Here is a 288,358-nt window from a genome sequence, read left to right as displayed (position 1 = left end):
GTTCACCTAAAAATCATGATGGTGTAATCAAAACTTTTCTACGATGTTCCTTTATGTATGATTTTTTTGATTGAAAATTGTAAAATAACTCTTATTTCCGGTCCCTGATTTAAACACTTCATGGAAGATGGGGTACCAACGGCTAAGCTTTCGGAATTTGTAAATATAAATTTCACAAAATACTGTTTAAATATGTTTCTTTAATATGCTGAATGAAATATATGATTGTATACATTAAAAATTTAAATATACTAATGTTTTCAACCTCTTAAGCCCACATAAGCCCTTAAAGGAGACTGCATACATGTGTACATATGTATGTGCACTTAAAGTTTTTCAGATATTTGAATATTTTTTACCATTATAGGTAATAACAATTTATTGTACTTACATATGTACATAGGTATCTATGAATCTATTTATGTACATATGTATGTACATATATATATTTGTTATTAAAATTTATTATTAAAAAATTATACAGTGTTGAAATTTAAAAGGAAAATGAGTTTTGATGACATTTATTTTGAACCAACTAAGCGGGAAAATCAATTAACCGAGTCCAATTATCCGAGAAAATTTATATGTGCTTTCATATGCTATATTTTTTGTCCGATAACACCGTTCAATTAAGCGGGGAAACCAATTAAACATAGGGTCAATTAAACGAAAAGTACTGTATATAGTTCCTGTTCTTGTGTTGTTTCAACTAGTCACAAAGGTGAGGAACTGCATATTCCAAAATTTGAGCATGGCCGTCTGTCGCCAGGTAAGACTTTCTTGTATAAAAATCTACTATAATCATTGTATGTACATATAGGATAAATGTGGGTAATATGGGCCACTAAGCTATCTTGAATTCCAGTTCTTAAATCCTCCCTTATTGTCGTTGATTTCTGCGTTCATAGCAGATTGGTAGCATTTTTTCAGTTTATAATATATAGCAGACCCGGCCACACGTTGTTGTGACTAAGGTATACATTAAATTAAGTTGGTCCAATCTTGGCTTCGGCGACGATATTGATTACTCGAGGTCGATTTATGTTACGCAGCATGATGACAACTCACACTACTTTTAATTGCAAAGTGAGTGGTGATAGTACAGGCAATTTTAAATAGTTTGGGATAATTGACTACGTCATCCTGGTTTGTAGCTGTGTCAATTCTCCTGGACCGAAATTCTACATTGTCGCATTAAGATCATCGATATCTTGTTTTTTTTTTACCATCAATATAGGTCTTTCAATCAGTCATTTATGGTTATCATATTGAGGTTTCATGTCAGGAAAACTTCTCTTTCGAGTCAATGAAGTGACAGAAATCTGTTGGAAATGCTTTTAATCTATCGAGGTGTCAACTGCGACCCTACCATTTCCAACTGCTTCTACAATTTGATATTGTTACAAAAACACTCATATGTTAGTTGTTAATTGGTGATTCTTTATGTGTCGCCACAAATTAAATGATTTTAGGCATGCGATTAGCCCGTCAGCAACAGTTGATCCAGCAATAATTGGAAGAGTCTGGCGTAAATTACCTACTAACAGAATCCTGGCTCCACCAAAAACGTTCATCGACAATCAAGATCTTTTAAAGTCCTGTGCAGTACCTCCAGCGACTTCTCGAATATTTGGAAAATCTTCGTTATAGCGCTATTTTTGGCGATTTTGCCGACAGGTGCCTATTCCCGTTAACCTTGGTGGTGAAAATTAGTGAAATTGGTTCTGGAATTACATCAGCCCTCATATACTATATATGATGATTTTCTATTGGACTTTATGCCGAATATATAGGTCAAATTGTGTGTTATCTTAATTAAATTACATCAATAAATTGCGAGAGTATAAAATGTTCGGTTTGACCCGAACTTAGCCTTTCCTTATTTGTTACAAATTGTTTTGAGCTATCGACACAACCTTATACAATTGAAAAATAACAAAAATATTTTAACAAAGCAACAATGATAACCTTCAAAATATATTTTTTTGTTTTCTCTTTTTATATTTTTCTTGTCAACTCGAATAAAATTCTCTTATTATTATCTTCCTCGCAATTTTTCCACACTCACTCTCTAATCTTTTCCTGGCCTTCCACGAATATTTCAAGACTAAAATTAGCCAGATCGGTTTGGCCGCTCTCGACTTTTTGCGAGACTAACGAACAGCAATTAATTTTTATATTATATTTATGTAACTGTAACGTTGTGGAGATGATTAATTTGAATAATAACTATCCTATCATCTAAGTTGAACCAAATTACATGTATATGCCAACTTTCATGAATATCAGTTGACTCGTTTTTGAGTTTATTCGTAACATACACACGGGCACTGGATTTATATATATTAGATGTAACATTTCGTTTTTTGTCAGTTGCTTTTTTTTATCAAATATGTATAAATTTTTTCGTTTTTCAGTTTTTAAGTTTTTCATCATGATATATTTCTTTTTTTTCAGTTGTTTTTTTTTTATTCAATCGATGTTGTGACTGATAATTTTTTCGTTTTTCGGTTTTGTTTTCATTTTTATGAAAAGGAAGCCTACTCAGATGTTTTAAACAATAAATTTGTGTTTTATATGGAATGTCAATTGCGTTTTTTATTCCACAATGTATTCACGTTCTCGTCAAATGTATACAATGTATCCTATGTCCTGCCCCCGGTGCTAAACTACCACCAAACCAAATTAGGCCAAATCGGTTCAGCCGTTCTTCAGTTATAAAGACTTTCACTAACACGACTTTCTTTTATACATGTACATATGTATATAGATTTTGCGTCTGGAGTTATTGTTTCAAAAAAAAAAAAAAATAAATACTAATTGTTTTTTAAGTACGCTATGTGAACTGAGATTGGATACTACCAGGACCGCAATAAGAATTGGATAGAACATCTCCGATACCAAACGAGGTTTCAGGCAGGCCGAAAGTGCACAATACGAAATATCTCCTGTCATCAAACAAACAGTCAGCGCATTACCGCTCTGGCTCCCACCTCACTGTTGATAGTCATAACTTTGAGCTCGAAGATAATTTTATACCTAGGCACCAGAATCAACAACACCAACAATGTCGGCCAAGAATCCAAAGCAGAGTCACTTTTGCCAACAGGTGTTACTTTGGAAAGATGAGTCCTCTCTTGACCAACCAAAACCAAAGTATGCAAGTCGCTCATTATTAATATCATGCTTTACGGTGGAAAAGCATGGACGATGTCAGCATCCGATAAGACGGCAATTGGAGTTTTGCGGAAGATGTATGTATGTATGTATGTATGGTATTTTGAACATTGGCAACGGGGAATACCGTAGACGATGGAACGATGAGTTGTACGAGTTATATACATATGTATGTATATGGCGACATTTGCATGTTCAGCGAATAAAAAGAAAACGAAAGCACTCCAGCTTCGACAGTGTTCGATGCAGTGTCCGCTGGTGGAAGCAGAATAATACCTCCACTGTATTAGAAAGATCAGATGGAGAGCGATCTGGTTCCTCTTGGTATGTCAAATTGACGCCAAATTGCTAGAAGAGGAAATGAATGATGCGCTGCTATTAACTCGGCTATATTCGCAAAAGCGGTACATACTTATGTACATAATATACAACAGTTTCGGAAAACCTTTTTTTTAATCGTTCTATTTACATCACGCCATTCCATCAGATCACGGTTTCGATGTTTAAATTCCGTTTTGTTTTTCAAATTGTTATTATGACCTGGACAGAGGCAAACGTTCTGCCAATATTTCCAATATATGTAAGTATAATTATTTTATTCCGACATACCAATTTACCTAATATAATACCCTTTGATTTTAATATTGCGTCACGAGCCATTTGATTTTAATATTTTTAAATTATTAATGAAACGCGTCACGAGCCAATTTAGCGTTTGATTAAATACAAAAAGAATATAAAATATAATCAACACCAAATCAGCTGTTTTATTGCTTCTGTCATCGATACATATGTACATATGCAAATGCATTTGTAGGCATTCCAATCTGCCTGTTGGAATAACTCACTACTCATTCTAATTATAAAAACAAAAAGTACTCAAAATAAATTTCCCTTCTTCGTAGAGGTCTACTCAAACGTATGCAAAGTACACAAATACTAACCGCCATCGCTGCGCGCCCGTTGCGCTAGTGACTCACATGACGCGATTTCTATTCAACCGGCCTAACCAAATGGCACATGGCAGCCGCAGCTGACTTGCTGAAAAAGGTAAACGAAAGCAATGTGTGCGTGTGTCGCTTACAACGAACAGCTGTCAAAAATTAAACCAGCGGCTAGCTTTTATGCGGCTGTTGCCCTAATCACTCACATGACGACTTTCAACCAGCGCTAACCGATACTATATCGATAAAACAATCACCACAATCAGTTGGATGATCAGATGGTCATGATTTACAATGTACTAAGTAGCAATTATTATTATATAGATTGTCGTGTGTCAAGGCATTACTAGCCCTTAATTAAGGTAAACGGCTTAAAAAGCTTGCAAATAAAAATTATTATATATTTTTTATTTTAAATGCAATATGCAATGCAGCAATTGCTGGTAGTGTTGTCGATTTCAAGTGTTGTTATACTGATATTTAAATATTTTTTTTTTTTATTTAACGGTGGTTTAGTCTGAATAACTCTGAACTAGTGTTTGATTAAGCGGTAATAGTGTCGGTTAGTGCTAACCGAAACTCGTCATGTAAGTGATCAGCGCATCAGCCGCATAGAAAGTAAATTTAGCACTGTTAGCGATAACTGTTCATACGTGTATGTATGTCCGTCAGAGTTTCTTTTACAGAGACGGTTGTTTATATACTACTGTCTTCTAACATCAAATGTACCGAAATTCGCTGTTTGTACGGCAGAACTCCGCGATTGGATATTAAAAATATAAGTGAGATATCACATCTTTAGTTGAAAGCTTTATCTTGCTTTCATATAACCTTTTAGCTAATCAAGACTCACATATGTTTACTAAATTCTTTTAAAGTACTCATATGCATAGGCTTTTGACACGACAGCATACTCTTGGTTCTACGATATAGCGTTACTTGAGTATATCTTCTTCTTCTTAACTGGCGTAGAAACCGCTTACGCGGTTATAGCCCTCGATTACACCTTAATTGCAAGTAGTTGAAGTCAAACTATCGTTGCGATGTATTCCCAATTGAACAAGTCCATTCCATCAGCTCAGACGCGTTGTTACGCTTTCTCAATGAGACTGGGTTCGATGAAGTGATGTGACTCGTATAAACAAATGCATATAGTATGTATAAGTATGTACAACTGAGATTCGCTAGAGCAATCAACCACTAGTTGTTGTTATGCATCAATAGTGAACACACGCTTACGCTTTTTGCTGCAACCCTGTGACGCTAGTGACTCACATGACGCGATTTCTAGTCAGCACTGACCGTACAAGAAGAAGAACCGGCGACGACGGTACTGGAAGGAAATAACGCAACGCCAACGTGTACGACCACCGTCAACGGCAGCAACGCGTGTTTACTTGGCTGGCAGGCGCAGCAACAAGCCGTAATCGCTTGCTTAGTTGTTTGTTATCTACGAAAGAAAAACAATTTCTCTACAGCTAGCATGCGACTCTATGTTACGCTGTTATGTTGTGCACAGCAGCTAGCTGGCTGGCTGTCTGTTTGCTTGATTGCACGCGTTATAGCGCGACGTAACGCTGGTGGTGGCGGCCGCTCACGTTGTAGAACACCATCGCATATACAAATGGCACGTCGATTGGCCGACAACTATTGCGCTCGCTCGCACTTATGCCATTACCATTTGGCATCGGTGTTTGTATACGCCTCGTCATCTAGCTGTGCCAGCTTGTGCGCCTATTCATTTAGTGACTCACATGACGCGATGTTTTCGCGTGCGCCAGTCACGACGCGCCGCTGTTGTGATTAGCTCGCTAGCAGGCAGACGTTTGGGCACGTCGATCGACTGGCAGACCAACCAGGTGGTCTGCTGCTGTGCTCTTATAGCGAGCGCGACTGTCGCTAACAACGCCGCCGCCGTCGGGCGATAAGCACGTTGTGTGGCGTGCACACACATGCCGGGGCCAACGTGCGCACTACACACCAGTTTGGTCACCACGCGCGCTCCACACAAAGGGGGTGTGTTCGTTGAGTGCGCTGTGTATTCGAGCGACAGCAACGAAGCAACCACTATTGCTGCGCCATGCTATTACGATAGTTAACCAGCAGCAACTGCGAATTGTGTTGCTTGGCAGCGGCAGTGTTGCGGGCCAATCATATGTTTTGGCGCGCTTTTCACAACTACCATTTCGCTTGCTTGGCGCGCTGGTCGCCTGTCAGCTTCGGGTGGATTTTACGCGCGAAATTGTGAAAAAGTAGCGGCCGGTGAACACTGCTGGCTTGTTGAGGTGCCGGCGTCGCACACTGGCCGCTGCTTTGCAACACTGCCGATTTTAGTAGTCGGCAACAGCGACAATCCGCTGGTGTTGTTGTTGTCAGTCGTGTAGAAAATGTTGGGTGAAGCGAGTTGAGAAGAGGATTGACTATTTCGGCAAATGGGACAGTTGGTGATTTCTTGATTCTTTCGGACGGTGATTAGAGGAGAGGGCTTACGAGCTTTTGGAAGTGGTTATAAAAATTGTTGATATCATAAACTAACATTTACGATAGTAAGAACGTTGAATAAGTTTTTAAAGCGTCGAAGCATCTTGAATGTTTTAGAGTCAGTTCTGAGTAGGCCAAACGCTATTCATTCAGGCGTTAGTGCACCACAGACATCCTTATGTTGCAATGTTCTGAGACCAAGTTGAATTGTTAGTCAGCTTATTTCCCGGAGATAGAAAGCTTAATGTTAACAAAAGTCCCAAATATGTCTGTATCTGTAGAAGGGAAGTGTTAGGTTGTGTGGAATGATGAAAATAAAATATTTTTTTTTCGAATTTCAGACGAGACGCTTATTTTGGTTCCAATCGCTGAATTCGAATCCTAATGTTTATACAGCGCTATTCAATCTAGGAGAGACTTTAGTGCTGGGGTTCTTATTATGCTCACGGCCGCCTTACATTGTATCATGACCTTTCGATGGGTTTTAGCAAAAATTGTGATTGGTTTCCAGATCTTATTATTTAAGAAAAATTTTAGAAGAATGGTCTTAAAATCTGAAGCTTAATTGTTGATAAGACTTCAGACGCCAAAGGAACGGGTTAGAAGTCATTGTCTCTATTGTATATTTTTTCCTATGAGCTTTCTCTTCTTCTTCTTGTTTGCAATGCCTTTTGTTGACGGTTTTAGGACAAAATTGGATTAGTCACAGCATTTTATTTGAGAAATGTTTCAGAAAAATGTTTTTTTTTCAGATTTCTTTTTGTAGCATATATGTATGTAGATTATAAATATAGATATAATGACAGCTGGCAATAACAGAGGCGCCTTTGAAAGCATTGGTGGATCTCGTTCATGAAGATAGACTTCAAAAGCAACACATATAAATGTGTCAAATCTTTACAGTAATTGCAAACAATTGCTTTTCCTTCATGACGTCATGAACTAATTATTTAGTTGTCAAAGTGACTTGAATTCTACTCCTCTATACTCTGCTCTTTGATACTAAAACATATTCTACATGTACATATATGTCTAGTTAAAGCCAAGTCGATACACATATAACGAGTATGAAAATAAATAAACGAGTGAGTGAGTGCCACACGATTGAAACGAATGCACAACGAACAAACGAACCATTCTAGGAACTTGCCCTAGACGCCAAAGCAGGCTTTCAGAGTGGCAAAGCAAGCGATTGACCTAAATTCGCCGCCAAACCAAAGTGTGTGTATTGCACATTTTGCAGCCAAAGCCAAATTTTAGTAGCAGAAAGGCAAGCAAATGTGCAACACAGCAATAACAATGACAAATAATACAGCTGATTTACACTAATACATACATACATACATATCTATACGCTTATATATATATATGAGTGCTTGTTTGTGGCTAAAAACCGGTAATTTGTGGCATAGTGAGTTGTCGATTTGTTGCATGTACGAATGAGACAAATATAGTGTCAGCTACTTGCTGTGAGCCAGCAGAAACGGTAAATATGCTTTAAAAGGTTCGGAGTTAAGATGTACAGTGGCGTGCTATATTATTGCTAGAAGAGAAGTTGGCTGGCTGTCAGCTGAGTTTATTTGGACATTGTTAAAAAATGGCGAATCGAACAAGCCGTATAAATCAAATCGATTAGCATAATCAAATAGATCTAGAGAGCAAGTCATTATATAATATTTTAATATACCTTATATGTATTGATTTTAGTTCGATATAGTTGTCGTTGCCTACCCTTTTTTGTTAAGATAGCTGAGACGTGGCAAATTGTTGACTGCTTACCTTCAATAGGCCTTGAGATGATAAAATACTGAAGTGATTCTGTTTCGACGGTGAACGAACTTACGCAACTTGTGGTTGAAGTAATGAGAGAACGTTTAAAGTCCTCTTCAGAGAAGAGTCGTTAATTAAATGAACAACTTTATATATCTTAAAAAAATGAAACTAGAAAGGAACTGGTTACAGTTTCATTACAGAGAGTCAAGGAGAGAATTTAGAGATAAAGAAGAAGTTATAAGCTCAGCTAATAGCAAATTAAATCATATGATCATGTTTGTTTAAATTGGAATTGGGTGTGCTGTAAACGAATTTAAATTAGTTCTATATTTTTTGAATGAGGTTCAGGGAACTTAGGGGGTTATATGGGGGGAACTTAGGGGGTCAAAATGCTTAGTCGTGAAATGAAATATTTAGTTCTAACTTTGTATTGCCTTAAAGATCCACATTTGATGAGGCTTTCAAGAAAAATTTAAAAATTCTGCTGTTGTGATGACAAGTTCTCGAGGAAAAACCCACGCCCACGCTGATATCATAACTCCTAGCAGGATCATCTGAATATAATGAAGAAGATGTGTTTCGTTAAGACTTTAACTAGAACTTAGACCAAGGAAAAAAATTGAAATCTGGGTTTTTGGCAGAGGTTTTTGCGAAAAAAGTCTAAAATTTCGCATATTTTTTTTTAACTGTGGTAATTGAAAAAATAACAGGTAGATTGTATCTTGAAGAGATGTCAAACATTCCATCAAATTCGGTAGGCTTGTTCTCGAGAAATCTTGAAACCGACCATACTTTAACTCTATAAAAAATAATTTTATATAAAAACTAGCTTTTACCCGCGACTTCGTCCGCATAAGTTTTTCCGTTTTCTCCGGCTGTAAGTCCCCCTGCAACAATGTCCCACTTTCGTGTTCCGGTCCTCAATTTCACATCAAAATTTCTTCAAAAGCAACCTAAGCATATAATGGATAGCTCCGAATGTTTCCTTAGTAAATATAAAAAGTAAATAATGTAAATCGATTTAAAATACTACTAACTACCTACCTGCCAACCCCCGATGTTAGACAGTGTGACATCCGCAACATCGTCTGCGTAGGAAGTACTTACTTAATGTAAGTAGTATAATAATGTAGGAAGCTAAAAATAAGAGGCCTTATTATTGTAGTAATTTCTGTAAACTATATTCTTTGTTTTTCTCTCTCTGGCCAACACATGGAGATTCTGTGGACTTGAAACACTTGAGCAATTAATGCCGGCTACTTTTAATGCTTGCCCCTGAGCTTTATTTATCGTCATAGCGAATGCGATTTTCAGCGGAAACTGTAATCTCTTAAACTGGACTGGCAAATCTGTCGGAATTATGTGTATACGGGGGATTAAAACATTCTCTCCTTTTGCCATTCCAGTCATAATGATTGCTTTTACAATATTGCGACCGAGGTGTGTTACTTGCAACCGTGTGCCATTACACAGTCTTGGTGCATCTAAATTCCGCATCAAAAGGACAGGAACGTCTACTTTCAGCCTCAGTTTGTGTGAAGGTACTCCCGATCGTTCTAAAGTATTAAGAATTTCTACAGGGTATGTTGTTACTTGTTCAGTATCCATTACAGTGTCTACAGAGAAAAACTTAACAATATCACCTCCCACGCGTGACATAATTTACTCGTTTATCTGTCCCACCACATCATTCGTCGGTGGTAAAATTGCTCTTTCATATAACCATTCTCTATTCCACATATTAGTTAGCAGTTCGCTATAGATGAAGTTATTTAGATCATCTGGATTATGCACAACATTGCAGAATTCACGATCCAATGCAATCATGCCATTACCATCCTTTGACATACGATCTTCTCCTATTTTAAGAAGAGCATCAGCATATTGTTCAGATTGTACATCATTGTGTAGTTGCACTCTCATATTTGTAGACAGATTAAACGTTTTTACGTGCACCCATAACGTTGACGCTTTTAAACACGCATTTATTTCATCTGCAGGGGTGCCTTTAGTGATAACCGGCAAAGTCTGTCTATCTCCTAACTAAATTTCATCAAAATCCGTTCAGCCGTTTATGCATGATAGAGCAAAATTCCCAGCAAAAACCATAAAAAAATCACTAACTCAATTCAGTTTTCTGCCTACTTCCTACCTCCTAAGTACGATGACGTGATCATTTCGATCTTATATCCGTTTTTAGGTAACCATCTATTACCTTACTAAATTTCATCAAAATCCGTTCAGCCGTTTAGACGTGAAAGAGCAAAAGTCCCAACAAAAACGACTAAAAATCACTAACTCAATTCAGTTAGTAACAGACAGACAGAGTAACTTTCGCATTTATAATATTAATATGGATGTAACGACAGATGAAAGTCACAATAAATATAGAAAAATTATAAACAGTTGAAACTATATTCAATTGAATTATTACATTACATACGGTATTACAGTATTCAGGGTTGAAACTTCATGACTGTAAAACTTCATTACTGAAGTAGCTAAATTTGACGATTTTTTGACAAAGCAATCTGACATTTCCATTGGAAAGTTTGACATTTTTTAGCATAACATCACTCAGGATGTTTTGTCATTTAATCGTGAATTGTTTTATTTACAGGGAATTCAAAAAATCATCTCGGCCAAAAAATGGAATTAACTCGTGAACATTTTCGTGCGATCATTTTTCACAACTTTCGACTTGGATTATCGCTACAAGAGTGCATCGATGAACTAAAATCTTTATATGGCTATGAAGCACCAGCCTATAGCACTGTGAAAACTGGTACAACGAATTCAATCGTGGCCGACGCTCGCTCAAAGAAGAATTCCGTGAAGGTCGGCCAGAAAACATCGATGCCGTACGTGAACTGATAATGCAAAACCGTCATGTAACATACCTTCAGATAGAGACATGCCTATGCATTTCTCCCACCAGCATACATTCGATATTTCATGAACACCTGGCCGTAAAAAAGGTTTGTTCTCGTTGGATCCCGCACAATTTGACAATCGCTCAAAAAAAGGCTCAAAAAAGTGATTCGAAAATTGGTTTGAGCGCATGCAAAAGAGTATAAATCTTGATGGAGAATATTTTGAAAAACAATAAAACCATTTGCGTTGATAAATATTCCTATTTTCATTATTAGGCCAGAAATATATATAGCAGCCCTCGTATTTAGTGATATCTTCGACATGCAAACCACACCAGATAGAAACTATTACTGGAGGTAAGAAGTAAGAAGGTAAGAAGAGTGGACGATGTCAATATCAGATGAGACGAAACTAGGAGTTTTCGAGACGAAAATTTTGCGCAAGATTTATGGTCCTCAGAACATTGGCAAACGCGAATACCGCAGACGATGGAACGATTAGCTGTACGAGTTATTCGACGACATTGACATCAGCGAATAAAAAGACATCGGCTAAGCTGGCTAGGTCATGTTGTCCGAATAGACGAAAACACTCTAGATCTGAAAGTGCCGGAGGAAGCCGAGGAAGGGGAAGGCCTCCAATCCGTTGGAGGGACCAGGTGGAGAGCGACCTGGTCACACTTGGGATCTCCAACTGGCGCCGAACTGCGAGGGAAAGAGAGGAGTGGCGCGCTATCATCGATTCGGCTATAACCGACTAAAAGGTTTCAACGCCAATCACATATATACAAGAAAGTGTAGAGAATCTTCTCAGTTCCTGAAGATTCCTCACCCTGAAGATAATTGCCGCTAACAATTTTAAACGCCTCTGCACAATATTAAATCCGAAAAGGGAGAAACATATTTCTTTTAATTAAAATCGAAACAGCTGGCAACAGTGCGTTTAAACAAAATAAATTATTTGATAATATTCATTATTTGAATTTGTTTATTAAAGAAAGTGGCAACCCTATAAGAATTAAATCTTTCTTACTTTGCTTTCAATACATTAGATGTAAAAAATCGAAACACCTGGCAACCCTCATTTAATAAAATCCTTTTTTTCCTAAATATATATTTCAAATAGTTAAATGTATAGCAATCGAAAGCCATTAAACACTTGAAAACAAAGTACGATTTGTAAGCAACAAACGAGTGTTTGTCAGCAACAATGTCAGTGCAGCGATGCAGAAAGCGAGTCAGCACCATTAAATTGTATGCCGACAATAGTGTAGCCGCCACAAGCACCACTTGTCCTTGTAGAATGCCCAACAAAGGTATCGCTGCATTGTGAAAGTGAAAATGTTGACAATTGAAAAACGCCTACGTATGCATGCGGCATAATATAAATTGTTGATTTTTTATAGTTTTTTCTTAATTGTATTATTTAATATTTGCAATGCTTATATAGCTTTCAGACCGTCCTTTAATGGTGTCAATTAGCAATTTTTTCTTTAACATAGGTTATATTGTATATTACTAAATCAGAACCTTGAAGCGGTGTGGCAACCATGTTTCATGTTTTTTCTATTATTTTTTTTATCATAGTTTCGTAGTTTTCTACATTTGTATTTTATGCCTGCTTTCTATATGTTTTACCCTACATACGCGTACTTGTGTCATTACATAACCCGCTTCTTGCCCCCCAAGGTGTTATAATCCATATTTGAGTTGAACATACGTAGTTGCTTCCGAACTTTAATAAGTTGACGCGCCAAGCTTTAGCTTTTATTACATTTTTCTTACGTATTTAAGTAGTAAAAAACGTTTTGCTCTTTTTATAGCTAACGCCTAACGTTATGCTATAAGTAAGAATGTCAAAGATTTTGTGTCACAGATTTCAAATATCACACTTTTATGCTAATATTTGCATATGACTATGTACTTATGTGTGTAGCTATAGAAGATCAAGTATTTTAGAGCACTGTTGACTGTGCATATATACTATATAAAACTACTACATTAATATAGGGTGATTTTTTAAGAGCTTGATAACTTTTTAAAAAAAAAAAACGCATAAAATTTGAAACGTTAGATTGGTTCATGACATTTACTTTTTGAAGATAATTTCATTTAAATGTTGACCGCGGCTGCGTCTTAGGTGGTCCATTCGGAAAGTCCAATTTTGGGCAACTTTTTCGAGCATTTCGGCCGGAATAGCCCGAATTTCTTCGGAAATGTTGTCTTCCAAAGCTGGAATAGTTGCTGGCTTATTTCTGTAGACTTTAGACTTGACGTAGCCCCACAAAAAATAGTCTAAAGGCGTTAAATCGCATGATCTTGGTGGCCAACTTACGGGTCCATTTCTTGAGATGAATTGTTCTCCGAAGTTTTCCCTCAAAATGGCCATAGAATCGCGAGCTGTGTGGCATGTAGCGCCATCTTGTTGAAACCACATGTCAACCAAGTTCAGTTCTTCCATTTTTGGCAACAAAAAGTTTGTTAGCATCGAACGATAGCGATCGCCATTCACCGTAACGTTGCGTCCAACAGCATCTTTGAAAAAATACGGTCCAATGATTCCACCAGCGTACAAACCACACCAAACAGTGCATTTTTCGGGATGCATGGGCAGTTCTTGAACGGCTTCTGGTTGCTCTTCACCCCAAATGCGGCAATTTTGCTTATTTACGTAGCCATTCAACCAGAAATGAGCCTCATCGCTGAACAAAATTTGTCGATAAAAAAGCGGATTTTCTGCCAACTTTTTTGGTAATAAAATTCAATGATTTGCAAGCGTTGCTCGTTAGTAAGTCTATTCATGATGAAATGTCAAAGCATACTGAGCATCTTTCTCTTTGACACCATGTCTGAAATCCCACGTGATCTGTCAAATACTAATGCATGAAAATCCTAACCTCAAAAAAATCACCCGTTATATATGTAACAAGCAGTAGACCCTCTCGTGATAATGCAGTTATTTGAATTTAAAAAATATATAAATGTTTTAGTGAAAAAATAATAAACCAAATAATTTTTATATAATTTAATGGATCGTCATTATTTAATCTTCATTTGAATTTAAATTTTTTCGTCCATTCGAACAACATGACCCAGTCAGCGTAGCCGCTGGACTATGTCTATGTAGTCGAACAATACATACAGTTCATCATTCTATCTTCTGCGGTATTCGCCGTTACCTATGTTCTGAGGACCATAAATCTTGCGCAAAACTTTTCTCTCGAAACCTCCTAGTGCCGCCTCATCGGATGTTGACATCGTCGACGCTTTGGCACCATACATCAGGACGGGAATGATGAGGAACTTGTAGAATTTGGTTTTTGTTCGTCGAGGATTTTCCTTTTCAATTGCCTACTCAGTCCATAGTAGCACCTGTTGGCAAGAGTGATTCTGCGTTGGATTTCCAGGCTGACATTGTTATTGCTGTTAATGCTGATTCCCATATATACGAAATTATTTACAACTTCAAAGTTATGACTGTCAACAGTGACGTGGGAGCCAAGACGCGAATGCGCCGACTGTTTGCTTGATGACAGGAGATATTTCGTCTTGTCCTCGTTCACCACCAGACCCATACGCTTCGCTTCCTTATCCAGTCTGGAAAAAGCAGAATAAACGACGCGGTTGTTGCTTCCGATGATATCAATATCATCGGCGTACGCCAGCAGCTATAAACTGTTATATAATATTGTACCTTCTTTATTAGGCTCTGCAGCTCTCATAATTTTTTCCAGCATCAAGTTAAAGAAGTCACACAATAACGAGTCGCCTTGTCTGAAACCACGTTTGGTATCGAACGGCTCAGAGAGGTCCTTTCCAATCATGACGGAGCTTTTGGTGTTGCTCAACGTCAACTTACATAGCCGTATTAGTTTTGCGGGGATACCAAATTCAGACATCGCGGCGTAAAGGCAGCTCCTTTTCGTGCTGTCGAAAGCATTTTTAAAATCGACAAAGAGATGATGTGTGTCGACCCTATTTTTTGGTGAATATCTGGTCAGATGTAGATTTTCCAGGTCTAAAGCCACACTGGTAAGATCCAATCAGTTTGTTAACGGTGGGCTTTCGTCTTTCACCCAGTACGCTCGATAGTACCTTATAAGCGATGTTAAGTAGGCATATCCCACGGTAATTGGCGCAGATTGTGGGGTCTCACTTTTTATTAGATAGCTGGTAACTCTTTGGAAAAGTATTCCTAATTGAAAGATTTCTGAAATACTTTTCATAAATCTACTTCTTGATACCCATATTGCGATATATTTCCTTTCGTCGTATGCACACTGACAGCAGTTACTAGTCATGACTTCACATGACAGCTATCATGTAATAAATGCAAAATTCAAGTTGACGGTCACATGCACATTTTTAACGGTATTTAGTGCTCTAATATGCATCTTTTCTTTCAATAGTATTCACGTGAATGTGACAACTGTCATTATTATTGCCATTGTTTTCAAGTATGACAGTTGTCACTTGATGAAAATAATGTGCTTGAAGTTATTTTCTTAGTGAAGTAAAATAAAAATACCTTATATTTTCTTCCAGCCATGTTCAAGCGAATGTGACAGCTCTCATTGCTGTCATCATTATTGTCATTGCTGTCAAATGCTGAACTTAATTTTCTTGCAATTATTTTTTTGTGTCACATCATCTAACGTTATTTAGTAATCTAATTTAGTTTCTTCTAGTCGCATTCATTCGAGCATACTGTTTCTATCAGCCGTCAGTTGTCATATAATCACTTTATGACTTTCTGTAACTCTTTACAAATGACAAATCGTCGGCTTAACGTGCAAAGGTGCTCAGTCCACTTATGGTCAAAATAAATATTTTGAAGAGATTCGATAGATAAATATAAAACACATCAGCTACAAAAAAGCAAAATTGGTTTACTTTATTTTAAAGCTATTTTGGGCAGTGGTGTGCAAAAGTGCTAAGTCCGCAACTGTCAAATCGCGCGGGCTAAGTCCATATGACAATGTGATTGCTACCTGTGCTTTGTCTTTTTTGCTAGGTAACACGGCATAGTTACTGTGAAAAGCCACTAGTTCTGCTGCTCTCCACTGTGCAAGCATTGTTTAAACAATTCTGGCAAATGGACTGGAAAGAGAAAAAGACTTATGTAAATACATTGATTCAAGTAACAACTCCTGCAAGAATGCGAAATCGCAAAGATAAACATAAGAGCAGAAGGAGTCGAACATTTCAATACCATGAAAGAGTCGAGCAAAAAAGTGTTAAAGTTTGCAGAAAATTCTTCTTGAACACTCTTAGCATTGGCAGACTTACGGTGCTAAATTGGGTTAAGCAGCCTACGATTTCAAGAAACACTACACAGAACGTACCACAACAAAATTGTAGCATTGCACATGAATCTCTAAATTCGTTTTTCAATTCTCTGCCAACCATAGAATCACATTACTGCCGTGCAACAACTCAATAAAAAATATCTTTTGCCAGAATGGTCGTCAAAAAAACAACTCTTCGAATTTTACGTAGAGGATGGTGTAATGCACATGGAAAACCCCCACTCTCTATTTCAGCATTTTATAACGCCTTTGCGGATCAAAAGCTTGGTCTATTCTTGCTTAAAAAAGATCAGTGTGAAATCTGTGCGCGACATACTTGGGAGATATTTTGGATGACGTCTACAATCTTCACCAGGCAAAAAACATGAAGCTAGGGAAGAGAAACAAAAGGACGAAATCGAAGAAACCTTCGTGTTTACTATTGATCTGCAAGCGGTCTTAATGACACCAAAATCCCAAGTAAGCAGCCTTTATTACCGCACGAAGTTGCAAGTCCACAATTTGGTGTTTTACAATTTGATAAATCATGATGCTTATTGCTTCATAAGGAACGAAGTAGAAGGTGGATTATCTGCCGAAGAATTTGCTAGCATTTGGGTGTACTTCATCGAGAATAAAATAATTCCAAATCTTACCGAGAATGCAGCTGCTACGAAAATTATTCTTTATAGTGATGGATGTACGTACCAGAATAGGAATGTTTCTATGAGTAACGCTTTGCTCAATACATCTATTAAACATGGCGTAATAATTGAGCAAAAAATACTAGAAACGGGGCACACCCAAATGGAAGCTGACAGCGTACATTCAGTTATCGAGCGTGTTATAAAACACCGAATTGTTAATGTACCAGCAGAGTATATTCAAATATGTCAGAATGCTCGAAAGAAACCTACACCTTATATGGTAGAGTATTTGGATCATACTTTTTTCAAATGTTTCAAGGGTATACAATTTTTAAAAACAATTCGTCCTGGTCGCGGAAAGGGTGAATCAAAAGTCACCGATATTCGTGCGATTAAATACACACCGGAAAGGGAAATATTTTATAAATTGCGTTTTCCCGAGCCATGGAGCTATTTACAACAAAGAGTGGACAGAAGTGTTGTGTCAACGGATTCGTCTAATTTGCCACAGCTTCACCAAGAAAGAAGAAAATTAACAGCAAGAAAATACGCAGATTTGCAATATTAAAAAACTTCTTTGCCAAGAGACTACCTTCAAAATTATGACGACCTGCCACATGAGTGATATCTTCTTATTTTTTAATATATTTTTTTGTTTTGCATAATTTATAATTTCCAAACAGCAATGAATTAAGGCTAAACTGAAATGTTAAATTTTTGTGATACCTTAAAGTTTAAGGCTTAAACAAAGATTTTCCATTTAAGTACTTATGTATTCCTTTAAACGACAGTAACGAAGTAAGACTGTATAATATTTTTTTGTGATAATAAAATACGACATTTGCAAAAAAACTGCAATATTTCTTTTTCGAAAATGTGCTAAGTCCAATACATCCAAGTACAAATAACTCCAGAAAATGTGCTAAGTCCAAAAAAGGCCTATATAAAGGCGCTCATTAAATTTTTTATTATATTTTTTTTTGTATTAAAATGAAATATCACAGTTGACAAAACTACGTTAGAAAAATAAAAAAAAAATTTGAACTTCAATTTTTATTCAGTTTTTTTTGTTTTATTTAATAATTCAAAAATGGCACTTAGCACCTTTGCACGTTAAGCCGACGAAATATGAAAAAATTTCAAAAAGTTTATTAATTGCGACAAAATAAGTTAAAATTTTTAGTTGTTGTTGTTTAAAAATTGTTTGCTGCTGTCTACAAATTTTACAGTATTTTACTCTTCTTCTCACTTCTTCCAGCTGGCGCTGACGGCCAATTGAACTGTTGCTTAGTGCATATTTCCAATATGAGTTCCGAGAAGTTTTTTTATAACGTGATTTTTATTTTATTTTTTAGTTTATCTTTATTTTTTTTTTGCTTTTCATTGCATCTAACGGTATGTTGTGCGTGACAGTAAAGCTTGCATGACTGCGTACAAATACATACAAATGCATATGAGTGTGTGTGTATAAGAGTTCCTTTCTACCAGCTATATATGAGGGTAATTGCAGGGCACAGTCACACACACTTACAGTCTTGTGTATGTGCGAACACGTGTGTTCGTTAGCTGGCTTGAGACCACAAACAAATAGAACATAGCTGGCAGCCACGGTATCTCGACTTGTGTGCCTTGGTTGTTGAATTTACGTGACGACTAAATGCCGGCAACACATAGCAGTCAAGACAGCAGCAAATAGAGCCGCATCATATATAACAACAGCAACAATAATGGAGAAAAAAACAACTAGCGGAAAATTACAAAAAAAAAATGGCGCACACACACATACGCGCAGAGTGAATGCGAGCAACCAAGGCAAGGCGAAAGGTGACTGAACGTACATGAACTGAATGTGGCCGTACGTTTTCGAAGCGTCAGGATGTGCGCGTCGCTAAGAATATTCTAGTAAAATAATAATTTTGCCAATTTTAACAGAGCGGAATTGAATTGAATTGTATGTGTGTGTGTGTGTGCATTTGGCTGTGTGTAAGAGCGCTCATTAGAGGCTTGTGAATATTTATACTCGAAAGCATTTCAAGTTGCCAAGTTGAAATTGTCGGCATCAATTTGTTAACTAAAATGAGTTGAAATTTTAAAGAGTTGGCATTTGAGTTTAGTCTTAGAGCTGTGAGAATTTTACTGAAAGTGGAAGCGGTCAATTAATTAGCTAGTGAATATTTATGAATCCTTGTTTTAATTTTGTACTTTACTTTTAATATTTTTGTACTGAAAATTTGAAAGATATATGAAAAAAAAAATATTTAAAAAAACTTAGTGGCAACACTGAAATGTAAAATCTTTAAAAATATTTTAAAACAAAAGTTAAAGGTATTATGATAAATTAAGGGGTAATGCTAAAATGCAAGAACTTTTAAAATTGTTTCAAAACAATAGTTTTAGAAGATCAAGAAATCAACGGCAACCCTAAAATTATATATTTTTTTAATTTAAAGCATTGATGTAAAATTTAGTGACAACACTAAAATATAAACGCTTTAAAAGTTATTTCAAAAGTTTCAAGTAATTTTAAAAAATCGTTTGCAACTCTATAATGAAAAAGCGATGAAGAATTATTTCGAAACAAAACATGAAGTATATATATTTAATATAAAAATTGCCAAATTCATTTAACTAAAATCTATCCATATTATTAAATTATTTTATCAATTCATTGGCATTACTTTTTTATAAGCAGTTGGCAAGCATGTTGAAAGAATAATTAGAAAAGCAAATTTTTCTGAAATATCTTTACTATAATTGTGCAATCAAATTTTATGAATTTTAACAATTTATTTTAGAAACAAATTAAAGTAGGTGGCAACACTAAACATTTAAAAATCAATAATATTACTCAATATTTTCAGTTAGCTAAGCTAGCTTGCCTTACAGAGTTTTTAATATTTAATTTTCTTTTATGAAACCCAATTAGGTGGCAACTCTTCACTTAACTAGTACTGTATTCATGCATAAAAGCTGGAGAAAAGTACTTTTTACGTTTATTTAATAAGCTCTGAATATTCAATTTATTATGATTTACTCATTTTATGAATCTATTTGAATAAAAAAGTCTAAATATGCAAGTGGCATCCCTTTTAATTTTTTTTCTAACTGTTTGTTCTTTTTAACCTCCTCAGTTTGACAGCCAGATTATATGATGAGTTTATTTAATTAATCGTATTTAATTATAAATTGATATAGTTTGCAACCCTCTTCAAAAACATGCGATTTTCCAAAGCTTCGACATTTATTTTTGCATAAGGTTTTTGAAATTCAAAATTTTTTTATTAAATATTTTGTTGGTAATTTTTTGCTGGCAATCAAAAAATTACATAAAGTCACTCATACGCCATGGTGGACAAGATTCAAAATCAACGAAACAATTAAACTGTACTGTATACTCTAAACAAGTCGCAGCTACAAAGCTCAGCTATTACTCGTACAAAATCATAGCTATTGGAATGTACCAACAACAACTAACAGTGCTTGTCAAACTTTCGGCTGACTTCCAAAATATGGCAGTTATATGCTAGTAAGTACTCAAGCATTGGAATATTGTTTGCCGAAAATGACTTCATCCTGCTGAAAATATTTCCATGCAGTGGAATGTAACGCTGGCACGTGTCCAATTTGTCAGTTGCCGTTATATTTGTATGGCTTTTTATATTTATTTATTTTTGCTTTTAGTTTGGCAGATAAAAGTGTTGACATACACATGTATCTTGTAATGGTTAATGGTAAGTAAAAGCCATAATGGTATTTATAGTGTTAAAAAACTGAAGAAAATTAAAAATAAAAATTTAAAAAATAAAAAAAACATTATAAAAAGTAATCAAAAAGAGTTTGATCTAATATTAAATTTTAATTCCATCTCACTTTTTTCTTAAGCCAAATCAAAATTATATTTATGAAACCAGAGTATATGCTCCAATTCCTGGTATATATCAGCATGTGGCTCACATCCCGTTCAATATGTCGCCTTTGCCGCTTTCAACAGTCATCAATTTAAATTTTATTCGCTGACAATTTTATGCTAATGGCTTAGAACAACGTTTGTCAACAATGACTACACACTTGCTTACTTTAGAGTTGCTCAGTAAGTGACAGTGACAATAACAATGGCTGAGTTAGAGATGCCAGCAGTTTCTGGGCATAAAAACTACTTGATAAACGCTGTCAGCGCAGCTGTTGTTCGCACTTAAAAATGAGTTTATATGTGTCTTTTGAAATTTTTTATAAAAGATGCTGTTCAAACTATTGTCGTTTAATTCTTACAATAAGTGTTGTTTACTTCATTCGGTATGCAGTTCGCGCTGATAGGTTCAAAGGATAGCTTGAAGTGTGCAGTTTCGAAAAAGTTTTCTTCCACCTTAAAATTTGGATTTATATTATTTTTCTTCAATATATTTATAAATTCTTTAGTCTGGTTTTCTATTAGTTTTTTCTTTTTTTTATATTTTAGGTGCTCCAAGACGTGGGATATTCGCAATGCAGTCAGTCAAGGAACTGTGAACTGTGCGGTCTTCGGTGGTTCGCGGTGATCGCGATTTGGATAAACCTACGCAGTAGAATGTCGGTTTGACATAAAGAAGTCACCTGCAATCTAGTCCAATTATTATGACACGTTTCAGTAAAATACCGGATTTGCCTCGGCGCCAATTGGATCATGTTGCTTAAGATTGTTTCAGATTGCTTAGCACAATATCATACTTCACTCGAGTATTTATTGACAGGAGTTTAGAGTTTACTATATATGTTAAGGAGCTATACCAGTGTAACCCATGGAAAATTAGGCGATTTTCGTAAATTTTTTTATGAGAGTACTCGGTCGATTATCTCGAAGTTGTTTGGACATAATAAGGTATATTTTCAGCTATATTTTCAGATTTTTTTTTACAAAAATATAGAAAAACTGGTTAGGTTCGGGAGTAACCGAACATTTTATACTCTCGTAATTTATTTATTTAATTTTATTAATATAACAAACCCATATATTCGTCATATATAATATATGGCTTAAAGTCCATTGAAAGTTGAAACCCCTAATATTAGGTATATTGGAGTTAAAAGAAGTTATAACCCGATTTCACCAATTTTTGGTACGGAGACATATTATTAATAGAAAGATATTCCTCTGAATTTCTTCAAAATATCTGAGAGACTTACCTATATTTTCGGTAAAAAACTTGTTAGAAGCAGTGAGGTCGTCATGTTCGATATATGAGGCCTTGAAAACTTATGGTCCGATTTCGACGATTTTTAGAAGGGCGATGCCACTCTTTAAATGCGGTATTTGTGCAAAGTTCTGTTCCGATATCTTCACTAGTGCTTACTTTATATATTGTAAAGTAGGCGATTCAGATCGGCTTGAAAGTTCTGGTGTATAGGAAGTAGGAAGTAAGAATTATCACAACATAACATGGGGATGCAAGGAAAATATCACAAACCGAATTTCATTGAAATTGGTCTAGTAGTTTCGGAAATATGGTTTTTGACCCATAAGTGGGCGGACCCATTTAAAATTTTGTATACCAATTTGAGTGCAGCACCTTCCGTACCTTCTTTATATTGATATTTGAGGTATTTGGTGTTTTCGCTTACTGAGTTAAAGCATTTGTAGTAGTTTTTAACATAACCTTTGTATGGGAGGATGGCGTAGTTATAATCCGATTTCCTCCTTTTTTGAACTGTATAAGGTATTACCTAAAAGAAACGACTGTACAATGTTTGGTTGATATATCTTTCGTAGTTTACGAGATATATACAAAAAACTTAGTATTGGGCGGAGCCACACCCACTTCCCTAAAAAAATTTTATCCAAATATGACCCTGCATGGTCGATCCTTTGTACCAAATTTTACTTTCATAGCTTTATTTATGGATTAGTTATGACACTTTATGCGTTTTCGGTTTTCGTCATTTTGTGGGCGTGGCAGTGATGTTTCTTCGAAAGAAACTCAAATTTCAACAAGAGATCTTAATTTTTACTCAAGTTACAGCTTGCACAGACGGACGGACGGACAGACAGACATCTGGATTTGAATTTCACTCTTCACCCTGATCACTTTGGTATATATAACTCTATATCTATCTCGTTTACTTTTGGGTGTTACAAACAACCGTTATGTGAACAAAACTATTATACTCTCAAGCAACTTTGTTGCTAGCAGTTTTGTTGCGAGAGTATAATAACGGAGTTATAGCCTACACAGACGGCAGAGTTAACCCCGATTAACTGCACTTTTAATCAGTTCAAAATTTGTAGGTGCAAGACGGCAGCAAAACGAGTTATAAACTCCCATTAACAGCTGATTATTATTATTTTCATTTTGGTAAAATAGAATTGGTTAGAAAATTGCGGTTGTTAGCCGCACAATTAGTACAAAACCACTAATTACTAAACAAATATACATAAATACGTTATTATTAGAACTTCAATTTTAGAAAAATTTAGTGATTCATTGCATACCTATGTTTTTGTTTACATTTAATTGAAAAACAGCAGTCAGTATTGCATATTTTCATTCACAATAGGTTAAAAGCAGCCATGTTTAACAATGTTGCCAACGAAAATGCCACTAACTCTCTAAAATTTTGAAGATTAAATGGAAGTTAGCAAACAGAGTTAACTGAGATACCTCTCGAATTAACCCCGATTAAAGCAGTTAAACCGAATTAACGCCGCCGTCTGTCAGGGGTATTACTGTCTTCGGAGGTGCTAAAAAAAAGTTCTCCAACTGTGGACGTGATTCCGGCTGAGTGAGTAGCTGAAATTGAGGATATTTCCTATACAATGTCCTACGATTTTAGCAAAACATCAAAAATTAACAAAATGGAGTAGTAGTTAACAAAATACTAGTAGTAATGAATAAAATATATTGTTTTATGTTTAAAATTTTCGTATTTTTAATGCCAATTTGACAATTTTCAACCAATCAAAAAGATCGTAGGTCATTGTACATATATTAAATATATTCAAGAATATTCAGTATCAATTTGAAGTCGAGTGGTCAGTTATAATGTCAGCAATTTTCAAAAATGTCGTTTCGAAAAATGCGTTTAAAGTTTAGAATATAGCGGTTCATACCGGCGAGTGATCGCACTTTAGAACGCTGCCATTCAAAAACTATTCAAGATACGACCTTAATGCTTTTATAGGATATTTTTGAAAGTACAAACTATCGAATCTATACTAATATTATAAAGCTGAAGAGTTTGTTTGTTTGAACGCGCTAATCTCCGAAACTACTGGTTCGAATTGAATAATACTTTTTGTATTGGATAGTCCTTTTAGCGAGGAAGGCTATAGGCTATATAGCATCACGTATAGCATCAACAATAGGAGCGAAGAAACAGTAGTAAATGTGTAAAAAACGGGGGAAATATAATATATGTATGTATAATAATCAATTGATGTTCGTTTAGTCTTGAAATGTTCATGGAGATCTAGAGAACGTTTAAAAGGTGAGAAAAGTTCGAATAATTGCCTGAAAACCCCTAAAAACTACCATTTTCTTTTTCCCATACAAATGTTTTCTAAATAATATGTATGTACATATGTATGTACATTGACAACATAAATAAAAAAACATAATAAAACATTTAGAAGGTTGTCATTGTTGCTTTGTTAAGAAATGTTTTGAAGTTATACTAAATAAAATATATTGATAATTGTAATTGAACATGATTCAAGGGGGGTTGATAGCCGAAAAAAACAATGTGAAAAGTGTTTTAATTTAAAATGTTAAAATTAGCAATTTTGGTAGGTTGTTGCATTATTCTATACAAGTACAAAGAAATGTTCCATTATTGAATGAGCAGCAAAAGAGTGCCTATGATGAATTGATGAACGCTGTCAATGATGAAAACATTGGACTATTTTTTCTTGATGCGCCCGGGTGGAACTGGAAAAATGTTCCTGATAACATTGATTTTGGCAACAATACGATCTCAAAATGGCATTGCGTTGGCTCTCGCATCTACTGGAATTGCTGCAACGCTACTAGAAGTTGGAAGAACGGCACATTCGGCACCGAAGCTTCCGTTAAACAGGTAAATCAATGAAACACCTGTTTGCAACGCTATTGCAAAAGTGTTGAAGATTTGTAAACTGACATGAGTGCACTCTAGAAGCACTTGACAGAACAATGAAAGATCTGTGGAATAATAATCGTCGCTTTGGTGCCGTAATGATACTGTTAGATTTTTGACAAACTTTCCTGTTATTTAGAAATTAACAGCGGCGGATGAATTGAACGCATGTCTCAAGTCATCGTATTTGTGTCGGTTTGATTGACTATGAATATGCGAGTGTTCCTGCAACAGGATAACTACGGAGGAGAACTGCTAAGAATTGGAAATGGGCAAATTCCGGTTGATACTTCCAATGATTTGATATCGTTTCCACCTACCATTTGTCAATTTACTTCAACGAGAGATGAACTCATCACGAATGTTTATTCGAACATTGGTCAAAATTATTATTATTAACTACGATTGGTTGAATGCACGCGCATTTTTAGCTGGCGAAAATACCGATGTCTTAAACTATACAATTCAAAGTAAAATTCCGGGAGATTTGTGTTCATACAAATCGATCGATCGTGTTGAAATGAAGACGAAGCAGTGAATTATCCGGTGGAATTTCTATTATTTCTATTAGAAAACGGCGGATGCCACCGCATTCTTTGCGTCTCAAAGTTGGATCATCACCATTGTCATTATTATGCCTCGCAATCTTCATTCGCCGAAACTGTGTGATTGAACCCGACTAATAGTGACAAAAAATGTTGTTTATCCAGCTGCATTACATTGAAAAAATTTACAGGGCAACGCCTGCGAGATCAGCTAGTAAGCAAATAATAAAAAATCTCTTTTTTTTTTAAATGTCACACTGGTATAGTATTCGATACCTTATTAGAGCGACCCCGCTGGGTATAAAATGTATTTCGTCAAACACTTTTGAAATCTACTCTCCATTTACAGTCGTGATCAGTTTTAGAAGACTCTTTTAGTGTGGGCTCTAATGTATTTGTACGATTTAACTTTAAAAGTGGATGAAAATATGTTTTTTAAACCTATTAAAGAGCGGAACCACGCCCACTACAGTCACCAGTTGTGCGACAAAACCATTGAAAATCTAGAAGAATGAGAAATATATATATATATTGAAGAAAAAATACCAACTTAAATACAAGTATTAACGGCAAACGGAAATACCTTCCGCGCTGCCACTCTTCCTGCTTTCCATATACATATATATTTTTGTATAGTACATCTATTTATATACACTTAGTTATGGCTATGAATAATATTTTAAGTCATTTCCCTATTGCGCTAACAGTAAGTAGAAATTATGACATTGCCTGCAGTTATAAATTCAAATAGAAGCCACAAAAACCACAACAGCGAACTCATGGTGGCAATAGTAGTGACGTTAAGGCGAGTGGTTGCGAAAAGAATTAAATAAATCTGCGAGCAGTTGGAGACGAAGTGCAATGTAAATCATAAAATCTGCTGACAATTGGACAAGTAGTGGTGGTGCGATAATTTCAGTGGTGTTATTTATGCAACAACAACTAAATCACTTTACATATTGAGTAGATACTCCGCGCGTAAGTGAGGAAGCAAGTGGAAAAGAGCTTTTAATATAAAACCTCAAAAGGATAGGTATTTGTTATGATATTTAAATTCCCTTTGAAGCGACCTTACACTCGAAAGCTTTTAAGCTCTCTTTCACTTTGGTCTTTTCTCAAATTTCTTGTTGGCTTCTTTCTTTTTAATTCTTTCATATACAAAATCATCCATATACTCGAAATTTTATCAGCCTGTTGTGATATTTAAGTTCGTTTAGAAAGAGTCTTTCATTTCGAGAGCTTTAAACTTTTTATCTTTGTCATTGTTCAAATTTATTTTTATGTTTTTTAATTAATTATCACTCACTATCTACTATTTTAAAACTGATCTTTCACCTGAAAGCTTTTAAGCTCTCATTTTTTCGTATTTGTATCTCTCTTAAAATCGTCCATATTCAAATTCATACAAAACCTCAAAATTATATCTATCTATTATGATACTTAGATACTTTAGAAAGAACTTTTCTTTGAAAGCTTTGAAGCTTTTTTGTGGCTGTTGATATTTCCAAAACTTTTACTTTAATTATATTTTTAATTTTTAATTTAAAATCGTTCACAATATCAAAATTATATCTCTTCATCTTTCTAAATAAGTTCCTTCAGAAGAGATTTTTCACCCGAAAGCATAAAAAATATTTTTTTAATGTTGCCACCCAACTGAACTACTGCCAGTATCCTTTTTAATTTCAACTTTCAAACTGGAAGATATGATTTAATTCAGTCCCTGATTTCCTGTTGATGGAAAAATCAATTGTTAGAATCTAGAAATTGTTGAAGGACACTGAAAGATTCTTAATTAATGTTAAGCAGCGTAAATACAGTAGCGGACAGTGAAATCCGGACAACTAAAAAATCATAGTTATTTCATATTATTTTAGTCAAATGTTTAAACTTTTTACTTTAAAGCAATAATATATGTAGAATAATTGAGTATTAAGTGTAAACAAAGTCAGTGTTGTTGATTGCACTTATTCTTCCATTTATTTTAATTCATTTTAGATATTTTATCATTTTGGTAGCTAACAATATAAACAGTGTTATCTTTTTTGTTCTTTACACTAAAGAAATATTTTTTTAGTATTATTTAAAGGGAACATCAATTGATACAAAAACATTATAATTAGTATTTTGTCGAACCTCCTTTGATTTTTATAACGGATTTTATCCGCTCTTCCATTGAATTTATCAGATTTTGTAATGTTCCTGCTGCGATACCGTTATACCACATATCTTAGAGAATTGTATACAATTTTGCTATCGTTTTTGGTCTCTTCTGTGATATCTGAGTCTTCATTATAAACCAAAAGTTCTCAAGTTGATTGAAATCCGGACTATTACCTGAACACTATAAAGTCGAAACCCCGATTTTTGATAAATAATTCTTCACATGAAAGAAAAATGAAAAGACAATTATAAAATTTGTAATTTAAGTTATAGCAATAACCTCTAGATGTACAAAAAAATTTATACTTACAATTTTGGCACGCTGGCATGGCGCAGAGTCATCCTAAAAAATAAGGAATCCGCTTATGAAAAATGGTCCTCTATTGAGGGTATTAAATTCGTCTCAAGTATCTCTTGGTACTTAAACCCCATGACGGTTCCATCTATTAGGACTAGTTGTGGAAGGCTATGCTAAAAAAAAGCATCCCCAGACCATTTGGCTGCCTCCCTGCTTAACGATTCATTGAAGACATTCGTCCTTGAACCAGTCACAAGTTCTCCGCCTTACGTACGACATGCCGTCGCTACAAGAAGGGTTAAATTTTGATTCATCCGAGAAGATAACATTTCGCCAATGAAAATGACTCCAATTTTCATGATCTTTTGCCCATCGTATACGGTTTTGATGCATTTTTGAGGTCCAAAGTCGTTTTTTGGCGGACCGAAGAGCGTTCAAATCAACATCTTGAAGCCTTCAACGATCGGTTCTTGCGCAAATTTCTGTACCGACATCTTGAAATTACTTCACTTTAACATACTCAACAGTTTTGAAGCGATTCCTCAAACAAATAAGTCCCATCACTCGATTTTCCTTTGAATTTGTCTTCATCTTTGCTCCAGAGCCAGTTTTTTTCTTAAGAGACCTGGTTCTATCGATTTTTTTAAGGAATTCTCCGACGGAGGACTTACTGAAGCCAACTCTAACACTTATTTCACGAATTGTCAGTTTTTATTTATCCAAAATCAAAATATTACTTTTTTGCATTTCGGACATTTTTTTTGAAATGCGGCATATTTAATTTTTAGCGAAGCACAAGCACAAAATAAATTATTAAACTCTTAAAAAATAAACTAAAAGTTGCTTTAAAACGTGTACCGAACACGTATTTATGTGAAAGAATAAGCCTTTCGGCAGTAAAATACACTGTTCGGTCACAATCGCCCGTTAAATACAAATAAAATGGTTGTCCGGATTTCACTGTCCGCTACTGTAAATGCTCCTGCTGCATATATAAGGCTGGATCCAAGTTTTTTATTAATACTTTACATTTTTTTATGTAGAGAAACTTTTATTTTAAGAAACCCTATTATAACATAACTACACAAAAAAATTTTGGTTCTGATCTGGGAGTCTTTTATATATGTGTAGCTTATGTCGCTGAATCTGAGGTCCATAAGATCATGGTTCCGACATAACCCCAAAAAACGAATATGGAGGATGGCTTTCTACTCGAAGAGTTTTGGAGTCACTGTTTATGAATCTGGATTCGGTTTTTTAAATATCAAAATGGCGGATCCAATATGGTGGACGCTTTTTTTTGGAAAATTCGCTTGAAACTCGTTACTCGGGGGTTTCCGGGGTCGCTAATTATGAATTTGACGTTATTTTTCAAAAATTAAAAATGGCGGACCAATTAGCGGATAGATTTTAAAAATAAAGTTATATAGCAATATTTAGTCGAATATGTAATAGATTAAAGTGCACTATTAAGTCTCTCCGAGAGTAGATAATATTTGTTTTTAGTAATTTTATTGAGAGAACATTTGTTTGGATACTTTTTTTTTCAAGAGCAGATGGAAGATAAATTTTTGTCATTATCTCCCCGCAGAACTTGGTGGAATATATCTTGAGTCTTGATATTAGATCCTCTCTCAGATTTGGTATATTCTACATTCATTAATTGCTTCAAAAGAAGAAGAAGATATGCATAGTAACGCTCTTTCTTAGAATAATAGTTGGCTGGAGAGCATCAAGGAAACTTTTGAATTTATAGAAATTAGAATATAAAATTCATCTTCAATATAGAGAAAGAAACATTTATTTATATTTTTTATATTCTGCACTGCTTTAATTTCACACACACATAGCTTACCGTCACGGTAGCCGGGCAAATCTGTGTAAATGACATTTTCAAGGTTGCTTTGTAAACGGATCATTCATACCCAGCTTTTTTGTTGTTACCATACACAGTGCTTTTTTCAATCAATTGCTTTGCTTAGCTTAAGCGCCGCCTCGCTGCTTACTTGCCACACAATAGGAAAATATATTTTTTTTCTCTACTCATATTCGTCTCTTATCAGCGATTATGCAAGATTGTGTGGTTTCTTTCATTTCATTCACTTTCGCACATTTTTCTTTCACTTGCAACTAGAATTTCATCTTTTTCTGCTGACTCAGGTATAGTCGTCAATGCGAACTCACACAAACACATTATTTGTTTGGATTTCTTTGATTCGGTAGGGAGACTCTTGGTTGTCTGTTTGTTTGTGTGTGTGCGTCGCTATCGACCTCACTTATCGTCTTGCTTTTCATAAACACTTGATTTATTTTTTTCTCTTTTGCGATATTGCCGCTTATGCCGCCTGAAAGTATGCTTTAATATGAGTTTATTATTTGCAAAGTCAATCGTGCGTTTACATATTATTTTTCTGGTATATTTATGTATTTCTTGTTAAACTGGGTGCGCTTGCATAAATAACTTTATTTGCATACACACATTTTATGGGTTATGTGCGCATATAATGCTTATCATGCTTTATTGTGTTTGCATATCTTAATCCTGATCAATTCTCTTAATATTTTATGACTGAATTATATACATGTTAACTCATACAGCATCAGGTGTGTGGTAGTGTACAAAAAATTATTCGAAGTTATTTCGAACTTTAAGCTTCTCAGTCAATTTGCAGAAGAGTGCTACTACTTTTGAACTGCCATAGAAGTCTCCTTCTCTCTCTCATGATATAATCAAATTTATTTAGTAAAGTTACAATTATTAAAGGACAGAGCACTTTGTGGTCTTTCAGAGAATATATGTATACAATATGTCGGGAGAGTACTTATTAAAGAGCTTAATTATGACTCTCCACGAAAAGATAGCGAATATTTGTTAAAGCCCGAACATGAAAGCGGTCTGTCTTGCAGCGGGTATGATCTACTTTTGGGCATTATAGAGAGTTTAAATTTCGTAATTATTATTTATAATAACTATTTTTGAAAAGCGATAAAAACTCATACAAGTAGTTCTATTATAATTATTATCGAAAAGCGATAAAAACTCATACAAGTAATTAGCATGGGGAACGCCCCAAAGAAAGAGTTCTTGTGCCTCTGGATCATGGCCTTTAACGATCTATTGTCTATGCAGACAATGTAGCTCTTGTGGTTGAGGGAAATCCTTGTAAGACTGAACTAGTTCTATTCACAACATCGAGGTGAGAGCAAAGAAGGCCTCGGTTGCCTTGTATTGCTGCAGAGAAAGAAAAAGTTGGGGACTCCCACCAAAAATAGTTCTTACTATATGAATCTATAGTCAAGCATATAATGTTCTATAGGATACTTGTTTACTGGATGTCCTTTGAAAGGGTCTCACTAGCAAAAATGCTAGTGAACGTTCAAAGAGAGCCTCTCGTTAATGTGAGTTCGAACCGACCTTGGCACCTAACGCCTAACTACATATAGCACCCGTGGGCATAGCCGGAAGATAGATGGCCGCGAAAGCTCCTAGCAGACTCAGGAAAGCTGGGTTTATAGAGTGCGTGCCTGGGCACTCCCGAATCCTCGCTTATTTCGACTTCATCCCGAGGTTATTGGGTCAGCACCATGTTGCCTCATATTACTTCGAGGAAGATTTGGATGGGTAGGTGTCACTGGAGGAGAGGTGCGATGAACTCTTCACGGATGAATCAAAGCTGGAGAGAAAAGCAGGTGAGTTTACTGTCGAGAACTTCTTATTATTTTCAAGCATCTCGATTATTGCAGCGATTTTCAAGCGGAAGTGGCTGCTATTAAGGAGGCGGCGGATATATTGCTCTGAGCGCAGAAACTTTTAGATAGGTGACGATTCACTGTAAATGTTGAGCTGCGATGCTAGCCTTGGGTTCGCTGACTATGTGCTGTGCTTAGTTGAACAAGCGCTGGTGAGTCATTAGCATTTGCGCAGTCGCCAGATCCTTCTGACAAAGGAACTCCGAGAGAGTAAAAGTCCCGTAACCTTGGTTTTTTGCTATTCGGAATAATTTGGAACTCATAGCGGTAACTCTCTCACAGAGATAACCGTCTAGTAAGTATGTTTCTAATTATGCTGTTCAAAACACAGTTATCTTATGCACGACTGGCCTCGTGAGAGAAGATGGGAGAGTAAAAGTATGCTGTAATTATGATTTTACTTTTATTCAAAATAGTTTGGAATTCAAAGTGGTAATATTGGGATGTCCAGGAAGTTCTTTCGATGCCATTGGACTGAAGTGAGAGGGGTGTTTGTTGAATAGATTAGCGTACGTGAGACATGCAATAGAAGAGTCGAGTTATTAGCCATGTGTTATCCGAAAAGGTCTCCGATGATGAGCTCAATACTGTCCCTTTCGGGTTCGCCTTCTTACCTTGCTTGCCTCCCAACGGTAGTTTGTTGGCTACCCAGAGAATACTTGGTCTAAAACCGGAAGTCGTGAGCTGCTTGAACTTGAAAGAGGAAGGCCTCCACTCCGTTGTAAAGATTAGGTGAAGAGCTATCTGGTTATACTTGGGATTTCCAACAGGCGCCGAATTTGCGAGGGAAAGAGAAGAATTGTGCGCTATTACCAATTCGGCTATAATCGGACTGTAATCGGATAAATGGTTTCTACGCCATTTACTTACCTTCAACTAATCTTGTTAGAAATTATTTGTTTGCTGAATAAATTACTCTGTATTTCTTCAAAATATTAAACTTATGTAAATGGTTATATGGTCGTATAAATTTCATATGAAAATAAAAACCACGAGCAACGGAATATTCAATGCAATAAATAGCTATTTAATGTGACGTTAGTTTGGCGTTGACGTTGACGTTGTGATGTAATCACGGTGTGACATGTAATCAAGCGATCATGCCTCGGCTATGTCACGCTATTCCGGCAATTCTTTAAATTAAAGAGCAAATAAAAAGTATATGAAAATTCATACGAAAGTGTTGGTGATTTATGGAAAAGAGTCAAATACGAGTACTGGGTGCTTCTTTAGAGGCAAGTGAATTTTATTTCAAGAAATTATGGAAGAGTGTATGAAATTGTCAATATTTCGGCTCTAATCCTTTAAAATGCAATACAAATGCCTTAAAATTACCTGAAAGAAGATACTCTGTCGGTCTAATTCAGTAAAATCAAATGATCTATGTGCCCTATTGAAAGCTCTATCTTTTGATCATAAATGTCAAACTGAATATAATTGTTAAAAACATGTCTCCACTTTGACAGCTGATTTGATAGCTATTCGTCTATCAAATTTCATACCGCTAAGGAGACACCCTATATAAAAAACACAAATGCAAAGCCTGTAATGATTTGAACCTCATCGCATTGCCAAAATTTTGCCAAGTTACTTATAGTATAGTTTAATACTAGTCATTTGCACCTGAACCTGGGTGTTACTTGTCTATGTTCTATAACACCTGTAGGAAAGTAAAGCATGGGAAAAAAAGTTTCAATTTCTTTTTTATAATTCCTTATGATATTTGTATCCTAAAAATGATATAAAAGTGTTTTAATTAAGAACTAGTCTTTTTTTAACTAGTTAGTAACTAGTTGCAAAACATTAAGCAATATTGTTTTCCATGAAAATTAATAGTAATGCATGGAAGGTTGTGATTGGAAGAATATTTGTTGGTCTTTGTTTTGAGAAAATAGTCCAAAAAATTGTCGGACTCTTTAGACTCTGGGACGTTAAGGGGCTAGAACTCCTTTTAAAATAGTGACACTAAGAAGATGTAATTGCCTCCAAAGTTCTCCGGCTCTGTTGCAATGAATGTAACTGCCTTGATATCCTAGTCCTTAATGTCCTTAATGTCTACTTGTGTGTTAGAAGTTGAAAAATTCACGAAAATTTCATCCCTAATTTTACTTATCTGCTATGTGATGTTCGTACAGACACGAGTCTGTCTATGCACAATAAATGGCGCTGCCAAAACCCATTGACAACAGGAACAACAACCGTTATATAAACAATATTTACCGTTTCGCGGTAAATACGGTAATAAAATGCGGCATCAATCACAGCAACATTGGCAGAGTTGAAGGTAAAGGCAATATACACCTACATGGTGCAAAGCCTACTTTTAGGCGGTTGCACTTTTTTCTTAATAGCCAATAACCGATCGCTCGCTTGGGAATGCAAGCCAACTCTTTGCACACTTTTCAAAATATTTTTATTTAATTTTTTTTTTATTTTTTCACTACCTTCGTGTTCAAAGTTCAGACATGCGAGTTGTTAGGTATTCGTGTAAATACATATGTAAATATGTGCGAGTATTTTAATTCCTTTCCACTGTTGCCGTATTGTTGTTGTTACATTTCGAAAGCGACTTTCAGTGCAATGCATTGCAGTTGGCAACAAGCTGTTAGCAAATAGTACGTAGTTTATGGCGTTAAATTTTCGGAAATACTCGTTGTTAATGCAGTTGCTTGATTGTTGTTGTAGTTATTATTATTATTATTACGTCCGTTTGCTTGCTTGACGTTTGTTGTTAGTTTTATTCTTGTTGCAATTGATTGCTGCCGCAGTACAAAATGGTGTTGAGTTTTTAATGTTTTGTTTTGTTTTTCACTTTGTTTGTACTCCAAAAAGTAGGCTACAATTTGAGGTATAAGTATTGGAATCGATCTAGGAATATAAGAAGTAATTGTGTTCAGTTATGGCGTCACTGGCGAACTAGCGATTGAATACCAATTGGTATGGGTATTTGTATTGGTATTGGTATTGGTATTGGTATTGGTATTGGTATTGGTATTTTTATTGTTATTGGTATTGGTATTGGTATTTTTATTGTTATTGGTTTTGGTATTGATATTGGTATTGGTATCGGTATTGGTATTGGTATTGATATTGGTATTGGTATTGGTATTGGTATTGGTATTGGTATTGGTATTGATATTGGTATTGGTATTAGTATTTGTATTTATATTTGCATTTGTATTGGTATTGATATGTATATTTGTTTTGGTATTGATATTGATATTGTTATTGGTATTGGTTGGTGTTGGTATTGTTATTATTAGCGATTATACATATTGCTCAGATTTAGTATCTAAATTCCAAATAATGTATAATTTCAAATTCGTAATACTTAATGCATTTGTAATTGAAATGAAACATTTTTTTTTCTTATAATATTGCATGCCTGTCTCAATTATGCATATATAATACGTACAAAAACAACAAAAAATGCCTGCATATTAAGTAGCTATCAAACCACTATGGTATAATTTTAGGCGCAGTTGGTATTGCGTTACATTTAATGAGTTTTTAATAACCAAAATGCAAATGTGACTTCCCATACCACAAGTTAAATTTAATAATAGCTGAAGGTAAACACAGACATATCTAATTACCTTATCCATAGAGAGCACCTTAAATGCTGCTATGATTTAATAAAATATGGATAGTAAGTGCTTGTTTGGTTAAACTTTTAAGGCAGTAAACACTTTAAAATGTTTAAAAAACCTCCCAGGTTTCTATTTTATATATGTGCATATGTTGTAGCATGCAACCGCAATGGTACTTTTCTTGCGTGCAACAAAGCCTGTTTAAAGCCATTGAATCAACACCACTGCATACTTGCAACCATTTGTGGCACAAACAAATGCAGCACTTTTGTTGAGCTTTTCAACGAAATCACTTGGCGAATTGATGTCGTTTTTTTAGTCTGCTGTGGTGCTCGCCACTCCTAAGTATTTCATTTGTTTGATCGCAATTGGCTTTGGCAGAGGGTAGAGCAAAGGAGCGCAGCCCGGTAATGATGTGAGGTGCTATGGTGGGGTTAAGGCAGGCGTGCTGTGCAAAAAAAGTGTTGGCTCGTCGTACTAAACGATAGTTCATGGCGGCTTATGTAAGCGACAAAAGTTTTTACTGCAACACAATTCGTTATTTGCGCGGCAAGTTGTTGAATTCTTCGAAAGTTTTTGAACGTCTACATACATACTCACACATATGTGTAACAGTATGCAGTCATTTATAGATTTAGAAAACGTTGCATACAAACGTTTATCGCAACGAAATTACATTGGAAATTACATAAGTGTTGTCAAAGTGTACTTAAGAATCCACGGCGTATGAGTGAGGCGTGTATGGTTCTGGCGTCATTTCTAAGAGATTATTGCAAAGTTTTTATTTTCGTTTTTATTCAGAGTATAATTTAAATTGAAGGCAGTAAGCATGCTAAAAAGCTTTAATTAGTAATATAAGGAAATATTCTGATAGAAGAAAGAGAAACGAAGAAATCAAAAGTCAAAATTGAACAAAACTCGCCTACTAATTCAACGAAAAAGCTCATGTAATTAGTTACCGAGCTTTGAGCTTTTTGAACTTTCGAAACCGTGAAAGCTTAAAATAATGAAATCTCAAAAGCTTGAAACTTGATTTCTTTAACTATTAAAATTGAAAAAAGATCACTTTATTTGTTTGACAATTGTATAATAACTATTTTCTTTAGATTAGAAATCGATAGTTAATGCATAAACTACTAATTAAGTTAAAACAGTTTGCATACAGATTGTACCGAGCTTATAGCTTTTTGAACTTTCGAAACCGTGAAAGCTCAAAATAATGAAATCTTAAAAGCTCGAAACCTGATTTCTTTAACTATAAAAACTTAATAAAAGCTCACTTGATTTCTATGGCAGTTTAAATAGTATAATAATTATTTTCAGTAGACTAATAAACGGTTAGTAATTAATATAGGATGGAGGATGGGACCATGTGTAGAAGTTCACGCAAGTGAGGAAAGTTTTTGATTGTCATTCACTTGGGAGTGGCCAGAAACGATTCTTCTCCACATGGTTCAAGCAGCTCACGACTTCCGGTTTTAGACCAAGTATCCTCTGGGTAGCCAACAGACATCCGTTTGAAGGCGAGCTAAAGTGAGAAGGCGAAGCCCGCTTATGCGGTTGTGCGTAGGGTTTGGGACCCACCACATAAAAACACCCCCCAATGAAAAATCTACGAAAGCCTCGGATGAGACACCCCCCTTTTGATGACGACCCCTGCAAACGTTTTAAGGATAATGATATAAGGGCATGCACCTGAAATGTCCGGACCCTTAATTGGGAAGGTGCCTCTGCCCAGCTGGTTTATGTCCTCATACGACTCAAGGCTGACATCACCGCCATCCAAGAAGTGCGATGGACGGGACAAGGACGGAAGAAGGTGGGTCCTTGTGACATCTACTACAGCGGCCATATAAAGGAGCGCAAATTTGGTGTTGGATTTGTGGTGGGAGAGAGGCTCCGTCGCAGAGTCCTGGCATTCACCCCGGTGGATGAACGTCTTGCCACAATCCGCATCAAGGCGAGGTTCTTCAACATATCGCTGATTTGCGCCCACGCCCCAACGGAAGAGAAGGACGATGTGACCAAAGATGCTTTCTATGAGCGCCTAGAACGCACCTATGAGCGCTGCCCCCGCCACGATGTAAAAGTCGTGCTTGGCGATTTTAACGCCAGGGTGGGTAAAGAAGGTGTCTTTGGCACAACAGTCGGAAAATTCAGCCTCCATGACGAAACATCGCCAAACGGCCTGAGGCTGATCGACTTCGCTGGGGCCCGAAATATGGTCGTCTGTAGTACCAGATTCCAGCATAAGAAAATACATCAAGCTACTTGGCTGTCTCCTGATCGAAACACGCGGAACCAAATCGATCACGTTGTGATAGACGGAAGACATGTCTCCTGTGTTTTAGACGTGCGTACGCTCCGAGGACCAAATATAGACTCGGACCATTATCTGGTCGCAGCGAAGATACGCACCCGCCTCTGTGCAGCAAAGAATGCCCGTCAACAAACACAAGGAAGGTTCGACGTCGAAAAGCTGCAATCGCAACAGACAGCCACGAAATACTCTACTCGACTTGCACTCCTGCTCTCTGAGAGCACTCATCAGCATCTCGGTATAAGGGAACTGTGGAACGGCATCTCAAACTCACTGCGTACCGCTGCAGCCGAAACAATTGGTTTTCGGCAACGACAAAAAGCAAGCTGGTACGATGAGGAGTGTCGTCTCGCAGCGGAGAGAAAACAGACTGCCTACCTCGCAACGTTGCAAACGACCACAACACGTGCGGGATGGGATAGATACCGAGAGCTGAAGAGGGAAGCGAGACGCATCTGCAGACAAAAAAAGAAAGAGGCCGAAATGCGTGAGTACGAAGAGCTTGAGAAGCTGGCAGACAGAGGGAATGCTCGAAAATTTTATGAAAAAATGAAGCGACTTAACGAAGGTTTCAAGACCGGAGCATCCTCATGTAGAGACCAAGGTGGTAATCTGGTAACCGATGTCCAGGGCATACTGGGATTATGGAGGGAACACTTCTCCGACCTGCTGAATGGCAGTGAGAGTACAACACCAGGAGATGGCGAACCCGATCCCCCAATCGATGACGATGGAACAGATGTTCCATTACCCGACCATGAAGAAATTCGAATAGCAATTACCCGCTTGAAGAACAACAAAGCAGCGGGGGCCGATAGATTACCGGCAGAACTATTCAAATACGGCGGCGAAGAACTGATAAGGTGCATGCATCAGCTTCTTTGCAGAATATGGTCGGAAGGAAGCATGCCTGACGATTGGAATCTCAGTGTGCTCTGCCCAATCCATAAAAAGGGAGATCCCACAATCTGCGCCAATTACCGTGGGATCAGCCTCCTAAATATCGCATACAAGGTTCTATCGAGCGTACTGTGTGAAAGACTAAAGCCCACCGTCAACGAACTGATTGGACCTTATCAGTGTGGCTTTAGACCTGGAAAATCGACAACTGACCAGATATTCACCATGCGCCAAATCTTGGAGAAGACCCGTGAAAAGAGGATCGACACACACCACCTTTTTGTCGATTTTAAAGCTGCTTTCGACAGCACGAAAAAGAGTTGTCTTTACGCCGCGATGTCTGAATTTGGTATCCCCGCAAAACTAATACGGCTGTGTAAATTGACGTTGAGCAACACCAAAAGCTCCGTCATGATTGGGAAGGACCTCTCCGAGCCGTTCGATACCAAACGAGGTTTCAGACAAGGTGACTCACTATCGTGCGACTTCTTTAACCTGATGCTGGAAAAAATTATAAGAGCTGCAGAGCTAAACCGAGAAGGTACAATCTTCTACAAGAGTGTACAGCTCCTGGCGTACGCCGATGATATTGATATCATCGGAAGCAACAACCGCGCCGTTTGTTCTGCTTTTTCCCGCATGGATAAGGAGGCGAAGCGAATGGGTCTGGAGGTGAATGAGGACAAGACGAAATATCTCCTGTCATCAAACAAACAGTCGGCGCATTCGCGCCTTGGCTCCCACGTCACTGTTGACAGTCATAACTTCGAGGTCGTAGATAATTTCGTATACCTGGGAACCAGCATCAACAATACGAACAATGTCAGCCTGGAAATCCAGCGCAGAATAACTCTTGCCAACAGGTGCTACTTTGGACTGAGTAGGCAATTGAACAGTAAAGTCCTCTCTCGACGAACCAAAATCAAGCTCTACAAGAAGCTTGGACGATGTCAACATCAGATGAGACGACACTAGGAGTTTTCGAGAGGAAAATTTTGCGTAAGATTTATGGTCCTCAGAACATTGGCAACGGCGAATACCGCAGACGATGGAACGATGAGCTGTACGAGTTATACGACGACATTGACATAGTTCAGCGAATAAAAAGACAGCGGCTACGCTGGCTAGGTCATGTTGTCCGAATGGACGCAAACACTCCAGCCCTGAAAGTGTTCGATGCAGTACCCGCCGGAGGAAGCCGAGGAAGGGGAAGGCCAAGAATAATATAACTTATTTCTTTTAAAGTTTTCTTGAAAAAATGTTCATTTTCTTGCGCTAATATAATAATAATAATAATATATATAATATCAAAAACGGTAACACAGAACTCAGGATTGAATTTTATTAAAATTATGAAGCTTTTATTGTGACTTGTTATGATATTAATTGTTTATAGATTAGTTTATAACAGGTGAAAGCTCAGAAAAGTTTAAATTGCAGGTTTAAAAAATTTTATGAAAAGATAATTTACACTTTATAAAGAGAAAATAAAATTTAAATCGCGTTTCTGCTCCGGGTCCAGTTTAAAAAAACCGAAATTTCGGGATTACTAAAAGTTATTATTTTGATTGTTTTAGTACTCTTATAAAACGGTAAATAACGCCCAAAATTAAAACTAAAATTGCTATAATGCACATATGTAGATGAAAGCTTAACTTGTTTTGAGAGCTCAATTGCAAGTAGATTAAATATTAGATAGCTTAATTTGTTTCATTATAATTTTTAATACAAACTACTAAACAAGAAAGCAAGTATAACTCAGTTGAAATAAAAAGTGAAAGCTTATCAGGAGCTTTTAAAAAAATAATGCTTTTTCTGCTCAAAATTTCGCAGTGAATGCATTTAAATTGCATCTAATGAGTTAATTTTATTTTATTTTAGACTCTCTACACAATTAAATACTTAAATTTACATTTATTTGTTTGAGCTTTCGTCTACTAACCACCTATGCGATTACCTTATGAACTGCATACATAAAACGTCCTGCAAATATTTTCATTCCCGTTTAGCATTACCATTGCCAATGCTGTTGGGAGCCTTCATGCTGTTTAGTTCACCTCTAGCAATGCCATTTCAACTACATATATATTTTCACAGTTTTATGAAATCCCACGCTGCTATTTCATTTTAATAAACGAGCCACACTCTGAAATTGTCATACGCCTGACTACTTGGACGACCCACTTGGCGCACAAAACGAGCCGGTATATATATGTGTGTACGATATTCTCTTTTTGCGCCCATTAGTTATTAGTTATTGCTGTCATATCAGTGCAGCGCATCTGCAGCCATTCAAATTGATCACTGCATGTCGCCAAAACAGCTGCACACATATATGCATTCTATACACCAAGGTTCAATACATGCTTTGCTGCTGCCAAGTCGTCTGCATTCTACGACTTCATCATCATCGACATCTCACTGCGCTTATCATATTCTTATTGGCCTGAACGTTAGTTTAATTCAAATTCGTATTCAATAAAGCCAACTGAGTTACGTGCTTCAATACATGGCACGGTGTACAATAATAATTACAGTTTTATAGCTTCTATATGCAAGATGAAGCCACCTGCACTACTTACACTCGGCATCAAGTTACGTGGCTCAAATTCATATGTAGGTGCAAAGGACTAGGTAGGTAGGTAAGCGTTGTGCTCAGCTGCAGTGAAAATGGTACTTTATATGATTGACTAACTAATAATGTGCACGTAAGGATTACATTTTGACAAAGGCTCACTTATAAGCAAGTCAAAGGCATTATATGGTATGGAATGAAAGTAGGGGATTTCTTGGAAACCCTTGCGATATAAGTGTATACTTGAGGATAATACTTTAAAGCATACTAGTGTATATTAAGGTTGTAACTTTGGAGGCATATGACTATTACTTAAAATAACAACAAAAAAATTAAAGATAATTCTAGTATTTAAGGTTCATTAGTCCTCCAATAGAACTAAGTACAACAGTGAGGTATAGAAAAAAAGGGGTTGCAAAGCTAACGCTATAACGAAAAACCCATTTAAAATTGTTTGTTGAGCTTTGGACGTTCTAAAATTAAACCCATTAATAAAATTCAGAATGATCTTTAAGTTAATTTCGAAATGAAATTCCGAAAGCTATAGATGTTAAAATTGAAAAAAGCTCTTGCGATTTTTTTGAACTTATAATAAAGCCCTGAAATTAGATACAATTCGGAGCGGTCATATAATTTAATTTCAAAATGAAATTATGCAAGCTCTCCACCAATGCAATAAAAAATCTCATTTTTAACTGAGCTTTGAGGTTTGGACAATTTCGATGTTAGATACCTACTATATAAAATTAGTCATATTTAAGGTTCATTAGTTCACCAACAGAACAAAGCACAGCACAATACCTTTTGTGAAGTTACAAAAAAAGTTTTTGAAAATCTATCAACAAAACGAAAAAGCTCATTTGATACTGAGCTTTTAGCTTATGTACCCTAAAACTAGCTACACAAGCATATATAATTTATAACGATCTTCAATTTAATTTCAAAATATAATCTGGAAAGCTCACGCTATTTTAGAGCAGTTCAAATTGAATAAAGCTCATGGGTCTTTTATAATAGTTTCAATTGAAAAGGAATTATTTTTATCCAAATTTGAAAACTCCAAGTTCAGTTTGTTTTCACTGCTATTACAAATATGATACAAATGTGCATGAAAGCTCAACGAAACCGATGCTTTTAAGATCCACAATTTTTAGATCCACTATTAGTTTTTATTTTAAAAGTGTATTAATAATTATATTTTGCAAGTAATTAGTATACTGTTTTTAAATTCTGAAAGCTTTTATATATTGATACCGAGCTTTGAGCTTTCAAGCGCTGAAACTACTTATTTATATGAAAGGCATATGTGTGTCGAGAGTAGCATTGGACTAGGGATTTGTTTTAGCAGGAACAACTTTCGAATTTATAATTAAAAGATATTATTTTATAAAGTTAATTAGATTGGAAAGCTTTTTAGAGTTTTTAATGATACAAAGTTGATGTAATGCCAAAACGTTTGGAAATTGTTTCTGGGTTTCATCTACAATTTAAAAAGTCCACATTTCGTTCGGGATCCCGTTTTCATATATCGTACTGAAATTTCGGGATTAAATAAAATGTAAGTATTGATTATTTTTATTCCCTGTAGCAACCATTCTTTCTTTCTTAAAAAAAACAGTTACTGTTCTTTGTCTCTGTACTCTATTTGAGGTTAATATTTGTATCGGTTTGTCGACTTTTTTTTTAATTTAAAGCAAGTTAAGAATTTGTGTCATTTAAATTCTCTTCTCCTCTTTCTTCTCCACTTTCTCCCTGTACTCCCTCGATTTCTCACTATCACCCTTTTCCTCTGTATCGCTCTCTCTCTCTTTTCCTTTAATCTCATCTAACAACGGTTTGAAACATCGATTTGAATCGTCAGCTATTGTTAAAAATCTTCATTTTTATTAGCCCGATTCACTCGTTTGACTGTTCTTTAATGAGAGAGTTTACAATACTCTCCAGACGTAATTATTCCAGCGTTTCTTTCCATATTACACCACTTTAGTGAGGAAAGTTTAGTTGAAAAGTTCTGATAGAAATTGTCAAAAAATGTAACTCCACCTTGAGATGCAAATTTGCTTCGAAGAGTTCTTATAATCATTCTAATTCTATACGAAAATTCTGTATTTGCCACATAATTAAATTCCGTTTTACAATTTAATATAATTTTCCGCGTGTAAAAAGCTTCCAATTCCATTTGTCTCACCCCTCTTTTTCCACTACTTATCCGTACTCACTTTCAACATGCTCATCCGCTGCTAATCTCTATAAACCACATTTAATCTTTGACCCAAACGCCAAACACATCCAACTATTTGACTCATAATCTCGCCCATTCAACCAATGCATCATTTCATCCCCACAGTCATTGCATCAGCGTTTCGTCCTTCGATTTCAATTCACGTCGCTTTGTTGTCTACGCTGTTGTTATTGTAAATCGTCTTATTGCCGTTTCGATCGACTGTAGCCGGCAGGCAAATATTCGTCGCAACGCTTGAAAATCAAAGCATAACAACAGGCGTTGAGGCTATACAACTGATGCTTTACGATGGCTTCTCGAGCCTTGTAGTCGGCTTGTTTTCTCACTTTTGCATTTGTGCCACCGCAAGTTTGCTGTTGTTGCAATTGACATCGATATCCTTGAAACTGCAATGTAATGATAGCTATGGACATGTTCCTAAGCCACAAACACAGCGACACATTTCGTCTTCACATGCACACGGCATTAGAAATTGGCTTTTAGGCCGCTGTTAATGCGCTGCGGTTGTGGTTGAAAAGCAATAAGTCACAGTTAATTTGGACACTGATTGAGATTAGTAAGGGCTGGGTGGGGACTCTTGAGAAATTCACTCAGACTTCGACTGCTCATTTAGCACTGAGGTGTGTGAGTTGCACTTTTACAGATTGGTAATAATAGAGACTGCCGGTTGGCAACGCCTTTCAAAAATATTTTCAAGTGTTAGATAAGTTAAATCCTTGTAGTTTGATACCCATAATGTAATAATTAATTAATTTATTTTAATGTTTATGTCATTAAATTTAAAACTGGTGGCAACACTTTCAAATATTTTTTTTAATTTCTTTAAACTGTTTATAGTGTTGCCCATGTTCTGATATTTATAAATTTATCCAGAATTTTTATTATAATTGAAAATTTCTAACTAAGTGGCAACATTCTTTTAAAATATTTCCAATTACAAACTTTTTCAGATTACATTTTTCTTTTGACAAGTGGCAACATTAAATTTTTTTATTTAGAATTGAAAACATGTGGCAATCTTCCGACTTTTTTGTCTAAAATTATCAGAAAAATCAAAAAATGTTCAGTTTGTGCAGCTATCATCATGGTATTATCCCGATTACTATGAGCTAAAACTGTTCACCTCAGATTATGCTAAAGGGATTTGATTGTTGTTTTTGGGAGAGAAAGCACGCAATAAAATTAAGTGGACCAAAGGAAGCAAGGGCTGTGCTATTGGTAGGAAGGTGATGGCCAAAGGTGGACTGTTTCGACTACATGGAAAAGGGCAAAATGGTAATAGAAGGTTTTACTGTTGCTGAATTATTGCGCCGATTTGACGAGGAGTTGCATTTGGCATTGAAAAAACTTCTCTTACTCCATGAAAGTACGCCGGCTTGCACCTCGCAAGGCCGAGTTTGGGTCCAGTACGGGGTCGCAAGATGCTTCTGTCTCGAGGTGAAATGAAAAAGGTATAGTGAACGTATTACTGGGGAGCTTCGTCCATTACTTGTAGTAGAGAATTTCCAATTAGAATCCGGATGTCAATGTTCGAAGTTGCCTAGAATGTAAAAATAATAATTCCTTAAGGGTTTTTAGATTATATGGATTTAAAGCATAGATGAAGCAAAGTGTAGGAGAAATAACCCGTGGATCAGCCAGATCTGCGAAAGTTTTAAAAGCTTATGTTTGCGCATGTTCCAAGTTGACTTGAGAAATCCCGAAAGCTTGAAATCTTTGCCTACTTAAATTCCTGTAGACTTGTGAAATCTCGAAAGCTGTAAAAGCTCTTGTCTGCTTAAGTTCCGAGTTGACTTTTGAAATCACGGAAGCTTTAAAAGATGTTTCCTGCATATATTTCGAGTTTCGAAATCACGAAATCACATGAGGAGGTACTAGCCTATTATGCTATACTCGCGTATAAGAAGCTTAAAGGAAAGTATCAGCTAATTAAGGATAATATTATATTTATAGCACTTGTCTAAATAAATTATACGTATATATATGTATAGTACGAGTAAATTACACAAAAACTTTGACCTCCGAGAAACCTTCAAACACATAAAAGTTATCTGTCTATGCTCAAAGGACATAGCATAACAACGTTATATACTCAATTCAACTGTTGAGGGGCACTCTGCGTAGGAGTATTATTTTGTATACCAAAACAAAAAATGGCAGCTGCAACAATGCTTTTACCGTTACTTTTTATTATACACTTTTAAATGGCTCTTATTAAAGCAGCTTTCACAAAAATAAACCCTTTTTTTGCGTCACGCAGAAGCATACCTTTAGGCGTTGGGTCTCAAATGCTACTTCATTTTAAATTTAATGTTAACAATGAAAACACACAACAGTAAAACTGCTTGTAAACAGTATAAACTTCCTCATAGCTTAAAGCGCTTCAAAAACTACATAGTTCCTCTCTGTTGTTTTGTTGCTGCAATTGGTGTGAGTGGCATAAATTAATATAATTTGTTTGCCACAGCATTCATGAGTTCATTAAATAATTTTACACAACCAACTTAACAACATCGCTTACTGTTTGATAAACAAAATAGAGCGTAAGTTTGCATACTTTTAGGCGCAGTAACTGTTGTGGTTAATGCTATTACATTACAAGCAAAAATTCAAGGTCAACGATGATTGAGTGCCTTTCGGACGTAACGTCGTCCCTGAAGGGAAGATAAGGGTGTTAAAGGTTAACACAATTGTATTTCAATCTTTATTCTATTTACTTGTTCTGTATATATGCAAAATAAAGTTTACTCAATAGCAACTGCCTACTTTTAGGCTTTATTAATCCGGAGAGAAAAAAGAGAAGACAGTTAAAGAAGTTAAAGCGTTCTCTTACTTTATTTTATTTAGTTATTTTATCCTTCTTACTTTCTTTTTCTCCATTACCCTTTCTCCTTTTATACCTTATTCCTTAAACCATACTATTTTTTATTTCTTTATATACCTAATTAATTCTTAATGCTTAATTCTTAATTTTTAATTTTTAATTTTTAATTTTTAATTTTTAATTTTTAATTTTTAATTTTTAATTTTTAATTTTTAATTTTTAATTTTTAATTTTTAATTTTTAATTTTTAATTTTTAATTTTTAATTTTTAATTTTTAATTTTTAATTTTTAATTTTTAATTTTTAATTTTTAAGTTTTAATTTTTAATTTTTACTTTTTAATTTTTAATTTTTAACTTTTTATTCTCAATTTTTAATTCTTAATTCTTAATTCTTAATTTTTAATTCTTAATTATTAATTCTCGCAACAAAAGTTGCTAAGAGAGTGTTATAATGTTAGTTTTGTTCACATAAAGATTGTTTGTAAGTCATAAAACTAAACGAATGTCTGTCTGTCCGTCCGTTATACGGATAACTTGAGTAAAAATTGAGATATCTTAATGAAGTTTTTAACACATGTTCCTTGGGACCGTGAGAGGATTGCTTTCGAAAATGGGCAAAATCGGACCACTGCCACTTTCACAAAATGGCGAAAACCGAAATCACATAAAGTGTCATAACTAAGCCATTTAAAAGTAAAATTTGTAACAAAGGATCGCACTAGGAAGGGGCATATTTGGATGCTATATTTTTGGGAAAGTGGGCGTGACCCCGCCCCCAAATCGGTTATTTATATATATATCGCAAACCAATGAAGGTCTGCAGTCGGTTCTCTTACGTTCCCCACCACACACTATGAAAACGCCCACCTCCCATACAAAGGTTAGGTTGAAAATTACTAAAAGTGCGTTAACTCACTAACGAAACACGTCAGAAACACTAAATTTTACAGAATAAATACCACAAAAAAGCTGCACTCAGATTTTCTTACAAAATGGAAAATGGGCGTGGCATCGGCCTTTTATGGGTCAAAAACCATATCTCAGGAACTACTCGACAGATTTCAATGAAATTCTTGACACCTTGATGACACGTGTGGATGAAAACCACGACTGCTTCCCATATAACTCAATTTTGAATTCCATCTTATTCCTTCATTTTATAATGTATACATAAGGAACCAATGAAGATAGCGAAATAAATTTTTACACAAATACTGTATATGATCTGTGACATCACTTGTGAAAAAATGTCGAAACGGACTATAACTTTTTAAAGCCCGAATATCGAATATGAAGAACTCAGTGCCACATGGTAATTTTTCACCGAAAATATCGGATATCTCTCAGATATCTTAATTTAATTCAGAGGATATCGTTTTCTTCTAATACTGTGTCTCTGTACCAGAAATGGCTAAAATCGGGTCATAACTTCCCCTAGCACCCATATACCTAATTATAGGATTTTAAAAAATACGATGGGCTTAATAGCTTATAAATCTGTTAATATGTAAAATATATTAGCCAAATGAAGTGAGCATATAATCTTAGATATAATGTATGTTGGTGACGAAAATTAGTAAAATCGGTTCAAGAATTACCTCAGCCCTCATACACCGTATATGATGATTTTCGTTATTCTTGTGGACTGTATGCCGAATATATGGGTCAAATTGTGTGTTATCTTAATAAAATTACATCAATAAATTGCGAGAGTTTAAAATGTTCGGTTGCACCCGAAATTAGACTTTCCTTACTTGTTTTTTGAGTATTTTTCTTAATTTTTTCTATCTTCTGTGTGTATTTACTCTTTATTTCTTTTTATTTGAAATATTTTCTCTATATTCTTTCTTCGAACTCTTTTATTTTTTTTTCTATTTCCAGCATTCTTCCTTTATCATTATTCTTTATTTTATCTTAATTCTTGCTTTTTTCTTTTTCCGTTTTCTACCTAATTATGTTTTTCCATTCCATTATTTATTCATTCTACGTTTTCTCTGTTTTCTTCTTTTCGTCACTTTCTGTCTTTGTTTTTGCTCTCTTCCGTTGCCATTACGTCTTCTTTTATCTACTTCATTCTGCTTATTTTCCTTCAGACTGACTCTTTTTCCATCAAGCGTTTACTAAATCCTTTCCTTTCTACAGAGACAAACTAATTCTTAAGCAATAACTGCGCTCTTGTGAATATGCATTATAACGCATATAACCATTTTAGTTACCAACCATAAATCTTTCGTTTAAATTTTTAAGAATTTTTTAAATACACCAACTCTTCCCTTACCTTAATTACCATAATAAACGCTGCAGTTATTATTTAATTAAAAAGCTTTTTCGGTATAGCAAAGCAACAACAAAAAATAATCAATTTTAATTTCCGCCAGCTTATTGATTTCTTTTTTTGCATTAATTACATGCGAGCACTTTTTTCAAAACCTCAATTCATTACCTTTTTTGGATTTCCAAGGAAATTAACTACCTTTTGCAGCGGCAATTTGGCAACGTGAAGACACTTCAGCTGCGGCAACGCGCAGCGTAAACAACCGGTCAATCGGTCGCGAGGCCAAACGGCCAAAAAGCCGCCAGCAAGCCGGCCGGCTGTCATGGGGAATGCAACAAATCACTTTGAGACTGTGATTTGACTGCTTTTTCTGCGCATGCATGTGTGTTGGTGCGCCGCTTAGGGCTAGCGCAAACTTCCATTCCACAAGCGGAATGCCATTTTATTGTCTATGTGCGCGTATGCTTTTCGTCCAAATTGCTGTAAAAATTTTCTTTACGTTCATGGTTGCTTCTTCGACTCTCCGTTTTTTTTCTGCCATCTCAGCGCTGTTTGTGTGCGTGTGTGTGTGTATTAATTTTGGAACATTTTATTCGTCGCCTTGTGAATTCCTTGCTGAAAGCTTCGTGCGCAAAACTCAAGCAAAACGAACACACTGATGACGTCAGCAATGACAAAGGGCAAACGTGTAAGTGAGATTGAAGCACAAAGTAAGGCGTGAGAAGGAGTTGATTTCAAACTCAAAGGACCAAAAAAAAATACCAAAAAAGTTCAAAAAATAAAATAAAAGCAAAAACAACAAACACAATAAAGCTTTTACATACAAAAGCACTACAAAAACCCCAGCAAAGTGACGAATTGTGCCTAAGTAAAAGGTCACTTCAGCCGTAAGGATATCCATCTGCCGCAAACACTTTGCTCACTGATCCCTTTTTGCTGCCATTTTATATTTCTTGTTGCCGTTGTTGTAGCTGTTGTCGTCATTTGCTCGCTGCAAGCTTAATCCCTTTTTGCTGACTTTCCGATTATCGCGTAGATTTTCGCAAATTTTCACTTGATCGCTTAACTTGTGTGTCCTTAAGTTTTGGTTCGTTTGCTGTGTGGAGCATTTACTTTCATTAAAACTTTTAATTGTGAATGACGTTTGTGTGTAGGTTGCCAGCAGAAGATAGTATAGAAGGTGTAATTTTTGGCAGAAAAAAAAATAACAAAAACTGATTTTTCTGAAAAAAATTTAAGATTTTTCCAAAAAGGAGTTTTCTTAGAAAAATGTTTTAAAAATTGTCTTAAAAAATAATTTTCTCATCACAAAAAAAAAATTAGATAATAGTTATCTTTTACGAATTTTAGAAAATTAAAAAAAAATAATTTTTCGACTATGTTATTTTTATTAAAATTAAAATTAATTTTTTTTTTATTATTAGAATTGTGCCTAGTATAAAATGATTCTAATAATTTAATAATAATAATTAAAAGTTATTAAAGGAATTCATTTGCTGCTACAGTTGTCTTGCTAAGCCTTAAGGGCTCTTACGTTTCAGTCGGTTTTCTCGTTCAGTAGTTCCGATGAGTCTGGATGCTCCTTCATTTACATGCTGTCTAAGCCTCATTTCGTGAGTCTTTGCAAGTTTGGTTATTTCGTTTACTATTGAATTCTCTCCAAGATCACGGTGAAGGTTAGCAGATCTAACATACCAAGGAGCATTAACTATACTTCTTAGTACCTTATTTTGAAAGCGCTGAATGCAGGCAATACAGTTTTGACTTGAGCAACCCCATAGTTGATCTCCATAGGCCCAAATTAGCTTTAGTACTTGATTATATCTAAACAGCTTGTTTTCGATTGAAAGCATGGATCTCCTACCGACTAGATGGTAAAACTTAACAAATTTTAAATCAAGCTTTCCCCTTTTTTACTTGACATGCTCTTCCCAGCGAAGCTTAGCATCTAGGGTGATCCTTAGGTACTTAGCATTATTGTGATGTGGTATAGGAGTACCATTTATATAAATGGGATGGTATGATGTGTTTTTTAAAGTAAAGTCTACGTGCATTGATTTGGAATCGTTTAATTTAATGCGCCACTTGGACGCCCATTTAGTAATTGCACTGACTGCTGTTTGCACTTTAAGGGTAGATACTGAGGTTGACTCTCCTGCAGCTAACTTCTTTTTGTTTACTTACTTTTTCTTACGTCTTTAGATTTGCTTAAACACATAGTTACTAAAAGAAATGCACCTGTGAAGGGTATATTAGCTTCGGTACAGTCGAAGTTAACTTTTTTTCTTGTTTTAAACTAAAATTGTATAAAATAAAATTTGTTTTAAAATCAAGTTATAGGTATGTACTTATTAATTTTTTTTTTAAGTAAAAAACATATTTTTTTCTCGTTTTCAATTTTTGGAAATAAATTAAGCTAAAGTAAAGCAAAATTATTTTGCAAATTATTTTTTGTCTCTTCACTTTCTCTTTGTAAATTTCAGCCCTCATTAGTGTTGCCAACATCTCGTGGAAAACACTCAAAACCGTAGCGTTTGGTTTCCGCTCACACCAACATGCAGAACGACATTACACTTGTTCGAGTTTGCTTTCCGTAAACAAAGTTATAATAATATGCAAATAGTTTTGAGGGGAAATTTTAATTAAAAGTTGCCATTGCAGTTTTATTATCTTTTTTTATTTATTTAATTTTCGTTCAGTGAAATAAATCATGTTGATGCAATTATGATTATTGTTGGCTGTCATAGACAACTGCATTTACAAATGTACATACATATATGAAAATGTATGAGTAAGTTTCTGTCTGCTTACAAATAATATATATATATATATATATATATATATATATATATATAGTATCTATAAATGTGACATTGATTTATAGCTGCTGTATATTTTTTATTAATTCAGTTGAATAATCAAGTCTTAATTATTGAAAATATAATTGATTATTCCATACCTATAATGTGATTATTGGGTACTCGAGACGTGGTTGAGCTGTTCCTGTCGCTTGTGGTAGGTAATCGTGCTGTCTTCGAAGAGAACTCAAAGAACTTTTCAGTATTAGTTTATACTGTAGCTTTTCATAAGCTATGTTAGAAAGCTCTAGGGTATCAAGTACGAAGAGTGGTAATATCACTTTATGAGCAAGAGATGACGCCTAAACTGGTAAGAAGCCTACACATCGTCAATGTTTTTACAGGTTGCTAAGTTAGTTTACGAAAATAATACAATAAGAGGAGCGATTTTTCAATGATTCCATGCTTTTAGGAGGCTCATTGTGACTCCACCGAGACTAGAATTCCCTCAAAATACCATGTCCTCTCTGAATCATCCTGTGGTCTTCATAAAGTTATTTAATTCAAAAAGTTTTATATAAGCAAATTCGGAGAGATAGTCAAGAAAATCGTTACCGATTTCCTGTGCAAAGCGCGACATTCACATAGAAGATGTTCTACTGTCTCCTCCTTTTCTACTTCTTGGTAGCTTCTGCAATAGTCATTGGATGATGTCCCCAGTCTACTGGCATGCCTACCAATCAGATAGTGAACAGTTAAAACTCCTACCATAGTTCTAAAGTCGATTCTTTTAAATTTCATTTAACGGCATGTGCGACTCTTATTCCATTCAGACCATGCTTGTCTGCTTGTTGAGCAAGTCAGAGATTTTTTCCACCGAGACATATTTGTCAATTCAATACCTACAAGTCGCCAGAGGCATGTATATCCTCTCTATATCGGAATTTATTTGTAATGTGGTACCTAGGCTGGCTAGTTCATCCACTTCACAGTTTCCTGGAATGTCACTGTGTCCTGGAACCTATTGCAGGTTTATCGTAAAATAGTCTGATATTCCCATTCAAGCTCAATGCATTATTTCACTATCTTCGGTATTTGGTGATTCCAAGAACGCCTGGCTGTCCGTAAAAATGAATATATTTCTTCTTGTTAGCACCCTCTTTGTTAGAGAGAGTAGGGCTTCTTTGATCTTTGCTTGAAAAACACTATAGCGATCTGGAAGTTGGATGACGATTTTGGTGTCAAAACACCATCTCCCACTAGTTCATCTAATTTGGATTCATCGGTATATATACTTATTCCTATATTTTTTTTTTATCAACCTCGTTCCTATCCAACTCCTCTCCAATGGGAAAGGCAATATTGAGGGACGAATTTAGATTTACGCATGTTTAAATTTTATGTATTTGCTCGGACAAGGTTGCCACCTATCGAAAAAATCTTGATATATTCAAAAATATCTACGGAAGTTGGACTTTAAGTAGGATTGGTGAAAGGAATTCCGAAAGACTCCATTATAAACATATTTCGTATCAGGGTTGCCAACGTATTTAAAATTAATTTAATTTTAATTATTGTTTTCAACTTAAAAATGAACTAAGAAATATTAAAGATGCAAATTCATATAAATATTTTATTGAATATTCTGTCAAGATATCAACACCACATCTTAATGCCCCTCAAAATTAATTGCACGCAAAAAGTTTGGTAGAGCGACCAAAAAAAGTATCTTCAGAGTCATAGCGAACGACAGAGTCTTCGTGTTAATTATAAATGCGGGCGATTATTCGCCCAAATTGCAACGTTCGCTGCTTCTACTTTAAACTGACACCTAAGCAGCTTGGCACCTCGTGTCTCCATTGCAGCAGCACTCATTACCCAATACCCGGAAAGTTTCTTTTAACTAACTTTTTGTATCTTGCAGTTGTTGTAGTTTATGTTGCAACTTTTTTTCAGCACTTTTATTGTTGTTATTACTATTGTTTGTGTTCGTTAAATGAATTTGTTGTCGTTTGCTCCTCATTACAACGGAAGTTTGCTAAGGATATCGCGGAAATTATGATATAAAATAGATTTTCCTGCTTGGCTTTGGCGAGTTTGCCACAGTTGTTGTTGTTACTATTGTTTGTATAAAGATACTGCATTGTTGTTGTTTCAGCAATTTCTGACGCAAAGTGAAAAGCTTGCCAAAAAATAGATGGCAATAATGGCAAGCAATATAAAAATGCAGTGAGCCTTCCAAGTGACAAAAGAGGCAAGGCGGGGTGAGGGTGTGGATGGTGGAGGGAGTTGTGTTAAAGAAATTCTTCAAGGATATTGCATATTTGATGTGGTTACACTGCGTTAATGGCAATATACTTGTGGGACGCACATACATACTCATTCAAGTAAGTGTAATGCTATTTATTGCAAGAGGCAACAAGGAAGACTTTTTTTACAAAAATAGTAGTAGTAATGGCTTCTACAGAAGCATAAATAAGCCAATTTAAGATTTATGCAGTACGAATGGTAATTTACTGAAGTCTGTAGTTCCGGAACTCCTCTGTTTAGTCCTTTTGGGATGTCTTAGAGCTTTTTAGGAGCACAAAATCAATCCTCGGACTTTCAGATCTCCATTATAGACTATTTCATCATGTTAGAGCCAAGATTCCACATGTTGAAGAGACATTGATTCTAGAACGCATCTTCTAGGTACTTGATCAACACCTTAACAACAATTAAAGTGAGCGAAGAAGGGTCTTCATATTTCTTTTGTGACGTTCACATTGTTTGAATTTCAATTACGTTAGTCGAAAGCTTTGAAACTGTGTCCAGTTTTGGAGATTTTTGAACTTATTGTCCCATTTTTCATGTTGAAGAATCCCTGACAATTCCTGCCTGGGATGTAAATACTACTCTCGTCATTTTAAAGTATTATTTTAATATATCAGGTGATCCAAGTAGACGTACTTTCTTCAATAGCCTTTTTTGACAGATCACGTGTGACACGACAAGCTGTCATATTATTTTTGTACAGTATTGTTTGGCATTTCGTCATGGAAAGACTTAAGACCGCCTACTGAGCGTACTATTCGCAACGCCATCACACACCTTGAGACCCAGCATTCATTATTGGATAATATTGGACCGAATAGACCACGTCCAGCACGCAGTGCAGAGAGTGCACACGAAGGCGGACACGAAGGCTCATTTTCCGTCGAGATCTTAAATTGAAAGCGTACGAAATACGGCTTGTGCAAGAACCGAAGCCACTCGGCCTTCCCACGCGACATTGATACGCTTTATGGGCCCTTTAAAAGTTTCTATAAGATCCGATGTGTTCGAGCCAAATTCTGTTCAATTCATTTCTGGCTCAAGAGGTATGTAAACAAGCAAAATTGCCACATTTGAGACAAAGAGTAACCTGAAGAGACTCAAGATTTGGTGTGGTTTGTAGGCCGGTCATCACCAATTATTCCAGTAAAAACGTAACCGTTGATGGCGTCCGCTATCGACCTATGATAACCGACTATTTGATGCCTGAAATTGAAGTTCGTTATCTCGGTGACATTTGGTTTCAACAAGAAGGCGCCACTTTCCACACATCGTATTATTGGTTTATAACAGTTTGGCGAGCAGGTTTTGAGCCGGTCGATTGGCCACCAAGATCGTGTGATGTCACTCCGTTAGACTTTTTCCTGTGGGGATATGTAAAGTCTAAAGTCTATGCGGACAATCCCGCTTCGTTTCAAGCCATGGAACAAAACACTGCGCGTGTCATTCGCCAGTTGTAAGCCGAAATGCTCGAATGAGCCATCGAAAATTGGACTCAACGTATGGAATTATTCAATTATAATATTTTTGAATAGAGTTGCCAATTCTCGAAAATATTACAATACAAGCAATTGAGTGTCAACTAAAAGTTAGTATAATTATTAGGCACATATATATAGGTATTAAAATTCATTCTACGTTACGAAATGCATACTTAGTTACCTTTTTGGTATAGAGTTGCCAACTTTCGAAAATATCACATTGAAATAATGTCATATTTACTAATAAAAATATGTATATACATGTTTTCTATGAATGTAGTATAACAAAATACGAAATTTTTTCGAAAGAGTTGCCAACTTCTTGAAAATACAGATTATAATTAAATTAATTTAATAAATTAAATAATAATTTAATTTTACATTTATATATTTATTTAAGTGTAGTAACATGCATGGGTATGTTTTTAAGAAAAAAATAAAAAAATAATATTTTTGATAGAGTTGCCATCTGGAAAAAAATAATTGGGAAAAAATTCTAAGAAGATATATATAAGCGTTGTATTATTTTTTAGCAGCATTATCGAGACCATATAGGCTAAGTTCCAATTTTGTTAGTTTAGTCTGTGTGCTTGAACTGTTAATAGCATTGAAAATACCTCCTAGAAGAAAAAATATTTCAAGCAAAAAATTTCTATACAATTTTAGTTGCATTTAAAGCACCTATTAAAATACCGTAAACGGCAATTTAACGCTCACAAAAATACTTATAAAAGAAAGCACACAACAAACAAAAAATGTATGTGAAAAGAAAAGCACATTTCTTATAGTCCCATAATTTCTCGACAAACTTTAACACGCACACCTGACACACTTAGCCAAACAAACATGCAGCCATAAATAGACGCGCATACATACCCAATTGGCCATACATTGCATGCATTGAGGTATACCATAAGGCGCTGTGCCTATTGTATAACTTTTTATGAGCACACAATAGCCATTCGTTTCAGTTCACAACTCGAATGCACACGAGAACAATCGCACGAATAACAATAACATTACTTGCGGTCGAACACGAGCTTCACACACACTCATACGAACACGTTGGCGTTGTGCCGGCCGGAAAATCGACTTTTTGTGAGTATCATTGCGCTAGTGAGTTGAAACGCCTAGAAGTATGCAGTGCAAAAACGCTCAAGTACACACACGAGTGCGTTTGCCTGTGTATGTATTGATTGCTAGTCGTTTATTCTATATAATTTATTCATTATGCCATCATAATAATAATTAAGTTAGTAATGTTGGCCATCGAGCTACAGAGACACATACGCACGGATACATACATATACATGGACGAATGCAATTTCTTAAGCAGCGTTTAAGCTGTTTGCAGACACATAAAGAGTTGTATGTACTCATCTACATATATATGTGCTCATACACTGCAGGCGGCTAAAACGTGCTCTAGAAGTGCAAATAAATTGTTGATTTTAGTATTTTCCACTTGTCACGTTTTACTCCAACCACGTGTGTGTTTGTTGTAGCTTAACTGCAATGTCAGTTATATAAGTATAACTATTTTAACGTCAAGTGTTATGGATATAGTTAGCTGTATATTCTACATACTTTACTCTCATTAAATATATGGGGAGCAAGGCATATTCGTTCTCAAGTTGAAATGCAAATCACTTCGAATATTTCTTTATCTGACCTTCAGGTATAAACTAAAGTAACTACCAGATAATATATTATATTAGCAAGTACATAAATATATACAGTTATGTGAAGCTGAAACGTTATTTCTATTTATTATAGTTCGATATCTTTCATATTCTCAAATTTAACTTAATTTCATGTGTTTAATTTAATTTAGCTTATTTAATTTATTTTAATTAATTTAACGTCGAATAAACAAATCCAAACTTCAAGTGACCCCACAAAATTAAAACAAAATTGATCTCTCTCTTTTCCAAGTGTGAATAAATCTGACTTCACACAATACGTAATTAAAATTTAATAAGCACGTTATCCTTCAAAAATGTACACTGTTAATTTTGCCACAAATGATCCCATAAAATATATGCAAAACTCTACTCTCTTTGCAATTATCCATAAGTCTGGCATAATTCAACCCCTAAAATTTTAACAAAGTTGACCTTACGTGACTCCTCAAAATATAAAAAAATCCTAAACTCAGGTGTCTTCTCTAAATATAAGAGAGGGGTCTGGGTTTTCACTTTCGAAAAATCGATTTTTTTTGTTTTATCTTATTGTTTAACATTTCAAGAATATGTCCTCAAAATTTCTGATCTAAGCAATATTCATGAAGTTATTGTTTAATTAGTCTCGGGGCCTTTAACGCTCTAACTCTAACAGCTACGGCTTTAAACGCGTTTTTCTCAAAACTACTTTTTTGAAGTCCGTGTTCACTGCCATTTGAAAACTACTCGACCGATTCATTTCAAACTTGGTACACATTTTCTTCACATAAAATACCTCCCCCCTACGTTTAGTAACATTTTTGTTTAACATTAAGGCTGTTTCCCACCCTGAAAATGGCGGAAATTTTAGTCGAAAATAACGGTTCACACTTTAGATGGCCGCCAAAAATTGTTATATAAAAACATAATAATCAGAGAACGTTCGGGGGAAGATTTGTTTAAAATTTAACTAAATCTGTATGGTTTTTCATTTTCGCATAATTTCCGGCCGAGTTACAGTGAACACCGCAAATTGTTTTTTTTTTTTCAAGACGTCCTAGGGGAAGCTCTGTTACGGGCTAATCGTTTAATATTTTTGCATGAAAAATTTACAGAACATAGTCAAAACTATGCTCAATAATGTATAGAAGGTTTGAATAAAATTGCTTAATCGATATTTGAGACAATCACAAAAAAAGTTTTTATTTTGCGCTGAAACCCAGACCCCGTAAACCAACGTGGCCTCGTGTGACCTTAAATATTTAAACTCCACGTGATTTCATAAAGTGCATAATATAAACAATCCAAAAGACACTAACCTCGACCAAAATGACAACAAACCTCGCCAAATATCAATATCCTCGTTAAAAATGTAAACAAACCTCTACCAAAGGTCAAAGAACTCGGTCAAAATGTAAACAAACCCCTTCCAAAAATCAATGACCCCGACCTAAATGTAAATAAACCCCTGCCAAAGGTCATTGACCTCGACTAAAATATAAACTAACCCTTTCCGATAAAAATGGAGAGAAATCCTAGTTAAAGGTCATTGACATTGACCCCGGATTTGTTTACATTTCGGTGGGCCACGTGACGTCAAGAGTGTTTACATTTAGAAGGACCATGTGACTGATGTCGAAATTGTGTACACTTTAGGGCGTTACGTTAGGCTGAGAAGTTTGTTTACTTATTTTAGGGTCAGGTGATATTACGTTTATATATATTTTCAAGGGTTAACGTCAGGTCAGGTTTTTGTATGGGATAATTTGACATCAGTCACGTCAGGTCAAGTGTTTAAATTTTAAGGATTCTTGTGCTGTCAGTTTTGTTTATATCTTAGGAGTTAAGGTTAGTTTATATTTTCGAGGGTCAAGTGATATCAAGATTACATTTTATGAGTTTAAGTCAGCTAATTTTTTTCATATTTAGACAAGTCTCCTGATATCAAGTTTGTTTATATATCAGGTTTGTTTACATTTGAAGTGTCCGACTGGGTTGGATTTTGATGGGTAATTTTACGTATTTTATTAATTTTATTAATGTCAGATTTGTTTACATATTGAAGATTCACGTGAGCTCAGGTCTATACTCAAGATCTTGTTTATGTGAAGTTTTATTAAGTTGATGCAGCATTTCTCCTATATATTGAGCTTAAAGTCCACTAGATTAACGAATATCATTAAATATAGTATATGGAGACTGGGGTAATTCGTGTGTCGATAATACCCATTTTCAGCAACAAACTTTTGGATATACAACATTATACGAACAGATATCTTTCATATTTTGTCAAGATAGCTATCATATTAACCGATATATATGATGCAAAATAAATTACCCGATGTTGACCAGTTTTAGTCCAGATGAACAGTCTTATAAGAAAAAAAATGTCAGACTTTCTATAGAATATCTGAGATATTTACCGATATTTTTCATAAAGAATTAGCCACAGCCAATGAGGTCCTCGGTATTTATGGTAATGAACCGATTTCGCCCATTTTCAAACTGTAATATCAGGTTGCAAGGAACAAATACTCACCACATTTGATTAAAGTATGTCAATTACAAGAATTATTTCTCTTCAATTATAAAATATTTTCTTATAATAACGATTGAGATAGATATATCTAAAATTTGTTTCTTCTTAGAAGAACGGAAAAATTCGAATAACGCTTAAAGGTCAATAATCAAATGCATTATCTTCATAAAAACAGCACCAGCTTCTATTATTTTATGTAAGAATATCCAAATCAAGGCTCTGTTTTACACTCACACATTTGCGCACCTCTACAGAGAGCCGCGGCAGTTGTCACGCCCACCTTTTCCGTAGCCTTGCAAATAATCAGCTGATCGCCGCAATTTCGAATATATGTTACGAAATTCGAAATAAAATTTTGCAAAAAAGCGATTACAGTTGCACATAACGGTACATGAAGTGAGCGTAAGTGGGAGCGTGTTGAAAGGGTGAGAGTGTAGTCAAATGAGAGTGTGACAAATGAAGTACACACTTACTAATATGAAGAGCTGATTTCTGCTCTCAAATGTTGCTTAAGTCAGTGTGAGAGTGTGGATGGCGAGTAACTGTAATATGACATAAATATATATGTATATTAAGCAAGGAAATGTCAACTAGGAGAACTCTTCCTGAGAGAGAGTGTGTGAGTGAGAGAGTGCAGGCGCTCATATGTGTTCCCAAAGTCTATTACGTTGTCACATTGCGCTCTCATTTCTTTTCTTCTCTTCGTCGCCTGCTTCATCGTTCACTGTTTTGTACCACATTCGCGCGTGAACAGCTGATTTGACAGCTGTCAAATGAAATGACTGTCAACTTTCAAATGACAAATTGCCGTTTGCAATACAAACAGGCTGCTGTTGAAAAAAAGTACGCGTTAAAATGGCGCATGCGCCATTAGTAACACCAATACTAACCTACATTTTCGTACGAGTCAAGTTTGTTGTTATTGTTTTTGTACATGTGTACGTATGTATGTATGGGTATGTGCACGCCAATTGAACTTAGTCGCATCACATGTTACTTGCTACTTGGCCTACAAAAACAAAATTTTCGCGAGCATGCTCTCGCCTTGATTTGACAGCACTGCCGTTATTATGTAGAGTTGTTGTTTTTCCTGCCAGCTGCAAATGTGAATATAAGAAGACCGCGGCCGATTTCCTGCCTAAATCAGTATTAAGCGAACTGTGAGCTCACATGGAAGTCAGTTAAGTGTCTTGACGATACCTTTGATCGAAAGTATTTTGAAGTCCAACATCAGAAAATAAAAAAAATAAATGTGTAAAAGAGCAAAGCCCATTTTTGTGTGTTGCAAAGTAACAAATGCAAAGTAAAACCACAACAACAACCGGTTAGAGACCAACAACTCAGCTGTCAGCCAGCAGCGGTGCGAAAAAGCAACAGCAACAACAACAAACGTATTTCAATGCAAACGCACAGCAGCTCAAGGATTGTACGCCTAAAAGTGTGCTGCTTTTGTGCGAAAATTGAAGTCAACCGCAATTAAACGCGTTAAAGTTGCAAAAAATTAAAGTAGCCAAGCAATTAACTGCGTATAATTGCAGTCGTGTTAGTTTTTTGCCAAAGAAAAACCGACATTTTCGTTGTGAAAAAATTTTTCATGCAGCGAAAGTGAAGTGTGTTGAAGTGGAGTGGAGCCGCCAGCAGCGACGTGCAAGAAAAATCAATATCCGTCTAAAGTTTATTACGGTTTCAGCGTAAGAAAACCAACAACAACAACAACAGCAACTACTACAACTAGCGAAAAAACAACAATAGAAAAAACTCGTTTTGACAAAAGCTCAGTTTTAAACCTCAAATAAATACACACAAACCTACTCCACACACACCAACAAGCCAGATACTAATCAAGGACTTTAATCACGCCAAATAAGAGAAAAAAGATATCCAAATAAATATATCGGTAATAAGTAGTATACCACAATACTTCAGCCAAATATACGCTAATTTGCTTACATAAATAGCCACTTAGCCAGACCAAAAACCATATAAAATACCAATAAAATTAATTAAAAAGACTGTGTGTAACGTATATGTGTTTGCGCGTATACATGTGCATGTGCTTTCGTGTAAGGTTATGTTCAATCAATGCTTAGTCGCTTGAAAAGACAAAAAAAAACAAACAAAAGCAGCTAATTTGCATAAGAAAACAGAAAACAAAAATATTTGCAAAATTTGTTGCAATAAGTAAGTGAAAAGAATTCTTACAAATAAAATTAAAAAACAAATTCGAACAAAATTTCGAAAAATATTCGAAAATTTTCGAAATTCTAAATTCCAAAATTATTTCGAAAAAACTTCAAAAGTAATTTTAAAAGATATTCCAAACAAAATTTTGCATTAATCCGGCGTCACACGCTAATGTCCATTTTTTCGATAATTAGCGCTTAAGTGCAATAAATAAAAAAAAAATAAATACTTAACTAAATACAAACAAAAAATTAAGCAAAAAATTGTTTAACACGCAATTGCGTAAGAAAATTTTGAAATTTAAAAATATTTTGTGCATTATTTGCGTAATTATATAAGCGTAATTGTAAAATAATACTTGAAAGGCATAATTAACTGTGTGCTTCTTCTTCTCCATCCATATTAGTTAAAAGCTAAAGCTTAAGTGAACAAGTTCGAGGTGTTTGAGGCGTAAATATAAATAAAGGTAAATATAAAAAAACAATAATTTTAATATTTATTTAAAAAAATTCAAATAGAATTGTTTTTTAAAGAATATAAATTTTTTGAAAATGATATTAAAAAAAATGTTTTTTATTTGTTATAAAACCGCTGTAGTACATTTTATTTTTAGTACTAAAAATAATTTTTTAAATGGTCGGCAAAAATTCACCGGTCAAATTTATGGTATGAAATTTCTTCAGAGTTTTTGTACTAAAAAGTAAAAAATTGTACGAAGATATTGTGAAATAATTCACTGTTTACCCAACATCAAGTGTGCTTCGCAATAATTTTTGCAAGAAACAAAGTTTTTAGTATATACTAAATTTAGTACTAAAACATGGAAATTACTCCTTTGATATTTGTTCGAAAAGTTAATGTAGTTATTAACTTAAGTTAGTTCAGCTTAGCTTAGCTGTTTGATACTAAAAATTTTTTTTTTAGTACTAATTTTTTATGGGCAATATCTTATGCTTAAAACATTAATAACTGTATGCCGTAGTATGGGAAATAATTTTTTTACTTATACGAGGGCTGCTATATATATTTCTGGCCTAATAATGAAAATAGGAATATTTATCAACGAAAATGGTTTTATTGTTTTTCAAAATATTCTCCATCAAGATTTATACACTTTTGCATGCGCTCAAACCAATTTTCGAAGCACTTTTTTTGAGTGATTGTGCGGGATCCAACGAGAACAAACCGTTTTTACGGCCAGGTGTTCATGCAATATCGAATGTATGCTGGTGGGAGAAATGCATAGGCATGCCTCTATCTGAAGGTAAGTTACATGACGGTCTTGCATTATCAGTTCACGTACGGCATCGATGTTTTCTGGCACAACGGCTGTTTTTGGACGACCTTCACGGAATTCGTCTTTGAGCGAGCGTCGGCCACGATTGAATTCGTTGTACCAGTTTTTCACAGTGCTATAGGATGGTGTTTCATAGCCATACAAAGATTTTAGTTCATCGATGCACTCTTGTCGCGATAATCCACGTCGAAAGTTGTGAAAAATGATCGCACGAAAATGTTCACGAGTTAATTCCAATTTTTGGCCGAGATGAATTTTTTAATTCCCTGTAAATAAAACAATTAAATGACAAAACATCCTGAGTGATGTTATGCTAAAAAATGTCAAACTTTCCAATGGAAATGTCAGATTGCACCTGGCAACACTTAGTGTTGCCTAGGCCAGAAATATATATAGCAGCCCTCGTATATGTCTTATTTAAGTCACTGACTTAAGCTGAGTTTAAACTAAAAGTTTTTAGTACACTTAACTTAAGTGCTAAATTAACAAAGTAGTATATTTAACATTTTTAATAATAAAATTGGCGATTCCAGCTTATAAGCTTAGGTTATTCTATAGAGTTTTAGTACAAAAAATTTTTTGTACTAAAATGTTTATTCAAATAACCGGGGATCTCAATATATCATTACATATTTCCATATATACAGTGTTACGGATATATTTTTAGACCAAAATTTTTTAGTAAACATAATTTTTTAGTACTAAAAAATTTAATAAAGAAACATCGGTTTTTGATACCTAATTATGCACTATGTCTCAAATTATCTGTATTCATTGTGATATATGTTATAGATTTTGTGGATAATTTTTTAGTACGCAGAAATTTTAGTACTAAAAAATTTAATAAATAAAATATGTTCTTTTAATTCTAATTCTGCTTTAGTAAAAAAAAATTAGTACTGCATTTTTTAGTACACAGGAATTTAGTACTAAAAATTTTAATAAACAAAATATGTTCTTTTAATTCTAATTCTGCTTTAGTAAAAAAAATTAGTACTGCATTTTTTAGTACACAGAAATTTTAGTACTAAAAAATTTAATAAACAGATATCGGTTTTTGGTACCTAATTATGCACTATGTCTCAAATTATCTGTATTCATTGTGATATATGTTATAGATTTTGTGGATAATTTTTTAGTACGCAGAAATTTTAGTACTAAAAAAATTTAATAAATAAAATATGTTCTTTTAATTCTAATTCTGCTTTAGTAAAAAAAATTAGTACTGCATTTTTTAGTACACAGAAATTTTAGTACTAAAAAATTTAATAAACAGATATCGGTTTTTGGTACCTAATTATGCACTATGTCTCAAATTATCTGTATTCATTGTGATATATGTTATAGATTTTGTGGATAATTTTTTAGTACGCAGAAATTTTAGTACTAAAAAAATTTAATAAATAAAATATGTTCTTTTAATTCTAATTCTGCTTTAGTAAAAAAAAATTAGTACTGCATTTTATAGTACACAGGAATTTAGTACTAAAAAATTTAATAAACAAAATATGTTCTTTTAATTCTAATTCTGCTTTAGTAAAAAAATTAGTACTGCATTTTTTAGTACACAGAAATTTTAGTACTAAAAATTTAATAAACAAAATATGTTCTATTAATTCTAATTCTGCTTTGGTAAAAAAAAATTAGTACTGCATTGCTCTTTACTCATTCGTCAACTTCGTCGGTGATTTCATGTGCTCCACCAAATGCTGCCAAATTATCGAATTTTCCGAAATATCACTGGCCTACTAACAACTTCTTCCATATCTGTCCATTTGCTGCTGTTTCGTTCGTCTACTACTAATCGCCACTTCGTTAGGGCTCTGTCATGCGCTCGCTCTCCTTATGCCTTATGCTGCTATGTCTACACAACATATGTTTGTATGTATGTTCTCATGTGACTATAATTACCATCCGTTGGCATTTACTGGAAAAATCGAAGATTTGTCAACCCACTTTTCAAGCCGTAGTTTTACAGCAACAATATTTCATGTTGATTTTTTAACACAGTGCGAATTGTTGTTGTTATTGCAGCATAATGCTGTAGCTGTTGTCATCTGTGTCGCCGCTTAACCTAATGCGGCTTTTGCCATAACCTTCCTCATCATCAGTCGCCGCATTCAATGCGCACACATACACACATGCAAGGCCGCATAATGCCTACGGTCAAGTATGAGTTCGTGCTCTTCTGCTCATGTTGCTCTATCTCTTTCGTTCATGCTCTTCTTTCACTTGGCATGCTATTACATATTATATTATGCCAACATTTATTCGTTCGTTCCTTCCTTCTACGGGTCAAAGTGTATTTTTTCACCACTTACCGTTATCTCATTTGACAGTTTGACATACACACCTACCGCAAATCTCCGCATACATGCTCATACGCTCAGCTGTTGGTTTAGTGTGCGTGCTCCATACGCCCTCCATGCAATCAGCTGTTTTGGGTGACCGGTTGTAATGCCACCCTGTTACAGCATTGCTTGTATTTTTGTTGCTTTTAGCTGGAAAATCAATAACTTGCAACCCCTTGACACTCTCTTTCTCTTCGCTCTCCGCTCGTACGCGCTCTCACAGTCGTGTTTCAAACAGATGTTCATTCGGTTACAGTGCTGCTCAAACTGTTATGCAATCTGCCAAGCGCCAACAGCTGATTTGCAGCCAGCAGGTGTGTGCGAGAGCAAGTGGAGCTTGAAGCAGAGCATAACGCTCAAATGAAGTGGAGATGGTAATAAGCTAAAAACGTGTGTGAGTTGAATTTACGCGAGTGTTACTGCTGTACACTCACTTGTTTAGAGAGAAGAGCGGGTTGTATGTTATGCAAACTTTTTACTGTTAAGTAAAAATAAATATTACAATTAATTGCACGTCCGGCTTTTTCGCAGTGCCGAGGCGATATCATTCAAACTGGGAAAGACACATGAACCGGTATAAAACAGGTTAAAAAATGTTAAAAACAATTTCTAAAATATTTTTGAAAAATTTTATGTGATATTTTAACACTCTGGAAACGGTACTTTAAGAAAGTTACCGGTGAAACCCGTTGCAATCATTTAAAGGCAGTCTCTAACTCTCGACTTCCAGAGGGAGACTTAGGAATATTTACTTTGTATTCTTTAAAAAGCCACAAAATTGTTTAATTTATTAATTGCTTATAATTAAATTTTGAAATATTTAAGTGATAAATTCCCTAACCTACTTCTGTAGCCTATAATTTGAAGCTGGGGATCTGATATTGGATAGCTTTTCATGACAGCCGAGTACAATTAATGGGATCCGACCAATCTGTTCTCTGCTATTACAACAATAAAAATAATCAGACAATTTAAGAATTTTGCTGCTACAACAGTAATGAGAACCCTTAAGAGAGGTTCATTCCTTACCCCGTCGTCGTTTTTAGTATAGAATGTGATAAGAATAATTAAACAGTAATGTGGGAAAGTTATTTGAAAACAACTTTACGTTAAGTCTCTAAAAAAACATCGCTTCCTTGATTGGACTTATTCACAATTTTATATGTCCAGTCAAACCCCCCTAATGCTACTAAGATGTAGGAAAAGAAACTGAAATAATGATTCTAACTTGGAATGATCTTGAATAAGTAGTGAAAACATGACGCTCTGCTGATTGGATTGGAATTACAGAGAAGAGTTGAAGAAACTTAAATTACGACCCCGTGATCGAAGAACCTATATGAACTAGGTAAATAAATTGAAAACTGGGTAGGATTATCAATAACGAGGTAAAGAAACTAAAATCCGGACTCTGTATGAATAAGACATACAGTTAGAAGGTACAGAAACTAAAGCTATGACTCTCTTCTTATAAGACCCACAAAACAGATATATAACCTAAAGTCATTACTTTTGTAACTGTAAAACAACTAAAACTAAGACTCTGCATGAATGACTCATAGAATGAAGTAAAAGCATTCAAAACTGAGACCCATAACTCAATGCAGATGAAAAGCCCAAACCTTTTACCTAGACCGGTCTCTGGAAGTAAATTAACAACCATTTAGATTCATTTATTGCAATTAAAGTTGTTTTTATGAAATGACGATGTTAAATTAAGTAATTTCACTAAAATCCCAGATAATTTAACAGATTTCCTTCAACATTCCATCTACATAGTATACCATTACTAATGCCGGCTTTTCAAAAAACAGAAATATACAGCCATTCACACATATTTGAGAATTGACTTATGAGCTTTTCTTACAACTACTAAATTTAGCCACACAAATTGAGTCATTCACTTAGTCAATGGTAATTTGAGCCTGTAATATTTTGGGGTTGTTTACCTATATACATGTATGTATGTGACGTGTATCCTTCTGGAAATACAAAATACGAAAGATAAAGTGTACTATTGTTTCCCTACTTGTGTCCAAATAAAACAACCCTCCCAGTATGTCACGAAGTATTGACAAATTTAGTGAAACGCTTGAGGAAGATGGGTCGTTTGAGGTTGACCTTTTCACATTCTGCCAATGTGCTAAGATATGGGTGTGCATGGATAAATAGTATGTAACGCCGAGTGTAAATATGGGTCTATGTAAATATTGTTAAAGTCAGTGAGTAAGCGATTAAATGAAATTGGCATTTACGGCTTTATTTAAATACGTAAATTTGTATTTGGTAAATGGACTCATCTTGTCGCTGTTGACAGCTCAAGTCATGAAAACTTTAAACAATTTTAATTGTAGAAATTAACGAGGAATATTGGCAACGCTGTTTTCTTTAGCATTTTATGTAAGGAAAATTGGCATGATGAGCTGTTGTATAACCAAAGTAATGTTCCGTTTACATCTGGTGTTTTTAATTTTCATCGCAATGCATTCATTGTAGAAGGTATACAATGAGAATTTTCCAATTTCCAATTTTCCTATACTGAATAATTTGAGAGTGAATTTTTGAGTGAAAATCAGTAATCCGCTTTTAATTCAATCTCTCATACACAAAATATAAGTGTGATTGATCTCATATAAATGTTTGGTACAATATGCAACGTTGCCAAATTTCTTTCGGTTTAAGTATTGAAAGCAAAGTTGATACATTTTATACCAAAAAAATTTATTGAGTGAAAATTAGAATTTGCATCTTCAGATAAATGGTTAATCATTATATGCGTCCTTGCCGAATTTTTGGTATTAAAAAGTAGCCAAACTTCATACACTGAATGTTTATTGAGTGAAAATTTGCACTTGCACTCAGAAATGAAGCAGTGCAACCTAATTTTTAGATAAATAATAAGATACAATGTTGCCGAATTTCTTGTATTAAAAAAATAAATTAGCAACAATTTTCTTTCTCTATTGATTGAGTTTTCTGATTGTACTCAAAAATTTAATCATTGCACTCCAATAATGTAAAATTAAAGTGCTGAAAATATCTGGCATAAATTATTTTTCATAAGTATGGTTCATTATATGCAACGTTGCCTAATTTCTTGTGTGAAGAACATAAATATACATATACATACATATAATTTTATTGTATTTATAATTTTCATATAATAAAATAATATGTCACACAATGTTAATTACTGCAAAATTTTTAGTTTCGTGCAATTGTACGAAACTCTTGCATCGAAATACATTGTTGCCAAATTTCAATGCATACAAGTTTTAACATCGTTTATGTTTTTATTCTGTAAAGATGTCTGCGTTCTAATTTAAGTGAGTAATAATTACAAAACTGCATTGAAGAAAATTCTAAGAACTACTTCTTAGAAGCAACGTTGTCAAATTCCAAGTAACTGTTTTAATTTTATATAGATTCTATGAAATTCTGTAAAAGTACTCAAATACCAATACAATAAATAATTTTTGAATCAATTGCAGTCAAATATCTCCAAACTTTCAAATTAGAAAAAAATATATTTTATTTAGACAACGTTGCCAAATTTCACATGAGTACATTTTCTGCAGGTTTGTGCTTGGTTATATATCTTTATAGTTACCGCGCCTGTTTTAATTTTAATTTTACTTATGGCAACCATTTAAAACTACTACATCAACGTCAACAACGTTGCCGATTTTCCAACTACCAAGACCTCAAATCATAAAGCGCTCACTCAATCACATACATTCGTACATATGTACAATCTCCAACTGCCAACTCGAATTTATGCAGGCGACTTGCTGTCGCCTACTGCCACTGCACTTCAATGAACTCCAGCAAAATACAATATTTACAGTTGTTTGAGCATTTTCTACCAACGCCGCCTTCCAACAACAGTTGTCTGCACCGTCATGCCAATCATCAGCCGAATTGCCCGCCAGTCTGGCTGCGTGGCTTCCAATCGGTCACACGCACACACATATGTATAAACGCATTCCTTGCGAATGCCAGCGATGTTTGGAGCTAGTTAAATTTCAGTGTGCACGTGTTGTTGTCGGGAACTTTACCGGAAAACTTCCAAAAACATTCTGTCGCACTGGAAATTGCGTAATTTTTCGCCAATTTTCCAATAGCAACAACGGCTATGCGCCACTGTCGCCGAGCACACAGCTGTAGGTGCCGAACTTGAGCAAAAGCAAATATTTGCCAACAACACACACACATACACACTGGTATAAATATTGTCATATTTAGGCGCTTCCAGTCGGCGACACGAGCGAAGTGCCGAGCTTCATGTCTTTCGACTAGCGCACGGCTGTAGTCCTTTCGTGTGCCACTCTGAGCCAGTCAGTCGTTGTGCAGTACTCGTCGTTGGTGAACGCGGAAAAAATTCGCAACTTTACGTTAAATCCACAATAAATATCAAGTGGTTCGTGTACTGCTAGTTAAAAATACAGTTATAAGCTATTGAACTTTCATAGTTCTTGCTGCATACTTAAAGGCTTAGTGAAGCGAAGAACTTTAAAGGTGGCGCATTGTGAACGGGATTAAGTCGGATGTGCTCATGTTTTTGAGGTGCGCTAACATACTGCAATGCAATTACATGCATACAACGGTACAAGTGTATCCGCTAGTCTGCCTGCTTGTGTGTGTGTGATTGCTGATATTTCTGCAGTATTTTCATTCATATTCGATTCTCAAGTGTGTACTCAAGTGTGGAAGTTGAAGCGATTTGTATTTGCACAATACATATATACACTTGCTTAGTTTGCAATCTGAAAAATTTTCGACACATACTCAGCACCTCTTGAGGCATTCGAATATTTAGTGGTGCACACACTTGAAGTTAAAGTGTTCAGAATGCAGTGAACTGGCAGTGTGTGTTTGAGAATTCTCAAGTGTGAAAACAGTCGCATAGTTGTGGTGTGTAATTTTTCAAAAATAGTGTAAATTTTTGTATTTACATAATAATAAATTGCATTGCGAATTGGAAAAATCGTTAAAATACATGTAATATAAATAAAATTACAAATTTTTGTAAAAGTGTTTAAGATATATATTAAAAATTGGAAATATATATCAATTCGGTTTAAAGTATTTATGTATAATCCAATTTTATGATAAATAAAGTAAAAAATAAATAAAAAAAAAATTAATAGAAATTTGGCAACATAGTATACCAATATTTATAATTTATGAACCTTCAATAAATCTAATCTTCTGTAAAATATTTATTATACTTAATATATATAAACAGATATAATATAATTTGTTTTATTGGAGCCTAAAAATAAATTATAATAATGAAAAGTACAGAAATTTGGCAACACATCATTCCTAATTTTTGCAATTAAAAAAATATCAAGATATTTAAAAGTATAAAAATATAGGAGATTTCAAATGATATTAAATGAGATACTATCTCCCTATCTATCTACATACTCGTAAAAGTTGAGAGAAATATTTTAAAAAATTATGATTTTTAAAACCAAACAAATGTTCAATAATTTGCAAAAGTTTCAAAATCAAACCTACGTTCGATAATTTTGAATATTTTCTAGTCACCCTGCTATAATTGCTTTAGTGTTTCAGTGTCATTTAGAAGTTTCGTAATTCAAATTAATTTCAATGAATTTTGAACCACGAAATTTCTTAAAAAAGTGTGTTAATAGAAATTTTTCAATGAGGTTGTGTGAAAATTGGCAACATGGCATTTTTAGTTTAGGGGTGTGATGACTATAATAATACTTTTTATAGTTTAAAAAGTTTTCAAAAATATTTTTGTATGCGAATGTTAAATAAGTTATCTAATACAAAACTTTTTTGTTATGTCAAGTGAAAATTGGCAAAATAGGATTTTGCATTTTGAGTGCCATATGCGTATTGCACTTTAAGAAACCATAAACAATCGATTTGGGTGGTCTCTGCAAGTACTAAAGGATATGTGTTCTCAAAGGCTTTTCTGGTCTTTCAAAGGCTTTGTGCTCCTTCAAGTTGAAACTTAAATATTACGCCGACCAGCGTAAGTACATTGCCCGTTATTTTCTTCGTACAGACAATTTATGAATCTAAGTTTTTTGAAGCCGGGTTCTCTTAAGAAAATATTCTTATTCAAAGACAAGTTCCATTGAAGTATACATTTTCAGCTAAATTATTACAATGTAAAGACTCATTATACAATTGCTTTGTATAAATTCGTTTTTAAGAATAAATTTTAAGAACATTTAGTAAAAGTTGGCAATACTAGAGGAAATGTTAATTTTTTTTATTTACTTAAATAACGAAGAGTTTGAAGTAGCAACTGCCAATTAAAGACGTTTTTGTTTTCCTAAAATAAATATTTTTTGAAAGTTGGCAACCAGTTTGTGCTTTAGAACTATTAAATGTGGCTAATTTCATACGAAATGGATTGTTTAAAGCCTAAAAAGCAATAACATTAAGTGTTTTTCGGAGAAAATAAAAAACCAAGCTCCAGAGAGAAATGAGTCTCCAGAGACCTCGACAGTGCAAATTTTAAATGCAAAATAAAAAAGTAATTTTTATTATACTATTTTGATTTATTTTGTATAGATTTAAATAAAATTTTCTGTGTCTTCTACCCGATATGAAATTCAAACTGCGCTTCGCCGTCGCTAAATTCAGCTCGCCAACCCGGCGCTGAGTCTCCGCTCATTTCTAACTGCCGCATGACCAAAGCAACCGAGTTATGATGGACCGAAAGAAATGTGTATGTTGTTGTTTGTTGTTTTGCTAACGATTCCATGCGGTTGGTTGTTATGTTACATGACTTTTTATTACCACCCTAGTTGTTGTTGTTTAAGTAGTTATACTGTCATGCGACGATTCGCTGCCAAAGCAGCTGTTTTTCATGTTTAATTTTGCGGCTAAATGCATTGTTGTTGCATGCAACGAACATGTAAATATGTATGTATGCATGTATTTGTTTTGTTTTTGGCATACGGCCAACAAATAACACCAACATACAAGAAGTTGGCTAGCTGACTGGCGCTATTGGAAACTCGCTTTGGAAAACTTCCAACTAAAACAAAAACAAAACAAAAATAATAACAATAACAATAACTTAGCGCCGACGAGCGTGACACGACGATTCCAATCCAATGTCCTGTCGTTCCTGTAGCTTTGTTGTTGGCGCAGCGCGCGCATCGCCCGAGCGACCAAAGCAACCAAGCAGCTAAGCAACCAGCGAGCCAACCAACCAAACAAGCAAGCAAGCAGGCAAGCAATGTGTCTTCGAGCCACACAGCTTGGATTTAGTCTTCGTCGAGCTTTCCAAACGGTTGCAACCGAAAAGGCTTAATTAAGCATTTAATGCGCCTACAAACGTGTCTCCTCCACTACTAATGTAATGTGTTGAGAAAATTATAGAAACCCAACAATGTGAATTATAAAGTGAAATAAAATCAAATAAAATATATTTTAAAAGCTATTTCAAGTGAAAAGAAATCTTTGCGGATTGATATAAATTTGTATGTGTTCGAGCGAGTTGACAGGAAGTGCAGTCAAACTTACAATACGGAAAAGGTTAATACAATTATAATTTTTGTGGAAAAAAGTAAATAAAATTTTCGACTGAGTATGGAAATGGTGTTGCCAATTAAAAAAAAAATAATTAAATTGTCTTAATTTTACACAAGTTATCGCTTGCTTTGACAGACGGTATTTCACTCGTCTCGACTTTCTGAACATTTTGATATACTCAATATCAAACTCCATTAGTTTTAACTGTTACAAATAACCGTTAAGTGCACAAAAATATTTTATTTTGTCCAAAATATTGATAGTGTATAAAAACGGGATCAGAAAAATATATAAAAATATTGTTGTAAAGAAATTAAAAAAAAAATTTCGAATATTCGATTTTATTTTAAATATTTGGAATATAAATTTTTTGTAATAAAAGTTTAATTATTTAATTGAAAAATAACAAAAATCTACTTTTCTAATAAAAGAGGAACCTGCCAGTGTTGCCATTTCAATTGAAATTAATTATAGAAAAATAACGAAGAAAAATTTTGTTTCGCTTTGAGCACTAAAAATAAAAAAAAGGAAATTTTTCCTTTGGAATCCTTAAAATTATTGTTATTAATTTTATTATTATTTTAATGCTTGCATTTCTAGTATTGACATTTTTTTGAATAATGATTAATAAGTTTTTTCTAATTTTGAGATTCTAGTTTTATAAGAAAAATAAAAAAAAAATAAATTAATTAAATAAAATTAAAATAATTTAGGAGAATTAAAACAAAGCGAATTTTGTAAAATTGCTTACTAATATGACAGCTAATATTTTGTCTTCAAGGGAAAACAGTTAGAAATAATAATGGAATAACTATAAGCTTCATTTTTTAATAAAGAACTCAAAATTGTATTAATTTTACAGCTTATTATGTCTCCCGTGATCACTACTTATTTCAGCAATTTTTGTTAAAAAAGCTACAAGAATTACAATAAAAAATTGCCGAAAATTATTATGAATAAAAAAATGTGTGCACATAAGAGTTAAGTTATGTAACTCAACTTCAGACAAAAAGTAAGTTTTTTTATGAATTTACCCAGATTTCATAGAAGTATATTGTTTACGGTTGCTTAAAGTGCAATACCTATATGACGCTCAAAATGCAAAATCCTATGTTGCTGGCTTTGACTTGTCATAACAAAAAAGCTATGTTCTTCAACATTTGTAACCAAAAATATTTTTTAAAATTGTTTAAACTATATTATTTTTATTGTCACCCCAACACTAAGCTAAAAACGCCATGTCATGCCAAATTTTCACTAAGGTTATAAAAAAAATGCAGATTTTTAAATGAATCAGTAATATTTATTAACTAAAAATATGGAATTGGAACTAAAGAAATTGGAATTAAAAAATATGGAAATCATTAACAAGGTTTGATTACTAATAATTTAGAAATCATGGATTTCCTGCTATTCCACGAATTGCATACAATTTGATTGTGTATTTTTCTTTACCCATCGCAATTTAAATTTGATAATTGTTTCTATGAAAGAGATCAACTACTGCTTTGAACCAGTAATTTTATCGAAGAGTCCACTTGTTATCTATATACTATATATATATCTCTATATTTGAAAATAACATTTTTTGAGTCCTCTATCCATCCATCCAATAAGATACTATAAATTATTGGGCCTAATCATTGAATCCGTTTCGATCGAAAAATTTTATGTCGAAATTATTGCAACAGTATCGAAAATAAAATTTAGGATCACTACTTATTTCAGCAATTTTTGTTAAAAAAGCTACAAGAATTACAATAAAAAATTGCCGAAAATTATTATGAATAAAAAAATGTGTGCACATAAGAGTTAAGTTATGTAACTCAACTTCAGACAAAAAGTAAGTTTTTTTATGAATTTACCCAGATTTCATAGAAGTATATTGTTTACGGTTGCTTAAAGTGCAATACCTATATGACGCTCAAAATGCAAAATCCTATGTTGCTGGCTTTGACTTGTCATAACAAAAAAGCTATGTTCTTCAACATTTGTAACCAAAAATATTTTTTAAAATTGTTTAAACTATATTATTTTTATTGTCACCCCAACACTAAGCTAAAAACGCCATGTCATGCCAAATTTTCACTAAGGTTATAAAAAAAAATGCAGATTTTTAAATGAATCAGTAATATTTATTAACTAAAAATATGGAATTGGAACTAAAGAAATTGGAATTAAAAAATATGGAAATCATTAACAAGGTTTGATTACTAATAATTTAGAAATCATGGATTTCCTGCTATTCCACGAATTGCATACAATTTGATTGTGTATTTTTCTTTACCCATCGCAATTTAAATTTGATAATTGTTTCTATGAAAGAGATCAACTACTGCTTTGAACCAGTAATTTTATCGAAGAGTCCACTTGTTATCTATATACTATATATATATCTCTATATTTGAAAATAACATTTTTTGAGTCCTCTATCCATCCATCCAATAAGATACTATAAATTATTGGGCCTAATCATTGAATCCGTTTCGATCGAAAAATTTTATGTCGAAATTATTGCAACAGTATCGAAAATAAAATTTAGGATCACATTAATCTCACTTACCAACTTGAAAAAATACATTCCTCGGCTAATAGATATCGCTAATTATGAAATCATTGAATACGCAAAATCGAAATTATTTGTCGAAATCTATCCGTTAATGAGTGAGTTGCGGAAATTTAAAAGAAATAAACCATTTGGAAGCTTTTATGTAAACAATTACTGATGACGAACTAAATTATATTTTAAATGAGTATTTTAGAGACAAGGGTCAAAAATAGACTAACATAAATAAATTTAAGTTTAAAAGCGATATAAAATGGAATCAAATTTATCTAATTCGCCTCCAGTCGATAAAGGTCGATAAAACAGTTTAGTTGGTACATATAAAATGTAGAATCTGCAAATTAGTTGTCATATTAAGAACAATATATAAATTGCGCCTAAAGCTATGCAACGTTTGTTAGAAAATTCGAAATTTGTTATACTGTTCGATAAGTGACCTATATAAAATCCATATATTTTAAAAATTTTGTGTGAAATGAAATTTGTTGATTTCCAAATTGCCTACCTATAAGTAACGGTTATTTGGACTAGAACATAAAATTTATGGAATGGCTAACTTAAATTTGAATTATATTAATTGAATAACTGACCCGGCAGACTTCGTTCTGCTTTAATCGATAAATATAAGACCTAAACTTTTGTATAAAATAATATTAAAACAAACAAAACGAATCTGTATTTATTAAAAAAACATTTTTTTAATGGAACATGAAGTTTTATAATTATTTTCGACACATCATATTGCTTACGATATATTTTACTTAACATTTAATTTATTGTATTGGTTTTTATTTTTATTTTATTTTATTTTATTTTATTTTATTTTATTTTATTTTATTTTATTTTATTTTATTTTATTTTATTTCATTTTATTTTATATTATTTTATTTTATTTTATTTTATTTTATTATATTTTATTTTATTTTATTTCATTTTATTTTATATTATTTTATTTTATTTTATTTTATTTTATTTTATTTTATTTTATTTTATTTTATTTTATTTTATTTTATTTTATTTTATTTTATTTTATTTTATTTTATTTTATTTTATTTTATTTTATTTTATTTTATTTTATTTTATTTTATTTTATTTTATTTTATTTTATTTTATTTTATTTTATTTTATTTTATTTTATTTTAATTCGTTTTATTTCAACAATACCAACTAACGGTACCAATAAACACCAACTCCCTGTTAGCACGTCGTCACTTCCACTTGAGCGCATATAAAACTTGCTTACAGGCTTGCCGGCCGTCGCTCCCACTAACTCACACACTCTATCTCTCTCTCTCGCTGTTACCCACTTCAACTGAATTGGAGTTTCATTGCGGTTGCCACGTGCCCTTGTGCCGGAAGTGAAGTGCTTGCGTTGCACTAAAAATGCAGTTCCTCTGTATTTTTTATTGCTGTTGTTGTGGTTGTAATTGCAGTTTATGTATGTCGCATGGCAGTTGTTATTCATTACATTCAGCGCATAACTTCATTTACATTTTACTTCAAAACGCTCCTTTCAGCCCTTACGGCTACTTTGATTTTGGCCGACAATCAGCCGGTAAAGTTTATGAGTCAGCGCCAATTGACGCAACACAAAGGAAGCGCAATAAAATTGAGTAAAAGAGAGTGAGAGCGCTAGTGAGGGGTGTGTAACGTGGCAGTGGAGTGACGTTTTGTGTTGCAATACTCCCTTTCTCGCGGCTGTTTTGTCGTCACTTGGCGCTAGCACAATTTTACTCCCTTTAGTGTTTACACTTGCTCGCCGCCACCCTCAGCCGTTGTGCGCTCACTCACTTACCGTCGCATGACGTAGTATACCGTTGTTCTTTGCTACTTTACTCATTTTCACTTCATACTTGTATTTATAGCGCTTTGGTTTATTGATTCCGGCCGCATTTCACATTGTTTCATTTACGCTTTTTTATCCATTTCTCAATTGCCACATTTTTCCACTTTGTTGTTTCAACTCATTTATCCTTTATAATGTCTTTATGCAGCACGCTATCGCTTTGAATGTGTGTGTGTGAGCGTTTTGTGTGTCAGTCTGAAGTCAGAGTTCATTGTTGGCCAACCCATACAAATGTGGAGTTGCTACAGCCATACAACCCTGTGTAGTCACGTCAGCGCTGTAGTCGCGTTTTTCTATTCAACGGGTGCGGTCCTGCCTAGTATATATTCATATACATAACGGTGACGTGGTTATATTGCATATAGGTTGTATTGAATTTTCAACAATCGATGAGGAAAACCAATAGTTTAAGTTTAAGTAATAGTGAACAGTGAAAAAATTTCAGTTGTCCCACCTCTCCATTAAAGTTATTAACGCAGGTGTGTGCCAAATAATAAGTGTTCCACAAGTTCAGTTTGAAATTTTGATACTTCAATATAACTTATATTCAAAACCAATTATGTACGAATCATTAAAAAGGAATCAAATTTTTAGTGGCACTAGACTATTTTAAAAAATCATCGAGCTTTTTCTAATTGAACCTTTTCAATTTCCTAACTCGGAGCTTTTACGTTTCTTAGATGTTCAGTCAACGATATACCAATTCTTTGTGACAGCTAATGCCTTTAGTTGTATTTGTGTTGATTCCAGAAACTATATTAAAGGCCTTTATATGTTTTCGCCTTGAAAACTCAATCTAAAATTTATGTAAACTTCCTCAGTGGTTAAAAAAAGACAGTATTAAACTATAAGTCTTATTGACCACTATTTACTTGAGATCTTTACCCCTAACATTCGAGCTTACGTGCTTTTCAATGTAAATTCTTTCAGCTGTAATCACATTTCTGCTGAGACCTAATGAAATTAGTTGGCTTTGCATTAACTTTAACAACTTCAAGACTTTTCAGCATTGAAACTTATACGGTTGTACTAAGCCTAATCGATATAGCAAAGGATAGTGGTTGGAAGATTGAGTGCTACTGAATTCCAGGCGCCACTTATTTTATTCGAGATTTTTTAGTAAAATAAACATATTTGCAGATTTCAAGGAAGACAATATCGGTCGGTAGTTCTTGAAAATTTGTGATAGTTTTTAGTAAGAGGGTCCCATCAACCATGAGTTTTGAGAGAGCGATAGATAGAGTTGATTATTCGGCATTGTTTTCTTTGGAACAAAATTTACTCCATCAAGCATGTTCTGAATCAATCAGACCAGTCGGATTGAATTTTATAACGAGTTACTACTCTTTATTTATTGTGTGCCGTTTTTCTTACTAAGAGAACTATAAATTATATCTATTTACTTTTGTAACACGAATCCGAGATCAAATTTCCTCTAACATTTTTTCGAATCGAAGTGGAAATTATACCCGTTGTAGTCTCTTCACAGTTCTTACTTTTTACATACATGTATTTTTAGGTTGAACCGCTGTTTAAAAAAAAAATTTACTAAGATATTTTAGCATAGAGAGAGAGGGTCTGTTTTTTAACTTTTACTTATTTAGAATAGGAACTAAATCGGCAGGATTCCGACTTGTTACATTTGACAAAGGGATTTATTTATAAAGTAAAATATTCTAGTAGAAATAATATCAATGCACTGAGAAGCTGAGTTTTTAAAGTGGAGTTCTATCAGTGAGAAAAAAGACGATTCGATCGTTAGATATTTTCAACTTCAAGACTTTCTTAAGTCGGATGATTTGTATGGAACGAAAGTTAGTCTAACAACAAAATTTTAATGAACCCTGAAGATGATGTTTCAATAAAAAATGAATAAGGAATAAGAAGAGAGAAAGAGAGGTGGTGAGAGAGATTGGTTTTGCAAATTTCTTTCCCACTCAAAGCAGGATTTGATTATTTAGAATCTGTTATAGATCGCTAGGGATAATGCTACTATGCCGATCCTAATACAAAAGCTGAAAAGAATTAAGAATCTTTCAGAAACCGATTCAGTGGGTGCCAATCCTGGTACAAAAGCTGAAATAAGTTAATAATCTTTAAGACACCGATTCAGAAGGTGAGAGGAATGTCAAATAAATCTTCCTTCGCTTGATAAGCTCAAATGGTTTAAAAATATTTCTCCGTGAAATATGTAACAAAACGGCTGTAGAAAGAGGTTAGGTCTGATCCTCTCTCTTACTCTGTTAATCTCAAAATGGCTGTTCTAAGTTTTTGAGATATATTTTGTGTCTAATCTCTCCTCAGACTTATTTTGATGTAAAAGTTTTGTATTTAAAGCTTTCTGCTGTGACTATACCGCTGAGTGCTGACTATTGAAGAATTCAGAGCAGGCAAAAAGTAGTGACTGAGTTGCTTTTAACAAATTTAAGTACTAGTCTAAGCCATAATGGCGCTCATTGAATTATACATACATACATATATACACGGTAGAGTGGCAGTAAAAGACAGCGTGTCTGCAAGCTGGCAGGACATTTTAAGTTACTTAAAGAGAGTGAAGAAGTATATTGATATCTGAAATATATATGCATATAAGTATTATATATACTTCCATATGTATAAATATATATACAGTGGGGAGCAAAACCGTCAACATGTTTACTGAATGCGACTAAAGGTCCTTATATCTTTTTTTCTACTAGCAGTATCGGCAACATTTATACACCAAAATAAAGATAATAATTCAATTTATTAAAAATAGAAAACAGAACAGCTTTTTTTTATTCTTGAACGAAAATATACGATAAATTCCATTTACAAGTCATTTTGACAGTTTTGCACCACTGTATAAGTATGCCATGAAAGTCCCGCTATATTTACCGGAATGGCTGGGTTCGGTAATTCAATGGAAGTTCTGAGTAGAGACGGAGTTAACAATTTATATTAGTAACGTTTTGTCTGTCGTGGCGATTACTAAAAATTTTTCCAGGGGTTTTTTGTGAACCAAAAAAAAAAATGCGAAAGTTACTGCGAGACGTCGAAGATAAAGTTATTGTTTTAATTAAAAACGGCTATTCAGCTAGGAAAATTGCTGAAAAGTTAAATATAAGTCGACAAACGGTAATAAATGTGAAGAAAAGACAAAATATTGTCCAAGTTGTAAACGCTGGAGGCCGCCCGCGGAAGCTTACCGATGGTGATGCCCGTGCTGTTGAGCGATTATTACGCAAAAATGAATGTAGGACTCCTCGAGAAGCTGCTGCTAAGTTAGAACTTCAAGCGAGTACATGGACAGTTCGACGCTCTTTAAATAAAATTGGTATGGTTGCTGCGGTTAAACAAAAAAAAACCTGCTTTATCTGAACGAAATGTTAAAGCTAGACTTCATTTTTGCCGAGAACGGAAAGATTGGACAATTGAGGACTGGAAAAGGGTTATATGGTCAGATGAGACGAAAATTAACAGGTATCAATCTGATGGTAAGGCATATTTTTGGCATCGTCCGCAAGAAAAGCTTCAGCGTGGATAGGTAAAGCAAACTGTCAAATTCGGTGGCGGAAGTTTGATGATTTGGGGTTGCTTCACGTGGTGGCATATTGGTCCTTTGTTTAGAATAAGTGGAATAATGAATAAGGAGATATATCTGCATATTCTAAATTCACAGTTGCCTGACTTCGTGGACGAATGTGCCTATCCAGCGGAGGAAATAATTTTTCAACAAGATGGCGACCCGAAACATACGGCGAAAATTGTCCAAGAATGGCTCCAAAATCAAAGTTTTAAAACTTTCAAATGGCCAGCACAAAGTCCCGACCTTAACCCGATAGAAAATCTGTGGGCATACGTTAAGCAGCAGCTGGCTAAGTATCGAGATCCGCCTTCCAACATGGACGAACTGTGGAGTCGGGTACAGACGGAGTGGAGAAATATACCCCACTCAATTATTGAAAACTTGGTTGAAAGTATGCCCAGACGCATAAAAAGCGTAATAAAAAATAAAGGTCTATGGACAAAGTACTAAGCCCTGTGAAGAACTTAGGTCTAAGTGTATAAGTGCAAAACTGTCAAAATGACTTGTAAATGGAATTTATCGTATATTTTCGTTCAAGAATAAAAAAAAAGCTGTTCTGTGTTCTATTTTTAATAAATTGAATTATTATCTTTATTTTGGTGTATAAATGTTGCCGATACTGCTAGTAGAAAAAAAGATATAAGGACCTTTAGTCGCATTCAGTAAACATGTTGACGGTTTTGCTCCCCACTGTATATATAGTGATAACAACAAAAAAGCACTGTACTGTCAGCAATCACCAAATAGTCAGTGCCAACAACAATAGTTCCAACAATGCGCAACTAAAGAGTAAAAGTAACAGTAAAGTGACAAAGTAGCAATGTATTTGTATATGTCTGTGTATATGTGTTGGTAATGCATGCATGTAATACTTGTAATGTAACGCATTGCATGTCAACGTTTGCCAATAAAAAGTTTTTTATAGCATTTCCTGTCGCTGTCGCAGCGAGTGGCCTGTGTGTGGAAAGCGGAGGAGCAGCAGGGGTGGGAGGAGCATGTGTCTTGTTTGGTTGGCGTGTGGCCAAAGTGAAATTTGCGCCCCTTTAAATGTGATTGCGTTGCGCTGGAAGACTCCAAATAATGGCTAGTGTCTGCTTGTAACTGCATGTGTGTGAGGGTGCCGGTGCAGGGTGTGCTCTTATACTCATATACGCAAGCAAATAAATAACTTAAAGTGCAATGTTGAAATGAAATTTTCGCATACTTCTAGCATTAATGCACTTGTGTGCGTGTCAAATTTGTGGTGTGTGTGTGTATGATTTTTGGTTACTTAGCGCATGGCTTTCTGCCTCATTAAAGTTGCGCTGTGGCAAAAATAAAAATGGTATTCGGAAAAAAATTTCAAAAATTGCAAGCAAAAATCGAGTGCGATGAGTCATGCGGCATGCCACATACGCAAACATACACTTGCAAAGCAGTGCATAGGCCATAAAAGCCGTTGAAAAACTCGAAAAATAGCAAAATTTTTGCATAGTTGTTGCTGTGAAGGCGTCCAACAGCGTCTGCGTTGCAACTAAGCGCTGTAGTGGAGCCATATAATGCTTATTTTTTCCGTTGTAACAAAAGTTTTACGACTACCAGTCGTGAGTTGAACTATTGACAGACGGCTTTTTATTGCTTTTTTTCTTCGCTGCATTCTCATATTGTCGAGCAGACAGATAATGCCGGCTTTTGGCGACTTAAAATGCCACTATTTCAAGTCTTCAGTTGTGAAAGGAGAAGATTTGGATGGTTAAATATAGTTTTATAGAGATTCATAAACTAAATATTTGATCAGAGCATTATTTGTTTTAAGAAGAAGTGTCTTCAACTCATTTTAAGAATTCCATCAAAAAAGTTTGGTTAAGATCAATATTTCTGGTACCAAGAGGTGTCTCCAAAAGGAATAGTGTCTTATTGTAAACAATTTGTACCAAAGAAACTTGGAAATGATGGAGTTTAACAAACAAAAGACTTAGTAAGGTTGCTATTACTGGCGTTAAGAGGTGCCTTCAATCAAGTTTCGTAGTTACTTTACTCAAATCGAACTAAAGAAATATATTTCCAAGCTACTGATTGGTGCTATCGAATCATAAAGTCAAGAACTACCACGAAAATAGAGAGTAATATTATATACGAGAGAGTAAGCGGGCATAGTTTCTCTTAACAGCGCTCTGCTCGTGCGTCATTGATTGTTGTGCTTGGAAAGTGCTAGCTTCGGCTAGTGAAAAGCCAATGGTTGTCATAATTATCAATATTCGAGCTAATCCCTACTATTTCCTTTTGTGATGTGGAGATATCTGCACAAAGTTCAGATATTCTACAATCCCCTGCCTTTAAGTTTTCTAGAATGCAAGCCAATTCATCAAAGTTATATTGCATTGACTCATTTTTTCATATTTCAAGCCACGTTATCAAAACATGGAATTTGAATTTTTGGACTTAAGATTCTTCGGGAAATGGTAATTCAATTTAGACGTCCTTAAGCCACACTTGGAACAGTTCTTGTAGCTGCGGAAACCAATCTTTAGTTTTCAAAAGATTCAAATTTTTAAATGTCTTTAGCTGGGTAAAAATTTTGGTTCACTGGGTCGGAGTGCCTATAAGTCAAATTTGAACTTATGATTCCAATAACTCATCGCATCGTTGTTCTAAATTCTACTGATATAAAAGTCTTAAGTCTTAATATTCCTATAAATAATAAATGCTTTGTTGTTTTTACTTCTGTCTATCAAAAAAATACGTTTGGAAAGAAGGGGTCTGTTTTATTATACGTTTTTCGAAAACGAGTTGAACCACCATGAAACCCCGGTTGTTCCTCGATTTGAGTGAGAATTTGTTAGGTTACGGACTGATTTCAGAACAAATATATGTTACGAGGCTGCTTACTGGACAGCGGAAGCGTCGCTCTAATATGATGCCAAGAACTCCTAAGTTTTGATAAAAAACGTACCTTCATGTATGGGCGAAGCACTTTGATAAGATTCTTCCGGTTTGAGGACGGTATGACTACCGAGTTGGTAAGTTTAACAAAACCAGGTTTAGCCCATACAGCGATTTGCAGTTGAGCTTTTGGTCAAACAAAATTCAAATAGTAAAGGATATGTTTTCTACTTATCGAAGCGCTTCCAGGTCTAAACGATGTTTTACTGAAAGTAGAAGTATTTTATTACCAATTTTCAGAGTTCTGTTTTATTTCACAAAGTTCTGACGACATCTGCTTTTGCAGTGTGCGATTTTTGAAAATACCGTTATATTATTATTCACTTTGTCTGGTTGCCACCTTCAGCTTGTAACGGCCAACTCATTAGATTCCAGCCCTACAATTTAGTTTCCTGTTTTTTTCAACATTAATCTTGATTTTAACCCTTCTCTTTCTCCAACATACAACAGTTGGAATCTCCAAAGATTCATAGCTGATTTGTATGTATATATGAATTTCTCTTTCATCGTTGTCTTCCACTAGTTTTTCCACTTGCAAACTTGTCGTGGGCCATTTGTTAGCCTGCTGGCATAGACAACGTCTTCGACAACGACGCCATCGTTGATCTTTGTCTGCTATGCAGAAAGGCACTTAATCGCAGAGGGAGGCAGGCAGTGTGTTGGGCAGTGAGTCAGTCGGCGCGTTAGTCAAACAGCCCTAGCAGTCAGCACAACAGTGCGTCGAACCGACTGACAGCAAGTCAAAACGCAAGTGAGCCCATAACTCGTCTTCTCTTAGCACTTTGTCGTGCGCACTTCGTGTGTGCGTGTGTGTGTTTGTATGGACTCACTACGTTGACTCACGTTTTCCAGCTGTACTTTGTCGTCAGCGCGAGCCTGCATGTCAACTCGCACGGGACCTCGCATAGCTGCTGTACAAGAGTTCGCTGCCGCTGGGATTTTCATTAAGCTCTGCAGGCGCGTCTCTAACTGTGTGCAGGAGGGTAGTGCCTACAAGATGTCAGCTGCTGAAATGAGTAGCAATTTTCGTAATAAATAATTCTGCACACATAAATATATGCATGCATTAATGTATCGGCTACATATATCTAAGAGATCTAAAGTTAATGCAAAGCTTGTGGCTTATTGCTCTCAGCATATGTGTGTGAGCCCCTGCTGGTCTATACATGCTATATTTGCTCATCATCCCAATGACTTATGTAATCCTCTGCTTTTGCCTTTTGTACTTTTTGCTGCCGTTTCTCGCCTGCCAGTTTGGTCTGCTGTTTGTTTTGCCTTTGATTGATGACTTCAGCTATTTTTATGCGCCCCCATAGCACCGTTTGCTATGCCTCATCTTGCATGGACGCAGAATTTTCACCAGAAATATCAGCCACAAACGGCAAATGGCAAAACAACTGCAATTGGCGGCAGATACTAGTATATGCGCGTCGTAGTGGCATTTCAAAAATAAATTATGGAAAGCCCAATATGTAGTTGGCGCTGAGGGAGTTGTGTCGATACTAAAATTAGCTGGAATAGATGGTTTTTCATCTCGTTGCATACGGAGACTGAGGAAAGTGCAGCATTTCGAAAAATAAAAATATAGTGAAAGCTTCTGTGGTACATTAGAATTACTGTGGGCCGTTGAAGGAGATTTATAATGAGTCATTTCTGATAAATAACACTAAAATTCTCGGTATAAGCTTTTGTTAAAGCTTAATGATAAAGTAATGCCGAAAAGCTATAAAAAAGCTCTAAATTATAGTAATTGTTATATATTGAATTAATTTTCGAAAAAGTATATTGTTTCTATACTATACTACGGGATGAGCTTTTATGCTGAGAAGGTTTTTGAATAAGATTAAAGCACCTTTTTGCCTAAAAAGCTCGTAAATGTGTGAAAGCTCTTTGTTAGAAACCCGAAAGCGGTGTTTCAGCTTAAAGTTCGCAATGATTTCTGCGAAAAATGGTATTTTTAAACAGGTAACAAGTTTAGACTGCTTTCAAATTTGGAGGACTTAATTAAAGCTTTCGGCTATAATAGCTTAAACCGGTTCCTCTGCCAAGTATATATAATTAAAGCTTTAATTCTATAGAAATCACTAAAAGTTTTCAAAAGCTTGAGATTATAAACAATGGAAAGCTCTTAAAAAGCTTAAATCTATTAAAAAACTTAAAGCTCTTAATACTTGACTGTTTATAATGAAAGCAACATACGAGGAAAGTAAAGAGTACGAAGCAATGTTTTTCGAAAATACTGACTAATTTCGAATGCTTCGAATTTATATGAATAAATTATTTGTGTAAAATTACGACGTTTTTAAACTTTTAGACGAATTGAAGTGAAGCTTTCACATTGCGGAAATCGTTTTAAGAGCTTAAAACTTCCAACTTTAATAAAAACTTCAAAGCTGTGAATTCTTTACGACGAATTCACATTATGGGAAACATTTAGAAGTCTTATCTTAAAAAAGAGAACGCATGCTCCTTTCTTGATAATAGCTTTCTGAGAACGAGAATAAAATCGTGTGAAAGTTTCAAACATAAAAATTTTTGTTGTTGTAGTGGTATAAATAATCCTCATATAGTTTTAGAAAAAGATGGATGAATATTAATGAATACTCAGGAAAGTCGTTTCTTCTCTAACCTAATTGCCTTTGCTCTCGTCGTATTCATTAAAACTCTGGGGTCGACTTCTTTTTAGTGAAAGTTCTCAAAACGACCTTAACAAAAAAGCTTAGTCCCAATCGAATTTCGACGGCAATTCACATATTTGAGTGATCTGAGTTCGTTCCTCATTATTATTAGCCAATGCAAAATCTTCGAGTATATTTTGTTATGAAAAGGCTTCATATGAAAACCTTCAGCTGATTAGAGCGAGTTTAAAACCATTCTTCAATATTTTATTGATTAAAATTTATAATAGAAATTTACAAATCTCTTCAATTCTTCAACACAAAAGCACAGTTAAACTCGCATACTTATTTTAAGCAGTAAAATCAAAGCAATTAATTCTCTACTTTCGCTCCAATAATTCAATTCACCGCAAGACATTCATAATAAATCTCGCTCATTATTCTTCCTTTGCCACACACAAAACTTAGCAAAGCATAGCAAAGTACACAGACAGAAGACGAAGCCATAGAATAAATTTAAAGAAAGAACAAGCACACGAAACAAATAGAACCTGCCAGCAATTTCCAACTGCGCCTCATTAACAATATTCAATAGCGAAAATTTGCTTTGGCACCAAAGCGCTTTCAACTACCCACACAAAGTCGTAAGAGAGGCCAACCTGAAGCGACTATGCCACAGCAGCAGCGCCTTGAATTCGGCAAGTGCGTGCGGTGCTATGTTGGAGGAGTCTTCACGCCATCATTGCCATGGCCAAAAACAAAAATGCGCTTGAAAGTGCTAAAGCAACAACGAAAAAAAGAAAGGACTAAAAGAACTCGAAACGCTTGGCACTCACCGCAAATGTGAATTGTTCGCATGTCATTCCACAACACCAGCAATGGCGGCAACACTGACAGCGGCCAACAACAAGCGCACAAGTCACAGTCAAAAAGACAGGCAACAACAACAAGAGCAACAAAGTTGACAAAACTGCCAACAACTAGTATGAGACGGCGTGCGGCATGCGGCAACCGACAGTGGGGGTGGGCGCAGTTCAAAGACAGCGTTCGCGTCTACGTGTATGTGCGAGTCAGCGCCGCCACAGTGTCGTCATCATTGTCATTATCAGCAGCAGCAGTAGTAGCAGCAACAATAACAACATTATGAAGAGCAATGAGTGTATTCCACGTACACATACTCATCATTACCATAAGTCCTCAGTGTTGATGATCATCCAAATCATCATCATCAACCACGTCGCAAATGTATGCGTGTGCGCTGACATTCGTCTTAAGTGCTGTTGCCACTCCCTTTTTTGTCGGCACTCGCGTGTTCGTTGTGCGGCGGAAATGCTTTCGCGTATAAATATAAATTTGCATAAATATATGTTTTAAGGCCTTCGTCTATGAACGCACGAAATTCGCCCTAACTTCTGGCACACAGTGGTTAGTGCCCGTTAGTGCCTCATACATTTGCATTTGCACTGTGAAATTTTATGAGCGTTTGTATTATTCGTAATTTAGCAAATGCAAGCAAATCGTGTAATTAGTTTGATTAAGAAAAATTAATTGCCAAAAGCGCATCATTTATTTAAAATTGATTGGTGAGTGGAAGAACATACCTTTGGAATATAAAAAAATAATGCTTAAAAGAAGAATGGATAGGGGGATCAGTGAAAACGTTAAAAAAAGCTTTCATATTTTCCAAAAGCTTAGTGGGAACGCCTTGGCTTTTCAATTGCTCTACGTATTTCACGAAGCTTCGTCCATTCTACATATGTGGTGTACATATTACTGTTCTGTGAAATAAGAAAGGTTCCTAAAGCTTTAGAAATCAAAGAACGGAAGATGAGTTTCCTGAGAAGCTTTACAACTAAAAACTGCACACAGAGTTTTGGCAGAGCAGCATGCAGACGGTAGCGTTATACTGTTAAAAATTAAGAGAGCTTACATTCTTTCAAAAAGCTTGATGGGCGAGCGAAAAGTTAACGAGATATTCCTTTCAGAGGTTTCGGAGATTCTTTCTTATTTGTTCCTTGTTGTGCTTTGAGTTCTACAAAGCTTTTAGAAAGCTACGAACGACTACTGAACTTAATGAGCAGCTTTTCAATGTCTGAAATATATACGAAGGTTTGACAGCACCTGCTTTTTCAATATGTTCCTTAAAAGATTCGTTCAGGTGTTGATCATACAACTACTCCGATGGTAGTCATGCACACAAGCCACATGGTTCAAAATGTTATTACATAAAATCTGCCCTAAAAGCTGGTTTTGCTTTGAAATGCTTGTACATTTTTAGGCGAGTCAGTTAAAGAAAGGTCTCACTTTTATTTTTTTTTTTAAATCAGGTACAAAAAGTAATTGAGTCAATAAAGAGTCTATTAATATTTAATTAACTTAATACTATTTTAATTAAGGATATTAGTTAGATATATAATATAGTACAAAATGAATTATAAAGTCAATTACATGTGAATAGAGTCAATTGAGGAGTATGCAATGAGCTCAGTTTGTATAATTAACTCAATTACATGTTAGTTGAGTAAATTAAAGAGTGTGTAATTAAGCTATTGAAAAAGCAACTTTATAAAACAATTTGAAAATTTGTTACACTAATATTGATTGCTAAAAAATTGTTAATTGAGTCAATTAGAGATATATCTAAATTAATTTCTTCATTAATATATATATATATATGCATGTATATACATATGATCCCAAATTGTTTATTGAGTGAACTAAGAAAATTTAGTCAATTAAGTCGTTGCTCAATAGCAACTTGATTAAAGCAATTAGCATCATTTATTATGGTTTAATTATTTACACCTATTAAATATCAATATTAATATGTTTTCTATAATAATACTTATTGAGTCAATCAAGTTCGTCTTTACAAAATTAGAAATTGTCTGTATCCTTAATATTCAAAAAGAGAGTCAATTATCATGTTGGCTAAAGTACTTGTATTAGTTGATATTGTTAATAGATTCGATTAAGAATAAGCTTTAATATCACATTAATTAAATTAATTAGTAAATTAATAAGTATGGATCAAAGCTTATTAGAAATAGCATCGAAAGATGTTGAATATTTTAAAGTCTTTCAAGAAGTTTGACTTGGGGCTTTATATGATCATTTTTGCTATGTTTCGTTTGTATGAAAGTATTATTCTTGGGTCGAAAAAGTCAATCCCTTAACAGAATGAGATCTGGATCTTACATATCGCTAATAAATAATCTAATGAGGTCAATTGAGGTTATCACTGTTGCTTCGACGTAGAATTTAGAGTAAGAATACCTTCGGTCGATAATTAATAAGGAGAGCTTTGTATTCTGCAATCGAAACTTTACTTATTTTATTCAACTGCTGGTTACTTTGATCCTGGATTTGTATTTTCAAGTGGCTCAAACTAAACGAGATGACCACACTCAGCTCGAAATATTTACGAATATTTTTTTAAATAACTGTTTTTATGCACAGCTATACGCTTCCTGGCTTTATTTACTGTAAGTCAGATAAGACATATGTATCTTCTTAACAGATCATCTATGTTATACACTTGTGAGCATTTGTCTACATCCAGCTGCGTCTTTCTTCGCAATTATTGCAACATTTACTTTTTGTTGTTGGTTGAAAATGCTATTTATAACATTTACTTCATTTTAATTGCGAAATTTTATGGAAACATAATTTTTTTTCGCTCGCCATGAAGCGACGACATAAACGCGACGATGTGTAAGCTATTTTTAGTAATGTGTACGCAGCATTAGCGCTGAGGGAAGTAAACTTTTTGACAGGGCATCACGATGAGTAAGTGGTAATTGGAGGAGGAGAGGAGTGATAGATCTGGTGTTTGAAAATAAAAATGCAAACGGGTTGGATGATTATAAAGTTCATGCACAAAAATTTATTGTTTGAAAGGCTTTAAAAGTTTTCTAAAAGTTATAATTAATTAGACTTTAAATTACCAATTATCTAAGTCGAGGCGGGTCAAATGTCAGATATAGGTCTATATCTAATATAAGTCTGAGTGAAAATATGTTACTGAATGATCCACTGATGTGTTGAAATTAAAGTTTGACACGAGTGTTCATTAATAAAAGTAATTATTAAATGTAATTATTTCCATTGATTACAGTATTCAATTACAATTTAAAAATATTATTAACAATAATCAATATTAAATGTAATTATTTTTGATAGTAATCCTTATTAGTAGTAATGATTACTTAATGATGTAATGATTCCTTGTTTTAATAATAACCTATATAATTTATTTTTCAAAGGCTCAAAAGTATCATATTAGAATAGTGTTCTTTTATGATTTTCTTAAGTAATTACTTAAGTAATGGTAATCTTCTTAAAGCTATATCAGCATTATGTACAAATATATTTATAATACATGCATAAAAAGCACAGACACCATATAAATATTTAACAATTTCATAACCACTGGTAATATTATCCTTAACGACTACTTTTTCTGCAAATCATATAATCTTATCGTCCTATCATGCCACAATATGGCATTATGACAATGCATACAATTTAGCTGACAAATTTTATTATGCTGTATTTTCATATAAACGACACTTTTTCCAACAATTACTAAATATTATGTATGCATACAATGTGAAAAGGTTGTTAGAAAAGCACTGAGCGTACAATAATTACAACAAGTGTGTGTTCCAGGCGTCCAAACCAAGGAGTTGTCAGTATAATATCACTTAGTTATGCTTCTTTGATTTTATTCTTGCTGTTTTTTTTTTGGAACTGTTTTGGCTTCTTATTGTTAACGGCTTTGCCGTTGGACATAATGTTAACTTAGTTAACTTACACTCACCGCAAAAAGTTTGCGTACAATCGCCTTGTTGGCGGTTGCGATACATCCCTTGTGTGCTTTCTCATTTCGGCTTTCATGCTTTCGGTTATTTGCTTAGTTGATGAGTAATCGTTTGTACTAAGTGGGCGAATAGCAGCGACACGGAACTAAATATGTTGCTTTTGTTAACCTTAAATAATGGTTGTTGTTGTAAGTGTAGTAAGGGTGTTCTTAGTGTAGTTGTGCTAAAAGTGGTGAAGGTGAGAGTCATGCCTGATTTTTCCTTTGGAAGTGTAATGGTGATTTTTCACTTTCAGGTTCAGTCTCTAAAAAAGTTTGAGTTAAATTAGGTCTGCATCTAAAGCGGTTTTCCTTGGTTAATTTGGTCAATTAATGAGATGGCTCGGAGAATATTTAAACAGCGCTTTTGTTAAAACAATGAGCAGCTTGGTTATATTAATACATACACCAAAAAAGAAATCATTAATTGTGTGAAAAGGAGTTATTAATATTGAATTAGTGGCTAAGTCAGTATTTTAATTAAGTTAATTAGTAAGATATCTGCATTTAACATATTTTTTATTGTAGAAAAGTTGTTAATAGAGTCAATTATAGTTCAAAATGAAGTCATTACATATTAATAAAGTCAATGTGTAATTATGTAACTCAATTACATGTTAAGAGAGTCAATTAAGGAGTGTGTATTTAACTCAATTACGTGCTAATATAGGCAATTAAAGAGTTTGTAATTAAGGAATTGAAGCAGCAACTTTAGCTAGGAAATTTCTAATATTGATTGTTGAAAAATTTGTTAATTGAGCCAATTAGGGATGTATCTAAATTGACTCATATGTACATCAATATTTATATACATATCTATATTGGATTAATTAAAGGAATTTAGTCAATTAAGTTAGTGCTTAATAGCATCTTGATTAAAGTACTAATTAAATGTGAATTTATATTTAGTTTTAATTTAGTAAATCTTAGTCTATATTATCTTTTACGTTAACATATGTTGTGTCAATTAAGTTCGTCTTGACAAAATTAAGGAAATATAGACAATTCCAATGCTCAAAATTTTAAAAATAGTAAATTAGCAGTTAGTTTAGATATCAAACTACTTTTAATAGCTAACAATTTTTAATTGTTAGCGTATTAAAATAGAGTATTAAAATAGAGTAAATTAAGAATATCACTTTAATAAAATTTATAAGAAAATTTAGCAAAGGTAATTCAATATAATTACAACTTGTTAATTTAATCAAGAAGAGGGGTCGCATACTTCTTTATTAATACTAATTGAGTCAATTAAGAGGGTTTTGAAGAAATTTCATTTCTTTTTAAAAATTTTAAGATTCCTAATGAACTATATTTTATATTATATTTATATTTGGTAGTAATCTAAATTATTTTTATACATACTTCTATTATTTTTTATATTCAATACTCTAATTATTTTTTTCATATTTTTTTCAGATTTTACAGCTTTTGGTGAACTTTAAATGCCAGCAGCTGGTTAATACAAGAAAATAAAACCAAAAAAGCTGCAATAAAAACAAAAAGGATTTATGCATAAAATTAAAAATCACTCAGTCATACAGCACGCTATATAAAACAAAAAAAAAAAAAATAAAAATACAGTTATTAATGAAAATATATCAATAAAAATCATTAAAGTATTTACAAGTCCGCAGCAAAGCAATGTAAAACTAGAAAAAATTAAATATTAAATAAAATAATAAAAAAAATAACAAACAGCGCCAACAAAAACAAAAATAAAGAAAAAATATTGAAAAACAAATTCAAGCTTGTGAAACACCCTATACAGCAGTCAAAAATATTTATTAGTTACAACAAAAACTAAAAGTTAAATAAATTAATTTGTAAACGTTGCATTTGCAACTGTGTGCAACGAAAAAACAACAACAAAAAACTTCACTTTCAAAAACTCTTTTCAATTTGACAAGCAACCAACACAGACGTACACACGTTGCAACAAGAAAAGTGCTAAATAGAATTTGCAACTCACGCGCTTTTCCAATTTCCATTTATAAACGTTAAGCAGCAAGAGCATATGCATAATAACAACAACAAACAGTGCTAACAACAACTGCATAGACAAAGTGGAGTCGTGTGCCACAACTTGCAGGCGACCAAACAAAAAACAAAACACAAAATAAACTGTAAATAAAACAACAACAACTGAGAAAATTTAGTGCAGCAAATTGTGCGCTCTCTTCTAGAAGACGAAGCGCTGCCGCAATTCGCGTACATCAGTTAGTCAACAACGGCGCTTGCCACAAGTGACACACAGCAACACGCCGCAAGGCCGCAAGTAGTTTACGTTGAGAGGAGCAGTGCAACGCGTCACAGCCGGTAAAGTAGAGCATTGTGTAGCGAGCGAAGAAGTATTGAACAAGTTTTTGAAATTGTTTTCGAATGAATTTTTATATACGATTTTTAAGCATTTCTGTGAATGTGATTTAGTGCGTACTTGAAAACCCGCAAACTAGCCAAGACACAAACCAGTTAAAGTAAAATTCCCCCGCATAAAACCAAAAAATACAAAACTAAGAAAGAAAAGACTGATTTTGAATTGAAAGCTTCCAAGAAGTATTCAAATCAAAGTAAACGTGTGTGTAAGTTGAGTGTTGAGCACAGCGTCGAGCTGAAGCTGTAACAATCGTAGAATTGTGTGGTTTCCAAAACGACAACAATTCACGCTGCGTGTATTTAAAGCAGGTTCCTGTCAAACAGTAGCGTTTAAAAGTGACGAAATTGTAAAGAATAAATTGTGTGTGAAATACTTAAAAAGCTGTGACTAAAACAAAAACTACAGAGCTGCAAAACAAATCGACAAAAACTAAAATTGAAAAAAAAAAAATATTGAAATCTCACTAAATTTAATTGAAAACACGTTTTAGGACAACGCCGCGCTGCCGCTGTAGCGCCACAACAGTACACCGCAAAAAAAAAAAATCTAACCAAATACCGTAAGCCGACTTTAGCGCGCCACACACACGAGACGCCGCAAACCATGGCCAACGGCAACGGCAACAATGCCAGCGTCGCCGCTACTAATGGTGAAGGCAACGGTTTGGCAACCAATGGCGGCACAACCACAACTACTACGACCAACGGCACTGGCACAACAGTGGCAGAGCACTTGAATGGCGGTGGCGCTGTGAATACCACCAACGCAACGGCTGGCATGGGTTTGGCGGATGCTTTGGAAGCTGTTGACGCAGCCGCAGCTGGTGATGCAACAGTTGGCGGCGGTGTGGTGGGTGATGGTGGCGGTGTTGGTGGCGTTGTTGGTTTGGGCGGTGCCGCTTCCACCTCATCAATGGGCGGCGATGATGCTGGCACCGATGCGGGCGCCAGCTCATTGCCACCGTCCGAAGAGGCGGGCGGTCGTCCACCACTCGATACCGCTTGCTCTGATGGCGGTGGTGGTCCATCGAGTTTGGGCGGTGGCATGGTTGGGCCACCTAGTCCACTAACCGGTTGTTATTTGCTGATCGTGTTGGGTGAGCCACATTCGGAGGAGCATAAGGATAATATATTGCAGCATTTGTTGAAAGGTGAGTACGTTGTTTATGTTAACATGAGTTTAATATTTAATATAATGTGATCAATCGAAAAGAACTCACGTCTTCGAAGAAATATTTGAGAAACTATGTACTAAAGTCTCCTAGGCGAATGATCGTTAAATAACCTAAAACTTTTACCCGAATCATTTCATTTTCGAAGCTCACTATATCATCTTTTTGATGCTCAGAGAGAAAATTTCTACATTGATAGTTCTACGGATGGCTCGTTAAGCGTTGCGAGGTCTCGTCATTTTTATACTCTCGCAACAAATGTTGCTAAAGAGAGTATTAAAGTTTTGTTCATATAACGGTTGTTTGTAACACCCAAAACTAAACGAGTTAGATATAGGGTTATATATACCAAAGTGATTAGGGTGAAGAGTGGAGTTCAAATCCGAATGTCTGTCTGTCCGTCGGTCCGTCCGTCCGTCTGTGCAAGCTGTAACTTGAGTAAAAATTAAGATATCTTGATGAAACTTGGCACACTTATTTCTTGGCACCATAGGAAGGTTGCTTTCGAGCAAATGAGCAAAATCGGACCACTGCCACGCCCACAAAATGGCGAAAACCGAAAACACATAAAGCGCCATAACTAAGCCATAAATAAAGCTATGGAAATAAAATTTGGTATGAAGGATCGTACTATGAAGGGGCATATTTGGATGTAATTTTTGTGGGGAAGTGGGCGTGGCCCCGCTTCCTACTAAGTTTTTTGTACATATCTCGAAAACCAATAAAGCTATATAAACCAAACTTTCTGCAGTCGTTTTTTTAGCCACTTCCTAATACAGTCCATAACCACGCCCACCTCCCATACAAAAGTTAGGTTGAAAATTACTAAAAGTGGGTTAACTCATTAACGAAAAACGTCAGAAACACTAAGAAATGGCAGATGAAAGCTGCACTCAGATTTTTTTACAAAATGGAAAATGGGCGTGGCGTCGCCCATTTATGGGTCAAAAACCATATCTCAGGAACTACTCGACCGATTTCAATGAAACTTGGTTTGTAATAGTTTCCTTACATCCCAATGATATGTTGTGAAAATAGGCTAAATCGCTTCACAACCACGCCTACTTCCTATATACCAGAACTTTGAAGACGATCTGAATCGTTTACTTTACAATATATAAAGTAAGCACTAGTGAAGATATCGGTGCAGAACATTGCACAAATACTATGTTAATAGTGTGGCAGCCCCATTCTGAAAATCGCCGAAATCGGACCAGAGGTTTTAAGGCCCCATATATCGAACACGAGGGTGCTTCTAACCTAATATTATGGTTTCTAACTTTCAATGGACTTTATACAATATATATGACGAATATGTGGGTCAAATTGTGTATTATATAATATAAATAAAGTTAAATATATAAATTGCGAGAGTATAAAATGTTCGGTTACACCCGAACTTAGCCCTTCCTTACTTGTTGATATTTGCATTATTCTGAAAGTAATTAAGTCTTCCGATCTCTGAGCAGGAAGAATGTGTTTTTTACTTATGATCAAAAATTTAGTATATTTCGAATCTTACTCTCGAGAAGACATTGAGTCTTTTTCGAATCCTCTGCAGGATCGGATCAAACCTTTACTAAACTAGAGTTTTTCGAAATCTCGAGACTTTTGGAGTTATTTGACACTAGATCCACATATAGTACCTAATGATTTGAAGGTGTAGTAACTAATTACGGTTAAGGTTTTGTCTAGACCTTACTAATGCTGAGTTCTGAATCTTTCTATTTTAGAAAATTTCAATTAAAAAGTTTTGGTGGAAAATGTTCATCCAGTAGATTAGGTCGGAACTAATAATTACGATACTTCAAGTTAAATTATCTCTTTAAAGTCTTCACATATTTTGTTTTGATTTGGCTGGACAAAATCCGCGGGGTTGTAGCTTCTTCAGCAAAAAGCTTGGTAAAACCATCTGGAAACGGAGATAATCCGTATTATTCCCTGTTCTTTAGAACTCTCCATATAGAATTTATCTATATAAGAATTCGCCAAAAAGACATCGTCAGCTAATTTATTTATCGGACATTAAAAATGCTACAAAATCACATTTTCAAACCACAAATCAATAAACTCGCAGTGATGCTTCATCGCATTTCGATTAGCAAGCCAATTTTATTTATATAATTGCAAGCAATCCACAACGCATGCAACCGTGGCAGTTTTTTATGACTTAGTCCATATCATGGTAACGCGCGCAGAATTTTCTTTTCGCTATTTCTAATTGCTTTTTTTATTGTTATTGCTCTGGTTTTTACTTTTTTTCTCTAATGTAATGGTGGTATGCATTAGAAAGAAATGAAAACGAATGAAGATTAGAGACGGGAAATTGGAGCAATTTTACAAGTTCATTTCTATAATTTATTACAAGTAGGTAGTGCAAGAATTCTAGCAAATGTTTGCCTAAAATTTCTTATTGTTCATCTTTTATATTTTTATCTACTGTTAACAGGAATAATTTTTATAATCGCACAAAAATATTGAAAAATAAAATTCAGCTGGGGAAAGTGAGCCGATTTTCAAGCGAACATCTATAAGATTAAGTGAATAGAGCCGCTGAATACCTTGCTGAATTGCTTAATATGTTGTGCGAAGTGCTTTCAATTGAATATATTTGGGCATGGATGGCATATATGACCAAAATTAGCTGAATAGCTGAATAAGCAATAGACAATTATTTGATTGTTTCACTGCTGGCATCGAAATTTTTGATAATTATCATGTTAAATTCAAAATAACTTCTATAATGGTATAACTGAATACTTTGCTGAATTGCTGAATGTATTTTCTTGGGTTCCCTTTGTAAAAACTTTTGATTGAATTAAATAAGTTGTGCTTAATAATTATATGACTGTTCAAAAATAGTTCACTGAGTGCAATTTTATATGTTATGCTAACAAATTTGCTGAATTGCGGAACTCATTCATAAAATATTGATAAGTGTATATGTATATGTAACTAAGAATCTCATTAAATGTTGGGTACTAAAGTGCAATAGGTGTGAAATAGCTAACTTTGAATCATGTTTTCATGCATGGTTGTGCTTAATTCATGAATTCGCTAATTTATTACTTTGCTGAATTGCGTATTTCCCGAAATTGCTTTGCTGACAAAGCGGTTATTTTAATAGTAGTAGTTTTTCAAAATCAAGATTTAGACTAAATCAGAGATGTAATTAGGATGAGAGGTAATCAATAGTTGTTAACATTTGCTGAATAGCTGAATTACTGATGGAAATGTTTGTCTACAATACTTTTCTAACTTTTTTGAGCTTATTTTTATTAATTTTTTTATGTTTTATTGCTTGTATAGGTATGTTCACCTTTAATAATATATTTCTAAATATAAAAATTAGCTGAATAAGTGTGCCTTGTAAGCTTAATAGCTGAATAACTAATGTTTTTTATAAATTATTTATAGCCTCTCCAAATATAAACGTTTATATAGGATTTTAGTACTAATTATTTGTGCTGAATAAATGTTAAGACATGTGTGTAAATTATATTCTTATGCAAAGGGTTTAGTATATTGCTGAATAAGTGTATTTCTGTAGCTGAATAGCTAACATATAAGAGTAATTGAACTATAAATCTGATCAGTCACTCAGCAAGCATTTACTATGTTTTGCTGAATAGCTGAATTATTGCAAGCAATGCGTTTCAGGTTTTTAGTACCAATTATTTGAGCTGAATACATGTTTAATTAATTGTGTAAACTTCTTTCTTATGTAAAGGGTTCTGTATATTGCTGAATAAGTGTATTTATGTAGCTGAATAGCTAATAAAAGAAAGGAATTGAACTATAAATAGGAATTACCACCCAGAAAGCATATACTATTTTTGCTGAATAGCTGAATTACTGTAAGCAATGCTTTTCAACACTTCATTATGTATTTTTAGTATCATTACAAAGTTGAATGCAGTAGCACAGCTGACTCACTGACTTATTAACTTACTACAATTAGATTTATATGCATCGTTCTTATTATGAATCTGACTAGTCTTTATCTGTTCGCGCAACACCTTATCTTGTCGGTACATATGTATGAATGGCGCTCACATTCACTACTTCTTGCTAAAATAACACCTCTACTTCTAGCTTCACTAGCTCAATTCTACAGCGCTAATATACCTGTCCATACGGTAGCAGTCTCTTTATCAATTCTTTCTACCTACACACACACACTCATGCGGCATTCAGCCTAACTCAGCGCATCTTCGCTTGTGTTCTGCTCTTTGCGCTTCGCGCTTCTCGCACGCGATGCCAATTATTCAAGCGTTAAAAGTTTCTATTAAAGCCAATGCATCGCACTCAGCCAGTTGGTCAGCGCGGCCGTTAGCCAATTAGCCACTTCAGTTAGTCAGCCAGCTGTCGTACATTTGACTGTATATTCTTTTGATTACCTGCTTTTTTCATATATAATTTTATGATACCATTTTATTTTCATTTTCCTTCTTATTTACTGTGTTTCTCTATTGCTTCTTCTTCTTCTTAGTAAGCACTCATGTCTGACTTGCAATTGGTTTAACAATTTTTAATGGATTCTTTTGTTGGTTAATTGTGCGGCTGCCACTGAGTTAATAACATTTTTTGTGTTTGTTTATTTTTGTGGTTTATGTGTTTTGGCAAACTTTTATGTGTGTGTTTGTAATTTGTCGGGAAATTGAGGTTGTAATTTTTTGGCGTGAAACCGTGAAGCATAAAATATGTTGTTTCTAGTGTTAATTTGCAAAATTAGACGTCGTAAAAGGAATTTGGACAATATTGTTCTTGACCGGTGGTATATTACAGAAAAGTAGCTGTTTTATGGTATTTGAGATAGAGAGGCAAGCACATATGTATTTATATAGTTTTACACAGCCAAACAAAAGTAGGTGTATATTTTTAATTTGCAAAAGGTTAAACCTTTTCATTAACTCAAAAGAGTACGAAAGTACATAGGTACTTTTATTAATATTAAAAAAAAAATTATTAAAAAATTCAATAAAAAAAAACATTTTAAAGTTTTTTGATTTTTATAATTTATTTTAATTTAAATTATTCTTAATATGCATTTTTTAATTGTCTTTTAAATATTATTTATCTTGCAATTTTGAATAATGCCGGCTTATATATTATTTTCGGGATCCCGAACTATTTTAATAGATATTATTTTTCTTTATGTGTTTTTAATGTTGTTCATGTATGCTAACTTTTTATTATATATAATATTAAAATTTGTTCCTATTAAATTTTTGAACTTTGCGGTCTTAACCCCTTGACGCATTTCACGAGTTTGACTCTTGGTACAATTTTTGTGCCTAACATGATTGTAACGAGTCTGACTCGTGTTGTATCTACTATGAAATACAATTAATTTTTAACAGATTATTATTTTCGACTCTCATAATAAGAAGAATAAAATTAGTTGATGCCGTGTATCTATTCTAAAATAAATCGTTTTATTACATGCATTCACATTTCATCAGCATCAAAACTGGTGTGTTTGGTGCAAGTTGTGTGCGAACAATTGCGAATTTCGTTGCGCTAATTGATGCGTCAAAGGGTTAAATGAAGCTTTCGGGATCTCGAAATCTTTAAAATAAGGCGATGTATCCCAATCCTAAAGCTAGACTTCAGCCTTTAAACCTTCATGCTTAAAATTGTTGAAAAGCTTTTATTATCAATGATTTACTTTAAAATTCTAACCAAAAATTTCAATCCCGATATATCGGTATCATGATACTAAAGTGCTAAGAGTTTCTGTTAAATAAAATTAGATAGTGTGATAGTTCTATTACAAATTAAGATAAGTTTTCAAATATTTATAACAGTCCCGAAGTTTCGGAATCCCAAAATTTTCTTTTTAAATATTTTCGTAAGAAATGGTTGTATGTATTATTGCTATATTCGTAAAATTTATAAAATTTTATATTTCTGGGGATTTTGAATGAGGCTTGTCAGGCTTTATATGAACATTGTTTTTGATAAAATATTATAAAAATATTTTATTTATTTTTATTAGTCTTAAATATTTATTAATTAAATATATTAATTTTAAATATGTAAATAAATAATAATAAATAAATAAATAAAATTATATTATTAATAAAAATAATTAAAAATTTAATAAATGCAAAGTTAATTTAAAAATAATATTATTATATTTTCAAAATAAAGAAATTATTTATAATTATTTATTTCATTATTATTATTTTTATTAGATCGGTAATACCGAAATTTTGTATTTCGGCTTAATAAAAATTTATCGATAATATCACTGTGATAGTCAAAAAAAGACAAGACTAAATTCGACGGTTTCCCCCTATTTCGGGTCCTACGAATCGAACTGCATCATTACTTTTTTTAGGTTACAATCATGGTTTCATACAAACATTTTTGTTGAAGTTTTTCATCAAAGTGGCCCATTGTAAGAGAAAGGCACATTTTTCTTCGGTCTCTAACTTTTTTAATGTTGACTTTTTTGGTAAACTTTCTTTGGCAAAGCTTCTCAGAATAAGTCCGTCTTTAAGTTCTTAGATGACTGTACAAAAAAGATTGATTTTGGGGTTATCAATGTTTTTTGTGTCCTTTTAGCCAATATGTCGAAAAAATGAAATTTAATCAATTTTTTTAATGTTTTTTCCCTCACGTTTCGTCAATATTTTAATTTACCCTTTGATACTTATACATTAAGTGACATCTTGTAATAGTAAGAAACTTAGGCAAAGCCAACACCGATAGGCCAATTGGACACTTATTCATTTTAATTTATTTTCTAATATACAAGGCACTAAAACAATGTTCTTTCCGCGATGTCAAAGTCAAATTAACTACTGCAATCTATACTTAAATTTTGACCTTAGGCAAGCATTTAACGTTTCTTTCAAACGTTACTTGTTGTTATTTCTTATCAGTGCAGTGGTTAAAAGCTTGACTCGTTGCTTGCTGATTTGTGTTGGACATTGATAGATGAGTCTTATTAAATTCAATTTAAATATTGTGTACAAATTTATGATACTTATTGATAACACTTATAAGATACAAAAAAAAAAAAATAAAATAGCACACAAACATAGTTAGTGTAGCTTTTTTAAAAAATACAAATTTTGTTAAGTTTTTTTTTCTAATGGTTAGTTTGCTCAGAACGTTGTCTTTGCTTAAGTTTCTTACTATTACAAGATGTCACTTAATGTATAAGGGGCCATCCATAAATTACGTCACACGAATTTAAGGACTTTTTAATCCCTCCCCCCCTCCTTGTCACAAGTTGTCGCATTTTGAACTGACCCCCCCTCCTGACGTGACGTCGCCCATTTTCCAATTTTATGGATTTATCATAAAATAAAAAAAGAACAGGTTATTCTATTGATTCTTATATTTATTGTATAATCTTTAATAAAATCAACATTTAGTTAAATATTAAAGTACAGAGACAACCGATGACTAGTCAAGAAATAATAGATACTTAATTATGCTAATTAAAAATACAAAACTTAATCATCTTGTGTCAATGGACTTTTGACCCACTCCTTTATATCATTTATTATTGGTAAATCAGGTACTTCATTTTCGTTCTGAATTTGGATGTCAAGAACATCTTTCGCATCAACATCTTCTTCTTCCATCCATAAAGCATCGTCATCATTCATTAAACAGAGAATCTCTCGGGCACGTCTAACCGCAATTCTTTGAGGACGAGTTTTCGCGATAGGTAACAGCTCTTGTTTTTATGTGATTGTTTGTGTTGATTGGTGGCTTTATATGAAGAAAAATATAGGCCACATATGCTACACGATCTTTTAAATAAGTATGACTCGACACTAGGGCAATAACTATCATATGGAACTTGTTTAGATGGGATGATGCTTGGAGATTTAATAATATCTGTAGTAATAATGGAGCATACTTAGCGTCGTTGTCATCACTCCCTGTGACTCCATAACCTTGTCTGTTTAATTAACACAGGTGGTGGGAAAAATCCTTCTTTTAATAATTTCCAAAGACTAGAACGTCTTACACCGCAACATGCAATAGTTTCACATTTAACTATTTGTAAAAAATATTGTGACTCACGTACATGTTTAGCATACCAAGTTGCATTATTTTTCAACATCATAGCCTGTTCAATATCCAGTCCAGTAACAGTTGGAGCAACATATTCAGCAACGACTGGAAAATTATCAATGACTAACTTGCTCCAAATCTCAGCCAACACATTACCCGCACTTTCGAAGTTTCGTTTTTTCTAGATCTAAGTCAGTAGTTCGATTAATTGAATTGTAAGTGATCGGCGTGGTACAGAGCAGTCAGTCGTCTAGCACCCAAGAGCGCAGCAGAGCGGGAAACGATATTGCCCTAAATTTTGAAATGTGATGTCACAAAGTTTTTGACCCCCCTGCCCCTTGTCACACAATGTCACTTCTGAGTGATACCCTTCCCCCCCTTCAAGGTGTGACGTAAATTATGGATGGCCCCTAAGTATCAAAGGGTAAATTAAAATATTGACGAAACGTGAGGGAAAAAACATTAAAAAAAATGGATTAAATTTCAGTTTTTTTGACATATTGGCTATAAGGACACAAAAAAAATTGATTTTGGGGTTTACAGTCATCCAAGAACTTAAAGACGGACTTATTCTGAGAAGCTTTGCCAAAGAAAGTTTACCAAAAAAGTCAACATTAAAAAAGTTAGAGACCGAAGAAAAATGTGCCTTTCTCTTACAATGGGCCACTTTGATGAAAAACTTCAACAACAATTTTTGTATGAAACCATGATTGTAACTCAAAAAAGTAATGATGCAGTTCGATTCGTAGGATCCGAAATAGGGATTTCCCGTCGAATTTGGTCTTGTCTTTTTTTTTTTTTTTTTGAAAAAAACTATCACAAATTTTTAATTTTTCTATATATTAATCTAATTTATTAATGTTTTTAATGAAATTTAAATAAATTAAGAAAAAATTGCGATTTAAAAACAAATATATTATTAATTTTGTTTTATTTTTTCAGTTTTAATTTGTTTTTACTAATAATTTATTTATTTTCATGCAACAGAATCTTTTTCAAAGGAAAATATATTTCCGCTTTAATATTCCATATAATATACCCCACAACTAATTCTGTACCTAACCCCCCTTCCCCCAAATACACCTGCTGCGAAACTGAATTCCCACTTTCAGCAGCAATTTGAATACAAATTGAGTTTTGTGAATTTAAATTTCACCCAAGTCAGCACTGCAGTTGCAGCAAACCCTTGGTGGCCAGACTTTCAGTCGCCCTGCAGGCGCACAAATACACACCAGCGCACATGTGTTTGTATGTGAGAGTACGTGGAGCTCACCAATATACCCGTTATTCCACATTCATAACCGCAAACCCGTTGAAAACCAAAACCAACAACCATATTATTAACGATTGACCTACACGATTGCTTTTGCCGCGACTACACACTTCTCTCTTCTACTACTCCATTTTTTCTCCCTTCTTTTTTGGGGGTTTCGTTTTACTCTGACCGGCAGCATGCACAGCTACTGTGTACTTACTTACGCATCGAACTTAAATATTTGCGCAAAAGTTCAACAATGAAATTGAATTTTCCAACATAATTTTCACGCACGCACACACACAGACACAGAAGTGGTGGACTCTAGGTGGGTGTGGGTGCTGTGTGGCACAAGCTGACATTAAAAATTCATGTGGCAACCGGAGGCACATTGGCATAAATTTCACTTGCTCGCTTATCAGTGGCAGCGCTCTTGTCTTTGTTGTTGTTGTATGCCGCATGTTGCGTGCGGTGGCCTCTGTCACTGTGTGCCCGTGTTATTGAGCGCTCTTTGTGTGCGTATGTGTGTGTGTAAATTTATGCAAAAGCAGTTGTCTGCGTATTTGTGGCTTCATTGTGCCTTCATTTGCCGCATATCTACGGAGTGCGTTGCTTTTGAAAAATTCACGAAAAATTTTCTGTGCAAATTGGCAGAAGTGTGGTAGATGGGTGTGCGGCCTATCAGTGTAGAGCCATGAAAATTATTAGCTGCAAGTCTCAGAGGGAAAAAAGTTTTCAACATTTCTTTCAACTTTTTTTGGAGTCATTTGCGTAACGAGCCTGAAAGAAAAGAAAAAATGAAAAATACCAACTCATGAAAAGAAATATAACCTCCAAAAAAATAAATAAGAAAAAATAGCCTAAAAAACATAACCTCAAAAAATACACTAACCTAAAAAGTAACAAAAGTTGCAAGAAAAGCAGAAAGAAATTACCGAAAATTACCAAAAGTCCTGCCAGTGTCTACAACAAAAGTAAATTGTAAGCGTAAAAAATTGCCAATTTTCAGGCACTTACCCGTACCAGTCCGTATAAGTTGTGCATGCGAAACAAAAGCTTTTGCCAACGACTTACATGCCATGCTTTTTGCTGCCGCATTCTTAGTTTTCATTTAAATTTCTTTCATTTCGGTGCTGATTAGCTGGATTTTTACGCGCAAATTGCATGTCGTGGCGCCACAATGCGCACGGCGCCTGTTCGTTTATGTTTCGGTCGCACGAGAGCTTTTCGGCTGAAAATGCGCAGGCATTGCACGAGCGCATGTATTCGGAAAATCTACTAAATATTATATGAAGAACAGTATTATTTGGTAATTGCGCTGTTTATTGAATTCTTCTCCGCTGAGTGGCCTTAATTTACACAGAAGAACGAAAAAAAGGCGATATCGAAGAAGGCAGTATTGCTTAAGTCATGCTAGAATGTGGTAATAATTCGCCGAAAAGCAAATTGAAGCAACTTCAAGTCATACTAAAAAGTCCTGCCAATGCTTAGAGATCGTGCTATTGAATCTGAGTTCTTCTTCTACCTCTGTCTCGCTTCCAATTCAACAAAACTAACTGCCTTTCAACATAAGTTATTAAAATCATCTTTCTTCCTTTGTAACTACAAGTATATCCACGAAGCTTTTGTTTTAATACTGAAGCTTTTAGACGCGCCCTCAATTCCTTTAAACTGAAGGCCTAAATGCTCATACTTTTCTCCAGGAAACTCACCATTTTGCTATAAAAACTATAAAGTGGTAAAGCAAGTCTCTTACTGAAAGCCTTTTCATACAGAACTAGTTATCTCGGCTTTAAAGAAAGGTTAAAAACTTGTTATTGAAGCTTTAAGAATTTTTGAATAATTTTTAAGCATTTTTTTAAATTCAACAATGTAGCGTTCAACACTGTAAAATAAAAAGTAAAAAATTATATCTTTTGTGGAAACTGCAATGAATTTTCCTAGAGCTTTAAGTACTTACGTCCCTATCTATTGACTTAGTAAAATCTGGCTGCTATGTTTAAATACACAGAAGTTACAGAGTTCTAGAGTGTGCAGATCCATCCCTCCTTGAAAATCTTCTGAAGTCTTCTTTTGGAGCTCCATTACTACTTTGACCGTCCGTGTTATGCCAAGCTTTTTTGATATTCCACAGAACTTGTGTTATACTCTGATTTTATACTTCAATCGTTCCTAATGTCAAAAGCTTCATAAATCTGCCACGAAGCTTTTGATAAAAAGATGACTTCTATTACATTCGATAAGGCTTTGCACCTGTAAACAAATATCAAAGAGCATATGGGCTGGAGTGAGTGCAATATTTATATTTCTAAACTGAATTTGTAAGTTACGTAGAGCTTTTAAGTAGTTTTAAATAAAAGATGTGCATTTTTTAAACAAAAATCAGTCTCATTTGGTGCTTGTACCGAGAGTTAATTTCACAAAGCTTCTATATTAATTGAAAGGGTTACATTCTGCTGTTTTAAGCTTTTTTAGATTATATTTTAGGTAATTGTAGTGATACGAATACAATTTTAAGTCCGCAATATACTAAATTTTTGTATATTTTATGAGTAAATGAGTGTGAACAAATGTTCCTTACTTTTAGTTTAGAAAAGCATTCGTTGTAAAAAAGCTTTTCGTTGTTGTAAATAGTTTCTACTTTGCTCAACAAAATAGCAGAGACGTCTTTGTGGAATGCATAAATTCCGCCTTTATTAACCGTAACATAACTTATATATATATATATATATAATTGGCGTAGAAACCGCTTAAGCGATTATAGTCGAATCAACCAGAGCGCGCCACTCGTTCCTCCTTTTTGCTTTTTGGCGCCAACTGGAAACACCAAGTGAAGCCAGGTCACTTTGCACTTCGTCTTTCCACCGGAGTGGAGGTCGTCCCCTTCCGCGGCTTCCTCCAGCGGCTACTGCACTTTCAGAGCTGGAGTGTTTTCATCCATTCGTACAACATGACCTAGCCAGCGTAGCCGCTGCCTTTTTATTCGCTGAACTATGTCAATGTTGTCGTATAAATCGTACAGCTCATCGTTCCATCGTCTGCGGTATTTGCCGTTGCCACTGTTTAGAGGACCATAAATCTTGCACAAAACCTTTCTCTCGAAAACCCCAAGAGTCGTCTCATCGGATGTTGTCATCGTCCACGCTTCGGCGCCATACATCAGGACGAGAATAATTAGCGACTTGTAGAGTTTGATTTTTGTTCGCCGAGAGAGGACTTTATTTTGCAATTGCCTAATCAGTCCAAAGTTACACCTGTTGGCAACAGTGATTCTGCGTTTGATTTCAAGGCTGACATTGTTGGTGTTGTTAACGCTGGTTCCCAAGTAGACGAAACTATCTACTACTTCAAAGGTATGACTGTCAACAGTGACTTGGGAGCCAAGACGCGAGTGCGCTGACTGTTTGTTTGACGACAGGAGATATTTCGTCTTGTCCTCGTTCACCACCAGACCCATACGCTTCGCTTCCTTATCCAGTCTGGAAAAAGCAGAACAAACGGCGCGGTTGTTGCTTCCGATGATATCAATATCATCGGCATACGCCAGTAGCTGTACACTCTTGTAGAAGATTGTACCTTCTCTATTTAGCTCTGCAGCTCGTATTATTTTTTCAAGTAATAGATTGAAGAAGTCGCACGATAGTGAGTCACCCTGTCTGAAGCCTCGTTTGGTATCGAACGGCTCGGAGAGGTCCTTCCCGATCCTAACGGAGCTTTTGGTGTTTCTCAACGTCAGTTTATGTAGCCGTATTAGTTTTACATAGCCGTATTAGTTTTGCAGGGATACTAAATTCAGACATCGTGGCATAAAGGCAGCTCCTTTTCGTGCTATCGAAGGCAGCTTTAAAATCGATGAAAAGATGGTGAGTATCGATTCTTCATAACATAACTTACTAGTCTAAAATCTTTCATTAATTAGAACGAAGGAAGAAACTTTAAAGTGATTACTGATGAAAGGGAAGAGTTTCATATATAATAATAAGCTTTAAAATTTACAGAATATTAATCAACTAACTGAAATTAAACCAATAAAATATAATTACTGATTTTCAGTATTATTTTCGAGTCTTAATTGCCACTTCAATAATATAACACAATGTAATTAGTATAGATTGTCTACATGAATACAGCTTTCGACAAACAAAATGCTGTAATTGACATAAATAACTCAAATTTCCATTAATTCAATTGGATTTCGATGTAAGAGTTGTTAGCAGTAATATTTTAAATGCAAATAACCGCAACTCAAATACACACAAAAGCAACGGATATATGATATCTAACTGTATTTTGTTTAAAAACAACAAAAACTATTAATTTTGACTTACATAGACACAAACATGTGCGCCTGTATGTGTCAACAAATTTAATTAAAAGCCTACTATGAAAATTGCAACATCAGCCTAAAAGTATGCTACAGACATACATGCATAGTTTGATGCATCCACAGCCGCACGATTGTTAAAGCAATCACTGCACTTAACCGAAAACGTTGTCGGCGCTGTGGCGGCCAGCAACAACCACAACAAACAAAAACAAAACGGCAGCAGTCAGCTACAAAAGGCAAAATGAGTCAGCTAGCCTAAATTGCTGCAACCAAAATGGCAAAGTTTCCATGAACGTCTACCGCACGGGCTCGTAAATTAATTTCAGTGTTGCGCGCTCTCTCTCCACTGCAGCTACAAATTCAGGCATATTTATGAGCGTCAAATGCATGCCGCCAGACGTTCGCAATGTATGCACCTAAAAGTAGGCTATTTGGCGCATAATTCATGCGGCTGCGGTTGCTCTTGCCAATGTTGCATTTGTTGTTGCCATAGCTGAAAGTGGCTGTCGCTTAAGTGACGAGCGCAGTGTTTGGCTGCGTTGATCACATGCTCAAACGAATGGCTTGTATGGCGCCTAAAAGTATGCTAACTTTTTCCACATTTATGCATGTACGTTGTTAATAGACTGGCAAATGATTGAGTTGCAGTTGAGTGCACAGGTCGGACGGCAAAAAGGGTGGAAAAAATGAAATCGGCAGCAAAAAATTGCCATACATATGTGCCTAAATGTATGCAATGTTTGCATCTTGATTGATCAACTGACGTCTCGTCCCAGTTTGTTGATTGACTGCTGTTCACCTTTTTTTAATTTTTTCGCTTTTCTGTTTTTTTAACTTCATTTCAGTTTTTGTTGGCAATTCGCTTATATTTGTGTTTGTCTAACACAATTTCGTGCTTGCTCGCACATTTTGTGGCCGCAAGTGCATTGAAAAATTCAGCAGCCAATTTTTCAAATATAATACAAATACATTTATATGTTTGCGGCTTTGTGCAGCATGCTTTTGGGCGTATTTGAGGTTTTTGCCGACTTTTTGCTATTAAAATACTTTAAAAAAGATCGTATACCTTAATTTAATATAATAAAATTTGTGGTGAAGCTTTAATTGAAGCTCGAAAATAGAAATATGTTCAATTAAAATATTTGGAAGCGAAAAAGGAATTATATTTAATTAAAAGTGAGAAAAAAATTGTATTTAATTAAAAGGCCAATTTTAATGTCTAAAATCAGAAAAAATATTTTGTGGGAAACTTAAAATTTAATTTCAAATATTTTATATAGCGAGTTATTTTCCAGGTGGAAATCTATTAATTATATAGAATTAAACTTTCTGGAAACATCATAACTGTAGTGCTCTGAATATAATTTAATTTTTTATAATAATATATTTGTAAAGTTGGCAACTCTATACAATAATACAAGCGTATGGAATATTTTCATGGCTTATTTCATTTGTTAACGATCAACATTCACATTTGTATTAATGCATATTTTTTATTTATCTTAATTTAACAAAAAGTTAGCAACCCTACGCGTGCCTGTTTTTGTAGGGAATATACATATATACAAATACGTATATAAATTACTATTTTAGATCTCATTCGCTATTCGGTTTTATACATTTTTAATCGAGAATATACTTTAATATAGTAATGTTGAAAAAAGGTGGCAACCCTAAATTGATATTTTTTTATATCATTTCTTCATATCAATATATTTCAACGTTTACTTTTTGTAATGTATTTATATATTACATTTTATGAAAATGTGGCAACTCTGTCGATTAATTTATTTCGAAATATGTTATAAGAATATAAATGCCTCTTCATTTACATGCTGTATAATAAGAATACTGATGTTATAATAATAAGAATACTGATGTTATATACAGACTTTAGTAGCATGGATTTTGTAAAGGGAAATCTACAGTAACTAACTTGCTTGAATTTGTAAACCATGTGTCAATGGGTTTTAGGGATAATAAGAATACTGATGTTATATATACAGACTTTAGTAAAGCATTCGATAGAGTAAACCACTCAATTCTTTTGCAAAAACTGAATCTTCTTGGTTTTCAACCAAGACTTCTTGAATGGGTATCCTCATATCTTACTAACAGAAAACAACAAGTTTTATTTAATAATACATTATCCGATTCAATTAGTGTCACTTCAGGGGTTATGATATACCTTCAGTAATTAAGTTTTCAGAAATTTTATTATATGCGGATGATGTAAAACTTTTTAAATCATATACTTCTCATAACGAAAGGACTGAGTTGCAATCGGATTTAAATAATTTAGTTACTTGGTGTCACAAAAATGATATGCCACTGAATCTTAAAAAATGTAAAACGATGTGCTTTTCCCGTAGAACTGTTGATCTTTCCCCCTATGTAATAAATAACTTCAGTTTAGAGCAAGTTTTTAGCTTTGTTGATTTAGGAGTTAATATGGACCCTAAACTAAATTTTAATTCTCATGTAAATTCAATTGTCTTAAAAGCTAAAGGTGCTCTTAGCTTTGTTAAACGTTGGTCTAAAGAATTTAGTGATCCGTATATTACTAAAATTCTTTTTACAACATTGGTAAGGCCTATATTGGAGTATGGTTCTGTGGTATGGAATCCTAGCTATCAATCCCATTCTGATAAGCTTGAGTCCGTTCAAAAACAATTTTTACTTTTTGCTTTAGGCCACTTACATTGGGATTCAAGATTGAATCTTCCCCCGTATACTAGTCGTTTAAAACTTATAAATCTTCCCACACTCACTAGTCGCAGAGAAATGCTAGGTATAATTTTTCTAGTAAAACTTCTGAATGGTTTAGTTTGTAGTTCATTCCTTTTGTCTGATATTAAGTTTAATGTCCCATTGCGTTCATCCAGGCAGTTTAGACCATTATTTCTAAAATCTTCTAGAACAAATTTTGAGTTAAATGAACCATTCTGCCGAATATGTCATGATTTTAATTCGCATTCCAGCACATTTGATCCATCTGACTCAATATTTAGCATCAAAAAAACTATTTTGTCTTCTCTTAATAAATAATATTCAGAAATTTTTAACTTTTTGTTTTTATAAATTTTTAAATCTCAGCTGTTGAAATGTTTCTTTCTGTAGCTGAGCAGTTTGAGAACCGGACGCTTAAAAATCTCTTGCCTTTCTAGACTCGGCAAATTCCGCTCGTATGCGGACTGCGCCCCACGCGTCGGTTGGGCGGGAGGAGGGTAATCGTTTGGGTTAATAATAAATAATAATAAACCTCATTTCGTGAGATACACATGTCATGAGGACACATAAAATTAAATAAATTGATATCGTAATTTCGTGAAAATGTGGGAACCCAAAATGCTTTTAGATAATTTTATTTACATTTTTGGCACCAATGAATTTCGTTTCACTGACTTTCAAATTTAATTTTAATAACAACTCTTTAATATAGGGTAAATATGGCAACCCTACATGATTTTACGTAATTATGTTTAAATACTAGGTATCAATATATGTATTTCGTTTTACTGACTTTCGACGTTTAATTTTAGTAATAAATATTTTTTTTTGTGAAAATGTGGCAACTCTATTTTGCATATACTATAAAATTAATTATTTCACAATATGCTATTATAACATAAATAAAGTATATTACGTTCTCTTATTATTATATAATATAATAATTCTTCAAAATATTTTTATCAAAACATACTTTCAGGCGCTTTACAGTTTTTTGGCTATAACCAGCACTTTCATAACTTATTACTATTAATAAATATAACAAAAAGTCACCACATTATTTTTCCACTATATTCTCATTTGTATTAATGAGACAACAGCTTTTGTGGCGTCTAAAATTCTCAGACAATTGCGTGACAATTGACCGCGGGCCAAGCGATTATGACAAACAATGCGTAAGCCGCACAAACAGACAGTATACAAAAACTAAAGAGGCGGTTGAGGGTAGGTATAATTGGAACGAGGGTTTATAAAATGAAATGTCGCTAGCAAAAAGGGGAAGAATGGAATAATTATGGGGCTAAAGAAATATTTGTAATTTTATATATCTGAAATATATTTTTTCAAGCTTTTATCTCAATCAATAGTTGCCCCGCTTGCTCTGCTAGCTACTTTTTGGCTGACCATTTCAATTTCGAACAACGCAATTAGTGCTTGAGTATTGTATTCACATGTTTGTGCAGCATTTTAGGCGTACGTGTGTTGTGGTTGATACTTTGGGCTTTGGCGCAACGAAGCATGAAAAATGTCTACTCAGCCTGGCTGGCGGCCAGCAATTGTTATGGATTTTTTCTTTTGTTGTTGCTGTTGCTATTTTCGAGGGCACCCCTGCTTTGGAAAGCGTAAAACGTGACTAACGTTCGCAATCGTATTGTGCGTTGCGTGCGTGCATGGCGTTGCAAGTGGCTTATATGATTAATGATAGCATACCTTGTGGCGCGTGAAATATTGTGTGTTTATGACACACCCATTTCGAAAGGGTTCAATTGCTAAAGTGAAATTATATCACTACATATTCTTTAAAAAATATTTATTTTAGTTTTTATTTATATTCAGAGGTTTTGAAGGAACTATTAAAAAATGACAGCTAAAGAGTATTTTGGATACGGTAAAGCACAGTTTAGGGCGTAATTTAGTTTTTTGGTATCTGTAAAGGATAGCTCTTAGTCAGAGGTAATCAATGAAGTAACACTCTTACTTCACTTTGTTACTTTTTAGAAAGTCACTTTGATGATTTCGAATCGGGTCACTGAAAACTGGTTGGTAGAAAATGATTCGATAGCTCCTTCAAAGCCAAACTCAATTAGCCTTCACCATTGAACTTTCCAGAAATGTTTGAGGCTCTAATTCTAATTTGAATATAATTCTTCTATAAAAGTTGCAAAGAGTCCTACCGAATCCTGATTTTAAAGCATAATTTAGAGTTCTGCTTTAGTGCTAATATATAGTCTGTTTAGTCTGAGTTTCTCGTCTTAAAATATGATATTTGCTGCTTTTGATTTGAGATATATATATATATATATATTGATGGAAAGGGTGATAGAAGGAGAATTGTAGAGAAATAAAGGTATAGAGTAAGCGGGTTAGATATAGAGGTTTAGAGATGAGGAGAGAGAAAAAGTGATGGAGAAAAATAACCAGTGTTGTTGAGAGTCAAATAGTGGGAGAAGGAGAACGAAGAAAAAGAAAGTGTGAGAGAGGGAGTGATAGAAATTTATATAGTACTTGTTCAGTAGGTCCAAAATCATACCAAGGAAACCAGGAATATTCATCTGTAGTGAATAAATATACAATTTTCTTAATTAAAATTAATATATCTAAAGAATAATCTTTAAGTTCTGGGAAATAGCAAGAAGAATATCTGAGGTCTGAGATAAGAGGTCTGGACACATGTTCTAGCGTTAGCAAAAAATTGATTTGAATATTAAAGATACAAAATATGTTTAGTATTGATGAAATTTTTGATTAAGAATAATAAGATGTTGCAAGGGATAGTAGATCTAAATTTTTTGTTAAAAACCAAACCTATCAGATACCCATTTTTTAAAAATCAGTTGTAACCTAAGTCTACTAAACCCATTTCTACGGCTTAGAAATCTTTGAAAAGGAATGAAAAATTGAACAATGAGGGTAATAGACTATATCGGTATATAACATCCTATACGTTTCATTTAATAGAAAGTTCTCCGAAATGTAGGCTTTGCTTTCTGATTAACATGGATTGTTTGGGAAACCTCTATGCTATTGGCCATATTATAGGCTTCCTTTATATCAATACAAATCTTTTCAGCTGGGTTCTTTCTATCATATACGTGTACACTTAATATTATGAAGAAATCATTATATACATAGTTCCTAAAAGTATACTCGGTAAAATCAAACTGAATGATTTGAAATATTTGGACGAAGGACTTCAGTACCATTATACGATCACCATATAGAACGATTTGTTGCTGTATTCTTTTCAATTTCTAATTAATTTCTAACATTATAATGATTAATAATGCATAGCTACCTTCACACATATTCATACCTCCTAAATGTATGCTTTCAAATTAATTGCCAAATGCAGCGCAAGCATGTAAAAGCACTCGCTGGCAAAAGAACGAATATAAAAAGCCAATCACCACTGGGAAATGAGTGGAAATGTGCAATAAAATCGAATTAAAAACTAATAATCCAATTGCGCTATACACAGCGGTACTTGTAACCAACAATGTTGTAGCACAAGCACTTGTACACACACAAACAAAGAAACACATTAGCATACACAACTACAGCAATGCAGACATGAAAGGGCCGCCGTCATACAATATCGACGACCATCGATGCTGTTGTGTAATGCTGGCAAGTGGCGCTGCGACAAATTGTAAAGCGTTCAACGTGTGCGAGTCAAAAACGAAAGAGCGAAAAATTAATAGCAGAAAAAGTGTTTTTCTTTTACAAACATACACAGGGAGCTTAGAAAGAGTGTATTGAAAGGGAAGCGTGCTTTTATTGCAAATTAATTCCATTTGCTGCGATAATTGCCAGTCAAATAGGCAGGCAGTCGGGCGGCTAAATGTACAGGCAAATATACATATATGCAAATACTTATATATGGGCTGGTAAATTTATTTACTCCCTAATTATATACATACAGTAGCGGACAAAAAAAACGGAATACTTAATGGCGGTGACTTTAAATTGATGTAGTATTAACAAATCTCTCATATACAAGAAATTATATATTATACTAAGTACATTATTCAGATACAAAACGCTGTTAATTATTTTCATTGCTAATAAAATGGAAAGTGCAAAAATGACAAAACTGAGTGAAATTGATAAAACAGCAATTTTGGCTTAGCGATCTCAGAACTAGAGTATACGCAAAATTTGTGCACAAATAAAGTTTATTTTGACTACTATCAGTGTTTTCTTTCAAAAATATCCAAAGACTGGGTCAATAAAAAGCAAAGCTGGCTCCCGTGCGCCCGAAGAGGGCTACCATCAAGAATGACCACCATATTAAACGAAATTGAATTCGGAAGAAACTAAAAGCCGTTGAAGACATTACAATCGAAGTTCGGAAACTGAATGGAACTGAAATCAGAACACGGATTGTCGGCGCCTCCAAAAAGCCGGTCTAACTGGCCGTTGGCCATCCAAAAAACCACTCTTGTTGGTAAAAATGCGACAAAAACGCCTCCAGTGGGCTAAATTGCACAAATTTTGGACCAAGGAGTATTGGAGAAAAGTCTTATTTTCAGATAAATCCAAAATTAACCACTTCGGTTCATACGATATGTCGCACATTCGCAGAAAAGTTAGTAAACGTTTCTATAAGTACCGTTAGGCAGGGGGGACCCGAATGAATTGGGGTGTTTTTCTTATCATGCTGCTGGAAAGTTGCCCTTAATTGATGGAAATGTTAACTCAATGAAATATCAACAGCTCTTACTGGAGAACATTCAATTGAAGAGCACTTTTCCTATATGAACAACGTATATTTTCAGGATGATACTGCACCATGCGCTCGAGCCAAATCGAAATATTCAATGACGACATGTTGGTATCTCTATCATTATTACTATTAAAAAAAATTCGAGCTTCTATTGTATCGCGTTTTGTTTTAAGAATATTTTTAATAAATACCAAAATCGAAAATGAAAAGATTTATTTTTAACTGAAATATTTATTTATGTTGGAAATACTTATATGATTCTAGTTGCATAACAAAATTTTTTCATATAACTCTTTTTCTTTAAAGAAAATAAAAAAAATCACACATTTCTTGAGTGTCCACTTTTTTGTCCGCTACTGTATGTGTTGGTATTACATACTTTAAACTATACTGACATTAATAAGCACTATAAAGTTGGAAATCTATCGAGGATTCACTTATCGATCTTTATCTTCAGTCTAATGATAGTTTTTTTATCAAGGCATCCCTTAAGGAGGCTTGTTCATGATGAAAGCTCAGTGGAAGCTCATCTAACGCCGAATAACTTCTTTAAAAATTTTTATGTACAAAATCAAAGGTGTTCACATGAAACTTTCTCTACACGGTGCCCCTATAGTAGTACCGGAGAGATATTTTCAACAAAAATCCTATGCATTGGGTTTGATCTTGCCGAAGCATACCTTTAGGAGGCCTTTACACTATTAAAAGCTTTTCGAACCTACTTAACACTATTTAAAGTGGTATTATTGCTCTTACCAAAGCATACCTTTATGAGACCTTTTAGTGGAGGCCCTTATGAAAGCTCTTTGAACCTACATACCAGGATTCCCGATGATACTGATAGGTATTACTTCTTCCAAGAACCACTATTACTTAAGCGCATCAATCGGATTTTTACCAAAACATAGATTTAGGGAGCCCTCAGTGTTTACTGTTCTATTCGCCGAATATTCTCTTTATAATATCAACACTGTGCAACAATAATGGCGACGAATAGGAACTATACGAAAACCTAAACTCAATCACAGTATTTTTACCAAAGCATACTTTTAGGCGGCCTGCACACGATGAAAGCTCAGTGTTAGAGCCTCCATTCTTCGAATGTCCTTTTTATTATTTTTTTACAATTTCGATAGTTAAAGTGGAAATATTTAGTAACTCACCTATCTTCAATTTGTTCACCATAGTATTGATGTCTAATAGAGCTAATAGAGTTTAGGGACGCTGATGAGGCAGTGGTTAATCCAAGTCCATATGGATTTCTGCATGATAACTCAGGCAACACTTTAAGTTCTAATTAGTCCTTTAGTAAACGCTCTTTGGAAGTGGACTAAATAAGTTGAAATAGAAGACACAAATATATCATATTTGTCGGAAAAGAAAAAGTTATTTTGTTTGCAAGTTGATGTTAATTTTTTGAGTCAGGGACATACCTTTATGACTATAATAATTTTTCTTTGTAGATATAACCTTAAATATGAGTACAAGAATTTATAATAAATTTAACTTAAGAGAACAAAGATACAAAGGCATAAGTTTCTTTGAAAATTCACTAGCTGAACCAACGAAAATTTTATTTTTTGCTTAAAAAATTTCCTGTGCAGTTCATATAACTCGTAAAAATTTATGTGGGTGTACTTAATTTACTATAAATTACACATAATGCACTTTCGAATTACATTTTTTCCTACTCTCTTGCTATAACACCTCGGCCGCAAGAGTCTGTGCAATTTCCAGGTCAGCGGCGAATGAGAGACGCATGTTGGTTAACTTAATTGCACAATATAGTGTAAATAATCAATATGCAAAGTACTTTACGAACATTTATTTCAATTTCGCAAACGAAAAACACAAGAAAAAAATCGCGATAAATAAGGGCAAACACCTAAAAGTATGCAATGCATAAATTTGCATGCTTAATATAGGCGTAAGTGAGTGGTTTAATATGCAGCAATGGACTGCGTAAATTAATGCGGAGCGGCAGCAAATATGGCAAGGAAAATGAAAATGAAAATATGTTGTTGCACACACAACTATGTACATGGTTATGTATATCTGTGTGGCTGTGTGCGTTTTGCTGCAATCGTATAAATTAAAGGCGTAATCGTTTTAAAATGGGTTAAATGCATAACAACGACAACAGCAACAACGGCGATAAATGCTTTTGCATATTTGCTCGCCAGTGTACACGCCCACAGAGCTGCACATAAACTAACTAACACAAGCACATACACATATAAAAATACATTTGCGAGCACTTGTAGTTAATGCATTCGTATGCAAATTATAGCTGTTGTATGTGGCCGAGCGGTAGCTAACACTAAGTGTCCGAACATATTTATGTGCCACAATGCACAGTTTGTTTGTTCGTATGTGTGTGTGTGTGTGTGTGTGCACGAAAAATAGCATACACTCAGGCGTAGGAAATAAAGTTTGCTGCCACACTGTTGAAAATTCCAAAACAATTGCAGTGGCTAGCAGCAACAACAATAATAACAACAACATAAGTGCATTACACCAGCGTCATGTGTTTGTTGGCTTTGCCGCAACATATATTTTCTGTTGTAATTACATATTGTTGTTGCTGTTGCTACTTGCTGCTATTGTGTTCGAAATGTGGTATTTCCGACGACACGCCTATTTAGCAGCGCTACAAACTGACAGCGTTCGCATTTTCACAAAGTACATGCATACTTTTAGGCGCACGCACATAGCTAACGCCCAAAAATATTCAATACGGTTGTTGCAACTTGGCATTTGAGTGCAAAAGGTCAATGCTTGTAGCAAACATGCTGGCTGACACATGTGGCTGCTTGTAAGTTGCTGAAATATATAGGCTTTTAGCAAACTATATACATATAGACACTTCCGAAAATCATTCACTTGCATACTAATTTATGTAGTATATTTATGTGTATGCGCATCGGAAGCATTAGTAAATGTTGTTTGTTGTTTAGTCCCTTGCGTAGACATTACATTGCATTCCCAGTTAGCATGTTAACGTGTATGTAGCATACTCTTGGGAGTGTACACTTTATGTGATGAGATAAAAATTTACTAAATAACTGAAATAATTTTATGTATTACGAAAAATATTAGGTAAAAAAATTATAAATATTATACGAGAAAACATTGAAATGTTCTTTCAATTTTAAATATCAGCCACCTTTTACATTTGAACATAGCATACATTTGAGCGTACTATATATTGCATGTACTACCTAACATTATTTTACATATATTTTGTACGAAGACGGCTTCCTCACTTCGTCCAGGCTTTTATATATGTTCCAGCTCTGAGAAATATTTTAACTTGGCATACTTTTTGGCGTCACAACATTAATGTTTTCTTTATTAACTACACCAAACATTAAGTAATTTAACTGAATATTGGTAGCTATATTGCACCACTGAATCCGAAAGAACTAAGCAAAAAAAGCTAAACCTTTAAATATACAACATTTGGGTTTGTTCTCCCGGAGAGCTTAAGCTAACTTTAGCTAATCCGCAACTACATTACTGCTTTCTAGCGATAATGCGAGTAGATAGTATGCTGAAAAGCCTCTATGAATCTGTTATTCGGTTCAATACTGTATAACCTTATATTTTTACCAGCCAAGGCATAGACATATGAGTCTCTGAGAAACCCCTGTTTACAATAAATAAAGTATTTTATTCCTAATACAATAATAACTTTTCGCTGGTTTCTTTGTGCTAAGAAAAATTCTTTGATATATTTCTAGGCGCATATATTTTCTCTAAGTAATATGTGCAACTATAAGCGCTCTTGTGACTATATTTTTCGGATAACGTTTTAGTTTTTATCTTAGAAATTTTTAGAAGTTCACTAAATAAACTGATTACATACTTTTAGGGCGTATACTTATTGTAAAGTATACCTTTAGGATGATATAATTATTTTACATTTACTTAAAATAGATAAAATGGTTTTTGTCAATTAAAAAAACATTTATTGTTGCATTTCGTACATATATAGTCAACCTTTTTAAGGCATACTTTTGGGCTGAAATATTTATATTAATCTTAGAGTTTGCATATTTTAAGCATACCTTTAGGGTATCTACTTAGGTTAGGTTAGGTTAGTCTGGTAGGCCTGCAGGCCACGCATAGACCAGTTATGGTCCTTTGCGATACCAGAATGGAGTGCCTTTACGTGTATCTACTTAAATTTTCACAGATATTTTTCAAATAAAGATAACTTCGCTTACCTTCTTAAAGTATGCACAACAATAAGTAACATTTTTGTAAAGTATACTTTTGGGATTATTATGTTGTTTTCATTTAAGAGAAATTATATTATTAAGTCAAAATTCCATAAAAATGTAGCCTACTTTTGGATGTATTCAAACTTAAACTTAGACTTAAATATTCTTTCAAAAATCACACCACAGACTTCCAACAAGTTTACTTGCTCCAAACACTCCCTCCTCCAATGAAACCGCTGTCATTTTTCCACCATTAGTTCAGCCAATTTTAGCAATTTATCCAGTTCATGCCACACACATGGTTGTGCCACACACATGGTTGTGCGCTTTCAACTCATCAAGTCATTAGCTGCCACAAAAACTGGCAAACGAGCATAAGCCAAACACACAAAACAATGAAAATCAATTTGTGGCTGTCAAATCTGTTGCCAAATTAAGTTTTCGATTATTTTTGATTCAGTAAAACGACTAGCAATAACGGTACTTTTTGCAGCGTGCATGCATCGGTCATACGTGAGCGTGGAGTGTGTGTGGGTAAGTATTGTTTGTGTTGGAAAATTGAAAATTAATTGAACTATTTCTTTTGTTTACGAGAAATGAGTAAATAAACGAAATGAGCAATAACAAAAATACGAAAATAAACGAAGCTTCCTCGTAAACAATTAGCGCACTTTTTCGCTGGCGCATTATATTTATTTATATGCATGTGTGTTTGCGTGAATTTTTATGCTTTTATTTTGCGCGAAAAAATATTTATGGATTCAACAAGCGATTTCGTCGTTCTAATTATAAAGTAATTAAATGGTTTTAATTAAATGAAATGCGGAATTGATCGCCTAATTGCAATAAAAAAGTAATCGTGCAATAAAAGTTGAACGTGATTGGGCTCATAGACGGAGGTTTTGAATAATTTTGTGAATTTTAAAAAATTAAAATAAATATAAAATTCTATAAATAAAATAAAATCCTACAAACGATTTATTTGGAATGTGATAATACGTCCTCTAATAGGCTTAACTAATAAAACCTACCAATTATGCCTTTTGGAAGTGATGTACTATTCCATTTATGCTAGAAAAGTTAAATACAACTAAAACGCTGATACAATAAATTTAAGTGTTGCAGCTCAAATTTGGATAATGAGTGTATTTCGCCTACTTTTTTCATACTCCAGCAACTAATTGACCGATTTTAACTGAATTTATTTAGCTATAAAATAATTGAAAATTTCGAAGATCGTCGAAATTGAATTATAAACAAGGTTACATCTCCATATCGCTCATTTATTTGAATAGTATTACAACTCAAAAAAGTCGATTTTTCAGGAGAGCGATATAAAGTTTTTAATTGTCTCTTATTAGCAAATATAGAAAAATGTCATCACTTTATTGACAAATCTAGTGGCCTGTAATATATTAAATACAATGACCAAAATATAGTGTACTTATGCCTTTTCTTGGGCATAAATTTGACCTATTTTGAATTATGTCGCTATTTGTTGAAAATACAAATCAATTTCGCCGTCATAAGTCAAATGTGTCGTTTTTGTTGAAAAAAAGTAATATGAAAAATATAATTAATTTTTCACCAATATCGTTGTACTACAAAATGTGTCGTTCTTTCTGAAAAGAAAACCAAATTCACCTTTTCACAATATGTGTTGTAACACAAAATATGTCGTTATTTCGTAAAAAAAATTATAACTAATTCTGGAACAACTGAGAAGTGTCGTTATTGTGGTAAAAATAAAGCAACATAAAAAGTTTAATTACGGCACATTCTTATTTCACAGTTTATTTTTCTATGCATCGGAATGAAATTTTTGTACAATATCGACGATGAAATTGTGCACATTTCTGCATACTCAACTCAAAAATCATGTTTTTTGAGTTATGACTTTATTCAAGTAAATGAGCGATATAATGGTGCACTTAAAATTTGTTCAATAAATAAAATCGTACCCCTGTCATGTAAAATATTTGTATACTCTCGCAACAAAATTGCTACGAGAGTATAATATTAGTTGGCAAGTATCTCCCTTCCGCTTTTTTGCTCTTTATTCAATGCTTTATAAAAAAAATTACAGTGATTGGATTTAGTTCAAATATGCGCCGTTTCGCTAAATAATATATTTTAATCTAGACGGCAACTTCATAATACCCCTCTCGTAGAAGCCCCCCTCCTTATTTGCGAAGAACTCGGACCCCCAATTTTCACAAGCCTCTTTTGAGTTCAACTTTACACCACCAAGGGCATTCGTCATTGACAGGAACAGGTGATAATCCCTTGGCGCTATGTCCGGGCTATATGTTGGATGCGATAAAACCTCCCATCCGAGCTCCCGTAGCTTCTGGCGAGTCATCAACGAAGTGTGTGGAATGGCGTTGTCCTTCTTCTTCCTTCCTGGCCGTCAAGCCCGGATTGGCCACTGTTTGGGACGATTCACTGGCCTTCGACCATTTCCCTCTTTCGTCGTCATTCATCATCCGATTCAAAAATGGGTCGAGTTCGTTCCGTTTCAGCAGCATATCACAGGTGTTGATTCGGTCCAGAAGGTTTTTGCGTCAAATCATGGGGCACCCAAACATCAAGCTTTTTTTATGTATCCTGCTTTCTGCAGATAGTTTAAAATCATTTGGTGACTAACACCCATCTCCTGGTTAGTGGTATGGCCTGGAGGTAGGTTACGTCAAGATCTTTCAAAGATGTAAGTTAGGAACTCTGTAGCGCTTTATACAAAGCTCAAAAATTCAAAAGACAAAAAGGCGGAAGGGACCTAACAACCTAATAGTTGTGTTCACATAACAATTGTTTGTAACACCTCAAACTAAACGAGTTAGATATAGAGTTATGTATACCAAAGTGATCAGGGTGACGACTGTGAGTTCAAATCTTGAATTTGAGATATCTTGATGAAACTTGGTACACGTGCTTCTTGGACCACTGCCACTCCCCAAAAAAGGCGAAAACCGAAAACTCAGCCATAAATAAAGATATGAAAGTTAAATTTGGTACAAAGGATCGCACTATGAAGGGGCAACATTGGATGACATTTTTTTGGGAAGTGGGCGTGGCCCCATACTAGGTTCTTTATACATATCTCGTTAACTACTAAAGCTATATCTAGGAAACCCTTTGGAGACGTTTATTTTAGGTACTACCTTATACACTCCAAAAATGGAGAAAATCCATACAAATGTCATGTTGAAAACTACTAAAAATACTTTAATTCATTAAGGGAAAATACCAAAAATCATTATTAAATTCATTATAGAGATGGTACAGAAGGCCTGCACTCAAATTGGTATACACAATTTTTTTTAAATGGGTGTGGCTTCGCCCACTTATGGGTCAAAAATCATATCAGAAAATAGGGCAAATCGGTTTACAATCACGCCTTTCAAAAATTACCGAAATCGGATCATTTCTTTTTTAGGTCAATATATCGAACATGAGGACCTCAGTGCTTCTAATAAATTTTTTCACCGAAAATATAAGTAAGTATCTCAGGTATTTTGAAGAAATTAAGGAATATTTATCTTCTAATAATATGTCTCCATGCCAAAAATGATTGATATCGGGTCAAAACTTTATCTATATCCCATATACCTAAGATTAGGGTTTTCAAAATTTCAATGGACTTTATACCATATATATGCCGAATATGTGAGTCAGATTGTTTGTGTATTAATAAATTTAAATAAATAAATTGCGAGAGTATGAAATGTTCGATTACACCCGAACTTAGCCCTTCCTTACTTGTTCAATGCGTTTTTAGATTAATATTTATGTACAATTGGGTTTTTAATTCTTTTTATATGAAAAAGTGATTTTAATGCAAAAAATTCGCTCACAAATTAATTTGGAATTCTTTAAATTGCAGAGTATCCACTTTGTCTGCCTTCATATCACTTTCGTTAGCATTTAATTTATTATCGTGTACATTTACGCCACAAATTGGCAATAAATTTAAAACTACTATTGTTAGCAGCATTATAAGCAACAAGCATACATACATACACACGCTAAATTAGATGTCGTAAATACATCAAAAAATGTTAAAATTTTGTGTGGAACGCAACAAAAGACATAGCACGGCATAGCGTGGAAATGCCAACGTTGTGTGTCCAAAAAATTTATTGCATGCCGGCGTAGGCGTAATTAAAACGCCAAACGCTATACATTTACATATAATGTACTGTATATTTCGCTACATTTTCGTTTGTCTGTAATTTATGTAATTTTTTCTTTCCTTTCTCCCTACATTCCTCAAATGAGTAAGGGCCACTCAGTGTCAGCTTTCATGTGCAGCCTGCAACCGCTTTAAAGCACAAAATCTGACGCATGACAGTCAGTTGCATTGCAAGTGATTGACGCAGTCACTTTACGGCGGCGAAAATCGCATGCGATAAAAAATGTTAAAAATATTTATTCATAAGGCTTTTGATTTCAAAAAGCACTTACTTACAATTTCTTAAATATTAATATGTATGTATGTATACGTCTGCTTGTGTGTCTACATGCGCATGCTGCACGTGACGCTCTCGTTTGAAGTGTGGCGCTTTGAAAAATTTATTGCAGCCACAAAAGTGCAATTTCTTATGGGGAAGACAAGAAAATATCTACTTAAAAGCGTATTCATTAAATGGCTGTCGCATGATTTGTGAATTTCATGTGAATATTTCAAAGCAACTTTCACTTTTGCTGAAATTCGTATAAAAATACTTACAAGTGGGGGTATAACAGAACTGCTTACGAACATTAAATAAAAATGCGGAACAGTTGAGCACTTTAAATTTTCTTTTTTCGTTATTCTGTAAAAAGTTGGAAAAAAATATCTATACTAATATTATAAAGCTGAAGAGTTTTTTTTTTTTGATGCTCCCGGTGGGATCGGCAAGACCTTCATTACTAATCTTATATTGGCAAAAGTAAGGTCTCAGGGACAGCTAGCCCTAGCAGTAGCGTCGTCAATTATAGCTGCAACTTTATTAGCAGGTGGACGCACAGCTCATTCCACTTTTAAACTGCCCCTAACTGTTTCTTTAGAGAAAGATAGCGTGTGCTCTATACGTATTGCCCTTTGGGAAAAGTTTTACAAGACGTCAGTTTTATAATCTGCGACGAATGTACCATGATCCATAGAGCTCACGTAGAAGCTCTAGACAGAACTCTTAGAGATCTTATAAGCTTAGTGACAAAATCATGGGTGGGATTACTGTTATGTTTGCTGGGGACTTTCGACAAACTTTACCCGTAATAGTAAGGGGAAGTAAGGGGAATTTGTAAATATTTTAAAATTATCGACAAATATGAGAGCCCATTTGGGGGCAGGTAGTATAACTTTCCCTTCAAAATTACTTTTAGTAAGAGACGGGAAAATACCCCATTTTCAAAATAAAATTGGAATTGACCGCGATTTAGGAGTAAGAGTAGTTAACATTGAAGATTTAATATTAAAAGTTTGCCCTGACATCAGCGAAATAGAAAATAAAGATCACCAATGGATGTATCAAAGGGCAATATTGGCGGCGAGAAACAGTAGCGTGGACGAAATTAATGACATCATTTTAAATAAACTTGAAGGAGATATAGTCACATACACATCTATTGATAATGTAATGGATCAAGAAGATGTGGTCCATTACCCACAGGAGTTTCTAAATTCTTTGAACCCAAGTGGCCTTCCTCCACATTCCCTTAAGCTAAAAATAGGCGCCCCAATAAATTTACTTAGAAATCTGAAACCACCTAATTTATGCAACGGGACCCGACTTCAAGTCAAATTTCTTCGCAATAACATGATCGTTGCAATCGTTTTGACTGGTCCAGCAGTTGGTCAAACAGTACTTATACCTCGCATCCCGATGATCCCAAATGACATACCTTTCAATTTTAAAAGAATTCAATTTCCCCTTAAGCTATCTTTCGCCGTTACAATTGATAAATCGCAGGGGCAAACATTTAAACACGTGGGGATCGATTTACGCCAATACTGCTTTTCACATGGCCAATTATATGTCGCGTTGTCAAGATCAGGTTGCGGAGAAAATCAATATGTTCTTCTGCCACCAGAAAATAAAACAAAAAATATAATTTACGCAGAAGTTCTTTGATAACAGAAATTGAAATTTAAAAAACAACAAATTGTAAAAAAAAATATTTAATTCTGCGAATGTTTAAAAACTTCTAAAAATTTAAAAATAAATATTGCTCTACAACTTTGCTTCCGCCGTTTTGTTTTGTAAATGTAAGCCTTTTTTGTATAAAAAGGGTTACAAAAATGTTATTCAAAATATTGGCCGTCGCTAGCTACTACCTTTGACCATCTTTCTGGCATCATGCGTATACTGTGCAAATGTCGAGAATTGGGCTCAAAAAGTGACATTTTCAGTTTTGAGAATAAGTTTGTTAATTAATGTTGACACAAATGTCCAAGATCGATATAAAACGATTTAATCGATCAATAGAGACATTCCCGCAAATGTCGAGAATTCGGTGACATTTTCAGTTGAGAATAAGTTTGGTATGCAAACAGATCTCTACAAATATTTTGTTGAGTTAATGTTGACACAAATTTCCAAGATCGATATAAAACGATTTTATCGAACAGTACTTGGCCCTAGAGACTTCTTTTGGAAAACGGCTGAAACAAAGTTGTTAAAAATATAAATTAAAAAATATTAAAAAATTAAAAAATCATAAACAAAAAAAATATTTATCTTTAAGTTAAAAAATTATTATATAAAGGATTATTTTTGTAATCTCAAATTGCCTACAAATCACATTTGGTGAAATTAACTAAAGTTTTGGTGGTTATGGTGAACAATAAATAGTTAAACTTAGAGGCTGTGACACATAAATAAAAATTATTCAGCCCAAAAAAAAACTTCTACAAATATAACAACAATACCTTTAATCAATAAAGGTGTGTCAAGGTCAAATGACGTGTTTAATGTTTCGCGTTCTTACTACGCTTTACTATCATCGCCTACCACTTAAGAATACATTTATAACGGGTGATTTTTTTGAGGTTAGGATTTTCATGCATTAGTATTTGACAGATCACGTGGGATTTCAGACATGGTGTCAAAGAGAAAGATGCTCAGTATGCTTTGACATTTCATCATGAATAGACTTACTAACGAGCAACGCTTGCAAATCATTGAATTTTATTACCAAAATCAGTGTTCGGTTCGAAATGTGTTTCGCGCTTTACGTCCGATTTATGGTCTACATAATCGACCAAGTGAGCAAACAATTAATGCGATTGTGACCAAGTTTCGCACTCAGTTTACTTTATTGGACATTAAACCAACCACACGAATGCGTACAGTGCGTACAGAAGAGAATATTGCGTCTGTTTCTGAGAGTGTGGCTGAAGACCGTGAAATGTCGATTCGTCGCCGTTCGCAGCAATTGGGTTTGTGTTATTCGACCACATGGAAGATTTTACGCAAAGATCTTGGTGTAAAACCGTATAAAATACAGCTCGTGCAAGAACTGAAGCCGAACGATCTGCCACAATTTTCAGTGAATGGGCCCTAGAAAAGTTGGCAGAAAATCCGCTTTTTTATCGACAAATTTTGTTCAGCGATGAGGCTCATTTCTGGTTGAATGGCTACGTAAATAAGCAAAATTGCCGCATTTGGGGTGAAGAGCAACCAGAAGCCGTTCAAGAACTGCCCATGCATCCCGAAAAATGCACTGTTTGGTGTGGTTTGTACGCTGGTGGAATCATTGGACCGTATTTTTTCAAAGATGCTGTTGGACGCAACGTTACGGTGAATGGCGATCGCTATCGTTCGATGCTAACAAACTTTTTGTTGCCAAAAATGGAAGAACTGAACTTGGTTGACATGTGGTTTCAACAAGATGGCGCTACATGCCACACAGCTCGCGATTCTATGGCCATTTTGAGGGAAAACTTCGGAGAACAATTCATCTCAAGAAATGGACCCGTAAGTTGGCCACCAAGATCATGCGATTTAACGCCTTTAGACTATTTTTTGTGGGGCTACGTCAAGTCTAAAGTCTACAGAAATAAGCCAGCAACTATTCCAGCTTTGGAAGACAACATTTCCGAAGAAATTCGGGCTATTCCGGCCGAAATGCTCGAAAAAGTTGCCCAAAATTGGACTTTCCGAATGGACCACCTAAGACGCAGCCGCGGTCAACATTTAAATGAAATTATCTTCAAAAAGTAAATGTCATGAACCAATCTAACGTTTCAAATAAAGAACCGATGAGATTTTGCAAATTTTATGCGTTTTTTTTTTTTAAAAAGTTATCAAGCTCTTAAAAAATCACCCTTTAGATAGAAGTAAAAATTGAGACGCATTTTCATTAGTATTTTTGTATACTCAGCAAGTTATAAATATTTACTCACTATTTGAGAATGTACATGATGTTGGTTGTAAGAAATTATTTTATTTTTTTTTAATTATCGAAAAGGTTGAACACATCTAAAGACTCAATTTAAATTTTATATTTGTAAGTAATAATTAGTAAGTACTGCTTACTTTTGGGCGAATTTCAACTATTTTTTGAATGTTAAATGTTTTAACAGCCTAAATTTGTGGTTTTTGGTAAGTTCTGATTAAAATTTACATATATTTTTTATTATAGCTAGCATTTATGTATACAATATTATATGTGTGAAAACTTAAAAGTAAATTGTTAAACATAAAATTGAATACGAGCTTACAAAGAATAAAGGTAAACGGCATCTTATAGCCAAATACTTCCGTTATTGTTCAATTTCCTTGCCGCACACAAAGCAAAACTTAGTAAGTAGTGCCAAATATTATTTACCACCAAAAAAACCCGCAAACTTCCCAACTAAGTCCTTTCCCTAAACTAAGTTTTGTGTGCGTTTTTCTATTTACTACCGGCAGTAATCCCCGCAATTGTCAACGCTTACCGAAAAATGCGCTTATACTCTAGCAATAAATGTGAAATGCTTCGGGTTATGCGCTAACTATGCTTCTGTATGTTTGTATACTTTTTTGTAGTAGTGTAATATATTTCAGCTACTTTAGGTTCACAAAATTTACACAAGGTAGCTTATAAGCGTATGGAGTGTAAGCCTGCAGTGAATTTATTTATTTATTTTCCGCTCATGCAAACACTCACTCACATCTTTATATGTATGCCTTTAAAGACGCACAGCCATTAGAAACTTTCGTCTTTGCCCTTTGGCCTTTTTCGCATTTTTCTTGTGCACTCCCTGTGCGAGTGTGTTTTTGTTTTTTTTCTTCTTTTGCTGCTGCAAAACATTTCACACTACCTTTTAATGACGTTGTCAGTGCGGCAGGTTGACGCCTCTGTTCTAACATGCCACAAGCATACTAGTAAGTACACATGTATATATACATATACACGCACAGGCGAGCATTCTAAAGCGGGACAGCTGATGCGTTGCGATATTGAGGTTGTTGGTAGCAGATGGCAGGTGTGAGTGGTTTCCAAAACAAAAAAAAAAAAAAAAAAACACGAAAAATAAATCCAAAAAGTTTACGAGTAAATAGCCCTAAGGTTACACACTTGAACTTTTTAAATTTTACATTTTTAGAATATGTCACTGTGAAAAGAAAAATAGAGAAAACATACCATATGTGCCAAAGCGAAAATCTTTGAAATTTCTCATAAAAATACAGTTAGTATGAAAATAAAAATAAGAAGAGGCTATTAGAACCACTTAGAGCTATTTAACTAGTGGTTTTAGAGCCTTCATAACTCTTGAAAACATTTTAAAACCACAGAAGTCTCTGATGGACGTTTTAAGGAATCATAAAATACTACGTACTTACTTATTCTTCAACTAGTTACTAAAGGGTTTACGGATTATTCAGAGAGATTCAAAACAAACGTTCAGTTAAGATGGTTGTTAGTAGAAACTTCGTGATTTATATCAGTACTATCGATGAGTTCTCTAAAAAATTACATGTAATAACGTAATTTTTGGTCTCTCGAAATCTCCCTCAGCTAGTCAATTGTTCTCAGAAACGTATTGATTTATATATAAATTTCGTTTAAATTGTCTAAAATAACCAGTTTTATACTGATCAAGAAATGTAGTTTGCAATTAAATTGAATTGAATTGATTCTTAAAAAAATAATATTGGGTTTCCGGGAGAGACTGTCCCAAGATAATTTTCTCAATTTAAGAATGATTTTTGATTCACTTCATTTATTTATAGACTTAAAAATTTTAAAGTAGTTATTTTTAATGGTCGATCATTATTCTGGAGAAAAAAAACAAAAAGACACGTAGATTAGTAATGAACTTGGTATAAGATAATGCCAATAAATAGTACCAGAGTAAGGTGAAACGTTCTAGGAATAGAGTGAAATGATCATAAACCTTAGAACTAGCTTCAGTTTTGTACTATTATATGACCATTCTTCCATAACTACTACTTAATCAAAAATGACACTAATAAACTTTAGCAAATCTATCAAATCAAGCCATATAAAGTCACCTAGAAAATGAAAGAAAGGAGATTCAAGCTCGAAACTATTGGTAACAAGTTGGGGAAATCTGAAAGAAAAGTGTGGTAAATATCAATTTCAAAAATATATAGAGACAATTTCAATATCCTTATCGAATGAAGCGTCTTTTGTGAATTTTACTTGCTACAATAGTTGAGTTTACGTATCCTGAACAAACTCGTTTTACCGTTTAGCACTGTCAAATTGGAACCATTTCTAAAGCTATTGAGAATATTTTTTGTCAGTAAAACAATACAGAATACATTTGTAAGGGAGCACATGTTCAAAAGAAGAGATGCCATCAGATTAAACTAAAAAATTTCTTTCACAAAATATCTTTTTAATAAGATGTAGACTAACTATTTGAGAGAGACGTTTAAAATAAAGTGGATATAATTTCGAGTCGATTTATTATAAAATAATAAGAGTAGTAAGCTCAAAATTCTGAGAAAAGTTGTTTTCGAATGCCATGTTCTTAAATAATAGAGGATATTTTGGACTAAATCAGAATTATAAAAGCCTTTTGCAACAGTGTCTTTGTGGTATAAGGTTTAGTTTTAATATTGACGACTTTCGGGAATTTTCTCTTTATTTATAGAGATTAAAAGTTTTCAACTAATTATAGAAATGCCTGCTTTGTATTGTCCTATCAAATGTTTTAACAAATACTTTAAAAATGTGTTTTATTTTGTTTCTTCACAAAAATCCTAAAGGTATACTACAATTTGTTAAATATCTTTAACAACGATAAAGGGTTTTAGTAAATTTATTACAATTTTATTACTATTTATTTCATCGAGTGTTAAGATTGTGCTTAGAAGAGAAAATTTCCTTGTTCTGCATATCTGTCCAATCGGTCATATGTTAAACGCAGACTCTTTAATATTTAATTACCATTAATAACGTCCATAACTATGTTACGAAATAATTATTTATTATCGTATTTCAATAAAAATAGTACGAGTTTTGGAAATGTCAACAACTCTGATAATCTTTTAACGATGCCAAAAAATAAAATAATATACTCGGTAAAGAGCAATCTCTTCGGTATATTTACTCACTTGATCACTTCAATAGCCATCAATTATTCCAGCAACTATTAATTTTTTTAGAGCATACTTTTCAGCGCGCCCATAGTTTCAAGCAATATTAATATTCTTTAGCGTTGATTTTTCGTTTGTTATTAATAGAGCAGTAGTCATAGTAGCGGCTGACGAATTATTTATAAATATCTACACAAAAGTAGACACTTATTTAATATATGTACGAGTATATGATAGCATACCAGCAGGTGCTAAATATATAATACAGTCTGCTCATAAAGCAATATACAGAATAATAGAAAATTAATGTACGATAATTTATCAGACACACAAGCAAACTTGTCTCTAACTACTTGCTATTTACAAAAACAAATTTTGTCGAGTAAATATGTTTGTAAGTAAATAAATAACTAAAAAAACCGACTGCGCACAAAACAAATTCGGCTGTCAGTTGCTGGTTATTGATGTGTATATACTTAGCTCATACCTTCGTAGCTGTTTTTTAGTTGTTGCTTTTTCTTATATACATATACATATTTCAAAGTCACCTAAACAGGTACACAAGTTTATTGCATACTTTTAGTTGGCGGAACGAAAATAAATATCTACCCATCGACTCGCTGACTTTGTGCTCATTTATTACCATTTATTATTACAAGCTAAGCATATTTTTGGCAGCTCAAATAAATTTGAAATATTAGGTGGCTATAGGTTTTGGCACGTAAGTGTTTATATTGGCTGGCAGCCAAAAGGTATGCAACGTGTAGCTGCTGTACAAATATTGTAATTGAAAATTTTAATGCCACACATTGTGTTTAAGTTGCCTTAGTAAACTAAAATGAAGTTTTAAATTATTTAAATTATAAATTAGAAGCGTGTAGGAATGAGTTGGAATATTAAATTGTGTTGTTTGCGTCTAAGAGGCTGACTAAAAATACTATTTGTAGCTTAATAATGAAGAAAGTGATTGAATAATTGAAGATGATTGTTCTTAGATGCTTTTACGCCTACTTATTAAAGTTGTTCATGATTTCTTTTCAACTCAAATATTTAAAAATAAAATACTCTTAAAATATATAGAGGTTGTCTTGTAATATATGTATTTCGAACCTGTGCTCTAAAAATTAACGAAATCTCCTATAGATATGTGAATTGTAAATATATTATTTCTAGCGCTATCTAACGAGTGCTTTAAAGGTATATACAATACCAGTTTCCTTAGCAATAGTCACGTAACTTTGAATACCCAAAATATTATTTTTAAGTAAAGTACTTAAGCTAGGACTGTTGTTACTTAATGTATATTTTGACCTAAAATGATTCGAAACTTTGCCAACATATCTATTTCTATTCTCTATTTTCTCTCACTGCGTAACATCGAAAAATCACAAAAACTTTTCTTGTAATATGAACAATTAACTTTTTCACACATAAACAACATCATTAACAACTATCAAAGTCATTATTAACGTCAGCAAGTAATCAGCAAACTTATTCGGATTTTGTGAGTTCTTTTATTAATTGAAAATTGGGGGAAGAAAATAAGTACATACATATAAAATAAGCATATATACATATGTATATGTGTACATACCAAATATATGACTATATACTGTGGAACAACACAGGTGTTGCTGACTGAAGTGGTCAACTTAAGACGCTATGACTTGAATATTCTTAGGTGTGTGCTCATATATGTCTGTATTGCGCACTTGTTTATACTTTGGACAGTAAATTAATTAATTACAAAATTACTAACTGCAAGTAATCATCAGAAATATTTTATGTGTTTTTTGCTAAAGAAACGATTTGTAGCATATTGACGAACAGTAAAACATTACGATAAATACCAATTAATTACGGATAAATATGAAATGAAGTTTCCATACCTTCTGTCAAAGTCCTTAAGGGAGGGGTCTGGGTTTCAGCGCAAAAAAAAACACTTTTTTTGTGATTTTTTATCTCAAATATCGATTCACCTTCTATACATTATTGAGCATAGTTTTGACTATGTTCTGAAAATTTTTCATGCAAAAGTATTAAACCATTAGCCCGTTACAGAGCTTCCCCTAGGACGTCTTGAAAAAAAAAAAAAAATTGCGGTGTTCACTGTAACTCGGCCGGAAATTATCTGAAAATGAAAAACCATACAGATTTAGTTAAATTTTAAACAAATTCTCCCCCCAACGTTCTCTGGTTATTTTTTTTTTATTTAAAAATTTTTGGCGGCCATCTAAAGTGTGAACCGTTATTTTCGACTAAAATGTCCGCCATTTTCAGGGTGGGAAACATCCTTAATGTTAAAAAAAAAATTACTAAACGTAGGGGGGAGGTATTTATGTGAAGAAAATGTGTTCCAAGTTTGAAATGAATCGGTCGAGTAGTTTTGGCAAATGGCAGTGAACACGGACTTAGAAAAAGTAGTTTTTTGAAAAACACGTTTAAAGCCGTAGCTGTAGAGTTAGAGCGTTAAAGGCCCCGAGACTAATTAAACAATAACTTCATGAATATTGCTTAGATCGGATTAAAATTTGAGGACATATTCTTGCAATATTAAACAATAAGATAAAACAAAAAAATTCGATTTTTCGAAAGTGAAAACCCAGACCCCTCCCTTAAGGGTTTACATTGATTTTGTCGGGTAAAAAAGTCTATTTTCAATATTTTTTGTTTGTAAAAAATTATGTGTTTAATTCAAACTTTTTTCTGCCTTATGGATAAATATTTAAAGAATAACTTCTGAAATTTTCAAAAAAGAAAATTAAAACTCCTCCATTCTGACTAATAAAAAAATAAAAATACGTGTTTTAAGTAAGACCATAAACTCGTGCTTGAACGAAGGAAAGACAAAAAAACTAAAAATAGGAATTTTTGCAGACATTTTTCCAAAAATATAAAATCCTTCGTTCAAGCACGAGTAAATTGTATCTCGGACACCTGTGTAAAATTTCATTAAGATCGGACCGACTTTGAAAACACGATTCCGAGAAAAACGCGTTTAATGTTCTGAGTAACAATAATACCTGACTTGGAGCGCACACCTTCCAAAGGCTGTATCTCCGAAACTATTATTTGGATTGAAAATTTAGGATAATATTCTTGAGATGTTGTAGAAATTAATAACCTTAAGCTAGCTCTAAAAAATTTTTGAGAGATTAAGTTAATTACAAGTTTAGGGACCCTGTGACTATCAGATTCATTTGAACAGCTCCGAGCTTATTTCAGCAAGATATTAGTGGACTCTTTCCATTAACATTTAAATATTTTATTTCTAAACTGCAGATTTTTCTAAATCTAGCCTTATTTAGTGAAAAGTACGCATTAGTCGGTAAGTTTATCATATCATCAATATGATTTCAGATTACCTACAGCGTAGCCTATCTGATATACATATTTTTGGTTCAAATATTTTCTAATTAATATGTGTTCAAATTTTAAATAAATAGAATTTTTAATAAGGTTTATAGAATATTATCGACTCCAATGCTACCTATCGGATACATTTTTGATCGGCTGCTATATAACTTTTAGTACTCTTTGTCGAATTTTTTGAACTTCCACTGACCATTACTTGAAAATAATATTTCACAAACCTTCTTTCAATCCGTTTTAAAGCTTTTTCTACACTTACTTTGATACTTTTTCCTGAATCATTACCTCAAATTCCTTATAAACACTTCTTCATTTTCCTACACTTAAATCACTCCCCTCATTAAACCGAGCTCCTGCTTTCTCTTCAAAGTGCACATGAAAGTAAATTTAATTTAGCGTTAGAGAAAAGAAAAAAGACACATGAATGAGTGCTAAAGAGCACAACAAAACTACAAGAAAAAGGCAAAAGAATTGCATTAACCACAATTACTTTAGCTATTGCAACCACAAACAGATTATGAAGACAAAGCAACAAGCAGAGTGATACGAGTGATACATTCTGGTAAACCGAAATACCAAAAGAACACAGACATACTCTCGTACATACATTTAAGAATGTTGGATATGAGTTACGTGTATAGTTGTAGATAAAATATTCTTGAAACCATGCAGCTTTGTATTTTAAGTAACCTGTAGGAAACTAAAGGTTTGAGCCAATTGTATTTAGTTCTGTGATGTTCGTTGATGATTTGAAGAAAGACATCTTAAGATACTTGATAGACTTCGATTTAAAAACCATCGATAATAAGGCGGTGATTTCAGCTTAAACCACAATATATCTCTGACAGACTGAACGTGAGCAGTTAGTCTTTAGCGTTTTTTCCTTCTTCGATAACTCGACTTTAGACACTAGGAAAATTAGAAATAGTTGGGAGAGAATGGTTAACAGCTTTTCTTTGAAGAACCGTATGGCTGTGAAAAGCTCAGGATTATGTGTAAGCTAAGTCAGCTGAAAAGATACAAGTAGCGCCATCTAGTGGAGGAGGACCTTGTGTAAACAATTGAATCCTCCTTTTTTATAAGTATTGGAATATATATATAGTAGAGGTCTTCAGAAGGGTTTTAACTAATTTTGTTAAGTTTAAACATTTTTAAGAACTGTAGAAAATGAATATTTTAGTAAATATTTTTTTGTCAAAATTGGTGTTTCAGTATTATTTTGTGAAATTTTTCTATCAGGGTATTAACCGCAAGCAACATTTTTCTCACTTTTACTCCACTGAGTATACAAGACGGAAACATTTTTCATTTCCAACTCACCTCTGAAATTTTCTGTTGCACACAAAAGAATATCTTAAAACTTTCTAAAGCGCTTTATGTAACACCTACCCTTTTTGACAGCTTTTCTTTCTTTAATCACTTGCTTGTTTAGCTTTTATATTTCACACTGCTTGCTGCAGTTTTGTTGCCATTTAGCGTTGCCACACTTATCTTTCTCCCACGTATTTAGGTTTTAGAAATATTTTGACTTTGTATTGAGTAGCTTTCAACTTCCTATAGACACTTGTTCTAACCTATACTTGTTCTCTAATCTCTTTTTTTTAATTTATTATTATAATATTGTAAAAACTTACAAAATAACCAAAAAAGGCTTGAACTCGTAGCTACAAATCTTCTAATTTTCTTCAATTTATGTTGTCTCCATACAGTTGTTGGCACTGTAGTATACTGTCTACGCTTGTGTGTGTGCCTCTCTATTCACCACAAATAATCTAAGCATATAATTTAGACATTTTTGTAGACTAAGTCATGTAATATATTAATTTGCTCACACTAATACACACAACCATATAACACAAACCATGCTCTAGCGCCCCAAAGTATGCAACACCAACATTACTTTGCTTGCTGCAGCACAACATTTGCCACAAATTTGCTGAATTGTCGACGCGGCGCCTACAGCACTCGCATTCTAATCACCAACAACAGCTTCATAATCCTTCTGCCAATTCTCATTAGCCGCAACGCCGACGCAAGGCAGCCTTCAACAGCAGCTTGACTCAGCTGCTTTTGCGTCTGTAGCGTGAAAATATAATCCTATTAATTTCAAATAAGCGTTTATCTCACGTTTCCGTCGGCTGCTTCAATGTGCCACGATTTTTGCTTAGCGCTGAGGTGGCTTTTTTGCGAGTTTTTCTAATTTTTTTTACTGCAGCCTCTGTGCCTTTGCTGTAGTGGGTTGTTTGTTGGTATTTTGTTGTTGTTGTTAGTATTGTTTTTCTCATTTCTGCTGGCGCATACAAAATTCTTGGTGTCGTCTTTCCACGTACCTTCCACTCACACCGCTTTCTGTTGCTGCTTCTCTCTTACCCTCTGTCTCTCTCACACACATTGTTCTCTCTATCTCTCTATCTTCTTCGCATCTCAAACGTTTTTCGTTACATATTTTAGTCGATTTTATTTGCAATGTCACTGTGTGAACCCTTTTAATTAGAATTTATATTTATTGCCGCATTCGGCCTTCTAGCACATGAATAAAATACAACTGCACCCACACATAGTCTCACACGCCTATACGGCTTTGTATTGGTATTTACTGCTAGCACCTGTCCTTTTTCCTGTGCTGTTTTTGTCATGTTTAAGTAATTAAATACTCTTGTGTTCAACAAATTTCATTTACTCAAAGTACACGCGCACTTGATTGGGGTCACCGGAGATGTGCTGTGTGTGTGTGAAGGTGAGTTTAAGTGTTTGTGCGCCTAAAACTGTGCTGTGGCTTGTTAAATTAGTGTAATTTGTGAAATGCTCATTTTCCACTGTATTTATGCTATTTAATAGCGAGTTTCCTTTGGCGGCAAACAAAAATAAGTATGCGAGTACCTTACGTAACGTAGATTTTATGGGCGTGAGAGGATATTTATTATGTTAAAGTTAATTAAGTGGGTATCGATTACGCTGGGTGGCATATAAAATAAAGTGGAAAATCATTAGTAAAAAATTTGTTGCTGAGATGCAAATCAATTTGAGTTAAAAATAAATTTTATGTAGATCAAGTTTATAATGAAAATATTGCAGCAGTATAGCGGAAGCTCTGTGAAGATAACAACATAAGTCTTCACTAGTTTAATATTTGTTGTTTACTGGCTAAAAAATTTATTTCGAATAATAGCTAGTGATCAACATTCAATATGTAATACGTTGCTTTTGAAGCTTTCCTTTTGACTTTTAAATCAAGAAATAAGAGAACAATTTCGGCGTCAGAGCTTTCACATGGCCAACCTGAAAATTACGATGTGAAAAATCTGTATTCAGTGTGAAAGCTCGGCGAATGCGAAAGCTCTGTTCAGTCATATTAACGCTCTGAGCAGGGTACAATCGTGCTATAATGTGCGAAAGCTCTGTATAATGGGAAAGCTCTGTGCAATGTGAAAGCTGCATAGGGTGAAAGCTCTATTAATCGATTGACCTTTTCACAAAACATTACCTAGGCGAAATGGCATATAATTAACGTTCAATTTCTTATATATACCCTGATCTGGCTACCAATAACATGTTTCTGTTTTCAGAACTCTAGACAATGGTCGTTGGAAAAAATGCGAAAGTACTGAGTCTTTACTAGAAAAAAAATTAGACGAAAAATAAAAATATTGCTATAATAAGCTTTTCTCTAGATGACATCTTAGTAGAATATTGAAATAAAATTTAGGATTTAGAGTTACTTTAGGGCATATCCTGTCTGATCCATATGATGTCGTTTATAATTATTTGTTTTAGAGCGGTTAAAAGTTAGTATTCGAGGTGTTAACATTATTGTTAAATATCTAAGGGAGATTTTATCCAAGTTGTGATTTATATAAAATTGGATCTTTCTTCAGTTAAATTTTGGAGTAGAGTTGTCACGTAACGAAAAAAATGTTATTGCCTTTAAAGTTATTGTACATAAATCTCATTTTTTAATAAGGCACGTAAAGTATAATAAAAATAAATGAAAAGTATTCTAGAAATCTACATTTTGACAAATTTCTGGTAGAGTTTCCAACTATCGAGTAAAATTAAATCCGGATATCTCCAATTAAACATATTTTCAACTAGAGTATTGCCAGCTATAAAAAACTTTAAGAAAAAAATGAAACAAAGTGCAATCTGCAATAGGGTTGCCAACTATAAAAAAACCATAATAATATCTGATTTAATTTAAACTTAAGAAAGTAAGGTGAAATATAATAGAGTAAGGATGACAGTTTAAATTATAACAGAAATTATTAATTTAGATAGATTTATGACTAGAGTTGCCAATTATCGAAAAAATTAATTTGGAGCTAATTTTGATGGACACTTAAAAAATGTCAATTTAATACTCTTTGCAAATTCCAAATTTTAAAATATTTTTCAAAAGCGTTGGCACCTTTTGAAACCAAAAATTAAGTTGAATACAATATTTGAAAATTGATATGTGAATTTATTATTTATTTTCCAAATGGTAAATAAATATTTTTGTTTACCGCATTTTCACACCACCCAGTGTTGCCACCACGCCGTAAAAAATACTGAAAGCGTGTATAACCACTGCAATACTTCATAAAAATCGCACACACATGCCAGGCAGCTATTGCATAACATATTTGTCTGTCGCTGACTGCCTGCAGCTCCTCGCGCCTTCTACCACAACTTGAAGACTTGAAAGTCATTTCCAAAAATACACAATTCGTCAGCGTGTAAATGCATATTTTTTGGTATACTGACAGTCCAATCGCCTGCAGACTATACCGTCGACTGCTTGGAAGACAGCGACTTGGTCGAAAGAGAGGGAGTGAGAAGACGCTTAGTTGTAGGGTCTCATTTCGCAGCAGAACTTTTGCTGTTGTTGCCATTGGTCGCTGCAATAATTTATAATATTGCATTGCTGTTGGTTATTGTTGTTGCTTTGGGTTGTTATATTTTGTGAGTTGATGCACTGCATTGCAGATATGCATTGTGCTTCAAGCGAGTGGCGCTGGCGTAAGGCACTGCAGTGCACATTTTTCGTGCAACGCCGTGCTGGTGTACACTGTTGTTTGTATGTTTGTATGTGTGTTTGGGTGCAAGAGTTGGTGTGGTAAATCCGCAAATCGGGCGCTTTGCATTTTATTTGATGAGTTTTCTGCAGCTCTACAACACGAAACGTTATTTTAAATAAGTTTATATATTTCCTGGCGCAACACAGACACATACAAACAAATAAATATGTATGTATGTAGATATAAATACAAATGCGAGTGTTGCGCGGAAACAAGGTTGCAGCTCAAATATTGTTAAGCACTCTTGTGCTCGACGGCGCTAGTGTTTTTCCAGCCAGGATTTATATAATCAAATATTTATGTAAATGCGCTTATATGTATGTATGCAGACATATACATATATGCACAAATACATACACATCGATACACACTTGACAACTTGCATTTTATGGCATAACTTTAAATACATTTTTGCTAACGGCAACAATAACAACAAGCGCTACAATATCTACCGCTATAAGTCTGCATTACTTACGTGTATACAATTTTATATAGTGGTAAGTCGGTATATTCACATGTGTGCAATCACTTTGCGAAATGATTTGCGCTGCCAGTTGCTTGCCGGCACTCTGACAGCTGGCTAAATCACTTTTGCAACTCATGTTTTGATTTATTTTCAATTCTTTTTTACAATAATATGACGACTCATTATTTGCATAGGTCATAGGAAATGAAACCCGAAGTGGTACTAAAAATTTAGTACTAATTTTAGGACTTCTATAATGATATTTATCCACAGCAAATGTCTAAAAGGTACTATTTTTATACTGTGAGTTTGCGAAAACTGGCAGAAAAACTTTTTGGACAATTTCAAATTAGTACTAAATTTTGTATTCCATCTTAAAATGTCTAATATGTTTTCAAAACAATAACATATGTGAAAAATAAAGTCTAACGATGTTTCTGACATCATAGTAAAGTTTTATAAAATTGTACTAAATTAGGAAAAGTAGAAAGAAGTACTAAATTTAAGTTTCATACTTAGAACGTCTTTTAAGCCTTTAGTATATTTAGAAAACAGTACTATATACGAATACTACTGTTTAGAAATTCTACTGCAACCATATTAAAGTGTACTAAAATAGTACTAAAATATATAAATTGAAAATTGGTACTAAAATTTTACTACAGGAGCGCTCTAAAAATAACATATTTTCATAATAGTACTCCAATCGAATACTAATAGTTACTTATGTACTTAGAATAATCAGCAAGTGTACTAAAATAGTACTAAATTACTTAGACGTGGAATTAATACTAAATTTTGGGTAAACCATGTAGTAAACAGTTTATAAAATCAACAATACTAATATTATATTCCAAAGCTAATTTTCGGTATGCGATATATAAAATATTCAGTAAATATAAATATTATTGCAAAATAATACTAAATTACTAATATTGAATTTAGTATATTTTTATGAGAAGAGTGAGTTCTGAATTCCAATTTTTAATGAAAATATAATTCTTAAACCTTTATTCTTAAAATATTTAAATTTATTTTTACTAGGTATATAAGACAAAATTAAATGTATGTATGTATGTGATTGGCGTTGCAACCGTTTAGCCGGTTATAGCCGAATCGACGATAGTGCGCCACCTGTCTCTCTCCTTCGCAGTTCGGCGCCAGTTGGAGATCCCAAGTGTAACCAGGTCGCTCTCCACCTGGTCCCTCCAACGGAGTGGAGGCCTTCCCCTTCCTCGGCTTCCTCCGGCGGGTACTGCATCGAACACTTTCAGGGCTGGAGTGTTTTCGTCCATTCGGACAACATGACCTAGCCAGCGTAGCCGCTGTCTTTTTATTCGCTGAACTATGTCAATGTCGTCGTATAACTCGTACAGCTCATCGTTCCATCGTCTGCGGTATTCGCCGTTGCCAATGTTCTGAGGACCATAAATCTTGCGCAAAATTTTCCTCTCGAAAACTCCTAGTGTCGTCTCATTTGATGTTGACATCGTCCAAGCTTCTGCACCGTAAAGCAGGACGGGAATGATAAGCGACTTGTAGAGCTTGATTTTGGTTCGTCGAGAGAGGACTTTACTGTTCAATTGCCTACTCAGTCCAAAGTAGCACCTGTTGGCAAGAGTTATTCTGCGCTGGATTTCGAGGCTGACATTGTTCGTGTTGTTGATGCTGGTTCCCAGGTATACGAAATTATCTACGACCTCGAAGTTATGACAGTCAACAGTGACGTGGGAGCCAAGACGCGAATGCGCCGACTGTTTGTTTGATGTCAGGAGATATTTCGTCTTGTCCTCATTCACCTCCAGACCCATTCGCTTCGCCTCCTTATCCATGCGGGAAAAAGCAGAACAAACGGCGCGGTTGCTGCTTCCGATGATATCAATATCATCGGCGTACGCCAGGAGCTGTACACTCTTGTAGAAGATTGTACCTTCTCGGTTTAGCTCTGCAGCTCTTATAATTTTTTCCAGCATCAGGTTAAAGAAGTCGCACGATAGTGAGTCACCTTGTCTGAAACCTCGTTTGGTATCGAACGGCTCGGAGAGGTCCTTCCCAATCATGACGGAGCTTTTGGTGTTGCTCAACGTCAATTTACACAGCCGTATTAGTTTTGCGGGGATACCAAATTCAGACATCGCGGCGTAAAGGCAACTCCTTTTCGTGCTGTCGAAAGCAGCTTTAAAATCGACAAAAAGGTGGTGTGTGTCGATCCTCTTTTCTCGGGTCTTTTCCAAGATTTGGCGCATGGTGAATATCTGGTCAGTTGTCGATTTTCCAGGTCTAAAGCCACACTGATAAGGTCCAATCAGTTTGTTGACGGTGGGCTTTAGTCTTTCACACAATACGCTCGATAGAACCTTGTATGCGATATTTAGGAGGCTGATCCCACGGTAATTGGCGCAGATTGTGGGATCTCCCTTTTTATGGATTGGGCAGAGCACACTGAGATTCCAATCGTCAGGCATGCTTTCTTCCGACCATATTCTGCAAAGAAGCTGATGCATGCACCTTATCAGTTCTTCGCCGCCGTATTTGAATAGTTCTGCCGGTAATCTATCGGCCCCCGCTGCTTTGTTGTTCTTCAAGCGGGTAATTGCTGTTCGAATTTCTTCATGGTCGGGTAATGGAACATCTGTTCCATCGTCATCGATTGGGGGATCGGGTTCGCCATCTCCTGGTGTTGTATTTCTTCATGGTCGGGTAATGGAACATCTGTTCCATCGTCATCGATTGGGGGATCGGGTTCGCCATCTCCTGGATTAAATACCGTCGTGAAAATACGTCCTTCTTTAGTCCGTAGTTTTAGTGAATATGTAATATTTTTGTTGTTGCTGTTACAATAAATAATTTAAAATGAGATTTTTTTCTTTCAAACCGGTTTTCATATCTGAAACTTATTACCGAATGTTTCGTGTTTTAAAAAATTTTAGTACTAAATTTTTGTATTACATAATTGGATCACCCAGAATTGTTTCTTCATCATTTAGTTACTCAAAATCTCATTAATATACATATTTTAGTTTTTAGTATCTTATGTTGAGCTGTTTTGAAGTTTATTAAGTTTAGTACTAATCATATAGGTTCTAGTTTACTATTAAACCACATACAAATATATACAAAATATTGCTTTAGAATTCTGTATTTGTACCGGCACTAGTTTCTGGTCTAATATTACCTCAGAAATGGTAGAAAATTAGTACTAAATGAAGAACATAATTAAGCTTATAACATAAAATTAGTTCTGGCTTCAGTTTCAATAGATTTCAATAGATTTATCTTTGGCCTACTTGACATTTGTAATAAATTAGTACTAAATATGCCAAAAACTATAGTTAATTTTTTTTAAATAGTACTAAATTAGTTTTCAATTATATCTAATTCGCTTTGACATTTTAAGTGATGCATTTAGTAATATTGTAATCATTTAGAATTTACTACGCTCTTCATTAAGTTTAACACAGCTTTAAGAAGTACTAAATCGCTAAATAATGCTTGTGAAATGAATTATAATTTTAAAATAAATCTACTAATAAATTTAGTAATTAGTACTAAATTCACTTTTATTGCCGTTTAGGTCGGTTAAGAGCCGACATAAGCATGAGTATAATATGTGATTTAAATGCTTTTCAATGTCATTCAAGTGTCACAAATCTGATTGTGTAATATTTGCACAATCTCCACATTATTACATCAAATATTATAATGTATTTTTATATATTTCTACTTACTTGATTTCCTTACATAATATTTTGTTTCTATAAAATGATTATGCAAGCAGCAAAATGCCGGTGGCAATAGCCTTTTGTGAATGATTAAATGCATGAAAATATTTCCAAGTAAAATGCGGGTCTTTGAGCGAAGAAAAATAATAATGAAGCATGTTATAAAAGAGTAAAAATAAAGAAAAACAGAAAAAATAAATATAAATATTTTTGTAAATCAAATTAATGTACATAATTATGTAGGGACACTGACAGCGCTATAAAAAGAGCTTTATCATATGTGGGATGGCTTTCCATAATTACAGAGGATGTAATTTATGTAATGATTGTCTAAGTTGGAAAATAAAAAGTGGATAATTTTTTTAAAATTGTGGAAGAATATAAGATATTTATGAATAGAATCTATAGCAAATGTCCTTTGTGTTTTACATATTTATTTCAATAATATAATGAAGAAAATTTGATCAATTGATGAACGGAAAATAGATCAGAAATTTCATTTTGAGGACTCCTTTTACTATTAGAAAAATACCTTCTGCTGGGAAATAAATTTTTTGTCGACTACTGTTACCTAAAGCTAAAGCTAGGTGGCGCTATTGCACAATTCTCGCTATTTTATAGTTTTTCTTCTTTTTTTTCTTCGAAAATAACTAGTTTTAGAGCTCTGTAATCAATTTGCGACCTCGGATACACTAAAGTTGTTCATTTACTAAACACTTTTAGGAACTCATTTTGCAAGCTTCTCATATTACTTCAGGCTTTAATTTTGCTGTCCATATTTCAAAACAATGTATTCTTAAAAATAATGCTGCACAAGGGAGCTATGCAAACGTGGTAAAAGGCAACACAACACAAATGCAATTGCCCCAAAACCAACCAAATGGAAGCATTGAAACAATGATTTTAAACCTTACCCAATGTATGACACAATTTATGTCAACAATGCGAAATATGATTCAAGAGGTAATCAAAGCCCAAAACCAAATGTTGCAAACTTTTTTAAGTAAAAAATGAGCGTACTTAACATTTGTATATGGAATGCTAATGGTGTTAACCAACATAAATTGGAGCTTATTAGATTTCTGAATGAAAATAATGTAGATGTAATGCTGTTGTCAGAAACCCATCTTACGAATAAAAATAATTTCTTTATACCGGAGTATAGACTCTATGTTACAAATCACCCAGATGGAAAGGCACATGGTGGAACAGCAGTGTTAGTTAGAAAACGATTAAGCCACCACGCATTAGAATCTCATGCTACAGCGCAGTTACAAGCTACAACAATATCTATAAAAAATCGTTGCGGAGACTTAAAGCTGACGGATATACACTGTCCACCTCGTTTTAAAATTGCAGAGAGTGAATTTAAAGACTTTTTTGAAACGCTAGGTCATAGATTTCTAGCAGGTGGAGATTACAATGCAAAACATATGTATTGGGGCTCACGACTTATTAATCCGAAAGGACGACAGCTGTATCATACTATTATAAATAGGCGCAATAACTTTGATATAATATCTCCGGGTAAGCCAACATATTGGCCTACTGATCGTAGAAAAATACCAGATTTAATTGATTTTGCAGTAATCAAAAATATAGATAAATCGCACATAACAGTAGATACATGTACTGACCTATCTTCTGATCACTCTCCTATACTAATAAAGTTATGTGAACAACCCATATTTATTGAAAAGAAAGTGGGCCTAACATCTCACAAAACGAACTGGCTAAAATACAAAAAATACGTGAGTAGCCACATTAATATTGAATACAAAATAAATAAAGAAGGAGATATTGACGAAACTATAAGAGAACTCAATGATATAATTATTAACGCAGCGGTCTTAACAACACCAAAGAAAAGCTATAAGCCACTTGGTCTCAGAAAAATCAGTAATAGAGAAATAGAACAGCTTGTAAATGAAAAAAGGCGTGCTAGACGAGAATGGAAGATAAATCGCTCCCCTTCCACTCAGCTTCAATTGAAATCTGCTGTACGCAAATTAAAAAAAGCGCGTAAACGCGAGGAAGAACTCAACAATGAAATATATATAAAGAAGCTGTGTCCAAACTCAAGCAAGCAAAATTCACTTTGGAAAGCCCAAAAGTCCATGAAGCCACCAGTCGACTCCAACATGCCTATACGAGACTTGGGGGGAAATTGGGCTCGAAGTGACGAGGAAAAGGCTACTTGTTTTGCAAATCACCTAGAAAAGGTATTTCAACCAAATTGCCCAAAGAATAACTTTAAATTGTCAATCTTACCTAACACAGCAAATGAGTCGCCCGAGTCCTTTAAGTCTTCATCTTCTGAAATTATTGGCATCATAAAAAAACTTAATCCAAAAAAGTCGCCAGGCCATGATAATATCACCCCAAAATTGCTAATTGTGTTACCAAATATTGCTGTAGAGGTGCTCTCTTTGCTCTTCAATGCAATTCTAAGTTTCGGATAATATCCAATTTCGTGGAAAAAGTCGCAGATTATCCTGATAGATAAACCTGGGAAAGACTTGACACAGCCGTCTTCATACAGACCAATCAGTCTTCTACCCTGCCTTTCGAAAATATTTGGAAAGGTGCTACTATCAAAGATGTCCTCCACGAAAATAATGTAATACCAACGCACCAATTCGGGTTTCGTGCAAAACATAATACAATAGAACAAGTAAATAGAATAACTAACGAAATACGAAAAGCATTCGAGCACAGAGAGTACTGTTCAGCTATATTTCTAGACGTAGCTCAGGCATTTGATAAGGTGTGGCATGAAGGGCTTTTATATAAGATTAAAAACATTCTACCTTTAGAATTGTATAAAATATTGGAGTCTTATTTAAAAAATAGACAATTTACGGTTAAAGTGGGAGACTTCATATCTGATGAACGACAAATAAGGGCTGGTGTACCACAAGGCAGTGTTTTAGGCCCAACTCTGTACATCATATATACTGCTGATCTTCCAACAGCTAATAATGTTTTGACATCAACTTTCGCGGATGACACAGCTTTAGTGAGCCGTAACAAATGCTACATTATAGCATCAAGAATATTATCGGAGCACTTAAGATCTGTCGAAGAATGGCTAGCCAACTGGCGTATAAATGTGAATGAACAAAAGTGTAAGCACGTTACATTTTCGCTAAGACCAAAAATGTGCCCGGCAGTAAAAATGAACAATATTCTAGTGCCTCAAGCGAATGAAGTTACCTATCTTGGTATTCACCTAGGTAGAAGGCTTACGTGGAGAAAACATATATCTAGTAAAATAACGTGCATGAAGATAAGAGCTGCAAATTTAAATTGGCTTTTAAATAGAAACTCTAAACTTAGCTTAGACAACAAAGTGCTTTTATACAATGCGGTCATAAAGCCGATTTGGATGTATGGCATTCAACTGTGGGGTACGACCTGTGCAACTAATATTGATATAATACAAAGGTTCCAATCGAAAATGCTTAGATCAATCACGTGCTCACCATGGTACATTCGCAATGAAAATATCCATAAAGATCTTGGTATCCCTATGGTGAAGAAAGCAGTAGAGGACAGCAGATTGAAATATATATATCTAAACTCCGTGATCACCCAAACCCATTGGCTAATGCCTTAGTACATTCCTGCGATCAAACACTCCTAAAAAGAAGGGATATGCCTGCGTACTAAAGAGCAACGTTTCTCCAATACAGCTCAATCACTTGTTTGAGCTTGTCTAGTTTTTTAAATAGTTTTAAGATTTTATAACTTATCGTTAGGCTTAAAGTAAAAGCAGATTCAATAAATAAAGAAATATTGAAAAAAAAAAAAAAATTGCTAAGGAATTATTTTTATGATGCATTTTAACTAAAGCTAGCTACGCTAGATGGCGCGGCGTATTTTTTCAACAAAAATAATATTTATATTTAACTATAATAAGCAGTAAGCACTGTACTTGGAAAATCAAAATTATATAATAACAACTGGGAGAAACGAAAAAATAGGAATTTGGCAAAAAAATAGAATTCTACGATCATAAAAAGAAAACAACAAGCGGCACGTAAACAGACGCCACTTAAGCGAAACATTTATATGAAATTTTATAGCAATTCGGCCATAAAAACCGGGCGAGTGCCGGTGAATATGCAAATTTTGTGCTGTTTTCTGCTTTGCTGCTATCTGTGCGAAATTTATTTGCACATTTGTACATTTCTTGCTTTTTTAGAAATTGAATTAAATGGATGAAATTTCGGAGTAAAACAAAATTTTCGGAAATTCATGGAAATATACACAATTTAATTGGTTAGAATCGTTGCCAACGGGTATATACATATATACAGTTTGTGTTTGTCGATATTTTGGAATTTTAGCGAGTGTTGTTTTGACACTCGCTTACTAATTTTTGTAATTTAAATTTTATTAAGCGGTATTTTCAAAGGCTCTGTTTTTTCGAAGCTTCCTTATCATATTTTAAACACTTTAAATATCAGATTAACCGATTAAAATCGAATTCATTAAAAAATATTTTGACAGTCTTTAAAACTAACGACTTTTTTATATCAATAAAGTTCTAGCTAAAAGTTCTTATAATTCTCGAATCAAATCAACATTTTCGTGTCCATATTCTCATTTACCAAATTTAATCGAGCATTTATGTTGCATGCAATCTACGCAAATCACTAGCAAGGCTTGCCATGTGCCGCCTAAAAGGCTGCTTGTAAATTAGCCGCAAAGTATGCATTACATTTTCGAATTTACGAAAATTTCGTTAGCGCGACTTTCCACGAAATTGCATTTATTACAATTTCAATTTCATGGCTGACTAGTCGAAAAATGTTGCGGCGGTTCAAGGACGACTTAACGTTGTGATTGCGTCGACATGCGCCTGTAAATACGTATACGAAACGTTATGCATAAATTCTCGGTATTTTATTTGCGTTGTCAACGACAGCGACAACAAAAAGTTGAGAAATAAGAAAATAGCACCACAGTTTGACAATTTTATAGCTGCACAAAGTTGAATTTATTAAATTAGAAATTAAATTACCACAATGCATTGCTGGCGCTAAGGTGCCTACAGTCAGCTATGGCATACTTGCAGGCGCTGCTTTAATTTTTTTTCACAGAACATGACAGGCATATAGCGGCAGCGTGCAAGTGGTGTGAGCATTTGTTGGCAAACATCACAGCTGCTATAAATCGCTATGACATGGCCTGACATGACAGTCAGCTGTGACAGGTGTGAACTAAATCGAAGCACTTGCACTGTAGGTAAGAGAGTGGTAGAGTGGGAGAGATAAAGGTAGTTGTAGCATGCACTAGAGTAAAGCGATTTGCCACTGAAATAGCGGTGGAGTAGTCGACTGTGTAGGAAGCACTACAAGTAGCGCACCAGTCGCGCTGAAAGCGTTGCCAAATTGAAAATTTCGGCACAAATTTGCCAACAAAATGTTTGATGCCCGTAAAATATGTGTGTGCGCGCGTGACGAAAATTGAATCACCATCAACGTCAAACGATGGGTGAGTGTAATTTGTAGCCATTCTAACACTCACTCCACCAAGTAATTGGTAGTTACTATATGCTGCATACTTTTTGGCGATTTGCAGCATTTTTTTGCACATTCTTTGATTTGTGCGCAGGCAGAGTTTCTCCTTGTAAGGAAGCCATAGCTGTATAAATGATATCGTGGCGGTGGAAGACCTTAAGTTTCGCTTTAATTTTATTGCCAAAGTTTTTGACGTGTAATTTGAGCAATCGCCTTAAAACATGCAATGCCTGCATTTATTGTGTGTGGTGGTAATAAAGGTAATAGCATAAACGCGTGTCCTTTAATTGTCGTGTTTCTTAATGGCGCTATGTATGTTTGAAAATGCATAAAATGCTGCAGATAAAATTTGGATTGCATACTTTTGGGCTTATAATAAACTGAACATTTATAACTGACAAAAAAGTTCGAAATTTTTACAGAAATTTAAAAATATTTGATCCAAAAAGAGTTTTCTAATATATGTATAAATTCAAAGTAAAATTTCGAAATAAATATTTTATTTTTTTAGCATGTATTTAGGCAACTAGATATATAAATTTAAAGGTTGGAACATTATTTTATTTTTTTAGCATGTATTTAGGCAACTAGATATATAAATTTAAAGGTTGGAACATTATTTTATTTTTTTAGCATGTATTTAGGCAACTAGATATATAAATTTAAAGGTTGGAACATTTTTTTGTGCCAAATTTTCGTACACACGATATATAATATTTCATAAAATATGGAAGCAGATAAAGATTTTTGTTTATATGGCATTCATTTAGGTGCCCAATGCGCCAAATTTTAATACAATACGCTGGTATTACATAATTTCTTTTATATATGTTCATAAATCCATATTTTTTATCATTTATATAGCATATATTTAGGCGAATATACGCAGAATTGGGTGTTTGGAAGACTATAATGTCCCGAATTTAAAAATTGATACAAATTTAGTAAATGATTTCATGTGAATATATTTATTAGATTTATTAAGCATACATTTAGGCGATTACAAGCAAAAATGTAATTTTTAAGGCTATGGTGTAGGGAGTTTTAATATTTCGAAAGTTTTATACAATTTTATATGTGCAGAACTAATAAAACTGTATTAAGAATTAGATAGAATGAATATTTTCAAAACTATTTCCATAGATTGACTTGCTTTTGCTAGAAACCATAGCTCTTTCTTTTTAATTTTCAAGCTTCAATCTTCACTGCTTAACTTCATCCGCTAGCTAAAATGTGGCATTAGCTGTCTTCCGAAAATAAAATGCAACCGAAACGTATGAACCGTGCTACTAAATAGGCAAACCATTCATTGTACGCCTGAAAGTATGCTAGGCTATTTAAATTTTCTATACACACGTACTACATTAAAGTATTTCTGCTGCATTTCACGTGCCAAAATGATTTATCTATGCTTACTGTAGCAGAAAGTGCATATTAAAATAGGCACTGAAGAGCGCCTAAAAGACGGTATCAGTTAATACACATAAGCTATGCTAACGTCGCTGCATTTCAGTCAACACTTTACACTCATCACTTTTATGAAGCATAAGTAAGAAAGAACCTTAGTGTATGTCTGTGTGCGCTTTAAGCTGACACAAACCATTTATCTTCATTTGCTTCAGTAAAAAACTCATAAAAGTTAACACAACAGCAGCTATCATGCTTGCTCTTAGAAAATAGGAAGTGGCAAGAAATTGTACAACACTTCAGTCATTATACGGTCTGCTGGTGCTGCTCGCTGGCAAGTGGCCACTCTCGTGTTCACACGCAGTTTTGCAGCTTCGCGCTTTGCTTTTCACTGGCGCACAGGCACAGACAGCTGCTGCTTTCAATTTTGATTTAACGAGCTTTAAAATATAAATTGTAAGACGCAACCAGCTGTTAGTGCAGTGCGTTTTGCTGTAAAATACAGTCCAGCTTGCTGTTTTATACATTCTTCTTAACTCGGTGCTGTAATGCATTGGCGTTGTACATGGCGTATGAGTAACTTATTGATTTGCACATACATAAATATGAATTCTATATTGCTTTAAAATGATTGTGCGGTCATAAAATACCAGTTTTTATTATTGATTCGAATATTTATTTACGGAGCACAATTTAATATAAAAATAAAATAAAATAAAATAAAATAAAATAAAATAAAATAAAATAAAATAAAATAAAATAAAATAAAATAAAATAAAATAAAATAAAATAAAATAAAATAAAATAAAATAAAATAAAATAAAATAAAATAAAATAAAATAAAATAAAATAAAATAAAATAAAATAAAATAAAATAAATAAAAAAAAATAAATAAAAAAAAAATAAATTAGTTATTCGCTTAATTCAAAAATTGATTTGGGTCACTATCTACCAGCAAAAAATCCAAAAAAGACAGAAGACCATTGTCAATTCTCGTAGTAATCTTAGTCATTTTCGTTCAATTGTATATATTTATTCAAACCACTTTACATAAATTAATTTCCATTTATTTCTTTCCATTTTAGGTAAGTTGCAGATTTCTCAAAAATTGATTTCATTGCATTATCCAACACAGTAAGAGTAAGTAATTATTGTTTTATGGTATTGAAAATTTATAAAGGTATAGAATTTTAATATAAAAATTAATTAATTATTTTTTCCAGAATTTTTTTAAAATTTGATTATTAGACATGAAGGTTAAAAATATATCAAATAGGGATTATAAAATTATAATAGCAAATATTTTCTAAGAGCAAAATTAATTTATATCAAATTGAAAACATAAAATATATACAATTTACAATTAGTACATGAAACTAATACAATTATATTTATAAGTCATTTTAATTTTTAATACTACCAAAATCTATTTAAATAAATATGTAAACAAAACTGTATGAGCATTCGTGCAACATTAAAAATTTATCTGCAACTAAAATGCTCAAGCAAACACAAAATGAAAATTATTTACCAAAAGTTGTTCTATTTCACAAGTACATATATATTTCCGAAAATTAACTTTTATTGTTTCGAAGTGCACATGAAACATATATTTATCGCTTATAAATGCTGTATCAGAGTTGTATTTAGTTTATTTCTGTCATTTGTTAGCAGTCTTCAGTTGTTGAGCAACACTGAAAGACGACAACTACGATTTTTCATATACTTGCATATATAATATGTACCTGATCAAGCACAAATAAAGTTAAAAAACACTTAAGACTGCATACAAACATTCATATCAGCTGCAATATACTATTTTTACTTTATTTTCAGTTTTAACAATTTCCGTTTGCAATAAAATGCTTACGATTCAGTACATATACGAGCATACATATGTATGTCTGTTTTCCAGAGTACATACATGATTACTTAACATTCCTGCAAGCATTTATAGACGGTCTAACGGTATTCGCATGCATGAACTTCCGGCTTTTTAAATTGCACTTTATCAGCCAAGCAACACTCGTTCGTGCAATGAAATTGTTACGTATACGCCCTGGTGCTGCACTATGGAAATCTAATAAATCAGCTTATCGTTGTACGGAAAAGTTCAAATTGCTCGCCGTTTTATAACAATGCATGTTGCTAAGCATTTAGAAGTTAAAGGTATTTTTTATAGTGTTTAGGGATATTTCAGGAGTCGTTAAAATCAAGTTGCTTCGAGTGTTACTCGGATAAAATTTATAGCGCAACACATGTTGGTATTGAAAAACAATGTACAGTCTCTTATTTATTCATCATCTATACTAATATATAAAGCTGAAGAGTTTGTTTGTTTGTTTGTTTGAACGCGCTAATCTCCGAAACTACAGGTTCGAATTGAATAATTATTTTTGTGTTGGATAGTCCATTTATCGAGGAAGGCTATAGGCTATATAGGTGTAAAAAACGGGGGAAATTATTTATCTTTGAGGGCTTCCGTTCCTTGCGCTGCGAAAGCAGTTCAAGATTAGATACGCTAAGGATCGAGAACGGTTGAACCATTCTTGATGAAATGTTCACAGGTTGTTCGTTGTGGATCTTGGAAGGTTTAGTCGGAAAATTGTAAAATTCCAAAAAGTGACTTTTTCCATACATTTTTTTTTCAATCTATCTATAAAAAAAAAACAATTCGGAAAAGTCGGAAATTGGCAAGTGGCAACAGAGAATTCAGAATTGCAAATGAGCGGTGATATCTACAATGAAGCATTGAAATTCATATGCCATCACCAAATCGTCAAATTAGAGAGGTACTGAATCGTGCATACGACAGAATAACTTTGGAACAACAAGTATAAAGAAATGTTCCATTATTTAATGACCAGCAAAAGACGACCTATGATGAATTGATTAAGGCTGTCCATGATGGAAATGGTGGACTTTTATTTCTTGATACGCACGGTGGAACTGGGAATCCTGATTGATTCTGATATCATTGATTTTGGCATTACGTTGGCTCTCGCATCTCCTGGAATTGCAGCAATGCTACTTGAAGTTGGAGAAACGGCACATTCGACATTGTAGCTTCAGTTAAACATGCAAATCTATGAAACATCTATGAGATGAGCCCAATTTTCTAGAAGCACTTGACAGAACAATGAAAGATCTGTGGAATAATTATCGTCGCTATGGTGGCGTAATGATACTGTTATTGACAAACACATGCTGTTATTTCGAAATCAATCGAAGTCATCGTACTTGTGGCGGCACGCGAAAACCATATGATTGGCCATGAATATGCGTGTGTTCCTGCAACAGGAAAGCACCGCAAAAGATTTGCAAAGAACTGGGCAAATTCTGGTTAATACTTCTAATGGTTTGAAATCTATCCGAACAGTAGCCAAATTTATCGTAACTACGATTGGTTGAGTGCACGCAGATTTTTAACTGGCAAAAATACCGATGTCGATGATTTAATCTATACGACTTAAAGTCAACTACCGGTGTTCATACACATCGATCGATTATGTTGAAAATGAAGACGAAGCTGTGAATTATCCAGTGAAATTTCTAAATTCTTTGTCATTATAATGCTTTGTCATTTATTATGCTTCGCAATCTTGATAGCTGCTATTGAATAATGTAATAGTTGTAAGAATTTTTTAAAGGGACTTACAAGGGGCAGAATGCTTGATTCCACGAATTTCTTTGAGTTCCAACGATTTGCCATTTCAGTTCAAACGTATTCAGTTTCCAATGAGACTTGCATTTGGGATGACAATAAACAAGTCTCAAAGACAGTCAAAGGTGTGTGGCATAAATTTCATTCACGAGTTGAAAAATCATCTTCTCTGTACATTTACGCACCGGAACAGAAAACAAAAAATGTTGTTTATTAAGCTGAGTTACATTGAAAAAAAAAAAATAGAAAAATCGCAAATAAATATTTTCCAACACTATACAAATTCAACTTTGTTTTCAAAACAAATAATATCTCGCAGTGCAACGACTGCGGAGTCAGCTAGTAAAATAATATATAACCCTCAGAGTGGGTATTGATTTCTTGAAATCAGTTAATAGAAAAATATAAAATTTCAAATCTGTGTTCTTACTATTTTAATATTTTTATTGAAAGTCAAAGAGATCCTGAGTATGTAAAAATTTTAATCATATGACAACCCTCTTCAGAAAATATATTTCAACTCTATTTATTTTATTTTAATTTTTAAATTTGACCCACATTGTAATACGTATTTTATCAATTTAATTAGACAAAATTATTTTTATGGGTGGCAACACTGTTGTATATAGAGGAGACACCAAGTTGACTTAAACCTTCTAATTTTCATATGTATTTTGAATACAAATGAATACACATGGTAACCCTGTTTTCTGTGAGTGATAACTCTAAAAATATCTCTAAAAAGTCTTCAATACGATGCCTAAATCTTAACATTTCAGTTATTTCCAGAATTTATTTCAATAATTATTTTTAATACTTGGCAACTCTCCTAAAAAATTCCTTACTTTAATGGGAATTTAAAATTTATTGGAGTACAACAACGAAACAATTCGCAATGCACCAGCTCCACATACAATGAAATTAAGCAGCGCCTAACTTCCAAACAACCAATGAATAGCCATAAAAGTTAAATGTGTCTTCTGGCAATGCTCGTAGTACCCACGACCAACAAAGGCGCACAATTTCATTAGGCATGCCAGGCTTTCCACTTGCTCCCTGCCCTACATTCGCGCTTGCAAAACGTATTAAATTCAGCACTTTTACGTTTTCACCTTTCGTTTCAGGTGAAATTGCTTACATAACACCAACAAGAATTATATGGAAATTGTATGTAGCAGTGGGTTTGGCGCCGTGAAGTATGCTATGATAAATTGGAAAAATACATGAGCAAATTATTTTGTACAAATCAGTAGAAAATGAAAGAAGAAATACATTAAAAAAATAGCTTGCGAGTATAAAATGAAATAATCTGAGCTTGAATTATTGGATAGGAAATAGGATTGCTTGTTGCCAGCTGACGTTTTAATATTAAAGCTATGCAGATTATGTCAACGGAAATCGTGTATAAGAAACATATTACTTTTGCAGTCAATTTAAAAGAAGATTCGAGTATAGATTAACTAAATATAAAGTGAATCAATTTCAAATAATTTAATTTCTCATTGTGAACACATCTGTCAATATCTTTTGATGAGAGATGCGTGCTGATGAGTTTAACACTTAGAAATGCTGCTTAATTTTATGAACTTTTGGATAATATAAATTTTTAGTCTTTATTTTTTATGACTTCTGCTTAAATTTATTTATATGAAAATTGGCAACATTGCATTTTGTTTAGGTGCATAGAATTCAATTTTTATGCAATTCAGATTAATTAGTTTCTTTTTTCTTATGGTTATTGGAAAATTGGCAACAGTGTTTCCCTAGTCATTTATTTTGACTTCTGTATAAACAAATAATATTTGAGAAGTTACGAATGTCAGACAATATAAATTTTCCTTCAAATATAACCTTAGAACAGTGAAATAGACACTCAGTGCCCAAACTTATTTTTAACATTTAATTTCTGGAGTTTGGGCTGACCAATTTGGCATATTTTCAGCATAGTGATAAACTATAATTTGGATTATAAGTTGGTAAAATGTTATGCATATAGCTCTTCTAATAAGAAAGTAACGGCGTTTTATAAGGTCAGTACGCTATACGTGACTTGGGGTACTCAGTGCCCGTACTATTTCTCTATATCTCTTGTATGAAGATAAGTAATTTTCTAACCGTTTTTGGTGATTTTCAGTGACCAGTTTGGCTTCGGATTTGAAGAATATATCCAACAGGAGGCTGCATTAGATATTGAGCTTTACGAAAGCAGTTTTGATTTGGCAATTACGGCTATTGAGGGTAATCGTGGAGAAAAATTTTATGGCCAGGGAAGGAACGACCAAAAAGCATAAATTCCCATACAAAATGCACTACTGGGCACTGAATGCCCAAGTGACGAGATTAAGTTGTATAAGTATGTCACGGTTCTAAGGTTAAGTAAATTACTTAAGTAAACATACTATTAACTCTCAGCATCCTCAATTTATTTACCTGAAAATTGGCAACAGCGTCATTATAGCAATTTATAAATACAATAAATACTGTACCAAAAACTCTGACAACAGCGCTTTTACATTAAAATTTTTGTGTGTGAAAATTGGCAACAGCGCCTTTATATTAAAACTTTGCATAAAAAATGGCAACAACGTATGAAAGATCGTTTAAACTATAATTCAAGCACCATTCAATCCATTTTAAATTCATCTTGGCCAACATTTTTTTCTTATCACACCACTATGCGCAATTTGCTTGCAATTGAATAGATTTGCTATCTCATTTTGCGCGCTCATTGTACAACCAACACACACCGGCTATGTCCTTTCGTTTGCAATGAGGCATGACTTATGAAATACTTCCGGTTTTTGATTGTGTGTCCTAATATCTAAATCACGAAATCAATGACAGAAATTCAATTGCCATTCAACCTTTATGTGAGCGCTCGTGCCAAACATTCACACATGCACATTCGCACTCATACATATAGACACAAAGGAAAAATCGTTCATTGCGCAGCATATATCATATATAAGTATGTCCATTTTACCTGACAAAGGGAAGTTTTGCTGCCTTCACCGTTATCTAGGCAACCGCTTTTGCAGAAATGCAATCAGGTGCGAAATTGCTATTATTTGCCGAATTTCAAGCATAACTTTTGGCGCTTGGCAATAATTCAGAATTTCATGCTAAACGGTATTTTCGCCATTGCGTTTGCACGTTTGAGTAGTTGCTTCAACATTTGAATAGTGATGATGGCAATGGTGGCTTATGAAATTCATAAGCAATGAGTGGATATATTTTGGTTGTGAAATTATAGGCATACTTTGAGGCGCTATGCATAGTTATTTAATATTAAGCTTTGCATTGTGCACATTTTGTGTAAATAGTTCACCAATAGTAAATTTTCATAATTTTGGTTATAGATTGTGTCATAGTAATCCTTGGATTTTAGCTCGTTTTTATAGTAATAAATTTCGATTATTTATTTTCACAAAATAAATAAACTAAGACTTTTGATGGACTTACTCTTAATGATTGGTTTTTGTTTATGATATATAGGGTATATATTCAATGAAATTGCTGTGTACACTTAATAATTTCTAATTTATTTGAAATACAATAAATAATTGCCTACTTTAAGGCGCTTAAACTTTAATCTCACATTTTTTTTAATTGAAGCTTTACTCGAATTTCGAAATATTAATTTTCTAGTTGTGGTGATTAATTAATGCGTGAAATTAAGTTAAATCACAAACCACTATTGTAGGAAGTGAGTTTTATACCCAATTTAATTGCATACTTTTGGACACTTACAGCATTTATTAAAAACGTTAATTGAAATAGTTTGAAGTGAAGCAAAACTTAACAGATCACAAACATATAATGGGCTCTAAAATACTGGTTTTGCTTAAAAACTAATCGGACTCTTAGTGTCATTACATATTTGAGTACAGTATATTGCATACTTTTGGGCGGTAAATTAATTTTTAATTTGTGTTTTAACCAGAACTTGAAAATATTTGTTACAAAATTGTGTTAGTAGAATGAACTAAATTGCATAAAGAAATATTTGAGTCAATAAGTTATATAATGAGTTCGAAGCCTAAAATTATGTAGACTGAAAATTCCATGTTACTCTATACATAAAATCCTGAAAATTTCCAAACTTATTATTTATGTGCTAATAAATTATAGTTTAAGACCAATGACAACGTTATGAAATAAAATCAGTAAATTAAAGCATTTTCCAGATTAAATCCAGAGCAACGTCATGAAAAAAATTCATTAAAATTCAACATGTTTAAATTGAGTATTTCTATGTATTTCTATTGCTATGTCGTATAAATTAAATCAATTTCTATATATTTTTTTTTAATTTTAGTCAAGTGGCAACGCCATAAATTAATATCGGAGTAAACTAGCTTGTTTAATTACTTCTTTATGTGTTGTAAAAGTTAAATTAATATTTTTTTTTTTGTAATTTTAGTCAAATGGCAACGCCACAAATAATATAGGAGTAAGATATGTCGTTTAAATACAATTAATTCTAAGAATTGCTCTGTTATAAAATTTAAATCATTAATTATTTTTTTTTATTTTTTTTTATTTTTTTTTATTTAAGTCAAGTGGCAACGCTGAAAAATAATATTGACGTAAAGAAGTTGACTTATACCAGTTTTTTTTAATTAGTTTGTAACATATTCAAATTTCTTTAAAAAATATGAAAACTTAATTCAGGTGGCAACCCCATTAATAGAAAAATAACAATGTATATAGGCTGTGGAACTATAATTCTATATTTATGTTTATATATATATATATTTGGAACTGTATTTTTTGATTAATAAGGGGTTATGCTTGTCTGTTTTAATTTGTGTAGCATACTTTTTGGGGTATACGAGCATTTTCTGATGTTTTCCTGCAAAGTAAGCACTTTCTTACAGCAATTACGGCATGTTTTATGAAAAAGTTGAGATTTTTCTCAGCAACAAAATTTCCAGACCGTAAAATATTGACCCAAAAATGAAAGAAAATTCTTTTAGGTGCAAGATGTATGAGCAAATAAGCCGGTCAGATGCCGCTTTTTCGCTTTGAAGATCAACAAATATGTATAACTTCAATGAGTGTGTGCTAACAGCTTGTCTGATTGCCAAAATCAAATCTCGGCTTTGATGACTTAGCGGCAATTTGAAAACAAAATGACTAAGCGCTTTCCAGCCAGCTGCTGGTCAGCAGCTTATACACCCCCCACACACGCCACTACTTAAATCTTCAGGCTTATGATTTTTGTACAACGCCGTGTTTTTCCACATTTTGCTGGCAGTTAAAGAACTTAGCAGAGATTAAGCGATATTTCAGCGCTGCGCCGAACAGATTTTCCTCACGCTCTCCACCAGTACTGCCACTCTATCGCATATTTACATTCCCTAAAGTATGTGCACACGCATCACTCGTCTTTCAGGCGTATTTTAATGAAATCTGTGTGACGAGGCGAAATAACCGTTGTTGTACGCTTTTATTTGCGCTTTCCTTTAAACAAACAACACACGAATCGGCTGCAGCACTAAGCCAACGTCGCTCTCTAGCGTCGAAATGGTTGTAATAGCCAGCGGGATAAATGAAATCTCGCCTTTTAAAATACTTTTGTTTGCGCAAGTACGAGTAAGCAATGAAAATTGCTGTAAGCGCCAATGAAAACAAATCACAAAAAAAAAAAACAAGGAAAAGAGAAATGAGTGAAAACACTATTAAATTGGATTGTTGAAAGTTCCGTACTGGGAGCGTGTGCGCGGCACCAAACGCTCAGGGCAAAAAGTATGGAAGTGCTGAAGGCGGACCGGGGTGTGGGTTATTGTTGCATTTCAAGTGGTGTGGGAGTGAGAAAAGCTTAAAAGCACGACTGCAGCTAAGCAAATACTATCGGATATAGTGTACAGCTCTTGGTTGGTTGTGTTGTAGTATTTCGTTGTTTTTTAATTACTCGTTTCTGTTGGGTTTAAACTATTGGAGCTCAACAAGCTCAACAATGGAAACCTTCAAGTTCAACGTCGTTGCTAGGTGCATCGCAAAGAAACACTAGTTTGGAAATATGTTCTAAGAGAACCGGGCTGTATTGAACGGATTGAAGACCTCCAAAGATCCCATAATTGCCTTAGTTGCTGAGAGATCCGTACTGCTTACAATGTATACAGCTTTTGGTTAAGGGGATACTAGTCTTATATTAGACATGAGTCATATTAACAACAAATCTCTATAAAATATAAAGGCTACGCCTAGAAAAAGAGCTGGGACATGGAACCTTGGAAAGGGATATGCTATACAGCTTTTGGTTAAGGGGGTACTAGTCTTATATTAGACATGAGTCATATTAACAACAAATCTCTATAAAATATTAAGGCTACGCCTAGACAAAGAGCTGGGACATGGAACCTTGGAAAGGGATATGCTATACAGCTTTTGGTTAAGGGGGTACTAGTCTTATATTAGACATGAGTCATATTAACAACAAATCTCTATAAAATATTAAGGCTACGCCTAGACAAAGAGCTGGGACATGGAACCTTGGAAAGGGATATGCATAAAAACCCTTTCTAATTGGGAATTTAAAATAGGGATGTTGAATTGTTCCGACTGGAACGAATTATGGAGATGAATAAATCTACTGATAGCCAGTGGAAAACCTGCTGAGAGAGTTTGTAGTTTCAGTACTAGAAATTCCTAACCTCTTTAAGGTATTGTTCATATACAAAAATCCGTTCTCAACAAGAAGACCCTCAAACTAGCCCCTTGTTGAATGCTTATAACTTTTGTACGTGAAGAGCACCCACTCAACAATACAATACCGAGCTCGATAAGAATCCAGCAATCAAATGATATTCCATGAATGATCCAAGATTTTTCAGAAGATCGCATAGTTATAAAACATTAAAACTTCAGTTCACTTGCAGACTGAAAATATTTGGCTGAAAGAAAATACGTCCAGTGCCAACAGGACATACTAAAAAGAGGACCGCATTAGTAAGTCAGGCTTAGACTCTGAACTTCAATTACAGACTTTTACTCCAAAGGACTTGCAGGGTTCAGTGTGTTCAACTTTGAGCCTGGGAACTAAATATACCGAGATAGATTCTCGATTTGATGTTGATGACTAGTGGCATTCAATGAATACAACTACAAACTCGTTGTAAAGACCGTCAAGTAAATCAAGAATTCCGTCACTTGTAAGCTAAAATATTATGGTTTAGACCACTTATTCTTCTTCGTTGAAGGAAAAGCCCTCGAGCTCGAAGATAACTCAGTACTCGATTCACATTCTGATCGAAGAAGGGATTTAATGCTGAGTTTGATGGAAGACTGGAATCAGTATATCGAGATTGAACCAGGTCTTTGCATCTTGTACAAACTGAAAAGTTATATCTTAGCTGAATAGACTTCACAGCCGAAGGAAAAAACACTAATAAAACACACCACCCTAATACACACCCTAACCACCTAACCCATCAGGAGCTCCGCCAGACGAGTGAAACAATATTAATATTCGCGCTGCCCACGCGCTGTACCGTGGGTGTTGGAAATTGTGTAACGGCAGCGAGGTCAACGGTGTGTTTTCATGCGCCTGCAGGAACTGCAATTTCGAGTGGCAATGTTGGCGCGGCAACAATGAGAAATTGCCAAAGCGGAAATTCGCATAAAATGCGGCGACCGGTTGGACGTGGCTGGCAGACAGGTTAAAGTACCTAATGCGGCAACAACAGTTATAACAATAGCAAACTCGGCAAGTGGCAGAGATTTAGGGATAAAACTACTTGTACAATGGTGTGAAAAGCGTATGGCGGAAGGGTGGGGGAGGTAGGAAATAATAGTTGCAGTGAAAATAGATAGACATGCAATTGGAAAAGTGGACGCGTACAAGCGAAATCAAATATTTGCGAGATGTGCGGGTTAAGGGCAAGGCTACTAGTAAATTGTTAAGGGGGTGTATACACGAAGTGAGAGCAATTCGGTAGGTGCAATAAGTATTGTATTTGTACAAGTAATCCTATATCTGAATAGAGACTTTTGGATAGACATGTTTTTTTCGAAGAGCTCTCTGGTTTTATTTATGTAAGCCGACTTTATTTAAGAAGGAAGAGATGGAGGATGGTGGAGGAGGACTCAGCCTTGTCAAAATAGTACACACTCGCAAAACTGTAAGAAAGTCTGAGCTTATATTTCGTAACATCCAATGAACTTTACTTTTGGACCCTCTCCCCGAGAACAATCCAGTACTAATATCGGTTTTAACGCCTTTTACCTCTTTTATGAAAGTTGGATAAATATTCTTAAGTAATTTAGTTCTGATCATGGAAACGTTTAGTGCAACCTTTGATTGCTAAGCTACCTGAACTTAAATCTTGTGAATCTCCTATTACCTCCGTTATTATTTAGCGACTGCGATCGTGTTCGCCACGAACGTTTGATTAAGATCACAAAGCTTAGAATGCCTATTTCGAAGAGAAAAGTGTCTTCAGAAAATCCAACAGTCGTTCGAAAGCGCCTCAAAATGTGCAAGTTAATCTACTATTCAGGTTCCAACAAAATCATTACCATCGGGGGATCCTTTATCTTGAAGAAAGCTGTTCTCAACAAGTACTCTTTTGACCAAGGTAGGTAGGTAGGTAAAGTGGATGTCATATAACGCACCTAGACCTTTAGAAGACCCATTGTGAATCCACCGGGAGTCAAACTTTGTCTTTGAACCACTCTGTGGCTTTTAAGAAGTTGAGCAACTCAACCAGTTTGATTTTGACGCGAAATCTCCGAGATATCGTCGAGAAAACCGTGTCCGATTGTTGTGATTCTTTTCCTGTACAGTGGTTTGCATTCACATAGAAGATGTACCACAGTCTCTTCTTCTTCTATTTCTTAGCAGCTCCAACAGTAGTCATTGTTTGGTACCCCAGTCTGTCGGCATGTCTCCCTATCAGACAATGACCAGTTAACACTCCAACTAGAGGTCTTATGGCCTTCCTTTTGAATTTCAGTAGCCGGAACGTGTGGCCTTTATTCCAATCAGGCCACGTTCTCCTGCCAGTGGAACAAGTCCCAGTCCCCAGATTCTTTCCACCGGGATTCGGCCCAGTCTATAGCGTGCTTATCGATTAAGTGTCTACACGTGGACAGCGGCATGTATATATTTCACTTTACTGCGATCCAATTGTAAAGTTGTGCCCAATCTGGCTAGTTCGTCTGCTTCACAGTTACCCGGAATATCACTGTGTCCTGGAACCCATTGCAAGTTTATCGTATAGTAAGAAGTAAATTCCATTAATAGCTCAAGACATTCTTTTAGGATCTTAGAGGAAATCCTTCGGGTCTTAAGTGATTTTAAAGCCGCTTGGCTGTCTGTAAAAATATAAATATTTCTCGTCGTAAGCATCTTATTTGTCAATACGTGCAGGCTTTCTTTTATTGCCGTAATCTCAGCTTGAAGATCTTGCTTGTAGTGATCTGGTAGTCTATTGACCTAACTTTCTCTTATTGAAACTATTTACCATTCTTAGTGAGATTCGCACCGATTTAGCCTCTTTTCTTTTTAACCTGGACTTCTGTTTGATCATTTCAGTGACTTTCTTGACATCCAGTTTTTTAAGTTGTCTCTTTAGGTATATCTTGTGAAGTAGATATATGTAGATACAAACATTAAGTGCATATTTTCCAAAAATTTTATTTTATTACATTTTTATTGTCAAGATTGCATTGCAGATTACCGCAGTCAGCTTTAGTCAGGTGTGCCACAATAGTAAGCCAGGCATAAAAACTGGCGCAAAAACTATTTCTATGCATGTGTTAGTAAAAAACTACTGCTTCGAAGGCAACAAAAGTCGTTACCGGGATTTGAATTGAAGTTTCTGTATATAATATATATATTGCCATTTTTTTCTTAAACCAACTTTCACATTTTTATCTGCCTTTGCACCGGAAATGCATTAATATATTAAAGTATAAGCCATATGAGCGCTTTGAACAGTTAGTAAGCCGCTTTTAGTGGTCAGTTTTATTTTTAATACTTGCTCAGTGGTTGAAAATATATACTTGCACAGGTTACATATGCATTAAAACTCCCCACAAGTGCTTAAACGCTCGACCATAAGCGCACATACATATGTAGTTCCATATATCATGAATTTACTCTAATCCTATTCGTTTGCTGCTTTTTCCTACACGCTACATTTGCGTTGGTGTGGATGAGTGTGTATGCGTAGCGCTTGCAGAATATATTTTGCAATTTTATTACCACTATGCCTTTGCGTGTTCTGCGGCTGTGGCCTTACACTTGCCTGCTGCGCGTTTTGGCATCGAATATAAGCTCATAAAAATATTTGTGGTTATAAAGTTGGCTTATTAGTTGATTGCTTACATAAAATGATTGGATGTGGATTTGTATTTTCACGGCTAGTGCATATGGAATATTAATATTTCTTTGGATTGGTGAGTAACCACTCATTTTTTGAAATATGTAAGCCGTTTTTGATGTGTCGCTTTTCTGATTTTTATATTGGAGCGTTGCTCTCTTGTCCAAAAAAAGTTATATGTGAAAATAATCACATAAATATACAGTTGATTTGTATACAAGGAAGTATGTCTCTTTAATATAAGAAAGGCTATATTTGATCCATTATATTTCAGTTGTACCAGTTTCTTGTTCGATTCGCCCATCTGGTATAAATATGTTTAGTTTCAAATTTTAATATTTACATTCTGCTAGCACTCTTGTCTCCTTCATTCGTGGAATATCGCAAATTAATTGACAATTGATGAGAGCGCATCCCTTTTTATACTCTAATATAGCGATTACAAAAATTTCCAAAAATGCTTCATTTAAAGAGTGGCATCGGCCTTCTAAAAATCGGCGAAATCGGTTCATAAGTTTTCAAGACCCTATACATATATCGAATATGAGGACCTCGGTGCATCTAAAAAATTGTTTACAGAAAATATTGGTAAATCTCTCAGATATTTCGAAGAAATTCAGAGCGAATATGTTTCTTCTAATAATATGTCTCCGTGCCAACAATGAGTGAAAACGGGTCATAACTTCACCTAACTCCCATATACTTATTATTACGGTTTTCACACTTTCCATGGACTTTATATCATATATATGCCGAATATGTGAGTCAAATTATTTGTTATATTAATAAATTTAAATAAATAAATTGCGAAAGCATAAAATGTTCGGTGACACCCGAACTTAGCCCTTCCTTACTTGTTTCACTATACGTTAGTCAATAAAAGAGATCTATTTAAAGCACTAACATTTTATACCAGAAATATGCACTTACACTTTCGCTTAGCCGTACTATATATTTCTTTCAACCTCTCTTAGTCGCTTTCGCAGCTCTCCAATTTTGCTATTAATTTCTTTACTCTCCTCTCTTTATGTGTATAATCATTATTGTGAGATTCTAAATCCTTTTCCAATAAGTCCCTCTACTCATCCAGAGATTCCAAATTATTATGACTTCTTGACAACGACTTTAATCTTCTCTGATTTTAGTACAATATAGCTACATTACTGATGCAGATGTGAGATATTACTGATCCCTATCCATATTTTTGCTCTTTTGGAGCTGGTTTCTCTATTTATTAGCATTTGATATTTAGCAAAATATATATCTTTATAGCTTTAACATTTCTTATTTTGTGGTTCAATGTCTCGTTATCGTTCATATCTGCTCTTCTGTGAGATAATTTCTATCTGTTTCCTCAATGTCTCCTCTATCACTCTGTCCTTTTTCAACTAACTACTATATTTTTTCTCAATTTATTTTTTGACGCTCTTCCTGTCTACCTATCTTTCAATTAACTCTCCCTCTACTCACTGTTTTCTCAATGTCTTTCCTGACTCATTTCCCATCTACATCTCTTTGTGCCTACTCTCTATTTTCTCATGCTTCTCGATCACAGTTTCGATTGTAGTATACATTTAGGCGCCGAATGCAAACTCCTCGTGTTAATTAATAATAATTTGGAAAATACTGTGTTGAGTCGTCCTAACCTAACATTATAAATTATTATATTCATTAACTTGTAACTCTGTAAATATTTATTTAATTCCAATTTTCTCTGTGTTTCTTACATAGTATATGCCTGTATATGTTTGTATGTGTTATGTAAATCAATTTTCATTATTTTTTTCACTATTTTTTTGCTATAATACTTTAAAGCAATTTTTATTGCAAATATTGACACATTGTCGGCACGCAAAACCAATTATTTTGTATGGTATATGTATATACACATATAACATAGCAGCAGGCTTACAAAGAACAATAGAGCGATTCACAATTACATTTTCACAACTTTTATTTCAGTTTTTGTATTTGTTTAAGTGAAAAGCCCATTTGAAATATGTAAATAAATAATATGACAGACACATACATATATTTATTTACATATATACCAACATAAGGCATGACAAATCCATAAATCCTTACATATTTACAAATAAAATCGCTATAATAGAGGTAGAAAGAGTAAAGTTGTGAGTGCGAGTGGGCAAAATCTGACCTCTGCAGTGAATGGATTTATATTTTGAGCGAATGTATGTATATACATTTACACATTGACAGGCATTTCTACCTCTATGTTATAACTATATTTATATATTTACAAGCTTTTTCATACTTTTATTTATGTATGTGTATGTAACTGATGCATAATGGACATGCCAGTTGTTGAAAATACTGAAAACGGTGATGACTGCAATCAAATCGCACGCACACTCACACAAAGTCAATTTCTTACACACATCTACACCTACACTGGCCTGTAAAAATGAATCCCTCACCGTGAGTTGTCTGCATGTGGATTTGTACGCTCGCGTTCACGGACACATGTCAGTAATGATAGCGTTGACAGACTGACAAATAGACGGACTAACAAAATGACAACGTAATGCAGCTGAGATTCGTATGGGGAAAAAAGGAAATATTGTGGGTGGCAAGTAAAATATTGCGCAATTTAAAATTGAACAGAAATTTATATATACTTTTTTACTTGCTGTGATGATGTAAAGTGAGCAAAGAAAGAAGAGAAGTGAAAATATTTTGTAATGGAGAGACTACAGAATCTTATACTGGTATAGCTTCGCTATAATTGCAGTGCTGAGTATGATAATAATAATAATGAAATAAAAAGCAATCAGTAAAATAAGATTATAGAATAAGTAAATAAAATATTTCTATAGAGGATCCATATTTTCTAACCAAAAATAAAAAAAATTATTTAATGCAGTACAATGAAAAAATAGCTTTTGGGAAATTCATGCAGACTAGTCATAATTCTGTCATTATGGCATACAAAATTCAGTAGAAATTATTTGACATTTCTTTTAACGAGTTCAGTAGTCTTTAAGTGGATATTCAGTAGTTTACTAAAAGTCTTTGATCTTTGTGTAGCTTCTTTACTACATACGTATTTTTCCATTATATCAAATTCACTGACAGTTAAAGTTATTCCTAAACCGATTTCACTAATTTTCACCACCAAGTTGCACTACATCCAAGACTATGCGCTTAATTATTTTTGCTAAGATATCTCACCTAGTAACTGATATATGAGGTATAAAGCTCACCCCAAGTTTGATAATCCGAATATAAGGTATATGGGAGCTATGGGAAGCTATGACCCGATTTCACTAATTTTTGGTACTTAGACACACTATTAGAAAAAAAGATCTCCACTACATTACATTAAGATATCTGAGAGATTTAACGATATTTCCCGGTGAAAAATTATCCTTAGGCACTGAGTTTTTAATATTCTATATCCGGTGCCTTGAAAAGTCATAGCCAAATTTCATTGAAATCGGTCGAGTAGTTCCTGAGGCCTTTTATCCACAAGTCGGCGACGCCACGCCCATTTTCTGCTAAATTGCTAAGCAACTTCGTTGCGAGAATATAAAAATATATATGTATAATATTCATGTCCTTGTTATGTATTTATTTGTATAATTATAATGTAGCTTAACATAACAAAAAATACTTAACTTAACTTAACATAACATAGTATAGTAAGGCAAAGCATTTATAATCATAACAAAAATATAATAATGTAGCTTAACATACCTGATTTGAATGAACATAATATAACATACGTAACTTAACATATCATGACATACGTAACTTAACTTGACATAGCATAGAATATATTTTAATTAAGACAATTCAATAATGCGAACTTACATAACATAAAATATAATAATTTAGCTTAACATAACATAACTTAGCATAACTTAACTTAACGTAACGTAACATAGCATATCGTTTATTTTAATTTAGTTCTCGACGATTTTGAATGGAACATTCGTCATATCTTTACACAAGTGCTCTGCGTACGGTGGATCGTACTTATTTACTTTTTATAGTGATTTCTATACAATATTTTCATTTTCAATTTACGCACTGAAATGGCCAAATTTACCAGTGCCGCGAAATGTGCTACGCTATATCAGAAATACAATAACTGAACATATATAAAGATATAAATAAATATGTATTTAAAGGTTTAATGTATGTATAATATTTATGTTCATGCTCTGTAACAGACACATTGGTAGCAAATTAATTTCACATCCACCGCCTTCCAGCGCTCAGTGCTTCAACTGGCAAGCGCTTTCCAATCAATGCACACTTGGCGATGAACGTACATATCTATATTATATATACGGTATGTACGCATGTATGTATATATTTGCATGTATGAACTGTCCTCCAACTGACAGTGGCGACCTTCCACTACGCTGCTTGAGCGCTTGACGACTTGACTGCCTGCCCGTCATGCCACGTGACTACGTCCAGCTGATGCTGAAGTGCAATATCGCTGGCGCATTGCTTTTTGGCTGCCAACCAAGTTGTCAAGCGGCGCATGGAGTCTGCTCGTTTAAAAATACATACATATGTATGTATATAAATATTTCTTACCGCCACATTTTATTTTCCATTTTTCAATTAATTGTGAGCGAAAAATAATTATTGTTCGAAAGATGTCCAACATCCCAGCTGCTACAGCTGTTTGTGGCACTGCGAACATGTGGTGGGATGTGTGGTACATTAATGTCAAACACATGCTGCTAATCGCTTGTCAGTAGACTTAGCGCGCTGATATGAGTGTCTGCTTATAGATGTGTCTAAATACAATTTGTATGTGTTGTTGTGTTGTAGACCTGGCGAGCTGTCCATCAAAAGGGCGTATGTTTAATTAAAACGGCGACAATGACAGCCTATGTGACAGCTAATTCTGTGGAGTGTAGAGAAATGACTAATTAAATTTATGATGGATATTTTAAAGTGCAAAGCGATATAAGATGAGAGGTGGTGCTGGTTATGAAGCAATGCATATAGGGAAAAAAATGCTAGTAAAAATGCCAATTTTCATATATTTTTATTTAACTGAAATCATACTAAAGGCCTATAACCCGATTGTTACTGCGAGAGTTTTCTAATAAGTCGCCAATGAGAATTTTTTTGTTAAACTATATAGAAGTATATATAGTAATATGGAAGTAGTCATTCAGAGTGCAAAGAATTTGAGAAAGAAAAAGTTCAAATTTTGTTTATAATCTGGATCAATGATCAATTTATACTATGTTTCCAGACATGGTGGTGGATTCAATAAAATATTAATTTTTTGAAGGTTTTAAGATTTTAGTTCTCTACAAGCCCTTTCGATATCTTTCTTCCTATTCTAATCATATTTATGTTTCTAATTGAGACTAGAAAGATAATTCAATATTATTGACTATTTTATTTTCTTTTTAGTTTTAATTTGTGATGATCATTGGGTGAGAAATCTAATTGTATCCATAAATTATATTAGAAACTTAATTAGATAGAGACTTAATTACTCCTATTGGAGATTTCATATATTAAATCATTATTACTAAGAGATGTATGGATGAATCAACTCTTTTATATTGCCTTTGAAATTCCATTTTTAATGATAACGGTAATTAACGGTAATTTAGCTTTAAAGTTTGTCAGAAGACTGTTTCAACAATGGATGGTTCTAAAAATTGAATAGCAATCATGCCTACTTCCGATGTAACACAATTTTAATACCGTGACGTATTCCCACGAGTTTGTCTCGTGGTACAATTTTGTGCCTAACATGATTATCACCAGTCTGACTCGTGGTGTGTAGAAGTGTACATTTGATGAAAAGAGAAGTGAAACTTTCCCGTTATTTCCGTGCACAACATCTAATCTAAAAAAAATAGTTTTATTACATGCATTCACATTTCATTTCTTTTTGCGACTGTTCGTAAGCATCAAAACTAGTTTGTTTGGTGCAAGTTGTGTGCGAACAGTTAGAAGCAAATTTCGTTTCGCTAATTGATACGTCAATGGGTTAAACTCCATCGAATAGAACTTTATATAAATACTGCACTGGAGATGTGATATCACTTATATAAAAATAGTTGAAATCGGATTATAACTTTTCAAGGCTTCTGATATAGAATATGATGATCTCAGTGAATGTAGCTAGTCTTTCATCGATATCTGTAAAACTATAGGATATTCCAAAAAAAAAAACGGGGAATTATGTGTTAGGTCGAATATATGATACTAGCAGACCGCTCCGGCTTCGCACGGGTTTAAATAAACATTTCAAAAGTTATAAGTTTTTACATTCTTATGTGTATACGTTTCCCGTTTTTTGTGTGGGTTCATTAAAAAAAAAAGTAAAATAAGTAAAATTCGAACATGAAATTATATTTTATTTGCAATGAGCTAATACCTGATTACGACCTCTAGTCGTTTGTGTCCGTTGTCTTTCTCTCTGCTTATAAAGGCGTTGGGAACGCTCAGAGTTCGACGCCCTAGTGCGAGCTTGTAAATTTCTAATATTTTGTTCTTCAAGACACTGCATACTCTGCGTACTCGACTCTCAAGCGCATACTTGGCAGGTTTTGAAATTTTGTTCAGCAAGCAACTGCAAACGTTCGTTACTCGACTCTCTGGCACGCGATTGTGATGCGAAGAGAATGACTTGCAAGATGATTTTCAGTTTCAGATTAAGATTCTCCATCACGGAGTCTTTTTGATACCCTCACCTGGGAACTATTTCCTGAAAGTTAAGAATCTAGCAATAAGTATAGCCTATGTTACTCGGGGTGAATGTAGCTTTCCAACAATAAAGGAAAAAATTTAAAATCAGCACAGTAGTTTTCGAGTTTATGCAATACAAACATACATACAAATATTTCCTCTTTATAATAGTAGTATAGATTAAAAAGCCTCTGAATAAGAAGAACGAGATATATAATCTGACTCTATGTTGGATTTCCGTCTTAGTTGTATTCTCAATATAGACCAAAACATAGAGGCAAGAGATAAGTATTTGGTCTCATACTACTCGCATTTACTTTATTACTTATTTAATATTTCCCATTATTTTTCTCCTAAACCATTTCTTTGACCTCCTTTTGAGTTTTATATGAGTTTGAAGAATATTCATAATTAAAACTATAATATATCGCAAAAACAAATTAGTGCTGCGTTCGACCGTTCAGTACGGAGCCGACCGCGCGAGTGAGCCGCAGGTATCAGGTATCTCGTAGAGCTACACCCCCCTCCGGCTCCGCTTTCGCAGCGCAAGGAACGGAAGCCCTCAAAGATAAAAAAATTTCCCCCGTTTTTTACACATTTACCACATTTTCTTCGCTTTGGTCGCAGCGTGATGCTATATAGCCTATAACCTTCCTTGATAAATGGACTATCCAACACAAAAAGAATCCGAACCGGTAGTTTCGGATATTAGCGCGTTCAAACAAACAAACAAACAAACTCTTCAGCTTTATAATATTAGTATAGACATGAGAGTATAAAATGTGTGATTACACCCAGACTTCCGCCCTTGCTTAATGTATAATTAATATTCCAGACAGTCAAATCATTTATCACTTTCACATTATTTTTGCATTGTGTAAGCAAATTAATAACGCATTTAAGACAAAAAAAATTTTGACATAATCAGTAAATAAAAAACGAAAATACACTAATTCATTATAAAATCCCCAAGGCACAAGCGCAAAAAATTACGCAAATGCATTCACACAGCTAAATAAATATGTGCAGAGCAATCGATTAAAAGTTTGTGGTCATAATTGAGTGATTTATGTAAGTCAGGCGAAAGCACACAAACTTGTAGCAAAGTAGAGGGAAATGAGAGAACTTAAATAAAAAAGTAAGAGGAAGAACAACGAGAATTATGCCAAAATTTGAATTGTATAATGTGCAAAGCAAACCACAGACAGTGCCAAGCACATTTACTTATAAATATGCGTAAAATGCTCCGCTACTTACAACAACAACACAGCAGCTGCTTTCTAAGAAAGTTTGCTAAGCTAATTTTCGCAACACACTCTAACTAGTATCCAAAGCTGCACTGCCAGTACCGTATTTGATGTTTACGCCACAAACAACAACTTTCTTCGTGTCACTTTTATTTTTGTTGCTGTTGTTTCCTTAACTCGCACGCGTGTTGCACACAAATTATAAGCAAATAATGTCTGCAATGGCCAGGACAACACAAGCAAATGGCTCAACAGCAAAGAAAACATGCTTGCGCCCTAGTTAGTCAGTTAGACTTGTTTGTTGCTTTTCATATACATTTTTGTTGTTTTTGTATTTTTGGTGTTCCGAGTCAAGCAAGCGCCAGCTGAGGCTTTGCTGGTTGCAGTTATGCATAAATTAAGTTGGTGCAAACAAATTCTGGAAAGTTGCGTTGTAAGCAACATTTTGTACACCAGCTAGTCGTGGTCGCATAAATTCATTTCACAAATGTTGCGTATACGCCAAGGTGTGGCGCAAATGCAAGCAAGCCTTTGAGTGAGATTTTGAGTGGAACCAAAATAGGTATGGAAAAATATAAATAAAAATTGCTTCGTATGAACATACGATATGCAGTTTTTGTTAAAACTTTTAAAAATATTAACGATATATAATACCTAAAAACAGGGTTGCCACCTTTTAAAATAACCAAAAATTGTATGATAAAATATAAAAAACATGTTTTGGATGGTACAGAATTGCAGTAAGAAGTTGTTAAAAATTGAGAAATATCCATAAAATATATAAATTGGAATTAAGGTTGCCACATAGACAAAAAATCAAAACAGGGAAAATGTCACACACATTGTTTCAGTGGATACAAAATTTTAGAAAGGACAAAATAAAATATGACTAAAATTTTAATTTAATAATTTTGTGCAGGGTTGCCACCTTTAGCAAATTTAATAAATCAAAATTTTTTAAACTTATTTTGATCTCACTATTGTCCAGTGTTAAACTGTGTTATCTACAGTGAACAAGTACTACAACAAGACTCGGATAGTTGACCATATGATAAATGGCATGCCTTGTGAGTAACATTAATAATTGCTGTCTATTAGGAATAGTCCAAAGCGGTAAAATTTGTGATATAATATTTTTTTATTTTAATATTAATAAGATTTTAAAAATATACCTAATAAATTAATTCAATCGAATACAAAAAGTACAGGTGGCAACTCTGTAGTTAAATATTTACAAATTTCTGAAGTTATATTTGCATTGTAAACCTATTTCAGTGTTAATAAAATTATATTGAAGATATTCATAGGCAACAGTATTAAAATGTGGATTAGTTAGCCTAAAAGTATGCTTGGAATAATTATATAGACAGATAATTATATTTATTGCTCCCCGTAAATATGTATTTTTATGCTCCACAGTACTAGTTATTTGTGCCCTGCAGATTATGTCTGGGCTCTAAAGAGTTGCTGAGTCTTAAGTATATATAAGTAATTTTTAAAGCATACTTTTAGGCTAATGAAACCCAGATTGTTTAATGGCGTTCATAAAGGTTTGAATATTAAAGGTTTTTCCAACTCTTTTTAAGAAAAAATAAATAGAAATAGCTCATATGCGGCTCAGCAAGATTTAAAGTTCATCTCTTCTCCTGAAAGTTGCCAATGGAGGAGAGTCACCTAAAATTATTATGTGCTCTTTAAGGAGACTAGATCATAATAATTTATATATGTTTCTTTATTCAAGCAAGCCCTGCCTTGTAGTCACCCCGTACTTATTTAGTATGCAGCGCTATAGTGCGACCCTTATTTTTTCTCAGCAACGCGCAAAATAAATGCGAAAACATTTCCACTGTCACTTGAGACCCAACTTGCCGCTGACCAATGCAAGCCAATGGCACTTATGTAATATGGCAAATGACATATGCGCCACCACGAACACTGTCCAAGAAGAGGTGAACATAAAAATTGTTGCGTAACAACAGCTACGCACTTGTACGCACTGAAGCCATATTGGGTACAGTCAGCGCTGCAAATGATAGCATTGACTAAATAGTATATTTAGTGGGTGTGTGTGCGTGTGCTTGCTTTCAACTTTTGTGCTTTATTTGCACATTTAGCTGCGTCTTGTTATGTGTCTTTGGCAAACTAGTTGTCTTGTTTCGCTTATTTGCTATTCTGTGCAAGTAACCCTAAGTATAATAGGACAGCTGTTATATATGTTTATACATATATAAGTGTGTGCCACGAATGTGCTTGCGCTTGTTTAGTAGCTTGTTAGCAAAACGCTGCGAGCATATAAATATTTCCGTGTGTGTTATTTATTTATTTTTATTATTTGTTGCGCTGCAAACGCATTTTTCTTAATATCAGTCAGTGACAGTTGGGGATATTTTATTAGTAAATGTTGGTTGTACTGGTAATTGTCTCGTAGTTGTGTGCATATACATTTATAAAAAATAACGAAATCATTATAATATGTTAATTGATACTAATTTATTACAAAAAGATAAATATTTTATAGAGTTGCCAGCTATATACATATAAATATAATCATATAAATATAGTGTTATAAAAATGTTTAGATCGTTGATAGTAGCAAATGCAAAAAAAAAGTAGACTCTATATTTTATAGTTTATGACTCAATGCGGAGCAGGGTTGCCACCTTTTTTAAATTACAACTGCTTTTTTATAACTTAATACATTAGAAAACCACTAACTCATATTTCTCAATGCATTTTTACTTTAAAAGTATTGGTGTGGAGTTGCCACTTTATTAAGTTTTGAAAATGACGTTATACAAAAAATTTAAATTAAATTTAGTTGTAGCTCTAAATAGAATAGGATATGCCGAACAATGTTTTTATGAAAAAATAAATTAAGACTACAGTTAAAAATGTATGACGTTGCCATATTATTTGAGCCATACAATACAATATTTTATAATTGAGAAATAACTTTGAGTAACAAATTAATTTTAAATACAAAATAATTAAGATAATTTGCTCCGGAATAGCAATAACTAAGCAAAGCTACATTTTAATATTAAGAAAATTGAGTGTTGCCACCTGAATATAAAATTTAAAACTAAAAGTTAATAATTTGCCATCGGATTATGTGAAAAAATTTAAAATATTCGTAATTTTAAAGTTTAAATTTTATTTGCATTTTGAAACAGGGATGCCCCACTTTATGAAACTCTTAATTAATATTATATAAACTTTCATTGATTTTTGGAATAAAATATAAAATGAGATATAATAATTAATAATTGATAGACATAAAGAATTAGTACTTGACATTGCCACTTTATATAAAAAAAGAACAAAAACACTTAATGCATTGTCCGTGAATTATACTCCACACTCAGTTCGATCACATTTTTGCTTATAAATTATTCAAAAAATTCAATACAAAAATTAAAATTATCAGCATTTTTCTACCGCGTGAAATAAAATTTTCCATTTCAAATCCAAATGCATACACTTTACAGCATACCACTGCGTATACGCAACCTCACATGTACATATGTGCAATTACTCAAAGTCACGTATACGCCATGCGGCACGCATATTCGTGCCTCATCATAACAACAGCTGCTAATTGCAGTAAAATGTGCGCTACAAATGATTGACAATTAAATTTTAATAATGATATTGTTGCTTTAATTGCTGTTGCCTTGCTATGCGCTGTACGCATTAATCCGCTTGTCAAAACATCAAATCGACGCTTAATTAACAAGTGTTTGCAATTCAATTTATTGACGATGGATTAAATGGCAAGACATTTGGTGTTGATTCATATGTTGCCATTGCAGTTAGGCGGTGAAGCAGTTGTGCGCTGGTTGAATGTATGCTCAAGTAGGCTTATGTGCTCATAGCTTTTATAATTTCAAAAGAGAAAAGTAATTGCAAAAATAAAGATGTAGAAAAATAATTTGTGGTTCATGTGCTCATATTTTTTTTATAATTTCTAAAGAGAAAAATAATTAAAAAAATGTAGAAAAAGAAATAATTAATTAATTAAATAAAATATATAAAATAAAACCTAAAAAAAAATTTTTTTTAATTTTCAAAAAAAAAAAAAAAAATAATTTCTTTATTGCAAATAGAATCCAAAATAATTATTTTTATATATATTTTTTTTTTGCTAAAAATCAATTTTTTTTCGACAAATTTTTGAAAATTTGTACATATGATTGCCGAAAATTGTACTCATCAACATCTTTTCTATATATACATTTTTTCTATCACCTGTACGTGTCTATAATGCGAAAGCTCATAATTCGCTCCGAAATTCTCAACAAAAATGTTCAAATTTAATATTTCAACCCTGCCAGCCACACTTCCTCACAATCTCGGCCAACCACTAGCCGTTCCATTAACTTTTTACTACAACTTGCCCATTAGTTTGTACTCATTTTCCGCACAGCACTTCATTACACTTAATTTGCCGACTAATTTATATTTGGTTGCAAGCTCAAACGCTGCACACTGCATTAATACAACGTCGTTACATTTTTCCACTTTCATTTGCGTTCAATTTTTTGCTTTCGCTGCGGCTATGGCTATCCACACACCCACACAAAAACAAAAACTACTTCGGGTCATTCGACTCCCACCTGGCTTACTTGCAGCCATTCATTAGCAGACATACACACACACACGTCCGACTTTATCTACGCGTTCAATACATTTACTTGCCGTGCCTTTGGCTTAATAAAACTTTAGCACATGCACACATCCATATATGTGTTTGCTGTTACATGCTCTAGGGTAATCAAACACACTGACGGAATTTAATTAACTTGCACATATTTTTGTTGACTTTATGTTCACTTAATTACAAGCGTTGCCGCAAAAATCCAAAAATCTAAGTCCTAGCGGTGCTTATGGAAACATATATACTGAGGAAAATGCATTAAAATGTATTTATATGTGTACTTATGTGTGTTGTAACTATGCTTTAATGGTGCTGGTCTCAGCTTTGCATTCTCTCAGCCACTCAAACTAGTCAACGCATTAAAATTTACGCTACTTTACCTTGCTTTGTATGCGCTGTAGCGGAAGTTTGCTTTAATTTGTGCTGCTGTTAAAAACTTTGCATTTGCCTTTCTAAGCATTTCTGTTTTATTAAAGTATTCACTCGCCTTTTATTAAAGTACTCATTTGCTTAGTATGAGTTCAGCTGCATTATTTTAGCGAGTGCATTACTTTGTAGAGTTGTTCTGTTGGAAAACTGAGCTCAAATGCTTTAACAAGTGAGGGTTTTAAGAAAAATTTTAAAATAAAAACGAAGTACTTAGTAACTATAAAACAGAGTTAAAACAAATTTCTCACTCCAAACTGTCTTTAGGAAGTACACTGCGTATGAGTAATATTCGAAAAATTATGTTTTTCTGCTTTAAAGGGACTTATGGATGTCTTTAACAGACAGATGTAGGATTCATCACTAAATTTTGAACACAACATTGTGTCTGGAGAGAAAAAAGTTCAAAAAAATTTCGAGCCATCTCCAACCCGGAAATACATTTCACATTACAGTATATTGCTACTGGTTGTTCATATTTAATAACTGTTTCAGTTTTAAATAAATAGAAATAGTTGAAATTAGAAGGATTTTCCCGATGAGTATTGAGAATAAATTATCGATTAGTCGCTAACAAGAGAGTTTAGCAAATGAAAATCAACCAGAAATTATCGAATCTTCGATACTGGGAATGTTTAACGGATGAAAATTGGCTATAAATGATAGAATAACTGAAACTAAGAGTGTTTAGTAGATACTAATTTTCGATAAATTATCGATTACTCAGTGCTTGGAGTGTATGGAAATGAAAATGAACCATAAATTATCAACGCTTCGAGACTGAGAGTGTTTAACAGAGGAGTATTGACAACAAATTATAAATGAATCAAAACAAAGAAGTTTTAGTAGAGAAGAATTGACGATAAATAACCGATTAACCGATGCATGAAGTGTATGGAAATAAAAAAATGGGCACTAAATTAGCGGTAATCTCTGCTGAAGGTGAAAAGCTGAGTACTATTGATAATAAATTATCGATTAGTATAGAAAAATTTACTATAAATTATTCATTAATCGATCTACGGAGCAATGGACATTTTACAATTATAGTCTAATCGGTACTAAAGGTGTTCGGCTGAACAAAAAAAGCAATACATTTTGGATTAGTAGAGAAAAATGTACAATAAATCATCGATTAATCGATAGATGGGGCTTTTTGCGATGAAAAATTGGTGCTAAATTAACGATTAACCGGTACTATAGGCTTTGAGCTGAACAAAATTGGCAATCTATTATCGATTAATCGGTAAGTTATCGATTAGCCGACTCAAAAAATACATATCACGGCTAAATCACTACCTTTATGTTACTTTTGCACAAGTCAGTAGATATCCCTTGCTGTTTTCAATGGAAAAGGGCATAAAAACCGCAGATAGGCTGCTATAGGTTTCTAAAAATCTTAAAGAAGCAGATATTAAAAATATTTGCACTTTAAAATTATTAAATTTCTTTGACGCGTAAAATATATCACTTAAAAGCTTAAAAAGGCATCACATTAATGTAACCATGTATAACTCAATTATCAACAACCAAAAGACACATCAACTTTATGTTACATTCACCTTATTGCACTTGACATTTTATAAGATAAGCGTTGAAGATGCCATAATAAATATATATAAAAATGTATTTTTTTTAAATTTAAGTATTTCAAATGATTAACAGCGAACGAGCGAAAGCCTGCCATAACCAACGAGCACTTAAAATTATGCTGTCACCAAGCAGGTGTTTCGCAAGGCATTTTATATATACAAATATATCTTCAACACTTCTTTTCCACGCAGACAAGTGAAGTAGCAACACCTGTCGATGCATAAAATTCACACACTTTATACGCTCATTAAAAACAACATTTATGTGCGCAAGCGGGTATTAAGTGCCTAATGCTTGTCTACACGAGTGTTTTGCTCGTATAACTTATGTGTTGGCTTCAAGGAAAAATGGAGACTTTTGCGTATAAAAAACTTGAACAGCTGCTTCTTTTGCCATTAAAATATGCTTTGTTTTAGCACTGCGTTTGGCAGCAAATCAGCGAAATAACGCCTGTGCTGTAATGTCCTTAGTATTGTCACTTAAGCATAATTTTATGAGATTACCGCGTAAATTTGGTGTTTTATTAAATGTTGGAAAATTCTAAAATGCTTCTCACGCTTAATATAACGTGATTGATATATATTTTTTGCTGTTCTTATATATATATATTATTTTGCTGTTTTTGTGTGGCATTTTAAGGGGAGTACACTGCGTATACGTAACCAAGTAATAATGAGGTATTCTTATTTATTGCTCAAAATATGCTCATTAAATGAAATTAAAATGATATTTAGCAAAATAAACATATAGAAATTCTATGAGCATAAGTTTTTAATTTGAAAAAAAAAATTATTTTTTAAGATTCTCGTTTAAAAACATTTGAATTTTACACTGAAGAAACAGAAAAAGTAAACAAAGCTGTTTAACACTATAAATGAAAGTTTTACGTTTACTGTGAGCGTGACGAAATTTCGTTGTGTCACTCAATTTCGTTGCAGTGCATTTAATTTTACGTAAATATCACTTTCTTTATAAAAAAATTAACAGAGTTTTTAGTATATTTAAAACATATATAAAAAGCAACACTTCAAATGTTCCACCATTCTTTTGCGAATTCCACTTAAGCTATACTAACTAGCTCACCAGATTTTCCAACCACCACGGCATTCACACCAAGCCCACATCCATCTATATTTAATAGTTTTCTATAGCAATACTTTGAAATTGCTTTAGTTCGAGCTGTGGGTTGAAGGCTGAACGCCGTCGCGGCGCTACAAGCAAAACAATTAATCTTCTGTGGCTTATCGTTGCTGTCAGAGTGGCTACTAGAAATAATTTTCGAGCACACGCACACACACATACACACAGACTCATGCTTAGAAAAAATAGGGAAACAAAGACAAAAGTTGCGAGTGTAGTGGTACTTATGTATACATAATATATAACTATTAATATATATAAGCTAAATCTATGCAAATCTTTACACACACATACTTACATCCGTATGTATTACCAATGACACTTATATAACTATAAATATCTCTTACAGCACAATAGTTGTTGGCAAATTATTATTTATGCTTTTGTTTTCAACGCATACGACAGACAATGTACACTTATATCAACACAGTTTTTATGAGTTGTGTCAATAAGGCGTTATGTAATAGCAGAATCACATTTTTTTATTTTTATATGTACACTTCGAGTACTGCTTTGCCATCAGCGCGGCTATTGTCTAACATTTTTGCATTAATTCGTTTTTTTTATTATTATTATTTTATTCTTTTGTGTCTACTTGCAAACAAAAAATATATATATTTATACAAATATGTATCTAACTATATATCGCCGCCATTATTTTCAATTTTTATACTAATAGCTGTAATCAGCCAGCGATTTGTGTTATTGTGCTTTAGTCATAACAAAAATATTTTCCAATAACAGTCTTCTCATACTCTTGCCTTTATTCTAACTTTTGTGCTGACTAATAACTAAAATATCGCATGCGATATATGAAGCGGGATGATAAGTTTGTATAGCTTCTATAAAAGGCCTAATTATGTGTAATAATATATGTGTTTTGGAGTTAAACCTTCAAAAGACAGATGAATTAATTGATAAAACCTGTGCTGGCCATATTAACATCGAACACGATGTGCTCAGTAGACGTCCAAAGAGGCTTTGAAGCTCAAAAATGTTGAAAAATTTATATAAAATTATTTAAAAAAAAAAATTAAATTGTTCGAGTTAGCGAAGAACGTGTTGGGCATATTTTAAACGACAATTTGGATATGTGAAAGCTTTGTCATGCAGCATGAAATACTTGTGCAGTGTGAATTTTGAATTTTGCTCAACTTTTAATAGGCTGATTCAAAAGTTTGCGTGCGCAAGCTCTGCCTGGTATGAAAGCTCCGCCCAATGTAAAAGCTCTGTGTACCGTGAAAGCTTTCATTAATTCAGTGCAAGCTTTCAATCGACATATTCAAGGAATCAATGAAGAAAAGTGATATAATTGCTGAGGCAGAGCTTTGAGTTGCTTCCGAATTCATCAAATACTACGGATCAAGCTCCCAGTGACTTTTATCTTTTCTCAAATCTTCTCAGAACTCTCGCTTGAGTGATCGAAGTTTTTTGTTGTTTTTTTTTTCAAAAATGAACAAAATGGCAAGAAATTTTTTTCTAGACTTTCGGAAAAAAAATCAACAGTTAATTGGTCTTAAAAAATCGAAATTTTTTAAAAAGAGAAAAAGTTTCGATCAGGCTCAAAATTATAATGAATTCTAAAAACTATATAAATTACATTAAAATCAACTGAGCGATTTTCTAGTTACAGTTGTAATCAGTTCAAAAAACATAGTTGTGAGAAAAACGGATTCAAAGTTTCATCCGAGCGTTTTGGAGTGTCCGAGCGCTCTTTGCTATTTATCGAATAAATCGAAAAGTAATTATCGGATCAACTTCAACTTTCAGAGAATATTTTTAATATACTACACTTAACGAAAATACAAAAAAAAAACAAAAAAAAAAATGATTTTTTTTAATACTGACTACCCTTAACCCCTTAAGCACTAATATTTTGTAAAAAATCCATTATTTATTTTATGCTTGGCTTTGAAAAGTTGTTTACAATTTATCTCGAGTTAGTAAGATTTCATATTCGGTAGCCTACAAAACAGTTTCCAAAGTAGACTCTTTTTACTAAAATTTGTTTTTTAAATAGGCAATTACAATTGGTTGAGAAAGATTTTGTAATATAATTCAAGGTAGAAGCAATCTTATATGGCAACGACTATAGCACTATTAAAAACTCAAAAATTTCATTACTTTTCTTCAATTCAGGTTTCCAAGCAGTCTCTAAAGTTTAAGTCGACTTGTTTTCTAGTCATATACTCAAAATGAAGCGTCCAGATTACTACATTTTCCTCTTCAAAGCAAAAAAGGATATTGTAAATTTATGGGGGAAAGAAACTCTTAAGTTTAACTTGAGAAATGTTTGATAATTTATTACAGGTTGAGAAAAATATTCGATGTATAATTTCAAAATTCACAATATATTTTATTAAAAATATCAAAATTTTCCTGCAATTTTAGTCTCCATACCGATTTTTAATAGTCTCTAGGGCGACAAGAGCCTATTAAGCTTGGATTGGAAAAAATGGTTATCATTTAATTCAAGTCATATGCAGATTAGTGCAGAATATATAAAATTTCAAAATTTTTTTTATTAATTTTAGTATAAAGCCTGGCTTTTAAATACTCCCTATACCGATTAGAGTCTAACACAATTCAAGTTTATGGGATTAATATACCAAAAGCCTGGCTTATAAATAGTGGCTACAGTTAAATTGGACTTGATTTTGCACTAAAATACTCTCAAACCATCGAATAGAGTCCAAATAGTTTATTTTTTTTTTTGCCACAATTCCCTCAACAGAATTTGTTGAAATATATTTTGTGACAGCAAAGGCAGTCTCTCCAGTGTATGCTAACCCACAGACGCGCTCAAAAACGCACAAAAACAACAATAAACGCATGCAGACAGTTGCAAAATTTCGAGCAGACTTATTTGCGCATACACACGATTACATCAGCAAAAATCCGTTAAACCATTTCAGTTAAAATAAATATTTATACAAACACAATAAGAACAACACACACGCCTACATTGCTGTTAACAAAAACAAAGAGAACAAAACAAGAGTGCATTTAAATAAATATTTACAAAGCCAAAATGCAAATAAACGCATTTACAAGTATACTCACACATATGTATATACTTACACATATGTATATGTAAGTGTATTGAAGGATGTGCGTGTGTATAGCTAGGCGCGTTGCATTGTTAAATAAGTGCATAAATGAGTGAATAAGCCCACTTGTCTTGCTGGTATTTTATCTCGCAAATGCAGGCAATGCAACAAAATCCATTGAGAATACATTTATATTGTAACAAATAAGCTATGGCATGTGTAATGCGTATGTGTGTGGGAGTGTGCCACAAAAGCATAAATGTTAATAACAAATACAATAACAACACGTACACATAATTGGCAGCGGTTGGTATCACATAAATATGTATGTGTATATGTATATATAGGCACGTAGCTGCTATTAACAATGCCTTTCAATTGTAATGCAATCAAAACCACGCGAATTAATTTCAATTATCCTTTTGAAGTGAACAATTGAAGTGGATTCATTACTCGTGGCGCATTAAGGTGTAGTCACATATGTATGCGAGTGTTTGCCACGCGGCTATGTAAATATGTATGTATGTATGTGTGTTTGTATGTTTGTATGTTTGTTGCGCGTCGGTAATTGAAAAGCACGCGCGCTTGTGGGTTGATATCAATGCCGCATGTTGCCGCAGTCAAGTGTGTCGCATGCTGTTGCATAGGCAAGATTAAGCGTGTCTCAAGAGGGAGCTTAAAGCTGCATTACCGGTTTGAAAATTTTGCATATTTCAAATAAAGTAAATAGAAAATGTTACTTAATATTAGTGAAATATATCAAGCTTAAAAATTTTAAAAGTTTTATATACCATTAATTTAAGAGGAAAATATAGATTATTGTTAATATGATTAATATTCATTTTTTTAAATCCATTTTTTCGAAGTAAAATATTTCGATTTTGTAGCCTAACTTCGAAGATCGGTGAATACACATTATACAATTATCACTCTATTGTATATAGGGGGACCAAAACAAGACGTGGACAGATTTCATCTATATTTTATATTAAACAAATATAAGCTTGATTAGTTTGGATATTGCGTTTAAGAGTTATAGACGTGTAAACATGGAGTTAACTTTCGCTATTTTAAAGTTTTCCTTCGTTAAAATCAAATCCGCCAGAGAAACGTTACGTAAGGCTAATGGCGTTTTGGGGATGGTACTCTATCACTTCGAACTGCGGGGGAATAGTTTCGACGATTCAGAACGGGTGAAAACGACAAAATGGATAAGTCAGCCGGCGGAAAACCTGTGATGAAGAATAGCGATCAAATCAAGGAAAACATCGAGTTAGACCGGCATGTGGCATCTCTTGACATCGACCAGGGTATGGGAGTTAGGAGCAGGAGGCTGGATACACATACTGCGATATGCTGCTGAAACGGAACGAACTCGACAACAAAACAGTGGCCAAGCCGGAATTGACGGCCATGAAGGTTTTGCTGTGGGATTGGACTATGAGCTGCTTCTATATGGCCAGACGCTTAATTCTTGGTGTTGTAAACTTGAATTCAAAAGAGGCGCAAACGGCGCATATTTGAACTAAATCCGATCACTATAACACTTTTTATAAAGCATTGAATAAAGAGCAAAAAAGCGGAGGGAAATATTTGGCAACCTAATACTTTAGAATAACCAAAATAACCATAGATTATATGGATAACCATAGATAACCATAGGTTCAATGAGAAGCTAAGTTCACTTAATTTTATTAAGATATCTCATATATTGGCTGATTTGTACGGTATAAAATCAGCCGAAAATTTTAAAATTATCATCTTTGGTAAGGGATATAGAACCGCTTTGATCAATTATTAGCACCAGAGCGTCTCATTATCTGGAAAAGGTCATTAAGATGTTTCAAAATTGATATGTATTTTTAGTACAAAGTTAACCATAAGCACTGTGTTCCACACTTTCTGTACAAGGGGACTAAGACAGATATAGTCTGAATTCGACCATTTTAAAATCTGAGTTGCAGCACTATGTTGGCACTATTTGTGCAAAGTTGTAGAACGAGCGTTTCACTCATACTTCAGTTATCTACACTTAAGTAACAGATAGGCTTGATTGTTTTCTGATCATCAACTTTAAATATGTCAAAAAGTTGTTAATATATGAAATTTTAGCAAAAAGTGAGCACTGCCACCCCTTTTTGTCCAAATTTGAAATCGATTCATATGCAAACATACTGATCGTTACGATTAAAATATATTTAAAATGGGCGTGGTTAGTAACCGATTTTAACCATTTTCATACTGTATCGATAAAGCTTTGAAAGTTTCCAATAAATGTACATTAAGTGTATTAGAGGTGCCACGCCAACGTTTCAACATTGTTTTCAAACACACAATCTCTTATCTGATGTAACACCCTGTGGCAAATTATATTTATGTGCGTGGTGCTGGCTAGGTTTCATTCATTAGAAAACGTCTCAAATTGCCTTCCATGTATAGAGATTCATTATACCATAAATCAATTCATTACTTCATCATTTTACATTTTTCTAAATTATTGCCTTTCGAAAACATTTTTCCTACAGGCACGCTTTCACCACACCTAGATATACTTATTATGCCAATACTCGTATGTATCTAGGTTCCATGAAATCTCTACTCCCATTGTAGTTCGCAGAAAAGGTGTTGTTGTGCATGTAACAATAATCAGCTAAGTAGCATAAGACTTAAATACAGTTTTAACTCACACATACTAAGCTTGTCTATATATGTGTGTGTGTCTCCGTGTGCGTCTGTTGTTTACATGTCTCTCATTATGTGTTTGCATATGTCACGATTTAATTTAATTGAAAAGTTTTACGGCTGTCACAGGCAGGCAACTCTGTGTACTAGTTTGTGTGTGTATTTTTGCATAGTTATTGTTGTTGTTGTGTATGAATCACTGATTTTTTTTTTAACTGCTAATGAGGTTATTTGTAATTCGTAGAAATTGCAGTTTAAAGATGTTAAATTAAAATTTATTAACTAATTAAAAATAGTAAGGTTATTTGTAAACTAATGGGCGTACAAACACATATGATACATATGGGGTATATATACCGGGTATAAATGAAGACATTAAGTTGATGAATGTTGTAAGGCACGAATATTGGCCATTAAATGTAGTTATAAAGACTTAATGGTAAATTTTAAAGAGTGCATTTGAAATGATTAATCAATAAACAACGGTTAGAAGCACCGAGGTCCTCATATTCGATATATAGGGTCTTTAAAACTTATGGACCGATTTCGACGATTTTTAGAAGAGCGATGCCACTCTTTAAGTGCAGTATGTTTGCAAAGTCTGTTCCGATATCTTCACTAGTGCTTACTTTATATATTGTAAAGTACATGATTTAGATCGACTTCAAAGTTCTGGTATATGGGAAGTAGGCGTGGTTGTGATCCGATTTGGACTATATTCACCAAATATCATTGGGAAGTTAGGAAGATATTATAAACCGAATTTCATTGAAATTGGTGGAGTAGTTTCGGAGATATGGTTTTTGACACATAAGTGGGCGGAACCGCCCATTTAAAATTTTGTATACCATTTTGAGTGCAGCTCTTCTTTACCATCTTTATAATGAAATTAAAGGTTTCTGGTGGTTTTCCTTACTGAATTAAAGCATTTTTAGTAGTTTTCAATATAACCTTTGTATGGGAGGTGGGCGTGGATATAATCCGATTTCCTCCATTTTTGGACTGCATGAGGTAGTGCCTAAAAGAAACGACTCTAGAAAGCTATAGACTTGATATAGCTGTAGTAGTTTACGAGATATGTTTAAAAAACTTAGTAGGGGGCGGGGCCATGCCCACTTCCCCAAAAAATATACATCCAAATATGCCCCTTCATAGTGCGATCCTTCATACCAAATTTTAGTAGCTTAACTTATGGCTTAGTTATGGCACTTTATGTGTTTTCGGTTGTTGCCATTTTGTGGGCGTGGCAGTGGTCCGATTTTCGAACTTAACCTTCTTATGGTGCCAAGAAATACGACTTCCAAGTTTCATCAAGATATTTAAATTTTTACACAAGTTACTGCTTGCACGGACGGACGGACAGACATCCGGATTTGAACTTTACTCCCTGATCATTTTGATATATATAACTCTATATCTAACTCGTTTAGTTTTATGACTTAGAACCAACCGTTATGTGAACAAAACTGTAATACTCTCGTAGCAACTTTGTTGCGAGAGTATAAAAATTATACAAATATGCAAACATAGGATCGTACTGGGAAGGGACATATATATTTGGATGTAATTTTTTTGAAAAGTGGGCGTGGCCTAATAAGTTTTTTTACATATCCCGTAAACTACTAAAGCTATATCAACCGAATTCTCTAGAGTCGTTTCCTTCCTTCTACAGTCTAAATATGGACGAAATCCGATTACAACCATCCATATAATTGTTTAATTCTGAAACGAAAACACCAGAAACATTAAGTTTTATGGTAAAGAAGATGATTTTGTGTGGATGCTCTCGAATCCGCTCAAAAATTTAATTCACAAATTTTCACGAAATGCGATTCCAACCATTTCCTTAGCATCGCAATTCTATAGTTTGAAAATGGACGAAATCGATACACAACCACGCCTACTTTTTTTATACCTTCTGAATCTTATTGAAGCCCATCTGCTTCGTTCACCTTACAATTTATAAGTTAAGCACCAGTAAAGATATCGGAACAAAACACATATACTGTATTGCTAGTGTAGCATATCACCGAAATCGGACATTAGCTTTTCACGGCCCCAGTAAATGGACATGAGAACCTCGAAGTTTGGCGTTAATGTTTGTTGAAAATATCGGGAAAACTCTCAGTTATTTTAAATAAATACAAAGCAGATATGTTCGTTCTAACAGTGTGCGTTTGTGCCAAAAATGCGCAAAATAAGGCCCATATTTCCTCTAGCCCCTCATTTATATCATATTCTGAATTTCAAACTTCCGGTGCATTTTATATCGCATATCTGTTAAAATTTGAGATATCTTAGCAAAATTAAGTTATCGTATAATATTGGATATACTGTAGCTTGGTGATGAAAATGAGTGAAAGCGGTCCAGGAATTACTCTAGCCTCTATATACTATATATGGTGATTATCGTTATTCTAGTGGAGTTTATGTCGAATATACGGAACTATTACACCCGAACTTCCCAAACTTAGCCCATCCTTACTTGTTTTTGTTGCTTTTGTGTCGAGTCTAAATAAGCGAGCGAAAATATAAAAAGCAGAGAACAAAGAAAGTATATTTCTTGGATTGTGGACGCTTCCAACAGCTACATACACTTCTCCCTCAAATATATTAAATTTTAAAATGCTTTTAAGCAGCACTCGGAAATTGAATGCGCAAAAACGCTGAAAAATATTTATAAGCGGCTGACGAGCATTCATTTTGGGACTAAGCAGAGTAGACAACCAAAAGCCGCAACGAGCAAAGGCAAACGGCCGGAAGAGCGGGAGTGCAAGGAAATTGGCAGTCTTTAGTGGGCAGTGGCGTGGAAATGCCTGCCAGCGTTTGTGCTAAAATAATGAGTAGAAGAAAGAAGAAAATTGTGGAGTAAAATTGTAGAAAGAAAATAAAAAAAAAAAAATGTTGGGGAAAAGTTGAAAAAAGATGGCTGAGAATATATAAAAAAGTTGTGAGCAAATTATTAAAAAAAATTGTGGAAATATTGAAAGGAGAAAACGAAAAATTAAAGCATAAAAAGATACATTAATATTGGCAGAAGAACAATGCACACTTAAAGTTTTTGCAGCGCGCTTTGTGTCCCTACTTTATCTTTAATTCATATATGGATGTATGATATGTGTGTATGTGTGTGTGGGCGCCAGTGAGGCGCTGTTGAGTATGCGAATGAAGCTACTCAGCCAAAGGCAGTGGAAAGCAGACAAGGCAAGTGTATACACTTGAAGAACGCGCATCAGAGACGTATGTGGATTTACACAGAAAAAATATGTAAGCGTGTGTATGTGTTTGTAAGAGCAGGCATCTGCTATGAATAATATAAGCTTGACTGTATTGTTTGTTAGGCTGTAGCAATGTGTAAATGTATGTGTGACAATGGAGCTGAGACGACAAACAATGGTTATACACACATATTATTTTTTATAGTACAACACATACAAATACACCAACAGACATTTGTGAGCCTGAGCCAAGTCCAGCAAAGTTACAAATACAATACAACAAATATTTCTAGTAGACAACAAATCATGCTGGCGGCATGCTAACAAATATAAAAACAACAATCTGTATGAACAAATTGTATGGCAATGACTATTTTTCTGTACTATAAGCAGCAGACAGTGGCATAGTTAGCCTGAAAGTAGGCAACAAATGCAAGTGGCAAGGGCGTATAGTCTGGGGTGCTGAGAAAACAAAGCGCGGCTTGTTGTTGCCGAGTTGGAGTGAACTACATTTGTTAAAATTTGTAGAAAGTGGCAACTATGTCTCGCAGTTGTAGATAATAGTAGCGTACATAGAGAATAAGTCAAAAATATAGACACTAATAACACATTACTTCTGGTGAAATCGAAAGAGAAAGAAAAAATGTTGGAAACATATTAACATATATATACTTCAGAAGCGTATGTATTCTGGAGCAATTTTTCCAGCTTTGTTCTCCAGAAAATGATAATTTTGGGCTTCTGGCTTAGTCTTTTATAGCAAAAAGTGAAGATGGGACCTGTTTTTAAATAAAATAAAAGAAAAGCTGCTAAATTTGAGGCAGCTGGCGAGACAAACGCAACGTTTTCATGTCGTTGTAGCGGAGAAGAATGGACCAATGATACAATTATCGTTAGTAACATTGGTGAAATATTTATATTCACCGATGAAACGAAAGGCATATAGAAAGCAGCTTCAAACGACTACAATTTAGTCCTTCAGGCAGAGATTGTTGGATTAAGGGAATGCGCTAAGTGGGCATGCACCCTAACCAACAGTTTCATCCATTTTTTTGTGGGTAGTAACTTATATGCTGTTATATGCTTATTAGAGGCAATTAATAGACCATCAGGAGTAAACTGAGTAACTGGTCATATAAGTAAAGAAGGAAATGAAAAGGCAAGTGAGTTGGCTCGCTCAGAGGCAGTTGGGAACTCAGTATCCTTTAGCTGCCCCATGCCTTTTAGCTCATTCAAGCGCTGCCTAAAGCAATGGATGCAGCACGGGTATCACAAAACTACTATTGGGTAATGTTGGCAGAGGACAGACCAAAAAACTGCTTATCCTGACCAAAAGAGAACTAAGCTGTATCACAGGTGTGTTCAAGGGGCACTTACCTCTAAGAGGCCTCCTGTCGAGACTTGGTATAATGGAATCGACAGAATGCAGGGCGTACGGGGAGAATGACGAGACGCTAGAGGATTATCTTTTGCGAATGCCCAGCTTTCAGTCGATTAAGAAGGGACACCTTCATGGCTCCAAATAATCCAACCTAATAGAAATTGGGCTGCTGGGCTTACATATTCTTAGCTATTATATATCATTTCTTTGCCCGTTTTATAAGAGCTATGGTCTTTTATTAACAAATTGAGAAACATGACCAAGTATTTCATAAGAAAATTGTTTACGAATTGCGTGGTGAGAAGCAGTTCCATAGTTTAATAGACCAAGTGATGAAACTGAATTGCACCCAGTATGCGAATATTTATGGTGGTGCGGTGCGTATGAGTAACTTTCTTATTGACTTGTTAAACACTATAAAATTAGTCACTCATACGCAGTGGCGCACTGAAAATTTGCCAATATTGTACAAATTATTATTAATTAAATATTCAGCCTTATTGTAAATTTCATGTGAACGACATTCCCAATGAAAAAAGTCACAAATTTGTGTTTTTTGTAACACGAATTTCACATGGGGAAAATCTCAGATCTTCGGAAATTTTCCCTTATTGTAAATGTTATTTTGTTAATGTGAAACAGTAAAATTTGTTTACAAAATCAATTGTTGGGAACAAGTAATCAATATTAACAACTTTTTTAATATGAACTAAAGTCTATGTATACTAGGTAGTTCTTTAGCTATATGAAACCATAGCTAAAATAATATTCGATGGTATCCTTGTGTGGTGGAGGGCGCTTTAAATATCTTCTTGATTATTTTATCATTTTTAAGGAGCGTAACATTCTTCGTCCTTCAGTGAAGTGACGATTCATTCTGGTATTAAGTGCTCACTGACTATGCGGCCGAGACTGGTAAATAAATGTATTGTGATCTACTGGACAATTTGGGCTTTAGATGAGCTAGGCATGTGCTGGTCAGTCACAAGATCCTTCTGATCCCAGGAAAATCGTAAGCTGTCAAGGGCGCTCAACTCTTTCTTGTGCAATGCCCCGTCTATGCAAGACCAATAATAAAATTTCGTGGATCTGAATTTTTGAAAATCCTCGCGAATCGGTGGCTTTAGAAGTAAACAACCTATGCAGATTTATAGTATGTTCACAGCGCTTTGTTTCAGTCTTTATATATAAATTAACATAAGGTCTATTAACAAAATCCAGTCGAAGGTTTTGGTGTGGAAAATCCTGATATAGTAAAGAGCTTTCACAAAAAATATGGATAAAGTACATGCATTTTGGAATAGGAACATGATTTTTTGAATACCGCGGGGCCACCATCGAAATCAATTTCAGAATAGTACAAGATTGTTAAGTTCCTACCCAATGTGCGTCCGTTCAACTTGTTTTATTACATTATCCCTTCGAACATGCTATTACATCCTTTTTCGTGGTGGAGAACGCAAGTCGAGCCAGCACTGAAAATTTTTATGTTGATAATTTATCTTTTTATGCTCAAATAGTCGCGCAATTGGCTTTATAAACGGATTCTTCATTGGTAGCCCCAACACGAATCAACAAAAAATCAAAACAAAAATATTTGTGACAGAATGTCGAAATTCGAATATAAGTGATCATTAACATGAAATTCATCATACGAAATTTTCATTCGTGTGGAAAAAAATATTCATGGGAATAATTTATTCACATGAAATTTACAATAAAACTGATTAAAATTCGAAAAAAAAACAAAGAGTTTACTCTAGTTATAACCAACATTTTATATTGAATGTAGAAAATTTGTTCTAAAAATAAAATGTTAAATACAAAATACATGCAAAATATTTGTAGACATCTGTTTTCATCCCAAACGTATTCTCAACTGAAAATGTCACTTTTTGAGCCGAATTTTCGACATTTGCGGGAAATTTTGCTTTTCTTTTTTAATTCCAAGAAAAGTACGGCTGAGTTCATCGAATGCTTTCGGAAACTTACGGTGAGGCTGTCCTAAGTGAAAGAACATGTCGCGAATGGTTTCAACGTTTTAAGAATGGTGATTATAACCGGCATGGTGATGGAAGGGAGAAGATTTTCGAAGATGCTGAAATGGTTGCTAAATCCAAGTGGAACCAACACAGGAGATCGATACCAAACGCAATTGATGCGTTTAAGCCGAGCACTGAAATAAAAACGACCACAGTACGAAGAAAGACACGATAAAGTCATTCTCCAGCATGACAATGATTCAGTTCTTATAAACAAGTCAAAAATTGGATTGATACTTGAACCGACTCGAAAGATGAGGAGTTCTTTCGCCACGGAAAACACATGCTGCCAGAAAGATGGTCAAAAGTAGTAGCTAGCGACGGCCAATATTTTGAATAACATTTTTGTAACCGTTTTTTCCTATCGTTTGATCAAATCGTACACCATTAAATATAGTTGAACTTCCATAACTCGAATTTCTATAACTCAAAGTTCTGCTTAACTTTAACTCATGAATTGGCAGTAGATGTTAAATTTCATGTAAATTACCTTCTGTAACTCCACAGTTTATATAACTCGATGTTTTTTTGGTTGATTATGGTGATTCAAGTTTTAATTTCCAATAAAGTCATTTTTAAATATTAATTCAATAATTCATCGCATAAAGAGTTCAATAAAAAACTTTAAAGCTGCAATATAAAAAGTATTTCAAATGACATTTAATATTTATGCGCGTTTGAAAGTGCGCACAAAAACATACATATATATTCACTTATAAACTGTCACTTGGCCTGACTATTTAATTATTTATTGCAATATACATGCATGCGTGTGCACACTACGCCACTTAAATTCAATAACAGCGCAGAAAAAAAAATATTCTTTCTTACATTCCGCTTCACCTCAGTTATACATTGTCTCTCTATATGTGCATATATATGTATATAAGTGCATATATGTATGTCTGCATTATAACTTTTTATTTGTTCATGTGCGTATTTAATTGCGCACACGCAATTCGAAACACATTTTGTATTCTATTTTGTTGTTCGCCATTTGGCATTGTGCGCCTTCTCATACAAGTACGCACATACGCAGGCATATGCACACAGCAGCATTATTATTAAGTATTTCTTGATTGTGCGCATTGTTGCTGCAGTTATGTGCACACACTCCACCCTCCATAGCTGCTGCGCATATTTGCGAATGCTATTACATTTATTGTAGCAACATTTATTGTTATTACCGCGCACGCACACACGGCTGAGTAAGAGCGAAATTGCTCATCAGCGCCACACTTAGGTCTACAGCTATAATGTTCATTGTTTTATTGTCGCTTATTGCGTGTGTGTGCGTGCGTGTGTTTTGTTATTTATTTAGTTGCTTTTCTATTAATATTTGATAAATGGATTTTTTCTTGCATTTACAGGCGCTTTGTTTGCCGCTTTGTGGCTGTTGTGTTTGTTTGTATTGCTTTTGTGCTATAATTAGAATTTATGACAGGATTTTTTATTGTGGGAGCGATGTTGTAAGCAAGGTTGTGTGAGACAATTTAATTGTTTGCGAGCTTGAAGTGAGCTTCAAAGGCTTTAAATATGATGTCTCTGTGCATTGTTGATTTTTTCAAATATTTTGAAAAAAGCACATAATAATATAGAAAATATTAGAGATATTGAAGTTACATCCGTTCAAATCGTTGAAAAAATATTTTATTTATACAAATTTCAATATATATTACAATATAGAGAAAATAAATGTAGTACTACGCTGCGTATGAGCAACATTAAATGTTGTGATTAGTGATTAAGGCGGCAGATAACTCATACGTAGGGGCTTACTTCAATGGATACCCATTTTAATTATTTTAAAAATTAACAGTATAAATTAATATTTATTATTTACTGAAAGTAAACTAAATGAAATAAAGAATGGAATTATTTTTTTAATTCTCGAAGCCTGGCAGCCTGTAAGCTGACCTACTCAACTTTAAATTTGCCAATAGCTTTATATAATTCCATAAGCAAAAAAATTAAAATTATTGGCAACACTATTTTCATGGAATTTCTGATAAATTTCTATTAAAAATAAATAAAAAAATAATAAAAATAAATTTCTATTAAAAAAAATATCTAAAATTGTTTAAGGTATCTATTTAGCTACTCATGTTGTAGTATAGGATATGATGATAAATGCAAACACATCTATTAATTTTTAGTTTTAAAAGGCTGGCAACTATCCATAAATTAGTTTCTTAAGTAATCGTAAATATATATTTCATAAACACCATCCGTTTAATATCCATGTAATATTTACTAAATTTAGCAAAAAATTGTATGTTTTAAATAGGTGGCAACTCTTTTAAAAGGCAACACAATTTAAATATGCATACTAATTATTTAAAACAAAAAAATGTCTTTGATAGTCAAGACGTAAGCTCCTTATCCCTAATAAATGCTCTCCTTCTGTGGTACGGTGCGTATGAGTAACATTTTATTTAAGGGCCATTGCGTTCACATTTTTTAGTTATACATACGTCGTCTCAATAACAACAAAAACAGTAATACGTGCTTACTTGTGGTTAAACCATCCCCAAGCAGTAACGAAAGCAATCGAAAATGCCTGCAATCTAACCTAAAAAAACTAAAAAAATGACAACTCCAACATGCAAAACAAGGGTTATTAGTTGCAGCATGTCTACATAAAAAATTGAAAAATACAGCAAACAAAAAGAGAGACATGAAGGGTTATATATTTTTTTTTGCGTTTTTCTGCACACAATTTTCGTCAAACAAAAAAATTCATTATTTCACTTTGCTTTGTTTCGCCAAATTTCCATTCTCTACGCCATCAGCAAAGTTTTTTCATTAAAAGATACTTGCCTGTATTGACAGTTATCTATACGAAAACTTATGCTGCCAAATTACACGCAGTAAAATTTTACGAATTTCCTACATCCCCATGGTACAAATATCCAAAAAATTTTTTATTTTTTTACTTTGAAGTACTTTCCATTTAAGTGTATATTTGTAATACAGTTTTACAAAGCTACTTCTACTTATATTTGTATGCAATTTTCTTTATGTAGGTATGGAAACTACAACTAAATACTTTTCAAAATAGCAGACATATTTGATATTTTTTAATCTCACTTTTTTTAACTGATTTCTACTTCAACTCTTGTGCATTTTTTTATATATCCGAATTTTTTCAGACATGAAATTAATTTCTGCTTTCCTTATCTCCTTTGCAGGTTTCCTCTCATGGGACGTCGGTGATTGTCACGTTGATTTGGAAGAGGAATTGAATACGATCACGCAACATGCACCTGAGGGAGAGGAAGCTCGTCACGGTAAGTTTGTGACTTTAATTAAGTTGCCAAGATGTGATGAAACACAGTGGAAAGAAAATTTAAATTATTTAAAAAATATTTGATATTGCTATCTATTTTTTTTTTGTATATTTTTTAATTGGTAAAAAGTAATAAATAATAAATAAATTTGGGAATAAAAATTTGTATGATATTAAATTTATTTTTTATAAATTTTTGTGTTATTTATTATATTTGCATAAAATATGGCATTAATATATATTTCCTAAATTTTATTAAATATCAAAGCTCTAAATTCTAAAAAATATAAATATATCGAAATAGTTCAGCTTTAAAATAAATCAATATTATCTAATAGGTGAGCCAGTGCGTATGAGTAATCAATCCAATTAATAAAAATGTTGCCCATACGCAACGTACTACATTTTAAAACGGAAACAAACGTTTTTTCTAATATTTATGAGATATGTATTTTCCTTTATTACATGATTTATGAAATACATGAGTAATGCCATATTTTTTGTTGGCCTCCATACGATATAGAGAGACTCTTTTAAAATTCTGCCTCGATAGTAATATTTAAAATTTTGTATTATGTCCTAATCGAAAACTTCGATTTATGGAAGGAAATTTGTATGAAGTTTAACTTCTACGGCCAATTCAAGATTTCGAGTTATGGAGAACTTCGAGTTAAGGAAGTTTGATTTATGGAAGTCCCACTGCACATATTTTCAAATGGGATACTTATGTTGTACGTTGCGTATGAGCAACATTTCAGCAAAGTGAATGGAATCTCACAGCGCTTTATAACTCATACGCAGTGGCATACCGTTTTATATGCGCTGGGAAATTATATTAAACTAAGATATTATTCTATATCTGTAAACAAATTATAGATCGGTTATTTAATACATAATTGATTTTCCTTAATATACGATTTCAATTAGCCTTCTTGTAATTGAGTTTATTTGAGATATTGAGTGAATTAAAGAAAGTATACTGCCTTTGAAGAACTGCCACAGAAAATTAAACAACAGTTTATAATAAGAGTTTATTTAATAAAGAAGTCCATTTCTGGAGGAAAGAATTCACAATGTCAGTCCCATTCATTTTTATAAAAAACTATCCCTATATATCAATAAACATTATACATTTTGACTTAAAAGTAGGCTGAATAGAAAAATAGAAGACTCTGCGTTGACCCAGCATGAATGAATAAAATATATTTTCATATTCCTTAGTGTTGGAAGGGATATCAATGATCAATGGTCAGCTAGTGGAGAAGGTTGGAAGTTAATACAGATTTTCTCCATTTAATTGCCGCGAATTATTTCAAAGCTATGAAATTAAATCTTTAGAGACAAAAAATTTAAAAATTAAATATTTTATTTCTATAAAATATGTAGATTTTACCATTAAAGATTATTTTTTGGCATCGTTGCTATGATCTGCGAAAATTTGTTTTGAAGAATTATTAGAGAGACTTTTCAATATTTTCGGTAAAAAAATTAGAAGCACTGATGTCCTCGTTTTCGTTATATGGGGCGTTGTAAACTTTAGGTATTTGTGCAAAGTTCTGTACCGATATCTTCACTAGTGCTTACTTTATATATTGTAAAGTAAACGATTCTGATTGTCTTCAAAGTTCTGGTATATATAAGTAGGCGTGGTTGTGAATATTACAAACCGAATTTCATTGAAATTGGTCGAGTAGTTTCGGAGATATGGTTTTTGACCCATAAGTGGGCGGAACCACGCCCATTTAAAATTTTTTGTACCATTTTGAGTGCAGCTCTTCTTTACCATCTTTATAATGAAATTAAAGGTTTCGGTTGGTTTTACTTACTAATTAATTATACAGATAGTCAAGTGGCGCTCCTGGCCTTGTCGACGCCACTGACTAACTCCAGCGTAGTCCATAACTGCAAGAAGGCATTGAGCAATCTGAAAGGCAAAGAACAATTAGACTTAGTCTGGGTTCCCGGCCATAGGAACATCTTCGGTAACGAGTTGGCAAAAGCAGGAGCCGTTTTAGACGAATCCGAAGCTGAGCCAATACTATGCCCGCTAGGAACGATCAAAAGAGAGCTCAACATTCAATTGGAACAATTAGCAGAGAACAGATGGAAGAATACAACTAAATATAAAATAGCTAAACAGATATGGCCAAAATATGATAAGACTAGATCTACGGTATTATTAAATAAGTCCAGGAAAGGTATTTTCAGTTTTACAGCTACTCTAACAGGTCATTGGCCATTTGGAGAACATGCAATGAAAATGGGCATACCCGATAATAACATTTGTCGAGGCTGTGAACTGGAGGGAAATAAGGAAACAATTTTCCATTTTCTCTGTGAATGTCCAGCCCTATCGCAGATCCGACACAAGACACTAGCAAGCCATCAGGCATCAAGCCTTGAATGGATATCAACTAAAAACATATCGGATATAAGTAGCTTCATCGAAAACACAAAGTGGTTTGAACGGAAATATAAAACGGGATAACAGTAAATTATAAGGTCTGCGAACAGTGTATCAAAATGGCATATCTAGCACATATTGGACCATAAAATGATATGGCAGCACTCTTACCTTGGTTGATATAGCTTTAGTAGTCACCCTGATCGCTTTGGTATATATAACCTTATATCTTACTCGTGTAGTTTTAGCACTTACAAACAACCGTTATGTGGAGAGTATATAAATACTAAAAGTAATATTCAGATAAATAAATAACAAGAAAAATCTTCTAAAAATGTATTACTTATGAAGTTTATTTACACAAAAAGATAATACAGTTTTTTAAATATGATTATATAATTCAATAGAAAATATTAGAAATATTCATCGCAACTACTTTAGAGCTTGGACCATCAAACATGAGCTCCTAATGTTACATCCGTCCTTGTCATTAGTCCCCTTCTGAGGTACGGTGCGTATGAGTAACATTGCTTTAGGTGGAATTCTGCTCACTGCTTTTGATTACTCATACGCCGTGTGATCCTTTTAATATATGCTTAAAAAAATATTAAATTATTAATATATTTCGTTTGGTAGGCGGTGCTAATATTGAAAAAAATATATATTTTTAAATTGGAAATTAATCTGAAAAAAATCAGAAAAATAGATGCATGTCTAAACAAAACAGTTCGCATTTGCTATACAGTAGTTTTCCGAAATAACGACCACATTAATTGTCAGGCCTGTTCGTTACATCGAATCGTTAATTCGAGTACTCACTTAGAGGTATATTTTTTAATAAAAATGGGTTAAATATCCGTAAATTGCAGTTTAATAAATTGTTTTATTAATTATTTGTTAAAAAATTAAAAACCATAGCAAAAATATTCAAATCCAATAAATTCTTCCAAAATGGACCAATTCTGACACTTATACTTCTATTTGGTGCTGATCAATAATTTTAAGCTTTTTTATAAAATTCAACATTTTTTCAATTGACACATTTCTTTTGAATTTTTTCAAGTTTTATTTTTAATTCTGGTTCAATGTTATTTGATTTTTTGAATCTTTTTTCATTTGTCTTCTTCATGTTGTTCGTTAAACCGAGTACTTACAAATCACCGATGCTCGTTATTTAAGGTACTCAATGTAACAAATTTGCTTGTTCGTTATAAGCGCTTTTCGTTAAAACGAATATTCGTTATTTCGGAAAACTACTGTATTTGCATATGGTATACCCAAAACTTATCTACTTGTACTCATATAATTATATAATTTGAATTGAAGTACACACACTTCAGCTGAAATTACATCATAACAGTTAGTAGCTCATCACTATCGTAGAGCAGCCACCACGAACTTCAGCTTTTATATAAACTCCTCTGCTGAGATTCTCATATATCAACTGCTCACAGTCTTCAACTGCCTACACACACCATGAAATCGTGATGTTTTAATTTATTTTTAATATTTTTTAATATATTTTTTCTCTCACATGCTCCCTTAAGCGCTTTTAATACACGCCATAAAAATGTTTTTGAACTCTGTTGACACTTTTAATCCGAGCGTAACGTGAAAATTTACAGGAAAAGCACACACTTGGCGCCGTGCGAATGCAGATTTCGTACAATTGTGTATACATATATTATGTAATATATATTTTAGTATTCCACAAACATGCTGCTGGTTCCACACCTGCTAACATGTAGAAGCAGTTGAATGCAGTTGGTCCCCTCATTTCCTGCAAATAGTTGGCAACCCTGTGCGTGTTTGACCACGGGCTTAAATGGTAATCGCATAGTTTTTTTAAGCATTCATACGTGTGTGTGTGTGTGTATTATGACATTTCATTTCTCATATTTGCATTTTTTTAATTCTCAGAGTTTTTTCTAAATTTTTTTACATGATTACACACCTCTTGCATTAGTTCAACTTGCCTTTATTACATTTTACTTTCAACTCTTTCACGTTGACTGCTGTTTTCTCAATTTCCTATTTGCCATATATTTTCGTATACACATGCACACACATTTTATGCTTCTATGGCATTTTATTTTGAATTATTTTTTGCTTTTTTGCCAGCTCATATTACTTGGCGCATAATAAAATTAAAATTACCACAGCGTAAATAGTTGGCAAGCCAATATGCCTGAGTGACCATGTGGAAGGCATTAAAAAGCATGTCCGTGCATTTTTATATATTTTTAGTTCGCAAATGAGTATGCTTTTATGTTTATGGCGCATAAGTAAAGCATAAGCATAGGTCGTAGAGCGCACTTGAAAAGTATACACACATATTTGGTTCGTTGAAAGCCCACACATGGCATTCAAATGGCTGATGTTGGCTAACGTGACTCAGGTATGAAATATTTAATTTCATTGCAATTTTACACATTTGGGGTTATGTGTGAGAATTGCGCATATTTTGGAAACGAACTACATGAGAATATTCCGTCGCAGAAGCGCTTAATTTTCATGTAGTAAAACTTTATATTGGTCTAAAAGTATGTGGAGTTTTAATTTTTTCCATTTCGATCGTGCCAAGCGAAGCGCTCTGGAACATTAAAACCTTATCAAGGAAGTTAGTTCAACTTTTGATTATTTCTCTGCTGAATTTCCAAGAAAATACTAAACTATCAGCAACTTGATACTTTGAAACGACTTGCTTCAACATTCACAGAAAGCAATTTGCTTTGCTCCTATAAGGTATAAGATCCAATAGTTCTTTAGTGATCTCCAAGAGATAGATTACATTCCAGCAACATTTGCAACTTGAATTTATACCCAGAATTCGAAGTTCAATCGTTAGGACAGATGAAATATGCTTTTAATGAGCTCCAAGAGTCATTAATGATGATCTCCTACTTGAGATGAAACTCTGAACACTTAAGAACGTTAATCAACTAGTCTGGCTCAAATAGTTCTTTAGTGATCTCTAGGGGTCATGACAGATTGAACCAAAACATCTATATCTGAGTTTAATACTTTGAACTGTATAAATCTGAAGTTTTAAAACGGCCATTTTTGAATTCTAAAGGATTAACCTAGTGGTAGTCGAGTTCAGTAGTACCAAACAATTAGCACATTTTGGCAGGAAGGATAAGGATTAAAATAATTTAATAATTCTGAAACGACTTATTGTATTTCCTAGCTATGAGAAGGCTACGGTAGATTTCGCTATAGTTGAACAAGTATTGTATGGACTCTCAGGTAATTTCTCCAACAATTTTTACTACATCTTCAGATGATTTTTTCTATTAAAAGAGACTTAATTGTTAATCTATGTGTGTAAACTCACGATTTGTAATTAGCTTTAGAAACTAGACTAATCTGGTTATATTAAAGAGATTAAAACTTAGCTAGCCTGGTCCATATAAAACCCTTACCAGCTTCTCAGTCCTCACTCGTCAATTGAAGTCAGCTCAGAAGTGAAATATTTTTGGACTGATTTTTAGGTAGAAATAGCGAGTAAGACTGCAAGAACTCGATGCTTAGACTGCCTTAGATATTTTAAAATAAAAAGTGATGCTATGGACGAATTATCTAAATTGAAATTTTTTCCATTATATTTTTATGCATTTTTGTATTTAATGTAGAAAATATAAAGTAAAAAAATATAAATTAAAAAAAAAATGTAAACAATAAGAAAATTACAAAATAAAAATTAGCATCAATTTCAAAAATATACATGAATAAAATTTTTAAAAACATTAATTTTAAATTGCATACTTGACCTTCTCGCTTCTGTTGACTACATGACGAGGCAATTAAAGTCATTATGAAAACCACTTGAACCACAAAAAATTTAGCATTCTTTTAATTTAATGAGCGCTTACTTGTGTGTGTGTGTGTGACTGCCTATAATTTGAGCCACCTTGACTTAATGGCATTTGCACCTGCACTTAGAACGAAAATACGGCAAGCCTTTGGCATTTAAATAAGTAGAGAAAAAGCGGTCAACAACAACAAAAACAATAAAAAATCAGCGCAGGATGTCAACTGAGCTGGCTGGATAGTTTAATGAAGAGTGTTTTTTTTTTTAATATTTTTTGTTGTTATTTTTTTATTTTTTGTTGTTTTTATTTCATTTTTTATATTTTTTAAATTTTTATATACACTCTTGTGTGCAAAAAAACAAGTCTGGCATGTGTGTGACGTGCTAATAATACCAACACTTGAGCTACTCGTTAGCCATTTCGCGTGCGCTAATGCAGGTGTGTGCGTGTGTGCGCTTGCATAATACGGCCAACTAAAGCTTATAGTATAAGCAAGAACAAATATGCGATGCACGTTAAAAATTCCACGGGAAACATGCAAATAGTGGCATGCCACACGCATACTAATGCTTGTTCACTACATGGAAGGAAAAGGAATTTCGCGCATGTGTATGTATGTATGCGCGTATTTATGGCCACAAAATTATAATTACTTCATTTAATGCTTGGCATATGTTAAACTTTTTCAACAAAATATATAAAAAATGGCGCATCCACTCAAACAAAAAGGTTTCATATTTCGCATTTTCCACCTTTCGGCGCACATACGGGTTTGCTTGCCACTCCTATTCAAATTATATTCGTCGCTTAGCCAGCACTAAAGCGCCACTTGCCTTCAAGTCGCGCTCTCGTGCAGAAAATGCTCAAATTTCATTTATTTCATTGCTGAATTATTTCCTTTTCGGCTGCTTTTTGTGCTCACATCTCACATGTGCGCGCATATTTTTGGCAATCCCTCCTAAACATACACCCTATACTTACATATATATGGTAATATGAGTACTTTGCCTACTTATAATATTTTAGCGACTTTGACTAGCATTTCTATTTGCTCAAGTGTACTTCAGTTTAGCTACAGAAATGTTTGCTCACAGCACTTAGTGTTTGAAGCTCATATAATATGTGTGCTTGCACTTAAAAGCACAAGTGCTTGAGCTTAAAGCGCCGAAAATATGTGCTTGTTGAAAGAAATTAGATATAGTATGCTTAACTTAATGAGGTAGGCTCAAAATATGACGATTTTCTCCAAGCAACTTATTATACTGCTAGTGAAATATATAGTATCGAAATATAGGATTTGTGCAGAAGCTTTAAGCTTTACCGCTTAACTTAAAGCTAACATTTGTACATAAACAAAGGTGGATCTCTCGAACACGATAGTTTGAAATAGCGAACAAAACTATTGTCGAACTAATGAAATATCTTCAGATCATTGGTAGATAATTGTTTCGGAAAGCTTTGAGCTTTTTCAAATCAATGTAAAAGGAGACAATAATTGTCAGTGAGCTTAAACTCCTTAATACTTCACTGGAGGTACTTTTAAGAATCCATTATTCTTTCTTCCAGCAGTTCAGTATATTTTTATGCCGTACTAATTGCCATTGTCAAAACAGATCTATTTAAAATATATAAATACTATTTACCTCTAAGTTAAACTAATCTCCTTACCTAACAGAACCTCACTATGAACAGCGATATTATTGTAATCGATTTTAATGATTTTTTTTTTTTTAACTTATGGCAGGCTTTACTAAAAATATATATTTACAACTCTAAGCCTTTGTCATTATTCTAAAAAAAATATTGAAATATAATTGTCAACAAGTGGCAGCTCTTTCCGAAGAATTTAGATTGTCAAAGTATAAGTGCTTACAAATTGATAATTATTTAGTAATAGTTGGTTTATTTTAATAATATTATTAAATAACAATTTGTGGGTGTAACAAAATGTGGGTCCTTATAAATTTATATTCTTAATTTAATAATTCGTTTATCTTCACAATATTATTGAACACAATTTTTTAACAGGTGGCAACCCTTTCATATTTTCAACTTCAAGCTTTTGAAATCTATATAGTGTATAATAGTTATATAATATAATTATATTAACAGTGTAATTGAAATTAAATTTCGAAATAAACTTTGAAATAGGTGGCAACTCTATTACAGAGTATTTGAATATATTCCATTAAAAACTTTTTTAAACTAATTCTTATTGAAGAGAGGAGCATTTATTTCATAAAAATTTGTTATTCACATTTTCATTAAATCTGGCAACCTTCCAGAATTTTCATGTTTTCATCTTACGGTTATTGTACAGAACAATCAGAAAATATTAATGTATTTAACTGAAACTGTATTAGGGAGCTGTCTGTATGCGATTGTGACGAAATTTCGTTGCGTAACACATATTCGTTGCAGGCGTCCGGTTTGAATGAGAAATAAATACGTTTCGCTTTAAAATATATATGCTGTGAAAATATTTTATTGACCTGAAACTATATTAATCTGAACATTAATGGCACTTCTGAAGAAAAATATTCGGAAAGGGCCCGTCATTTGCGTGTAAAGAATTTTACGTTCAAGATTTAATCAGCTTAAAACTTTCTAGATGAGCTTTGATGATAATTCTCATAGAAAATAATAAAAAATACTCATTATTTGAGAGTTAAGAGAATTTCAAGTGAAAACAAATAAATTTGCCGGTTTCTAGGAAAAAATTATATTTTAGGATCTACAAGACCTAATGCTTCTTCAAAATGCTTTAGTAAGATTCCTTGCCTTATTTTCTAATTCAACACTAACTGAATTTCAGCGCTTTCATTGGCAAGCATTCATGCAAAATATTGTCTCGCAATGCAAGTGTATCACGCATGCAAGAAAATTTTCGCACAACAACTAACTCACTCAATAAGTTCAATTTGTGTGCAATCAATGTAACGTTTGTCCTTGCCAAGCGCACAGCACAACGCACTGGGCAAACAGGCAAACTCTTTGTGCGGAAGCATACCTGCAGGCGCACTTGCTTGGCCGTGTGTGTGTGAATATGTGTTTACTTACTGCACAGCGCTTGTTTGCACACATGTTTAGCTGCGCTGTCGAGAGTTTACATGTAAATGCTATTGACATTTAACGCATCGAAGAATGCCAATAAAGAACACGCACACTAACAACAGCAACAACAACAGTGCGTCGGATGTGTATGTGTACTAGCGCACAATGCAGAGAAGAGTTAAGAGCTATATATGCAACCGGAAAGCAAACAGAAATTGCTTATAAACTTGATTTCATATTTTTTAAGTATTTGTTTTTTGTTGTTGTTATTGGTTTTTTTTATTTTCCTACACTCTCTGCAACGCACTTATGCCGACAACTGTAGGGAAATTGTGAAATTGATTTACAATGCAAATTTATTGCAATACAAAAAGCAAATGCAATAAACACTTTACACATAACGGTACTCAATATATATAATATATATATACCGCTTTATATATATATATATATATATACCGCTTTAGTGCGTTGTTGTTGTTTGTTGTTTGTGTGCGTTAACAACTTAAATGTTTTACATGCATTATGCATACGCATTGACAACACTGCTGCTAACTACCGTCTGGCCGTTGTTCAAGTATGCAAACAGCTGTTGGCAAACAGTTGTCAATAATGATGATATTGCTGTGGAGTATTATGCAAAATAAAAGCTGCCAAAGGATGAGTGGTGAGAGCTTTAACAAATAGTACATTTATATACATATAAAAAATAATATGAAAATCCTTTGTAAGCGCTTTAGAAGTGCCACAAAGTTCAGTTTACAACATTCTTATGCATATTACAAAAAAAAAAGAGTTGCCATAGTTTTACAATTAAAATGAATCTATAAATTTAATAAAAATATTAATAAATTTTTAAATGTCGGTGTCAAATAAAATGGATACAAACACTTTTTCAAAAAAATAAAATATTTTAAGTGTTGCCAGCTGCAGAAAATTTATAATAAATGTAATTAAAAAATGTATTTAGAAAATTTTAATCAAAAAATCATACCATTTGGGTAGTCAATAAATTATACAAATAAACTTTATAGCAAATAATATGCTTACAAAGTTGCCACCTGAAGAAAATATAAATTTAAAATCTTTCAAAATCATATATTGATTGATAAACTGAAGCTTGTATATAAATTGCATCTGAATTGTCACTACTTATAATTTTGAATACGTTTTCTATAAAAAATTATAAAAATAGCTGCCACAGTTATATAATTAACAAGTAAGGAAAGGCTAAGTTCGGGTGTAACCGAACATTTTATACTCTCACAATTTATTTATTTAACTTCATTTATATTATATAATACACAATTTGACCCACATATTCGTCATATATATTGTATAAAGTCCATTGAAAGTTGGAAACTCAAATATAAAAATGGAAGCACCGAGGTCCCCATGTTCGATATATGAGGCCTTGAAAACCTATGGTTCGATTTTGGCGATTTTTAGAATGGGACTGCCACACTATAAACGTAGTATTTGTGCAAAGTTAACCCACTGCAGAAAGTTTGGTTTATATAGCTTCATTCGTTTGCCAGATATATACAAATAACCGATTTGGGGGCGGAGCCACGCCCACTTCCCAAAAAAAATTACATCCAAATATGCCCCTTCCAAATTTTACTGTTATAACTTTATTTATGGCTTAGTTATGACACTTTATTTGTTTTTGGTTTTCGCCATTTTGTGGGCGTGGCAGTGGACCGATTTTGCCTATTAATTAAATTTTTACTCAAGTTATCGCTTGCACGAACGGACGGATAGACATCCGGATTTCAACTCCACTCGTCATCCTGATCATTTATATATATATAACCCCATATCTAACTCTTTTATTTCTTGGTGACACAAACAACCGTTATTTGAACAAAACTATAATACTCTGTGCAACATGTTGCGAGAGTATTAAAATCTTTGTAGCAAACTTTTTTTCCAATATATAATATATATCAAATAAATCATACACAAAACATATTTATTGTACAAAATATGTTAAGGGTTGCCAGTTGGAAAAGAAAGTTATGGAAATTATGATTATTAAATTGGAAATTTTTATTAAAAATAATTTACCACGTTGGTAGTCAATAAAGTATATTATACAGGCAAAGTTTACTGTAAAAAAGGCTAAAAATTTTGTTCATAATTACTTAGAAGTTTTAAATACTAGAATATAGTATACGTACAAAATCATAATTCTTTTGTAGAAAACTTGAACTATTTTAATAAAATGTTGAATTTTTTTCTTATACAAAGCAATCGGCCATATTTTGTTCAGCAAAAAAATTGTTATATAAAAATTATATAATATTTTACCTTATTGGGTACCCTATGAATAAAAATTTATTAAAAAATTGTGATATTTCAGGGTTGCCACTTGATTAAAAGTAAAAGATTGTTCCAAATGAGTTACAAATAAATAATGATTAGTGCATATAATACCATAATAGTATAAGAAAAATATAGGTAGCATAGCAACTGTAACAGTGTTGCCACTTTTAATAAATTTTTGACACAGTTTTTAATTAAAATATTTTTTCATATTCCAAGATTTTTTCTTCGACCTTTAGTGAATATTAATTTGCTTACAATCTCACAAATTTAAACACAACAAAAATATTTCTTTTGTATTTTATTTGTATGAGTATACTAGAAAAAAAAACCGGCAGCACACTGAAATATTTGCCATCTCACGACATCGCTCGATAAAAACTTTTCCACATAACAGTAAATGCCAGAAAGGCCAACTGTTTCGCAACTACAGCGCTGTCAAAGGTTAAAAAAGTGTACAAAATATTCGCGCCGTTGCACTTAACTGACTGTGGCGCTTAAACACCTTTTTCCACAAAGCTTTTTGCAATTTCTCACTTTGTTAGTTTTAAATTTGTTTGTTCGTGTTTTTGTTTTGTGTTGTGTGCTCTACTGTCACATACACAACGTATGTTGGTTTTTCGGCTAAAAAAATAATAAATAAATGCAAAATTTTGCATAGTTTTGTGGCCAAAGTGGTCAGCCGCTTAAAACAGTTGATAGTGTACAACAGTGTCTGTAAAACTGTTTTTCGTGATGCTTTTATTTGTTTGCTGTGACTGTTGGGAGTTTATTAACAAATTTTCAGTTAGCAATTTAACAAGTAAATGTTAGAATACATTGTTTTTCGAACAATTTGGAAAAATATTTCAGAACTGTTTAGTGTTCTGACTTTTCTTCAATCAAACTTTCACTTATTTTTCCGATTTGGTGACCTCATATGCTTTGCTTCTTCATTTCGTAAATTAAAATGAGTTTCATTTCATTCCTCGAATTTTTAGTGCCGTTGACAGTGTCAAAAGTAAATTTGTGGATTATTTTAACTCTGAAATCGAATCTCGAGAACTTTGCCCACAGTGGCAAATATTTTTACTCCAAATATCGACACATTTCGGTGGGGTGGATAAGACAGTTTCTACTATACCGGCTATTAAAAGTGATCTTCCAACATCCTTTTGTTCAATGTAGTAAGTTCTAGCTCAACCGTTTGATATTAAAAAAGAAAACATACAGTTAACCTGATCTCAAAACTAGTAACAAACTTGATTGAAATGGTTGCAAACTCTTGAAGGTCATTTGTTCAGAAGTTTCTTCGTAAGTTCCATCCCTCAAGCGCAAATTAGTCTTTTACAACATTCATCCGAGATTTCTTACTACGATAGGATAGTTCCAATTCCAAAGCAATTGAATCTACGAGACTTTTTTCTACGTATTATATAGATTCGAAATTTCCTATGACCTATCTCTTGCAAACTGGAAATTGAAGATGGTCACGCAGTATAGCGTTTAAAATTAGTCTCGGAAAATAATGACACGACTTTGGTGGAGTATCGTCTTTCATTAAATGTTTATATTAACATTTTGAAGACTGAAACCCATTATTTGATACTTAGATAATGAAGAAAGTCGGCCAGCATAGTGTTCACAATTAGAATCAGAAAAAATATGTCTGGTTTGAGAATAAATTGTCCATATTAAAAAATTAAAATATTTTCGTTAGTTTCCAATTAATCTCAGACTCAAAACCAACAAGTATTAGTGGAGAATTGAATATATTAAGACAAAATTATTATTCTAGAGAAATAATTTACTAAAAAGGATGAATATCAACTCGTTCCGTAAATATGCATTTATCTCTATGTAAATGTACTATGTACAGTTCGTTAGTTTCGAACACATCCCAGACTCAAACCCAACAATTATTAGTGAGGAATTGAGCATATCTAGACACTACTGTGCCGATTTAAAAAATTCTTTCACCATTGAAAAGCTACATTCACCCTGAGTAACATAGGCTACATTTATCAATACTACTATTATAAAGAGGAAAGATTTGTATGTATGTTTGTATTGAATAAACTCGAAAACTACTGTGCCAAATTAAAAAATTATATCACCATTGGAAAGCTACATTTACCCCGAGTAAATTTTTTTTTTTTTTTTTGGAAATAGTTCCCAGTTTGGGTATCAAAAAGACTCCGTGGTGGAGAATCTTTATTTGAAACTGAAAATCATCTTGCAAGTCATTCTCGACGAATCGCAACTGCGTATACAAGCTCGCACCGTTGAACTCTGAGCGTTCCCAACGCCTTCGTAATCAGAAAGAAAGACAACAGACACCAAAGGCTAGAGTTCGTAATCAAGTTTTAGCTCATTGTAAATAAAATATAATTTCATGTTCGAATTTTTTTCATTTTAGTTTTTTTTTAAATGAACCCACGCAAGAAACGGCAAAGTACATACATATGTATGAGAGAGTGTGTAATAACTTATAACTTTTGAAATGTATGTTTAAGCCCGTGCGAAGCCGGAGTGGTCTGCTAGCAATTTATACAATAACATGTGCAGTAACCCGTTCCGAGAATATACAGTGGAACTTCTCTAACTCGAATCACCATAATCCACAAAAAACTTCGAGTTATAGAAATTTTCATTAAAACATAAATTTTTCAAAATGCTGTAAAATATAGCTTTACCCACAGTTTTAGTTATTTACTTCGTTTAAGTTTTATTTAAATGCATTAAAACATGAATTCTGTAATTTTGTTTGTTGCAGTTTGCTTTTGTTGGCTCTTGACGTCTATATCCCATGCCTTTGTTAGATGATTTATGCAATCCATATGTGTAATATTATATTTTTTGTTTGCTTCCATACAATATAGTGGGACTCTTTTAAAATTCTACCTCGATTGTCAAATTGTAAATTTTGTATTATGTGCTGACCAAAAAGTTCGATTCTTCAAGAGTTCGAGTTATGGAGAACTTCGAGTTATAGAAATTCGAGTTAGGGAAGGTAATTTGTATGAAATTTGGTTACTAAACGCTATTGCCAATTCAAGTGTTCGAGTTATGGAGGTATTCGAGTTATAGAAGTTCGAATTATGAAAATTCCACTGTATATCTCACTTTAAAAAATAATTTTATTAGTTTCAAATACATCGCCGACTCAAAACCCATTGAGTATCAGTCAATAACTGAACCACTTTCATTTTAGAGATTCAAATGGTATTCAAAATTGTTTTCGAGTAACGACAACATTACAGCCAGAAACAATAAACACCAATCTTTCTATAAAATCACCTTTCTCTTTAAAAAACATTATTTTTTTATTATTTTGGAATCACATCGGATTCAAACACATTGAGTGAGAGTGAAGAACTGAACCAATACAGTTAAAAATAGATTTGTTAAATTATTTCCGAGTCAAAAGCAATTGCTTAAAGACATTAAGAACAGTCTCTACATAGAATTGTCGCCGATATATTTTCTCTTTCAGCACACATGTACAAATTCATCACTTCTGTCCTTATATCGACAGAAACCAACGCTTATTTGCGCCACTGAGCGTCGCGCTGAAGACACACTAATGTGATTTCAATAAACTTGTCAATCAAAACGATCTAACGAAATATCTGCAGGACATTGTTGCAGGCAGGCTGGTACAATGCCGCAACATTGTCGACAACAAAGGCAACTATAGAAAAGCAGTTATGAGATATACACATATACAGATATATACTTGTATGTACCATTGTAGAATTCTTGCCTTGCAAACGACACAATGTCGAATGTAGGAAATGTTGTATGCCATAAACGAAATATCCTTGAGAATCACAGTTGACATGTGTCAATTATTTGTTATTGCACACGCAACAGGCGCAGTGGCAAGCAAAGGCATATAGTCGGATAGCTGCTAACAAATAAATGTGATTACAATACGTTTAATGCTTGCTTATGACACATGGTTACACACCCACATACCGTTATTACGCACACCTATAGACGCTTTTACACACATATACTTCATATTTGAGATTTTACTTAGCATACATGTAGGCGCACCAGTAAGAAACCTAACCTCAGGCGTTGATTTCCGCTGCGAAATCGTGGTAAAACTATTGACACATGCACATTAAATACCGTTAACAGTTAGCTGTCAAACTGTGGGGTGTGCTGGAATGAAATGTGATTTGAAAGAGAGAAACGATAATCAAAGAAATCGCTGTAAGTGATGTGAGTAATGATATTCGAAATGTGATATTGCGTAGACTGTCATTACGGGTATTAAATTTTGGTATTGTTATCGGTTTTTTCCGCTCGTAAATGTGTGCAACTGATTCATGTTGGATAATCATAATAATCACCAACATGTTGCGAGGCCATATAACAACAAATGTATTTTTGCTGTGCTGCCTGAAGCGATGAGAGAGATCTACATATGCATATATGTACGTTTGTAAGTGAGTATGTAATATTTAGCGTGAATTTTTGCGGTATTAATTTGCACGCTTATCATATTTCTATCAAAATAATTATATATAGAGGGGTATATGTACGTTTTCATATACTTTTATCAAATAATATTGACGACATTTACTGCTTTTATTATCTTTATAAATATTGGTACAAGTCTGGAATACTTTTCCATAAAATAAACAGAAATCATACAGAAGGGAATTGTGAAAATCGAGAGCGATTACAGCAAAGGCAAAAATATATGCTAAACAGGGCGATAAGCAACTAAAAATATGCACACAATTCACATTTTATATCTCCCTAAATGTAAGCTACTACATGCTACTGCAGTGAATCATATTAAAAATATTTCCAAAAAGAATACTACATTACTTCTATTAGTAATATAAAATGAGAGCTAGTAAAATTGCCAGAAGTAAAGCATTTATTAATGACTCTGAGAATTATATTTCTCTACATGTGGACAGTGAACTATACTTCTTTGCAATATACATATAAACACGTCATAAAACTATATTTCACATTCTATAAGTTAGAGTTTATGGAAGTCACTGCCGACTGTTGAATTGGACATATTAATAGTACAGTAAAACCTGTCTAAGCTGGACACCTGCGGTTCAGCATTTTTTGTCCAATTTACGCGAGTGTCCGCGTTATAAAGAATCGTTTATTTCTCATTTTAATGATTGGTTTTAAAAAACTGTATACAAAAAGTAGAATGAATTCAATAAATAATAAAAAAAATAAACAATTGTATGTCCATGACAATTGATACATCTAAAATTTCACAAAACGAACGGTTTGAAAAAATCCATTGATTTCGAAATACAAATACATTTGTGTGTAAATACATGTTTTTTTTATAGTAGGGGGAAGCATCGGCCGGAGTGCGGAACTTTAATCCGCTAAACCTAACCTACTCCCAACACAGGACTCTCCCACGGAACCACCGGATTAAGTATTACTTCGTGGGAGTGACTAGACTTTTATGTCTCCTCTATAGCACGGACTGACTGACGCCTAATCTGTTGCAAATGTCTTAGTTCTGTCATAATGGTGGCTGCCGCTTCGCTAACAGCTTTCCAATTATCGGAGGACTGACACATAAGTGCAGTTTTCCACCGTCAAACTCTCACCCATGGTTGTTTTCAACTTTTCCCTTAGATCTAAGAAGCGAGGGCAATAGAATAATACGTGCTCAGGGTCTTCGAGGGACTCTGCACACACCAGACAATACGGACTAACGTCATGACGGAATTTATATAGGTAACTTCTGAACCACCCGTGACCACTTAATATTTGGGTCAGGTGGAAATCAATGTCCCCATGCTTTCTATATATCCACGGGTGGATGTCAGGTATCAGTCTGTGGGTCCACCGTCCTTTGGTCGAGGTTTCCCACCGTTGCTGCCACATTGTGAAGCTCACTTTTCTCTGCTCTAGCTTTTCTGTATTTGTATGAGGCGCTGGTAATTCATGCAGTCGCGCAAATTCACTTCCCTGGATGTCTATGGGCGGCATACTAGCTAGTATTTCGGCTGCTTCGCTAGATATAGTTCGGAAAGCACTTTTAACTCTTATAGCTGTGAGTCTATGTATAGTGTATATCGGCCTGGCATACGCTTTTATGTCTAGCGCCTGGATCCATATTGGCACCGCATACATGATTATGGAGCTCATCGCAATTGCAATTAACAATCTCCTACTGGAACGAACGCAGCCTCTATTAACCATCATTCTCGAGAAGGAGTTGTACACCTTGTTTGCTTTACTTGAAGTGTACGATAGGTGCTGTTTGAATTTTAGCTTGGAATCCAATATTACCCCTAGGTACGTCAGCTGTGGCTGTGAGGTAATCTCACACTCTCCTATAATAAGGGTTATTTTTTCTTCAATTTTTCTAGTGCTTATGAGCAATACCTCTGTTTTGTGCTCGGCCAGTTCCAAACTCATAGAAGAGAACCATTGGCGCAGACCACTTATGCATTCATTGCATTTGATTCGGAGGTCGTCTAGGTGCTTAGCCACTGCTACTATTATTAGGTCGTCTGCATATGCTATTAAGTTGACAGTTTTATGTTGAGGTATTTTTAGTACCCTGTCATACATAAGGTTCCATAGTAGGGGACCTAACACCGATCCTTGTGGTACTCCACTTGAAATAGAGTGACTCTTTGTGACTTCGTCAGTGTCGAATATCAGCTTTCTATTTTCAAAATAACTCATTAAAATCTTTATGAGGTATTGAGGGGCTCGTATATCGTAAAGTGCTTTGATTATGTTTGCCCATTTCGCTGTAAATACATGTATATTAAATGTATTGTCCAAGATAGAAAGGGATAAATTTTGTCCAACTTCCAAGATATACAGAGTCCAAATTAAGCATTGAATATATGGATATTTTGTACTATATTATGTTGGTAAAGAACATTTTGTTCAATTTGTGCGAGTGGCCAACTTTACAGGTTTTACTGTACTATGAATACCATCTAAAAATATGCAAATGTTTTTATGAGCTGGAATATGTGACAGTTACTATTTATGATAAAAAAATAAAATTTCCTAAAAATATACATCTCTTTTCGTAGAGCTCGGGTATGCGGCTGCTAGGTAGGGTTGGAACTTAGAGTGGAAGTATTACTACGTTCTGCTGTTAGGACTTTTTCCTAAAAGTATACTTCGTTTAAAAAAGAAACATATTCATAAAACATCCTACAACTATGTTCTTTTGGCGTTGAAAATAATTTCAGTTTTATGGTTATTGCAATTAATCTTTTTCGATATATCAATACTCGACCTAATAAAATCAAGCCCTATTTAAAAATGTAAAATTATACTTTTATTTTCTACTTATAGATATATATTTATATCGAAATTCTATAAAGAAGTCTTTATTAGTGTCTCAAAAATTATTTTAAGATTCATTTCTTGCAGACTGTATTGTGAGAAATTACATTAACAGGTGTTTGAACTTTTCTTTCATGCGTAAATTCAACATTTGTGAATATAAAAATAACTTAAAAACTAATTATTTTATAATATGACTCAGTACAGCCACTAAAGCAGATTTTAATTTTTGAAATTTTCAAGCTCCAATTCAAATGAGTCTACATAAACCCACAGTCGATCAATCCTTTACACTTCTATCAAATAAGTACCCTGAAATTCTCATTTTAAATTTTCTCGCTGAGAATATTTCAAATTTTTTTTTCCCGGGTTGGCACAACTGTCATCCAATATTCTGTCAATTTTTATTGCTATGTGCTAGTGATAAGCGATATTTCACTACCGGTGATTTTTTCACTGTGATTGAAAAATCACATAAAGCAACTGCGATCAATTTTTGTAAATATCAGTGATTTACAATCTGAGTTCGATCACCGTAGCTATAGAGAAGTTCAGTTTGTTCGACCACAGTACATTAAGAGTTCAGTGATTCTAATTCGATCACTGTATCAATAGCAGTTCATTAATTCTAATTCGATCACTATAGTAATAGCAGTCCAGTGATTCTAATTCGATCACTGCAGCAATAGCAGTTCGGTAATTCTAATAGCAATAGCAGTTCGAAAATACCAATCAATGTTCAGTAGCAATATCGGTTCAGTAGCAATATCAGCTCGAAAAGTAACAATCACTGTTCAATATCAATATCAGTTCGAAAGTAGCGATCACTGTTCAGTGATCACAGTAGCAATTTGCGATTTCGATAATTTTGGGTACGGTGATTACGAAAGCAGGTAGCAGATTATATAATGGGTATATAACATGGGGAATTTTTATGAGTTAAGGGTTCATCGCGATTGTAATTTCAGAACAATGAAAGCATTCCATGAATATATAAAACTGGTAAATTTTGAGTACGGTGATTACAAAAGCACTTAAATGTACCTAAAATGTATTAATTAGTTAAATGTGATTACAAAAGCAAGTAAATTTTGGATAATGTTAAAATTAATAAAAATGAAAATGTGAAAAATAAAAAATAAAAGTGAAGTACAAACTCATCTATTTTTTTGTTGCGATCGCAATAGCAATATAAAATCACAGTGATTTAAAAATAGCAATCATTGAAATCACAGTGATTCAAAATAGCAATATCGCTCATCACTACTATGTGCCATTTAATTTGTTTACGGCGTGATTAGAAACAAGTCAACCTTTTGTGTGCGTTGCGAATTTTATATGCCCCTCTTTGAGCGATTTAAACCAATCGTAAACTTGAGTTTTTGACATGGTTGAATCACCAAATGTTTTTTCCAACATTTCCTAATTTCACACAAACTCTTTGTTCAATATTTTTATCCATTTAATTTGAGACAGAATGAATTTAATTGCATACTTAATACTTAATCAATCGTTTAAGTGCTTCATCAATGTACTTTGGAATTATCTTCAAAAATTTTTTATCACAGCAATAAAAAACAAAAAAAAAATTAAATTATTTAACCAGTATCGTTAAGTTGATTGCATTATTTCAAATATACCTTTTTCATTCGAATTTACTTTTTGTGACATTTTTACCATGAATATAAATAGTCAGCATATAATTGTTATCTTCACTCACAGTTGGTTAAGTTGTAATATTATAATTTTAATTACCTCAATCATTTTTTATTTGCCGCTCTTTTTGCTTTTCTTCCTCTCGGCATCATATTACACTCCGTTCTATGCTTAGTGAACTGAATGAGCTGATAAGCGTAGGTGAAATGTTGATGTATTTTTGCTTGGTATCGTATACATATCTTCAAGGATTTATTCAAATGTCATAAAATTGATGTTGGTTCTTACATCAATATAGAAAACAAGTGATAATTTAATTGCATTCAAACAATAATTTAAAACAGTAAGAAAAGTAATATTATGCAAATCGAATTGTTCTTAAAGTATATAATTGGGCATTAAAGCTATGAAACAAAGGGGATCTCCATTCGTCTACAAAATTTATTTGCTTATATAAGGTCTCCATATTACAAAAACTAGATACAACCACAATATAAAGGTAATAATGCGCCACATTACTAAGATAGAGCTTTTATTATTCCTCAACAGACTCCTAATTGTACAAATAAAAGCATTTTAACAAATTAATAAATAAGTGTTTTTAATGTAGGCCATAATTGTTAAATTAGTATTTAATCGACAATAATTTATTGTAAACTAATTTCGTAATATATGCTATATAATAAAACAGCTTACTAACTATTGTAATTGCTTCAGCTAGTTGAGCTTTCAGAATATTCTCTAAACTCTTGAGATTTGCAGAAGTTTCCCAAGTTCTTTTAATTTGAGGACGGACTACTAATAATTAATGTTTTGAGAGCTTGGCCGGTTGGTTGAATAGCGAGGCGAAGAGACCCTGACCGCAAGCGGCCGCACTTAGGCCATTATTAAGCCCATTGTGCTCCCCGAAGGAACCCTGATAAGCTTCACTTGAACAACTCGGTCGATTCAACGAAGCTTTCGAGTTTTTTCCGTCCCTGCTGCCCAATTTCTCTCAGATTAGAGTAATGGGATCCATTCTTAACCCACAGAAGGTTGGGCATTCGCTCTAGTGTCTCGTCATCTTCCGCGCACGCCCTGTCTCTGCCGATTGTACTTTTGCTTAAAGTAAGAAGAGCTCTCACAGAGTTTTACACTACTAATTATTTCAGTATAATTTAGCTCTTTAGAACACTAAACTTCATAATTATCTTCATCTTTGAACATAGTATAACCATATACGGGCTTCTTCGTAATTAGATGTGTTTGTAATATTAATCATATTTACATACTAAGCATACTAACTGAGGGATGAAGCCAAACTAATTGACCCCGCTAATTGAGCTCTTTAAATGCCTTTTCATACAGCCAAATTAATTAATCAAATAAAATTTTGATTGAGAAACCAGTTTTTCCCCTTCACACTGCCGGCTACTCGATAACCTGTTGCTATACATTTTTGTTTAAGCTTTTAATAAGAAGTGTGTAAGTTTCATCAGCTGATTGCTATTGTTTAGCAGCAACATCTACCGTCGTGTAGCGTTAACCACAACTCGCAGACAAATAACGTATATATAATTACAAATACGTTATTTTTCATGGAGTAAATCTATCTTAAGCAGCGTTTTAATCGAGTATAGGCCGGATACTTGATCAATTAGCTCCTGTGTGAAAAGTAATGGATTGGATGTTAATAGTTATTATTCAATACAAAAAGAGTCTACTGTAAATGTCTACCTCAAATATATTAAAATTTGTCTGTTCTGAACTCAGTTTAATATCTTAAACTTAATTGACTCAATTAATTAATTACTCATCTTAATTCCAAGTGAAGAATTTTCAGCAAGGAAATGCCTCAAATTTCATAATATTTTTAGGTTTCAGCTTTCAAGACTCACAGTGACTAAATTCCTCACACGATTAGTTCACTTTAGTTTACTATCTATACCATAGCAGCACCATTATTCGTCCTTCAAAAAGTTTTCAAGCTTTCTTTCTCCACTTAGACCCTTTATCTTTGCTGGTGCAAACGAAAATTCAATGAATTTCTATGATTAAATTGGCTTGCAATGCAATTGTGCACCAAAAGTATGCACATAAACAACAAACAACAGCCGAACAATGTTCAATGCTATGAATTCGGCAATAAATATGAGTGTGATTGTGTGTCTGTGGGCAAGAAATTTTCCACAGCAATTTGCACAACTAAAAATTTCCGATAATAAATGGCTATTGATGCAAAATGCATGAGTGCAAACTACTAAATTCACGCTTCCAGCGAATGAGGTCAAGTTAATCAGCCAGTCTGCAGGCAAACAATAACAACAAGAAATGCAGCGCGTCAGCAAACAATAACGCGCAATCAGCATACGAGCTGTACACAATGCCAGGCCACACACTTGCAACAAGAATGCACTGAAAGGAAATGGAAAATTTATGATGAGTGCAAATAGTTAGTGCGAGTAAGAATAATTGACAGCGGAAATAATAGAAGAAGACGGGAGAAGACTATGGAAGTATAAAAGACGAAAAAAAAGATAAGAAACCAAAATAGTTAAGAAAAGGAAGAAATCATATTTTAAGAATGTAAGAAATTTTGCGCTAAACCTTTGAGAAGTATTGCTTGCGAGAGTGACAGTAAGCGCGAGAGAGAAGTAAAACGAGGAGAATTGTTTGTAAGAAAGTTAAGAAAATGCCCTGCAATTTGTGATTGTGTTTGCTAAGTGTTGTAGAATTGAAATTATTCTTTTAGAATCGATTTCATTTTCTAATGGGTATACCAATGTTGCCAGTAAAATATTTGAAGAGATTTACTGATGCATAAAATTGAGAATAAGCGACAACGACTGGGTAGACTGGACGAACTTTTCCTAGTAACTTTTGTAATAGGAAGAATGGAAAATTATGCTCAATCTTATTAGATTCAAAATACTTATTTAACATACATTCTGAATAGAGTTGTCACATAATAATTTAAAAGATAAGACACACATACAAAAATATTTAAACAATGTGTGCCATAAGTTTGCATTTTTAAAATACTAAGAAAGTGCTTTTTACTCAAGATATTTTCCAATTGAGTTACCACCTACCGTGAGAAAAAAATGATAAAAATAAAAAATAAAAATAATTTCGGAAATAAAATGTCAAAAGTACGAGGTGCTGAAACAGCCATTCGGAAAGTTCCCATCACTATATCCAATAACTTAAATATATCTTTGAATAGAATTCCTAAACTGTCATTGGGAAAGTATTTAAGACTAATTTACAAATTAATCCTTGGATAGAGTTGCCACCTAGAAAGTGAAGAAAAATCAAAAAATTGAAATATGTATTACTTATGCTCTATATAAGTTACTTAATAAAATTATCAAGAACATTTTAAGTAGTAATTTGTATTTTGTGTATGGGGTTGCCAACAATCGAAAGAAATATGAAAATTAAAATATTATGTAATATAGCATATACATATATACGAGAAGAGTTTTACAAAAATGCTCCATAAAATATTGAAATAACAATAAATGAAGATATTTTTTTGATATGGAATATATAGAGTTGCCACATTTCGAGTGATATTAAACACAGAATATGATGAATTATGTATTTGCTATATGTATGCTCGCATAAGGTGGTTCTGAAAGTCTTTCGTTAGTTTTCACGTATTCCATATATTTAAAATATGTATTTCTATTTCAAAAATATAGAAATAGAGTTTCCAGATGTAACAAAAATAAAACTTAAACCGACAAAAATATTTTTTTAATAGAAATATAGCTTGCACAACTGAAAAAATTATGAAATTAAGAACTACCTGAGTATCTGAGTTTTAAATGAAACAGAGATATCTAGTAAAGAGTTGCCAACTATCGCGAAAAAACGAAAAGTGAACGAAATATTAAAATTAAGTCAAATGCGTAAAAGATTCTTACTCATGGAAAGTTTCCACTCTTGTTATGTAATTTTTTTCATAGAGTTACCACGTTCCAAAAAAAATACAAAAAGGGAGGGATCTAAGAAAATATTTTAATTACCGTGTGGAGATATTTTAATTAATAAATATTTATGTAATATAGCCTAGCGAAAAAAGTGCAAAAGAAAGAAAGAAGAATATTTATCCAGAAAATGTTGGTATAGTCGTAGTTCCGGTATCTTATAAAATCTTTCAGAAAATATTTGTAGAGATTTATGTTTAAATAATTTCAATAGTGTTGCCAACTCTCGAAAAAAGTGAAAATGTGAAAAAGATACAATAGAAGTGCCAAATGTAGAGATAAACCTGCCGAAGGAATGCAAGATTAACAAGTGAGAAAAGGCTAAGTTCAGGTGCAACCGAACATTTTATACTCTCGCAGTTTATTGATATATTTTTATTAAGATAACACACAGTATATAAGGGTTGAGTTAATTCCTGAACCGATTTAACTCATTTAATTCATTTCTCCACCAAGTTATACTATATCCAAGACTATATGCTCACTTAATGTTCCTAAGATATCTCACATATTAACCGATATATGCGGTACAAAGCCCACCGGAAGATTGATAATACGAATATAAGGTATATGGTAGATAGGGGGAGTTATATAACCAGATTTTAACCATTTTTGCTACACACTATTAGAAGAAAAAGTTTCCTTCTAAATAAAAATAAAATATCTTAGACATTTATCGATATTTTCGGTGAAAAACTACTCTTAAGCACTGAATTCTTCATGTTCGATATACGTGCATTGAAAAGTTATAATCCGATTTCGACAATTTTTCCACAAGTGATGCCACAGCTCAAATACTACAGTATTTGTGTAAAGTTTTATTCCGCTGTCTTCACAATTTTGTTGCGAGAGTATAAAAATATATATTCTCTTAAAGAATTACCACACTTCAAAAAGAGCAAAACTAAACAAAATAATGGAAATTGTATTCCAAAAATAGTTCGCCTAAGTAATATGCTAAGCATATTTTATATATACAAATATCATTCTGCCAATTTCAAATGACATGAATTGCAAATTTTTCCCAATCACATGCATAATTCCAGTATATGGGTGACAAATTCACATATTTCACGCGCTCAGGCAAACATTTTTTCCATATCATTGTCCACAACAAATGACAGTCATACGGCATATCTGCACTGCTTCGCCTTTCTTTCCACAGGCGGACGCAAAAAGAGAAAAATGGTAATAATAAAATATAAATTTGTATATGCCAAGCATATGAATATGAATGCGAAACGAAAGAGTTGGACGGACCGCATAGTAGTAGCTTAGTACGAGGCACTATGCATTTACTCCTGCGCTAATATGTGTTATAGTGTGTTATGTATCTGTGAAAAATTTGCAAATTTGCACATGACCGTAACGCACATGCACACATCTACAGATAAGACAGTGTTAGAAATGAGCATGGCAACGCGCACATGACAAGCGAATTTATTGCATAGCATACTTTTAGGCGGACGAACAAGCATTGGGTGACCAAAGGTATGCGTTTGCTGGAAGATTGTGGTTCTAAGTGTGCTAGCGTGGCTCTGTGTATGTGCACTGCCGACTGCTTAAATCCAAAGTCACCGGCAGCCACGGCCGCTGCTCATTTGTGGTGAAAATAATCTCAATAACTTACGCACACATACACTCACATATATACGCATGTGTTACATTGTAAAATCCAATAAATATCTATTTCTCAGCGCTGCCGTCACAAAGTATGCCAAGTGAAAATAATATCCTTTACTACTTTGCATAAATTTGCATAAATATATGAGCGCACACACACACATAACCGTCTTTGTATATGCATGTGCCTGTGTATGTCTCGTATTACGTGTAACTCTTTGCAGACATACCATATTTTCCCCACTGTGACACATGCAATCAGCTTCTTAGGTGTATTTGTAGTTTAAATCTATTATGCGCCGTGAAGTATGCTATACATTTATGCTATACACTGTACAATAAGCTTACCTTACGGAACCCTAACGCTACGTTATCTGTTGGCATATCAATTTACTAGCGCGCTATTCATACAATACACATAAGGGAATCCTTTAAGACTGCCGCATACGCATAAAGCTTTACAGTTATAAATACACACATAAAAGCACCAAGATTTTTTTTTTTTTTTTTCAAAAATAAACGAGCGCTTCGGTGACATGTTAGCTTGCGTAATAAATTGAAATTACATTTGAATGCCTGACTTTTTTGGTGTTGTTGTCTTTTTCAATTCAGTTACATGTCAATATATTATTAATTTATATGTAAATTATTGTGTATAGTCAACGTAAGGTATTCTGTGTGGCTACAAAAATAGCACATGGATGCGCTGTAGTCTGAAGATATGCTAAAGCGTGCGGTAATCAAATTAACTAAAGAGTCGACAAGTTGCTTAAATTGTAGAAAAGGTGTAGCATGCATTTAGGCTAGGGCGGGTTTTGTATTTAAATTGACAGTTTGGAGGTAGACATTTCACAAAAAGGGTCCAATCACATATTTTAATCTTCAGTTGGGTAATTGCCTGGTTTGAAACTTTAAACTTTAATACACTACAAGTATATTAAGAGTTTAGCAACATGTATCAACATATTCGCCAGAGTCTTCATCACAACTCAATAATTCTAGACTACTCTGATATCAAAGTACCCCTTAAACCGAGCATATGACCTTTTAATTGTGAACCTTATATGCTCTATTTTGGGTTGGCGCGTACAATACTTCATGTTCGGTATTTACTCCTTTTAAATATGGTCGCTACAAGACTTAAACATAATTTTTCGGTACGTTTTTGGAGGTTAGTAGATCTGTCGAATACTCTCTGGTTCAATTATCTCTCTAATGTGGTGGTTACTCAGCACTAAATTCATGATATTCATTATCTACCTCCAAAGAGTTCCAGATATTTCTCCGCTATAACCTTTCTCGAAGTCTATAATCCGATATTCATTCCAACTAAAGACGGTCCTAATGTCATAGGTCAAGATAGCTGTGCTTTTCCACAATTCTGAGTCCAAATTCCTTAGAGATAGTTCCATATTAAACATATATCTGCAGAGCGTTTTACAAGCGCTTTAAACCGCTAGATCAGTTAATGATATTAATATTTATGATATATATAGATGAATGACTTAATATATATTTCCAGAATATGTATTAGATATTTCCAGAATATCTATGCTTCCATATGTCTTGAAATACTTTCAAATCAATCTGTTTTCCATGAAATGTTTTTGAATTTAATTCGGACTCAATAGATTCCAGAACGTTTTCGAAGAATCTGTATATTATACATCGGATAAAACCAACGAAGTTCGCCAACATATTTTATTCGTTCTTTGAGTTCGCATCGATTTGAAGCTCGAAGTGTAGCTAAGACTTCCCTTAATTTTAATTTTTCTCATTTCAACCCTAAATCCGGTTTTGGAAATCAGAGTAAAATAAAATAATAAAAAATATTTAAATTCCTTCGTTCTCCATAGAAATTTCAACCGGCTAAGCAATTTTGGCCACGATCAATAAAGTTCGCCATGTTCTTCATATTTGAGGCGATTTAAAGTTTATTTTCAATGCTTAGTAGTCTTTCAAACTCCTTTCCGACCATCTGAAAATGACCATCGCCAATTTTTGAACCGGAGCTTTCAAGAGCTTTCACTCATATCAAAAGCTATCAATAGCTGTAATTTCAGCTTTTTCCGGTTTTTACTACCACTAAGTCAAACAATCTAGCTCGTCAGCAGCCGTTTAGCTGCTCTTTTAAAGGATATTTTTGTACAGCTCGGCTCCTGCACAACATATTTCACGAAATTTATTTTTTTCTAAGCTCCTGTCAACTAAACAACTCTGGGCCAGAGTATTTGGTCAATGACTGTCATCTTTCAAATGTACTGCTGCTCATAATCAAAACATTGCAAAGCATGAAGTGTGTCCCTACTCGAAATCCCAATCCAATTTACTCAGTCATACGCCCTCGAAGCTTTCGGTTATGCAACCACGCAGCTTTTTCTCCCTTTGAACTCACTTTATTGCCTTCAAAACACATTTTCCAACAAAATCTCGACCACATCACTTTAAATTGCACTACTCTTCACACAAGAGTACAGTCTGATAATACTGTCGTTCGCTGTTCGCGCGCACAAAAGCGCTCGTCGGTAATAAAACTTCATTGCATGACCATTTTCTAAATTCGCAGCTCATTAGAATTAATGAACATTTCATGTTTTGCGCCATGTCTGTGCGCGCTGCTCAGCGCTTAATCCCCAGCACTCGCGCATCAGTCATCTACATTTTTTTCTCTCTTGTTTTTGTTTTGTTGCTATGCAACTCAGCACATTTGTGTATTTGTGTTTTCCATTACGCCTCAATTGCGGTCCATGTGGACTACTTCGGCGCCGGAAAGCCACAGACCACTGCAATGGCAGCAGTTGGTTTTCGACTGTGAGCAGCTCTCAGCGTCGCCTGCATAACCTTTACCTGCACGCCCATTTGTAGCACTCTTATTTTCATTCATTTTTTTGTTTTTTGTTGTGACAGTTCAAACCTCTATTGTGTCAGTTGTTTGTTTATTCTGCTTATTGCTTCGTAATGTTGTTGCTATTGTTTGTGTTTCAGCTTCATTGCCTGTTTCGCTTCGCTGCTGTCGCATACCTAACCATCACCTTGACAATTGTAATGTCATTTGTCAAGTAAATAACCGAAGGCTTAGGTGAGCGATAAGCAGTGACAAGATGCAAAATCTACTAAAGTGCGAAAGTGATGGCAGCAAAGCAGAGGAAAATGAAAATAAAGTGGTTTAAACACTTGAAGGAATTTAATTTGGACATTGTTTTTGGCGCTTTAGGGCACCAAAAACAGTTGGAGACTGTAGTTCATGGTCTCTGAACTCAGTTTCTGGTGAAGTTAAGGCTTTAATTGATGTGTTTTCAGATTAATTTTTACTGATCTCCAAAAAAAAATGGACTTCTATTGAGGCTTCCTTCAATTTTGAGAACCTCTTCACTCCAATGAGGTTTTCGGAAAAGAAACTAACAGATCCCTCTCGGTCATGATGTTATAAGGACGTATTACCCACAAATTTTCTGAAAGGAAAAATGATATTCGTTATCCCATGAGTGATTTCAAAACTTTAGAATATTCAAAATTTGTTAATTTCTTTGGGATATAAGTAAACAACGATCATATAAGAAACATGATAACACAGATCAAAAAAGAAACATGATAAGAACTCACATAAAGTGGCATAATTAAATAGAGGTCTCTATCTGTGTTTGAGCATATGAGTTGTGAATAAAGTTTATGTCTGGTAGTACAATCTTAGCGAGCACATAATCTAGTTTACAATCTAAAAGTTCTGAGTAGTTCTAACGAGCAAGAGTTGAATCGAACAACCAATTGATATAACTCTTTTTGCAAATTCAATTGATGGTAATGTGCAGATAATATATTTTACAACATAAAAAAATTTATCTAGTCAATAAGTGGCGAATCGAACAACAACTGGTATAACTCTCTACAACTGGCTTAATTAAATGATGGTAAATTTTAAAAGCGATTATAGCGTGTTTAGACACCAAATTAATTGATCAATTAAAATTTTTGTGGCATGGCGCCTGTGCCATTTTTTGCCTTTTATAGTGCCGCCTACTCGATAACCGATCAGCTGTTATACATTTTTGTTGTTGTTTTTCATAAGAAGTTGGTAAGTTTCATCAGCTGATTAATATTTTTACCAGCGACATCTACCGTAGCTTTTTTTATCAAAAAATTCAGCTAAGACAAAGCTCGTATATCTATGTCGCAGAGTTGAATTTGATTTTCAAGCCGATTGCAAGTCAATTAAAAATAAATGTATATTTTATTTTGTATGGTAAATCGATCATAATAAGAGTTTTAATCGAGCAGAGGCCGGTTAATTGACCAATTAGCTCCTGTCTAAAAACGCTATAATAGTAGTTCAAATGAGAACACACATTCTACTTTATTTTTGAATTCAAAGTGGTTATGATTTCTCTGATTAGAAAACAGACAATACGAGGGATGCTATATATATTTCTGGCCTAATAATGAAAATAGGAATATTTATCAACGAAAATGGTTTTATTGTTTTTCAAAATATTCTCTATCAAGATTTATACACTTTTGCATGCGCTCAAACCAATTTTCGAAGCACTTTTTTTAGCCTTTTTTTGAGCGATTGTCAAATTGTGCGGGATCCAACGAGAACAAACCTTTTTTACGGCCAGGTGTTCATGCAATATCGAATGTATGCTGGTGGGAGAAATGCATAGGCATGCCTCTATCTGCAGGTATGTTACATGACGGTCTTGCATTATCAGTTCACGTACGGCATCGATGTTTTCTGGCACAACGGCTGTTTTTGGACGACCTTCACGGAATTCGTCTTTGAGCGAGCGTCGGCCACGATTGAATTCGTTGTACCAGTTTTTCACAGTGCTATAGGATGGTGCTTCATAGCCATACAAAGATTTTAGTCCATCGGTGCACTCTTGTCGCGATAATCCACGTCGAAAGTTGTGAAAAATGATCGCACGAAAATGTTCACGACTTAACTCCATTTTTTGGCCGAGATGAATTTTTTAATTCCCTCTAAATAAAACAATTCACGATTAAATGACAAAACGTTCTGAGTGATGTTATGCCAGAACATGTCAAACTTTCCAATGGAAATGTCAGATTCCACCTGGCAACACTTAGTGTTGCCTAGGACAGAATTATATATAGCATCCCTCGTATAGCATAAACATAGCGAGTAGAGAAATGGCGAATCGAACATGTCTACAATCGATTGAAAATATACGAAAAAGCCATCAAATAATTACACTCACGATTAGTTTTCATTTGAGCACTTTTCCAAATAACGAATATTTAAATAAATTTCTCAGAATATTATTTCTGTGAATATGGTCAGATTTCACTAAAATTTTCCTGGTGTCTACTTATATCAAAACTTTATTATATAAAGTTTTTTAAATTAAACATTTTGCTCTGCATTAGTTTCTGCTTCAGAATTTCTTTGCGCCAAATCCGTTAATCCCTTTGCCAAAGCAAACTTTTCGCATAATTCTTCCTTTTCAACTTACTCACACCTACACAATCATATCACACACTAAAACCGCTGTCAAATTTAATGAGTTTCTGTCATTTGCCATTTCGCTTAAGTGAGCTTTTAAATGACGTCCGTTTTCTTCGTTTTTTTTTTGTTTTGTAAAGTTCTGAATCCTTTCATAAAAACTATGGCTATTGTCACTGTCAGTTCGCTGTAATCCACGACGTCAGTGATTTTTATTATTTAAGGGTTGCCAGGTTCATGCGTAATATAAAAGAAAATTTACTATGCGAGTGTGCTAAAGCTAGATAAATGAAATGAAAGCAGTAAAAGTTGAAGAATTGAAAATAAAATTATATCAAATAATTTTGTTTTAAATGAAAAGCTGAAAATATTATTAAAATATATTAAATCTGAATTTTGTCAACTCAGCTTCCGCTATACCTCACCAATTCTATGGTATTTCCGTATGAATGCGCACATTTATAATTTACTTCCTTCTTTGGCGGCTTTTGAAAGTCATGCGCTGTTATAGAAATTATTTGTTTGACATTTTTGCTGCTTCGCCGTTGCTTTGTTTGCATTTTTAATGAGTGCAACCATAATTAAGCTGCCCGCATTTGATTTAGTGTATTAAAAGAGAGTATGACAGACGTCAGACAGGGTTGTTATTTTTACTGAAGGTATTAAGTTTTGTACAAAGTTTTGATTAAATTAAGCAAGCTGCATGAAATTGAATGCTTTAAAGCTTACAGGCATGTGATAAAAATTATGAAAACAAAATAAGATTATGGTTAAAGTGATTTTAAGGGTTCACTGAATAGATCTTTCACTTCTTTTATGCTTTAGTACTCACTAACTAACTTAGTAAGGAGCTTTTAAGTATTATTAGAAAAACGATATAGCCAAATCCGATATTAGACAAACTGAGTATTTGAAGTATCATTACAGAAGCACTTCTTTCGGATAGTATCCAACCTCTTATTTTAGGCATTTCGAGTCCAAAAAAGCTTTTACTAAAACTCATCAGTTAGCTTAAAATCTAAATATTGGGGATTTGTAGAAGTGTCTAATAGGGTTTTAAGATCAAATGACCCACCATAAATAGGAAAAAATCGAAGAAACATTCAAAAGTGTCTCAAAAACTAGATTTTATCCGTCAGCGCCAATAAAGAATTAATTTCAAGGCTTCAAATTGTGGTTTAGGCTCCAATCTCTTCTTTGATAAACTCTCTTTCTTTTTCGATCAGAGGGTCAAGGCGGTTTTTCCTCCACAAATTGGTTGGTTGACACATTGATCAGAAACTCCACCTTCGTACGCGTTTTTGGTTTTGGACTTCTATCAGAGGTCGTTCTCATTATACCCTCATACCTTTGTCAAAGTTCTCACTTATGTGTTTTTTATTATTGTAGCGGCATATCAATTCCGGAAATAATTTTAAGGAATGGTGCCGATAATGTTCTGGACCGGATAAGAGTCCGTTTCTGTTACATAGTCCCGACAGTAGTGAGAAGAGAACTTGATCTGTTCGATGCCAGTTTCCGAACCTCCAATAGGATTTCTCTCTACCAGTCGTCAGTTATCTGCTTTCTTTTTTCAAATCTGCTTGAATTTTTCCGGTAGATATAAGTTACCTTACCTCTTCAAAGAAGTTCCGCCCATATTTCCTCTCTAAAATATGCACAATGAAATTTCCTGTATATGGATATGGTGAGGCTGTTAGATTGACAACGTCTAGGCATCACTGCTACGTTTGCTGACGCAAAATTTTAATATAAAATCCAAACGAAATGCTCAACCGTTCATACAATGCCAACCTTTCAACCTCCCACGCAACAGCTTTCCAGCACATGAGCTATCTCGAACCCATTCAACTAGTTACAGTTACAGCGGCAAGTTGAAGCATAGAAATCACACACGCTTAACAATTCGAGTGTGCAGATAATGACAGTTGCTATTAATGACAGCTGCTAATGTAATGAATACCGCAAAATGTGCAAATCGGAAGGTTGGAGCAGGAAACAGCTCGGGGCGTTACTCGTAAGAGCTTATGTGGCTGTGTTTGTGTTGAGAGTTAGGTTAGTGCCATAAATACAACTGAGCTCTACTTACGACCAACTACAATAACAACGACTAATCATACAACAACAACTGCTAATCATATTCATAGGCCAAAACGGTAAATGGCAAGTCAAGTCAAATGCTGAATTTGACATTTCAAGTGACCCACTTCAATGTGCCTAGCACTTAAGGCAGAGTGGCAGCTAATCGACAGCGTCAAAATACACTGAAAAATCAAAGTGAACAGCTAACTAAACTACTCGTATATACATAAGTACCTGGTATGACGATAAAACTTCGACTCAACGCAACGACAATGCGCCTTAACATTTGACAGCGCATTTGAGTGCGACAGGATGTTGCCGCACGCGCGTCTATAATCCACCGTAATGAAGAACCTGTTATTCTTACCACTGCTGCCTAGGCGTCTCTTATAGCAACCGCCGATTTCAATGACGCACAAGTACCGTAATGAAGCAGTAAGCACACAGAAAGAGTTGTGTCAACTCGGCTGTGATGAGCGCAGAAATAGAGACCCACTGGCTGGATGGCTGGCTGGCTGGCTGTCTATCTGACATGCTGTTTAATCAACACGTTAACGGGCGAAAACAATGGTTTGGCTGATATTTTAAGCGCTCGCATTCATGCTGTCAATTATAACGGTGATGTGAGACAGCTGTATTACCACTGCCCGCCGCGCCTCCACTAGTTAGAGCTGAGGAATCTATTTGTCTAATTTCTTGCTGCAATGGCACAAATGAAGGCAACAATAACTTCTAAACCGCCTCTTGACCGCACCTGCGTCCGTAGCGGGTTTAGCTATCCTTTCTTGTCAAGTATGAGCTGGTGGAGAGTTCATTGTCTGCTGCGGATTAGGAGTCGACAGTTGATAAAAAGAACAATCTGAATTTAGCATTTTAGTTAGTACCACTACCAACACCCATACTCCACTTCTCATTACTGAGCTCCGACCATCTCCATTCACCTCCATTCTCCATTCTTCAAAAAGCCAGTCGCCGCGTTGCCGCAAGTATTTGCGTACGCAAATGATTTGAAAAATTTACGCGAAAATTTAAAATAACTCAAACGAAATGTAAATTTACTTTAGAAATTGACGGAAATTATTCAACTATGAACACTTTGCAGCTTCGTTGGGCGCTTCGAGAGTTTCGAGGTTGTTAAATGTTAAATAGAAAAGTAAAATCATATTGCTTAATTTATGAAAGGAAAGGATGACCTGTGAGAGGAAAGAAGTCTCGGACGGGTGGTGAAAGAATTAATTTTATGTATTATAATACAGCTCCCCCATGCATAGAGTCATACATAATACTAAGTCTAACATTATATGGAATGCAATCCAGAATCCGAGGTTTCACCTCTATAGACACGCTGCGGCGAAATCGGCTGCATGCAGACTGCATACTCTCTCTACGAGTGTCCAACATACACCAGATTGAGGAAGTACTGCTTTGCTAAATCTGTAATCTCAGCTTCCAAAGAGTTCGAAGATTTTAGGTACGCCTGAGCCGAATCAAATTGACGGAATCCTAAATGTACATACATCAACTTCATGTTTTAAGAAAAAAATTTGAGACCGAGTTTGTACGCGTGTCTTAATGACACTGGAGTCCGAATAGATTCGAATTACTTAATTCCAATATCTCTAGTCTAATAAACTTTCATTGACCGCTGTATGGATTCGTTCAATAAGTCTTTTAGAGTCTCCTAGACCTTCTAGGAACTTCGTCTACATAAGCTTTAACTAAACTGAAGAACATCAAAAGTCTTTCCATATATTTTGTACATATAACGAGCCAAATCGGAAAATTGGTTGCGTACCATGCTTTACCTTGCAGAAGCAGTCAAAAGTACCAGTACCAAATGTCCTTTAAACAGAAAACGATCTTCAGTCGAGAAGTTATATATTTCTAATCCGTCTTATGTAGTATTTTTATACTCTCGCAACAAAATTTGCTAAAGAGAGTATTATAGTTTTGTTCACAAAACGGTTGTTTGTAACATCCAAAACTAAACGAGTTAGATATAGGGTTATATATACCAAAGTGATCAGGGTGAAGAGTGGAGTTCAAATCCGAATGTCTGTCTGTCCGTCCGTCTGTGCAAGCTGTAACTTGAGTAAAAATTAAGATATCTTGATGAAACTTGGCACATTTATTTATGAGCAAAATCGGACCACTGCCACGCCTACAAAATGGCGAAAACCAAAAACACATAAAGTACCATAACTAAGCCATAAGCCCCGCCCCCTACTAAGTTTTTTGTACATATCTCGCAAACCAATAGAGCTATATAAACCAAACTTTCTGCAGTTTTTTTTTTAGCCACTTCCTAATACAGTCCAAAAATGAAAGAAATCGGATAATAACCACGTCCACCTCCCATACAAAAGTTAGATTGACAAGTAAGGAAAGGCTAAGTTCGGGTGTAACCGAACATTTTATACTCTCGCAATTTATTGAAGAAATTTTATTGAGATAACGCACACATTTACCCATAAATTCGGCATACAGTTTAATAGAATAACGAAAATCGTCATATATAGATATGAGGGCTGAGGTAATTCCTGAACCGATTTCATTCAATTTCACCAGCAAGGTACACTATATCCAAGACTATACGCTCACTTAATTTTGCTAAGATATATCACATATTAACCAATACATATATACGTAATAAAGCCCAACGAATTTTTGAAAAACCTATAATTAGGTATATGGGAGCTAGGGGATGATAATTTTGAAAAACCTATAATTATGTATATGGGACCTAGGAGATGTTGTGATCCGATTTTAATAATTTTTGGAACAGAGACACACTATTGGAAGAAAACAATTTCCTCTGAATAACATTAAATTGGCTGAGAGATTTACCCATATTTTCGGTTAAAATTTAAACTTAGGGGCTGAGTTCAACATATTCGATATCTGGGGCCTTAAAAAGTTATAGTCCGTTTTCGAAAATTTTTTCACAAGTGATGCCAGAGATCATATACTGTATTTGTGTAAAGTTTTATTTCGCTATCATCATTGGTTCCTAATGTAGATATTATAAAGAGAAGGATTCAGATGGAATTCAAAATTGAGTTATAAAGAAAGTAGTCGTGGTTGTGCACCGATTTCATCCATTTTCCACACATGTCATCAGGGTGTCAATAAAGTATTATATAACGAATTTCATTGAAATCTGTCGAGTAGTTCCTGAGATATGCTTTTTGACCCATAAGTGGGCGATGCCACGCCCATTTTCCATTTTGTAAAAAGATCTGAGTGCAGCTTCCTTCTGTTATCATTTCTGTGAAATTTTGTGTTTCTGACGTTTCTTATTAGTAAATTAACGTACTTTTAGTTATTTTCAACCTAACCTTTGTATGGGAGGTGGGCGTGGTTATTATCCGATTTCTTTCATTTTTGGACTGTATAAGGAAAAGGCTAAAAGAAACGCCTGCAGAAAGTTTGGTTTTAATAGCTTTATTGGTTTGCAAGATATATACAAAAAACATATTTGGGGGCGGGGTCACGTCCACTTTTCCAAAAAAATTACATTCAAATGTGCCCCTCCCTAATGCGATCCTATGTTCCAAATTTTATTTTCATAACTTTATTTATGGCTTAGTTATAGCTCTTTATGTGTTTTTGGTTATTGCCATTTTGTGGGCGTGGCAGTGGTCCGATTCCGCCCATTTTCAAACTTAACCTTCTTATGGTGCCAAGGAACACGTGTTCCAAGTTTCATTAAGATATCTCAATTTTTACTCAAGTTACAGCTTGCACGGACGGACAGACGGACAGACGGACGGACGGACAGACAGACATCCGGATTTGAACTTTACTATATCTAATATATCTAACTCGTTTAGTTTTAGGACTTACAAACAACCGTTATATGGACAAAACTATAATACTCTCTTTAGCAACTTTTGTTGCGAGAGTATAAAAATTACTAAAAGTGGGTTAACTCACTAACGAAAAACGTCGGAAACACTAAATTTCACATAAGAAATTTTCAGATGAAAGCAGCACTCAGATTTTTTTACAAAATGGAAAATGGGCGTGGCGTCGCCCACTTATGGGTCAAAAACCATATCTCAGGAACTACTCCACCGATTTCAATGAAACTTGGTTTGTAAGAGTTTCCTTACATCCCAATGATATGTTGTGAAAATAGGCCAAATCGCTTCACAACCCCGCCTACTTCCTATATACCAGAACTTTGAAATGGATCTGAATCGTTTACATTACAATATATAAAGTAAGCACTAGTGAAGATATCGGTGGAGAACTCTGCACAAATACTATGTTTATAGTGTGGCAGCCCCATTCTAAAAATCGCCGAAATCGGACCATAGGTTTTTAAGGCCCCATATATCGAACACGAGGACCTCGGTGCTTCCAACCTAATATGGTTTCCAACTTTCAATAGAATTTATACAATATAAATGACGAATATGTGGGTCAAATTGTGTATTATATAATATAAATAAAGTTAAATAAATAAGTTGCGAGAGTATAAAATGTTCAGTTACACCCGAACTTAGCCCTTCGTTACTTGTTTCTAAGTAAAGATATACATGTGATAGAATTGAAGAAAAACGAAGTCAATATTCATCACACATTTTCACCTAACTAATTCTCGAAATGATTCTTTGACATTCTGCGTTCTTTCGAAGCTTTCGAACATCAAAGAAGCATCACAATATTACCTTCATTTCGAAATTTCAATTATGCTGCTTGCCGCATTTTACCCTCTTTGCCATAAATCACCCACTGTTGAAGGCAATTGCCACATTTCAATTGTAGCATTCAACTAATATTAAATGTCTGCGACGATTAAGCTCTCCTTCTGTTTGGCTAATTAAGCGCAAAGCTGCAACTGGTAGCGAGTATTAGCTGGCAAATGCTGCCGCCTGCTGAACCGCCTGCATATTGCCACTTACTTTTACTAACATCAAAGGCAAGTAGGCACTCAAATACTATACAGTTAGTACTCAAAAATACACAAGCAAATGCCGTACGGAGACATTTTTGGCTTTCATATATTTTTAATCAAGAGTCATGTAGTTTAATTGCTAACATGTCATAGTCAGTGCACAATTGTAGGTTAGTAGAGAAGAAGAGAGTCTTATTTCTGCTTTGCCAATTTTTTCTTTACTTTCCCGTTATTGAGATTAGCTTTGTAGCAATTATTGCAAGACAAAAACACACTGTTTTGTTGATAAGTTTTGCACATTTAACTTGAGGATTTATGAGCTGGTTTTCACTTTTTCCAGTTCAGTTGTTTAGCTTGTGCATTGAAATGACTTTGAGCTTTCCTTCAATTAACAGTTGATTTTACATTGAAAAAGTCATGATATCTTATTTTTAGTTCCCCTCTTTGACTGCAACCCCATTAAGAGTCTAATTAGAAAGAACAACAGGAAAAGCTCAGCTCATCATTACTGGGTTACACCTTTTAATGTTTCGTCAATGCACCTAACATATCACAAAAGAACACTAAACATCTTTACCAGAACTATGTGCCCCAAAAATTTAAAATACTTTGTGACTTTTGAAAGCTTACTATAACCTAGAGCACATTTCTTAGTAGTCCGTTTTATAGTTGAAAGTCTAAAAGCTTTCTGCTTACCGCAATATCGAATCTAGCTCCACTTCTGAGAAGCAATTTGAGATCCTACACACAATTTTTTGGTTTCTTTGTATGTATGTGATTGTCGTGGAAACCGTTTAGCCGGTTATAGCCGAATCGATGATAGCGCGCCACTCCTCTCTTTCCCTCGAATTTCGGGGCCAGTGTAACCAGGTCGCTCTCCACCTGGTCCCTCAAGCGGAGTGGAGGCTTTCCCCTTCCTCGGCTTCCTCCGGCGGGTACTGCATCGAACGCTTTCAAAGCTGGAGTGTTTTCGTCCATTCGAACAACATGACCTAGCCAACGTAGCCACTGTCTTTTTATTCGCTGAACTATGTCAATGTCGTCGTATAACTCGTACAGCTCATCGTTCCATCGTCTGCGGTATTCGCCGTTGCCAATATTCTGAAGACCATAAATCTTCCGCAAAACCTTTCTCTCGAAAACTCCTAGTGTCGTCTTATCGGATGTTGACATCGTCCAAGCTTCTGCACCATAAATCAGGACGGGAATGATAAGCGACTTGTAGAGCTTGATTTTGGTTCGTCGAGAGAGGACTTTACTTTCAATTCTCATTTTTGGTTTCTTTACTCTACAGTAATTCAAGAAAAAAAGCTGCTCTCATAATTGCGAGGTCCAATAGAAAGCTTTTCCAATATTGCGCTAAAATGTATTTGAAACGAAGCGCCCGAAAAGTTCTTTAAACACCTTAACATCCTCAAAAGAGAGAACTAGAGCAGCCTGTTTAACAAACTTTCTTACGGATTCGGCTTAGGCCTATAAGATTAGTTAGAATGATAGATTTATTTTTGGAAACGTATAGTTTAATTTACCAATAAACAGATATCTTAGTTCGAATCTTATCAAGGTATTATCATGTTAAAGCTTGAGGCGTAAAGCTTTACAGGAAAGAGAGAAAGAATTTAATTACTAGCTGAGCATATATTGACACTATTTGAGAACTTTGCATATATTATAGAACAGCAACTTTAGCTGCCAACAATAAATTTAAGCTCTTTCAAATACAAAAAGCTTTTTTAAGAGTATTCGTTACGGCATAATATTACATATTTAAAGCAGTTAGGAGTTAAGAACGTTCTAAAGCTAAATAATGAATAATTAAGAACACTTCAAGCAATTCTTTGAAATACCAAAAGCTTTTAAAGCAAGCAAAAGCTCTCCATACCATTTCATTATAATCTTGAAAATTCACAATTTGAAATAACACAGTTTTTACTGTACTAAAGTCTATATAATTCATCACAAAAAGCACATTGAACCGCATTGAACCTTAATCAGCACTCTCTAAGCCTCAATTAGCAAAACAGTGTTTAGCAGTTTAACTTCAATCAACCCTTTTTAATTGAGTGATAAATAAAAAACAAATTGCAGTTAATAGCAGGCATCACTGCTGATTAATTTTTCCCATATCCCTTTGGTATTTCAATTTATTATCGCGCGCTGACAGCAAAATACCTCAAAGTCCACATGGAAATATATAAATATACAAATTAAGCCTTTCAGCGTTCACCATTACTACACAGCAATAGTTTACTTTACTCTTCGCCACACTTGTCCTCCCACTCATTTGCATATTCACTGTGTACTCTACTCTTTCGAATTATGTTATCAAAGTTCATTTCCTTTCCACGGCTTACTTGCTTACTAACGACTCGTAAGTAATTATGATTATCCGTAATATTCCAATTATTTATGTAATTACAAATAACGCAACGGCTGTGGCGTTGGCTTTGATTACCCATTTACACAGTGGGTATAATTAAGCCCGACTGACCTCTTGTTCATTTTCATTATGCATAGTTTTCTTTGTGTTTATTTATAGTTTACAGTAATTTTCTCATTTTAATTTGTAGTAATGAACAGTCAGCTTTGAATCATAATCTGCACCCGTTTATAGACCTATTAACTATGTATAACTTAATTATTACGGGACCCTCCGCGTATGATTTATTGAATACAAAATTACAAGCAGCATAAGGTTCGATCGATTTTTTCTACTGTACTTTAAATATACAATTTTTTCTTCCTAAAATTCTCGGTATTTGAGTGAATGACAGCGAATTTTCAGAGAGTTTTTTCATCTCTTTCAAATCTGTTGGTTTGTGAGTAAATTAGAGCAAATTGTAGAGAATGTTTTAATCTTTCCCTAATCGACAGATTTTTGACTAAATTGAGCAAATTCTCAGCAAGGAAATAGTTATTTCTCAGCGAAGCGAATCTATATCGAAATCTCATAACCTCACCCATAAAAAACTATTAATTCAAAAGCCGTTTTATTTCAACGAATCAACTAGAGTAACGGCAATTACTGAACTATTTATTTTCTCGTCGTTATATTTATTCCTTCTTGAGTTTAGTGACAGTAGTAGAGAGATATTTCATAATTTCCATAGAGACAACACATCATAGTATAGCACCAGAGAAGGAGACACCATCGTAATTTTATATCTATACCTGATTTTGGTCAGGTAACTCCAGCGGAGGTCAACAGTTACGCAGTCACAGATTACTTTAATACACATTAATTTTTATTACTCTCATCCGTTTATATACTCTTTCTGTTTTCCCTCCTTGCAGTAATTCATTTCAATTTTTTCTCTACTAAATATAACTATTTTTTTTTTTTAGTTTTCCTCTAATGACCGCTAATGACTCTCATATTACTGCGCACTAATCAACAAGCTCATTGAACGCCCTTTTTAGTGTCCACTCATTAGTGTTTTTATGTTATTTAAATAAAAATGGCGCTCATCCCTCGAGAGACACTTTTCGCACACGCAGAAAAATGCTACTGGCGTAATTTTAATCAATGTTGGCAGAGATTAGTGAACTTTGATTTACGCTTGCTTAAATGTAATTAATATCTTGAAAGGAGGTAAGGTTATTAAAGGGTTAGACACTTATTTGAAAAGAGTATGTTCTAAGAAGAAGGGGTTTTAATTCAATTGTGTTATCGAAAAAACTTTATACGGATTTAAAACATTTTTATACATATATATTTATAGATATAGGGTATATCAAAATAATCAGTGTGAAGAGTAAATTTCAAATCCGGATGTCTGTTTGTCCGTCCGTGCAAGCTGTAACTTGAGTAAAAATTGAGATTTCTTAATGAAACTTGGAACACGCGTTCCTTGGGCCACGCCCACAAAATGGCGATAACAGAAAACACATAAAGAGACTAAGCCATAAATTAGGCTATGAACTAAAAATTTAGTACAAACAATTGTTCTAGGAAGGGGCATATTTGGATGTAATTTTTTTGGGAAAGTGGGCATGACACCCCCCCTACTAAGTTTTTTGTACATATCTTGTAAACTACTAAACCTATAGTAACGAAACTTTCAGGAGTCATTTTTTTTCAGGCATTTCCTTATATAGTCCAAAAATGCAGAAAATCGGATTATAACCACGCCCACCTCCCATACAAAGGTTACGTTGAAAACTACTAAAAATGCTTTAATTCAGTAAGGAAAACCAACAGAAGCCTTTCATTATAAAGAAGAATAGCTGCATTCAAAATTGCATACACAGTTTTAAATGGGCGTGGTTCCGCTCACTTATGGGTCAAAAATCATATCTCCGAAACTACTCGACCAATTTCTATGAAATTCGGTTTGTAATATTTCCCTTGCATCCCAATTATATGCTGTGAAATTAGATCAAAACGGTTCATAACCACGCCTACTTCCCATATTCCTGAACTTTGAAGTCGATCTGAACCGTTTACTTTACAATATATAAAGTAAGCACTGGTGAAGATATCTGAATAGAGCTTTGCACAAATACTACATTTATAGTGTGGTATCGCCCTTATAAAAATCGTCAAAATCGGACCATAAATTTTCAAGGCCCCATGTACCGAACATGAGGATCTCAGGGCTTCTAATTCTTTTTTTTACCGAAAATATAGGTAAATCTCTCGGATATTTTGAAGAAATTCGGAGGGAATATCTTTCTTTTATTAATATGTCTCCGTGCCTAAAATACGTGAAATCGGGTCATAACTTCGTCTAACACCCATATACCTAATATTAGGGTTTGCTACATTCAATGGACTTTATACCATATACTACTGTGCCCAAAAAATAAGATGACATTTGAATTTAAACTGCGCGCGCCGAAGGATTTGGAGAATTATTTTTTTTTAGGTTGGTAGTACTGTCAGTCACATTTATGTCAAATTTCATGTCAAAATATTCATTAGAGTTTGAGATACGTGTCGTTTTGTGAGCTGCCTTCAGTTCCGTCTTCGCTGCGGCTGAAATCTCCTCTATCGTATAAAAACGGAGCGGTCTTTTGAGCTTGGTGAACAGCCAGAAGTCGCACGGCGCCAGGTCAGGTGAATACGGTGGTTGCGGAACGATATGGGTTGAGTTTTTGACGAAATGATCACAAATTACGAATGAGTTTTCGGTATCAGTAAAGATTTGACGCGCTTGAGGCCCAAAACATCCTTCAAAATGGCATTGGCTGAGCCTTTCGATATGCCAACTTCATCAGCAAGATCTCTAATTGTTAATCGACGGTTTTTCAACACCAAATCTTTGATTTGTTGAACGTGAGCTTCGTGGGTTGAGGTTGACGGTCGCCCTGGACGCTCTTCGTCTTCGACACGTTCACGGCCGGCTTGGAACTCAATATACCACTAGTAAACATTTTTTTAGACATAGCATCATCACCAAAGGATTTCTGCACCATCCTCAACGTATCCGCAGCAGAAAATTGATTCCGTAAACAAAATTTAATGCAAAATTTATCGCAAAAAACGAAAAACTCACTTTTAGCAGCTCACAAAATGCCGAATATGTGGGTCAAATTGTTTGTTATATTAATAAAATTAAATAAATAAATTGCGAGAGTATAAAATGTTCGGTTACACCCGAACTTAGCTCTTCCTTACTTGTTCTGGAGTGTTTTCGTCGATTTGGACAATATGACCTAGCCAGACTAGCCGCTGTCTTTTTATTCACCGAACTATGTCAATGTCGTCGTATAACTCGTACAGCTCATCGTTCGATCGTTTGCGGTATTCGCCGTTGCCAATGTTTAGAGAATCTTGCAAACATTTATTCTCTCGAAAACTCCTAGTGTCGTCTCATCGGATGTTGACATCGACCATGCAACATGTTGCGAGAGTATGAAACTATGTTATCTCTCTCTGTCGTCTTAACTATCTCTCTCTCTGTATCTTATAATTCTACACTCTCCGTTTCTCTCCCTCTCTTTTAATTACAGATGAAAAAATTATATTATTCGTGTGAGATCCTTATTACACAATTCTGGATACTCTTATTCAAATATTCAAACCAATAATTACTAAAAAAGTATGTGGATAAGGTGGAGGAACATTATATGTCTCTGACTTGCTCTCCCAACAAAAAAATCACAATTCATTCAATATTTTTGAGTTCAAAATACTTATTTTAGATACAATTTTGTATAAAAAGCTAAATATTTTGTACTCCAAACACTCGATGAGTTTATAAGTTTCTTCAAACTTGCTCTCTCCTCTAAAAATCACTAAAGCAGCTTAAAATGCAGTCAACTATATGTTTAAAGCTCTCTTAAGTTATACAAAATATTACCACACACAAAATCATTACAAACGACTTACCAACTTTAAACAGCTATTCTTAAAGTATCTAAAATTATATAATACGCCTAAAAGTATGCTTCGAGTGTTATAAATAACTGCCGCACTTTATTAGATCACCTTGGCTTATATAATGGGTCATCACAATCATTAATTAAGTGTATAACGGGCTGGGCATTATTAACACACCACACAAAGCAGTAAGCATAACAGCGCGTGTAAACGCCTAAAAGTAGGCTGTGTAAACGAAATACCACGCCACCGCACAAACACACAATTAAAAACGACAACAAAGTATACTTACATAAAGTATTTATGTGCGAAAAGCAAAAATTTAATAAACACTTACATTGACGAGCGTTTTAGCGACGCGTGGCGGTACTTAACGGTAATAATATATGTATACTTGTAGCTATTTAAAGGGTTTGAAGGAGTTGCGGCTTTAGGTATGTGTTTGTTGTTAATTTAGCAGTATTTTGTTGTTATTTGGCAAACTTGCGCTCGCTAAGCTGCAGTCTTCCTCGCACCAAAATCCCATACTTTAAATTTTAATGTGTATACTTGGAACACTTTAAGATAGTTAAACATTAAATACGGGCACTAACTGATGTACACACACATACATATATATCGCACTTTTCGAGCGCTTAAGTATGCGCTGTCTTGACCAGTGTTGCCATTTAAGTAACTGTTGGCATGCAACAGTCAAAGTTTTGTGTCTCCTGGGCGCGCTTCCAGCACTTCCAAGCACTAACACTACTCTCACCTCCACTCCCACTCACTTCCTTTCTTGTGCGTGGAACTTTTGTTTAACACACTTCAGCTTTTCTCTGCACTGTCTGTCGAGTGTTCGGTCGCTGTATGTGAGTGCTTTTCAATTTCAATGGCTTTTTAAAATTTCATTTTCCAACAATTCAAGTGTTACCAACTCAACTCGACTTTCATGCAGTGAAATGTCCGTAGGAAGCGCTGATTGTTAACTCGGTTGGAGTGCAGTTGAGCCGGCCACTTGTGTGGCCAAGTCATTTATTATCGCATGGTTAAAGTTTTTACTACAGTTAAGGGTCATGCCCGCTTTTAGCTCGTCTTTGCCGCTGGCCATTGTTATGCTCTTCAAATTTTCGTAAAGTTTATGCATCCTGCTGTTATTAAATTTCTATGCAATATTAATTTGGCCTTAAGTGATTTTATGGGAAACTGCTCTCTTAACTGCGCTTGCGATAAGTGTAATGGAATTTTGTGGAGTGGTGAAAGCGTGCGCTTTGCGTTTTAACAGTTTACCTAATGGTAGTGTATATTATATATTTCAATTGACTTCGTTAGTCCATCCACACATTAATGCCGGACCGAAACCGCTGTATTTATCTTATCTGCTTATTCGTCCTTCCATTTAAGTATTCAAGTTTCCATTACTATTCTCATCCATCTCTTAAGTGAATCACTAACAGTTCTCCTGTCAGTTCGTCCATTTTTTGTTTCTTATTTGGTCGTACCAGCAGTGCCTCAGCTACTCGTAGATAAAATTTAACGTCCTTCAGTCACTCATTGCTATATTTGCCAGTTACTTCGATTCTACTAATATTACGTTCGTTCATACCATCATTCATCCCGTTTTCCGCTCCGTAATTTTCGTCGCTCCGGTGAAATTTCAACGTTTTATCATCCGTCCATCTAGCCAGTTAATGATCTCCACGCCATTCAAATGCCGGTTCTACTAATCTTAACCCCACCGGCACTTTCATTCGACACACCAACATCCTCTAATCCCATCATCAATACCAATTACCTAATCTATTACTCTTATTTAGTATATCCACCAGTAGACCCATCAAACCACATTTTAGTCGGCATCCATCCGTAAATAAATTCGTACCATTACTCATCTATCTCTTTTTCTGAAGTCCTATATATTTAATGATATTATTCTACATGTATCCATTATCTATTAATTTTCCCGAAGTTTCTTTCATCTCCATAGTATTGCCGTTTCTCTTCAAAGCCGATCTATTTACTGTTCCATCTCTTCTATCCCTCATGTGTCCTTCCGACTTCTGGTCGCTCAGTAAGTCATCCTTCTTGATCCATGGCCTAAGGTGAATCGCTAGATCTCTACGAAGCTTTTCGACCTAAAGCAAAGCTTCGTCGTAAGGCTTCTAACTGGCTATTGTCCGATCGGGATCAACGCTGTTAGGTTAAAAATATTCTAAATCCAAAAAGCGGACGAAGAGGCGAAGATGGAATCATCTAATCACTTTATTCTGGAATGTCCCACCTTTGCGGGATCAATACAAAGATTAATTGGATCTCACTTTTTTGAATAACCGCGCGATATATAATTGAAAATTATCTGCAGATTTGTAGTAAGTTCAGGGGCTTGGTCGAATCTCAAGATCATATCATAATATAAGTGTCTTTCCCTCTGAGGAATAACCAAACAACCTAACCTAATTTTCCGACTTCGTACCGTTTATTTTATGAAACAAATCATCCTGGATTCAATTGGAGGAAACTCACAGAGGTTTTAACAAAAGCATTTTAAAGAGATTACCTAAAAACTGAAATCTAATGCAGATTCTGAGTGAAGTATAATGAGGAATATGGAAGTCATTAGAAAGTACTTGATGCATAGAGAGAGACAGTATTGAACAAAAAATAGACTTTGCTCAGGCTTAGATATTTCGAAAGCTATAGAGAGAGGGGATTAAAGAATGAAATGGAAAGTTATATCATTATATAAGGAATAGTACCGCTAGTAGTAGTCCTAGTACTACCGGCAAACCAAGTCACTCAGTCAATACCCGAACACAAGCCACGAGTATTTGATACCAATTGGCACAACTACTGAACATAGTATAGCCGACATAGTTGCATACAACAATAGCTGAAAATTAACCAATTTTCAAGTGAGATTAAGTCAGGGATTACGCACACGCACACAACAATAAACAACTGAACTTTGCATGATATATAAGCTGAGGGAAAGGAGGAGCTGAACTATATACCAATACAGGAAATCAACATACAAATTGGTGATTTCAGTGTAGGCGAGTAGATATTTCATACGCATGAAGGTGACTATGTGAATAGTTAGCATGTGAAAATCAAATTATTTGCCATGGTAGCATACCCTTAGGCGCTGGGGCATAGGTTAGGGCGAAGAAGCAGTGCAAATTGCACGCAATTGATGGGGGATAAAAGCGCATCAACTAGTGTGGCTCGTGTGTATAGGTTAGAATATCTAATTCCTATACTAAACTGGCGCACACACTCAAGAGCACTTTCATATATATATATAAAATACATATTCATATGCATGTATGCGTTCATGTGTTTGAGTGTTGTATACACCAATACAAATGAAATGGAATCCGATTTTGGTTTTGTGAGCAGTGTGTAGCAGAGCAGTAGCATCGCATTAATGCCGCAGGCATGTTGTTATTCGGAATTGTGTATTACACATATACACCGTTATATACAGATATCTGTGCTATGCGCTTCAAAGCGTTTGTGTATAGCTGTAAAACCTATTGTCATTGATATCCATGTCAAATTATGTCATTTTCCGTACCACAGGGATTTGCACTTACTCACCAACCACCTACCAAAATGCTATGCATACCTGTCTAACGGTGTGCGAAACAACAACCGCACTACCGCAAAAACATGTTAATGGAAGTGCTACCAGCTATATACTATATATGTGTATGTATTTTCATATGTGAGTAAAATAGCATGAATTGTGGTTAAATTTGGTAAGATTTTAAAGCTATTTTGTTAAAATAAAGTGAGCTTGTTAAAATTTTGTGCGCAAAGTGCTGTTAAAAGCAACAGATTACTACTTTGTGACATATGTTATACTGTTATAACTAGAGATATTCTTTGTATGGAAATCTTAGAATGTAGAAAAGAAAAAACTATGTGAATACAAATCGAGTTCAAGTCTTTATACATCTCACCTGTAATCAAAAATTTACAATTTCATAAGAAGAAGAGTTATTCTAGAATATATGGTCAAGTATCTTTAAATTATAGCCTAACCTAAGCAGAATATTTTGTATTAAAGCTTTCATAATTACTGATGTTATTTCCTGTTTTTATTTATGGGCATTTCCGCCAGAAGGTCCACCACAGACAAAATATTAAACATTATTAGAATTACAAGTTTTCCATAGGAAAATATTTAAATTTATGTATATTAAATTAATTTTAAATTGATTCATAACCAATTACGAGAAAAGAGACGAAAGCCAAGTCGCATAGGAGCTACTTTTCTCATTTCGATTTTTCTACTGCATTTGTTTTTTCGTCAAAATTGTTAAAGAAACATATCATGTATAATTTTTTGCTTTGTGTAAAACCTTTAAAAGGGTACAAAGAGCAAAATAAAATGCATAAGAAAGCATTTGATTGCAAATAACTGTAAGTTTTTGCTCTCTTATTATCCTATATTTTAATGACATCAAAAAGTAACCCCTGCTACCACTGCATCGGAAATAGCAGAAATCAAATTTAGGGTATAAACAGTAAACTTGTATACAATTAAAATAAAAAAAACCTTGTTCAAAATTAAAAAAAAGGTTAAAATAGCTATTCAAATAGATTTTGGCGAAAATTATAGGCTTCCAAATCAAAATAAGAGTGCTCATTTTAACAAGGTTGTAAGGGAAAATCGTTTGCTTTTAAAAGTGACAAGTTAACGCATGACATATTATTTTCTTGATAAATCTCTTAACTAAAATTAAGAAATCCTTTAATTGCTTTTCTAAAATATTTATTTTTTTTTTAAGGTAACTGCCCTCAGTTTAAAATCAAATTTATATTATCAAGCCTGGTTGATTTTATAAAATAATTTAATTACTCTTCATTAGAATAGAATTTTTTTGCAAGGAGCAATGGAGTGGGAGCAGTTATCAAAAGGAAAGTCTGGCAGATAGCGAAATCCAAAAATTTTTATACCCGAAGACAGCATTTTCTGAAAAAAAAAACTGTATTTCACATTCATACTACTATTTTCATTTCATACTATAGAATTTTTGTTGTGTTTCTCGTTGGATATTAGTTAAAATAAATAAATAAACATGATTACTATTTTTTTAAGCCATTTTATTAGACTTGTTGTTAAATAATGCCGTATTATAACAACAAAATCAACATAAATATTATGATGGAAAAAATGTCCCGTGCGAATGTGGTAAATATTTGATTAAAAAAAACTATATATTATTTTTGGATGGAATTCATACCAATTTTAAAGGCATCCATTCACAACGCTCTACAATCAAAAACATTTGAATATTGCCTCACAATTCGCTGAAATCGCTGTTTGAATCGTTGTTCCCAAAAACGACTTCCATTTTTTGTCCCGTGCGAATGCCTTGGTTTTTTGCAATTATCTTGAAAATGAAAACCGTTCCAAAATCAACCTTAACACTAAATGTAGAGCTAATGAAGGGCTATTAGAAAATCCTACTGTCAAAATTAAAAAACAACAAACAACATTGTTCATACTTTTTTTTAGTTGAAAGGTGTACGATTGGCCAATATTGAATTGTGTCTCATTTCTCATTTAATTTTTTCACTTATAAAACTTTTATTGATTCAAAATACAATGGTAACTCTGTACGAAACTGTTATTTAAAATAAAATACAAATGTATTTCAAAGTGGAAATAAATTTAATTTCGCTAACTAATTTTTTAATAACAGCTCTCAAATTACTATTCTATTTATTTATTTAATTAATTTAATTAGTTTTCAACCCGATGCGAAAAATGGAAAAATTTATCAAATTACATTTTCATGATTTTTATTATCAAAAAAATCGTATGTTTGATAAAATTGTTTAATATTTATAAATTAGTTGGTAACCCTATGCCAAAAATGATCACCTTACTAAATTAAATAAAAAAAAAATTATTAAAATTATGGTTTATTTTATAGCATATTGAATTATACATAAGTTTTCAAAATTAGTTGGTATGAATGAATTCTGAATAAAATTTCTTGCTGTATTTTATTATTTCGATCGAAGTAGGCAACCATATTCGATCAAAAGAGTAGTGTCTTACAAATAAAAAAATTTAAGTATACACGCTATAAACTATGTACTATAAATACGATTTCAAATATTACTTAAAAAAGTGGCAACTCTATTATAGATTGTTTATAAATATTTTTTTCCGAATACTTTTTATTTTCTATATACATATGTATATTACGAAATATTTCAAAATATATCAAATGCAAATATTTTAACATTTCATTTAAGGGGTTAGGTGGGTTTCAGAGGCTAAAAACAAGGGCATTTTCACAATTTTTTTTAATCTATAATATAAAAATGAATCGCAAAATGTGTTGCTACGCACATAACTCGAGAACCGCTGAACCGATTTCGCAAATTTTTTGTTTAGAATGTGTTTAGAGGTACCGGGATGGTTCTTACGGAGAGAAAAATTAGAAAAATTGCCTGAAAAAGTCTTAAATCCACAATTTTCTAATCACCCATACAAACAATTTGTGTCGTTAGTCTCGAAAAAAGTCAAGAAGGGCCAAACCGATCTGGCTAATTTTAGTTTTGAAATATTTATGGAAGGCCAGGGAAGGATTAGAAAGTAAGTATATATCGAAAAATTGTGAGGAAGATAACAAGAAGATGATTTTTTTTGAATTGACAACAAAATTATAAAAAAAAAAACAAAAAATAATATTTTGAAAGTTGTCATTGTTGCTTTGTTAAAATATTTGTATCATTGTTCAATTGTATAAGGCTGTGTCAATAGTAAAAATCAATTTGTAACAAGTGGGGAAAGGCAACCGAACATTTTATACTCTCGCAATTTATTGATGTAATTTTATTACACACAATTTGAAATAAAGTCCAATAGAATAACGAAAATCAGCATATATAGTACATGAGGATTGAGGTAATTCCTGAACCGATTTCACTCATTTTCAACGCCCAGTTATAATGGGAATAGGGGCAACTTGGAATCGGTTAGTAGGCAGACAAACGGCAATTCGGCCATGAAATTCCTTCTAAATTGCAAATCAACGAAACACCAGTCTGCAAAATCGCCAAAAAAAAGAGCTATAAAGAAGATATTCAAGTCGCTGGAGGTACTGCACGGGACTTTAAAAGATTTACGCGACAACAAAAATATTTTTGGTGAAGCCATGATTCTGTTGGCAGGTGATTTTCGCCAGACTAATCCTGGATCAACTGTTGCTGCGAACTAATCACATTCCTAAAATTATCTAATTTGTGGCGACACATAAAGAATCGCCAATTAACAAATAACATACGAGTGTTTTTCCAACAATATCATACTGCGATTGTAGAAATAGTTGAAAATAGTAGCGACGCAGTTGACACCTCGATGGATTAATAACATTTTTAACGGGTTTCTGTCACTTCATGGCCTCGAAAGAGGAGCTTATTCGTCGTGTTTTTCCTGACATGAAACCATAATATAATAAACATAAATGGCTGATTGAATGACCTATATTGGTGGTAAAAAAACAAGGATCTCTTTGATCTTAATCTTAATCGTTAAAGGAGAGTTGACACAGCTACAAACCAGGATGACGTATTCAATTATCCCACAGACTATTTTAAATTGTTGGACTCACTTGCAATTAAAAGTAGTGTGAGTTGTCATCATATTGCGTAACATAAATCAACATCGAACTTCGTCACTAAAGCCAAGATAAAGCCAACTATGAAATTTGGTCATTTGTTACTTTCTTCAATATACGATTAAAAAAATTGTACAAATTATGATGATTTACGCTTAACACAGATCTACAATAATGTCTATCAATCATTTTAAAATTAATCGGCTATAACGTTTTTGTCTTTATGCGTACGAATTTTTTCTCTGCATTGAAAGATTTACTAATGTTATGTATACCTTAGCCACAATAATGTGTGGCCGGGTCTGCTAGTATTTACATATATACAATTTCATTTAAAGAATTCAGCGTATCAAAGATACACAATTTTGTGAAATTTTTATTTAAAAATTCCGAAAAATCAGCCGTTGACACCTCATCTCCCATGACTTGTCAAAAAAAAGGATTTGCGGTACGATTGATCTTAAAACAATAAATCAAAAATATTTCATTGAATGATCATTGAATTCGCAGCGAATTCGATTTCGATACAATAAAGATTTTCGATCGAAAATGTTCATGCAATTATTGAATCCGTCGATTAACTGCTTTACCATAAACTGCCTTACCACAAATTGAGATCGTAAAACTGTTTCATCGACCTTTATCGACAAATACTTGCTTTGTTGCTTTGTTCAAAAAAACACAAATTAAAACTGACCTGTAACTATTGTGAAACTTCTTCCAAAAAATATTTAATTCGCCTGAGGCCCTTTGAGAAAATGATTTCGCTATTTTGAGGGGGCAACTTTATATCGCTTTTAAATCTTTAATATATTTTTGTTAGTTTGCTTTTGTCTCTTGTGTCTTTCCGCAACTCATTCACCAACGCATAGATTTCGACCAAAATTTTCGATTTTGCGGATTCAATGATTTCGTAATTAGCGACATCTATCAGTCGCGGAATGTATTTTTTCGAGTCGGTAAGTGAGTTCAATGTAAACGTAAATTTTATTTTCGATACAGTTTAAATGATTCCGACGTTAAAATTTCGATCGAATCGAACGAATAAAAATTCTTCGTTCATAGCTTCATAACTTTTCGAATTATCGTGTCCACCGACTTGAAAAATTAAGTTTTGGGAAAAATGTGTTTAAAGTTTTACATTCGTACTGACATGGCCTAGTAGGCGGAACATTCAAAGGGTATATCTCTTAGAATATTACTCGGTTTGATTTGAAAATTTTGAATAATATTAGGAATATATTACACTATTTAATAACACAAAAAATATTCAAATTTTCATAATTAAAAAAAAAACTTTAATTGAACTCAAATATTTTGCCATATACATTAGTTTTTGACGACATTAGTTTTTTTAAACACGTCTAAGCAAATATTTGAATTATTTTTTAAAGAAAAAATTGGTAATCCTACACAAAATTAATTAAAACATATTTACTTTGATAATGATTTATTGCACTAAGACTGATTTCTATTAATTTTATAAACAAAATAATACGACAATTGGCAACACTATTAAAATAATAAAATTAAAAAAAGTGATTCCAAATACAATTATTTAGTGATTTAATAATACTTTACACAAATTACTGAGATTATGATAAATCTCTTTTCACAACAGGTGGCAGCTCCATTTATTAAAAATATATTGATTAAATGGCAAGCCTGTAAAAAAAGACATTGTTTCCAGCAATCTCAATCCATTTACTTACACAATACACTATATATTTTACTCACGTAGAATATATATTTAAATATACATATGTATGTATTTACTTAGGCAGCAAATTTTAAGTACCAGGAACAACAGATAACAACGCGAAAAAAAATATTTTCAAAATTCAAAATCACCATAAAATATTTTCGTTGCTTTAGTTATGAAGTAAATAGTAAATAATAATAATAATTATATTTTAATTTTTACAATAGGTGGCAACACTGTCTTAAAATTATATTTTTTGCAATTATTTATAAGATTTATGCAATGCCTGGCATTAGAGGGGACAAGCAATTATAAGTAAAGTATGCTTAAGTTCAGTTAAACAGTTGGCAACCCTCACTTTTTATCATCGATTAGTGAAAACTTCAAGGCATTTTCACCACCAATCATCACGATTGCATCGCCACAGAATTTATTGTTGAAAAACTATATTTATTTGCATATGTACGCAACCTCGCATAAATAACGGTCACATCTAGTACTATTACACCCACATACGAGTTGTAGATTTTTTCTGCTCACATGCACACACATGTCCGGCGCACTCAACTGGAAGAAAGTACAATCATGGCGTGTGACCGTCCGAAAAAATATTGCATGCTGTAAAATAATATCACCTAAGTGCTTAGTACCAGTCGACAACGCTGGCCAGTGGGGCACAAATAAAAAATGAAGCTGCTATAAAAACCATTACCAATTTGCATATATGCATGTATGCATATATACACGTGTGTGTTAGTACGTGGTAGAATAAAACTGTGAAAATAACTCAAATTGTGGGTGTAGCCGACCTTGTAATCTGCATTTATTTATTTGTGTATGTATATGTATGTGCCGGTGTATTTTTGTATGTTGATGTGTGTGGCGGAAACTTTATTTTCATAGCACACTTTTGGGCGTTTCATACAGGCGCTTGCATTTGAAGCGCGCAAATGCGTCCCCTTTCAACAAAATCAACAATCTACAGATGAAATATGTATAGAGGAAGTGTATATGTATATGAAAATATATAAATGCCTATATAATAAATATACAAAATATATGTACTCGAGTGTCGAGTGTTTCTTATGTTGCCGTGACACTATCAGCTCACCTTGAACAGCTTGAATGAAAAATAATGCTCAAATATATTTTGTTTACATTTAAATACTATCATATATGTATGTGGTACTTGTTGTTTCATATCTGATAAAAATGCTTGTATAATCGGCCTCTTCAATAAAAACCAGCTCTTTCTCCGAATTGTACCTCTCAAGAAATATAGAGAATTATTCCTAAGCAGACTAATTTGTCTTAAAAATTTTAAAATACAAACAGCTTAAAAGTAGTCAAAAAAAATTTTAATATTTATTTTTTTATTCTCAAGCAGCAGTTTCTTCATATTTTTTCTTTGCCTCTTTTAAGGCAGTAGTATGCTTTACAGGCTTCAAAAAATCGATTTTTTTGTTTTGTTTTAAATCTCTCTTGGATGGTTTTCCAAGAATATGTCTTTAAAATTCCAGAGGCCAATTCGACATACTTTCGAAGCTAGAGCAGTTTTAGTGGCCGAGGGTCGAGCAGGTGCGAATGCTCAGGCAGACTTTAAAGCGCGTTTCTCGAGTTTTCATTTTCACAAGTGTTGTCCGATCGAAAAAACCAAAGTAATCTAGCGTCAGTATTAAATTATCTTCTATTTGAACTAAAAAAGTTGGACAAAAGTATTATTTAAACTACTTGTTTTGCAACTTTAATTCAATTTTTTTTTCTTAAAAAAGTTAAATTTTTTCCAAACTTCGAAAAAATTTGGCATTTTATAACTTCTTCGGTATTTTTTTAGTTCATAAAGAAAATAAACTTATGAAAATTAAAAAAAAAATTGGTTCGACTGTTTCAGATGCATCGCACGACCTCCATCACCGGCACCGATTTACAAGTGCAGGCGCTCCAGAAAAATACAATAAAATTTCAATATTTTTTAATAATAAATATTGTTTTTTAAGCCTTAAATATAGTACACTATCGTCTTAAAATTCCGTTTACCACAATCATTTCATTCCCTTTAAAAAAAAATTGCTAAAAAAACGTTTTTTTTTTTCGGTTTCTAAAGCAAATAACATAAACATATTTGCTTTAGTTGAACTTATATGTGTTTTTAATTCTAAAAATAAATTCAGCCTAAAAGTATGCAACAGAAATTTAAATTTAATGTACTTTCGTTGTTTCCTCAGCTTTTGTAATAAATTCGTACCTCTTTATCATTATATTATTTCTAAAAAATCAAAAATGAAATTAGCTTAAAAGTAGACAACAGATCGATTCAAGTTTTTTTTTTGTTAATTTCACTGGGGTTAAGCAGCCTGAACCGATTTGCTATTTTTCTTCCTGTAATATATTTTAGGTAATTTATATAAACTTTTATATATGTATATCATAATTGTAAAGCTAGATACATTGCGCCTAAAAGTATGTCACAGTACCTAAAAATTATTAGTATATCACTATAATCAATTTAAGAATAAAAATCCCACATTATTGAATATTTTAGCTCTTCAAAGAATTTGTTAAGCGTTTGGTTTAATGTTTGATGGACACAGAGTATTAATTCAAACCCCAAATACCACAGAATAAATTGTGTTGTATATTTACATTAGCTTGTAATTGAGTACTTGATATGAGATACTTGATGTTGTGTGAATCTTTTTCAAATCTAAAATTAATGAGGACATCGATTTTTTTTAATATGAACTAAGAAAGACCTACTAATTAACTCGTACTCGAATATGACGTTAGAATGTCAATAGTATTATTTCTAGATTTGCCACAGTAAACAGCTTGAGCTCGAAATCTGTGCATATTTTTTATTTATATTGTTGCAAGGGTGTTTCTAAGCGGCAGGGATTCCATAATCAACTAAGTCACCCAAGCGTACTGCCCTTTTTAGCTCAAAGGATGAGAAAACCGCAAGCTTGCGCACCAAACCGCAGCTGCTAAGAAAATCCTCTGCATTTCAAATTACAATTGGACAGCAAATCCTCAAGCACAACGCGCGCTGACCTTCAATAACTCAACTAATTTGTCAACTCTAATTTTTTATTTAAATCCCAGCGAAATTTTACAGCATGCATTGCTAGCGCTGCAGCTGCGTGTCGCATAAATCATGCAAAAGCGAAAGAAATGACAATCTCATTAAATATTTTAATTACATCAGCACCTGATGGCGACCTCCAAGCAATGACATTGAAACGGATTTCGTCCGTGACCAAATGCCACAACAGACGCACCCACACACATAGACGCTTTAGAGCAACTCAAGTGCGTGTTGTTGCACGAAATCTACGCGTAAATGTTTTATTAGCGCCACAAAATTGTCAATTTAAAATTTAGCGCTGTGTAAGCACATGCTTATGCTTTAATATAATTTGTTGTAGTCTCTATAAAAGTCTTTCTGTGCAGAAAATATTTAATAAAGTCACTTAATCCCACTAATATGCCTAAAAGCGGCTTTTATTTACATAACCGCCAATACGCACTTTTTAAAATTAGGAATTAACTTGCGCCTAAGAGTATGCAAAAAATAGTAAAATTATAAAATTTTCACTTAACATTGAGTTGAAAATAAATATTGAAATTGTTAGTTTTTAATAAAAAATTTATTATTCAGCAGCACTGAATCCTTAAGGTATACTTCACAAAAATACATATTTGTATTTATCACTCAAAGCGGACCTTTGGTAGCCCTAATTTATTGAGTTATCGATGAAGAGCTGAGGAAATTGTTAATTTTTAGTAAAAACTTAGTTATTTAACAGCTAAATATAGCACTGACTCCTAAATGTATACTTCACAAATAATACATATTTGTATTTATCACTCAAAGCGGACCTTTGAAATTGTTGACTAACGCCTAAACGTATACTTCATTAAAAGTACAAATTTGTAAAAAAGAAGCGAAGATTTTGAGCCCATTAAAAACTAAAAAAATGTTTTTTAGAAAAATTTTCCAAAAAAATTCAAAAAACTCAAAATATGCAACTTTAAAAAATCAACAAAATTCTCAAATTCCACATGTATGCTACAGCAAAATAAATATTAAGTAAAATGCCGAATATACCAAATATTTTAACCTCAATATTACACAATTTTTATTTGCTATAAACAACCAGTGATTGTCGTATTGAATTCACCCTGTGGTGGCACTCAATTATTGAGTTTGTGGTTCAAATCCCACTCTTAATAAAGTCTGATATCAAGAGATAGATCTATAAACGATTGAGCGGCATTATAACTCAGTTATTTTTGGCTTTAAATCATTCGGTCCTCATAGTTTTTAATTGATGAAATCATCAGATTATGCTGGCTGCGACGATATCATAAATAATCGCTCTTCTCCTGCTAGTTTAGGTGTGCTACTGGGCGCTTATTTCTTCATTTCATATTTCTTTCATTTATTCACACCACTCCTCCGCCCGCGAGTGTCTCAAATTACTTTCCAAACTTACTTACGCACCAACTAAATAATAAATCACTCACCTGAGCTGTCGAAATATAATATTTATTAGGTAGACATTAATGAGTGTATAAAAATAGCAGAAAAGCAAACACAGTTATGATAAGATATGTTATATAAAAAGCTTAAATTACCTTCAACAGCATTTATAATTAATTGTTCTGTTGTCGTTTGTTTTTATAATTACAGGCGAACGACTCATTCAGTATGCTAGTGAGAATCTAGTCACTGAAGTGCTTATACACCCTCAGTACAATACACTCATACAATGTATGCGTAATCTACTGAGTAGTTTCACAAGACATCGTCACATTATACACGCTGGCTATACGTTCTCTGGCAATGGTTCCTGGATCTTACAGGTGAGTGGGCATTGCGGGAGGGATATATATGGCAAATGCAATTGAAATGTGGTTGGGGGTATAAAGGAATCCTGTTAGAATAGAAATATTAAATGTAGTCAAAAATAAAATAAGGTATTTACATAAAGAACAGTTATAAGGAATGTTGGATTCAAAAATAAGAAAGAGCCTCAGTCGGTATGTTTTACTTTGAGTTTCCATAGTAGGCGGATATGTATGTATGTGATTGGCGTTGAAACCGTTTAGCCGGTTGTAGCCGAATCGATGATAGCGCGCCACTTCTCTCTTTCCTTCGCAGTTCGGCGCCAGTTGGAGATCTCAAGTGTAACCAGGTCACTCTCCACCTGGTCCCTCCAAGCCTTCCACTTCCTCAGCTTCCTCCGGCGGGTACTGCATCTGCTTTCAGAGCAGAACCACCTTCTTCCGTCCTTGTCCCGTCCATCGCACTTTTTGGATGGCGGTGATGTCAGCCTTTAGTCGTATGAGGACATCAACCGTCTGGGCTGAGGTACTTTCCCAATTAAGGGTCCGGACATTCCTAGTGCATGCCCTTAAATCATTATTCTTAAAACGTATGCATGGGTTGTCATCAAAAGGCGGGTTTCTCATCCGAGGCTTTCGTCGATTTTTCGTTGGTACTTCGTTTTTATGTGGTGGGTTCCAAACCCTACACACAACCGCAGAAGCGGGTTCGCCTTCTCACTTTAGCTCACCTCCAAACGACTGTTCGTTGGCTACCCCGAGCATACTAAGTCTAAAACCGGTCGTGAACTGCTTGAAACATGTGGAGAAGAATCGTTTCTGGCCACTTCCAAGTGAATGACAATCAAAAACTTTCCTCACTTACGTGAACTTCAACAAATTATCCCATCCTCCATGCGGATAGGAAAATCTAAAGGAACGAACCTAAAGCTACATTAAACCTTATTAATTCCATAATTGAAGACCAGGTACTGCACTTCTTCTTCTTCTTCTTGACTGGCGTAGACACCGCTTACGCGGTTATAGCCGAGTCCAAAACAGCGCGCCACGTATCCCTCCTTCTGGCAGTTTGGCGCCAATTGGTTATACCAAGCGAAGCCAGGTCCCTCTCCACCTGGTCCTTCAACCGAGTGGAGGTCTCCCTCTTCCTCGGCTTCCACCAGTGGGTACTGCATCGAATACTTTCAGAGCTGGAGCACTTTCATCCATTCGAACAACATGACCTAGCCAGCGTAGCCGCTGTCTTTTTATCGTTGAACTATGTCAATGGCGTCGTATAACTCGTACAGCTCATCGTTCCATCGTCTGCGGTATTCGCCGTTGCCAATATTTAAGGGACCATAAATCTTCCGCAAAACCTTTCTCTCGAAAACTCCTAGTGCCGTCTCATCGGATGTTAACATCGTCCACGCTTCTGCACCGTAAAGTAGTAGGGACTTGTAGAGTTTGGTTTTTGTTCGTCGTGAGAGGACTTTACTTTTCAATTGCCTACTTAGTCCATAGTAGCACCTGTTGGCAAGAGTGATTCTGCGTTGGATTTCCAGGCTGACATTGTTATTGCTGTTAATGCTGGTTCCCAGGTAGACGAAATTATCTACAACTTCCAAATTATGACTGTCAACAGTGACGTGGAAGCCAAGACGCGAATGCGCTGACTGTTTGTTTGATGACAGGAGATATTTCGTCTTATCCTCGTTCACCACCAGACTCATACGCTTCGCTTCCTTATCCAGTCTGGAAAAAGCAGAACTAACGGCGCGGGTGTTGTTTCCAATGATATCGATATCATCGGCGTACGCCAGTAGCTGCACACTCTTTTAGAAGATTGTACCTTCTCTATTTAGCTCTGCAGCTCTTATAATTTTTTCCAGCATCAAGTTAAAGAAGTCGCACGATAGTGAGTCACCTTGTCTGAAACCTCGTCTGGTATCGAACGGCTCGGAGAGGTCCTTCCCGATCCTGACGGAGCTTTTGGTGTTGCTCAACGTCAGTTTACACAGCCGTATTAGTTTTGCGGGGATACCAAATTTAGACATCGCGGCATAAAGGCAGCTCCTTTTCGTGCTGTCGAAAGCAGCTTGTGATGGTGTGTGTCGATCATCTTTTCACGGGTCTTCTCCATGATTTGGCGCATTGTGAATATCTGGTCAATTCTTGATTTTACGGTGGGCTTTAGTCTTTCATACAATACGCTCGGCAGAGTGTAGTGCACTTAACCAATTTTAAATAATACTGACCACAGTTATTTGGTTTCATATGGGGACTTTTCGTGCTGAAGACTACTACTAGCTTGAGATTCACGGAATCGTAAGCTCATTATATATCAAGGCCCAAGATCTACGGCACACTTTTACATACATGCTCACACAAACCTTCTCTTTCGATACCGACCTTCTAGATGTCGATCTGTTAAAGAATGGCCTTTATTTAGTTAGACTGGATTTCATTATACATATGCACATATTCAATTATTTTCCCAACAGGATGGAACCTTCTCCGTCTCCGACTTCTCGGAGGCGTTTCAGGAACACGATGTACAGCGTGTCATACGTGCCTACGCCGACACGATTACAATGAATATCCATTGCGCCGATGCCGGTCACTGGCACAGCTTGCCACACAAAAGTTTTGCACGCCTCTGTAAAATACGCATTAATCCCGTTGATGTTTTGGACACCAGCAGTGAGGGCATCAATGCCTTTATTGGTAAGCCCGACACTAAAGTATACCTATACAACTTATAATTCTTGAATATACTCTCGTCAACTGCAGACTATCTTGCACCAATGCTTGTGCCCACATCACTGCGCGAACTGCTTGAGACCTCGGATGTTGTGGGTAATATACGCTTTACGCATCCAACACTGTATGTCTTCCCGGGTGGACAGGGCGATGCTGCTCTCTTCGGCATCAATGGTTTTAATATGTTGGGTAAGTGCCAGTTGTGCCGTTAAATGAAAACCTATAGATAATACATAAATAAATTTTTTCGCAGTCGATGGCGGTTTTAATCGCAAAGCTTGCTTTTGGGATTTCGTGCGACACCTAGATCGCTTGGATGCCGTCCTCATGACACGCATTAATAATAGTAATATACAGGGTATCAGTTCGGTAGTGTCACGCAAGCGTGATGCACACGTTTATCCACAAATTGGGCATTTCTTCGGCAATGTTCCCGATCGTAAAGGTGGTTTGCCCAGTCCCGATGGCGATAAGGATCGCGATCCTTTGTTGGTTGATCTCTTTGAGCATGGTCACAATTTGGTAAGCGATCTTAAGTCGTTGGACTTGAAACCACAAACCTGCTATCGCAACCAAGATCCAATCAATTTGTATCACAAAGTTGGTCACGGCACATTGGATATGTATGTCATTAGTCCGGCCCGTGACTCGAAAGAAGTGAAAGAGTTCTTATCGAAGTGGCATTCTGGCGATCAGCGTCTCTTTGCTGCACGCGATACTCGCGAATTTAACTTCCCGCTACAAAATTTGGTTTCGATCTGCGCACTGCTGGTATGGCAACCAGCCAATCCAGATGACACCATCACCCGTATACTCTTCCCAGGTAGCACACCTGACTTCAAGATACAAGAGGGTTTGGAAAAACTCAAGCATCTGGAATTCATGAAACACTCTACCTGCACTGCCAAATCGATTGCACCAGCTATACAGACTGTGGTGACCACACGCAAAACTTTCAAATCCGCCATCGGTGCGCCTATTGAGCCACTGAGCGTAACGTCCAAACCTAAATTCGCACCAGTTGCTGCAGCCGCTGTAGCTGTACAGCAAGATAACAAAACTAAAGAGGCCGCAGCTGCCGCGGCTGCTGCACAAGTCATCGAAGAGACCAAAGTCGAGAAAGTAGAGGCTGAGGAGAAAATTATATTGCCAAAGAAGGAAGACTCTGTAGACACTGATGAACCTGCTGCCGAGACTGGCGATGAGGCTGTGCCTGAGCCAGCTGTAGAGGTTGAGAGCAAGGAGGAAGACAAACCAGATGGTGAAACTGCAGAAGAGGACAATAAAGAAAAGGAAGCCGAAACTGAGAAGAAGGTTGAGGTAGTAATCGTAAAACCACAGCCACAAGCTGCACCACAGAAAGAAGAAACACCAACACCAGAAGTAATTAAGCCAAGCAGAGTTGCCAAAGGCAAGGCGGACAAACCACGCGCCGAAGTCAAGCCTGTGATACGTTCACGCATCGATACTAAACCGCCCAAATCTATGGAACGTAAGAGTATTAGAAAGGACTTGGCTGCTGACAAGAAGGCTTCACCAACTGCTACGCCACGTAAAGAACCTGCAGCACCGAAACCTGCCACAGCACGTGACGTAAAACCACGCGTTGTTACACGTGCCACCAAATCAAGTCCCAGTAGCACGCCAGCCAAAAGCGCAAAAGACGCTAACAATCGCAAGGTGCTCGAATCGAAGCAGCAAGCGACACGACAAGTTACCAGCACTTCCACTACTACGACTACACGTCGCGAAATGACGCGCACCACTGCTGCGGAACGCAAAGAATCACGCACACAACAACAGCAAGTTCAACAGCGCAAGCCGATTTCACGACGTCCACGTGGCGCTTCGCCCACGAAACGTGCACCCGGCAGTCCAATTAAATCGGCTAAGCCCAAAGCAGACTTGAAGAAATCACGTCTGGACAAGGGTGGTACCACAGATTCCAGTCTGGTATCAACGCCATCCGCAGACGAAGCCGTTGCTGCTAAAAAGCTGCAGGATCTGACCGCTTCGCAAGAGCTCGATGCTGAAAAGCAACGTGAACTCGACGATCTTAAGGAAGAACAAGAGGTTGTACGTGAAATCGAAGCAGTCTTCAGCCGTGATGAAATGAAACGTCAAAAGCAATTGGCAGCTGAAATGCGTGAAATGTCTAAACAGGATAGCACTACTGAGGCCGAAGAAGAGGAGGAGTATTTGATAATTGAAAAGGAGGAAATCGATCAGTATACCGAGGATTCGATTGTAGAGCAAGAAAGCAGCATGACGAAAGAGGAAGAAATTCAGAAACATCAACGCGATTCGCAAGAGTCGGAGAAGAAACGAAAAAAGAGCGCAGAGGATGAAATCGAAGCCGCTATTGCTAAAGTCGAAGCCGAGGAACGTAAGGCACGGCTCGAAGATGCAGCTGCTGATGAAGCACCTGAAGCACCTGAAGAACCAGAAGCTGCAATAGAGGCGGGCGAGGAACAAGTTGAAGAACCCGAACATAAAATGACTACACCGGAGAAGTCAGAAATCAAAGCCGAAGTACAAGAAATAATCACCACAGCCAAGGATATAGTAACAACACGCACTGAAGAGCAGATGATCAAAGTGGAGGATGAACTCTCTTCACCCACGCCTGAGGACAAAATAAGCAGTGCCAAGAAAACTTCCGACACCAAAGATGAACTTATTGAACAACCTGAAATTATACCTGCCAATTTACAAGAGAGTTTACCTGAAGAAAAGTTCTCGGCAACAATCGAGTCTGGCGCTACTACAGCACCAACGTTGCCCGAGGACGAACGCATACCTCTGGATGAAATCAAGGAAGATTTGATAATCGAAGAGAAATACGTTAAAGAAGAAACCAAAGAAACCGACCAAGCGGTAGGATATGAAGTGGCAGTTGTTGAGCCAATTGCACCTGTTGCAACTGCAGCCGGTATTGTCATTAAGCGCATTGCTGAGCCTACGATTGCTGGTTTAGCTATTGCAGAGCGTGTATTGCCAATGAAGATGACTTTTGAAGCACAACAAAATTTGCTGCGCGATGTTGTTAAAACTCCAGATGAGGTGGCCGATTTGCCTGTACATGAAGAAGCAGACTTGGGTGTCTACGAAAAGGATACACAAGAAAGCGGTAAAATCATCTCGCATAAAGAGGAAATTACAAAGGAAGAGAAAGAAACTGAAGAAAAGGATATATGCGAAGGTAAAGATGCTGACATTGAAGATGAAGTAGAATCAGCACCAGAATTAGAAGACAAGGTCAAAGATGAAAAGGTGCTAGAGAAGCCCGTTTCCCCTCTTGCACAAAAACCAACGCCAACAACAGATGAAATGGCGATATCTCCTGCAGAAAAGAAATCTCCTGCTGAAAAGCTCACTTCTCCTCTAGAAAAAGTAGCTGCAACTACCGATAAACCCGAATCTTCTATTGAGAAAGAAGCGCTGAAAGCAGAAGATGGTTTAACTGAGAAGACTCCTTCACCAGCAGAAAAATCGTTGTCTCCAACTGAAAAGGAGGCACCACAACTTGAGAAAGTAGCCTCAACTGCTGAAAAGCCTGCAACTCCAGTTGAGAAGGAAGCGCTGAAAGCAGAAGATGGTTTAACTGAGAAGACTCCTTCACCAACAGAAAAACCGTTGTCTCCAACTGAAAAGGAGGCCCCACAAGTTGAGAAAGTAACCTCACCTGCTGAAAAGCCTGCATCCCCAGTTGAGAAGGAAGCGCTGAAAGTTGAAGTTGGATTAACTGAGAAGGCTCCTTCACCAGCAGAAAAGTCGGTGTCTCCAACTGAAAAGGAGGCACCACAAGTTGAGAAAGTGACTTCACCTGCTGAAGAGCCTGCATCCCCAGTTGAGAAGGAAGTGCTGAAAGTAGAAGTTGAATTAACTGAGAAGGCTCCTTCACCAGCAGAAAAATCGGCGTCTCCAAGTGAAAAGGAGGCACCACAAGTTGAGAAAGTAACCTCACCTGCTGAAGAGCCTGCATCCCTACTTGAGAAGGAAGCGCTGAAAGCAGAAGATATTTTAACTGAAAAGGCTCCTTCACCAGCAGAAAAACCGTTGCCTCCAACTGAAAAGGAGGCCCCACAAGTAGAGAAAGTAACCTCACCTGCTGAAAAACCTGCATCCCCAGTTGAGAAGGAAGCGCTGAAAGTAGAAGTTGGATTAACTGAGAAGGCTCCTTCACCAGCTGAAAAGTCGGCGTCTCCAACTGAAAAGGAAGCCCCACAACTTGAGAAAGTAGCCTCAACTGCTGAAGAGCCTGCATCCCCATTTGAGAAGAAAGCGTTGAAAGCAGAAGATATTTTAACTGAGAAGGCTCCTTCACCAGCAGAAAAACCGTTGTCTCCAACTGAAAAGGAGGCCCCACAAGTTGAGAAAGTAACCTCACCTGCTGAAAAGCCTGCATCCCCAGTTGAGAAGGAAGCGCTGAAAGTAGAAGTTGGATTAACTGAGAAGGCTCCTTCACCAGCAGAAAAGTCGGTGTCTCCAACTGAAAAGGAGGCACCACAAGTTGAGAAAGTAACCTCACCCGCTGAAGAGCCTGCATCCCCAGTTGAGAAGGAAGCGCTGAAAGTAGAAGTTGGATTAACTGAGAAGGCTCCTTCACCAACAGAAAAACTGTTGTCTCCAACTGAAAAGGAAGCCCCACAAGTTGAGAAAGTAACCTCACCTGCTGAAAAGCCTGCATCCCCAGTTGAGAAGGAAGCGCTGAAAGTAGAAGTTGGATTAACTGAGAAGGCTCCTTCACCAACAGAAAAACTGTTGTCTCCAACTGAAAAGGAAGCCCCACAAGTAGAGAAAGTGACCTCACCTGCTGAAGAGCGTGCATCCCCAGTTGAGAAGGAAGCGCTGAAAGAAGATGGTTTAACTGATTTAACTGAGAAGGCTCCTTCACCAGCAGATAAGTCGGCGTCTCCAACTGAAAAGGAGGCCCCACAAGTTGAGAAAGTAACCTCACCTGCTGAAGAGCCTGCATCCCCAGTTGAGAAGGAAGCGCTGAAAGCAGAAGACGTTTTAATTGAGAAGGCTCCTTCACCAGTAGAAAAATCGTTGACTCCAACTGAAAAGGAGGCCCCAGAAGTTGAGAAAGTAATCTCACCTGCTCAACAGCCTGCATCCCCAGTTGAGAAGGAAGCGATGAAAATAAAAGATGTTTTAACTGAAAAGGCTCCTTCACCAGCAGAAAAATCTGACGCTCCAACAGAAAAGGAAATCCCTCAAGGGGAGAAAGTACCCTCACCAGCTACTTCTCCTATGAAAATAGCAGAAGATATAACAAGTGAAAAGACTCCTTCTCCAGCAATAACATCGGTTTCTATAATAGAGAAAGAAACTAAAGAAGTAGATAAAGTAACTCCTCCAGCAGAAAAGGAAGCATTACCTGAAAAGAAAACGGATATTGTAGCTGACGATCTGAGAGTTGAATCAGAAAAGGATATTACATCGGCAGACAAAGGAACCACTGAAAAAGTTGCTGAAAGCGTACCTTCCCCAGATGATAAACCAACTTCTCCGGTAAAGAAAGACGGTACTCCAACCAATAAGATACCTGAGGAACCAAAGTCCACCATAGAGTTAGAAGTACAAAAGAAAGATATTTCGATCTCTGCTGCAGAAAAACCAGCATCTTCATTAGAGTCTCAGGTGTTGCCCTCATATTTAGAGATATCTGGTGAGAAACCAGTTTCTGATGAAAAAGACATATCTCCTAAAGATAAAGTGTCATCACCGGTTGAAAAAACAACAGTCACAGAAGAGTCAAAGAAATCTACAAGCACACCTGAAGAAAAAGATGGCAGTGAAATTACATCAGAAGACGAACTTCCAGCACACGTACTTGCAGCTATTGATACTACTAAGCCAAAAGACAAGGACGACACAGTTTCAATAGAGAGTCCAGCCACCATCGAAGAGGCTATTGAAGTTGAAATGCAGAAGTCCCAAGCAAGTAGAAAAGCATCTCGGGAAATCCAAGAAAATGAAGTTAAAGTGGGTTCCCGCAAAGCTTCCATAGTGTTAGATGAAAAAGAAGAGAAAGAAGAAAAATCTGTACTTTCTACAAAAGAAAAATCTCCTGCCGAAAGTATCAAAGATGAGAAATCTGTTCCCGCCTCCAAAGAAGCTTCACTGCCGGGTTCAACAGCAGAAAGTATTAAGGATGAAAAATCCCCCTTTGCATCCAAAGAAGTGTCGCGGCCAGCTTCTATTGCAGAAAGTATTCACAGTGAAGCTGACAAATTCGAAGCAGAAACTGTTTCGTCTCCGGTTGATACAGCACCAACGAAAATTGATCCCTCTGAACTTACTTTGGACATAGAAGTTGTAAAACTGGATACCAAACTACCAACATCGTCAAGTCCTGTTGATGTAGCGGAAGGTAAGTTCCCGGAAGTTAAAGACACATTTGTAGAAACAGAAAAAGGACACGCTGAAAGCACTACCATTTGCGGAGCACAGACCATTTCCAGTCCTGTAGATGAAGCGAAAGATTTAATCACAGAGACTACTATTGCTTCGCGTCCGGAAAGTCCTGAAGCTGAAAAATCACCAGTCATCTCCAAAGAACCATCCCGACGACAATCAGGAACTGATGCTCTAAAAGCAGTCCCAAAAGACGAATCACCCGTTGAAAGCATTAAAGACGAAACATCGCCCATCGCTTCAAAGACGGATACAGCTGATGAATCTCTCAAAGATGAAAAGTTATCGGAAGTATTAACAAAAACTGCCCAACCAACTTCCATATTCCATGGTGGAGAAAAAGAACAATTACATCTTGATACAAAGGAAGCGTCACAGCCAGAATCAGCCATAGAGTCTTTGAAAGATGAAAAATCTCCAATCCCATCAGAAGAAGTATCTCGTCCTGAAACTGTTGCAGAGATAGCACATGAAGGCGTAGATCATGTTATTCACTCAGAAACCGTTTCATCGCCAGTGGATAAGGCCCCCACTAAGTTAGATCCTGCAGAACTAAAACTTGATTTAGATACTGTTAAACCAGACACTAAGCTTCCGACATCTTCCAGCCCTGTAGATGTTGCCGATGGTGACTTCCCAGAAGTAAAGAAATCTGTTGAATCTGTTGAATATAAAAAGGCTCCGGCAGAAAAAACAACGGTAGGAGTTATAGGAACTGTATCCAGTCCAGTTGATGAAGCAAAAGAGTTAACTGCAATTATTACTGACGAGATGACACGTGCTGAAAGTCCTGAGGGGGCAAAAACTCCCGCAGTCTCTAAGGAAAGTTCTCGACGACCCTCTGCCGGAGACAAAGACGCATCTGTATCTGCATCGACGGCAGAGAGCACAAAGGACGACAAATCTACGGCTCCTTCTGCAGAACCCTCACGACCAGAATCCATTGCTGAAAGCATTAAAGATGATAAGTCGCCACTCGCATCAAAACCTGCATTGGAAGTAGAGAGTGTAAAGGATGAAAAATCAGCTCCTCCTTCTGTAGAAACCTCACGTCCTGATTCCGTGGCTGAGAGTGTGAAAGAAGAGAAATCGGTACTCGCTTCAAAGCCTGGATCGGCGGTAGAGAGTGAGAAGGATGAAAAATCTGCTGCTCCTTCTGCTGAACCCTCACAACCTGAGTCCCTGGCTGAGAGCATTAAAGATGAAAAGTCACCACTCGCTTCAAAACCTGCATCGTCAGTCGAGAGTGAGAAGGATGAAAAATCGGTTGCTCCTTCAGCTGAGCCCTCTCGTCCTGAATCCGTGGCTGAGAGTATTAAAGACGATAAGTCACCACTAGCATCAAAGCCTGTATCGGCAGTAGAGAGTGAGAAGGATGAAAAATCTGTTGCTCCTTCTGCTGCACCCTCACAACCTGAGTCCCTGGCTGAGAGTATTAAAGATGATAAGTCACCACTCGTTTCAAAACCTGCATCGGCAGTCGAGAGTGAGAAGGATGAAAAATCGGTTGCTCCTTCAGCTGAGCCCTCTCGTCCTGAATCCGTGGCTGAGAGTATTAAAGAAGATAAATCACCACTAGCATCAAAGCCTGTATCGGCAGTAGAGAGTGAGAAGGATGAAAAATCTGTTGCTCCTTCTGCTGAGCCCTCACAACCTGAGTCCCTGGCTGAGAGTATTAAAGATGATAAGTCACCACTCGCTTCAAAACCTGCATCTGCAGTCGAGAGTGAGAAAGATGAAAAATCGGTTGTTCCTTCTGCTGAGCCCTCACGTCCTGAATCCGTCGCTGAGAGTATTAAAGATGATAAGTCACCACTCGCTTCAAAGGCTGCATCGGCTGTCGAGAGTGAGAAGGATGAAAAATCGGTTGCTCCTTCAGCTGAGCCCTCTCGTCCTGAATCCGTGGCTGAGAGTATTAAAGATGGTAAGTCACCACTCGCATCAAAACCTGCATCTGCAGTCGAGAGTGAGAAAGATGAAAAATCGGTTGTTCCTTCTGCTGAGCCCTCACGTCCTGAATCCGTAGCTGAGAGTATTAAAGAAGATAAATCACCACTAGCATCAAAGCCTGTATCGGCAGTAGAGAGTGAGAAGGATGAAAAATCTCAGGTAGCTTCTAAGGAAATATCTCGATCTGAATCACCCAAAGATGAAAAATCCGAATCCATAGAAACCGCACCTGTGGTTAGCAAGAATGAGATTGAAACCGTTTCATCGCCTGTAGATCGAGCGCCAATAAAAATGGAAGATTTACAGCTGGCATTGGACTTGGAAAGTGCAAAGTTAGGTGCCAAACTGCCAACGAAGTCAAGCCCTGTAGATGTAGCGGACGGTCATTTTCCCGAATCCGTAATTGAAACCAGCAAATTATCTGATCTAACAAGTGCTCCAGCAGAAAGTGCTGTGCTGAGTGTTACAGATACAGTTTCAAGTCCTGTTGATGAAGCTAAAGATTTAATTGATATCAGTGAAGTTAGGCAAGCAGTTTCTATAGCGTTTGCTGAAACACTAATTGACCTTGGCAAAGGGCTAATGGAGGCAACCGAAAAACTTAGCGAGGAAAAGAAAGTCATAGAAACTGACTCCAAAACGATCGATATTAGCAAAGTTGTAAAAGAAACGACAGAAGAATCCATAAAAACCAGTTCGGAAGAAGCTATTAAGGATATTGACGGAGAAACTGTTGTCATCGCAAAAGAAACTGACACAAAATGTCATGAAATCAGTGAAAAACTTGAGAGCAAGTTAAAGGTTGCAGTCGAAGAAACAATTGAGATCACAGAAGAAGTTACTAAAGTCAGAGATGAAGCTAGCGCGATAGCTGAAGTGCTAAAAGAAGCAGTAGCTGATGAAGTTAAGTCGGTTGCCGATAAATCGATTGAACTAATTGAAGCTATAAGCGAGATTATTGAAGATAAGGCCGTGACTACAACTGAGGAGATAAGCAGGGCTATAGAAATCACAAAAGAGGCAATTGAAGACAAAACCAAAGATGTTGATGAAAAGATAAGGGGTACAGTTGAAGAAACTTCCATAGCAGTCGGCGAAATAAAAGAAGGGATGACAACAACGATCAAAGAAGACACTTTTAAGGAAGTCGAAGATATTACACATATAGTGGAAGATAAAGCAAAGATTGTACTCGATGAAGCTGCTAAAACTATCGACAAAATAACCGAATCGATAAAAGTTAAAACAGAGAGTGGCTTCGAAGACACCACCATGGCAGTCGCAGAACTTAAAGACACAGTCGAAGATAGAACGACAGCAATAATAGACGAATCTGTGAAAAAAGTTGAAGAAGTAACCAAAGAAATAAAAGAAGAAATGGGGGACAAACTGGAACTTGTTACAGAAAAAGTGGAAGTAACCGCTCAAGAAGCAGTTGAGAAAGTAGAGGAAACTACAAAGACGATTGATACAACCCTTATAAAAACCGGTGAACAACTTGAACATTTGACCAAACATACCACAGGAGAAAGTAAAACAATAGTCGAAGATATAACACAGACGTTTGAGGAAGTATCCAAAAATCTGGAAGACAAAACAAGTATTGTAACTGAAGAAGTCACCAAAAAAGTCGAAGAAGTACAGGCTGTAGCTGAAGAAGTCTCCAAAAAGGTGACTGACGTTCAAGATTTAGCTATTGATAAGGCTAAGGTAGCTCACGAAGAAATCTCAGAAACAGTGACTACACTAACCAAGATAACCGAAGTTGTTCAAACCACAGCAGAAACTGCTAAAGCTGCTACAGAGACTGTAACAGAAAAACTTGCTGACGTTACAGAGGCCGCCGAAGTTCAAATAAAGGCTGTTACAGACGGAATAGACAAACTTATTGAAGACTCTACAGCAGAAGTTACCACAAGTGTTAGCACCACAGTTGAAAACATTAAAACCGATATCTCCACTGGCATAGGTGGATTCCTCAAGGATGTCACGAGTAGCATTTTCGGCACTACAGAGAAAAAACATGAGGAGTTAAAGGAAATCACTGAAGAAATAACAAAAACCGAACAAATTGAACTGGGATCATTACCAGCTACTTCAAAATTACCACTTGAACTGAGCACATTTTCGACCGAATTAAGAGAAACGCATATTACCACAGTAGAATCTCCTGAATTCAAAGTAACACTGACCGACCGCGATGAAACCATACTGCACGATATTAAAGAAGAGGATGAAGAGCACAGGATATCACCTCCCACAACGAAACCACCAATATTCAGTGAACAGCCCCTGCGACCCGTTTCACCACGTGAAGAAGAGGTTGCTAAAATAGTAGCCGACGTTGCGAAAGTTTTGAAATCTGAAAAAGATATAACTGAAATAATTCCCGATTTTGATGAAGAAAAGTTAGTGCAGCGTTTGAAAACACCAGAAGAACAAGAGCAGGAAGCGGTTACGGTACAAAGAATGTTAGTAACCGCCAGCAGCGAAGATGGTGGAGAAGAAATAGACATTTGTCCAAAAGGCAGTATTGTATTTACACCTACCATGGCTCCAGAAACTATACCAGAAAGAGTTTCTCCCATTAAACCACTGGATATAGACTACCACCACTACCCCGAAGATATCGCCGCCGATGAGTCGGAAAAGTCCTCCCCTGAGCTGCGATCGGGCCCAATTTCAATTGAAGAAAAAGATAAAATTGAAGAGTCCGAAAAAGAACTGCGTAAAGAAGCGGCTGTGAAGGCTGCAAAAGTTGAGCGACTTGAACTAGCAGAATCCTCACGCCCAGAATCTGTTGCTAGTACCAAAGATGATATTGAAGAAACTGTAGAATCTCGAAGTGAATCAGTTTTGTCGACTGCTGAAAGCAAGAAAGACGATAAGTCACCAGCAGCTTCTAAGGAACCTTCACGGCCAGAATCTGTTATTAGCACTAAAGACGAGAAGATTGAAGAAACTGCTGAATCCCGACGTGAATCAGTTTTGTCGACTGCCGAGAGTATAAAGGAAGAGACTGTTGAATCTCGACGTGAATCAGTTTTGTCGACTGCTGAAAGCAAGAAAGACGATACGTCACCAGCAGCTTCAAAGGAACCTTCACGGCCAGAATCTGTTATTAGCACTAAAGACGAGAAGATTGAAGAAACTGCTGAATCCCGACGTGAATCAGTTTTGTCGACTGCCGACAGTATAAAGGAAGAGACTGTTGAATCTCCACGTGAATCAGTTTTGTCGACTGCTGAAAGCAAGAAAGACGATAAGTCACCAGCAGCTTCTAAGGAACCTTCACGGCCAGAATCTGTTATTAGCACTAAAGACGAGAAGATTGAAGAAACTGCTGAATGCCGACGTGAATCAGTTTTGTCGACTGCTGAAAGCAAGAAAGACGATAAGTCACCAGCAGCTTCTAAGGAACCTTCACGGCCAGAATCTGTTATTAGCACTAAAGACGAGAAGATTGAAGAAACTGCTGAATCCCGACGTGAATCAGTTTTGTCGACTGCAGAGAGTATAAAGGAAGAGACTGTTGAATCTCGACGTGAATCAGTTTTGTCGACTGCTGAAAGCAAGAAAGACGATACGTCACCAGTAGCTTCTAAGGAACCTTCACGGCCAGAATCTGTTGTTAGCACTAAAGACGAGAAGATTGAAGAAACTGTTGAATCCCGACGTGAATCAGTTTTGTCGACTGCTGAAAGCAAGAAAGACGATAAGTCACCAGCAGCTTCTAAGGAACCTTCACGGCCAGAATCTGTTATTAGCACTAAAGACGAGAAGATTGAAGAAACTGCTGAATCCCGACGTGAATCAGTTTTGTCGACTGCCGAGAGTATAAAGGAAGAGTGTGTTGAATCTCGACGTGAATCAGTTTTGTCGACTGCTGAAAGCAAGAAAGACTATACGTCACCAGTAGCTTCTAAGGAACCTTCACGGCCAGAATCTGATGTTAGCACTAAAGACGAGAAGATTGAAGAAACTGTTGAATCCCGACGTGAATCAGTTTTGTCGACTGCTGAAAGCAAGAAAGACGATAAGTCACCAGAAGCTTCTAAGGAACCTTCACGGCCAGAATCTGTTATTAGCACTAAACACGAGAAGATTGAAGAAACTGCTGAATCGCGACGTGAATCAGTTTTGTCGACTGCCGAGAGTATAAAGAAAGAGACTGTTGAATCTCGACGTGAATCAGTTTTGTCGACTGCTGAAAGCAAGAAAGACGATACGTCACCAGTAGCTTCTAAGGAACCTTCACGGCCAGAATCTGTTGTTAGCACTAAAGACGAGAAGATTGAAGAAACTGCTGAATCCCGACGTGAATCAGTTTTGTCGACTGCCGAGAGTATAAAGGAAGAGACTGTTGAATCTCGACGTGCATCAGTTTTGTCGACTGCTGAAAGCAAGAAAGACGATACGTCACCAGTAGCTTCTAAGGAACCTTCACGGCCAGAATCTGTTGTTAGCACTAAAGACGAGAAGATTGAAGAAACTGTTGAATCCCGACGAGAATCGGTTATGTCGACTGCCGAGAGCAAAAAGGAAGAAACTTTGGAATCTCGACGGGAATCAGTTTTGTCGACTTCCGATAGCAAGAAAGAGGATAAGTCACCAGTAGCTTCTAAGGAACCTTCACGGCCAGAATCTGTTGTTAGCACTAAAGACGAGAAGATTGAAGAAACTGTAGAAACTCGACGTGAATCGGTTTTGTCAACTGCCGAGAGCAAGAAAGACGATAAGTCGCCAGTACCTTCAAAGGAAACTTCACGGCCAGAATCTGTTGTTAGCACTAAAGACGAGAAGATTGAAGAAACTGTAGAATCTCGACGTGAATCAGTTTTGTCGACTGCTGAAAGCAAGAAAGACGATAAGTCACCATTAGCTTCTAAGGAACCTTCGCGCCCAGAATCTGTTGTGAGTAGTAAAGATGAGAAGGAAGAAATTGTAGAATCTCGACGTGAATCAGTTTTGTCGACTGCCGAAAGCAAGAAAGACGATAAGTCACTAGCAGCTTCTAAGGAACCTTCACGGTCAGAATCTGTTGTTAGCACTAAAGACGAGAAGATTGAAGAAACTATAGAATCCCAACGTGAATCGGTTTTGTCGACTGCCGAGAGCAAAAAAGAAGAAACTGTGGAATCTCGACGTGAATCAGTTTTGTCGACTGCCGAAAGCAAGAAAGACGATAAGTCACCAGTAGCTTCTAAGGAACCTTCACGGCCAGAATCTGTTGTTAGCACTAAAGACGAGGAGATTGAAGAAACTTCTGAATCCAGACGAGAATCACTTTTGTCGACTGCTGAGAGCAAAAAGGAAGAAACTGTTGAATCTCGACGTGAATCAGTTTTGTCGACTGCCGAAAGCAAGAAAGACGATAAGTCACCAGTAACTTCTAAGGAACCTTCACGGCCAGAATCTGTTATTAGCACTAAAGACGAGAAGATTGAAGAAACTGCTGAATCCCGACGTGAATCAGTTTTGTCGACTGCTGAAAGCAAGAAAGACGATAAGTCACCAGCAGCTTCTAAGGAACCTTCACGGCCAGAATCTGTTATTAGCACTAAAGACGAGAAGATTGAAGAAACTGCTGAATCCCGACGTGAATCAGTTTTGTCGACTGCCGAGAGTATAAAGGAAGAGACTGTTGAATCTCGACGTGAATCAGTTTTGTCGACTGCTGAAAGCAAGAAAGACGATACGTCACCAGTAGCTTCTAAGGAACCTTCACGGCCAGAATCTGCTGTTAGCACTAAAGACGAGAAGATTGAAGAAACTGTTGAATCCCGACGTGAATCAGTTTTGTCGACTGCCGCAAGCAAGAAAGACGATAAGTCACTAGCAGCTTCTAAGGAACCTTCACGGTCAGAATCTGTTGTTAGCACTAAAGACGACAAGATTGAAGAAACTATAGAATCCCGACGTGAATCAGTTTTGTCGACTGCTGAAAGCAAGAAAGACGATAAGTCACCATTAGCTTCTAAGGAACCTTCACGGCCAGAATCTGTTGTGAGTAGAAAAGATGAGAAGGAAGAAACTGTAGCATCTCATTTGTCGACTGCCGAAAGCAAGAAAGACGACAAGTCACCAGTAGCATGTAAGGAACCTTCACGGCCAGAATCTGTTGTTAGCACTAAAGACGAGGAGATTGAAAAAACTTCTGAATCCAGACGAGAATCAGTTCTGTCGACTGCCGAGAGCAAAAAGGAAGAAACTGTTGAATCTCGACGTGAATCAGTTTTGTCGACTGCCGAAAGCAAGAAAGACCATAAGTCACCAGTAGCTTCTAAGGAACCTTCACGGCCAGAATCTGTTGTTAGCCCTAAAGACGAGAGGATTGAAGAAACTTCTGAATCTCGACGTGAATCAGTTTTGTCGACTGCCGAAAGCAAGAAAGACGATAAGTCACCAGTAGCTTCTAAGGAACCTTCACGGCCAGAATCTGTTGTTAGCACTAAAGACGAGAAGATTGAAGAAACTATAGAATCCCGACGTGAATCAGTTTTGTCGACTGCCGAGAGCAAAAAGGAAGAGACTGTGGAATCCCGAAGTGAATCAGTTTTGTCGACTGCCGAAAGCAAGAAAGATGATAAGTCACCATTAGCTTCTAAGGAACCTTCACGGCCAGAATCTATTGATAGCACTAAAGACGAGAAGATTGAAGAAACTATTGACTCTCTACATGAATCAGATTTGTCGACTGCCGAAAGCAAGAAAGACGATAAGTCACCTGTAGCTTCTAAGGTACCTTCAAGGCCAGAATCTGTTGTTAGTACTAAAGACGAGAAGGTTGAAGAAACTGTAGAATCCCGACGTGAATCAGTTTTGTCGACTGCCGGGAGCAAAAAGGAAGAAACTGTGGAATCTCGACGTGAATCAGTTTTGTCGACTGCCGAAAGCAAGAAAGACAATAAGTCACCAGTAGCTTCTAAGGAACCTTCGCGGCCAGAATCTGGTGTGAGCACTAAAGACGAGAAGATTGAACAAACTATAGAATCCCGACGTGAATCAGTTTTTTCGACTGCCGAGAGCAAAAAGGAAGAAACTGTGGAATCTCGACGTGAATCAGTTTTGTCGACTGCCGAAAGCAAGAAAGACGATAAGTCACCATTAGCTTCTAAGGAACCTTCGCGGCCAGAATCTGTTGTTAGCACTAAAGACGAGAAGATCGAAGAAACTATAGAATCCCGACGTGAATCAGTTTTGTCGACTGCCGAGAGCAAAAAGGAAGAAACTGTGGAATCTCGACGTGAATCAGTTTTGTCGACTGCCGAAAGCAAGAAAGACGTTAAGTCACCATTAGCTTCTAAGGAACCTTCACGGCCAGAATCTGTTGATAGCATTAAAGACGAGAAGATTGAAGAAACTATTGACTCTCTACATGAATCAGATTTGTCGACTGCCGAAAGCAAGAAAGACGATAAGTCACCTGTAGCTTCTAAGAAACCTTCACGACCAGAGTCTGTTGTTAGCACTAAAGACGAGAAGATTGAAGAAACTTCTGAATCCAGACGAGAATCAGTCTTAGCGACTGCCGAAAGTACGAAAGACGATAAGTCACCTGTAGCTTCTAAGGTACCTTCAAGACCAGAATCTGTTGTTAGCGCTATAGACGAGAAGATTGAAGAAACTGTAGAATCCCGACGTGAATCAGTTTTGTCGACAGCCGAAAGCAAGAAAGACGATAAGTCACCATTAGCTTCTAAGGAACCTTCACGACCAGAGTCTGTTGTTAGCACTAAAGACGAGAAGATTGAAGAAACTTCTGAATCCAGACGAGAATCAGTCTTAGCGACTGCCGAAAGTACGAAAGACGATAAGTCACCTGTAGCTTCAAAGGTACCTTCAAGACCAGAATCTGTTGTTAGCACTATAGACGAGAAGATTGAAGAAACTGTAGAATCTCGACGTGAATCAGTTTTGTCGACTGCTGAAAGCAAGAAAGACGATACGTCACCAGTAGCTTCTAAGGAACCTTCACGGCCAGAAGTTATTAAGAGTACGAAAGACGAAAAGATTGAAGAAACTTCTGAATCCCGTCGTGAATCAGTTTTGTCGACTGCCGAGAGCAAAAAGGAAGAGATTGTAGAATCTCGACGTGAATCCCTTTTGTCGACTGCTGAGATCAAGAAAGATGATAAGTCACCATTAGCTTCTAAGGAACCTTCGCGGCCAGAATCTGTTGCGAGCACTAAAGAAGAGACGATTGAAGAAACGGTTGAATCCCGACGTGAATCAGTGTTGTCGACTGCCCAGAGCAAAAAGGAAGAGACTGTGGAATCCCGAAGTGAATCAGTTTTGTCAACTGCCGAGAGCAAAAAGGAAGAAACTGTTGAATTTCGGCGTGAATCATTTTTGTCGACTGACCAGAGCAAAAAGGAAGAGACTGTGGAATCCCGATGTGAATCAGTTTTGTCGACAGCCGAAAGCAAGAAAGACGATAAGTCACCAGTAGCTTCTAAGGAACCTTCACGACCAGAGTCTGTTGTTAGCACTAAAGACGAGAAGATTGAAGAAACTTCTGAATTCAGACGAGAATCAGTCTTAGCGACTGCCGAAAGTACGAAAGACGATAAGCCACCAGCAGCTTCTAAGGAACCTTCAGGACCAGAGTCTGTTGTTAGCACTAAAGACGAGAAGATTGAAGAAACTATAGAATCCCGACGTGAATCAGTTTTGTCGACTGCCGAGAGCAAGAAAGGCGATAAGTCACCATTAGCTTCTAAGGAACCTTCACGGCCAGAATCTGTTGTTAGCATTAAAGACGAGAAGATTGAAGAAACTGTGGAATCCCGATGTGAATCAGTTTTGTCAACTGTCGAAAGCAAGAAAGACGATAAGTCTCCAATAGCCTCCAAAGAACCATCTCGACCAGAATCTGTCGCCAGCACTAAAGGCGAGAAAATTGAGAAGAAGTCACCAGTATCTTCTCGACCGGAATCGTTTGCTAGTACTGACGATGTGAAGATTGAAGAAACTGTTAAATTCCAAAGTGGACCTGCTGACAGAAAAGAAGTGAAAGGTATCCAAGATGAAACCGTTGTTCAGGATATAAGATTAGGAGGAAGAATTACCACCATCTATTCTCAACAGGAAAAGATTAAGGAAAGCAACGAATCTAAGTCCGAAGAAAACCTTACTGCTTCTGAATCTAGTACTGCACATACATCATTAGAAGAAAGGAAAGCTGAAGCACTCACAATTTCTGAATCCATATCAGTAGAGGATGGTGCTGCTAGAGAATCACTTTCCAGTTTTGTTGCAAGCAAAGATGACATTCAAAGCCCCGAATCCAAAATAGTCGAGAAGACTGTGAAAAGTGAAATTCTAACCAAAATGGAAGGGTCCGTGACTCATTTCGAAGAATGTTCATCAGAGTCCATAATTAGGCAAACCAGTGATATGACATCAAAACAGGAAGATGCGTGCACTACTGTTAAAACTGCCATTCACAGTGAGGGTATTGTACTAGACGGTAAAGAAACTCTAAAAGACACAGTGGCTGAGTTTTTGGCTACTGAAAAAATTGTATCAGCTAAGGATAGTTTTGTAAGCGATACAAAGACTACAAAATCTTCCGGAGAAACCTTGGTGAAGACTTCAAAAACCACAACAACACAATCGACAACAGGATCTCGAAGAACATCAGATTTGCTGGCAAGCATGAAGGACAGTTCACGAAGAGAATCCGAGTTCAGCCAAACAAGCGAAGGACGGCACACACACAGCGATCACGAAGACGATGATGAAGATGAGAATCTAATTAGCATGAAGGAGGGACGTTCTAAATCTATAGCCACAATTATGATGACCAGCATTTATAAACCCTCCGAAGACTTTGAGACTTTCGAAAAACTCGAAGAAGAGGAAAGTGAAGAGCATGCTGAGTGTCTGGCAACATCCAAAACGACTGTCACCAAAACAACAACCGCCGTGCACCAAGCAAGTGAACAAGTAAGTGCCGTTGGTTCCGAGGTTAAGTCAAAAACGTCAACAAAATTGGATACCATAATCTTAACACAACCACTTGAGAGTGATCCAAAGACACCACCCACTGCACCAGTTAGTCCTGGCATAAAACACACTACAACTGGCGCCAGCACTGTAACCACCATTACAACAACATTGAGTGAAACTTGCGGCAGCAGCGCAGCTTCAGTAAGCGGCCCACTATCGCCAAGAGATGTTAGCGGTAAGTCGAGCCCCGGTGCACTCACCTCTGAAAGTCAATCATTACCAACACCGTTTGGTCGCGGTTCTCTTACAGATGCGTCCGAAACATCGCCAAAGCCAACATCGCCATTCCCGCGCGTAAGCAAAGAAGAGCTGAAATCAGCCAGCGCCGCCGTCGGTGAAGCCGCCAGTTCCTTTGCGACGCAAGAGTACAGCGAGAGCATGCTGCCAGATTTACATGAGCTGCGCGGCATTGAGAAGACAACTGCGCTTAGTGGGAGCACTGAGAAAATAATCACAACAACTATCACAACAGTGACCAAAGTGATATCCAGCGATGGCAAAGAAATCGTTATGGAAGAAAAGACGGTTACCACTACAGACACCACAGAGCCAGATGGTGAAAAGGTGACTGTGACCACCACACGCACAACCAGCGAGAGTGACAAGAGCGATCACATATTACCCAAAGAGGTGGCGTTGCTGCGCGGCGCATACCGTTCTTCCACACCCGGCAGCGATGATGAGCGCATGACTGGCGCTTACATGAGCGATGATGAGCTGCCCGCATCGCCACGCAGCCTTGCCTCATCACATGGCGCAAGCTATGAACTGCAACGCTCCAGCTCGGGCGTAAGCAAGCGTTCCGACTTCGATGTGGACGATAGCCAAGATGATATACCGCCACAGTATGGCAGCGAAGAGCACTCTTCCGCGCGCGCTGTATCCTCAACAATCAGCTGCCTGCAAAAGATCGCGGATCCAATGAGTACATCATTTTATGGCGCATTGCCAGACAGTTTCGACACCAAACCAACTGCGCCCATACCCATATGTGGCACCACAACGCGTACCATTACCACGCGCACCTATGTCGCCGACTCGCCCGCTAGCCAATCCACAGAGAGCATCGAGAGCACTAGCCAAACCTCAGCCAGCCGTCAAGTAATCAGCGGCGGCACACGCGCCAGCGTTGACAGTGGTGATCACAAATTCCTTGAAGAGGCCGACATGGATTTCGAAAAGGCGCTCGAGGAGCATGTGCAAGTGCGTGGCGCTGATGTTATGTCTTCGGTAACCGCCAAGTATTCGTATTCACCTTCCAAAGCAGAAGAGGTGGAGCATAGTGTGGCCAGCGTTGAAAAGCCAAAATTCCCGTTGGTCGACGTACAGAAGACACGCTTCACCGAAACCGGCACTACTGTTTCCAGCAGCAGCACTCACACCAGCAGTACCGTCGAAAGCGCAACTGAAAGCAAAGATGGCAAGACAACAACTACTACGACCACAACAACAACTAGTAGCGCTGAGGGTGAAGGCGCACAAGATTTCGGCACAGCTGCAACCGAGACAACAACAACCACCATCACGACGTCATCAAGCGCTACCGGAGCACTGCCTAAAGACCCACTAAAGGAATGGGGTAAACCACTAGGACTGCCATCGCCAGCACCGCTGCCCGTTGAGGGTGATGTGCGCACCACACCGAAAAAGGAGCGTCGCTTAGTGGCCACTAAGACGCGTCTAAACAACGAAAAGAATCTACGCAAACGTTCCGAGTCGCCTAATAAGGCCAAGAAGCCGGCACCCGTTTACGTTGATCTCACCTATGTACCACACAATGGCAATTCATACTACTCGCACGTAGAGTTCTTCAAGCGTGTACGTGCGCGCTACTATGTCTTCTCGGGCACCGAACCCAGTCGTCAAGTGTACGATGCGCTGTTGGAGGCTAAGCAAACATGGGAGGACAAGGACTTGGGTAAGTTCAATTTGCTGGTTGTAAACGTTAATTGTTAGTCTAAATAATGTTTTCCCACCCCCCCCCCCCCCCCACTAACAGAGGTCACCATAATACCCACATACGATACCGATGTGCTCGGCTATTGGGTTGCTGAGAATGAGGAGCTTTTGGCCAAATATCGTATTGATTTATCGCCTTCAGCATCGCGTTGCACAATCAACTTGCAAGATCACGAGACATCGTGCGCCGCCTATCGCTTGGAGTTCTAGGCCACGGGGATGTTCATTTCGTTCGCCGACGCCGAAAATCTCATACAACTTTACAACTAAAAGCTTAACTCTACTAAATACTTTAAGTACTAAAACATAAGAACAAACTAAAAGATTAAATTAAAAACGAAAAATCAAAACAAACTAAAATGGCAATGAAGCTTTTGACCGAACATCAATCGTGAAGCTTTTTATGGAAACCACACAAAATTTTCATAAACTAACTAGCAAACAATAACAACACATGAAAGCTTTCTTGGCTAAAACTTGCATGTAGATGCGTTAGGTGTGCGTACCTAAGCAGCCACTGCAAAATACAATAGCTAGCGAAAGCTTTCACGCTTCAAAAGCCCACAACTCAACGTTGCAACACAAGCGCTAATACAAAAGCTTGACATACCTATCGAAGAACATAAAATCAAATACATATAACTGTGAAAGTGAAATGAGTGAAAGCTTAACAGAGCTTTGCGCTATTACAAGTACACAGCTTTGTAGCAGCTTTTGCGCAATTTTGGTGTAATGAAAGTTATTAGCATAGCAAGGCATGAGCATAATTATGGCGGAGTTTTTGGTGTACTACACGAGATTTTGTAATTGGAAGAAATTTAGTGTAGCGCCATTTTGTTTATTGATGCCGCACATTTTTATGCGAACTGTCCGCAGGCAATATAACAGAAAAAAGCCACTAGCAGTGCAATTGTATTTCTTGAAAATTAAAGAAGTAATTAAATGCATATTTGTTGAAGATATTTAATTACATAAAAGTCAAATATACAGACATATGCACTGCATCATGCATATAAAGAAGTAAATGAAGAAAAAAATATATTGAGATATTATAAACCGTGGTAAAAACAAAGAAATAAAATAAAATATAAGAAGATACAGAAAAAAGCTTAAAACACCTATAAAAGCGAAAGTTGAAGAAGATGAAGAGACAAAAAATATATTAAAAGAGTGGAAAGTAAATCAAAGGATAAATAAACAAGTTTTGAACTAAAAGAATATAATTTAGAAATCAGAAGTTTAAAAAAATACAAATAAAAATTTAAAAAAATATATATAAAACATAAAGAATTTTAAAATATATAAATAGTATAATGAAATAAGATAAAATAAAATAAAATAAAATGAAATAAAATAAAATAAAATAAAATAAATAAAATAAAATAAAATAAAATAAAATAAAATAAAATAAAATAAAATAAATAAAATAAAATAAAATAAAATAAAATAAAATAAAATAAAATAAAATAAAATAAAATAAAATAAAATAAAATAAAATAAAATAAAATAAAATAAAATAAAATAAAATAAAATAAAATAAAATAAAATAAAATAAAATAAAATAAAATAAAATAAAATAAAATAAAATAAAATAAAATAAAATAAAATAAAATAAAATAAAATAAAATAAAATAAAATAAAATAAAATAAAATAAAATAAAATAAAATAAAATAAAATAAAATAAAATAAAATAAAATAAAATAAAATAAAATAAAATAAAATAAAATAAAATAAAATAAAATAAAATAAAATGAAATGAAATTAAATAAAATAAAATAAAATAAAATAAAATAAAATAAAATAAAATAAAATAAAATAAAATAAAACAAAATACAATAAAATAAAATAAAATGAAATGAAATGAAATGAAATAAAATAACATAAAATAAAATAAAATAAAATAAAATAAAATAAAATAAAAAATAGATTATGATTGATAGAATATAAAAAATTACCAACAATTTAAAAATATAATAATGCATAAAGCATAAAAAGTAAGATTTAATAAAAAAATGTATTAATATTACATCAAACATTTAATAAGAAATAATAGAAGAGGAAAGGAAATAGTTTTTAAAGAGAACAGCTAACAAAAACTAAATAACAGCTATTTTTCTATTCAGAGAAAAATACAAATAAGTAAATTTTTTAAATTTTAATTTTTATATTTTTTTAGCTATTTATTTCCATTATTTTTCAAATTTTTTTACATAAACTACATTTTAACTAAAATTTTCATTAAATTATACATATTTAATACGGCCAAAAGTAAAGATACATTGAATTTTATTAAGAAAAGCACAAAGCTTGCGAAAGTTATTAATTGAAAGTAAAAGCTGTACTACTGAGCTTAAAAAGCTCGCAAAAGCTGTAAAGCTTACAAGAAAAGTATTAGAGGAGCAAAACACTTATTATAATTTTTAAGTTTATTGATCTTTTTAATTTTAATAACTTTTAAGTAATGATTTTTTGACAAAACAAAATTAAAGAAAATACTGTTGTAAAAAAATGCAAAATTAATAAATGAAAGAAATAAAATTGAAAAGTTGAATTTACTTAAAAATACAAATAATAACAAAAATAATTAATAAATATTATATATTAAGAAATATACAAATAATAAAAGAAATGTTTATAATTGAAAAAATATTCATAATAAAAAATCTTTATAATAATAACTAAAAATATAAAGATAATAATAAATTATATATAATTATTATATATAAATAATAATAAAAGATAAACAATAAAACAAAAATATTTATTATAAACAAAATCTCTATAGTATAACATTCAAAAAATTCCAAACAAAAAAAAAACAAATGAAATGTAAAAGGCAAAACCAAATTACAGATATCAAAGAAAGTATACAAAACAAAGTTACAACAAAGAAAACAAATAATAAGAAAATATTTAAATGTGCCTCCTAAGAAGCAGAGAAATATTGAAATATATATAATACAAATATTATTCACTTACACAGACATACGTACTTAATAAACAAGCAAACAAAAGAACGACTACTGAATAAGAACAAGAAGAATAAAGAAAATATATGTCATATATTAAATATGTAGTCTACATATATATGTACATATATAGTGGCATGTTGTTGTAAATGAATTGTTAAAACAACAACACACTAAATGAAGCATCAAGCTAAATGTGTACTTATTTATGTATGTATATGTTAAATGCGAGAAAATCGCCTAAAACAACTTAATGTTAAGTGAAAAACAAAAGCTAAATCCAGCTGAAATATTTATGAAATTAAGCAGCAAAAACGCTAAGCATTTAAATTATTTTGCAAAATTATAAGCAAATCAAAAAAGAAAGCATTATATAAATAAAATATACACACAATTATTATATGCTAAATATACAAAAAAAAAAAAACAAAAAAACATAACTTGGTTTATTCATATTAAAGCGAAGCTATTGACAGTTATATTGTACCACACAAGCAGTTTAAATTATAAACGAAACTTACTTTGAATAACGAATTGAGCGGTAAATAGAAGAGCTTTTATGAAAGCGCATGCGTGGGAAATATGCGTACAATTAGTTGGCGCTTGTAAAGTTCGGTGAAAGCTTTTCAAAAGCTATAAGGTCAGGTCATTTCTATAGCTAGCTGAGGCACTAGCGCTAAGCGAAAGTTAAATTTTACTAGTTTATGCTGGAATAGTTCTGTAAACGCTTGAGCTTTTATATTGAAGAGGTTTAGAGTAGAAAGGTCCGAACAAGTCGAATGTAACCAGGGAATTGACGGAAAACAATATAAGCAAAGCTTATGTGAAAGCTCTTGAAAGCATATTTGAATAATTTTAAAGCTTTAAGGTATATAAGATGTAAGCGTCAAAGGATGAGTGCAATAGAAAGTGAAATTAAAGCGAAGTTAAATGAGAGCTTTTGCAAAACTTCATGTGGTTGAAAAAGATCAAATAATTTTTCCGATTGAAAATTTATCTTAGAAACATAAAGTTTCTACAAGGAAATAGTCTGGGAAATATTAATATAACATGAAAGCTTTCTAAGTAAAGTAGTAAACAAATAGTAGCTGAGTTAACAGTGAAAGCTCACACAAAATCGGGAAACTTAATTCCATGAAAGTCTTGAGATGCAGATGAGCTTTATTAGGCCAAATCTCTGAACGACTTTAGTAAGGGGTTCAAATAACTTTGTTATCTATTTCGAAAACTATTCAAGGCGGTGCTTTTAAATTCTGCTGTACTTTTATTTTAATGAAAGCTGAATAAAATTGAAACTGAAATTTGAATATCAAATCACCGAGCTGTAACAGGTTTAGTGTAGAATCATAAAAATTAATTAACATAGGAGAATTAATTTGGACCGTTCAGTGAAAGCTTCATACATGCGCTAATGAGTAAAACAATTGTGGTAGATCTTCTATTTAAACCTTACAAGTACTAAAAATTTAACGTTTACCAAAGCTTATGAAAGTTTTATAAAAGCTCAGCGGAAAGCTTTCACTTCAATCAAAGCTAAAAAAAATGGAGAAAGCTTTCACTTCCACCGCAACGAAGTTAAACAGAAGTTTCAAAATTCATAGATTGACTTGAAAGCTTTAATTAATTTAACTAACAAAATTCCAGAGCTTTCAAAATACTAATCACATTGAATCGATGGAAAAAATCGGAGGAGCTTTCACTTCCACCGCAACGAAATTAAAAAAAAAAGATTTCAAATTTCATAGATCGACTTAAAAGCTTTTATGATGATATTTTGCAATGCTACAGCTTTCGTGGCAGCTTGTTATATTTCTTTATATATTTCTTATTTTCATGGGTATGTCAAGTATTTAACTAAATATGGCAGTGCAGTGTTAATGACAGACTTGTTGTTGTTGTTGTTGAGTTGTAGGGCAGCTAAATGTATACAAATACATACATACAATTAGGTTATAGAAAGCGATTGAGTAAACAATAAGGAGTAGGTATGCAAAAATAAATATAATAAAATTTTAATAAATAATATAAAATATGAAAGCAGGGAAATGTGAGGGGAGTGCATAAATTTTAAAGGATTTGATGAAGAAAGTGAGTGAAGATTTAAGGGAGGTTGCTAATAAAGGGGTTAGGTAAAAGTACTGTGCTGAATAACGGTTAAATGCAGTAGTTGGAGTAAAGAAACTGAACAGAGTGGTTGGGATATGATTTGAAGAATGAAAATGTTTTATTTTTTTAAACAAATAAATGATGACAACTTTTTTAATTTTTCATAATAGTACTAGAATAACAAATTGCAGTGAAAAATAGTGAAGGAAATCAATAAAAACGTACACCACTAATTAGCGTTAAGGCAGTAAACATAGGCAAATAAAACCGTGAGGGCGAAATATTCAAATAAATCAATAAAATACACGTACACACAGATGGCGCTGCTAAACAATAACAATAAAAACGAAAGATATAAACTTGACTCACATGGTAAACAAATAACTTTAAAAATTAACAATTTTAATAAAATAAAACGAAATTATAAAATGCACAGCATACTTTTAGGCGTACACACAGAGCTTTTGAGCTGCGCAGCTTTAAAGCTTTCACTAATTTATTATTATTATTATTTTCTGATGCAATTCGTAGCAGTTATTATTGCGACAGCATAAAAAACAACAAATAAATTTTAAATGTGGCACTTCTGTTTTCTACACATGCAACAAATACATATAAAGTACATAAAAATGCATACGTTTGAAAAGCATGCTACCAAGTACGTAAAGTTGACAACAAATTAATAGTTAGCCGTTAAAAGCTGGCCGTGAGACCGTCCAGGATATTTTCTTTGTGCATACACATATACTTACAAATATTCGTAGCATACTTTTTGGATAATTAGCATGCAGCTAATGCAATAAGTTGAAAAATGCGACGTTTAAGCAGCAAAATAAGCAAATATGTGATAAAAATTAATTTTTCACACACACATACACAGGCGAGTAACGAACTACAAACGAAAGAATTTTTTGCAATTTTTTTTAAAAGCGAGTGATTATAAATTTGAGTGGCAGGGATGCATGACAACTGGTAGTAATACAGCAATGAATTCAATTACAATGTTTGCGATTTAAAGTTAAAATTTGATTAAAAACAAAATATTATATAAAAAAAATTAATAAAAAAAAAATTATTTAAAAAAAAATTATTTAAAAAAAATATTAAAAAAAATTTATTTCAAAAATTTTTAATTTTTTTTCTTTTTCAATTTTTTTTCAATTTTTTGAATATTTTTTTATACAATATTTTTACTTTGCCATCTTTTGTTTTTAAAATTATTTTACGAAATTGTCTCCATTAAGCTTTCGAGCGCTGTCGCCGAGTATAAATCATGCTTAATGTTGCAGATTTTAGTTGGAAAGCGTACAATTATTTAAAGTAGCCAAAATTTTGCAAAAAAAAAAATAAAATAATAAAAATATATCAAAAATAAGCTTTTTACAATTAATTATATGCATCTTTAAATGTTATAAAAAAGCGTAATAGCAGCAGAAATACAAGGTAGCATTAGCAAATAATATATATGCAACTATTTTTTTTTTCAATTTATAGCAAGTTGTAGCGACACATCTGTGGTAAGAAAAAAATATATAAAAACCAAATAGATTTATTGCTGTTACTCCATATAAAAGCAGTTTATTAAGTAAATAATAATGTTTCTAATAATAGGATAGCATAAATTTAAAGAAAACACAAAAACTTAACTCACAAGAAAACTGAAAATATATAAACCATAATGTAATTACAATGAAAAAGTGCAAGCAGACTTAAATTATTTAAAATATTTATCTTTGCGAAAATGAAACCTCTCAGACACATTTACTAAACAACTTTAAATGGCAGAAAAATATATAATTTAAAACAATAAAATATTTTAAATACTAAGCTTTCATACAAAGCAAAGCTTCCACCAAAAATATGAAAGCTCTCTTGAAGCACCAAGCAAAGCTTTCACATACATTTATAAAAAACGTCAATGCCTACATATTTAAAATGTAATAAAAAATGAGAACATCATACATGTGGAGCTTTCATTTAAAACGAATTCTTTATAAAATATTTTAAAGGATTGAAAATTTGTTTTAAAATAAAATATGTTTACCAAAATCCGGCGATCATTTTCATAGTGATCATTTGGAAATAAACGGGTGCTGAAATTCGAAGCTTTCACTTATTAAATGCTCTCAAATTAGGAGAAAATCGAAGGAATAAATATCTCAGTTTATTGTGAAAGCTCTATAAAAAAAAATTCTGAATTTCACTTTTCCAAATATGTAATACAATTAAAATGGTTAATGTAAACGGTCCTAGCTTGCACTTTCTGATGAAAACAAGAAATAAAATATATACACAAGGAAACACACAAATAATTATTAAAGAAATGTCTTAAAAAGCAGTCACTTAAAAAAATATAATGAAATATTTACGAAAATCACATTCAAATGAATTTAACGTCTAATCAAAATATTTAATGAATTTAAATGAAACCCTCTGTCAGGCACATAAATGAATTTAAATAAAAGTAATTTATTGAGATTTCTTTAAATTTAATTATAACTAAATAACCTGGAATTTATTTTTTAATTTTGCTTGTGAAAGCTTTAATGGAATATTTTTTTTTTATTTTTTAGTGAAAGTATTTTTATAAATTTAAGTATTTTTATAGATACTTATTAATATCCATATAATTTCTATATCCTTAGTGAAAGCTTTCACAAAATTGGTTTTTGCTTTCAGTATAATAGCAACAAAATGTTTGGTATAAACAACAACTTTGAGCTTTCACATGTGGTTAATGAAAATAAAATCATATAAGCTTAAAATTGTTTTCCTAAAAGCTTAAACATTTGTGAAAGCATAAAAGTGTTTTGTTTAAAAATTTTCACTTGTTTAAGATTAAAAACAATGCGAACATGAGTTCCATATCGCTTGTAAAGAATTCTTATTCAAATCTATAAACAAAGCTTGTGAAAGCTTTCACAAAGATCTTACTATTCCAATAAAAGAAGAAAAGCTTTCACGCAGCAAGAATTTAATGAAATGTTAAGAGAACTTGCATGTTGCTTGTGAAAGCTTTCATAAAATAAAATTTGTTTCCGATATTTTTAAAATTCAAAAGCCAGATCCACATTATTTTGTATATTTTTGTTTCGAATATTAATAATTTTGTGTATACTATATAAATGTGTAGCGAGCTTTCAGCTTCACTTATCTGTCGAGTGAATTTTCAATTGCCTTAAGACAGCATATGTTTGTTAATGAAAACTGTTATTGTTTTTCTAAATATAAAAATTAAATATAAAAAAAAACAAAGAACGAAAACCAAAGAATAATTAATAAATTAATAAAAAAATAAGTTTCTCCGCATATTTCAAACTGAAAATTAAAAATAAAAAAAAAAACTTAAAATATATAAAAACAAAGAAATTTTAAGTCATAATAAAAATTTAAATTTAGAAAGTAAAACTTCTCGACACACATGCTTCAAAAGTATTGGCAAGTAAAAACAAAAAAAAAACAAAAACAAGAAACAAGAAACAATATATACAAAAATCGCTTAATCACATAATTTTCAAGAAAAAAATAATAAAAACAAAAAAACTGCAAAATCCAAGCAGTAAATTATGTCGGTATAAAACATTTATGAAAATATAAAAAAAATATTTAGTCTGAATAATAGCTGCAGCAAAGCGAAAATTCCGATTGATGGTCAAAAACAAAATAAAAAATAATAAAAACAAAAATAAAGCAAGCAAATATATGCTATATCCATGAAATTAATTATATTTCAAATTATTTAAAGCAAAAATAAACTCATACAAAACATGAAAATAAAATGAAAAATCTAAAATTTGTGAAAAACCAAAGAAATGTCATCAAGCTTATCTCAAAATGAAATAAATAAAAACCAAATATGTGAAACACAAAAACAACCATCTATGTGAAAAGACTTCTTATTATTGTGGGTGTTGGAATATCTTGAAATGGGCTTAAAACAAAAGTAAAACTCCGTAGAAGGTTTTTTTACATCTATCATTCTATGAAGCATTCACGATCACTAAGCTTTATATGCTGTCTGAGAGGAGCTTTTTTTTCTTTGGTTCAAGATAGTCGCTTGATGAAACTTTTATCGCACGTATTTTGATTGATATAGCAAGAGTTCTATCCTTTCAAACAATAAATACTAATCTAGCTTCCGAATTAAAATTAAAATATTTTAGTGCGAACTTGAAACTTCTGGAAGCTTTCATAAAATTTTTCAATGCGAAATATCTCAAAAATACAAAAACATGTGTACCGTTTCAAAATATTTATGGTGAAGAGCTCTCAGAAACTGTGTATTATGTCAATATAATAATGATTTTTATTGAAGTTGAGCTTTAACTTTTAAACCATTTACAATATTTATGGTGAAAGCTTTTGAAAACGTTTAAAACATGTATGGTTATTTTGTCTTAATTTTTGGTAAAAGCTCTCATAAAATTATATGTTTTTAAGA

General features: G+C 34.5%; 1 protein-coding gene across 4 annotated transcripts; it reads left to right on the top strand.

The window, feature by feature from the left end:
• Positions 1-61,731: 61,731 nt before the first annotated feature.
• Positions 61,732-280,160, top strand: LOC105218772 (microtubule-associated protein futsch). 4 transcript variants are annotated; one of them, XM_054231029.1, is made up of 9 exons: positions 72,457-72,909; positions 92,707-94,814; positions 196,554-196,652; positions 255,599-255,771; positions 258,237-258,459; positions 258,526-258,684; positions 258,749-277,057; positions 277,133-278,800; positions 278,882-280,160. In XM_054231029.1, exons 2-9 carry the CDS (start codon positions 94,268-94,270, stop codon positions 279,049-279,051), a joined length of 21,348 nt encoding a protein of 7,115 aa, XP_054087004.1. In that variant the 5' UTR covers positions 72,457-72,909; positions 92,707-94,267; the 3' UTR covers positions 279,052-280,160. The 4 variants fall into 4 exon arrangements, with proteins under 4 accessions (XP_054087002.1, XP_054087003.1, XP_054087004.1 ...); XM_054231027.1 differs by lacking the exon at positions 72,457-72,909 and adding an exon at positions 61,732-62,194 and having other exon boundaries at positions 258,749-278,800; XM_054231028.1 differs by lacking the exon at positions 72,457-72,909 and adding an exon at positions 69,672-69,942 and having other exon boundaries at positions 258,749-278,800.
• The last annotated feature ends 8,198 nt before the right edge of the window (positions 280,161-288,358 follow it).

Source organism: Zeugodacus cucurbitae, chromosome 5 (assembly GCF_028554725.1).
Source record: "Zeugodacus cucurbitae isolate PBARC_wt_2022May chromosome 5, idZeuCucr1.2, whole genome shotgun sequence".
Lineage (NCBI taxonomy): Eukaryota > Metazoa > Arthropoda > Insecta > Diptera > Tephritidae > Zeugodacus > Zeugodacus cucurbitae.
Note: the sequence above shows the minus strand (reverse complement) of the source record. Positions and strands in the feature narration are given on the sequence as shown.

Coding starts and splice junctions, on each gene's coding strand:
- LOC105218772 (XM_054231027.1), top strand. CDS start 94,268: ATGGCCAACGGCAACGGCAACAATGCCAGCGTCGCCGCTACTAATGGT. Junction 196,653..255,598: donor GGGAGAGGAAGCTCGTCACG/GTAAGTTTGTGA, acceptor TTATAATTACAG/GCGAACGACTCATTCAGTAT. Junction 255,772..258,236: donor ATGGTTCCTGGATCTTACAG/GTGAGTGGGCAT, acceptor TTTTCCCAACAG/GATGGAACCTTCTCCGTCTC.